General features: G+C 35.9%; 1 protein-coding gene and 1 pseudogene across 6 annotated transcripts; one reads left to right on the top strand and one right to left on the bottom strand.

Annotated features, from left to right (window-relative positions):
• The first annotated feature begins 91,123 nt into the window (after window positions 1-91,123).
• RAP1GDS1 (Rap1 GTPase-GDP dissociation stimulator 1) lies at window positions 91,124-235,507 on the top strand. 6 transcript variants are annotated; one of them, XM_045792173.2, is made up of 15 exons: window positions 91,124-91,312; window positions 119,754-119,864; window positions 148,196-148,318; window positions 154,756-154,881; window positions 182,807-182,953; window positions 196,017-196,145; window positions 210,182-210,307; window positions 217,105-217,248; window positions 217,711-217,842; window positions 219,097-219,231; window positions 219,928-220,053; window positions 221,010-221,146; window positions 226,420-226,546; window positions 230,509-230,637; window positions 234,822-235,507. In XM_045792173.2, exons 1-15 carry the CDS (start codon window positions 91,309-91,311, stop codon window positions 234,947-234,949), a joined length of 1,824 nt encoding a protein of 607 aa, XP_045648129.1. In that variant the 5' UTR covers window positions 91,124-91,308; the 3' UTR covers window positions 234,950-235,507. The 6 variants fall into 6 exon arrangements, with proteins under 6 accessions (XP_045648129.1, XP_045648132.1, XP_045648126.1 ...); XM_045792176.2 differs by having other exon boundaries at window positions 91,125-91,312; window positions 119,757-119,864; window positions 221,007-221,146; XM_045792170.2 differs by having other exon boundaries at window positions 91,125-91,312; window positions 221,007-221,146.
• LOC123788722 (small ribosomal subunit protein eS27 pseudogene) lies at window positions 198,649-198,897 on the bottom strand (annotated as a pseudogene).
• Window positions 235,508-235,827: the final 320 nt, after the last annotated feature.

Below are 235,827 nucleotides of genomic sequence, written 5' to 3'. Positions count from 1 at the left end.
CCCCAGGATTTATGTGTTATATTCATCTTATAACTGGAAGTTTGTACCTTTTGACCATCTTCATCCACTTTCCCCTCAAGGAGGATATTGGCCTATAATTTTCCTTTCTTGTGGTATCCTTGTCTGGCTTTTGTATCAAGGTTATGCTGGCCTCATAAAATAGGCTGGGAAGTGTTTCCTTCTCTTATGTTTTTTGGAAGAATTCGAGAAAGACTGTTATTAATTCTTCTTTCACTGTTTGGTAGAATTCATCAATGAAGCCATCTGGTCCTGGACTTTTCTTTTTTGGAAGGTGTTTGGTTACTGATTCAGTCGCCTACCTAGTAATTGGTCCATTCAGATTTTCTATTTCTTCATGATTCAGTCCTTGTAGGTTGCACGTTCCTGGGAATTTATCCATTCCTTCTAGGTTATCCAATTTGTTGGATAGTTTGTTCCTAGTAGTCTCATGTCCATTTCATTAAGAATTGTTTCTGGAGTTTTATCTTGTTCTTTTGTTTGAAACATATTCCTTTTTTTTTCTTCATTTTCCTTTACTCTCTGCATTGCCTTCTGTGGATTGCATAAAACAGCCACCTCTCCCAGTCTTCATGGAGTATTCTCATGTAAATGATGAACATATTTGTTCAGCTCAGCCTGAACTCTTGGTTGTCTCTCAAACTGTTGTGATTGGACAAGTCATCTTTGTTCTTATTGACTCCCAGTAGCTAAGGATGTGCCAAGTCTGTTGGTGTCCCAAAGGGGAGAATCTCAGTGAGTACCTGGACACTGGCTGTTTGGAAGCTGAACCCTCAGGCAGCATCCTTTAAAGTATCCAAATAGGCCTCTTTCTGGGAAAAACTGGGAAATGGGTATTTTTGTCTACTCTCTCTGTGCTGGGCCCTGGGAGGATAGCCAGTTAAGAACTTTTTCTTTGATTGCTACAGTCCTATGGGGACCCACTAATGTAAGTCCCACCAGCCACCAGAGCCAGGTGATCAAGGGATGTGTCCCCTGGGTGGCATCCACAAAGCCAGAGTACCACATGTGTGCACAAGCTTCTTCCAGGTAGACACCAATCACATAGAACAGGGCAGAGGGAGAATGTAGTGATAGTACCCTTAGGCCTCCCTGGTCTCAGGAGAGAATCACAGTCACCCCTAGATGTATGCTAAATTAGAAAGCTGACCCTCAGACAACAGCTCTTAAACTAAATAAAAAGGCCTCTTTCAGGAACATGGAAAGACTGGGAGATAGGGATTTCTGTCTGCTCCTCTGCACTGAACCCTAGGTGGATAGCCACAGAGAGTCCTTGAGAGGAATCCAAGAACTGTTTCTTTGTTTGCTATAGTCCTATGGGTCACATGGATACCAGCCCCGCTAGCTTTCAGAGTGGGGTATTTTGGGGGATGGTAACCCAGATGGAAGTTTTAAAAGTTGGGACACTAGATGTTGGGTCCAAACCCTTCACTCCCCAGGGAGAAGCTGGGAGTTGTGAGTTCCCTCCTGATTGTATGTAGCTATTCCAGGGGTGAGGTTAATAGCAAGAGTATGTCTCAGCCTTTCCTACCCATTTCCATTTGGGTATTTTCTTCTCCACCCAATGTGTGGGAGTCACTTAACCGATTTCTGGATTTCTTCCAGAGGGAATTGCTCTGTGTGGACCAGCAAATTCAGTGTGTCTGGAGGTGAAGTGTCACTGTCTTGGACAGGACCCTTTTGCAAATTCTATGTGCTTGTGTTACTTAGTTCTGAAATCTTGGTTGTCAACATTTGTTGTTCATATTGCATGGTCATCTGCCCACATATTTAAAACAAAACCAAAGAAAGCATTGGTCAATATCTCATCATGAGTGCCTGACTGTTCTCTAATGTTCCATGTATTTCTTTTACTTCCCCAAATAAATTGAATATTCTTAAGAAGTCTTACATCTGTGATAAGGTAATCCTAGGTTGAAAATTGACACAATGACTATTGAGAACTCTTGATTGGAGACAAGAAAAACATTCCTTCAAACCAGTAGTTTTTACGCCTATCAGACTCAACACCCTTTCTGAAGAACAAATACTTTAAAATGACCACTATCCCATCTCAAATGTAATTATTTGGTGGCATAACCAACAAACAAATAATTTTGGCCCAAAAAGGCTATATAGCATCCTCTGTATAATAAGAGAAATAAAATGAATTTTATTTAAAACAAAATTACATATGTATCATTGTTAGAAATGTATGAGCACAACTAAACAAGAAGACATATAAAGTTCTCTGTAGTCTTTATTTTAATATACAATATTTAATATGTTTAATATTTTAAAATATACAATATAATTTACTTACCATATAATTTATTTATTTAATATGGCTCTCCCTTTGAAAGTCAGCTCTATGAAGGCAAAAAAATCTGTTTTGTTCTCAATGCATAAAGTAATGGCTGACATATGGAAGGTGCACAATAAATATTTGTTGAATAAATGTGACATTTAGGAATGCTTTTGCGTACAAATAAAACAATTAATAGCATAAAGACATTTATTATTTATGTTATAGGAAAACCTGTTTAGTGTCAGAGATTCTTTGCGTTGTCATCATCAAAGTGCCAATGATATCTCCCCTTATTTTAGCACGATGATTGCTGTAGCTGCAAACATTATATCTTCATACAAAAGAATCTCAAGCAGAAGAAATTGTAACAGAAGAAAAAAAAAATCTTCATCTCCCTTGTGTCTTTTCAGGATGGTAAATCTTTCCCAAATGTCTATAGTAGACTGCTTCTGAGGTCTCATTGGCCTGAATGAGTTCGCACTGTCATTTCTACACAAATTACTGGCAAAAGGGAATTAATAACATAATAAACATATACACCAATCAAGGTTTATGTCAGGGATTGGACACAATGCTATCTAAACAAAACTGCAATTTTGTTAACAAAGCATTAGAAGACATGATGTCTCCCTACGTGATATATAGCTAAATAAATACTTTATTATAAATTTATAACAAATAATGTTAACTTTTATTATTAGAATTACCTTTCTATAATAAGCATTATAATGAAGTTATAATAAGGTTACCTTTTTTGAAATTTTAATTCCAGCATAATTAACATACAGTGTATATTAATTTCAAGTCTATAATATAGTGATTCAACAATTCTGTACATTACTCAGTGTTCATCATGGTTATTATGCCTTTAATCCCCTTGAACATTTCCATGAGTTACCAGTGGTGGTCACAAGTGCCATATTAATCTCCATCACCTATTTCACCCATTCCTCCACCCATTTCCCCTTTGGTAACTACTAGTTTGTTCTCTATATTTAAGACTTTTGTTGTCTCTTTTTTCTTCGTTCATTTGTTTTGTTTCTTAAATTCCACATGCAAGTGAAATCATATGGTATTTGTCTTTCTCTGATTGACTTACCTCACTTACCATTACACTTTCTAGGTCTATCTATGTTGTTGCAAATGTCAAGATTTCATTTTTTTATGGCTAAGTAATACTCCATTGTATATGTATACCACTTCTTTATCCATTCATATATTCATGGGCACTTGCGCTGCTTCCATATCTTGACTATTGTAAATAATGCTGCAATAAACATAGGGGTGCATATATCCCTTCAAATTATTGTTTGTAAATACCCAGTATTTAGTGATTACTATATCATATGGTAGTTCTGGTTTTAACTTTTTGAGGAAACTCCATATTGTTTTCCACAGTGGCTGCACCAGTTTACATTGCTACCAATAGTGCATGAATGTTCCTTTTTCTTCTCATCCTTACCAACACTTGCTGTTTCTTGAGTTTTTTATTTTATCCATTTTGACAGGTGTGAGGTGATATCTCATTGTGGTTTTGATTTGCATTTCCCTGATGATCAGTGATGTTGAGAATCTTTTCATGTGTCTGTTGGCTTCTTTGAGAAATGTCTGTTCAGGTCTTATGCTCATTTTTAATTGAATTATTTGGTTTTTTGGTGTCGACTTGTATAAGTTCTTTATATATTTTGGATACTAACCCCTAATCAGATATGTCATTTTCAAATATCCTCTCCCATTTAGAAGGTTGTCTTTTAGTTTTGTTGGTTGTTTCCTTTGCTATGCAGAAGTTCTTATTTTGATGTAGTCCCAATAGTTTATTTTCTTTTTGTTTCCCTTGCCTCAGGAGACATAGGTAGAAAAATGTTCTATGGCTGACATCAGAGAAATGCATCATGCTGTCTTCCAGGATTCTTAATAGTTTCAGGTCACACATGTAGGTCCCTAATCAATTTTGAGTTTATTTTAGTGTATGGTGTAAGAAAGTGGTCCAGTTTCATTCTTTTGCATATAGATGTCCAGTTTTCCCAACACAATTTTTTGAAGAGAACTCTTTCCCATTGGATATTCTTGCCTCTTTTGTCAAAGATTAATTGACCATATAATTGTGGGTTTATTCCTGGGCTTTGTATTCTGCTTCAGTGATCTATGTCTTTTTTTTTTTTTTTTTTTTGCCAGTGCCATGTTTTGACTATTACAGCTTTGTAATATAACTTGAAGTCTGAAATTGTCATACCACCAGTTTTGTTTTTCTTTTCCTTTTTCTTTTTTAGATGTGTTTATTTATTTGAGAGAAGAGAAAGAGTGGGGGGAAGGGCAGAGGGAGAGAATCTTCAAGAAGACTCCCAATGAACATGAAGCCTGACTCACAGCTTGATCTCACAACCCTGAGATCATGACCTGCGCTGAAACCAAGAGGTGGATACTTAACTGACAGAGCCAACCAGGTGCCCCTGTTTTTCTTTTTCAAGATTGCTTTGACTATTTGGGGTCTTTTGTGGTTGCATACCACATGTGGTTCCAAATCCTAAGTTTGTTTGTTCCAGCTCTGTGAAAATTGCTATTGATATTTTGATGGGGATTGCATTAAATGAATATGTTGCTTTGGATAGTATAGACATTTTAAAAATATTAGTTTTTCCAATTCATGAACATGGAATATCTTTCCATTCATTTGTGTTGCCTTTCACAGCACAATTTCTTTCATGATTTCTTTCATCAGTGTTTTATAACAGGTCTTTCACCTCTTTGGTTAAGTTTAGTCCTAGGTATGTCATTATTTTTGGTGCAGTTAAATGCAATTGTTTTCATAATTCCTCTTTTTGCAACTTTATTAGTGTAGAGAAATCCTATGGATTTCTGTATATTGATTTTGCATCCTGTGATTTTAATGAATTGACTATCAGTTCTAGTAGTTTTGGGTGGAGTTTTAAGGTTTTCTATATATTGTACCATGTCATCTGCAAATTAATAAGGTTACCTTTTAAAATTTAATATAATTGAATGGGAAAAAATGTCCAGAATGATAGTGTCTCACTTAATGTTGCATTTAGCTGAGTGTAAGAGAAACAAGATTAAAATGGATTACCAAAAAGGTTTTTTTCTTTTTTAAAGATTTGTTCATTTACTTGTTTGAGAGAGGGAATGAATGGGAGGGGCAGAGGGAAGGGGAGAGAGAATCCCAAGCAGACTCCCCAAAGCAGGGCTCAGTCTCACAACACTGAGATCATGACCTGAACCAAAACCAAGAGTTGGACGCTCAACCAACTGGTGCCACCTAGGTGCTCCAGGTTGGTTTTTTTCTTTTTCTTCTTCTTCTTACAACAAGAATTCCCCAAATAGGCAGTCTCAAAAACTGTTAAAATGTCTTCAGGATGTCATCAAGGACTGAAGCTTCATTCTTCCTGACTGCACGCAACTTTCTTTCTTTGGACCATAAAATGTTTGTTGTACTCCTAGCATGTTCACACCCCATGCAGGAAAAAGAGAGAAAAGGGGAAAAGACAGAAGATGATTACCAGGTAGTTGACCAGCTCTCAAACGGTGTTTACCAAGTGATTTCTGGTTATATCTTCTTGGCTGGAACTGGTTCACAGGTCCTGCACTCTCGGGGAAATGAGTATTTTTACTTGATCCAAAGATAAATTTGGGTCTGTTATTAAGAAATGGGGGAGAATAGATATTTTTCAGCTTACTAGTAGTGTCTTCTATTTTGGTCACAAACTATTTTAACAGTGGCTTCCTTAGAGTGGTGAAATTATGGATGAGTCCTATACCTTTTTGTATTGCCTGAATTGTTTTCAATATTTTTTTTAATTGGAAAAAAACACAACAAAACGATATTCAGTTTGAAGGGGAAAACAGAAAGTTTGAAGATTTTATTTTATAGGCTGTACCAAGATATCCCTGACATTAACATGTCTGCTTCAAATGATCATGTCAAAATAGTCTTACTTGACCTTCTCTTGGGGAGTCATGGCTTTGGAAGTTGTTCCCTGTGATCTCCTTATTTACTGCAAATAAGGTTACTTTGCATGAAAAATGAAATATTAAATTAAGTTAAAAACAAAATACTCTGGGGCGCCTGGGTGGCACAGTGATTAAGCATCTGCCTTTGGCTCAGGGCGTGATCCCGGCGTTCTGGGATCAAGCCCCACATCAGGCTCCTCCGCTATGAGCCTGCTTCTTCCTCTCCCACTCCCCCGCTTGTGTTCCCTCTCTCGCTGGCTGTCTCTATCTCTGTCAAATAAATAAATAAAATCTTTAAAAAAAAAAAAACAAAAACAAAATACTCTTACTTAATATATAACTTTGGTTATAGACTCTTTGAATCTTAGTGAACTTATCCATAAAATAAAGACATTATAGTCAACTGTCAAAGTTAATGTAAACTTAAATGAAATAATATATACAAAATATTTAGCACAGTTGTCACTAAATGATAACTTTTATTTATTAGTGCTTAGATATAGTAGATAATATAAAATAGTCCTTTTAATTAACTATACAATTTATTGATTTTACTTAGCTGTATCTTTTATATTCGCTTATTTCCACTGAGAATGTTGTAGGTAGGTAACAGGAACCATGCTAAATGTCTTATCTATATTAAGTCATTTAAACCTCAAAATTACTCATGAAGTATATAGTGTTACTATTGCATTTTACAGATGAAAAAAACTGCAGCTTAAGGAATTTAAGGAAATTGTCCAAGATTATATAGCTAGGATATGACAAAGCTTACATTTTGACACAGGCAGTTTGACCCAAAGTTTTCAGCCTTAAATAGTCTACTAAAACACAGATCTAAAATGCCTCAATTTTAAAATTATGAAAACATCATTAGCCTGGTTATAAATCAATTCATCTAAGATATTAGTCTGGTTATCTTAATTTCTGAATCTAGCAAAAAGAACCATAGGATCAGCTGAGTACATCTTTAAATAGCATTCAAAAATCACAAACTTGTCATTGTAATTTTTCCTCATGATATCACCCTGGTTGATAGTGCTACCTTGAATAATTTCTGAAAATTCTACTCAAATTCTCAGAAGACTGTTGATTCATACTTTTTATAAACATATAAAAATGCAAAATTTTCAAGTTAACTCATGTAATGATTACAACTTGTCTAGGTCAGTCTAAAGACTAAAAACGTAATGAAAAAGAATCAAACAATCTGTAACAAAAGAGCAATAAAAGTAGATATTCTTTCTCAGATATTTTACTGACATAACTAGTTGTATTAACTGCTCACATGGCTCCATTCATAATTATGAAATTAGTAAAGTGAGAAGAGAATAATGAATTTTATTTTTAAAAGTACTAAGTGAAATCATTATGTAAACAATTTATAAGTTATCTTAGCTGAATCTAAAAGGACTATATTAATCGCTTCTCAGCCTTTTGGCTAAGAACAAGTGTAAAAGGACTATATTAATTAGCAAAATACATTGGTAAAAAAAATATAGACAATATTATAGTATTATCTCTGCAGGGCTACTGCATTTACCAACACAAATAAATTAAGTTCGGTAAAAGTTAACAGATGCCTAATATCTTCCTGCTGGTTATCAGAAAAGGCGGAAGAGTATAAGAAATGATTTTTTTTAAGTGTTTTTGAGGCACAAAGGTTCACAGAGGAGGGAAGGATTATATGTAGAGGTTGGTCAGAAAAGCTGTAGATAGAATATAACAGAATTCATCTTTAAAAGATAAATAGAAAACTTTCTTGGATGATTTCCATGAAGAAAAGCATTCTAGGCAGAGGGACTAATATAAGCAAAAGCACAGAAGGTATAAAACAGTAAGGTACTTTTGAGGAATTGCATGCTTTTCAACACTCCTGAAAGTGAATTTTCAGGAAAGAAATAACATGAGATGTCAATGATAAAGCAGGTGATTAATGGAGAATCTTATCTGCCATAATTGTAGTTTGAGCTTTATCCAAATTCACTGGGGAGACATTGAAAGATTTATACAGTGAGGTAATGTGGTTATCTGACATTTTAAATCAATCACTTCCATCACTCTTGTGGAGGATTCCTATATCAAGAAATATCTCTCTTTGCTTCTAATACCACATCTTGCATTGAAACTGTGTTGATGTTAGTATAGCTATACCAGTTTTACTTTGGTTAGAGTTTGCATGGTCTAGAATTTTTAACATTTTAACTTTTCTGCATCCTTATATTTATAATGTTTCCTTTGAACATATAGATAGGAACTTTCCCCCATCTGACAATAGTCTTTATTTAGAATATTTAGGATATTAATCCATTTATAGTTAATATAATTTTACTAATAAAACTATTTGCTTTCTAGTTGTCCTATCCTTTTTTCTTTTACTCTTTTGAGTTAGTCAAATTTTCTTTTTCATTTTTGAGTTAGTCAAATTTTTACTGCTCATTCTCCTTCTCCCCACCATTAGCTTATCAGTACACAGTTTTTAACTCTCATTCTAAGAGTTACTCTAGAGCAGGGTTTGTAGAACATTTGGATTGAATAATTCTTTATGGGGTAGGTGGAATGCTGTTCTGTGTATATTATAGGATGTTTAGCAGCATGCATAACTTCTACCCACTAGATAACAAAAATACCACTGACCTCTTACAATCACGACAAGCAAAAATATTTTCTGACATTGTCAAATATCCCCTGTGGGACAAAATCTTTCCTCATGACAACCATTGCTCTAGAGCCAGGCTGTCCAATATGTTAGCTAGTAGCTACATGTGAGCATATGAAGTGTGGCTAGTCAAAATTGAGATGTGCTATAAGGGTAAAAGTACAGGATTTTAAAGACAATATGATTTTTTAAACCTTCATTAATAATTTTTATTTTGATTTATAATATCTTAGATATGTTAGGTTAGAAAATATATTATTAAATTAATTTCACATATTCCTTTTCAATTTTTAAAAATATAACTGCTAGAAATTATTACTGATGTGGTCCTCATTTATGGCTTGCATTATATTTCAGTATATTGGACAACACTACTCTGGAGATTATGGCGTACATCCTTCACTTATTAGAGTCTAGTATAAGTTAATACTTTTACAATTTACCAGACAATGCAAAGACTTTAGAACACTTTAAAAAATTTTTAGTTCCACTGTTAATATACGGTGTGATACTAGTTTCAAGTGTGCAATATAGTGATTCAACATTTCTATATATTACTCAGTGCTCATCATGATAAGTGTATTCTTAATCCCCTTCACCTATTTCACCTATCCCTCCACCAACCTCTTCTCTGGTAATCATCAGTTAGTTCTCTATAGTTAAGAGTCTGTTTTTGGGTTTGTTTCCTTTTTTTCCCCTTTGTTTGCTCTTTGTTTCTTAAATTCCTCATATGAGTGAAATAATATATTTGTCTTTCTCTGAATGGCTTATTTCACTTAGCATTATACTCTCTAGATCCATCCATGTTGTTACAAACAGTGATTTTAATCTTTTTTATGGTTGAATACTATTCCTCTCTCTGTGTGTGTGTGTGTGTGTGTGTGTGTGTGTGTGTGTACATCACATCTTCTTCATCCATTCATCTACTGATGGACACTTGGGCTTCCCCCACATCTTGGCTATTGTAAATAATGCTGCAATAAATATAGGGCTGCGTATATCTCTTTGAGTTGGTGTTTTCATATTTTGGGGGTAAATACCCAGTAATGAGATTACTGGATCATATACTAGTTCTATTTTTAATTTTTCTGTATGTAGTATCATGTCATCTGCAAATAGTGAGAGTTTTAACTTCTTCCTTACCAATTTGGATGCCTTTTATTTCTTTTTGTTGTCTGATTGCCTTGGGTAGGACAAGGACTTCCAGTACTATGCTGAATATAATTGGTGAGAGTGGACATCCTTGTCTTGTTCCTCACCTTAGAGGAAGAGCCCTCAGTTTTTCCTCATTGAGTATGCTGTTAACTGTGGGTTTTCATATAAAGGCTTTATTATGTTGAGTTATGTTCTCTCTAAACCAACTTTGTCGAGGGCTTTTAAAATGAATAGATGTTGTATTTTGTACTTTTTTGCATCTATTGAAACGATCATATGTTTTTTACCCTTTCTCTTATTGATGTGATGTATCACATTGATTAATTTGTGCATATTGAACCATCTTGCATCCCAGTAATAAATCCCACTTGATCATGGTAAATGATTTTTTTAATGTATTGTATTTAGTTTACTGGTATTTTATTGAGGATTTTTGCATCTATGTTCATTAGAGATATTTTCCTGTGGTTCTCTTTTTGGGGGGTGTCTTTATCTGTTTTTCTATTATTATTATTAAGGTAACGCTGGCCTCATAGAATGAATTTGGGAGTTTTCCTTCCTCTTCTTTTTTTGGAAAAGCTTGGGAAGAATATGTATTAACTCTTCCTTAAATGTTTGGTAGCATTTGCCTGTGAATCCATCTGGTCCCGGATTTTTGTTTGTTGGGACTTTTTTGATATCTGATTCAATTTCATTGCTGGTAATCAGTCTGTTAAAGCTTTCTAGTTCTTCCTTCCTCAGGTTTGGTTGGTTATATTTTCCTAGGAATTTAGCCATCTCTTCTAGGTTGTCCAGTTTGTTGGCATGTAATTTTTCATACTATTCTCTTACAGTCCTTTGTATTTCTGTGGTGTCAGTTGTTATTTCTCCTCTGTCATTTGTTATTTTGTTTATTTGCATTCTTTCCATCTTTTATTTTTAATGAGTCTAACCATACTCTTATTAATTTTGTTGATCTTTTCAAAAAATCAGCTCCTTTTGTCATTGATCCATTTGATTTATTAATTTTTTGTTTCTATATCATTTATTTCTGTTCTAATCTTTATTATTTCCTTCCTTCTGCTGTTTGGGGATTTTGTTTTTGGATTTTTTTTGTGTGTGTGGTTTGTGTATGTGTGTGTGTGTGTATGTGTGTGTTGTTTGTTTGTTTTGTGTTGTTTTTGTAGCTCCTTTAGGTGTAAGGTTAGGTTGTTTATTTGAGATTTTTCTTGCTTCTTGAGGTAGGCCTATATTGCTGTAATTTCCTCTTAAAACAGCTTTTGTTGTATCCCAAAGATTTTGTACTGTAGTGTTTTCATTTTTCTCCATGTAATTTTTGGTTTCTTCTTTGATTTCATGGTTGACCCATTCATTGTTTAGTAGCATGTTATTTAACCTCCATGAATTTGCGGTCTTTCCAGATTTTTTTTCTTGTGATTGATTTCTAGTTTCATAGTATTGTGGTGGAAAAAAATGCATGGTGTGATTTTCAATCTTTTTGAATTTGTCAAGACTTGTTTTATAGCCTAATATGTGATCTATTCTGGAGGATTTCCATGTGCACATGAAAAAAATGTGTATTCTGCTCTTTTATGATGGAATGCTCTGAATTTATGTGTTAGATCTTTCTGGTCTAGTGTGTCATTCAAAGTCACCCTTTCTTTTCTTTTTTTTTTTTTAAGATTTTATTTATTTATTTGACAGAGAGAGAGAGACTGAGAGAGGGAACACAAGCAGGGGGAGTGGGAGAGGGAGAAGCAGGCTTCCCACCGAGCAGGGATCCCAATGCAGAGCTTGATCCCAGGGCCCTGGGATCATGACCTGAGCCGAAGGCAGACGCTTAACGACTGAGCCACCCAGGCACCCCATGAGTCACTCTTTCTTTATTGATTTTCTGTTTGGATGATCTGTTCATCAATGTAAATGTGGTATTAAAGTCCCCTACTATGATTGTATTACTATCAATAAATTCCTTTAAGTTGTTATTAACTGTTTTATGTATTTGGGTGCTCCCATGTTGAGTGAATAAATATTTACAAGGGTTATATCTTCCTGTTGAATTGTCCCCTTTATTATTATATAGTATCCTTCTATGTTTCTTATTACAGTCTTTGTCTTAGTCTATTTTGTCCAGTATAAGTATTGCTACCCTGGCTTTCTTTTGATATCCATTTGTGTGATAAATGCTTCTCCATACCCTCACTTTCAACCTGCAGATGTCTTTAGGTCTGCAATGAGTCTCTTGTAGGAAGCATATAGATGAATATTGTTATTTGTTTGTTTGTTTTAAAGATTATTTATTTGAGAGAGAAAGAGAGAGCACGAGCAGAGGGGAGGAGCAGAGGGAGAGGGAGAAGCAGGCTCCCTGGGAAAAGCAGGCTCCCCACTGAGCAGGGAGCTTGAAACAGGACTTAATCTCAGGACCTTGAGATCGTGAACTGAGCCAAAGGCAGACGCTTAACCGACTGAGCCACCCAGGTGCCACGAGTATTGTTTTTTTTTAATCCATTCCATCACCCTGTGTCTCTTGATGGGAACGTTTAGTCCATTTATAGTCAAAGTAATTATATATATATGTATTTATTGTCATTCTGTTACTTGTTTTGTGGTTGTTTTTCCATGATTGTTTCTCTTCTTGCTCTGTTCTCTCATGGTTTGCAGCTTTCTTTAGTGATATACTTAGATTCCTTTCTCTTTGTTTTTGCATATCTATTACTAATTTTTGATTTATTGTTACCATTAAGTTTGTATATAACATCTTCTGTGTCTAGCAGTCTATATTAAATTGACAGTCACTAAAGTTTGAATCCATTCTTTACTCCCCCACATGTTTTAGGCATATGCTGTCATACTTTACATCCTTTTATTTTGTGAGTCCCTTGACTGATTTTACAGATATACTTATTTTTACTCCTTTTGTACTTTCTATTTTTCTTACTCTTACTTATGATCTTTCCTTTCCACTCATAGTTCCCTTTAACATTTCTTGTAGGGCTGGTTTCATGGTCATGAACTCCTTCAGCTTTTGTTGGTCTGGGAAACTCCTTATCTCTCTTTCTATTTTGAATGATAACCTTGCTGGATAGAGTATTCTTGGCTGCAGAATTTTTCCTTTTCAGCACATATCAGCCACTTTCTTCTGATCTGCCAAGTTTCTGCTGAAAAGTGCTAATAGCCTTATGGAATTTCCCTAGATGTAACTGTCTTCTTTTCTCTTACTGCTTTTAAAATTCTCTTTATCATTACTCTTTGCCATTTCAATTACTATGTGCCTTGCTGTGGGCCTCCTTGGTTGATTTTTGGGGGGGGAATCTCTGTACCTCTTCAATCTAGATATCTGTTTCTTTCCCCCAGATTTGGGAACTTTTCAGATATTATTTCTTCAAATACATTTTCTGCCCCCTTTTCTCTCTCTTCTTCTGGAATCCCTATAATGTGAATGTTGTTACATTTGATGGAATGACTGAGTTTCCTCAGTCTATTCTCATTTTGCACAATTTTTTTCTCTCACTGGCTCAGCTTAATTACTTTCCATTACTCTGTTCTCCAAGTCACTATTTCATTCTTCTGCTTTCTCTAGCCTACTATTTATTATATTAATTATTCTTAATTTCATTTATTTTGTTCTTCATTCTGATTTGTTCTTTTTTTATGTTTTCTATCTCTTTGTTAAAGTTTCACTGTTGTCGTGCACTGTTTTCTCAAGACCAGCAAGTGTCTTTATGATCATTAGTTTAAATTCTCTATCAGACATATTACTTATATCTGCTTCACTTAGGTCTCTTGCTGTGGTTTTGTCCTATTCTTTCATTTGGGACATATTCCTCTATCTCCTCATTTCGTCTGCCTCTCTCTATCTATTTCTATATGTTAGAGAGGTTAGCTATGTCTCCTGTTCTTAAAAATAATGGCCTCACGAAGAAAAGTTCCTGGAGTGCCCTGCAGTGCAGTGTCCCTTGTTCACCGGTATCCAGCACATCAGGAATGTCTCCCATGTATGTTGTGTGTGCTCAGCTATTGTGTTCTCACCAGTTTTCCTTCAGTCCTATTGTCCACAGAGGTGCTCTTTGCTCATTGTGGGGAGGGTTTCGTCCCTGGTTAGGGTGGGACACACAGTTTTAACAAGGTGTGCACTGGTCTATTTGTGAAATGAGACCTGCCACCACCCACTGGAACCAAAGCCCCACAAAACATGCTGGTCAGGAGATGGGAGATGCGGTGGTGGGAAGGTTTGCACCAGTCTTCTGGGGTGGGGATCCACAGTCCCCAGACTGGGGCAAATATGACTGGAAAGAGTGATTCACCAAAGCACAGGAGGATGGGGCTTGTGTAAGCAAGTTTGGCAGTGAATGTGTGCTGGTTCCCACTGGTGGCCATGTGTTTATGCTGGGGGGCAGAGAAGGGAGATGGCAACTGCCAGCTCCTTTGTTCCCGGAGAAGTCCTACTGGGAACACTGCCCTTTCTGGGATATGCTCTGAGATGTGTAAATAACTCTCTCTACCATGTGCCCTAAGAGTTTTTCAAACTGCCACATCTATAGTATAACTCTGTGGGCTTCTAAAAAATGCTTCTATCTGGGATCATTTCTTTCTGACTGAAGCACTCCTTTTTTATTATTTGAATGCACACATACTATTGATTAATTCCTTCAAATTTTTTTTCTGAAAATGTCTTTCATTTCAGGTAAAAGAATTTTTATAGATGTATACACTTATGTAATCACAACCTAGATCAAACACTCTAGAAGCATTTTCACCACTCTAGGAGGTTCCATTATGTTTCTCCTAATCAGTTTTCCCCAAAGGTAATACTATCCTGACCTTTATAACCATAAATTAGTTTTGCCTGCTTTTGGTCTTCATATAAATAAACTTATACAATATGTGCTGTTTTGTGCCTGGCTTCTGTTGCACAATATTGTGTTTCTGAGATTCATCTATTTTGATGCATGTAACAATTTTATGAATGATATGCCATTGTATGACTATACCACAGTTAATTTATCCATTATTATATTAATATAGATTTGGGTTGTTTTCAGATGATTGCGATTATGAATAAAGCTGCTGTAACCATTCATGTACATGTATTTGGTGAACATAAGTACTCACTATACTAGGAATGAAATTGCTGAGTTATATGGAAGACTGTTTCATAGATACCGCCAAACAAATTTCCAGAGTGGCTGTACCAATCAGCCCTCCCATCAGCAATTAACACTATGAGAGTTCATTTCTCCACATCTTCACTAAAACCTTGCTATAGTTCATCTTTTTATTCTTAGCCTTTCTGGGACATAACAGTCTTTGAGCTTATGGAAGTCTCATAAATATAATCTGAACATTGGCTTCCCTTTTCACCCCTTAATGGTGTCTTTTGATGAATATAAGTTTTTACTTTCAGTAAAGTCCAATTTTGTTCTCTATTATGGTTATTATGGTGGATTTTAAAAATAATTGCTTACCCCATAACCATAAAAAGTTTTTCCTTTCTTGTCATTTTTAATTTAAACTCTATTAATTAACATATAATGTATTATTTGTTTCTGAGGTAGTCAGTGATTCATCAGTCTTATATAATACCCACTGCCCTCCTTAATATCCATCACCAAGTTACCCCTTCTCCTCCAACAACCCTGTTTGTTTCCTATGATTAAGAGTCTCTTATGGTTTGTCTCCCTCTCTGATTTCATCTTATTTTATTTTTCCATCTCTTCCCCTATGATCCTTTGTGTCATTTCTTAATTTCCACATATGAGTGAGATCATATGGTAGTTGCTTTTCCCTGATTGACTTATTTCACTTAACATAATACCCTCAAGTTCCATCCACATCCTTGCAAATGGCAAGATTTCATTTTTTGATGGCAGAGTACTATTCCATTGTATATCAATACCACATCTTCTTTATCCATTCATCTGTCGGTGGACATTTGGGCTCTTTCCATAGTTTGGCTATTGTGGACATTGCTGCTATAATCATTATGGTGCAGGGTCCCCTTCAGATCACTACATTTGTATCTTTGGGGTAAATATCTAGTAGTGCAATTGCTGGGTCATAGGGGAGCTCTATTTTCAGCTTTTTGAGGAACCTCCATACTCTTTTCCAAGTGGTTGTACCAGCTTGCATTCCCACCAACAGTGTAAAAGGGTTCCCTTTCTTGCCAACACTTGTTGTTACCTGTCTTGTTAATATTTGCCATTTTAACTGGTGTAAGGTGGTATTTCATTATGGTTTTGATTTGTATTTCCCAGGTGCTGAGTGATGTTGGGCATTTTTTCATCTGTTGACCATTTGTTTGTCTTCTTTGGAGAAATGTCTGTTCATGTCTTCTGCCCATTTCTTCATTAGGTTATTGTTCTTTGGGTGTTGAGTTTGATAAGTTCTTTATAGATCTTGGATACTAGCCCTTTATCCCATAAGTCATTTTCAAATATCTTCTCCCATTCTGTCAGTTGTCTTTTGGTTTTATTGAATGTTTCCTTTGCTGTGCAAAAGATTTTAATCTAGATGAAGTCCCAATAATTCATTTTTGCTTTTGTTTCCCTTACCTTTGGAGAGATGTCTATCAAAAAGTTCCTGTAGCCAAGGTCACAGAGGTTGTTGCTTGTGTTCTCCTCTAGGATTTTGATGGGTTCTTGTCTCACATTTAGGTCTTTCATCCATTTTGAGTCTATTTTTGTGTGTGATATAAGGAGATGGTCCAGTTTCATTCTTCTGCATGTGGCTGTCCGATTTTCCCAACACCATTTGTTGAAGAGACTGTCTTTTTTCCATTAGATGTTCTTTCCTACTTTGTCAAGGATTAGTTGACCATAGAGTTGAGGGTCCATTTCTGAGTTCTCTATTCTGTTCCATTAATCCATGTGTCTGTTTTTGTGCCAGTACCATACTGTCTTGATGATTCCAGCATTGTAATAGAGCTTGAAGTCCAGAATTGTGATGTCACCAGCTTTGGTTTTCTTTTCCAACGTTCCTTTGGTTATTTGGGGTCTTTTCTTGTTCCATACAAATTTTAGGATGATTTGTCCAGCTCTGTAAAAAAAGTTGATGGTATTTTGATAAGGATTGCATTGAATGTGTAGATTGCTCTAGGTAGCATAGACATTTTAACAATATTTGTTCTTCCAATATATGAGCATGGAACGTTTTTCCATTTCCTTGTGTCTTCCTCAATTTCTTTCAAGAGCGTTCTATAGTTTTCAGAGTATAGATTCTTTGCAGCCTTAGTTAGATTTATTCCTAGGTATCTTACGGTTTTTGGCACAATTGCACATGGGATCAACTGCTTAATTATTCTTTCTTCAATCTCATTGTATATAGAAATGCAACTTATTTCCGTGCTTTGATTTTTTATCCTGCCACTTTGCTGAATTCCTGTATGAGTTCTAGCAATTTTGGGGTGGAGTCTTTTGGGTTTTCCACATAGAGTATCATGTCATCTTCAAAGAGTGAGAGTTTGACTTCTTTGCTGTTTCGGATGCCATGTATGTATGTACGTATGTCTGATTGGTGAGGGTAGGACTTCTAGTACCATGTTGAACAGCAGTGGTGATACTATACATCCCTGCTGTGTTTCTGACCTTAGGGGGAAAGCTGTCAGTTTTCCCCACTGAGAATGATATTTGCTGTGGGCTTTTCATATATGGCTTTTATGATATTGAGGTATGTTCCCTCTATCCCTACACCGTGAAGAGTTTTAATTGAGAAAGGATGCTGTACTTTGTCAAATGCTTTTTCTGCATCTGTTGAGGATCAAATGGTTCTTGTCCTTTCTTTTATTAATGTCGTGTATCACACTGATTGATTTGCAGATGTTGAACCACCCTTGCAGCACAGGAATAAATCACACTTGGTCGTGGTGAATAATTCTTTTAATGTACTGTTGGATCCTATTGGTTAGTATCTTCATGAGAATTTTTGCATCCATGTTTGTCAGGGATATTGGTCTTGTGATACTTTTGGTGGGGTCTTTGCCTGGTTTTGGGATCAAGGTAATGCTGGCCTCATAGGACAATTTTAGAAGATTTCCTTCCCTTTCTACTGAAACAGCTTCAGAAGAATAGGTATTAATTCTTCCTTAAATATTTGGTAGAATTCCCCTGGGAAGCCACCTAGCCCTGGACTCTTGTTTATTGGGCGATGTTTTTATTATTGCTTCAATTTTCTTGAGGGTTATGCGTCTGTTCAGGTTTTCTATTTCTTCCTGTTTCAGTTTTCGTGGTTTATAAATTTTCAAGAATGCATCCATTTCTTCCAGATTGCCTAATTTGTTGGCATATAGTTGATCGTAATATGTTCTTAAAATTGTTTGTATTTCTTCAGTTTTGGTTGTGATCTCTCCTCTTTCATTCATGATTTTATTTATTTGTGTCCTTTCCCTTTTCTGTTTGATAAGTCTGACCAGGGGTTTATCAATCTTACTAATTCTTTCAAAGAACCAGCTCCTGGTTTCGTTGATCTGTTCTACTGTTCTTTTGATTTCTATTTCATTGATTTCCACTCTAATCTTTATTATTTCTCTTCTTCTGCTGGGTTTAGGTTTTATTTGCTGTTCTTTCTCCAGCTCCTTTAGGTTTAAGTGTACGTTGTGTACTTGGGACCTCTCTTGTTTCTTGAGAGAGGCTTGTATTGCTATATACTTCCCTCCTAGGAACACCTTTGCTGCATCCCAAAGGTTTTGAACAGTTGTACTTTCATTTTTATTTGTTTCCATGAATTTTTAAAATTCTTCTTCAATTTCCTGGTTGACCCATTCATTCTTTAGTAAGATGCTCTTTAGCCTCCATGTATTTGAGTTCTTTTCACATTTCCTCTTGTGTTTAAGTTCTAGTTTTGAAACACTGTGGCCTGAAAATATGCAGGGAATTATCCCAATCTTTTGGTACTGGTTGAGATCTGATTTGTGACCCAGTAAGTGATCTATTCTAGAGAATGTTCCATGTGCCCTGGAGAAGAATGTGTATTCTGTTGCTTTAGGATGGAATGTTCTGAATATATCTGTAAAGTCCATCTGGTCCACTGGTTCATTCAAAGCCCTTGTTTCCTTGTTGATCTTCTGCTTAGATGATCTGTTCATTGTAGTGAGTGGGGTGTTAAAGTCCCCTGCTATTATTATATTATTATCAATTTGTTTCTTTAATTTTGTTATTGATTAGCTTATATAATTGGCTGCTCCCATTAAGGGCATAAATACTTATAATTGTTAAATCTTCTTGTTGGATAGACCCTTTAAGTGTGATATGGTGTCCTTCCTCAGCTCTTATGTCTTTGGTTTAAAATCTAATTTGTCTGATATAAGATTTGCTACCCCAGCTTTCTTTTGATGTCCATTAGAATGACTAATGGTTTTCCACCCCCTCACTTTAAATCTGGAGGTGTCTTTGGGTCTAAAATGAATGTCTTGCAGACAGTGTATCAATAGGTCTTGCTTTTTATCTAATCTTATACCCTGTATCTTTTGTTTGGGGCATTTATCCCATTTACATTCAGAGTAACTATTGAAAGATATAAATTTAGTGCCAATGTATTACCTGTAAATTCACTGTTTTTGTAGATTGTCTCTGTTCCTTTCTGGTCTATGTTACTTTGGGGCTCTCTCTTCACTTACAGGATCCCCTTTAATATATTTTGCAGGGCTGGTTTAGTGATCACAAATTCTTTTAGTTTCTGTTTTTCCTAAAAGCTTTACATCTCTCCTTCTATTTTGAATGACAGCCTTGCCGAATAAAGTATTCCTGGGTGCATATTTTTCTCATTTAGCACCCTAAATATATTGTGCCAGTCCTTTCTCGCCTTCCAGGTCTCTGCGGGTAGGTTTCCTGCCAGTCTAATGTTTCTACCCTTGTAGGTTATACCTCTTGTCCCAAGCTGCTTTCAGGATTTTTTCTTTGTCTCTGAGATTTGCAAGTTTCACTATTACATGTTGAGGTGTTAACTTATTTTTATTGATTTCGAGGGAGGTTCTCTGTGCCTCCTGGACTTGAATGCCTGTTTCCCTCCCCAGATTAGAGCAGTTCTCTGCTATAATTTGCTCCAATATACCTTCTGCCCCCTCTTTCCTCTTCTTCTGGGATCCCAATTATTCTAATATTGTTTCACTTTATGGTATCACTTATCTCCCAAATTCTCCCCTAGTGATCCAGTAGTTGTTTATCTCTTTTTCTCAGCTTTTTTATTCTCCATCATTTTGTCTTCTATATCACTAATTCTCTCTTCTGCCTCATTTATCCTAGTAGTTAGCGCCTCCATTTTTTATTGCATCTCATTAATAGCCTTTTTAATTTTGACTTGATTAGATATTAGTTCTTTTATTTCTCCAGAAAGAGATTCTTTAGTGTCTGCTATTCATTTTTCAAGCCCACCTAGTACCTTTATAATCATTAATCTGAACTCTAGTTCTGACACCTTACTTCTATCCATACTGAATAGGTCCTGGCAGTCAGTACTGCCTCTTGTTCTCTTTTCTCAAGTGAGTTTTTCAGTCTCGTCATTCTGTCCAGAGAAGAATAGGTGAATGAGATAACAAAATACTAAAATGGCAACAACGACCCCCAGAGAAATATACACTAAACAAATCAGAAGAGACTGAAACAAAAAAAAAATTAAAAGTAAAAGTAAAAGAAATAATAGAGAGAGAGAGAGAATATAATCAGACAGATGAGCAGAACAGAGCAATACACAGGATCCTGTATGTATTTTGGTCTGTTTGTTAGAAAACTAGATCCCAAAATTGTAAAGAAAGAAAAACTTATATATGTACAAGAATAAAATTAAATACAATGAAAGGATAGAATGTGACTGTAAGAATAAAATTAAAAGACAAAAAAAAAGGAATATAAACAGACAGGTGGACAGAACACAGCAATACACTATATCCTGGGTGCATTTTGGTCTGTTTATTAGAAGAAACTATATCCCAAAATTATAAAGAAAGAAAAAAATATATATACAAAAATAAAATTAAATACAATGAAAGGATAGAATATAACTATAAAAATGAAAATTAAAGAAGATTTTTTTTAAAAGAGTTGATAAAATAAGAAATTGGTTGAAAAAGGAAAGAGAAAAAATTAAAATTGAAAAACGGAAGAATCATAGGAAAAAAACATGAATTATATATGCTATATTTCCCTAGTGCTGGAGTTTTGCAGTTCTTGGTGATTGGTAAACTTGGTCTGGGCGGGATGTTCTTGATGATCTGGGGAAAGGGCCTGTTGCATTGATTCTCAAGTGTCTTTGCCCTGGGCAGAATTGCACCACCCTTGCCCAGGGACCAGGCTAAGTAATCTGCTCAGGATTGCTCTATGTGGCTTTTGCTCTACGCAGCTTTAGAAGATAAGAATGAAAATGGCAGCCTCCCAATCCTCAGATCCAGAGCTCAGTGCGCCCTCAGGAAAAATTGGTCAATCACTCCTGTCTCCCTGGCCTCCCGCTACACTCCATGCTCACACAGCCTGTGAGCAAGCATTTCTATCTCAGGCACACAACCCCACTTCAAGTCTCTAAACCCTGCAGACTCCAATGGTGTGCATCCACAACACTCCTCCCAGGGGAGGAAGGGAAGTCTGGCTTCCGTTCTGCTGCTTGCTGGGCCCTAGCTCAGAGAGCAGTCGCCCAGCTGTGTAGGGGTTCGTGGTTTATTGTAACCCCAAGCTGAGAGCCCACTCCTGGGCTCGCTGATTACAGCTGGCTTCCTCGCTCTGATGCCTGGGAGCTCTGCCGCAGTCAGGCGCCCCTGGTCTTCCAGTGACCCCGAGGATCCTGACACCACACTGTCCCAGCTAGTGTTCCACCCCCACTTAGCCACTTGAGCACCTTTTAGGCAGGGATGTTTCTCAGTAGGGCAGACTTCTAAACATTCTGATTTTGTGCTCCCCTGCTATATCACTTTCCAGTGCAGGCTTACAGAGTCTCTCTCCCTGGTTCATCTTCCTTGCAGAAAGTGGTCACTCTTCTATTTGTAGAATTGCAGCTATTCTTTTCTTAGATCTCCGGTTGAGTTTCAGGTGTTCAGAATGATTTGATAGCTATCTAGGTGAATTCCTGAGACCAAACAAAACTAAGATCTCCTACTTCTCTGCCATCTTGGACTCCTCCAAGATAGTTTCTTATTATTTAGTCTAGACGTTTTATCATTTAACTTTCACACTTAGTTCTATGATCCATCTTAAAGTATTATAACTTTTGAAGGATTTTTTTTGTAATTATAAGGCATATGCTTTCATATGATTACAGAAACTATTCTATTGTTTGTTATTTCCATCATTTCTGTTGAGAAGTCTCATTGTTACTTCTTTAAAGAGAGGGGTTTTTTTTCTTCCTGCTGCTTATAAGATATTCTCTTTGTAATCACTTTTAGCAGTTTGACTAATAATGTGCCTACGTATGGTTTTCTTTTAATCATCCTGCTTGGAGTTCATAAACTTTTCAGATTCTGTGACTTGATATATTTCATAAGTTTTAGAAAATTAGGTCATCATCTCTTCAAATATTACTTCTCTTCATCTGTCTCCTCTCCTTCCAGAGCTCAAATTACATGTACATTAGAATATGTCATCATGCCCTCAAATTCTTTATGCTCTTTTTTGCATTTTCTGTGTCTTTTTTTTCAATCAATCTGGATAATGTTTTCTAATCCTTTTCCTAGTTTATCAGTCCTTTCTTCAGTCATGTCTAATCTGCTCTTAAGCTCATTAACTTTTTGAGTTACCATAATTTTCAGTCCTATAATTTTCAAAATATTGGTCAAAATTTCTGTTGAAATTTCTTATATTTTCATCTTTTATCTTGCATATAGTGACAGTTATTTTAAATTTCAAGTGCAATAAATACAATATATGGATCTCTATGAGTTTCTTTTTTTTTATCTGTTTTTTGTTTTGTTTTGTTTTGTTTTGTTTTGTTTTGTTTTGTTTTCCCCTCTCATGTTCTCATGTTGTGGTCATGTCCTGGATTATCTATAATCTTCCATAAAATACTGGACATACTGGACATTGTGTTTGAAAATTCACAGTGATAACTTGAAGCTCTGGATGATGTTTTCTTTCTGCAGAGAAGATTTCCTTCTTTTTTTCTTTTTCTTTGTAGATAGTTAGAATAGGGATAAATCACCTGAACACACTCTGGGGCTGACTTTCAGTCTTTATGATAGCTTTATACCTTTTTATTTGTACTATTTCTAGGATGTATCTATTATGGGCCTCAACTGAAAGTCTCAAGTGTTTACCAGGTTCTCCTTCCTTTAATGGTCTCTGAACTCAAAATTTTATCTCCCAACATCATGAGACTGATGAAATCCCTGCACAGTTTATCAACCCCTCGGCCACCACTCCCGATTGGATTTCTAATCCCCTCATTCTATACCAATCACAATTAGCACATGCCTAGAGGGGATAAACAGCACAGACTGTTGGGATCATCTCAATTTATAAACCTTTTCTCCAAAATCTTGGCTCAGAGTTTCTATTTCCTAGTTGCTTCAAAACCATTTTTTAAATTTTATTGAGTTCTGTTTAAGCTGTTGTTGGCAGGAGGGTAATCTAGACAGAAGTAAAAATCCTCTAGATCTGTCTCTGTGAAGTATGTCTGTGAAGAAGAAAAAAACAGAGAAGAAAGACTAGTAGGAAGATAATAACAATCTGAAGTACTGAACTTTCTATTCGAGATAAAGACAAAGAGACAAACAAAAAGAATATTAAAACGGTTAAATTACTAGACTTTAGTGATCAGATATGTAAAAAAGATGAAGAGACAAGAAAGGAATCAAGGATGGATTAGATGGATTAGATGATGGATAGTAGTGCCACTAACTAAGCAGGCCACACAAAATAAAACTGGATTAAGGGGGTCACAATGGAAAGGGATGTGGTCAAGAGGAAGAGATAATAAATTTCTCTTTGATTATGTTTAACGTGTTTTTGGATCTATTAAACAGATCACCACTAAGCCACTGGATATGGGGAAAGAGGTTTGGGCTATTGATATAAATGTGTAAGTTATCTGAATATAAGTGGTGGTTAAAATTATGAGGTCAGATGCAATTATGCATCTATATGTTCTATATGCAGAATAAGTGAACAAGGCTTAAGACATACCCATGGAGGGGTGCTTCAGTCAGTTAGGTGTCTGCCTTTGGCTCATGTCATGAACTCAGGGTCCTGGGATCAAGCCCCATGTCAGGCTCCCTGCGCAATGGGGAATCTGCTTGTCCCTCTCCCTTTGCCCGACTGCCTCCCCCTGCTTGTGCTCACACACACCCTCTCTCTCTCGCTCAAATAAATAAATAAAATCTTTAAAAAAAAATAACCCTGGAAAACCCAGATATTTAAGATAAAGAAGGTAAATAAATAACCATTTAGAATCAGTATCAGTTAATTATGTACAAAAACAGTTCAGTCGTCCAAGCAAAGAAGCATCAATCCTTTCTTTTTTTCAATTATTCCATGAAAAATCTTATCTTCCCAATGTTATCTCCTCTATAATCTTTCCTTGTATAGTTCTAAATTAACAGGACTAGCATTTTAGGAGGTCCATAGGAAAACTGTTATCATGTATTTCCATAAAGATTTATGAGTCTGGAACAAGGTACAAACATCAGAAGGATATAAATGAAAAAAAGTAGCATGTGTAAATTCAAGCTGGAGTTGATCTGGTATTACTGATTTAGAGAATAGGCTCTGACGACCTTAGGTTGTTAAAATCTGATGGCCAAATCTGTATCTTGAGTTTTCTACTTACTAGTTGTGTGACATTGGGAAAGATGCTCAATTTCTCAAAGCCTCAGTTTTCTTACTAATAAAGTGAAAATAATAGCAGCACCTATTCCATTGGGTTGCTATGACAATGAAATGAAATAATATGTGTAAAGTGCTTATCACAGTGTCAGGTATATAATAAACTATACATGATATGAAAAGATGTATAACTTCAGACCAACTAAATTACACAGAGGTAAAATTAGTATGAATATTGAAACCATGGTTGGATTCAAGCTTAAAACACCTTTTACCCATATCTAAATGCCAGGAGAGTCTCATTGCAATATCTCTCACCCCTTTGATTACCAAAACTAATTCAACTTTGAATATTTCCTTTTTCCCTATGTCACCCCCTAAAATGAAAATAAAAATGAACTTCCCACATAGAATGACCATCTTTTTGTTGAAGTACATGAATGGCCACATTTCTTGTTTTAGCTGCCATTGAACATGTAATGGAGGTAATAGTAATATATGCCTTCCAAACTAGAGGAAAGTATTATGACTCATGTAAAAGTATACGTTATATTTATCAGGTGTTGGGCCTCAATTAATCATTCTGTCAAAAGATCTAGATATTGCTTCTATTAAAATTTCACATGACCAGAATACTTCTGTGAATCTGCGAATTAATTCTCCTAAACCAAGAACAAAATCTGTGTCTGGCCAAGATGACAGCTTCACTCTTGAAATCAACAAATTTTAATGATTGAGATGCTAAATGTTTGCTATTTATCCAAAGATAGTAAGCAAATTTATATTCAACATTAACTGAAGCATTGACTTTACATTCTTTTGCCTACAGAGGTTTTTTTTGAACTTTTTTTTTTTTTTTTTTGCCTCCAATACTGTCTCCACCTGAATGTGCTTAGTGTGCCCTAATGTATTCAGAAAACATTCTTTCTTCATGAAATCCACTTTACCTGGGTGCATGGAAGAGAAGGCACTTGTTTATACTCTTAATTTTCCGTATGTTTTACAAACTAGAAATTTTAAAAATGAAGTAACTACATTGTATTCTTAAACTCTTTCAGTTTTAAATAGCAGAAACACAATACAAATTACCTGGTACTCAAAACAGATGTGTAGGCCAAGTAACTGCAATGCAAAAGGATGGTACTGGCTTAGACACAAACAAATCAAGGGTTTCAAACTGCATCATCACAACTTTCTTCACTATCATCTTCACTGATCTCTGTGTGTCTCTTCCTCTATTTCTCTCATCTCACTGGAAAAATGCTTGTATTGATTTTCTTATTGCTGCTTTAACAAATTTCCACAACCTTAATGGCTTGAAACAACACAAATTTATTCTCTTAAAGTTCTGAAAGTCAGAAGTCCAAAATAAGTCTTGCAGGGCTAAAATCAAGGTGTGGGCAGGAATCATTCTCTCCAGAAGTTCCAGGAAAGAATCTGTTCCTTGCTGTGATGGTTAATTTTATGTGTCAACTTGTTTGGGCCACATGGTATCCAAATGTTAGGTTTAAATATTATTCTGGGTATGTCTATGAGGGTGTTCTGGCGTGAGACTAACATTTGAATCTGTAGGCTGAGTAAAGTGGATTATGGGTGGGCCTCATCCAATCCACTGAAGATCTGGATAGAACAAAAAAGGCAAAATAAGGAAGAATTTGCTCTCTCTGCTTGTCTTGGAGACGAGACATCAGTCATCTGCTTTCAGACTCAAATTCAAACTAGAACTTCACCATCTGCTCTCCTAGGTCTCTCTAGCTTGCTAATTAAAGATCTTGGGGCTTCTCAGCCTCCGTAACCACATGAGCCAATTCCTTGTAATAAATCTCTTTATACGTGTTTTCCCTCTTTCTCTGGAGAACCCATAAATGCACTTGCCTCCTCCAGCTTTTAGAAGCTGCCAACACTCATTGTTTGTGGCCACATCACTCTACTCTCTGCCTCCATGGTCATTTTGCTTTCGACTCACTCTGTTCTCCTGCCTCCCTCTTATAAGGATTCTTGTGATTACATCAGGCCCACCCAAAATGAAATATCCAAATAATCCAGGATAATCTACTCATCTCAAAATATTAACTTAATCATATCTTCAAAATCTCTTTTACTATGTAGCATATTCATAGATTCTAGAGGTTTCAATGTCAACATCTTCAGAGGGCCATTATTCAGCCAACCACAGAGGGTATCTTGTTCACCAATTCTAGCAGAAAAGTCCTAGGAAGAACTCTTATTGGCCCACCTTAGGCAACATGTCCATCCCTAAGTCAATCATCATGGCCAAAGTGATGTCAAGAATTGGTCAGCTTAATCTGCATGCCCACTCCTCCTGAAGGATTGAATGAAAATGCTGTAACGATGGTCCCATTAGGTTTATAGGAATTTGGAGAGGGATGGCTCCCCAAAAGAAGTGTTGCTATTACCAGAAAACAAGAGGAGGGTTGGTGGGTAGGCAAAAATGAGTAAACAAAACACAACTGATGTCCACTACCTATTTCATTCTTTGGTAACAACAGGAGAACTGTTCTTGTTTAAAAATTCTAGTGTGAGACAGTGTACTTGTCTATATGTTTTGGGTTTAAACAAACAAACAAAGCAGTGAATAAAGGCATGGGATTTAGTTAGACAAACCTGAATTTATAGTTTGACTCTACCCTTTCTGGCCGTATAACATTTGACATGCTATTGAAATTTCTTGATTTTCAGTCCCTCACAGGTAAAATAAAGCTACTTACGATATTGGACATGGATATCTCTCATGCTTCTAATCCACCATATTTGAAAATATGTCACGGTGGAATATTCCCAGTCTTAAGAGTCCTTCTTCCAAAAAGTAGAATGCAGAAAAATGAAACTCCCTGCCTCTCTTGCAGCTAGGCCTGGGACTGTGACAGTGGCACAGCTGCCCCAGTCAGACTCACACACACCAGAATTTGACCAGTAAGTGAGCAACAAGAAGAAGGAGTCTCCAGTCTGAATCCATTTTTGCTGCTTCTTTCTATGGCAGCAGCAACAGTGTATGCAGTTTCTCAGTGACTTGATGGTCAAGTTCCTGGCACAGAAGCAGCATGGTTGTTGCAGGAGGTGTTGGGAATTGGCAGCACCTACCCTAACACCCTGCAGAACATCAAGAAAAGCAATGGTTTCCTCTTTGGGTCAACTGTACCATATGGTTTTTGGAATCGTTTCTAGGAGTTTATGTTCAAGTCTGGTTCTCTAGACCTTCCAATGACTTTGTAAACCAACAAATATCCTTTTAATAAACACCCTCCTCTGCTTAATTAGCTAAAATGAATTAGCTTCAGTTGCTTGAAATTAAGAGTGATGACTGAAATATCTACTTCAGAGGTTGGTGTTATAATTACACAAAACGATATATTGTCACATAATGTAGCTTTCCTTAATTTGCCTGCCACTTAGGGTTATCTCTCAGATATACTATCTGCACCCAAGCTCTTGCTTCAGAGTCGGATTCTGAAGGAACCCAAGGAAGACAGACAATACCAAGAAAACAATACACATTGCCTTTGAATATTTCAGATAAAAAGAGGCGTTTGAAACTAAAATTCCAAAGTGAGTGCCTCAACCATTGTTTTCTTCAAGTCCAAGTGCTAAAATGTGGAATTTTATTTTTTAATTTTGGGATGATTCCCATGACTTTCCATGCCATTAATGTGTCTGGCATAGATTATTTTCCACAGAAATATTGGCAAAATTCCCAAAAAGGGAATAGTCTTTTTAATATATCAATGTCATCTCTGTGTTTATCTCAGAAGTAAAAGGCTTAATATGTGTTTGCACTGAAAATAGTGCTGAAATTTGAGAATGTACTTAAAAGAAGAAGGTAATATTCAGTAATATTCTACTGGTTGGAATGTATTTTACAAGAAATCTAATTACTTTTACAGGTTAGTTGAAAATCTTAGACCTAGAATATGTGAATGATTTTCATTTGAACAAATTAAGAGAATTGATTCATCTTTGTTGCAAGCGATCCAGTTACATTTAGTCAGGGAACATTCACAATCTTTGGGCTCAATGTTTCTGGAAACCTAAAAAGAAAACTAGAGCACATTTTCCCTGCAGGCTCTAACTTGAAAATTCAATTAAGATTTATTGATAAAAGACTGCACCAGCTAAAATATATTACCCTAATTTAGGAATCAATAAGCATTTCTGTGATTTTTATGCACTATAAATTATATACTTTAATTTATACCTATCTGATGTGCAAATGTGTTGGCAAATGAGATGCCTAAAGCAATGTGTGGAGATAGAATAGAATTCTGTTAATGCTGAAAAGATGTGGCATTTGTATTCTAATCATAACAGAGCTTATGTGGACTGTTTTAACAACTTGCATACTAGGCTCATTACATTTATATAGTGTCCCTTCTGTCTCTAGTCTTTTACACCTGGCTGATCCACCCACACACCATAAAGACAAACTGAAAGCACCTAAAGTTTTAGGCAATTGCCTCCACGCTTTCACATTTCTCTCTCCCAAAACGTACACCTCCTTCTGGCCTGCTTTGGCTTTTGATAGCCTGCATGTGTAACAGGGTTCCAGGTGGGGCTGAATTTAGAACATTGATTGACAAACTGGCAGCATTTCTTACTTTAGGTACCTGTAGTCAGTGCCCTTGAAGATTTCTGTTTTGCTCTTAGTTACATAAGATGGTCAGCACCTATTCTCTTGGGGGGCAAGTCTCATAACCTCATGTTTTTCCTCAAGACTTCTTGGTATACAGAGCTTGCTTTTAGTGTAAGCTATAGGGAAATTTGCATACTAATGAAGAAGCCATTCGGGGAAAAAAATGAATCAAGATCTGAACAACTTCCTTTTTGGGGTTTAACATTGTTAGAAATTTTCTGACAGATTGAGGTGGTTCAGTCCAAGATTTTTCATTGGAAAATAGCACCAAAGACTTTGACATAGAACTCTCCCTCTGTGATTTGTGCTTATGATCCAGCCAACTCAAGACCTAGATATCTAAAATAAGCACATATGGGATGCATGAAAACATCCTAGTAGCTTCTAGTAATTAGTCTAGCATTTGTTCCCAGTTTCGGGGATCAATGGCTGAATGGGTGCAAGTATAAATTCAAAAATTAACTAGGCTATAACTGTACAAGACCAAGAGAGCTGGCTAAGGAAGGGTATCATTGTAGCAGTAGACAGGTGTTCCTGAGAGGGTGCAGAACAAGTGCTCAGTAGAGATAACCAAATACAAAAGCAAAACACCTCTGTTGTTAAAGGACATGATAGACTTTTTGGTTCTCTCTTCTCACTTCTTTCTCAAAGCTGAACTGACCATTGCGGATGGTTTATTGTGGGAAGACCACAAGGAGGCAGACATTGGTGTTTCTGCAAATATGAGAATGAGATATGTCAATCTGATAAATTTAGTTTTGGTTTCCAGCTTTATTTACTTTTAGAGTTTTGAAGTTTCCCTCTATTTCTGTGTGTTTGGGTATAAGCTACAAATATTGTGAAACTTAGATCACAGTTCTATTTCTTCTATGGGAGCATAATAACTAAGCAAGAAAACATAGTTGATAAATATACTTTTTAAATATCAATGTGACTTAAAATGTCAAGAAAACTTTTTAAAAAACAAGAAAACAATATATAGACTTATAATAGCCTGTTCTACAAATCTCAAAGTGTTTAAGTGAGCTTAAGTGTTTAAGTGTTTAAGGGAGCTGAGAAAGATGCTGAGATACAGGACTGATTGAATAATAAGAGAAGGCCATTTTGTTTTAGAATGGATTAAGTGGCAAAGAGGAGACTAGACGAAAACAAGAGCAAATATAGCCAAGAAACTGAAGTTGTTTGTCTTAACTCTGTACTTTTAAAACCAATTCACACTTCCATTCCTTATATACCTAGCACCCAATAAACAAACTTTGAATAAAAATATGTTAGAAAACAAAATGAAAGAAATAAAATCAGATTTTAAAAATAAAATACTTGGTAATAAGCTTAAACAGAAAAATATAAGATCTACTTGGGAAAAAATTGGGGAAATAGACTTACACTTTTATAGAAAGACTCAATAATATAAATATGAAAATTCTTCCAACGTTTACTGGGTTAAATCAATGTCATCCCAAACAAAATTCCGAAAACGTTTCTTTTTCCTTTTTGGACTTGCAAAAATAATACCATAGTTCACCTGTAAAAATAAATGTATGCGTGTAGAGCCAGAATATTCCTGAAAAAGGAGATTAATATGAAGGAAATATACCTATCAGATGTCAATATATGTAAATCTTCAATATTAAAGAATGTTATGACTAGCCAAAGAACAGACAAATCTGTGAAACAAGAGAGAATTCAGAAGTAAACCCCCAAATATATAGGAATTTACTGCATAATAAATATATCTTTTTAAATCACTGAGGGAGAAATGGATTATTCAATAAATGATGTTGGAACAACTGGGCTAGCAATTTAATAAAGATCTCACAACAAATTCCAGGTATATAAATATTTAATTGTGAAAATGAAAACATAGAAAAACTAAAAGAAAAGAGACTTTTTTTTTTTTTTACAATCTTAGAGTAGGAGACTTTTTATAGGAAGATTGAAAAGCCAGACATCATTAAGAAATAGATTCACACATATGACTAAACAAAAACTAAGAGCTCCTGCAAGACAAAAATAAATACTACAAATAAAGATAAAACATGAGCAACCAACTGGAGAAAAAACTATTTGCAACAAATGACAATAAAGTTGTAACTTCTTTAACATACAAGTAACAGTTGCTGATCGATAAGAAAAAAGCAACCAATAGACAAAAAACTGACATAGGATATAGACTTGCAAATAAATTTAAAATATTTTCTTTAACAAATAAATGATGCAGGCACAAAACAAAGTCTCCTTCATAAGTCTTAATTCTGGTAGGCAGGGCTAACAATCAAACGGTAAACCTTTGTGTAGCCATACTAGTTGCTATTATGACTTTTGCCCAATCTGATTGGTCAGTGCCTATACCCTTTCCAGTTGTTAAATATTTTAAATATCATCCCTGCTAGTAGAGGATTAACAGACAATAAACCAACATACCAGAGTTTCTTAACCTCTGCACTATTGATATTTTGAACCAAAGTGTTCTTTATGTTGGGGGTCATTCTGTACATTGTAGGATGGTTTAACATCTCTGGCCTCTACCTGCCAGATGCCAGTAGTAGCAGCTCCTCCTCCTCGGGCCAATCAAAACTGTTTCTAGACCTTATCAAATGCCCCTCCCCCTGTTGACAGCCACTAATACGTATAATATGCCACACAGAGTGTTATAAAATGTTATAAAGGAAAATAAAGATGGGTGGGCAGAGACAGAATGGAGGGAGGCATGTGCTGCTTTCAGTACGGTGGAAAAGCAAACACTGAAGAGATGACATTTGAGCAGCAAGTGAAAGTGAGTGAGCCATCCTGCTAGAGAGGAGAGAGAATTCCAAACGGGGAACAGCAAGAGCAAAAACTCTGAAACAGGGGCAGCATGTCGGGCATGGGTGAGGAATAGTGAGAGAGCCGTCGTAGTTGGAGCAGAGTGAGAGAGAGAGAGAGGGATTGATAGATGAGGTCGGAGAGGAAGTCAAGAGCCAGACCTTTTAGGGTAGTGCAGAGCCTGGAAACAGCTTCAAATTTTACTTTGGATGAAATAGAAAACCACAGGAGAGTTTTGAGAGAAGACTGATATGATCTATCTTACGTTAACAGAAAAAAAAAGGAGCAAAAATAGCTAAGAATCTTATGAAAAAATAATCAACTTCAGTTGTAATTAATTCAAAGGACTTTAAAAAATTAATGTACCATTTTTTTTCACCTAGGATATTAGCTAAGATTAAAAAGTTGAAACATCCAGTGATGCTGAATCTTTACGGAAATAGGCAAAGTCCTCTGCTTTTAATAAATGTAAACTGGTACAACTTCTTTGGAGGACAATTTGTCAATACCTATTAAATTTAAAAATTGATGCAGTAACTGCATTTAAAAGGAACTTAACATATAGATGTACTTCGCAAGTGTGCAAAAACATAAACTTATTTCGTGCAGCATTGTCTGAAATACTAAGAATTCAGCATTTTGCTCAGTGTTCACTAACATTGGGCTGGTTATATAAATTACAGCAAATCCATATAATAGAAGCTATGCAGCAATCAAAAAGTTTAAGGTAAATCTATACAGGCTGATATGGAAAGATCTTCAAAATATATTGTTAGTTAAAAAAATAAAGCTAAATACAAAAGCAGCTTAGAGTATAATTCCATTGTTATTTAAAAGAATTAAAAAGGCATATGTGTTTTGCTTTAGGGATGTTCATTTTCTTTATATCTGGTTCCAATTAACTGATTTGTTCCCTATACTTTTCATTAAACATAATACAACATGATCACTAATGAATGAATGGTTCCTTTTGCTTGTATGCTTGATTTTTAGAACTTTGTTTATTTTGTAGATTTATATTGGGGGACTCTGCTTTTTTAAGATATTACATTCCTTACTTTTATATTTTAATATAATTTCACAATAAACATAATAATACTTCTAAAAGTAGAAATCTGATGAACTAGTATATGGATAGAAAATATTTTTGGAGAGATATATAGGGAAGTGTTAAGAATATTATCTCTGGAGAGTAGAACCAAAAGTGGGTGGAGTAGGAAATTTTATATTTCATTTTATACCTCCAAGCACACATTTAAGTTTTTATCATGTTCATATTTTCTGTAATATCAATAATAATTTAAATTTAAGCAAAAGAATAACATCTTCTAGAATACTGGTGCCATTCCATGAGCAGTCTCTATACCAGTGCCTTTGAACTCCTGTCTTCTGGGCCTGTCTCCCATTCCTGGTCTAGAATCACCTCTCGGATATAATAACAAATTTGGTTTTCCTGGTTTTTATGCTCAATTCTTTGCCTCCATTTGCATTTGGTCTGGCTTCCATTCCTCCTAGCACTCCACCTCATGTGATTTAACCTGTGATCCATCTGCTTGCTTATCTGGCACCAACTGGTCTTCCATGAAAGTGGGTCAGACCAAAGTTTCATAAACTTCCAAGTCCAAGCAATGTTATCACTTAGGAAAAGAGATTGCAAAAAAATAGTGATACTTAATAGAAATGGACTTCATTAAGATGCTTAATAACTATATTGTACCCAAGGTAAAGATAAAAATTGGTTGTTGTTTTCATGCTTTTATTATAAAATCATAGGTTATAATGAATTTCATATGGTTTACGGCTATGTGAGGAGATGCATACCTTGCTCAGATATATTCACACCGTACACAAACAGACCCATTACAAAATAGTAGAGGAAATTGGGTAATTGTTTTCTTACTGGCCTTCAAGGGGCCCGTTTTTAGTGCCACACACACCAGAGAATATATAGGAATATTGTTTCAGATTCCATTGGGGCCATCTGCAGTTCGCAAGGGAGAATTTCATATCTGTCTGTTACCCACCCTCCCTCCATGGCTGGTTTCCTCTCACCATTCTTAAACAGCACTTTCTGACCATTACTCCCACCTCTTGTATGTAGGTTGAGTTCTTTTCATCTCTGCTACTATGACAGGTTACCCTGATTTGTTAACATGTAGCCAATAATCAATGATGGCATTCTTGACATTTTCACAAGGAATAAAACAATGTCCATAGGTGTACATGTCAATTTTTTGATGTCCAAACCTGTTTCGCATTTTTTCTAACCTTTATTTTTTTACCTTGTATCTAACATCTATTTCTGAGCAGAGTTTTCTAGATAAAAACTTCCTGGTTTGTTGACATCTTCTGGCTAAATAACTGTCAGATTCCCATTTGGCCTTTATACTTTCTTCAGCTCCAAGTGGATAAACACTAAAGGGGGAAAAAACGCAGATATTAAGAGCCAGTGTAAATAGCATATGCTTCTTCTTCTTCTCTGCCAATGCCAGTAGTGGTATTGCAGTCCTGATTAATAAATGTGGCTTACTGAAGCCAAAAACAGTTATTATTTTTCCAGTAATTATATTAAGACAGTATTAAAATGATTATTCAGGTACCCTACTCTTTAAGGACAGCTAAGATTCTTTAAAACTGTCTGAAAAGCTAATTTGATGAAATCCTATTTGCTATTTTAATTACAGTATGGGGATATTACCATGGAAAATAAATCTCCAACTGCCTGAGTGAAAAGCTTTCGGGAAAGAAAGATTGCTGTGGTGATCATCATTGTGGTTTGCTGGCCACTGTCAGGTCATAGCACTCCGGATTATCACTGCACCAAGCGATCAGCTCTTTTTGCCGACAGGTTTTGGACATCTGGACAGATCTAAGCAGTGCCTGCCCTCCTTCGTGATCTACGCTTTCATTATTTCCTTCCATTACAGAACTTTAGGAATTTCTATTTTGCCAGAGTATGTCCACATTCTACATAAAATTCTCCCATCTCCTGTGCTTTTAAAATGTGCTTATGGACCTACACAGATGGGTAATTAACACATGGTATATTCCTTGGGAAAATTTTTGAACTTCAAATAATGTATTAGTTCCCTATTTTATCAATTTTGTATGTTTGAAGTTTTACATATTGAATAATGAGTGATATCTGCTATGAATAATATTTCATATATAGTAAACCTCACTACTAATGTAGAAAGTATGAGATATAATCAACAGAACTTTATATTCAATCAGCCTCAAAAGGACTGCTACTGCTCTTTGTGTGAATATCTATTTTACCTGAGATGTAAAAGGAAAAAACTGAAATTTTACCTGCCATCATAATAATTATCGGGAACCATAATAATGTTGTATAAGTCTTTCAAAAATAGGATTAGATGAGAAATTAAAATGTTTTTAATGTTTTAAAAATAGGTTCTAAAATTTAAGATACATGCATTTGCAATATGGATGGAAGGTTTCTTGAAATCTAATTTTAATTACCTACTTTGTAACCTGTATATTTTGTGATCATATATAATAACTGATGGTGACTAATAAACAGGTAACTCATCAATTTTTACTTATTTAATAGTTATACTGTATTATCAGCTCTGACAAAGAATAATTACTTACAATTATTATATTACATTTAATTTTTTTTCTTTTTAAGTACCTTTATAAAACAGGGTCTCTAAAGCTCAAAATAAAAGCAAAAACATAATTTTGACCCAGATCTTTTTCCGCTATATACCTCGTGTCTATTCTCCTTCTAGAACTTCCTTTGAAGTGGTGACAGGCCAAAATACGGAAGAGGGAACCAATAAAGAGAAATCAAAATTTCACTGCAGCTATTAAATCCTATCATAAAGTCAGTTCACCAACTTGAAAAGAAGAGAGATAGGAAGTAGTGAGAAAAGAGATCTGATAAAATAAGTAAACAGAGGTTTGAATGAAAGGCTGGGAAACTTGGGTTTCATTCCACAAGTAAAAGGAAGTCTGAAATTTCCTGATCAGGGTATTGACATAATAAAAATTATCTTTGCAAAACCTTAATCTGCAACAAATTAACAGGAGTCAAAAGAGATGGGGAAAGCATGATATAGGAATCTGTTCTAGTCAGAGGTCCTGACCACCTGGAGTAAAGTAGTTCTTCTCCAGAGGCAGAGAGTATTTAAGAAATATTGTGAAGAAGAAACAGGTAGAACTTTGGGACTAATTGGTATAGGGAACAAATGAGAGGGAAAGATAAAAGCGACTCTCAGGCTTATTAATACAGTAAAGTTAAATAATTTTTATGTAAGGACATCTGAAGGAAGTCATAGCCACTTACAGGATACTAGTTATAATTTTAAAATCCAGTGACGGGGGTGCCCTGCAGGCTCAGTCGGGCATGCAAGTCTTGATCTCAGGATTGTGAGTTTGAGCCCCATGTTGGGTATAAATATTACTTAAAAATAAAATCTTTAGGTACCTAGAGTTAAGATGGCGGAGGAGTAGGGGACCCCTTTTTCAGCCGGTCCCCTGAGTCGAGCTGGATAGGTACCAGACCAGCCTAAATAACCACGGAATCAGCCTGAGACACAGGATGATGCATCTGGATCTCTACAAATGAACATCTCCAGCGCTGAGTATTGAGGTACGAAGAGGGGAGCTGTAAACCGTGCACAGATATCGGAAGATAAACGGAAGGGGGAGGGAGCCGCCGCGTTTGGGCTCCGGGAAGCGGCAGCCACCTGCACGGGGGAGCGGGCGGACACACAGAGGGCACCCGCGAGAGAGCGGACTGAGACCGGTGAGCCGTGAACGCGCGCCACCAGGCATCTCCCGGAACACCGGAATCCCGGTGTGCTCACGGGATCCAGACTGAGACCGGGAGCTCACGGAGCGCGCGCGGGGCGGCTGGCGGCTGGCGGGCCACCTGCACGGGGGAGCGGGCGGACTCGCGGTCGGCACCCGCGAAACAGCAGACTGAGACCCTGAACCGGGTGCGCGCGCCACCAGGCTTCTCACGGAACTCCGGAATCGAGGTGTGCTCACCGGGCATAGACTGAGACCGGGAGACCCGGGAGCGCGCGGGGCGGCCGGTGGCTGGCGGCATTAGAAACACAAAGGACAGAGACGCGCGGTCTGGTGGCTGGTGGCATTAGAAACACAAAGGACAGAGACGCGCAGGCCCTGGAAGTGAGGGCAGGGACGCCGAGTTGGTGCGCACATCCCGGGACGCTGCAGGGTTGAGCAGCACCAACAGTAATAAAGTGGACAGAACATCAGTGGAGAATGGGCTGCAATCCCTCTGTTCTGCGACAATGCAGCCTCTGCTGCTCTGACCCTCAGAAGAGGCATAGCCGGCCGCCAGGGAAAGCCGCCAGAGAACAAAAGCCTGGAAATACCGGCTCAGAGAGTGCCCATCCCCATCCTCCCTCGCAGGGGACACGGAGACTCTAACCAAACAGGGTTGCCTGAGTATCGGCGCGGCAGGCCCCTCCCCCAGAACACAGAAGGCAGGCTGAAAAATCAAGAAGCCCACAACCCGGGTGCCTGGGTGGCACAGTCATTGAGCGCCTGTCTCCGGCTTAGGGCGTGATCCCAGTGTTCCGGAAAGGAGTCCCTCATCGGGCTCCTCCGCTGGGAGCCTGCTTCTTCCTCTCCCACTCCCCTGCTTCTGTTCCGTTCTTGCTGACTGTCTGTCTCCCTCTCTCAGATAAGTAAATAAATAACATCTTTAAAGAAGAAGCCCACATCTCTAAGATCCCTATAAAACAAGGGGCACGGCCTGGGTCCCAGTCAATAATTTTGGGCTCTGGACAACCCCGCAACCTCCCCTCATTAGAATGACAAGAAGGAGAAGCCCCCCCCAGCAAAGAAAAGACAGTGAGTCAGTGGCCTCTGCCACAGAAGTAACGGATATGGATGTAACCAAATTATCAGAAATGGAATTCAGAGTAACAATGGTCAAGATAATGAGTAGACTTGAAAAAAGTATTCAGGAAAATGTTACTGAGAGTATAGAATCCCTAAGGGCGGAAATGAGAGCGAATTTGACAGAAATTAAAAATTCTATGAGCCAAATGCAGGCAAAAATAGAGGCTCTGACAGCCAGGGTCACCGAAGCAGAGGAAAGGGTTAGTGAATTGGAGGATGGGTTAATAGAGGAAAAAATAAAAATAGAAGATGGTCTTAAAAAAATCCACGCCCATGAATGTTGGCTACGGGAGATTACTGACTCAACGAAACGATCCAATGTTAGAATCATCGGCATCCCCGAGGGGGTGGAGAAAAACAGAGGTCTAGAAGAGATATTTGAACAAATTGTAGCTGAAAACTTCCCTAATCTAGCAAGGGAAACAAAAATTCGTGTCCAAGAGGCAGAGAGGACCCCTCCCAAGCTCAACCATGACAGACCTACACCACGTCACGTCATAGTGCATTTCGCAAATATGAGATCCAAGGATACAGTATTGAAAGCGGCCAGAGCAAAGAAATATCTCACGTACCAAGTCAAAGGCATCAGAATTACGTCAGACCTGTCTACACAGACCTGGAATGAGAGAAAGGGTTGGGGGAGCATTTTTAAAGCTCTTTCAGAGAAAAACATGCAGCCAAGGATCCTTTATCCAGCAAGGCTGTCATTCAGAATTGATGGAGAAATAAAGACATTTCAGAATTGACAGTCACTAGCCAATTTCGTAACCACGAAACCAGCCCTACAGGAGGTATTACGGGGGGTTCTATAAAAGTAAAAAGGCCCCAAGAGTGATACAAAACAGAAAGTCACAGCCAATACAAACACAGACTTTACTGACAACATGGCAGAATTAAAAGCATATCTCTCAGTACTCAGCCTGAACATTAATGGTTTAAATTCTTGCTTTAAACGCCACAGGGTTGCAGATTGGATAAAAAGAAATGACCCATCCATTTGCTGTCTACAAGAGACTCATTTCGAACCCAAAGATACATTCAGACTGAGAGTAAGGGGATGGAGTACCATCTTTCACGCAAATGGACCTCAAAAGAAAGATGGGGTAGCAATTCTCATATCAGATAAACTGGATTTTAAACTACAGACTATAGTTAGAGATGCAGAAGGGCACTATATTATTCTTAAAGGAAGTATTCAACAAGTGGATATGACAATTATAAATATATATGCCCCCAACAGGGGAGCAGCAAGATACACAAGCCAACTCTTAACCAGAATAAAGAGACATATAGATAAAAATACATTAATAGTAGGGGACCTCAACACTCCACTCTCAGAAATAGACAGAACACCCTGGCAAAAACTAAGCAAAGAATCAAAGGCTTTGAATGCCATACTCGACGAGTTGGACCTCATAGATATATATAGAACACTACACCCCAGAACCAAAGAATACTCATTCTATTCTAATGCCCATGGAACATTTTCAAGAATAGACCATGTTCTGGGACACAAAACAGGTCTCAGCCGATACCAAAAGATTGAAATTATCCCCTGCATATTCTCAGACCACAACGCTCTGAAATTGGAACTCAACCACAAGGAAAAATTTGGAAGAAACTCAAACACTTGGAGACTAAGAACCATCCTGCTCAGGAATGACTCGATAAACCAGGAAATCAAAAATCAAATTAAACAATTTATGGAGACCAATGAGAATGAAAATACAACAGTCCAAAACCTATGGGATACTGCAAAGGCAGTCCTAAGGGGGAAATACATAGCCATCCAAGCCTCACTCAAAAGAATAGAAAAATCTAAAATGCAGTTTTTATATTCTCACCTCAAGAAGCTGGAACAGCAACAGAGGGACAGGCCTAATCCACGCACAAGGAAGCAGCTGACCAAAATTAGAGCTGAAATCAATCAAGCAGAAACCAGAAGTACAGTAGAGCAGATCAACAGGACTAGAAGCTGGTTCTTGGAGAGAATCAATAAAATTGACAGACCACTGGCAGGACTTATCCAAAAGAAAAGAGAAAGGACCCAGATTATTAAAATTATGAATGAAAAAGGAGAGGTCACGACGAACACCATTGAAATTGGAAGGATTATTAGAAATTTTTATCAACAGCTATATGCCAATAAACTAAGCAATCTGGAAGAGATGGAATCCTTCCTGGAAACCTATAAACTACCAAGATTGAAACAGGAAGAAATTGATTTCTTAAACAGGCCAATTAATTATGAAGAAATTGAGTCAGTGATACACAACCTTCCAAATAACAAAACTCCAGGCCCGGACGGTTTTCCTGGGGAATTCTACCAAACATTCAAAGAAGAAATAATACCTATTCTCCTAAAGCTATTTCAAAAAATAGAAACAGAAGGAAAGCTACGAAACTCATTCTATGAGGCCAATATTACCTTGATCCCCAAACCAGGCAAAGACCCCCTCAAAAAGGAGAATTACAGACCAATTTCCCTAATGAATATGGACGCCAAAATCCTCAACAAGATACTTGCTAATAGAATCCAACAGTTCATTAAAAGGATTATCCACCACGATCAAGTGGGATTCATACCTGGGATGCAAGCGTGGTTCAATATTTGCAAATCAATCAGCGTGATACATCATATCAACAAGAAAAGACTCAAGAACCATATGATCCTCTCAATCGATGCCGAAAAAGCATTTGACAAAATACAGCATCCTTTCCTGATTAAAACCCTTCAGAGTGTAGGAATAGAAGGTACATTTCTCAATCTCATAAAAGCCATCTATGAAAAGCCTACTGCAAATATTATTCTTAATGGGGAAAAGCTGGAAGCCTTTCCCTTAAGATCAGGAACACGACAAGGATGCCCACTCTGGCCACTATTATTCAACATAGTACTAGAAGTCCTTGCAACAGCAATCAGACAACAAAAAGGGATCAAAGGTATTCAAATCAGCAAAGAAGAAGTCAAAATGTCTCTCTTCGCAGACGACATGATACTCTATATGGAAAACCCAAAAGAAGCCACTCCCAAACTATTAGAAGTTATAGAGCAATTCAGTAACGTGGTGGGATACAAAATCAATGCTCAGAAATCAGTTGCATTTCTGTACACGAATAACGAGAACGAAGAAAGAGAAATTAGGGAATCCATCCCATTTACAATAGCACCAAAAACCATACGTTACCTTGGAATTAACTTAACCAGAGACGTAAAGGACCTTTATTCTAGAAACTATAAATCACTCTTAAAAGACATTGAGGAAGACATAAAAAGATGGAAAGATATTCCATGCTCATGGATCGGAAGAATTAACATAGTTAAAATGTCCATGCTACCCAGAGCAATCTACACTTTCAATGCTATCCCGATCAAAATACCGAGAACGTTTTTCAAAGAACTGGAACAAATAGTCCTTAAATTTGTATGGAACCAGAAAAGACCCCGAATCTCCAAGGAACTGTTGAAAAGGAAAAACAAAGCTGGGGGCATCACAATGCCGGATTTCGAGCTGTACTACAAAGCTGTGATCACAAAGACAGCATGGTACTGGCACAAAAACAGACCCATAGACCAATGGAACAGAATAGAGAGCCCAGAAATGGACCCTCAGCTCTTTGGGCAACTAATATTTGATAAAGCAGGAAAAAACATCCGGTGGGAAAAAGACAGTCTCTTCAATAAATGGTGCTGGGAAAATTGGACAGCTACATGCAAAAGAATGAAACTTGACCACTATCTCACACCATACACAAAAATAAACTCCAAATGGATGAAAGACCTCGATGTGAGACAGGAATCCATCAAAATTCTAGAGGAGAACATAGGCAGCAACCTCTACGACATCGGCCAAAGCAACCTTTTTCATGACACATCCCCAAAGGCAAGAGAAACAAAAGATAAAATGAATTTATGGGACTTCATCAAGATTAAAAGTTTCTGCACAGCCAAGGAAGCAGTCAGAAAAACTAAGAGGCAGCCCACGGAATGGGAGAAGATATTTGCAAATGACACTACAGATAAAGGACTGGTATCCAAGATCTACAAAGAACTTCTCAAACTCAATACACGAGAAACAAATAAACAAATCAAAAAATGGGCAGAAGATATGAACAGACACTTTTCCAATGAAGACATACAAATGGCTAACAGACACATGAAAAAATGTTCAAAATCATTAGCCATCAAGGAAATTCAAATCAAAACCACACTGAGATACCACCTTACGCCAGTTAGAATGGCAAAAATAGACAAGGCAAGAAACAACAATTGTTGGAGAGGATGTGGAGAAAGGATCCCTCCTACATTGTTGGTGGGAATGCAAGTTGGTACAGCCACTCTGGAAAACAGTGTGGAGGTCCCTTAAAAAGTTAAAAATTGAGCTACCCTATGATCCAGCCATTGCACTACTGGGTGTTTACCCCAAAGATACAGACGTAGTGAAGAGAAGGGCCATATGCACCCCAATGTTCATAGCAGCAATGTCCACAATAGCTAAATCGTGGAAGGAGCCGAGATGCCCTGCAACAGATGACTGGATTAAGAAGTTGTGGTCCATATATACAATGGAATATTACTCAGCAATCAGAAAGAACGAGTTCTCAACATTTGCTACAACATGGACGGCACTGGAGGAGATAATGCTAAGTCAAGCAGAGAAAGACAACTATCATATGATTTCTCTCATCTATGGAACATAAGAACTAGAATGATCAGTAGGGGAAGAAAGGGATAAAGAAAGGGGGGGTAATCAGAAGGGGGAATGAAACATGAGAGACTACGGACTATGAGAAACAAACTGAGGGCTACAGAGGGGATGGGGGTGGGGGAATGGGATAGACCGGTGATGGGTAGTAAGGAGGGCACATATTGCATGGTGCACTGGGTGTTACACACAACTAATGAATCATCGAGCCTTACATCGAAAACCGGGGATGTACTGTATGGTGACTAACATAATATAATAAAAAATCATTATTAAAAAATAAAAATAAAATAAAATAAAATAAAATCTTTAAAATAAATAAATAGATAGCTAAATAAATCCAATGGCAGAGAGAAGCATAATAATAAGCAAGTGACATTAACTCACATAATATTTTTAGATGAAATTGTATTTTATGAATCACAATAGCCATATGTGTGTTCACACTGTTCACCGTTGGATTCTTCTGCACACTGCTATTGAGATGAATGCTTCCCTGGGGGTGAGGGGGTTATGCCGTGCACAAGCTACCCTACCAGAGGCTGTGACTATAGCATCTACAATCTTTGGAAGCAGTTGGGCAAAACTTGAGGAAACCTATTTATTCAGTTCTCAAATACTATCTGGTTCAGAATGGCTTCAGGGATGCTTTGCAAGAGCTCCTTAATCCCCACAGCAACAGTCATCCATAGACTGGCTACCAAGTGGATGAAGAGCAGCAGGAGGATTGCATTGTTGCCAATAGTGATGGGAAAGTTCACAGAAGGAAGGACTCTTCTCCCCACCAAGTCCCCACTGCTCCTGCTTTCTTAGATAATGTGCGGACTAAGAATGATCTACTACACGATATTACTTTTCTAGGGCTGCTGTAAAAAAAAAAAAAAATCACCACAAACCTGCTGGCTTAAAACAACAGAATTTTTTTTTCTTTCACTATTTTGGAGGTCAGAAGACTGAAATCAAGGCTCCTGGGAAGAATCCTTGCTTTCATGTCCCATTTTCTGGTGACCCGTGGCAAACCTTGCTGTTCCTCGGCTGTAGTCCTTCTTCATTCCAATCTCTGCTTATGTCTTCACATGGCCTTTTCCATGCATCTGTGTGTCTTCACCTCTTCTTGGAAGGACACACCTGTCATTGGATTTAGGGTCTACTCTACTTCAATATGGCCTGATCTCAAGAGCCTTAACTAATTACACCTGCAAAGACCCTATTTCTGAGTAAGGTTACATCTGAGGTTCTGGATGGACATGAATTTTGGGGAAACACTGTTTAACCCACTACAGAGACCTAGGTAAAAACCTAAACATGTCCCAGGCATGTTCTCACATCTCTTAAAGAAAATGTTGCATTTTTACAGTTGCTGAATTATGCAAAGGCAAAAAAGCAATCCGTTCTGATTCTAAAGATCAAATAAGAAAAGAAATAACCACAAGACTACATTGGCACTGGGTTAAAGCAAAAATGTTTTGATTGAACACAACAACACAGGGCATTAAGGAAAAGGCACCATTTGCTAAGTCAAGCAGAGAAAGACAACTATCATATGATTTCTCTCATCTATGGAACATAAGAACTAGGAAGATTGGTAGGGGAAGAAAGGGATAAAGAAGGGGGTAATCAGAAGGGGGAATGAAGCATGAGAGACTATGGACTCTGAGAAACAAACTGATGGCTTCAGAGGGGAGGGGGGTGGGGGAATGGGATAGACTGGTGATGGGTAGTAAGGAGGGCACGTATTGCATGGGGCACTGGGCGTTATACGCAACTAATGAATCATCGAACTTTACATCAGAAACCAGGGATGTACTGTATGGTAACTAATATAATATAATAAAAAAAGATAAAAAAAAAAAAAAAGGAAAAGGCACCATTCCCAAGCTCCAGCTTGAGAACACAGCCTTCCCTTGAGTGCTGACTTTTAAACGCATTCCTTTCCCTACTTGTGACAGACACATTCTGCTTTTATTCACTATGAAAGAAGGAAATGAATGAAAGAAGATAGGACATAATTCCACAGGCTTCTTATCTGACTTGCTTTTCCTGTAACAAAAACCTTTTATTTTGTGAACTGATGTTTAAATTGTACAATTAGTTGCTATCTTGATCTTTCTTCCTCTAGTTCAGTATATTCTTCCATTGAAGCCCAATTGGCATACTTTATTTCTTCTAAAACCTTCTCATTATTTATTAATGTAGAATAGAATATGTGGAATTTTTTAAAATATCAGTTTGCAATTCTTTTTGAAGTTTGTATAAAATTGTGTGTTTTTAAAAATTCATCATGGTTTTTTTTCTGAACATGAATTCTTTATCATTTGCATAAAAAATAGGAAAGAGGTAATGTGAGAAAGGATATTAGATTTATAAAACTATCTTCTTTCTTACTCATTGTTGCTTTCACATTCTTACATAGCAAATTAAAGGAAGAATTACATCCTTGTAGGAATTCAGTAAACTTTTCCTATGTAAGACTAAATTTGTCCTCCTGTCTGAATTAAGTAAGAACAGAAGAATTATGTTTAGTCAGAATTATAGGGGCTGATGCTAAAAAGATGAGTAAAACCGTGCTCCTGCTATTGAAGTGCTAAACAAACTAGTGGTAAAGAAATAATTATAATGTGATTCATGCTACAGTGGTGATATTTACATATGGCTATGACATTATAGGAGCTAAGTCGGTCAGAAAAGGCTTCCCTAGGAGATGGCATTTGAGTTACATCTGGAAGGATAAGAAAGATTTTGCCAGGCAGAGAATAAGTTGGAGAAGGATGCACTAGGCAAAATAAACGGCTATGCCAATTCGTGGATTGTATTGTGTTCAGAAAATGTTAAGACAATTATTGTGTCTAAAGAATAGGGTTTGTGCAACAGATGGAACATAGCAGGAAACAAGGATAAGATGATAAAGCAGACTGAGATCAGGTTATGATGTGCTTTGTCCATGTAGTAGAGATAATATTTTACAAATACCAAATAAATGCATTTTAATGTCTCCATTAAAGCATGTTCCTCTGCATGCTTGCACTTCCAAAGTCAAGCCTTGAGGCTTATCATACCACAGTATGGGAGATACCATAAAATAAAAGTGGACTTTGATTAGGTTTAAGCCTCAAAGCAGACTTTTTTGACTTCTTTAGGAAGGTAGTAATTGAAAAAGTCAGGTTTTAGAGAAAAAGAACTTACTAAATTCCTTGATCTCTCTCCCTAATATTTCAAACACAAGCCTATACAGTTTGTGTCAGGGAAAGGCAATCCAGACAGGAAGGTTAAGGGGGAAGAGTCTGTCCCTTTCAGTCTTGTGCATTATACAGAAAGACAAGACAGGAAGAGTGAAATGAGCAGCGTATTTCCTCTCTCCTCCCAGTTCTTGCTTTGAGACAGCAGAGGGATTACAGGTGGAGGGTGGAGCATGAGAAGGAAACTCATTTAGAAACGCTGAAACAGAAATTATAAAGACCAAAGGCATTGGATCTAGGGACTCGCTCCTTACTAGCAGTGCTGGGGCGGCCACAAGCCTAGACGAACCCCACCCTTCACTCAATGCAATGTCCAACATGGCACAGGAACCATGCTGTGGAGGTGGGGATAGATGATGGCCACATAACTAACCTGAGGTGTATTTTCTGGCTGCTCATGGCTTATGCATGTTCTACAGCAACCTCAAAAGTTCCTGAATGCTTTTAAGAGGGAACCTGAAAGTGCCGAGAGGGCCAGTAAACCGGCATAGCCTGGGACAACAGAAATGACACTCTGTGAGAGAACTTAAAGGCCCAGAGCAAATGACCAGGCTTCAGTAACAGGTGCCATCCCATCCTCCCACAAGTTGCACCTCAATGCTCACCAGTCCAAAGAGAATACTCATCAGCCTTTTCACTGTAGAGGTTAGCCATCAGCAAAGAGCACTATGAATGAGGAGGACAGTGGCAGAAGATGAAGTCAGAGAGGGAGGCAAAGGGAGAAGATACAGAACCTTGCAGGCCATGGTACAGAGTTTGGATTTTATTCTGATTATAATGGGGAATCATTGAAGGGTTGCATGAAGGGGAGTAACATGATCTGATTTACCTATTAGAAAGATCATTCTGGGTGCTGTATGAAGGGTGGACTCTAAGGGACAAAAGTGAAAACAGGGAGGCTGGTCAGGAAACAATTTCAGTATTTCAAGGAAGAGATGACAAAAAGCTTGGTTATAATTGCAGAGATAGTAAACATTGTTGGATTTGGCATATATTTTGGAAGTAGAGCCAATAAATCTTGGTGATGAATCAGACTAGGGTGTGAGGCAAAGAGAGGAATGGAGGCTATTGGTTTGACCAATTGGGTGGGGTACAGTGGCCATTACTGACATGGGAAGATTTGGTGGAGATGAATGAATTTGGAGAAAGGTGGAATCAAGAGTCTTCTCTTGGCAATGTTAAATTTGAGATCCCAGGTAGACATCCAAGTGGAGATATGAGGTTGGGAGATGGATATACATCTGAACTTTCAGAGCAGGACAATATAGAGTTGGAAATGAGAGGTCAGTCTACAGATTATCCGTAGCATATAGATAGTATTAAAAGCCAATGGACAGGATGAGGTCATCTAGAAAGGGAGCAAGGAATTCCTCTCACCACTACAAGGTCTTGTGAGCTGCACCATCATTTTCTTCCCAGCCCAGATCCTCTCAGAGAGTAATGGTGGAGGGAGAAGAAATCTGAGAGACTAAGCGTCCTATAAAACACTATACATTTTATCCAAAGGGATGTTTAAAATTATTTTGCTGGATTACATTTACAGGTTTAGATTAAAATTTAGATTTTCTTTTATCTACTACACAGTAAGTGAAGGCTTATCAGGTCAGCCCTAAAGGAAATAGAAATTCCATTTTCTTTGATCGCCTGAGCATAGTTTAAATAAATTTGAGATCTTGCTTCACATATGACCTTAAATCAAATAATTCTTACTATAAACAAATATTTGTTCCTGTTCCTCTCCTGAATGAAACTCATGGATAATAAAATTGACCTATACATGGTTCCAAAAAAAATCAATATAATATTTTAATATCATATATAAGAGAAAGAAAAGGAAAGGAATTTAGAATAAAATAATATGTATTTCAGTATGTCAATGCTCAGACACAACTACGCTAGAAAACATGAAGCAGTCAGATGCTTGCATCTATCTATAGACTCACCATAAATGTGACAGCCAGAAATGTGGATGTGTTTTTGGCAACTCAAATACCCAAACAGCATCCGCCATCAATAACACGAGTCTCCAAAATGACAAACAACTTTTGTAATGTTCTGAACAAAACTAAGTACATACTTCCCTTGACTTACACAATACGTTGATTCTTATAAAACTGCTTAGATGCTTAAACAGGCTTTCCACTTACGTGAATTTCTCTGGAGACATTTAAATTTGTGCAAGATATGAAATAATTTTTCATTAAGCAAGACTGTCCATGCATTGTAGGACTTTAGCTTCCCTGGCCCCTGCCCAATAAAGGTCAATAGTATTCCCAAATCATGTGACGATCAAAAATGCACCCACGAATTTACAAATATTTTTAGGGAGTACTATCACCCCCATTGTGGACCTCTCTTTTAGTGACATAAGGTTATTTTTTAGTTAATAGAGAGCCAATGAAAAATTATAAGCATAAAGGTATTGACGCACCAGTGTTTTGGAAGATATCACCAATGGCATTGTATATATTGAAATGAGTGGAAATCAGTGACTTAGAGGTCCATTAAGTGGCCATTGCAATATTTCAGATACTAGATAATAAAAGCCTAGATGGATCATGGCATTATGAAGGGAGGAGAATCAGAATCTAGACACAATGTAAACAATATGAAAAAATTTGAAGGTCATTTATACATAGATTGGGGAAGAGAGAGGAATATGGATGGCTCTAAGCTTTCTAATTTGGGAGAAGTGATAATGTCATTCACTGTATTAATGAATATAAGAAGAGCAGATTTGAAGGACAAGGGGGTAGAAGACAAGTTATATTCCATCTCATGAAAAAGACTTGAAGAAGCTGCAGGGCAGTGTTCCTTCTATCCATTTTACTACCATTTTTTCCAAACCAATGTATTAACTATCAACTATTTGTCTGTCACTGGTTTGTAGCAGTGAGACAATCATACTCTCTGCCCTCAAGGAACTTACCACCTAATGAGAGGGAAAGACATTTCAACCAATGATTATACGCATATTTTGTCTAATTATAATTGTAGTTAGTACAGTTGTGATAAATGCAATAAAGACTTTGGCATCCAACGAAAAGTTGACCTAATTAGTCTGGACAGTAAGGAGATGGCTCCTGCCTGAGAGGCTGCAGGAATTTTATGCCCACCAGTTTCTCAGCCATACTTCTCTACATTGTTCTGCATTGCTAGGATATAACACTGGTTGAGAATCATTAAGATGACCTATTGTTCAATTCCCCGGGCCATTGTCTTTTTGTGGTCTCTGAGACGGGCCTGCAACCCTATTATCTATCATGGCTTTCAAGTGAGAACAGGGCTATTACATCTTTCACTGATACAAAGTGAACTCATTGAAAAAGATAATTCATTTTTCCCTATCCAGACTTTTTCTTACCAAATGCTTCTAACTCTTGGTGTAGTTGTGACAGCAACTGACCTTTTTGAAGTGTCATATACATCCATGGAGCTGGACCCTCATACCTGTGACACTATGCCAGGGAATTATCAGGTAAATCAGGAGATGTCTACCTGCATCTCCACGTCACTTCTCCCACTCTCTCCATAAAACTCCACCTCCACTTTCCTGATTCATATGGGCGGCCTACAAGAAAGCTGGTTCTTTCAAAAATTGTCTCGGACCAACAGTCTTTAGGAGACTAGTAAGGAAAAAGCCAATCTAACAAAAATGCAAAGCAGTTTCAGTAAAATCAGCAGGTCCTCAGCCAGATTTCTTGTGTCTGTGGCAGCCCATGGGAATGGTAAAATTACCTGACACTCCCCATGCCCTAAAGGAGATTTGGTCCCAAGGGAATCCCTCCTCCCCACCACCTTGTGAAGAAAAACTGGTGCAGCACTTTCTCAAGTGAGAGAAAGTTTTAGTTATTATCAGAATAAAAGGGTGAGGTGTTACATAAAGTAGACTTTGGTGAGTTATAAGACTACAGATGAAGTAAGTTACTTATCCTTACAATCCGACCAACTGACATTTAAACATTTGTGTTCAAATCACTCAATATTGAACTGGCCAGAGGAACTGTGAAAGATTTTCCATTTTGTAGTTTTCACTGCAATGCTGTTTAAAATATAATTTTAATAAATAAGTCACTACTACTATGTAACTCACATTTTGAAAAAAACACTATTTGTGTGAACTTCTGAATTTTGCCTCTAGACCTAAACCATAGTTAATACGTACACACACACAACTTTTTTTAACAGAACAAATCCAAAATATAAGCCAGGCGACAGTGGAAATAAAAATTTTAACATCTATCTGTATTTTTTAAATATCTCAGATCTAAAAGATCGTGAATTCATAAAGCCCTGACCATCCTCCAAACACATGTTAGATCCACTGAGAAAACCTAGGTGATTAGAAAGTTTATAGAATCTTGGAGGAGGGAGTTAAGATGGCGGAGGAGTAGGGGACCCCTTTTTCAGCCGGTCCCCTGAGTCGAGCTGGATAGGTACCAGACCAGCCTAAATAACCACGGAATCAGCCTGAGACGCAGGATGATGCATCTGGATCTCTACAAATGAACATCTCCAGCGCTGAGTATTGAGGTACTAAGAGGGGAGCTGTAAACCGTGCACGGATATCGGAAGATAAACGGAAGGGGGAGGGAGCCGCCGCGTTTGGGCGCCGGGAAGCGGCAGCCACCTGCACGGGGGAGCGGGGGACACACAGAGGGCACCCGCGAGAGAGCGGACTGAGACCGGTGAGCCGTGAACGCGCGCCACCAGGCATCTCCCGGAACACCGGAATCCCGGTGTGCTCACGGGATCCAGACTGAGACCGGGAACTCCCGGAGCGCGCGCGGGGCGGCTGGCGGCTGGCGGGCCACCTGCACGGGGGAGCGGGCGGACTCGCGGTCGGCACCCGCGAAACAGCAGACTGAGACCCTGAACCGGGTGCGCGCGACACCAGGCTTCTCACGAAACTCCGGAATCGAGGTGTGCTCACCGGGCATAGACTGAGACCGGGAGACCCGGGAGCGCGCGGGGCGGCCGGTGGCTAGCGGCATTAGAAACACAAAGGACAGAGACGCGCGGGCTGGTGGCTGGCGGCATTAGAAACACAAAGGACAGAGACGCGCGGGCCCGTGGCTGGCGGCATTAGAAACACAAAGGACAGAGACTGGGCGGCCGGTGGCTGGCGGCATTAGAAACACAAAGGACAGAGACGCGCCGGCCCTGGAAGTGAGGGCAGGGTCCCCGAGTTGGTGCGCACATCCCGGGACGCCGCAGGGTTGAGCAGCACCAACAGTAACAGAGTTAAAGTGGCCGGAACATCAGTGGAGAATGGGCCGCAATCCCTCTGTTCTGCGACAATGCAGCCTCTGCTGCTCTGACCCTCAGAAGAGGCATAGCCGGCCGCCAGGGAAAGCCGCCAGAGAACAAAAGCCTGGAAATACCGGCTCAGAGAGTGCCCATCCCCATCCTCCCTCGCAGGGGACACAGAGACTCTAACCAAACAGGGCTGCCTGAGTATCGGCGCGGCAGGCCCCTCCCCCAGAACACAGAAGGCAGGCTGAAAAATCAAGAAGCCCACAACCCGAGGCGCCTGGGTGGCGCCGTCATTGAGCGCCTGTCTTCGGCTTAGGGCGTGATCCCGGCGTTCCGGAAAGGAGTCCCTCATCGGGCTCCTCCGCTGGGAGCCTGCTTCTTCCTCTCTCACTCCCCTGCTTCTGTTTCGTTCTTGCTGACTGTCTGTCTCCCTCTCTCAGATAAGTAAATAAATAAAATCTTTAAAGAAGAAGCCCACATCTCTAAGATCCCTATAAAACAAGAGGCACGGCCTGGGACCCAGTCAATAATTTTGGGCTCTGGAAACCCCGCAACCTCTCTTCATCAGAATGACAAGAAGGAGAAGCCCCCCCCAGCAAAGAAAAGACAGTGAGTCAGTGGCCTCTGCCACAGAAGTAACGGATATGGATGTAACCAAATTATCAGAAATGGAATTCAGAGTAACAATGGTCAAGATAATGAGTAGACTTGAAAAAAGTATTCAGGAAAATATTACTGAGAATATACAATCCCTAAGGGCGGAAATGAGAGCGAATTTGACAGAAATTAAAAATTCTATGAGCCAAATGCAGGCAAAACTAGAGGCTCTGACGGCCAGGGTCACGGAAGCGGAGGAAAGGGTTAGTGAATTGGAGGATGGGTTAATAGAGGAAAAAATAAAATTAGAAGATGGTCTTAAAAAAATCCACGCCCACGAATGTTGGCTACGGGAGATTACTGACTCAACGAAACGATCCAATGTTAGAATCATCGGCATCCCCGAGGGGGTGGAGAAAAACAGAGGTCTAGAAGAGATATTTGAACAAATTATAGCTGAAAACTTCCCTAATCTAGCAAGGGAAACAAAAATTCGTGTCCAAGAGGCAGAGAGGACCCCTCCCAAGCTCAACCATGACAGACCTACACCACGTCACGTCATAGTGCAATTCGCAAATATGAGATCCAAAGAAACAGTATTGAAAGCGGCCAGGGCAAAGAAACTTCTCACGTACCAAGGCAAAGGCATCAGAATTACATCAGACCTGTCTACACAGACCTGGAATGAGAGAAAGGGTTGGGGGAGCATTTTTAAAGCTCTTTCAGAGAAAAACATGCAGCCAAGGATCCTTTATCCAGCAAGGCTGTCATTCAGAATTGATGGAGAAATAAAGACATTTCAGAATCGACAGTCACTAGCCAATTTCGTAACCACGAAACCAGCCCTACAGGAGGTATTACGGGGGGTTCTATAAAAGTAAAAAGGCCCCAAGAGTGATACAAAACAGAAAGTCACAGCCAATACAAACAAAGACTTTACTGACAACATGGCAGAATTAAAAGCATATCTCTCAGTACTCAGCCTGAACATTAATGGTTTGAATTCTGGTTTCAAACGCCACAGGGTTGCAGATTGGATAAAAAGAAATGACCCATCCATTTGCTGTCTTCAAGAGACTCATTTCGAACCCAAAGATGCATTCAGACTGAGAGTAAGGGGATGGAGTACCATCTTTCACGCAAATGGACCTCAAAAGAAAGCTGGGGTAGCAATTCTCATATCAGATAAATTGGATTTTAAACTACAGACTATAGTTAGAGATGCAGAAGGGCACTATATTATTCTTAAAGGAAGTATTCAACAAGTGGATATGACAATTATAAATATATATGCCCCCAACAGGGGAGCAGCAAGATACACAAGCCAACTCTTAACCAGAATAAAGAGACATATAGATAAAAATACATTAATAGTAGGGGACCTCAACACTCCACTCTCAGAAATAGACAGAACACCCTGGCAAAAACTAAGCAAAGAATCAAAGGCTTTGAATGCCACACTCGACGAGTTGGACCTCTTAGATATATATAGAACACTACACCCCAGAACCAAAGAATACTCATTCTATTCTAATGCCCATGGAACATTTTCAAGAATAGACCATGTTCTGGGACACAAAACAGGTCTCAGCCGATACCAAAAGATTGAAATTATCCCCTGCATATTCTCAGACCACAACGCTCTGAAATTGGAACTCAACCACAAGGAAAAATTTGGAAGAAACTCAAACACTTGGAGACTAAGAACCATCCTGCTCAGGAATGACTCGATAAACCAGGAAATCAAAAATCAAATTAAACAATTTATGGAGACCAATGAGAATGAAAATACAACAGTCCAAAACCTATGGGATACTGCAAAGGCAGTCCTAAGGGGGAAATACATAGCCATCCAAGCCTCACTCAAAAGAATAGAAAAATCTAAAATGCAGTTTTTATATTCTCACCTCAAGAAGCTGGAACAGCAACAGAGGGACAGGCCTAATCCACGCACAAGGAAGCAGTTGACCAAAATTAGAGCTGAAATCAATCAAGCAGAAACCAGAAGTACAGTAGAGCAGATCAACAGGACTAGAAGCTGGTTCTTGGAGAGAATCAATAAAATTGACAGACCACTGGCAAGACTTATCCAAAAGAAAAGAGAAAGGACCCAGATTATTAAAATTATGAATGAAAAAGGAGAGGTCACGACGAACACCACTGAAATTGGAAGGATTATTAGAAATTTTTATCAACAGCTATATGCCAATAAACTAAGCAATCTGGAAGAGATGGAATCCTTCCTGGAAACCTATAAACTACCAAGATTGAAAAAGGAAGAAATTGATTTCTTAAACAGGCCAATTAATTATGAAGAAATTGAGTCAGTGATAAACAACCTTCCAAATAACAAAACTCCAGGCCCGGATGGTTTTCCTGGGGAATTCTACCAAACATTCAAAGAGGAAATAATACCTATTCTCCTAAAGCTATTTCAAAAAATAGAAACAGAAGGAAAGCTACCAAACTCATTCTATGAGGCCAATATTACCTTGATCCCCAAACCAGGCAAAGACCCCCTCAAAAAGGAGAATTACAGACCGATTTCCCTAATGAATATGGACGCCAAAATCCTCAACAAGATACTTGCTAATAGAATCCAACAGTTCATTAAAAGGATTATCCACCACGATCAAGTGGGATTCATACCTGGGATGCAAGCGTGGTTCAATATTCGCAAATCAATCAGCGTGATACATCATATCAACAAGAAAAGACTCAAGAACCATATGATCCTCTCAATTGATGCCGAAAAAGCATTTGACAAAATACAGCATCCTTTCCTGATTAAAACCCTTCAGAGTGTAGGAATAGAAGGTACATTTCTCAATCTCATAAAAGCCATCTATGAAAAGCCTACTGCAAATATTATTCTCAATGGGGAAAAGCTGGAAGCCTTTCCCTTAAGATCAGGAACACGACAAGGATGCCCACTCTCGCCACTATTATTCAACATAGTACTAGAAGTCCTTGCAACAGCAATCAGACAACAAAAAGGGATCAAAGGTATTCAAATCGGCAAAGAAGAAGTCAAAATGTCTCTCTTCGCAGACGACATGATACTCTATATGGAAAACCCAAAAGAAGCCACTCCCAAACTATTAGAAGTTATAGAGCAATTCAGTAACGTGGCGGGATACAAAATCAATGCTCAGAAATCAGTTGCATTTCTGTACACGAATAACGAGAACGAAGAAAGAGAAATCAGGGAATCCATCCCATTTACAATAGCACCAAAAACCATACGTTACCTTGGAATTAACTTAACCAGAGACGTAAAGGACCTTTATTCTAGAAACTATAAATCACTCTTAAAAGACATTGAGGAAGACATAAAAAGATGGAAAGATATTCCATGCTCATGGATCGGAAGAATTAACATAGTTAAAATGTCCATGCTACCCAGAGCAATCTACACTTTCAATGCTATCCCGATCAAAATACCGAGAACGTTTTTCAAAGAACTGGAACAAATAGTCCTTAAATTTGTATGGAACCAGAAAAGACCCCGAATCTCCAAGGAACTGTTGAAAAGGAAAAACAAAGCTGGGGGTATCACAATGCCGGACTTCGAGCTGTACTACAAAGCTGTGATCACAAAGACAGCATGGTACTGGCACAAAAACAGACACATAGACCAATGGAACAGAATAGAGAGCCCAGAAATGGACCCTCAGCTCTTTGGGCAACTAATATTTGATAAAGCAGGAAAAAACATCTGGTGGGAAAAAGACAGTCTCTTCAATAAATGGTGCTGGGAAAATTGGACAGCTACATGCAAAAGAATGAAACTTGACCACTATCTCACACCATACACAAAAATAAACTCCAAATGGATGAAAGACCTCGATGTGAGACAGGAATCCATCAAAATTCTAGAGGAGAACATAGGCAGCAACCTCTACGACATCAGCCAAAGCAACCTTTTTCATGACACATCCCCAAAGGCAAGAGAAACAAAAGATAAAATGAATTTATGGGACTTCATCAAGATTAAAAGTTTCTGCACATCCAAGGAAACAGTCAGAAAAACTAAGAGGCAGCCCACGGAATGGGAGAATATATTTGCAAATGACACTACAGATAAAGGACTGGTATCCAAGATCTACAAAGAACTTCTCAAACTCAATACACGAGAAACAAATAAACAAATCAAAAAATGGGCAGAAGATATGAACAGACACTTTTCCAATGAAGACATACAAATGGCTAACAGACACATGAAAAAATGTTCAAAATCATTAGCCATCAAGGAAATTCAAATCAAAACCACACTGAGATACCACCTTACGCCAGTTAGAATGGCAAAAATAGACAAGGCAAGAAACAACAATTGTTGGAGAGGATGTGGAGAAAGGGGATCCCTCCTACATTGTTGGTGGGAATGCAAGTTGGTACAGCCACTCTGGAAAACCGTGTGGAGGTCCCTTAAAAAGTTAAAAATTGAGCTACCCTATGATCCAGCCATTGCGCTACTGGGTGTTTACCCCAAAGATACAGACGTAGTGAAGAGAAGGGCCATATGCACCCCAATGTTCATAGCAGCAATGTCCACAATAGCTAAATCGTGGAAGGAGCCGAGATGCCCTGCAACAGATGACTGGATTAAGAAGTTGTGGTCCATATATACAATGGAATATTACTCAGCAATCAGAAAGAATGAGTTCTCAACATTTGCTACAACATGGACGGCACTGGAGGAGATAATGCTTAGTGAAATAAGTCAAGCAGAGAAAGACAACTATCATATGATTTCTCTCATCTATGGAACATAAGAACTAGAATGATCAGTAGGGGAAGAAAGGGATAAAGGAAGGGGGGGTAATCAGAAGGGGGAATGAAACATGAAAGACTATGGACTATGAGAAACAAACTGAGGGCTACAGAGGGGAGGGGGGTGGGGGAATGGGATAGACCGGTGATGGGTAGTAAGGAGGGCACATATTGCATGGTGCACTGGGTGTTATACACAACTAATGAATCATCGAGCCTTACATCGAAAACCGGGGATGTACTGTATGGTGACTAACATAATATAATAAAAAATCATTATTAATTAAAAAAAAAAAAAAAAAAAAAGTTTATAGAATCTTAATTAATTAAATAGAGGTGTTTCCAAAGACAAAGAGGACAGTTTTGCATCTGTAATATGCTATTTTACTATCATCCTTGACAATTTGAAGTCTTTAGACACAGACATCTATTTGTAAAGCAGACAGGATCTATGCAACATCTACAGAAGAGTAATTCATTTGTGCTTATATCTAATTAGAAATTTGTGAAAAATTTGTGTACTAAAATACTTCAACTATTTTCAAGAAATATAACATAGTGTATATGTGATTACATAGAGAAGCACAAATCCCTATTTTTCTAATTACAGTTTCAATGAAGATAGAATCAGTTGCATTTCTGATATGACAGGTGTGCCTTTAAAAAATACATTATTTCTCTCTCAGTTACTAAAAATGATGACTGTGGAAAATATTGAACTACCTTGATAATTGGGGTCAGAAAAGAGATGATGATAAATAGATTCAAATCCTAGGGCATATATTCAAACTAAGTATGTATAAATAATGAGGTCTCACTTAGCTATAATCTCTTTGGGAGCCTCTTTTCAAATTCAGATGTGAGAACTGGGAAACACAGGCTGATGCAATATTCTGAAAAATCCTCCTGGGAAAAAAACATCTACAAAACAAGCATATCAAATGAATTGTGTTCAAGAATTTAAACCAAAATGTTAATGCTAAAAGAGCAATACAGGATCATGAAAGTAAAATCATCTTGCATTATCATTTTAGATCAGTCTCTCTGTTTTGGAACTGCAGTAATTACCTTCAAGAATATATCCCTTACATGAAACCTGAAAGCTATAATTATTTTGTCTATCTTGGCTTAAAAAAAAAAAAGACATTACTTTTATAATAGCATTTGACTTGGTAAAAGTAATACAACTATAAACTCCCCCTCACCCCAAAAGCATGGAATTATTTAAATAGCTCCCACTCTGGCCACACAAACTAGATAAAATTAAGACAAGTTTGATGTTACTAATAAATCCCATAGGATTTGAGAATATTTTTATGACTATGAATATGAAAGTTCCCATGGAAACTTCCTCATTTTGCCACTGCATAAAAAACAAAGCAAATTGCAAATAAGGTAGAGAGAACTTAATTAAAAAACATTTTACCAAATTTTAATTATTGAATATCTACCAAACCATTGTGGTAATATTCTCAGTAACTAGCTAACATGGGGAAAAAAACCTTAATTTTTAATTTTAAGTAGTATTCTAAAAGTACAAAAAATCCTCACTGTAATCTTGGTTTACAGTTTAAAATGTTAATATATGATAATGAGGCTACCTTCTGAATTACTAGTGGAAAGTAATCACTGGGATATTTGTTTTTATATTTTAATGTACCCAATGGGGAAAAAAATAGTTCTGTAAGTTTGGCAAGATAGAAAAACTTCTGATCATTTTTGTAGTTAAGCTTCTTATGCATTATTCAGTACATACATACTATCGTTTTGCACTGATACAAATAGCAATCTCACAGAGCACTTACAAAATTTAGAATCCTTGATAGAACAGGAAGGACTCTTACAAGTTACCTAGTATAAAACCTACATTAAAAATTTGTTTCTGGAGGCGCCTAGTTGGCTCAGTCGGAGAAGCATCGGCCTCCCACTCAGGTCATCATCCCAGGGTCCTGGGCTCAAGCCCTGTGTATAAGGCTTCCTGCTCAGCAGGGAGTCTGCTTTTCTTTCTCTCTCTCTCTCCCCCCCACCCTACCCCACCGCTCATTCTCTCTCTCTCTCTCTCATAAATAAATAAAATCTTTTAAAAAATTTGCTTCTGAATATAAAATAAAACATATTCAAAGTGTAAGAAAAAATTATATGTTTGGTATCTATCCATTCATATTTCCTTCAATTTTTCTATGTGTTTGCCCACTTTTATTTTTCTCTTGGGTCGGTTGCCCTTATCTCATTGATTTAAGGGCTCTTTTTATATTAGAGACTGACCCATTGTTTAGCACATGTGCCACAAAATTTTTTCTAGTTACTGTCTACTACTGTTTACTGTTTTTAAAATAATTTTTCCAAATACATGCTTATACAGTAACTTTAGATTTGTTCATTTAGTGACTTCTAATTTTCATGATATTCCTTAAAATGTCCACCTCAGTGACTCATGTTTTCTTCTTATATACTTATGATTTTGTTTAATAAAACTTAAGCCTTTGATTTAGCTGTTTTAAGAATAAAGTGAATAGCCCTATTTCTGACTTTCCAAGAAGCACACTTATTTCAATATCATCTACAATTCATTTTTCCCTCTGACTTGAAGTGATAATACCTTCTGTGGTCGGCAGAATAATGACTCCCCAAGGATGTCCGCATCTAATCCCCGGAACCTGTGAATAAATTCGGTTTCATGGCAAAGAGGGATTAAGGTTGCAGGTGGAATAAGGTTGCTCATCAGATGAACTTGTTATGTAGAGATTATCCTGCATTATGTAGGTGGACCCAATGTAATCATGAGGGTACTTATGAGCAGAAGAGGGAGAGTCAGAGAGAGATTTGAAGATATTATGTTGGGGGTTTTGAAGATGGAGAAAGGGATCACAAATAATGCAGGCGGCGTCTAGACAATGGAAAAGACAAGGAAGTGTCCTCCAGAGCCTCCAAAAGGAATGCAGTCATGCTAACACCTTGATTTTAGCCCAGTGAGACCCATTTTGGACTTAGACCTCCAGAACTGTAAGATAATAAATTTGTGTTGTTTTAAGCCAGTATGTTTGTCGTAATTTGTTACAGCATAATAAAAAACTAATATGTCATATTTTACTAGCAAGGAAATAGAGAATTAAAGTGACATTAATTTTCTAATTAATGGCACACTTTGGTTAATAGAAAGGGCTCCTTATTTTTAGGCCCTCAAGCTAAACTTCTTATATTTACAAATAATAAAAAGAATTAAAACCCAGGCAAAAACTAGAACTTAAAAATACAGCACAAATAATTGAAAGGTTTATAAATAAAATGAATAAAAATAGGAGGTAACTACTATGCAGTCCAACAGTACTAGGGAGACTTATGGCAGATTACCCTAAGGATGGACAATCAATTCTTTTAACTTTAGAGTATAATTTTTTATGGATGTATGTGACATTTTAGAATTTCTAGAGCCACACAAATGAATGGGCATGATAATGATGCCATAAAATAAAACTTTTACTTATGAGAAACGAGGAAACTTATGAGAAAATTATGCAATGTTATCTTTCTACTCAATGTATGATTTCCTTTCCACATACAGGTTGAACAGACCTCTCATATCAGTGAAAAGTGTCATGTAGGCAGAGAGAATCTGTGTTTTCTTGTCATGCATTTTTCTGGTGTAGAGCAAGCATGAAGTACTAGGCTTTAAAAGAGCGTTTTGTAAATTTTGAGAGATTTACAGACAAGATGACACTGTAAGTTTAGGCTTTTATGTACCCATATAGCACCAAAAATGAATCAATAATACATAAAAACATTAAGAGAGAAAACCAAAAAGACGTAATCAAACTCAAACATGAGATAAGTCTCCATGGATGAGAAACAGAAGAGAAATGCCAGAAGTTCTGCTAGACTCTAAACCCAAAAGTAAGCATTGGTGGTTAGGAGTTTGTTTCTAAAGGGTAACAAGGACCAAAAAAAAATGCCATGCAAGATGGAGAACCGAAACCACATCCACTGATCAAACCAGGGCTTGGAGTGGAACTCACCTCCTAAAAGGAAATGAAAAAACACTGTTGTATCTGCTGCTTTTGTCATAGGATATGTGGAGCTTCAGGCCTAAGCAGAGACAATAGGCACAGCTCCTTGACTGTGAAGAAAAGCAAGCCATTAGGTGATTGATGAATAGATCTGCAGTATTGCCAAATCAACACATACTAAGGACTCCAAACTCTATTATGAAAACGTTTTTGGCCTAGGGATCTAGGCAGAGGCAACCACACAACCACCAGACAAGCAGGGGTGAACACAGAAGTAGAGAGAGCAAGAGAGAAATGCAAAGTAAAATTTCAAAATACATATATTTGTGTGCGTGTGTGTATGTGTATCTAAGAACAACAGCAATAAAACTAACAAACAGGAATCCATCTCAGATGAAATTAATTTTAGAGAAGAGTCTAACAAAGATACTTAAATAAATGTTTAGCATGTTCATTGAATATAAATGAAGACATAGTTTTCTTTAAAAAAAAGAAATTTGAACAAAAGAAGACAAAAATTTAAAAAAAAAACAGATAAATATGAGAATCATAGAACCTGCAGAAATTAAAAATGAAGTTATTGGGATTTTTAAAACTCAATAAATGGAATAAAACTCAAGATAGGATATAATGGATACAAAAAAGAGAATTAGCAAACTTAAAGATAATATTGAGAAATACACCCAAAAAAGTAGAATTAGAAACAAAGAGATTTATTTAAAAAGAAGATAAATAGAGGAGTTAAGAGTTGATATTTATCTAAAAAGAGAGAGCAGGTAAGAGACTGAGACGTGTTACTAAGTGTCTTATAAGTGTTCTAACAGAAGATAATGGAGGGAATGGTAGAGAAACAATTCTTGAAAAAATACCTCAGAATTTCCAAACTCAAGACAGTCATAAGTCTTCAGATCAAGAACACTCTAAAAACCATGTAAAAAATGAAACTAAATTCCTACCCAGGTGTATCCTAATGAATATATAGAACATTAAGAGTAAAGATTGAATGTATGAGCTACATCTACACACTACTAGAATGGCTAAAGGACAAAGAACAGCTAGAACTCGCCTACATTGTTGGTAAGAATGTAAAATTGGAAAACCACCTTCAAAAATATCTTTGCTATTTCTTACAAAATAAAACAAACACTTCTATATGAACCAGAAATCCCATTCCTAAATATTGACCTAAGAGAAATAAAAGCATATGTCTACACAAATTTCTGTAGGAGAATGTTTACAGAAGATCTATTTATAGTAGCCCCCAAACTGGAAACAACTAGAAAGTCATCAACTGATGGATGGTGAGTGGATAAACAAATTGTGGAACGTCCATACAGTGGAATGCAACTTAGCAGTAAAAAACCGCAAAGTACAATACATACAACAACATGAATAAATCTCCAAAGCATTGTACTAACATAGAAATCAAACATAAAATCCATATCATCCCATTTATGTAGCATTCTGGAAAAGGCAAATCCATAGATAGTAATGAGGTCACCGTCAGAAACTGGAGATAGGGAGGGGTTGAATAACAAGGGGCATGAAAGAATTTGGGGGTTGATGGCAATATTCTATTGCCATCTACAGTGAATTTCACTGTGTGTAAAATACACCTCAATAAACCTGAATTTTTAAAAAAGAATAAAGAAAAAAATATTAAAAGCTACCAGAAAGAGAAAAGGAACCCATTTTAACCCACAGCAGGCCTCTCAAGAAATAAAAGGCAACCGAAGGCAATAAAGTAATAGCTTTAAAGCACTGACGGAAAAAAATTACAAACCTGTATTTTATATCCAGTCAAACTACCATGCAAGAATGAGGCAAAATTACATTTTCAGATATACAAAGGCTAAGAGAGATTACTACTTATGGATTCTCACTGAAAGAACTAATAAAAAATGTCTTTCAGCAGGACCTAAGAGAAAACCAGCAGGGATGCATGAGATTTTTTTTAATGGTGTATTAAAAATTAATGAAAATAAATTTAATCAGTACTGAGCTTAAGAAAATTCACTACTTTTATATTTTTAAAAAATCAAGCAATTGTAAGACTGAAGAGGATAATAATGGATAATTGAAACATGCTAAGATCATTTTTATGTATGGAGAAGAATGGAGACACCAAATAACATAAAATCTGTAAAAAAAATCTGTAGTTAAATATTATACAGAAAAACTAAGGATTATAACTAAAAGACAAAACATATAATCAGCAATAAATGACTCAGCAGATGAAAAGTGGAGAGTAGAAAACTTTCGGATCAAGAGACACCAGAAAGAAAAAAAAAGAGAGAAGCCAGGAAAAAAAAATTGTTTTAAACAATCCCAAAAAGGAATGGTAGTCATAAAATATAAAGTAAGTTAGTAAATGTAGGGGCAGATTTCAATTATTAATAATTGAAATTATTAGTTTGGACAAAACAACAAAAGTCTGCTCTCTGCCGCTAACAATCCATTAAAATTAACGACCACACACAACAGCTTAAAAAACATGTAAAAAATAAAATCTATCTTATGCAAATACTAGCCAAAGAAAGTTATTTTAGCAATATAATATTTGAAAAAATCAAATTAAAAAAGAACAATTCTAGGAAATAAGACAAACCACAGATTGGGAGTAAATAAATAAATAAATAAAATCTCAAATAAATAAATAAAATCTTTAAAAACAAAACAAAACAAAGAACTCTTAAAACTCAACAATAAGAAAACATGCGCAAAAGACTTGAACAGACATCTTACCGAAGAAGACATACAGATCACAAATGTGCATATAAAAAGATGCACCATATCATATGCTATTAAGGAATTGCAAATTAAAACAATAATGAGATACTATTACACACCTATTAGAATGGCCAAAATCTAAAACGGTGACAACACCAAATGTTGGAGGGGATGTGAAGCAACCGGAGCTTTCATACATTGCTGGTGGGAATGCAAAATGATACAGCTCTTTGGAAGACTTTGGAAGTTTGGCAACTTCTTACAAAGCTATACATATTCTTAATGACCCAGCCATTGTGCTTTTTGGTTTCTACCCAAAGAAGTTAAAAACAATGACCACACAAAAATCTACACACAGTGTTTATAAAGCTTTATTTATAATTGCCAAACTTTGGAAGCAACAAAGATGGTCTTCAGTAGGTGAACAGATAAATTGTGGGACATCCAGACAATGGCTTATTATTCAGCACTAAAAAGAAATGATCTAGTTATGAAAAAACATGGAGGAATCTTAAATGCATCTTCCTAAGTGAAAGAAAACAATCTGATAAGGTTACATACTGTATGATTACAATTATATGACTTTCTCAAAAAGGCAAAAATATGGAGACAAAAAAACATCCGTGAGCACTCGAAGTCAGAGGAGGCAGAGGTGAATAAGCAGAGCACAGAGAATTTTTAGGGTAATGAAAATACTCTGATTTAAAATGATGAATATGTGTCCATTATACATTATATATTATATATTTGTCCAAACCCACAGAATTTACACCAAGAGTGAAACTTAAGTTAAACTGATGGACTTTGGGTGATTTTGATGTGACACAAAGTTCATCTTTGGCAAAAAATGTATCATTTTGGTGAGTGATTTGATAATGGGGGGGTTATGTATGCGAAAGGGAAAAGAATATGAGAAATCTCTGAACCTTCCTCTCAATTTTGTTATAAACCTGAAACGTCTCTAAAAAAATTAAATCTTGGGGCACATGGGTGGCTCCGTCAGATAAGCGTCTGCCTTGGGCTCGGGTCATGATCCCAGGGTCCTGGGATGGAGCCCCACGTTGGGCTCCCTGCTCAGTGGGGAGTCTGCTTCTTCCTCTGCCTGCCGCTGCACCTGCTTGTGCTCGTGCTCTCTCTCTCTCTAATGAATAAATAAATAAAATTTTAAAATAAATAAATAAAATAAAATAATTAAGTCTTAGGGGGAAAAAAGATGCAATATCTGGGCAGTGGTGTCTTTACAGGACTAGCTTGGCTTTAGACTTCCAACTTAGTTCCTATTTGTGTAGATTCGAAGACTGATTCACCTTTCTTTCCAGAGATTCTGAGAAATATCCAATATTCTTTACTATAGTCCTTTTCTTCTGATGCCTAGCAGAACCGGTTCTATTGCTTACAACTGAAAACCTCAATGGATACAGCTCTGAGGTCCAATCCACCTGGAACATAAAGGAAGAGTTCATCATATTAACTCTGTTGAGAAACAAAGACTGTGCCCCGGGCACAGTGGGCATCGTGGCATAGGTGGGAGTTTGGAGAACCTAAGAGTATGCCCGCTTCCGCTAAAACTCTACTGAAACTGCTCTCCGGGGTCAGCTATGATTTTCTGACTGCTAAACCCAATGGAACCTCTTCTCAAGTTTGATCTTTCTGCTGTATTTGACACTGTGACTACTCCCTCCTCGGGTTCTTATCTCTCGACAGAGTATTTTAAGGGCAGAGATGGAGCAGGATGATCTCTGTATTCCTAGCACATTGCATTTTGCTTGACACATGGCACTCAATGAGATTTCAGCATATTGTATTTTTAACTACAACTAAAGGAGAGAGCCTAATCGAATAAAGCACACAGGAAATTTTAGTTGAATAATGAAAAAATAACAGTACTTCATTTTGAGTGTTCCTGAGCCCATTGTAATTATAGTGATTAATAATGGCATATAAGCAAATTGTAAAGTAATGCAAACATATCCATGGGATTGGTCTATTTGTTAACATACGTTGATTTATCAATTAGAGAGTAAAAAGAAAATGAAGGAGCTACAAAACTGCATGAAGTTGTCAAGATCCCAAGGAACATCAAAAGGTCAGTGGATATTCAGTTAATCGTATAGATCTTTACCTCAACAAAACCCAGAGTACCTTGCTGGTTTAATAGTCCCATCTCAGGGGCGCCTGGGTGGCTCAGTCGTTAAGCGTCTGCCTTCGGCTCAGGGTGTGATCCCAGAGTCCTGGGATCGAGCCCCACATCAGGCTCCTCTGCTGGGAGCCTGCTTCTTCCTCTCCCATTCCCCCTGCTTGTGTTCCCTCTCTCGCTGGCTGTCTCTCTCTCTGTCAAATAAATAAGTAAAATCTTAAAAAACAAACAAACAAACAAATACCATCTCATTTTTTGGATCTTCAAAGATCACAGACTGATGACCACATCTAGATCAAAACCTGAAGATGAAAGTGATTTTTACCTATACAAAAGCAGACCAGCTTGGAGATTTACAGTTAAATAATATTTATACCAAGATCAAATTTGCCTCAACCTACCAGATATCAATCTCATGGACATTGATTGACTAGGAATAAGAGTCAGAAAACTTTAGCCTGTGGACCAAATCTAGCCTCTCATCTGTTTTTGTAAATAAAATTTTATTGGAACACAACTGTGCCCTTTTTAAAATATATTGTCTATGGCTGCTTTTGCTCTGTAATAGCAAAGTTGAGTAGTTAGGTGGAGATAATGTGGCCCACACAGAGCCTAAATTTTTACTATCTGGATCCTTACTGATAGTAAATATTTTGCTGACCCGTGATCAAGAATATATGGAGAAAGCAGAGAGGTCTAATTTCGATTTCTGGACTTGTACAAACGGCCTTGAAAGTGGAGATTCCTTCTATCCTACTGTCAGAACTAAAGTTTCCCCCTCGCTCCCTCCCCTCCCCATCCACCCTTTTCTTATAGTTAGGGCTTACAAACGGGAACAGTTAGTCCTAATTAAAATTTGTGATTAAAAACCTACAGTATATCAGAATTCCATGTCCACTTGTCAACTCACCTAATTCTTTTTCCTAGGTTCTCACATTGTTCTCACTTGTAAAGAAATAATGGTCTTTTTATCGATAATCCTTCTTCTGACAACTCTTGGTCAATCTATTTCTCTGCTCTTATTTCTGCAAAATTTTATTTTTTAAAGATTTTATTTATTTATTATTTGAGAGAGCGAGAGAGCGTGATAACTAGGAAGAACACTCAAGTACCAGTGTGAATGGAGTCAGGGGGAGGGGCAGAGGGAGGGGGAGAAGCAGGCTCCATACAAAGCAGGGAGCCTGATGCAGGGATCCATCTCAGGACCCTGAGATCATGACCGGAGCCAGAAGGCAGACACTTAACCAACTGAGCCACCCAGGCGTCCCCTTTTGCACAAATATCTTAAATAAAATACTTGCTTATGTACATTTCTTAGCATCATTTTCTTCCAGCTTCACACTTGGTTCGTGCGTCATTTATCTGCCTCCATAACTTTCATCATCATTCTGTACAGCTAGTTCCCTCTCGCTTTGACCTTTCCTTTAAACCTCACACCTGCATTTCCAAATGTGTATCTTCATGCGGGCATGTTGCTTTCCTACTCACACTTGTCTGGTTTGACATCTAAATCATTATCTCTACCCACAAAAACAAATCATAAAATACACACAAAAATAGAGCAGCTATTCATTGTTTACTTTCCCTAACCTGGTTAAATGCTCTCCTACTGGTTGCCAAAGCTAGAAACAAGGGAACCCTCTCAGCCATCTACATCTAACCAAACTTAAAATTCTGAAGATTCTTGAATTTAAAATGTATTTAGAAATTTTCTCCTTCATATCGTTTTTATTACTTGATTTTATATTCTTGTCATTGAATAACTTTAAAATAGTTGCAGCGTGTGTTCCTGTTTTCAGTTGACTATTCCTCTAACTGATCGCTCATATTGTTTCCAGACTTACCGTAGTATGGATCTGATCATGAAACATCTCTGTTCAAAAACCTTCAAGATTCCCCATTAGCCCAAAAGCCAAAGCTTTGGAGTGTCAGTCAAGGCTGACCACGCCTGAGCTGCCTTCTCAGATTTATTCCCACCTAAACCCCATCATAAAACTCAAATCTAATAACATTGGGTTATTTTCTCTTTTCCAAATGTGGTGTAAGAGTTGAGCCATTCTTCCCACCCACGCTCCTTCGAAGACTCTTCTAAGCACTTGAGAAAAAAAAATAGGTGGTCATAGTGTGGCTAACAATTCCATTTTGGTTTGCTACGAACCCTGTGCAAGCTGGCTGAAGAAGAGGGAAGGGTAAAAAGAGGATTGAGGAGATTCTGAAGAAAGAATAAGGCAATTATAAGAAAGAGGAACTTTGCAGAAAGAGCAGGGTTTTAAGTTGTTTTGCTGTATGACTCCTTCCGTTTTCTCATTAAATCTCGAGGAAGTCTATTTTTCTAAGCAATCCTCTACAGTTGGGTTTATTTAAGGGCTAAAACTGAGTGGCCTGGCCTGAAGGAATACATGAGGTGAGTCCAAACTGGCCTTGAATTCTGTCCAACTGTGCATGTGTTTGCTGCCATCTTTATTTTGTAAATTTTCTTGAAGGCATGAATCACATTTTATAGTAACCGATCTCTGTTTATGTGTTTGATTTGAATTCTAGACGTCTCTAACCTGTATTTTTCCTTTGATTTCTATTTTAATACTGTTTCTGTATTCTCTTCTCCTAATCCCATGTAGTATAATCAGATGGACAAATGAATTGACCCCTTTCCACAGTTTTATCTCCTATATTTTGGTATCCCCTGCTTTTCAAAAGTTTGTGTTACTCAACTTGGGTTTTATGAAAGACCTACAATAGTACCTGTTTTCTTTAACCAAAAGAAATAGGAAGAGGATTTTAGCTTTTACCAAAAAAAGGTGAAAGTGATAATAGCGTTCAGCATTTGTTTGCAGGGGGACTTTACCGAGGCAGCAGCCCTCCAGCAGCGCCACCAAGCTTTTCCCCCGGGAACTACACTCACCGTCTCAGCATCAAGAGGCCATAGTTTTGCACTGTGCGTGTGTCTGTGCTTTATCTCAATTCATTTTGTGCATCTGTTAGCAGGATATGTCCTAAGGTATGAAAAAAGCCTAAGAGAGATTATTTTGGCGGGTCTGGAAATGCTCAAAAATTTTTACATCAAAATGGTAATTGCTTCTTCACATTACACCATCTCCGCTCCCAAAAGATTTCATAGAAATGCTCTACTTTCTAATAGTGGGAGGGAAGGACCGTAAAGCTATCACTGTCACCAGCATAGCACATGCTCAGAAGAGCTCCTTAAGGTTATTTATTCATTCCTTGCATCAGAAATCGGAAGCTGTTAAAATTCTTTAGCAAACAGCTGTTCCATTAGACTTCTTTCCCACTACCAAACAACTGTTGTTGGATATGACCCCTTTCCATCAAATAGCATTAGATATGAGACCCTTTTAATGAGACTTATGTTATTCTATCTTTAAAGCTCTCTTTTCCAGTGCACTAAATTAGAGCATGCAATTGGTATTTAAACGAAAATCATGCCAGACACCATTTTAACAGTGCTAATTAACAAAATCCTTGTTCTCATTGTTGCTGCATTCTTGTACAGGAAGAAAACAAACAAATAAATAAAACAAGATGATATCAGACAACAATAAGGCTATGGAGAAAAAACAGTGATGTGATAGAATGACTGATTACTTCAAATTTGTTTGTTTGAGGACTTTAGAGAAGTGAGGCAACCGAGTTACTCTAAGAAATCTGAGCTGTGACCTTAATGACAAAAGAAAGCCGCTATGGAAATATCTGAGGAAAGAGTATTCCTGACTGAAGGAATAGATAGTTCAGTGGCTCTGAGCAGGAATGAACCTGGCATGTTCAGGAAACAAAGGATGGAGAGTTCAAAATAGTGACAAAGATGCACGCATGGGATAGACCACATGAGCCCTTGCAAGCCAGGGTAATGGATCTCCTTCTAAGTGAGACAGGAGGTTTTGAAAGGTTTTAAGCAAGGGAGTGATGGATCTATTTACATTTTATAATGATGACTCTAGCTGCTGTGCAGAGATTAGATTGTAAGGGGGCAAGAGGAAAAGTAGGAGGCTCATAAAGAAGTCTGGGCGTGAGAAGATGGTGGCTTGGACCAGGCTGGTGGAACACAGACAGAAGTGGACAGATGTGAAATGTGTTTTGAAAGAAGGAAGAATCAGATGGATTGGGTCTGGGGCTAGAGGAGGAACAGAGAGAGAAAAGAAAGAATCAGCCAAAGCTTCCATGTTTGTGGTTTAAACAAAATGAGATTGGTAGGGTCTCTCTCTTGCTCTGCACTCTCCCCCTCTCTCAAATAAGTAAATAAAATCTTTTTAAAAATGAGATGGTAAATATTTTAAAAAGAGAAGACTGGGGATGGAAGGACAACCAAACTTTCTTTTTTGGCCATATCAAATTTGAAATGCTTATAAGACGTGCAAGAGGAAATACCGTTGTAGGTAGCTAGATACACAAATCTGGAACTCAGCGTCAAGATCGGAGATGACTTACAGACCTGGGACTAAATGTAGACATTCAGGGAGTGCGTGTAGAGGAGAGAAGGGAAGTGAAGGAGATGTTTAGAGGATATCTCCACTGATATTTAGGGGAGAGCAGAGAAGGGCTCTGTTGTGAGGCCAAGCAGAGCATGAGCTCTTCTTTCTTTCTGAACTCCAGATTCCTACATCCAATGCCTATTTTATAATCATCCCCAAACAACCAACAAGATATCCTTTTCCTCTGTTACTACTTGAAGAAATTCTAGGATTTTTCTGTGAGCCACTGGTCCAATATGCTTGTTTGTCCTAAGAAGACAAATGTTTCCAATGGCTTCCATCTTTCGTCTGATTCTTTTCCTGCTGCAAATCATGCCCCATTCCTTGACTTTAGCATCTGGACGTTCGTGCTTTCCCCTGATGGCATAAGTCCTATTGTGCTTTTTGTTTCAGGGGGAATTTTGTGTTTGGTGTTTAACCATTTCATACCTCATCTTAGTAACTGAAGAGCTTCTTAAGAGAAGTACTTGAGATAGAAAATCTGGCCAATGAGCTTAATCTTCACCACCAACTGTAAGTGTAATCTTCGGTAAATCCCTAAAACTAATTTACCTCACTTCTAAACTATATGCTAAAAGTTATTGAAAAATTATTAAGCGTATATAATTTGTACCTGAAGACTAGGCGTTAGATCAGATCTCTTTGTCATTTAGAGGTCTCGTCAAATACTAACAGTTTTTATTCTCTATGATTTGGTGGTTAAGAATTTTGTATGAGACTGTTGCTGGGAATGCAAGATGGTACAGCCACTCTGGAAAGTATGGGGGTTCCTCAAAAAGTTGAAAATAGAGCTACCCTATAACCCAACAACTGCACTACTAGAGATTTACCCCATAATACAAATGTGGTGATCCAAAAGGGTATCTGCACCCCAATGTTTATAGCAGCAGTGTCGACAAGAGCCAAACTGGAAAGAGCCCAGATGTCTTTCAACAGATGAATGGATAAAGATGTGGTATATATATATATATATATATATATATATATATATATATATATATATATATATATATATTATAATACTACTTAGGCATCACAAAATAAAATAAAATCTTGCCATTTGCAATAATATGGATGCAACTACAGGTTATTATGACAAGCAAAATAAGTCAATCAGAGAAAGACAACTATCACATGATCTCACTTTCATGTGGAATTTAAGAAACAAAACAGAGGATCATAAGGGAAGAGAGGAAAAAATAAAACAAGAAGAAATCAGAGAGGGAGACAAACCATAAGAGACTCTTAATCATAGGAAACAAACTGGGGGTTGCTGGAGGGGAAGGAGTTGGGGGATGGGATTACTGGCTGATGGACATTAAGGATGGCACGTGATGTAATGAGCACTGGGTATTATATAAGACTGATGAATCACTGACCTCTACCTCTGAAACTAGTAATACATTATATGTTAATAAATGGAATTTAAATTTTTTAAAATGAAAAGAAATAAAACTAGAAAAGAATTATGTGTGAGGAAAATAAACTAGCAATACCAATCTCTTCATCCTCTCTCTTACTCTAATTCTCATCTTCCAATGTGAAATTCATTGTTACAACCATTGTCTACATATAGTTGGTGCTTACGAATTGTATTGCAGTGAGACTTTTTGGCACGAAGACTCTACATTACCAAGTGTTGCCAGAAGGAGCAGTAACCCCAGTCAGTTCTACTGTTTTACTTAGGACCATATTGCTAGAACCAAGCACCCATCCTCTTCATCTTACCCAAAGGACATGGTTTCCAAAGTGGGGTGTGCAAAAAAACCATGGGGAGCAAGAATAAAAAGTAAACTTGGCACATATCTATTTTGTGTCTAAAAAATATAAAGGTATTTATACTTTTAGCATTAGCCCTGACTGACACTACTGACCTCAGTGTTCCACAAGTCACACGCTAGCGTGTACAGTAGGCCCAGCAGGGGTTGTCATGGAGGTGCTCAGAATTTGATTGTTTTTCTATGTGTTATACTGTACCAGGATTTATGCACTACACAGAATGTTGTCGGTATGGTTCATTTTTATAAGATTAGATCTTTAAAATAATAATGGAGGTTTTGCATACTTTGTCTAAGACAAGGTCTGACCATGAAAATCTTTTTACCACACCCGGTAGCCAGTTCAATGGTTATCTCTTAGAAAGCCTTGTCCAGCTAAAAGCTGAGGAACACTTATCTTTAAAAAAACTTGACAAGTGTGCCCAATTTGCTGACCTTTTCTATGAATACAAGTGACTGTCGGGTATTTTTGAAAACAAAATAATACTCTTAATCAGTTTCTTCAAGGTAAAGGTGACATATTCAATAATGAAGGAGAAAGTAACTGCTGCTCAAAAGACATTTGTACTACAGAGAGAGCATTTTGAAAATAGTAACTTGGAAATGGTCCATTGTTATGTAATTTTGTTGCTGAAAACATTTAAATGTAAAAATTTTTTTATTTTAATGTTTTTTTTATTATATTATGTTAGTCACCATACAGTACATCCCTGGTTTCTGATGTAAAGTTCGATGCTTCATTAGTTGGATATAACACCCAGTGCACCATGCTATACGTGCCCTCCTTACTACCCATCACCAGTCTATCCCATTCCCCCACCCCCACCCCTCTGAAGCCCTCAGTTTGTTTCTCAAAGTCCATAGTCTCTCATGCTTCATTCCCCCTTCTGATTACCCCCCCTTTCTTTATCCCTTTCTTCCCCTACCAATCTTCCTAGTTCTTATGTTCCATAGATGAGAGAAATCATATGATAATTGTCTTTCTCTGCTTGACTTATTTCACTTAGCATTATCTCCTCCAGTGCCGTCCATGTTGCAGCAAATGTTGAGAACTCGTTCTTTCTGATTGCTGAGTAATATTCCATTGTATATATGGACCACAACTTCTTAATCCAGTCATCTGTTGAAGGGCATCTCGGTTCCTTCCACGATTTAGCTATTGTGGACAATGCTGCTATGAACATTGGGGTGCATATGGCCCTTCTCTTCACTACGTCTGTATCTTTGGGGTAAATACCCAGGAGCGCAATGGCTGGATCACAGGGTAGCTCAATTTTTAACTTTTTAAGGGACCTCCACACTGTTTTCCAGAGTGGCTGTACCAACTTGCATTCCCACCAACAATGTAGGAGGGATCCCCTTTCTCCACATCCTCTCCAGCAATTGTTGTTTCTTGCCTTGTCAATTTTTGCCATTCTAACTGGCGTAAGGTGGTATCTCAGTGTGGTTTTGATTTGAATTTCCCTGATGGCTAATGATTTTGAACATTTTTTCATGTGTCTGTTAGCCATTTGTATGTCATCATTGGAAAAGTGTCTGTTCATATCTTCTGTCCATTTTATGATTTATTTATTTGTTTCTTGCGTATTGAGTTTGAGAAGTTCTTTGTAGATCTTGGATACCAGTCTTTTATCTATAGCATCATTTGCAAATATATTCTCCCATTCCGTGGGCTGCCTCTTAGTTTTTTTTGACTGTTTCCTTGGCTGTGCAGAAGCTTTTTATCTTGATGAAGTCCCACAAGTTCATTTTATCCTTTGCTTCTCTTGCCTTTGGAGATGTGTCATGAAAAAGGTTGCTTTGGCCAATGTCGTAGAGGTTGCTGCCTATGTTCTCCTCTAGGATTATGATGGATTCCTGTCTCACATTGAGGTCCTTCATCCATTTGGAGTTTATCTTTGTATATGGTGTGAGAGAGTGGTCAAGTTTCATTCTTTTGCATGTAGCTGTCCAGTTTTCCCAGCACCATTTATTGAAGAGACTGTCTTTTTTTCACCAGATGTTTTCTCCTGCTTTATCAAAGATTAGTTGCCCAAAGAGCCGAGGGTCCATTTCTGGGTTCTCTATTCTGTTCCATTGGTTTATGTGTCTGTTTTTGTGCCAGTACCATGCTGTCTTTGTGATCACAGCTTTGTAGTACAGCTCGAAATCCGGCATTGTGATGCCCCCGGCTTTGTTTTTCATTTTCAACAGTTTCTTGGTGATTCGGGGCCTTTTCTGGTTCCATACAAATTTAAGGACTATTTGTTCCAGTTCTTTGAAAAATGTCCTCGGTATTTTGATTGGGATAGCATTGAAAGTGTAGATTGCTCTGGGTAGCATGGACATTTTAACTATGTTAATTCTTCCAATCCATGAGCATGGAATATTTTTCCATCTTTTTGTGTCTTCCTCAGTGTCTTTCAAGAGTGATTTATAGTTTCTAGAATATAGGTCCTTTACGTCTCTGTTAATTTAATTCCAAGGTACCGTATGGTTTTTGGTGCTATTGTAAATGGGATGGATTCCCTAATTTCTCTTTCTTCAGTCTCATTATTCGTGCATAGAAATGTAACTGATTTCTGAGCATTGATTTTGTATCCCGCCACATTACTGAATTGCTCTATAACTTCTAATAGTTTGAGAGTGGATTCTTTTGGGTTTTCCATATAGAGTATCATGTCATCTGCAAAGAGAGACATTTTGACTTCTTCTTTGCCAATTTGGTTACTTTTTATCCCTTTTTGTTGTCTGATTGCTGTTGCAAGGACTTCTAGTACTATGTTGAATAATAGTGGTGAGAGTGGGCATCCTTGTCGTGTTCCTGATCTTAAGGGAAAGGCTTCCAGCTTTTCCCCATTGAGAATGATATTTGCTGTAGGCTTTTCATAGATGGTTTTTATGAGATTGAGGAATGTACCCTCTATCCCTACACTCTGAAGGGTTTTAATCAGGAAAGGATGCTGTACTTTGTCAAATGCTTTTTCTGCATCAGTTGAGAGGATTATATGATTTTTGAATTTTTCTTTCTGGATAAAATCTAAGACACTGATAGATTTGTGAATGTTGAACCACCCTTGCATGCCAGGGATGAATCCCACTTGGTCATGATGGATGATCCTTTTAATGTACCGTTGGATTCTATTAGCCAGGATCTTGTTGAGGATTTTGGCGTCCATACTCATTAGGGAAATCGGTCTGTAATTCTCTTGTTTGATGGGTTTGCCTGGTTTGGGGATCAAGGTAATATTGGCCTCATAGAATGAGTTTGGTAGCTTTCCTTCTGTTTCTATTTTTTGAACCAGCTTCTGGAGAATAGGTATTATTTCTTCTTTGAATGTTTGGTAGAATTCCCCAGGAAAACCATCCGGACCTGGAGTTTTGTGTTTTGGAAGGTTGTTTATCATTGACTCATTCTCTTCATAATTAATTGGCCTGTTTAAAAAATCAATTTCTTCCTGTTTCAGTCTTGGTAGTTTATAGGTTTCCAGGAAGGCCTCCAACTCTTCCAGATTGCTTAATTTATTGGCATAAAGCTGTTGATAAAAGTTTCTAATAATCCTTCCAATTTCATTGGTGTTGGTTGTGACCTCTCCTTTTTCATTCACAATTTTATTAATTTGGGTCCTTTCTCTATTCTTTTGGATAAGTCTTGCCAGTGGTCTGTCAATTTTATTAATTCTCTCAAAGAACCAGCTTCTAGTTCTGTTGATCTGCTCTACTGTACTCCTGGTTTCTAATTCATTGATTTCTGCTCTAATCTTGGTCAACTGCTTCCTCGTGCATGGATTAGGCTTGTCCCTCTGTTGCTGTTCCAGCTTCTTGAGGTGAGAATATAAAAACTGCATTTTAGATTTTTCTATTCTTTTGAGTGAGGCTTGGATGGCTATGTATTTCCCCTTAGGAGTGCCTTTGCAGTATCCCATAGATTTTGGACCATTGTGTTTTCATTCTCGTTGGTCTCCATAAATTGTTTAAATTGATTTTGATTTCCTGGTTTATCAAATCATTCCTGAGCAGGATGGTTCTTAGTCTCCAAGTGTTTGAGTTTCTTCCAAATTTTTCCTTGCAGTTGAGTTCCAATTTCAAAGCGTTGTGGTCTGAGAATAGGCAGGGAATAATTTCAGTCTTTTGGTATCAGTTGAGACCTGTTTTGTGACCCAGAACATGGTCTATTCTTGGGAATGTTCCATGGGCATTAGAATAGAATGAGTATTCTTTGGTTCTGGGGTGTAGTGTTCTATATATATATCTATGAGGTCCAACTCGTCGACTATGGCATTCAAAGCCCTTGTTTCTTTGTCGATTTTCTGCATGGGTGCTTTGTCTATTTCTGATAGTGGAGTGTTGAGGTCCCCTACTATTAATGTATTTTTATCTATATGTCTCTTTATTCTGGTTAAGAGTTGGTTTGTGTATCTCGCTGCTCCCCTGTTGGGGGCATATATATTTATAATTGTCATAGCCACTTGTTGGATACATCCTTTAAGAATAATATAGTGCCCTTCTGTGTCTCTAACTATAGTCTTTAGTTTAAAATCCAATCTGTCTGATATGAGAATTGCTACCCCAGCTTTCTTTTGAGGTCCATTGGTGTGAAAGATGGTACTCCATCCCTTTACTTTCAGTCTGAATGTATCTTTAGGTGCAAAATGAGTCTCTTGTAGACAGCAAATGGATGGGTCATGTCTTTTTATCCAACCTGCAACCCTGTGGCACTTTATGGGAGCATTTAGGCCATTTACATTGAGACTGATAATTGAGAGATATGATTTTAATGATGCCATGTTGCCAGTAAAGTCTTTGTTTCTATAGATTGTGACTTTCTGTTCTGTATCACTCTTGGGGCCTTTTTAGTTTTATAGAACCCCCCTTAATATCTCCTGTAGGGCTGGTTTCATGGTTACAAAATTGGTCAATGACTGGCGATTCTGGAAGGTCTTTATTTCTCCATCAATTCTGAATGACAGCCTTGCTGGATAAAGGATCCTTGGCTGCATGTTTTTCTCTGAAAGACCTTTTAAAATGCCCCCCCCCCCAACCCTTTCTCTCATTCCAGGTCTGTGTAGACAGGTCTGATGTAATTCTGATACCTTTGCCTTGGTACCTGAGATATTTCTTTGCCCTGGCCGCTTTCAATACTGTATCCTTGGATCTAATATTTGCGAACTGCACTATGACGTGACGTGGCGTAGGTGTGTCATGGTTGAGCTTGGGAGGAGTCCTCTCTGCCTCTTGGGCACGAATATTTGTTTCCCTTGCTAGATTAGGGAAGTTTTCAGCTACAATTTGTTCAAATATCTCTTCTAGACCTCTGTTTTTCTCCAACCCCTCGGGGATGCGGATGATTCTGACATTGGAACGTTTCATTGAGTCAGTAATCTCCCGTAACCTACATTCTTGAGCGTGGATTTTTTTGAGTCCAGATTCTATTTTAGCTTTCTCTTCTACTAACCCATCCTCCAATTTGCTGATACGTTCTTCTGCCTCATTCACCCTGGCCGTCAGAGCCTCTACTTTTGCCTGCATTTGGCTCATAGAATTTTTAATTTCTGCCAGATTCGCTCTCATTTCCGCCCTTAGAGATTCTATATTCTCATTAACATTTTCGTTAATACTTTTTTCAAGTCTACACATCATCTTGACCATTGTTACTCTGAATTCCATTTCTGATAATTTGGTTATATCCATATACATTAGTTCTATGGCAGACACCACAGACTCATTGTCTTTTCTTTGCTGGGGGTGATTTCTCCTTCTCGTCATTCTGATGAGGAGAGGTTGCGGGGCTGTCCAGAGCCCAAATTATTGACTGGGACCCAGGCCGTGCGCCCTTGTTTTATAGGGATCTTAGGGATGTGGGCTTCTTGAATTTTCAGCCTGCCTTCTGTGGGAGGGGCCTGCCGCGCCGATACCCAGGCAACCCTGTTTGGGTAGAGTCTCCGTGTCCCCTGCAAGGGGGGGATGGGGATGGGCACACTGTGAGCTGGTATTTCCAGGCTTTTGTTCTCTGGTGGCTTTCCCTGGCAGTTTGCTGTGCCTCTTCTGAGAGTCAGAGCAGCAGTGGCTGAATCTCAGCCTTTGTCTCAGAACAGAGGGATCGCGGACCGTTCTCCACTGATGTTCTGGCCACTTTAACTCTGTTTCTGTTGGTGCTGCTCAACCCTGCAGCATCCCGGGATGTGCGCCCCACACCCAGCGTCCCAGCCCTCACTTCCAGGGCCGGCGTGTCTCTGTCCTTTGTGTTTCTAACACCGCCAGCTGCCAGCCGCCCCCGCGCGCTCCGGAGGTCCCGGTCTCAGTCTGGTTCCAGTGAGCACACCGGAGCTCTGAGCTCTGTTTCAATCTGTAGGCGTGCTTTCCCTGGCTCACAGTCTCAGTCTTCTCTCTCTCGGGTGCCGGTCCACGAGTCCACCCGCTCCCCCGTGCAGGTGGCTACCGCTTCCCAGCGCCCGAACGCGGCGGCTCCTTCCCCCTTCCGTTTATCTTCCGATATCTGTGCGTGGTTTCATGGCTTCCCGCTTCATACCTTAATACTCAGCACTGGAGATATTCATTTGTAGAGATCCAGATGTATCTTCCTGTGTCTCAGGCTGATTCCGTGGATGTTCAGGATGGTCTGGTACCTATCCAACTCGACTCAGGGGACCGGCTGAAAAAGGGGTCCCCTACTCCTCTGCCATCTTAACTCCCTCCCCAGCAAGCCCCCGATTCTTGATTTTGGCTGTGGTCATGATCTCAGGGTCCTGGGATGGAACCCTGTGTCAGGCTCCATGCTCAGTGCAGAGTCTGCTTGTCGTCTCTCTCCCCCTCTGCTCCTCTTCCCTCTAAATGTAAAATTTTTAATATCTGCACACTTAAGAACATGGAAATAGAGTTTTTAAAATGGCTTTTAAAAATTTTCCAAGTGAGTAGCTTCGATGGGTTTTGTACCCATTTCTTTTTTTTTTTTTTTAAGATTTTATTTATTTATTTGATAGAGAGAGAGACAGCCAGCAAGAGAGGGAACACAAACAGGGGGAGTGGGAGAGGAAGAAGCAGGCTCCTGGTGGAGGAGCCTGAAGTGGCGCTCGATCCCAAGACCCCAGGATCACGCCCTGAGCCGAAGGCAGACGCATAATGACTGAGCCACCCAGGCGCCCCTGAACCCATTTCTTAAAAATAGAAAAACGCGATAAGTTCTGATTTGTTTCCAAGAACAACTGACTGATAACTGGGGATGATACATGTTTGCTAGCTGAATTTCAATGAAACCCTTTGCATAATTGGGGATGGGATTGAAAAATAAGTATCATGATTTAGCAAACACAACTAATGGTGCACTTCTTCCATCTGGCTGTACTTATTTTTGTGAGATAGCTCCTTCAGCTAAAATAGCCATTAAAACCAGCACGGAATAAACTGAACTTAGAACCAGACCTCTGAGCCACTATATCACGAGGTATTAAACCAAGATTTTTAAAATTGACAATGCATTGTCAACCAAATTTCTCTCACCAGAAAGGGCAAAGAGGTTGTTGGGTTCTGGTTGATAAACAGAATGAAATAGTATGAAAACTATTATTTATTATTAAATAATTAAATAATAATATAACTATTATTATTTAGTTAATCTTTTATCTCATCATTCTTAATTTCTATTTTGTTTGTTCTATAAAGTACATATTATTGTAAACCATTATTAATACATATAATTAATAATTATGTGATTATAATGTATGAGGAATGTTTAACATTTTTTAGTCAGGAGTGAAAAATCGAAAAGAAATCTGGAGATCACTGTTTTAGTAGAACCAATCCCATGATGCCTCAGATTCCTATTTACTTCATTCATCTTTGGAAGTACAAGTGTCTTTATCATCCATTACAACCCGCTCTTCCATTCCCATACTGCTTTGCAGTCTTCTAATCTGACTGAACCCCAGTAGCACCTCGGTCTTTCCACTTGGCCCTTTAAAAAGCCTGGGTCTGGGTCAACAAACATCTTATGGTAGCTAATCTCCATGAATGGCTCCCAATGGATCACATCTTCTGCCATTGTCAATATTGTGAGTTTCCTCCCTGAAATCTGGACTGGCCCCATGACTCACTTTAATCAGTAGAATATAGCAGAAATGATGCTATGCCAGTTCTGGGTCTAAGCCTCAAGAAGTTCTGGCAGTTTCCATGTTTGTGCTTTTGAGAGCTCTGAGCTGCCATGTTAGAAGTCCAGCACTACTGGGAAGTTCATGTGGAGAGACCCTGAGACTACAGAGAAGTGGGGGAACCTAGCTGTCCCTAGCTTTTCAGTCACCACCAGTAAGGCACCAAATATGTGAATGAAGCAACTTGGATTTTCCAGCCAAATCAAATCCCTGGTGACTTCAACCCCATCTGACATCATAAGAATTGGAAGAATCACCCAGCTGGGCCCAGGCAACCTATAGTATCTCAAGAGATAATAAAATTATTACTGTAAGCCACTGAGTTGTGGCATGGTTTATCAAGAAGCATTGATAACAAAATCTCCTGTTACATTCTTAATCTTCTAGAAAATTTCCCTTCAGTCTTTTGACTGACAACTGACTTTCCAGTTGAGGACATTTTACCCTAGAGCCCTCTCAAGTGACATCTGCTTTTCCCCTCACACCCCACCTATGACAGGGCCAATAAACTGAGTAGGTATTCTCCTTGCTCCCCACTGTCCTCCTGCAGAGACCTCTGCTCTCTTGAAGCTTATGCCATCTGGCTATATTCCTCCTAAATCATGCTGCTGCCATCTGCTGATCTCTTGGCCATTCCTTTTACTCAAAGATAAGCTAGCCCCTGGCTCATACTCCATTCCTCCTTTTGTCATTGTGTTCTGTAATTTCAACATCCATGTGAATGACTCAGCCTATAACCTTCCTCTCAGTTCCTTGACTTCTTAAGTGTTCCTCTCCTCCTCTCCAGCCACCTGCTCCCATGGTCATACCCTAGAACTTATAAACTGGACTGCCTGTGAAATATAAATTTCAAATATCTCATCCTTTTACCTCACATGTGCTATTAACTGCACAGAAACAGTTCTTTGGCCACATCAGAATCTCCAATAAACAATGAAATGTTGAAGGAAATAACATAATCAGATTAACATATTTTTTCATTGATAATTACAAACCTCATATGGATATTCAACACTGCCCACAATACTACTTAATTTCTGCTTTAGGTTTGCATTCATAATTTTGAACACAACTCCTTTATGCTGTGTCTTCTCTCCTCAAATCTATCTCCCCTGCCCCTCCCCAAGCCCTCCATTAATGTTGTCCCCTCATGCTTCATAAATAAAATAGAAGTTATTCGATGGAGACTCCCTGTCTTCTCGACATCAAACCTACCAACCCCCATGAATCTGTATCTTCACTTCTGTTACAGAGATTGACTTCAGGTAACTGTCTTTCAGGCCCATCAGCTCACTGAGAGCTCCCGGTCCCATTCCCTCCTGCCTTTCCAAAGGTTTTGCACCTCTAACTATTCTGCCTACATTGCATCACTGAGAGAGCATCCACTTTAGTGTAAAAACAAAATATATTTTTAAATCCCATATCCCCCTTATTATGCCATTTCTCTGCTCATCTCCGCAGAACTTCTTTTAAAAATGCACACAAGCAATCACCTACTGGCCCTTCTTCAAACTCTCAATCTGGCTTCACTTCCCAGTATTCACAAAAATTATTCTTACGGAATCACCCACAGTCTTCTCATTGCCAAATTCAGTGAATATGATTCTCTTGCCTTCTTATTTCTCTCTCAGTTTTCCCCATTTGAATACAAGGCATCACCATCAATTCAGTCACTTAAACCAAAAAGTTCAGCCGTAATTAGCCTTAATTATTTACACTTAATTCTTCCCTGACTCTCTCGCCTGAATTCAAGTCATCAACAGGTCCAGGCTTTCTACCTCTACACCTGTAATTCTTTTACTTTTCTCCTTCCTCACTACAACCAGCCTGGAGCAAGCCACATCATCTCTCACAGATCTCTCACCATCAGCTCTTCATTTTTCACAGCAGCCAAGATGATCTTTCCAAATTGTAAATTGTCCTTAAAATGAAATATAAACTCTGTATCATGACCTATGAGACCCATCTAATGGGATTATAAGGGTGATATTTATCCTTCCCCTCCACTCTGCACAATCCATAGAAAGGAGAGAACCTTCTCTCTGAAGGAAGAAAATTATGGAAATATTCCTGTTCTTTCTCAGCAACTCCCCCCTCCACTCTCATCCTTAGTAAGCCTTCCTTCCCCTGAGAGATAGAGGGAATTATCTCACTCTCACTGAGAATGCGTGGCCACAGATTTCTAGGGTTCTTTCCTTCAGAGGTCTTTATTTATTGGCACCTATTTAAACCCCAAATTCTGCATTATTTGGCTTTTCACTACCTCTGTAACTTCATTTTTTGCCACTCGGTCCCACTTACTATGCTTCACTTATTTGGGTCTTTTTTCACTTCCCAACACACAGCCACAATTTTCCTCCTCGGGATCTTTGCACTTGGAGCAACCCCTGCCTGAAAAGTTTCCTACTCTGGTTTTTTGCATGATCTGCTTCTAATCTTCAGGTCGCAGATTAATTGTTTTGTTCTGAGAGTGGCCTTCCCACACAATGTTACATAGTTACTTCCTCACTGTCATTTTAGTCTGTTACAGCTCCTTATCCCCTTCCCTCACAGTACTTATCACATGTTTATGTTTTATTTAGTTGGTTGTTTGTCCTCCTTACTCAAATGTGCTCAGTGAGGAAACAAGTCTTCATTGTTTTGGGTTATTTATTTATTTGAGAGAGCGCGCCAGACAGAGCATGAGCAGGGGGGAGCGGCAGGCAGAGGGAGAAACAGGTTCTGCACTGAGCAAGGAGCCCAATGGGGGACACATCCCAGGACCCTAGGATCATGACCTGAGCCCAAGGCAGACGCTTAACCGACTGAGCCACCCAGGAGCCCCACAAGTCTTCATTGTTAACTGCTATATCCCCTAGTCTTAGCTTTCAGTAGGCTAGTAATAAGTATTTGTTGAATAAACGAATGACTACATGAAAATAGCAACTTAGAATTAATATCTGGCTTGCTGATCTGATAATTACAAAGTGTTAATTCCAGTAGATTTGAATGTGAATTTTTCATATTCCTATAATTATTTTATTCCCAGAAAACTGGGAATTGGTTTGTTTACCATAAAAATCGGATTTCGAAGGAGCAAATGCCTTAGAGAGATGATTATGTCAAGAACACAGGAGTCAATCGATGATGTTTATTGAGAACTTATACATATTGAAGTATCACTAGGTTCTAGGAAGGAAAAAAAACATTAAAAAGTGGATCTGATTAGTGGATTGGGAAAGACAAAAGTCCATGAAATTATTAAAGCATACACACATAATTAAAAGTCAGAAAAGTCAGTTTTCCAGCATTAGAGAACTAGTTAATAAATTATTAAGTACATTGACATATACATATCACATACGTATCATCTATACATATAGGTTTTGCTAATTTTCATACACTGAAATAACAAAGCAAGTTTAATATTAACTACTGAGGTAAGTAGAATAATGCCCCCCACCCCCGAGATGTCTGTATCTAAGTCCCCAGAACCTGTGAATATGTTATGGTACATGGGAAAAGGGACTTTGCAGGTGTGCTTAAATTAAAGATCATGAGATGGGAAGATTATCCTGGATTATCCTAGTGGGCCCAAGATACTCATGAGGGTCCTTACAAGGGTAAGAGAGAGGCAGGAGAGTAGGAGAAGATGTGATTGCTGGCTGGAAGGAGCTCACAAGCCAAGCAATGTGGGCAGCCTCTAGAAGCTGGAAAAGGCAAGGAAAGAGATCCTCCTCTAGAGCCCCCAGAAAGGAAGGCAGCCCTGGCGACACCTTGATTTTAGCCCAGTGAGCTCTGTTTTGGACTTCTGACCTCAAGAACTATAACGTAATAAATCTGTGTTGTTTGAAGTCAATAATTTTGTGGCAATTTTTTACAGCAGCAATAGGAAACAAATACAAGTACATTCCGCAAACTTTATTCAGTCTTTAATAGTTCAGAATCTTGCAGCCCCTCAGGATCATAGTTATAAGAATCAATTATTAGTGAACTGTAGGTAAATAGAAATGCTGGTTAATGAAGCTTTTCTACTCTAAAGTCTGAATGAGCCACTTTTTATTATAGAAGCTTTAAAACACTAAGAATTACTTAATCGGGGTTGGGGTGAGATTAAATTGGGATATTTCTCCTTAAGGAAGTCTTTAGGTGAATTTTAAAGTGGATAAAAGAGGACCCCTGAAAAGGAAATGATGGAGACTATGAGAGGATCTGGGAAAATCCTGAGAGTAGAGAAAATGGGCAATCACTGGTGATTTGAGCTACACATGAGTATATGACAGAAGAAGGATAATCTAATCAAAACTCCTCTTTTTGAATTACTTTCTTTTTATTTAAAAGGCTACTCTCAAAATGTTTACATATGTTTCACAAGAGGAAAGTATGATTATAAGCCTTTGGCATAGATTACTTCAGATTAGCTTCAGTTAACTCTGAAAAGAAAATTATTCCTAGATAAAAACTAAACCAGACAGGTAATTTTGCCAGTGTAGAGAAGTAGGTAAGATAAAATATAGGGGTTTCTTTCTTATTCAGTGTCATAGTGGAGGTGAGATCAGGGATTAGGAAACAGGTTGAGATGAACTGCCCCAAAAGACAAAATTAACTAGCAGAGACAGAGCTTGTTAGAGGTAGAATGGGACTCAACATTCTTGTATCTTGAGCTCTTTCCCTCTGTGGCATTGTACTCAACCATCAGTTCTCTTGGTGTTCTGAAGCCACCCATTTGTTTTACTTTGGCACAACTTTCTCATTATTGTGAAATGTGGAACATACAATGCGGTGAGGAGACAGGGTAAGGAGCCTGTAAAATGATGAGACCTCATCCTTCTCTAAGCTGAAATCTTGTTAATGAACTCTTTACAGACTGACTTAAATTCAAAGTTTAGAGGAAGGAAAGGAAGCAAAATTTACCCATACTTATTCAATAGTCTAAAAACAGAGAATTATAATAAATCCTTACATATTATGATTTCGAATCCTAGATGCATAGCAAGCTTCTAACCCCCCTTTAAATAGAATGGCAAAGCCAATTGAAATTAAAATAGGCTAAACATCATTTCAAGAATAACTGAGCCTATATCCTAATCAAAAGTAACTGTGTTAAATATTCACAAATAAAATTTTATAGTAATGCAGAGATTCTGTCTTTTATATTTGTAAATTTTAGAGATGCAGGAACAAAAAATACTTTAAAGACAATGAAGTAAAAGACAATCTTCAAATAAAGATATTTTTCAACATACTATTATTTTTTAATTTGATGAAGTCACACAAAGTATAAGGTAATTTCCCTCAACACATTTATGTACATATTATTGCAGTGAGGATTAGAATCAGAGAGGTTTAGATTTTACTTCTGCTTTCTTTATTTACTAGTTAAGCTCCTAAGTTAAATTATTTAACCTTTCTGCACGTTTCATTATCTGTAGAGCTGAGATAATAATACCTCACTCAGAGTGCTGTTATATCATTTAAAATAAGCAACTACACAATACCTAATTGGTCACCAAGCCAATAGCACTTCCTTAGTATTTCTCAAGACTGTCCATTACTGGGGCCCCTGGGTGGCTCAGTCGGTTAAGCATCTGCCTTCGGCTCAGGCCATGATCCCAGGGTCCTGGGATTGAGCCCTGCATTGGGCTCTCTGCTCAGCGGGGAGCCTGCTTCTCCCCCTCCCTTTGTGTGCCACTCTGCCTGATCCCTCTCTTTCAAATAAATAAATAAAATCTTTAAAAAAAAAAAAAAGACTGTCCATTACTCTATCCCCACTGCTTCTGTTTTAGTTCAGCTCATACCTAGAATATTACAACAGTTTCCCAGCCTCCAGTCTCAACCTCATTCTTAGCCACTTTCCACTTTGCAACTATTAAAATATAAATTTAACTATGATATTTTCAAACTTTAAACTTTCAAATCCTTCAATAACTCCCTGCTGCCCTCAGGATAACATCCAATACCTCATCTCAGCCATCAGAGCCCTACAAGATTTGATCCCTCTTGTCTACTTTTGTTCCATGATCTTTTCCCTTTCCCCAAATCTGTCCATACCTCACCCTAGCCATTAATAGCTTGCAGATTCCTCAAAGGTTCCAACTCTCGTTTCCAGGCCCCTGCAATATAAAACCTTCTGTTTGGTTGATTTCTACTCATCTTTCAGGTCTCTGCTGAGATGACATCTTTCCAGGAGCTGTCCATGATAGGGTTAAACATCCTACTTATATTCTTCCACACTACCCATCTTGGTAGTTATAGCACTGTATTTTAAGTATCTACTTGTCTGTTTCTGTACTCTCTCATGGCCCAAACTGTGTCTTATTCACACTTGTGTACCTAATTCCTAGGTAGCGTGGCACATGCTGTCAACAAATATTGCTTTCTTTAACCTATTACTTCTTTTCCTGTCCTTATACCATTCTCATCGTATTATTCCATTTCTCAGAAACCTTCAATGACTTCCTACTTCTTACCTTATCAAGTTTAAATTCCTTTGCTTGGCTTTTTTAACCCCTCATGATCTGTTCCTCATATTAAATTTCTAATCCTATTTCTAACTATGCCCCAATATGTATCCTTTTTTATGGTCTTACAAATATGACATATCTATGCCTTAGCTCATGCTGTTTCTCTCTCTTGGAATAGATGCCTTTCTTCCAACATCTCTCCACAAAAATTCTATCCATCCATATCCTCTCCTTATGAAGACATCTTTGACTCATTTTTTTTTTTTATATATATATGTCAGCACGCACAGACTTAGGAGATTTTCTAACAGGAAGAGATTTTAAAAATGGACTGGTCTCTATTTTTGTTTCACATGATATGTACCTATAGTTATCTCTTATAGCACTTAGCATAGTGCTTAGCTCAGAACGAATGATCTTGCAATGCTTTGTCCCATCTAAAAAATGTATACAATCTAGGGCTATAGTTGTTTGCAATATGTAGATATTAGTGAGTTTGAGGTGACAGACTATGAAAAAGAAAATTTTAGTTTAATAGTAGTTAGAAAATGGTTAACATATTAAGTAAATAAAAGATATGTGGGGGACAGGTAGGGTTACAATGGGCCAGGATTAAGACATTTCTGTTGTTCAAACCTAGACTAGCCTAAGCTCACAGAGGTATTTTGAAAATGAAGAGTTTAGGTAGAAGACTGTTCACTGCCCGCTCATTTTTTATCACTGCAAAGTTCAGTTAACTACTCTAGTGAGATTCCCTTAAATGATATTCAGAATGTCGTGGTAAAGAAGAGGCAATCAGTTCCCTATTATTCTTTTAAAGAACATTCTCTCTCTTTTCTTTCAACTTCCTCTTGCTCTGCCTCTCCCAGTACAGTTCCTTTAAAGAATTTAAATCATTTTTTAACCTCTTTAAGGTTATGTGCATCAATGAGGTAAGTTATGTTATAAACCTTGGCAAAATGTAGAGATTGTGAGCCTTTCTAATAAACATTTTCTTTGATCTCTCTCCCCCATGCTCAACAGCTATCTGCCTAATCGTAAACCAATTTTCAAAAATAACTTGATATACAAATACATTTGTGATACTTAATATATTTTTTAGATAAAATTTGAAAACCTCTGCATCATGCCAGAATGTCCTCCTTTATTTTGCAGCAGGCCTAATGTAATCCTGACTATTGCCTAACCCGGATCATGGACACTAATAGATTTATTTCTGGAAAACTCTGACATCCAGAGAATATTTTCTAGCTATTTATGTAATCAGTGATTAGAGGTACCTTCAAAGCAATTTTTCTAATATGTAAGCTTTTTGAGGGCAGGGGCCATAGTTTATTTTTATCACTAGTGCTTATTATGGTAGGCACTCAATCAATCTCTATTGACTGAGTGAATAATTAGTACAAAGACCAGTCTCCACCCAGCAGAAGACTCATAATTTAAGATAGAAATGACACAGATAGCAGCTGTCATCATCATCATCATTAAAAATATTTATTGAATAACTAATTTTACTTGATAAGGCACTAGAGTTTATAAAAAGAATATTAACATCATTCTTTCTCCCTTTCAGGATAAAAACTCTGAAAGAATGAAAAGACTTTCATTCATACAACAAATTTTTATTGAGCACTTGCTACATACTAGCATTGTACCAGCACTGGGTATACAATGGAAAATAATGCAGACAAAAATCCCTGCCTTTGGGAGCTTAAATTTAAACGGAGGTGAATATCAATAAGCAAAATATCTATTATTTTAGTGATAAGTGCTAAGGAAAAAATTAGTATGGAATTCAGGATATGAAGTGGGAGTGTTGAAGTTTTAGATAAAATGGCTAGTGAAGTCCTCATGCAGGTAACTTTTGAATAAAAAGATGAAGGAAGAAAGTAAAAATACGACACAAGGTGATATTTCTTTTCTTTTTTTTTAAAGATTTTATTTATCTATTTGACAGAGACACAGAGAGAGAGAGGGAACACAGCAGGGGAGTGGGAAAGGAAGAAGCAGGCTCCCAGCGGAGGAGCGGGATGTGGGACTAGATCCCAGAATGCGGGGATCATGCCCTGAGCCAAAGGCAGACACTTAACAACTGCACTACCCAGGCGCCCCACAAGATGATATTTCTAAAACAGGGGAGGAAAGGTGAGGTGAGGAGTACTAGCGTTAACGGTGAAAGGGTAGATGTTACACTGGCCCACTTCCACATGTAGCATTGAGTATTGGGTCTCACTACCATCCTATACCAGTGCTTTGGGACTCATTGTATGCAGTATGCCTAGACAGCCCTGTGGTTTTAATTGGTAGGAGTGCTGAAGGAATTGTTTGTAGATTGAAGCAGAACCAAAAAAGCACTTAAACTAGTGTCACGTGGGAGGTCACAAAGCGCTACTTTGTGCATGCAAACGAAAGATAGAAGATGTTCTTAGGAATTATTGTAATATATAATTAGAAAAGAAAATAGCAGGCAGAATGAAGCAAGTGAATTTAAGAATCTGGAAGAGATTAATGAATGTTAAGTAAAGAGAAAGACAAAAAGGGGAGCAGCAATACAAAGGCCCAATGGTGATCTGGAAAGGTCCAAAACCAATGCAGAACAAGGTAGGGGTGTGTGTGTGTATGTGGTGTAACTTGCATTGGTGTGTTATGGATTGGATCGTTTCCCCTGCAAATTCATATGTTTAAAACCTAACACCCAGTATTCAGAATTTAACCTTATTTGGAAATAGGGTCATTGTGTATATAATTAAATATCAGGTCATACTAGAATTGTTGGGCGCCTAATCTATTGACTGGCATCCTTATAAAAAAGAACACCACATTTGAACAGACATGCCATGTGAAGATTGTGGAGTTATGCCACCACAAGCCAACAACCTATCCGAAGGTAGGAGAGGACTGGAATAGAGATCCTTCCTTAGTGCCTTCAGAGGGAACATGGCCCTGACAACACTTTAATTTCAGACTTCCGGCCCCTGGAATTGTGAGACAATCAATTTCTATTGTTCTAAGCCACACAATTTGTGATACTTAGTTACAGCAGCCCTAGGAAACTCATTTAGCACGTAAGATTATTTTAAGGTAAACACCAAAATCATCCTTGTATCACAGAAAGGGAAAGAGTGCATAAGAGTGATGTGCCTGATTGTCTTAGGGATCAGAAAGGCCTAATAGCTTGGACATCTGTAAATTGCCTTTTCGTGTTTTACCAAACCTCTCTTTTCAATGGTCGTGTTTCATTTTTGTTTTTAGAAAACTCACAAACTGCTCTGCTTAACGAATTTCAAGGCACTTCTGACCTGTGTGCTTGTAGTATCATACAAACGGTAACTGATCTGACCCTAAGAGGGCGTCACGGCTTACGGGAGGGAAAGCACCTTTTCTCAACATTGAATTTAAAGAGTTAAAAGTTGAAAGGGAAAAGCAATCTTGATTCAGCTATGCAACCTCTCTCTTCCACAGGTTGTACTGCTGACTGCGGCCCTCTCCCCTGCAGGAGTGCGGTCGTTGCTGTCTAGGGAGGGTGACCCGACTCCTCACAACTAGGAGGGGTCAGGACGATACAGGGTGAGAAGGAAAGGAAGGTTTCCTTCAGCCTCCCCCCGCAGGGCAGAGGGAAAACCAGCCGCCGCCTGGCGCGCATGCTCAGTCGGGAGGGCGCCGTCCACAGAGCGCGCCCCGGCTCAGGTTTTCCCCGCAGCTGGTGAGGTGCCGGGAACCGGCCGCGGCCAGGCGGAGCGAGGAAACTCTGGCCGGCTGGCTGGGCGGGGCCGCCGCTCACTCAGCCCGACTTTCATTTTCCTGCCTCGGTAACCTTGTTCGCGCCACCGTCAAAGGGAGCAGGGCGGAGCTGTGCACAGCCCGGTAGGGTGGAGCCCGAGGGCACCCTAGTAAACGGTTTTTCAGGCGTCTCCGGGGAACGGAGGGCCGCGCCTGTGTAGGAAGAGCACGCTCCCTGAGAAAATCCTGGGGCGGTCCCTCTTCTCGACTGCCCAGACCTCTGTTTTTAAACTAGGCACATCCAAGACAGCCACTATTGCTCCCGCTAAAATTAAGAGCCCTCCCAGCGACCTCCTTCCTGCTCTGTGCCCAGCGGGCCCACAGGCTGCTTTGAAAACGGGCGTCCTCAGGTATCTTATCTACCAGAGGCGCCGGCTGCATCGCCTATACGTCCATTCCACCTTCGTTTCACGATGTCCGCTCTGCTTCCCCACCACCTTCCCCGGTCTGAGGCGACCCAGCGTGTCCTCCGGGAAATTCCCGCCTGTGCAGCCGGGTTGTCCCGTAATGAACACCGGCCCGTGTTCCGGGTGTGGATTGGCGGGGTCGGAGAGCAAGCCGGGGCAAGCCAGACGGTAGGAGTCGGGACTCAGTACCCCCGCGCTCTGCCTTCTCCAGGCCCACCCACCGCACCTCAGGCGGTAGCCATCAAGCGGCTCCGCGGCGGCTGCAGCTGGTCCGCAAACACGCCCACCCGCACGCTCAGATTCACTTGCCTCGGGAGGTGGGGCGGGGGGAAGGGGTGGTGGCACTGAGCATGCTCCATGGAGAGGGCGGGGCCCTCCCGGGCCACGAGTCGGGGCAGGCGCTCCTCAGGCCGGCTCGGCGTCTCCGCCGCCCGCCCGCTCGGAGCCGCGCCCGCCGCAGGCTGCGCCCGCCCCGCCCCGCCCCGCCCCGCCCCGCCCCCCGCCGCTCGTCCCCGCCGCGGCCGCGCCGCCTGCAGCAGCAGCAGCAGCCGCAGCTGCTCCTCCCCGGCGGCCGCCCCCCGCGGGTCCCTCCCTGGCTGCGGGAGAGACAGAGGTAGAGGGAGGACACAGCGCCGCGCGGCCCGCACCGGAGACCTTCGCTTCGCCCTGTTGGCTCCTCACCCTTTGGGAGAAACATGGGTAAGTCATCCTTCCTCCCCCGTCATCGCCTGACATTTTTCTCTTTCTCGGCGTGTTGCAGGGTGGGAAGCATTTCTCGCGCAAAGTTGCCGGATTTCTCAAATCCACGGGTGTAATACAGTGGCTCTTCCTCCGGGGAGAGTCGGCGCACGCGGAACGCACGCCGGTCCCCGGGCTGGGAGGGTCCCGAGCGCGGGGTGGGGTCGGGCCGCGGGGCCAGACCGCCGCCCGTCTCTCGGGCACCTCGCTGCCGCGCCTCCCCTCCTCCATTCTTCCTGCCCGAGCCGGTGCCCGGGCACCGCGGTGCCTGCCTCGCGGGCTAGCATCCTCTGCCCCATCGGGGTTTCTCCGGAGGCCACCCGCTTCCTTTCTCCGGCGTCTGCTGGTGTGGAGGCTCGGTCGGACCGCGAGAGAGACCACTTCGTGTAACTTCCCTGTCAGGGCGACCTTTCCCCATCTTGGGGACTGTTCATCCCGAGGCGGGGAAGTGCGAGCAAGTAGTTTGTCAGGGCGATTGTACAACCTGCATGGAAATTATTTTTGATGGGGGAGAACGGACAGCCTCATAGGTTGAAAGGATGACTTGTCAGAGGCCACGAGGAACGTGAGGAAGGATGGATAGAACCGCTAGCTGTTGAATTAGTGTTGGGTGACTACAATGTGCAATATTCCTGTGCTCAGCCCATATTTTTGGTTCCTTCTCCTGTCTACTGTACGAGGAAACGCACCATGTAACATGTTACCGAACTTACATGTAGTTATTCTTTCCCAGCTTCCGCTGCCTAAATCTACATAATCTGATTTTAGTTCCTTTGTATGTATGGTTAATCTCAAGAGATTGTTTTGGGTTAGATATTTAAAAGCAAATATATTTTCTAAAACTACATATGATTTATCTTAAAAAATTTTCATAACATATTGCTTTAATGTTAAGTTCAGTAATTACAAAAACGTCTGATGAGTTCTGTAATTAAAAGACGAATTTTTTTTAAATAGTTGCAATTTGGAATACCGTACTTCTACATGTTCGTAGTTTGCTTCCACTCCTATCATGATTTCCTCTTTTTAAAATTTGCTACTTTGGCATCTGTCAACTCGGACTTTTCCCACCCCTTGCGTGCAAGTTATTTTAAGCCTACAATGAATGTGGTTCTTTCATCTGTCAATACAGTACTCAACACGTCTAGAGTTCAGTCATGGCAACTCCGAATCTTCAAGGAAGTATCTAAATCTAGAAATGGTGTCGGTGGAGTTTACTGGAAAACAGATGCTCCAAGCTCTGTTTCAGACCTTTGGCCATATATTGGGAAGAGGCTAGTGTTGCAGGAGGAGGTGGTATGAATGAAAAATGAATCTATGGCCCTGAATTTTATTTTCAGTTCAGTTTTTTTTTTCCCTTTTAATGCACTGTTGGTATGCTGAACAAATTTATGTAAAATTGGGTGACACATATGTACCTAGCTTTTCTCTAGGAGTAGAATTTTAAATAAATGTTAATACAGATTATTGGACATGTGGATTTTCCTTGAACATACAAAAATTTTCTGCTTAATTATAGGCCACAATTTTGGCCTGTAAAATACATTTACCCATGTTTCAAGGTGATCTAAAAAATCCATTTAAATAAAATTTTAACTTACATGTTGAGTCAGAATCTTTTCAGTAGAAAAAAATTCTGTTGCAATACTTATGATTAAAAATACTTAAAACAAATAAAATTATTTATTTAAAAATAATTGGTTTTCAAAATCTTGAATATTATTGCTTGATTTCAAAGAATGATCAGATAGAAACCCATCTCTCATTTGAAGCTTCTTGTATACTCTGATTAAACCAGTCTCTCCTCATAGCACTCTGTACCTTGTTGGAGGCTTTTAGCACTTACATAATCTGTCTTATAATGGAGTTGTTTGTGTGTGTGTGTTGTGCATTTAGTCATGAGTTCCAGAAGATGTAAATTATGTCTTATTAATTTTTGTGTACCCCACAGTGCTTTTCACAGAGTAGATATTCAGTAAATCTTTGGTAAATTCACTGTTGAACTTAAAGCCTATCTATTATTTTCAATTTATGAACTCGAAAGTATGGGTTCTGAACATTCAGGTTGGTAGATATTATGGAGGTTTGGAGGAATTGGGAACAGAGAGGTATAATTATGCTATGAGTATTCTTCTTGCTAAAAAAAAAAAAAAAAAAAAAGAAAGTTGGGTTGTCTCAGTGGTATGGGTTTTGGGATAGCCTCCTGGCAAATCATTTTCTTTTGCACTGCTGTCTTCCATGGTAAGGTGGTTTAGTGTGTGATCAGTAAGTACATGCAATAACGTAAAATTGAAAACTTGTAAAGCAGTTTCATATTCTGAGCCAAGGAAGTTATAACAATTGATACATACATAAGGGGTACCCTGATTGATGGTAGGAAAAAATCACTTTTTAAAGTCTTTCCAAGAAATAAGGTGGTTTGAAAAAAATATTCTCATGGCAGTGATTTTTCTCTGTAAGAAAGTGAAGGAAACTTCCTGTATAGTCTTATGGGCCATGGCTATAATATATATCTTATTATAAATTCAGTATATACTTAATATTTATTAAATATCAACCATGTGCAATGTATTATGGGAGGACCGAGATGAATAAGACATTCATACTTCAAGTCGCATATAACCTTCATAGGAATGATACAATACATACATAGATAGCTATAATAGAAATAAAGTGTAAGTGATATAAAAGACCTTTACATGTATTATAGATTCAGGGCACGGACAGAAGGTTTTAGAAAAATGATGTTATTTGAACCAAAGGTTGGTTGAGCTTCTGAGAGGTAGAAATGAATGGAGACTGTTAATCAGGATGGCGGTTGACAGGAGAGAAATGACACAAATGAAGATATAGAGATAGGGAACAATCAAGGAGTTTCAGGATAATTAAAGAGCCATGTTTGGCTGGAGCAAATGGTAAGGTAAGAGTGAGTGACAGAGAGGAAAAACTATTTATAGGTAAAGACCAGATAATGGAGGACCTTGAATGCCAAGTTGAAGTTTTCAGACTTTGACTTCTCTATTGAGGGACAATGAAACATTTTTATGTAGTTAAGTGATGGATTACATCTGTGGTTTTGAAAAATTAATCTGTTAATTGAGTGAAGGATGGGTTAGATGAGAAAATAGAGAAGTTTGGATGAAAATGTTTACTGACCTGAACTAGGCTGTGGCAATGGGAATAGAATGTTGCAAATAAAGAACAGGATTTACTTGCCAACTAGTTGAATATAGAATCGAGAAAGGAGACATATAGTATCACCTGGGCAATAAAGAGAATGCAGAACTATTAATATATATTTAATCCATTGCAAGAGGAAACATGAATAGTCAATTTCGGACCTGATGAGTTGGACTGTTTAGTTTGTCATTTAGATTCTGTGCTCTTTGTTGATAGGGACTCTCACTAGGTTTTGAATACATTTTTAACAGTGTCTGGCACATAGTAGCCATGCAGTAAACATTTGTTGACTGAAACTAGGTAAAAAATATTTAACAGTTATTTTAACTTTTAAGAGAGGATTTGAACTAAAGATCTGGAAGTTATCCATAAATATCCTGATACGATATTTCAAGTTAGGTAGGAAGTTAAGAGGCAACAGAGAAAATTTGTCCAAGGTTAAGAATCTTGAGGAATGATCCATTGCTAGGGAAGAAGAGTAGAATGATTTGACACTGAAAGAGAAGTAGGTAGGAGTGAAAGACTAGGATTGGCATGTGGCTAGTTTCATTAAAGACTGAATGGTCAATAATGTCCATTGCTTTAGAACAGACTGGTAAGGACTGAGAAAAGGATCCACGTTGATGTGGTTTGATTAGGATATTACCCAGGATATTTTCTAAAAAGCAGCTTTAAAAGGTAGAGTAAATATGGAGGTCAATTGTAGAGGCTAACCGAGTAATGAGTAAGTGGAACTAAGAATTCACTATGTATTCATGCTATATCCCTTGACCTGTTTAAAGATCTGTAAGCATAGGTTTCTTTAAACATTTTTAAAACGTTGCACTTTACATATAATGATACATGCTATTTTCTTGCCTGACAATAATTTGTTATCTCACCATAGTGCTTCATATTTCTTTGACATACCATTTTTTATGCCATTATGTCTTAGTACAGAATACTTTTTATATTTGCAGTATTTGTCATACAGAGTGAGCTTAGAAATGTTTTTGTAATTTTACATGGCATTTTACATAAAATATACTCTTTACTGATGAATGGTTTTATCACTTTTTATTTCCTATTAGTCTTTGTGAATTTGGGATTTCTCCAGTTATATTTATGCCTCTTATTATACCCTTAATTCCTGGAGTTTTGTTTTTCTCTGTAAATATATATTAGCTTATAGAGAAATCTTTTTTTTTTCCCCTCTTGTATTTTTAAGTCCAGGAATGGTTTCACAGATAAATGTAAAAAATAGTACTTTTACTTGTTTTTTTGTGAATTAGAGTGATAGAATTTTTTTTGTAAAGTTGTAATCAGTAAAATTTATTATTTTAAAAGAGCATAGATGACAGATTGACTAGTTCAACAGTTTTTCTTATGTTGGCATTCTATCAACATACATTAGATATAGGTCCCATATACCTATTTTTTTTTTTCATATGGGAAAAGGGTTAAATTCACTATCTTTGGTAGAGTCATTCTGAAGTCTCTAGTACTACTGTATGGAAAGTTATAATAACGTTAATTAATTTTGAGAACTATAGAGTTTTAACTTTCACAGTGGAATGTTGGAGCTTCTTGGTGCCTTTGGGGAAAATAGTGTGGTTTCCCTCTTGAGATTCCAGGTCACCTGAATTTGAACTTGGCATTTCTGACATTATTGGTGGCACCAGCAGTGGCCATAAGAATTACCTAAATTTTTAATACTCAAACATCAGGAGGAGTGGAGAGGGATCCACTCCTTTGAGAACTTTGTGTTAATTTTAGATAATCAGATGTTCAGATAATTTATACTTTCCTAGACATTTAACTTGGCAAATAGTTCTTTCTTGTGGTGAGAAGAGCAATAATAAATGAAGATATCAGTAGGTTATGAAGCCTATTTTGGTTATAAAATTCTATGATTCCTTGGAACTGAGCTTTGAAGTATACTCAGTATCATTGTCTTAAATATGCTATAATCATCCTTATATAATTCATTTTTCTTTAGTGTTCAAAGGGTAATGTCTACTTGAGGCATGTCAGGGTTTGAACAACCAGTTAGCTTTGTCTAACTAGGTGGCCCAAAATACCATTATTCATACTGGCTAAGGTATGAATGCTGAATTCAAATTGCAGAGTAATGTCATTCTGTCAGTGTGTCTATTTATAAAACTTTTGTTGCTAAAACCATTCTAGGAGTTAAAAGTGAGACTTAGGATAGTGAAAAATGGAAGTGGTTAAATTGAGCTGCAGCTTACAAACTCCAAAGTACAAACTTCTAACTTTTTGTACACAAAATGAAATTTTTCCATGTGAGCTCTGTATCTGTCCTCTGCTCTAAAGGCTGTTTTTGCTTTATTTTGTCCATATTTATAACTACTATCTATATGCTATTAGTCTCTACATATGTATGTATATATATTATTAAATATATATGCTTACATATACTATAGGCATACATACATGTAAGCATATATATTTAATAGTATAGGTTATTACATATGTTATATATAATATGTGGGCACTATGTATAATGTATGGGCTATATGTAGGCACTATATATTATACATGTATAGGCTATAATATATGTAGGCACATATATGTATGGGCTATCTTTTTATCTAGGAGATTATTAAATATTTCTACATGCATAGTTAATACAAGTTCATTCAGTTCAAAACCAAATTCATTGTGCAGTTTTTAATAATGATTAACTAGAGGGGTGATGGTTAATGTTTAACCAAAAGCCCTTCTCTCAGAAAGCCCTGATCTGTGGTGGTTGTTGATACCTGTGAATGCATAGTTGGGAAGAGACAAGCTGCAGCACACCATTATATAGTAGATCCACCATATAAATATAATAACCTTATGAGCACAGATAATAGTAAAATGTAGTAAAATAATTAAGTAGTAATGAGTTTTGAATATTAATACCTTTGTTGTAACATAACTTATTTAGGTTTATAAAATTTAACTTTTAGTAATGGCTGTTTTAATAATTGCCTCATAAAATTCCTAAAAATTTAATGATCATGTCTCAGGGGCTGGTACAAGGGAGTTTTACTATACCAATGAATTAATAATTACCATTTATTATCATTTAATAAGAATTATTGATATCAATTATGTTAAGCTTTACATTTTTTCATATTTTTAAAATTTAATTTTAATCTTTTCAACAATTCTATGAAATAGGTGACACTGTCCCCATTTTACTGATTCAAAGAATTAAATAATTTATCCAGGGGGAGAGAACTAAGTCTCTAAAGTCCTGTTTTAGAGCAGTGAGTCTCAAACTCTAGCTTGCTTAAGAATCAAGGATCATTTCTTAAAAAAAAAAACAATTACTAGGCCCACCCTCAGAAATTTTGATTCTGTAGGTGTTGGGTGGGCTGAGAATTTGCATGGTCAAGACACTGACAGATGATGTTGCCCTTTCAATAGCATCGCCATAGAGCCTAGGTATGCAGACTTTTTACGTAAAGGGCCAGATGGTAAGTATTTTAGGCTTTGCAGGCCAAGAGGCAAAATCAAAGATATTACATAGATAAAAGAGAAATACATGATGAGAGAAAACAAATATCCACAAATATTTTGCTGACCATATTCAAAATACAACACTAAGTGAACATAAGTTATTGTAATACAGATCTACTAATGAAAATATTATAATTCTGTTTTTCAGATAGCATTTCACTTAATTGGAATTCAGTTACCCTATCATCAGAATTGATCCGGATGTTAATTTGTTAATGCAGATCTATAATGTGATTTAATGGATTTTGTCTTTGCACCATGTTTTCACACAGATAGATACTGCCAAATACTGTCAGTCATTAGCATATGATTTTGTTAATGAGCATATTCATTTCTATGGGAGGAATTTATAGAATTCTTTTAGATTCTTCTTCTCTTGATATTTGCTATTTAGCATGCCCCACTACAGTGCAGATTAACCACTTCCAACAGAAAGGTAGAAGCTTCTTAGTTGCTTAGTTAAGTGGATTTTGATGTATAGAAGTTTCTTTTGCATTTGAAATGAGGTCTGAAAAACACTGCTGTAACGGTAGCTTGGGCTTGCGAAATATATGTTACAAATTTGTATATGCATGGGGATCTTATTTTAACATATGACCGCACAAGAAGTATATATAACAGATTGATGGTTACTTGTGTTTCCAGCAGTCTTTTCAGAATGACTTAAGGTAGTTTAAGTTTCTCATATAAGCACTATTTCGCCTTGATCTTCAGGTCAAATTTTAGGAAACATCAAATCTGCAGCAAATCTAATTTCCAGAGGCATTCATTGTTTATTGTTTGATAATTGTGGTTAAAGGCATTTCTTTTTTTTTTTTCCTCCTAGAAATTCCATCTAACCTTTGAACTAAAAAATCACAATAAAACTCTACCATTGATTGCTAAGCCATTAAACTGTTGTGTGATGAGGCAAGTCAGGGTATTTGGCTTCTACTTATCAAAGTACACAGAACTGATGATGCTTACTTCTGTGAGGGTGAAATTGATACTACTGGTTCAATAATACATGGTAGTTTAAAATATTTTCTTCATAAAATGGCTGCTGATGAATAATTTAATGAAGAACCATAGGCTTTAAATACCTTATATTTCACAGACTTTGTAAGTTTGTTCAGCTAAGCCTTTTTCTATTCGTCACATTTTTATCACTATCAGTTGTAACACATCTTAGCAGATTCCACTTCAGGTTGTACTGAATTAATTTATGTTCTCAACTTTAAAAAAATCTTGCCTATTACTGCTCTGTGAGACTCTTTGTTGAGGCTAATTCTTCAGTAGTTTCATGCTTGGCATCAGTGTTCCAAAAACAACATTAAGTAGTAGCACTAATGTCTGTCAACTCATCAAAAACCAAGGAAAATCTTTCAAAATCATGTGCCTTGGTTTTTAGTTGAATATTGATATTGCTCCCAGTGTCCTTAACTCTTCAAGTAGCTATCATCATAGAAAGGCTATTCTTTTTTTTTTTTAATTTTTTAAATTTTTAAAAAGATTTTTATTTATTTATTCGACAGAGATAGAGACAGCCAGCAAGAGAGGGAACACAGGCAGGGGGAGTGGGAGAGGAAGAAGCAGGCTCATAGCGGAGGAGCCTGATGTGGGGCTCGATCCCATAACGCAGGGATCACGCCCTGAGCCAAAGGCAGACGCTTAACCGCTGTGCCACCCAAGCGCCCCTAGAAAGGCTATTCTTAAACAGTTGTCACCCCCCTCCCCACCCCCGAAATATTTCTCTGGTTGTTGTAGTCAAAACACAGTTCAGCTCACCATGAGTAAACAGCTTTCTTTGCTTGGTTAATAAGTGAGCCACTCAGAAACTTACTTTGTAGCTGCATTTTCGTTTTTTATTTTTGTAAAGAAATTCGGCTGTGATGAACTACTGTGTTTTATATTTTCTAATTTATCTGACAATTACTTTCCTAAGAATTGTGAATATGATGAATGCTTAGTCTGGTAATATAGGTGTAGTATTTTTCTAGCATAGCTATAGTGTCATTGCATGATACATTGGTTTGCTATCTAATTCAATAACAAAATAATCCACACAGCACTTAAAATGCCTTAAAAGCATACATATGAAGTGTATGTTTCCTGTTTTGACTTAATGATCAAAATTAAGTGTTGTGATATGACAATACACTTGGCATTCGAAACAATGCGCAGCCATAACTTGTGTCACTGTAATTTGTAGTACATCAAACAGCAGTGTAAACTCGTGAAAGTGCTACAGTGGTTTCTATCCACCTACTCAACTCTGCCATCATAACATGAACGCAGCTATAAACACTAAAAGGAGTGAGTTGTGTTCTAGTAAAACTTTGTTTATGGACACTAAAGTTTGAATTTCATATAATTTGCACTTCAAGAAATACATTTCTCTTTTGATTTTATTCAACCATTTACAAATGTAAAACTGTTTTACCCTTACTGCTTATTTCTGCTACAGAGTAATGCTATACTACCTCACCTTTACCCAATACTTTTAAAGCCTGTGAATTCCCTAGCTTGGTGAATAGTATCACCACCCATCCAGTCAATCATTCCTGAAATCTAGTCCTTCTATTTCTAATATCCATTGGGTTCCGTAAATTCTAACAAGTCTACCTCTTCTCTTCTTTCTACTGTAAACATGCCAGTTCCGGGTTTTATCACCCCTTCTTGAGACCATTTCATTCTTCTGTAACAGATGTTCTTTCCACCAGCGTTTCCCCTCTTAACCAGTTTTTACATGCTGCTAGAGTACTCTGTTTAAAAGGTGAATTTGATTATATCGCTTCTTAATTTTTTTTTAATAGCTTCGTAACACGTATAGCAGAGTGCCCAAACTCAAATGAAGAAACTGTTTGATTAAGGAGAGTTAAATGGCAATCTTTTGACACAGGTGCATGCCCCCCCCCCCATATTACATCGAAAAGAATATTTTTTTATTTCCGTAAAGATGTATGCTTTCTCTCATTTTTTTTTTGAAAATTGTCTTTCATTTTCTCACTTTTGGTAAAAGACAAAAGTGAGTAAAGTATTTCTCTACCATAATAAGAACAGCAATGAAAGCATGGGGAATGGCAACTAACACTGGGTCTCAGTGTGGAGATACAACAGGAAATGGTGGGACTATGGCAAACTAGAAGGTATGTGCCTAACCTAAAACGGAGTTCCTTACTCAAATGTAACCATTTTTGCCATGTAGGAATGTGGACCCAGGGAAGCCGGATTTTGGGACTTTTAAAAGAAACCAGAAGTTAGATTTTTATATAGATACGGTTGGTCCTTGAACAACATGAAAGTTAGTGGCATGTACCTCCCACAGAATAAAAAATCCACGTAATGTTTGATTCTCCCAAAAGCTTAACTACTAATAACCTGTTGACTGGAAGCCTTACTGAGAACAATTAACACATATTTTGTATGTATTATATACTCTATTCTTATAAGATAAGCCAGAGAAAATAAAATGTTACTAAGAGAAGCATAAGGAAGAGAAAATGTATTTACAGTGCTGTACTGTATTTACTGAAAAAAATCCGTAAGTGGACCTGTGTGGTTCAAATCTGTGTTGTTCAAAGGTTAACTGGACTTAAGATTATTTATGGTTTTTGTAATTGTAAGATCCAGGGCCTCAAACAATGATATCATGGGTCTGTCGTTTTCTGTCCAGGGTACAGAACACTGGTCAGAACCTCAGGTCAGTGAGGTTAAGAGACATGCCCAAGTTCACACATTGAGTTAGGGGTTGTGTCAGATCTAGAATCTTGATTTCCTAATTTTTTTTTTTTAAAGATTTTATTTATTTAGTTGACAGAGATAGAGACAGCCAGCAAGAGAGGGAACACAAGCAGGGGGTGTGGGAGAGGAAGAAGCAGGCTCATAGCGGAGGAGCCTGATGTGGGGCTCAATCCCACAACGCCAGGATCACACCCTGAGCCGAAGGCAGACGCTTAACGACTGAGCCACCCAGGCGCCCCTTGATTTCCTAATCTTATACTAGTATTCTTTTCATTATACTAGGCCAGCCCCAATTTGTTAATGAAAAAAAAAAGTGCATCTACACTTGCCCACAAATACACATACCTACACACACACACACACACGAACAAACATCAAGGATTCACTCAAGTAAATAAGTTAATGGAAAACTCTTCCTTTTCTAACATTTCTGCTACTAGAGTCTAGGCTCTCATCTCCTCATTCCTGTACTGCTGAGACCATTTCTTGGTTGGCCTCCCTAGACTCTTTGCTCTTCAGTTTTTTCTACATGCTACAACCAGATTAATCTTTTTAAAAAGATAGTGTACCAATTATGTCATTCTCCTCAATAATTTAATACTGCTTCAACTGCCTATCATATTGAGTCTAAACTCTGCTTAGCTTTCAAAATCCATAGAAATCTGCTACCTTTCCTGTATTTCTTACTCTCTGAAATACATCTTCCTTTGATCATCACTGACCCTGAAATATTCTTCATTAGTGACACCAGTCAGTATACCTCTGTTCATGTTAGTCCTTCTTCTAGAATAACTTCTTTTTCCTTCTCTTCTTATTCATTCTCCATAATCTAGCTCATGAAGACTGCTTCTAACCTCTCCTACCAATCTCTCATTTCTCTGGACACCTTTCACTTCTTGGACTCCTGTAACACATTCAGTAATATAATTTTAGTCACTCAGTGTTGATATTTCTTGTTGGCGTTCAGTAATACTTGTTTGTTCATGTCAAACAGACTTAGGTCAATCTTATTTAACAGCATTATCCTATAGTGATTATAGGCATGTTTATAGTAGGGCTTGCAAACCAGCAGTCAGTGGGCCAAATATACTTTGCCAGATAGATTTTGTTAGGGAAGTTTTAGAAATTGAAATTAGTTGTCAACATTTAAATATCAGGAAATTTCTGATAGAAATCTGTTTGTGAAGTTTTCTTGAAAAATTAAAAATTTATGATCCCTGAGGCTGCATTCCTATTGGTGACAGTTAATGATATTTGTTCTTAGGCAGGGTATGAGGTCGCCAGTACCATACTTCTTCCTATTATCATAAATGCTACGAACTTCACTCAGTCCTCTATCTGGCTCTTGAAGGTATTTGTTTATCTGTTTATTTTTATTTTCTACTTTAGGTTTTTTTTATTTGACTATAATTGACACACGATGTTACATTAGCTTTAGGTGTACAACATAGTGATTCAGTTTCTCTATATGTTATGCTGTGCTCATCACAAGTGTAGCTACCATCTGTCACCATACAAAGCTGTTTACAATATCATTGTCTATATTCTATTCTGTGCTTTTTATTCCCATTATTTATTCATCCTGTAACCAGAAGCCTGCATCTCCCACTTCCCTTTACCCATTTTTCCCATACCCCTTTCATCTGGCAACTATCATTTTGTTTTCTGTATTAATAGGTCTGAGTCTGCTTTTTGTTTATTTATCTGTTTTTTTTTTTTTTTAGATTACACATATGAGTGAAATCATACTGTATTTGTCTTTCTCAGTCTGATTTAATTCACTTAGCATAATACCCTCTAGGTCCATCCATGTGGTCGCAAATGGCAAGACCTCTTTTTTTATGGCTGCATAATACTCGTGTGTGTGTGTGTGTGTGTGTACACACACCCCATCTTCCTTATCCATTCATCTATCCATGGACACTTAGGTTGCTTCCATATCTTGACTATTGTAAATACTGCAGTAAACATAGGGGTGTGCATATCTTTTCAAAATAATATTTTTGTGTTCATTTGGTAAATACCTAGCTGTGGAATTACTGGATTTTATGGTATTTCTATTTTTAATTTTTTGAGGAAACTCCTTACTGTTTCCTATAGTGGCTGTCCCAACTTATATTCCCACCAATATTGCACAAAGGTTCCTTTTTCTCCCTATCCTCGTCAACACTAGTTATTTCTTGTGATTTTTTATTTTAGCCATTCTGACAGATATAAGGTGATATTTCACTGTGGTTTTGATATGCATTTCCCTAATGGTTAGTGATGTTGAGCATCTTTTCACGTGTCTGTTGGCCATCTGTATGTCTTTGGAGAAATGTGTGTTTGTGTCTTCTGCCCAGTTTTTAATAAGATTATTTGTTGTTTTTTTTTTTGGTGTTGAGTGTGTAAGTTCTTTATATATTTTGAATATTAAGCCCTTATCATATATATCATTTACAGGTATCTTCTACCATTCAGTAGGCTGTCTTTTTGTTTTGTCGATTGTTTCCTTCACTGTGTAAAAGCTTTTTATTTCGGTGTAGTCCCAATAGCTTATTTTTGCTTTTGTTGCCCTTGGCTTAGGTGACATATCTAGAAAAATGTCGCTGTGGTCAATATCAGAGATATTATTCCTCACGCTCTTCTAGAGCTTTCATGGTTTCAGGTCTCATATTTAGGTCTTTAATCAGTTTTGAGTTTATTTGGGGGTATGTTGTTAGAAAGGTGCTCTAGTTTCATTCCTTTGCATGTAGCTGTCCAGTTTTCCCAGCACTATTTATTGAAAAGACTGTTTTTTCCTTATTGTATGTTCTTTCCTCTTTCGTCATAGAATGACTATATAATATATAACAATATATAACATATAATATTAACTGATCATATTGTGGGTTTATTTCTGGGCTTTCTATTCTTTTCCATTGATCTGTTTTTATGCCAGTACCATACTGTTTTGGTTGGTGCAGCTTTGTAGTGTATCTTGAAATCTGAAATTATGATAACCGCCAGCTTTGTTCTTTCTCAAGATTACTTTGGCTGTTCAGTCTTTTGTTCCATACTAATTTTAGGATTATTTGCTCTAGTTCTCTAAAAAATGCTGTTGATATTTTGATAGGGATTGCATTGAATCTGTAGATTGTTTTGGGTAGTATGGATATTTTAACAATATTAATTCTTCCAATCTATGAGCATGGGTAATCTTTCTATTTGTTTGTATCATCTTCAGTTTCTTCTGTCAGTGCTTTATAATCTTCAGGGTACAGATCTTTCACTTCCTTGGTTAAGTTTATTCCTAAGTATTTTGTTGTTCTTGGTGCAATTGTAAATGGAATTGTTTTCTTAATTTCTGCAACTTCCTTACCTAGTGTATAGAAATGCTACCAGTTTCCGGGTATTAATTTTGTGTTTTGTAACTTATTCGTTTATTACTTCTATTACTTTTTTCATTTATTATTATTACTGAATTTATTACTTCTGTTTATTCATTCTATTATTCATTTTAAAATTTCATTTATTCATTTATTCTTCTATTCATTTATTACTTTTATTATTTTTTTGTGTCTTTAGGTTTTTTATGTATAATATGTCATCTGTGAATACTGACAATTTAATTTCTCCCTTACCAAAATGGATGCTGTTTCTTTTTTTCTTTGTCTGGTTGTTGTGGCTAGGACCTCCAGTACTATGTTGAATAAACGTGGCAAGTATGTATTGATCCTTGTCTCGTTCCTAACTTCAGAGGTAAAGCTCTCAATTTTTCACCATTGGATATAATTTTAACTGTAGGTTTTCATATATGGCCTTTTTTTTTTTTTTAAAGTAGGTGGAGCCCAGTGCAGGGCTTGAACTCAAACTGTGAGATCAAGACCTGAGCTGAGATCGAGTTGGACACTCAACCAACTGAGCCACCGAGGCGCCCCCTATATGGGCATGTTACGTTAAATAATGCAAGCATTGTGTTCTCTCTAACCCCACTTTGTTGAGAGTTTTTATCATGAATGGATGTTGAATTTTGCCAAATGCTTTTTCTGCATCTATTGAGCTGATCATATGATTTTTATCCTTTGTTAATGTGGCATATGGCTCTTACAGATATTTGAATTTGCAATCTCTGATATTTCTGTTAACTCTTTAGTAATTCAGAAGCTATAATTTTATTCAAAATTATGGTAAAATGGAATTTACATTACTTTTTGAAAGTTAATACATTTTTTAAAAATTAATTACTGCAAAAATTAAGTCATGTAAGTAGTCAAGAGCAAAGCTGACTATCTGTGATATATATATTCTCATCAATCAGAATTAAACCAAATCTGTAATTGACCAGAATGATGTAAGAAATCAAAGAGATAGAGAATATAATCTGTCCTCTTTCATAAATTAATTCTGTAGTATAGCCTTTGCAAGTTACTTAAGCTCTTTAAATCCCCATTTCATCTGTATTTTTTTTTTTTAAAGATTTTATTTATTTATTTGACAGAGAGACAGCCAGTGAGAGAGGGAACACAAGCAGGGGGAGTGGGAGAGGGAGAAGCTGGCTCCCAGCGGAGGAGCCTGACGTGGGGCTTGATCCCAGAACACCGGGGTCACGCCTTGAGCCGAAGGCAGACGCCTAACGACTGTACCACCCAGGCGCCCCCCATTTCATCTGTATTCTTAAAATACTATCATTATTATTGAAAAAGAACCAAATAATAGATTTCAAATAAAAATGGATGGGGGCAAAGAGCCAATTTCATAGAGAACTAATACAAATTGTAATATGGAAACCTTCACAGTTACTTAATAAAGACTGACCAGCTCCCAAACCCAGATACCGTATTCCCCCCCCCTTTTTTGGGGGGGGGGGGTGATGCCGCCTTTCTAGGGAAAATGATGGTATGGCATTTTTAAAGAGTCATCAAAGTGCAGTAGGGATGGTAGATTGTTTCTAGAAAACATTATTTGCTTATATATATTAGAAAGCATTTTCTAACATACAAGGATTATATAAAGTTATTTAAAACAATTATATAAAATAAATTACATACAATTCTATAATTTTAAAGTATTTAAAACAAGTTTAATTTTAAATTCTGTGAAAAAGAATTACATAAAATTATATAAAATAATTTCAAATAACTAATAAGTTCTCCTAAATTGTGGGTAGGAGGTTTGTTTTTATAGTCAGAAAAACAACAGCCAGGAATCATTGAACTTTAACAAAAAAATGCTTTCAAAACTGTGAGCTCACACACCATCTAAGATTGTTTTTAACAAGAAATTTGTCAAAAAATGGAAATTATTTCCTTTAGTTCTTATGAAAAATTCTCCATTTTGAAGATTCCTCAAGTAACTCCATTGTAAAAGATGATACTGATCGTTATAAAGAAACAAAACACATTGAAATATTTGTTTTACAGAAATATAAATGTTACTTTATCTTTTAAATTATATAATATAGTTGGCTTCAAAAACCTATTACAATAAAGATAGGAATTTTATATGAGCTCATTAACTTAATTTCCTTTTAGTTACAAGGATGCATTTTTGGGAAGTGGTGTGAAGCTCCAAGAAAGAATAACTGTCCACTGTGTCACATTTTTGGTTTTTATATGGTTTGTAGAAAACATCAGTCAGATCAGAAACATAGGACTATCATATTACGCATTACAGAAAGTGACAATGCAAGCGGTGACAATTTCTGTTTTTGAAAAGCTAAACTTCTAACTGGAAGATAATAACATAAAAGAAATGACTAATAGAAACAGATGAGGGTATAATTTGGATTCTGGAAAGAGAAAACAGAGCCCTAAGAATTTAAATAAGAGAAAACATCTATTTACCGTGTCAGCACCTAGTATGTAACTTCTCAGGAATACACAAGTGCTCATTACTTAAAATGATGTAGAAAATTTTTCTTAGAATTTATTTATCTATTTAAACATTTAATGAAAGTTAGATTATGTAGCCATTGTTGGTACTACCCTTGAGATACGATGACAGAGGCTACCCTGTTACATTTCATTGTGATTTCTGTCTCTTCCCATCCCTACCCTTCCCTTCCCTTTTCTTTTATTTCTTTTGCTGCACACATTCACATACATAGACAGTTGTTAGCTAGTACAACTATCTAATATAGTTGGGTTATGAATCCATTCTTGAAGGGTTTATATCTCTATAAAGCAAGATGTAGGTAGTCCTTGCTTTGCACAGCTCTGATTTTCATGAAATCTGCATGAATTTCATTTAACATGGTACTGTGTGGACTGCCTGTTCAGTGGCAAGAACCTAGACGTTGAAGACACACGCGTCTGGATTTATCCCACCTTTGGCACTTACCTTTCTGGGCAAGTTATTCAGCTTTCAAAATCAACTTTCTCATCCACTAAGATATGGATAATAATAATAACACCTATTTCATAAGGTAGTTGTAAATATTAATAAAATAATAACCATATAAATTTTAATTTCTGTTTCCAAAGCTGAACATACAGTCATTTTTGAGGAAACTGTATCTTGTGTTCAGAGGTAAAACTGTTCAAAGGGTCTAGTGCTGTTGGTTGTATTATTTTAACCAAATCAGTTTAGTGAATATTAAGTTATTATAGCAGATTATTTTTTCCAAAGATGGCCACAATACCTCTTGCCCCCCACATATTCTTCTAGAACTTGCCATTCCCCATTGAGAGTTGGGGAGTTTTCTTACTGTTGAATACGAGCACACTTGTGACTCACTTGTAACCAATAGAATGCACCAGAAGTGCTGTGTCATTTCCTAGGTTTGGTAGTAAAACACAGTGTTGCTTCCACCTTGTTTATGGGAATACTGGCCTGCTTGGAGCCTTGCAAAGTCTGACCCTGTAGCTGCCATTCTGTGAAGAAGCCAGGCCATGTGGAGGGGCCTAAGGTCTCAGGTGTCAGGTTGGCATTCATAACCTTCAGGTCTTTTCAGGCCAATCACCAGAACCATCAGATGATTCAGGTGATGCCAGCCCCTGCTATGTAGTCACTCTTGGAGATACACCCCTATCCTTTGAGACTTTACATTGAGGCCTCAGACCTTGTGGAACAGAGACAAACCATCCTCAGTGTTCCCTTTGTGAATTCCTAGTTCATAGAATTTGTGATAAAATGGCTTTTGCTTTATGTCATTAAGTTTGAGGTGGTTCGTTATGTAACCGTAATAATTGGAACAGTTACAAAACCTGAAAGATGCATTGTTTCGGTAAGAAACAGATTGCTATTAAAACTCATCAAAGTGGGAACTACCTAATGAATAAATGTTTACTGAGTTTTTCTTTTTCATTTCAATGAAAGATAGCTTAACAGAGAATTTTGTCTAGTAAATAGCATTTCCCTGTGGTTTATTTGTTTTTTACTTGACATTAATTCCCTTAAAGAAATATTTGCCTCCAGAAAAGAAATATGCATGTTTAAACAGTTCAGACGGTTTCGCTATTGCTTTATGGTAAATTTTACCTGTTTGGCTAATAAAAAATGTCAGTCAGTACTCTTAATAAGGGTAGTTACCACTAAAATCTCTGTTTTTTTTTTCAAAACATAATAGCCTAATAAAACCTGATAGGAAAAAGGAATATATTCGTCTCTCCAAATTAAAGTGTAGTTGTTATCTTTGATATTAATTTTAACGTTAATTTTATAATAAGAACCTTATATTAGTATTTTTGGCAAAATTAGTTTGAATCTGTATCTTTCACTTTTTGAGAGACAGTGGGTTTCTAAGTTTGTTACCACTGAATAAAATAATACTTTGTTGTATATTTACCAAGGGATTTCAATTATAGGGTCATTGTTACAATTTTCTAAAATAATAATATAATTTCAGTAATAACAATACTTTTTATTAAGATCATTACCATGGAAAAGGTAATCAGTATTGTAGAATATATGGATTGATTATGTTTTAAAGTTTGTGTGTGTGTTTGTAGATGCAAAAAACTGTGCATATATATATGTGCATATATATATATATATACACACACACAGTGCTTCTAGAAGAATACACAAGGAAATGTTAACATTGATTTCTTCTGGGAGTGAACTGGGACATATGAAGATAATTCCCATAAAAATAAAATTAAAACTAAAAAAAATGTTTTCTATACTGTGAAAACTGTGTAGTATTCATGTCTATATCATTAGCACTTAGTACAGTGTTTCGTGCGTGGTAGGCATATAGTTCATATTGTTGAACAAATAGAAGCTTGAGGTTATCTCCTTAATGTATTATTCACCTGATCCATAGCATTCATGATCTGACAGATTATGATACTTTTCACTGAAAGAGATAATATTCTTAGTCTTCTCTCACATAATTTATCATTTTTCTAAAAAGTCCATTTATATATCTGTATCAGTCTAGGTCCAATCAGAAGACAAACCACATAATGTTAAATTTATAAGTATATATAGATACTCTGACAGGAAACACGAGGTATATAGATCATACAACACAGCTTATTATTCATAGAGCATTTTATTTATTATTATTATTATTTTTAGAGAGAGTGTGCGAGAAGGGGGCAGTGCAGAGGGAGAGGGAGAGACAGAATCTTGAGCAGACTCCCTGCCCAGCGTGGAGCCCAACTCAGGGCTCGATTTTATAACCCTGAGATCAGGACCTGAGCCAAAATCAAGAGTAGGGCACTTAACCGACTGAGCCACCCAGGTGCCTCTCATACAGCATTTTAGTACTGATTACCTGGCACATGTAGCAGGTTTGCACCACAGGAGAAGAACCCCAAAATTATGACACTGAGAACTTCTGTAGGGTTGCTGGCACATCTTTCATCCAAAATAGACACACACACACACAAACCCTATCTTTACTCTGGCATTAAATCATTCCTGGGGAAAGGGAGAAGTATCTCTAGGGTTATTACCCTAAATATAAACTAAAAGCAAATCTTTGGAAAGAAGAGGGGAATTTTTTATGATCCTAGAATGTCTCCAGGAAGGGAGACTTATCTTTATTATAGCTTATCAATTTCCCTTGCTCAGAAGGCCCTAATAGTGCAGGAATGTCAAGAAATCCAAAGAGAATGATCTTCCATTAAGCAGTAATTTAAACAGGAGACATTTAATATAGAAATTATTAAGCAATTGTAGGAAAGTAACTTTAAAGGTAGATAGCAAATCTGAAGGGTAATCTTGGGCTATGGGAGTGAATCCAAGGAAGGACAAACTTCCTTAGAAGGTGAGTTCTCATTAAGATGTAGTTAAGTTCACTGGGTTGCCCAGGCCAGAGCTGGTCCACAGTCACCAGACCTGCAGAAACAACTCTCTGGAGAGCAAGCAAACTGAGGTTGCAGAGTGGGCCTGCAGACAGTTGGGCATGCAGAAGTTGGGGCACCACTGCAGAAACTGAGCTAGAGAGGCCCCTTTCTATGGGAACCCAACACACTTCTTTGTATAATTTGAGCCAGTGGCTCTGAGCATCCAGCCCCACAGGGTGTCCAGCGTGTACACTTCCAGGGCTGAAGAAGCAGTGCAGGAAGCAGTGACCTGGGCTTTGATGCAGATTTGATTGACTGAGGCTCTTGTACGTAGTCCTGCTGCCTGAGTTGAGAGCTGGAGAAAATGGTATGGTGGAAAGAAACTATGACTTGCAGACGGGTGGCACTGAGAAAATTATGAAACCTCCCTCTTCAATGCTATCAATTGTCCTCTGTAGACAAATCTTATATCATGCCATCTGGCAAAGGAAAAATATTTAAAGGACCCAGATTCATTTTTATAGATCGGGCAGTAAGGGTGAATTTTGAGCTAAGAGACCAGTTGATAGCTGACTTAATGTCTCCATTCTCTTGCTTTAATTTTGTTTCTTTCAAATTTTTGGTCCAGCAAAGCTTTAAGTAAGGGTATGGTCGTACTTTCTGTTTAATTCTTATTTAAATTCTCTTTTTTATCCTGACTTTGAATTTTCTTCTTGCTTTCTGTAGCAATATCCTGGGAAAATATTTATATTGTGAGTTCATAAATAATAGTTCAAACAGTATAATTTTTTTAGATTTTTAATATATACTTATGTTAAACTCACCTGTCACATTTATTACTTGTGTAGATACCATTTTTTCCTGTTTGGCATTTTATTATCCAGAAAAATTGACATTGCCTAAAAATTTATAAATTTCAATGTACATTATCTCTTTCTTGTTATTTATTAGGTTACTCAGTGGAACTATTTGCTTTGCATCAATCTTAATGAAATACTTCTTTATATATCTACAGCTAAAGAAAGTTCCTTTTATGCAGGTCTTTTATGTCAGTCTTTAATCTAGTTCTCTGTTCTTACAAAGCATTGTGAAACAGGGACTTTACTTCTTTCTCCATCTTTATGTTTGATTAGTCACAGCTTTAAGTATGTTCTGGTGAAGAATCTTGCTCAGGACTGCTTGTAAGTCTAAATAACACTTAGACTTTATCCTAAACACTTCTTTTTATCTGTCTTATATAGCCTTTAAACATTCCCATACATTTAGCAGAATTTCATCTTATTCGATTTATATTATCTGCTCTTTGTCTGGTCTTCTTTCCCTGTTAGGCATATCCTAGAGTCTAGGGCAGAGCTTGGAGGCATGATATCTTTTACTCTCGAACGTGAGTGCCAGGAGCCAAAGCATTGTAGGCAGACACTTAGGTATTATCCTGGAGAATTAGAAAGTCACAGCTAAAATAGTTAAATCCAAGATTAGTGTACTAATCTAAGGAATCAAATGGAGTATGAGAGCCCAGAGATAAATGGGGACTGAGAAACTAGGGAATACAAGATAATGAACTGATAAAATATTGTTCTGTAAGAATCCTGGTGATGGAATATTGATACTGTAAGAACTCAGGTTGGTTTGCAGGCACATGCTAGGTTATAAGAAGCTGGAGCAGAGCGAGTACATTTCAAGTGGTTATTTTTATGTTTAAAGAGTTTCTCTTCTGTTATGGACTCAATTAGCTTACTGTACAGAAGTGAAGTTTGCAAGTATATAGTTCCACTTTCCAGCATCTTCTGGTGTATAGAGATCTTTCCAACAGTTCTTTTTTTTTTTTTTTTTTTTTTTTTTAAGAGAGAGTGGGTACATGTGCTTGAGCTGAGGTGGGGGCCACAGAGGGAGAGAGAGAATCTTAAGCAGGCTCCACACCCAGCATAGAGCCTGATTCAGGGCTGATCCCACAACCCTGAGATCATGACCTGGGCCAAAATTAAGGAACGGCTGCTTAACTGACTGAGCCACCCAGGCGTCTCTCCAACAGTTCTTCACACAGAAGCTGTTTGTAATGACAGATTGTACATTTTCACCAACATCATTGTGGTATAATTCTTGGGGTTTTTAAAAATTCTTTGACGAATGCCATCAAGCTTTGTTGATGTAGCTACATTGTTTTCTAAGTTGGATTATCATATTTTGGGCATTGACCACTATTTGGTATAATATTTTAAATCTGTCTAGTAGGGGATTATTGAAAAGAAATCACCCTCATTTTCTTCTTGGTCATTTCTGGGACAAAGAATTAAGCCTGCATTTCAGTATAAATCACCATCTAATAAAAAAAAGCCAATGTATTATCTTATTAGCAATTATATCATGTTATATGCTAAAGCTATATTTGATAGCTATAAAACAGTAAAATAATTTTTGAACTCTAAGTGAAAAGGTTTTGGGCATTGTGTGAAATAAAATTTTACAAACTATATTTTGCTTTTATTCGTGATGGTTAATATAGTAGTGAAGATCATCTGTCTGATTCTTGACCCTCTAATCAAATGTGACAAGTTAGACTACAGAGTTTCTGGTTCAAACTAAAATAGACTTTAATACCATTTAAGAATGAATGAATGGTGACTGCTCATAAAGTTTTTTTGTTTTTTTTTTTAAAGATTTTATTTATTTATTTGACAGAGATGGAGACAGCCAGCGAGAGAGGGAACACAGGCAGGGGGAGTGGGAGAGGAAGAAGCAGGCTCCCAGCGGAGGAGCCTGATGTGGGGCTCGATCCCAGAACGCCGGGATCACGCCCTGAGCCGAAGGCAGACGCTTAACGACTGAGCCACCCAGGCGCCCCTGCTCGTAAAGTTTTTATCTGATTTCTGAAATAATTGAATGAGAAAAAAAACTTATAGTGAAATGTCATTGTTTTTAGTATAACCCATCTTAAAGATTAATGTGGCAATTTGTACCCTAATTTACAGTAAAAGATATAAGTAACTCAGAAAGTCAGGTAGATTTTCAGGATTTGGTAAGTTTCCACTATTGAGGGCAGTGTGAGTTTCTTAGAAGTTCCTATTCTACAAGAATTTCTCATCTAACAGTAGAAATAAGCTAAAAGAGTTTTATTTATATTATTTTTTATTTTTTTTAAAGATTTTATTTATTTATTTGACAGAGAGAGAGACAGCCAGCGAGAGAGAGAACACAGGCAGGGGGAGTGGGAGAGGAAGAAGCAGGCTCCCAGCGGATCATGCCCTGAGCCGAAGGCAGACCCTTAAGGACTGAGCCATCCAGGCGCCCCAAGCTAAAAGAGTTTTATGAACCCAGGACTATAAAACTAGCAAAATGAAAAATACAGAAAAGATAAAACCGAGGTCACACTAACATTGAAGGAGTAGAGAGAGAAGACGACAACCAAGAACAAATGTTCAGACACTGGTGTTTTGAAGTCAGTAGAAAGTGTACCAAAAAAGAAAAAAGAGTCTATTGCTGCAAAGATATTGAATAAGAGGATTGAGAAAAATCCACTGGATTTTTCAAGATATCATTTAAGACCTTTGCCAGAGTAATTTTGATAGACTTTAAGAAGACTTGGTTAGGTTGTGGTTTTAGGAGCGATGAAGTGGTTAGAAGTAGGAGATGCATAATTAATGACAAAGTCAACTTTGCTTAACTCTTTAAAAATGTTACATTTTCTTTCACAAGACAAGCTAGACCATCTGCTGTCATTTAGGAAAGAAATTATTCTTTAAAGAAAAAAAATTATTTTGGTTATTAATACTTCTTAGTAGTAGAACCACCTGTGAAAATTATCATTCTTGACTTACTGCTCCCCCGCCACCAGACAGAGCTGAGAAATTTTCCATTAGAACAATTTCAGTGTCTTAATGGTAAGAATTCACTGCTGAGATGTACTGTCATGGTTTGAGGGAGTCCCGAAATAATACCCTCTGTTCCTTACCCAAGTTCAGAATCACTGGAGACCTAAGCAAATGAGTTCTCTGAAGAATTCAAAATAACTGCCTTAAAATTGGTGAAGGACAGGGCTTACTTGTATAGTCACAAAGGGACTGCTAATAGTTTAAGGCTGAATTAGATATATTTGCTAATCTTGTCACTGATGTAGCTGGACAGCCAAAGGTATGGAAGAACAAGGAGTTCTTACCCTTCTAAAAGATCAGGAACCCAGAAGGGACTGAGTTATGTATAGCCGGTTCTTCTTTCTCAACTTATTAGTCAGATACATTACTCCTTTCCTAGAGAGAAAATGGAGGTGGTGGTGGGCAGTTGCCAACGGAGGAGGCAGAAGTCCAGAAGTGTCACTATAGTAGAAATTTCTCCATTAGGAAAGGAAGCTTGAGGCCAGTGGGAAAGCTGTTCTCACCCCATTTTATTCTCCAATATGCTCTTTTAAAATTGAGGTATAATTCACATAAGCTAAAATGCACAGATTTTAAATGGTCAGTTTGATGAACTTTGGAAAATGTATTATATATTCATGTAATCAGTATTCTAATCAACATATGAAACAGTCTAACACTTTATTTTATAAACTGATTAACATTTCTCTCAGTACTAACCAGTTCATTCATTTAAAATGCTTAAAATCATAATAAATTTGTAGTAATTCTGTTTGACAGCTTTGGTTGTCTCTGAATGAAAAATTTAATGAACTTCCCTAAGAAGATCTCACATCATTAATAGGCATGTAATTATTTCCATGGAGAGACTAAATGCTTTTTTACTGATAAGAAATCTTTCAAAAGTGGGATGATCTATGTAATTTTTAGTTATATATTTTATATTACTAAATACTTAAATTGTCTTCATTGACTTCTTCGTATCTTAAAATGTAAGACACTATATTTATACTTTAAATTATATGGAGTACATAGTAGGTGCTGAACAGGTCACATTTACCTTCCCTTTGTTATGGGCACACTTTGGCTCTTAAGTGTGTGATACAAAGGATGGTAACTAGACAGGTTTGTGCAAAGAAGGAACTCATTCCTTTGTTCACGCAGTTAATTTAACAAATATTTACTGGGCACAGTGCAATGACTATAATTAACAAGATGCCCCATAAAATATAGTGGGGGAGCATATATTAACAATTAAACAAAAAATATAATTAAAAATTGTGAATAGTGCTGTGAAGGATGGATGCAGTGATAGAAAATGCTCCTGGGGGGTTAAGGAAGAGGAGACTTAGATGAAATGTTCAAGGATGGTCTCCGGGCTGGTAGCATCCAGACTCAATCAGAAGAGGGTGTCAGGTAAGGAGCTTTGGGGATGGGAGGAAGGGAAGGAAGGAATTTAAAAAGACCCAGATGCCAATATAGGTAGAACTAAATGAGTCTTAACTGCTTTTTTATTACTTGTTGACTGATAGCTTTAATGGATTGCTGTAATTTGACTAACGTAAGTCTTATTTTTTTCCTCAGTGTTGGGATAATTACATTCACTACTTTTAATAATATGAACTTAGATATTATACATTATTCATACTTTATTTCAGGAAAATCAACTTAATATGCACTTAATAAGTTTGAACAAGAATATCTGAGATACCTGAGATGCCCTACAACTTCTTTTTAGCTTACAGAAGAAATACATACAAATATACTTTTTCTTTAGAATAAAAATCAGTTTCTCAAAACTGTTTAGTCCCTCTTAAGCAAGTAAATATTAAACTTGGATGTGAATAGATAACCTGGGATTTTTAACGAAGTATAGGGTTAGGTTTACTAGATTAGTCAGGTTGTGCTAGGTGTCCCTAGAGCATGTTAGTATTATTTAATGTAAAATTTTAAGTCTACTTTTTCCTGTGTTGGATGGAAAGTAATTATCTCTCATTTTATAATAGGGGATTTCATCATATTTTTAGAATTGTCATGACCTCGCAATGTACAGAAATCTATTGAAATGTATACCTTACTTTGAAATAAGAAAATGCCTGAAATTCTAATACTGCAGCAGCAATGCTAGAGGTCCTTGGTATCCCATTGGGGTGTCTGTGAGGTCAGTACTATTTGCATAATACTATCAGGACATTATTTGTCTTTTTTACTCTATTGACATTTGCCCCAACAATGGTACAAAAGCAATTATGGGTAAAAAAAACAAGGGTGCTTTAAGTATGTGTGAATCAGAGCAGTAGTAGTACTAAATTGTACTAGTAGTATTCTTTTTTTTTTTTTTTTTTTAAAGATTTTATTTATTTATGTGAGAGAGAGACAGCCAGCGAGAGAGGGAACACAGCAGGGGAGAGGGAGAGGAAGAAGCAGGCTCCCAGCCGAGGAGCCCGATGTGGGACTCGATCCCACAACGCCAGGATCACGCCCTGAGCCGAAGGCAGACGCTTAAGGACTGCGCTACCCAGGCGCCCCTGTACTAGTAGTATTCTTAACCGTAACGTACTTGAAGTAGAAAAAAATACCAGTTTCATTTAGAATGCCTATGATGAAGCAGAAAAAAAATATTAAAAAAAAATCTCGGGACACCTGGGTGGCTCAGTTGGTTAAGCATCTGTCTTTGGCTCAGGTCCTGATCCCTGGGTCCTGGGATCAAGCCCCACGGCAGGCTCCTTGCTCAGCAGGGAGCCTGCTCCTCCCTCTCTGCCTCTGGCTCCTTCTGCTTGTGCTCTCTCTCTCTTGCTCTCTTTGACAAATAAATAAATTTAAATAACCTTTTTAAAAAAATCTCAGTATCTGTGCACACATTTTAAAAATATGCTTTTTAAGGAAATGGGAGGCACACAGAAAACACTTTCATTGCATTGCAAAGTCTGATGCCTGTTTTGAAGAGGAGCACTTGTGCAGTTGTTTATGAGCTGACCAAGGAACTTTTTTTTTTTTTCATGGAAAAGCATTTTTTATTTGAAAGAATTGACAAACTGTTTTATTTGTATTTGGCAGATATTTTCTCACAAATGAATTAGGTTGATTTATCATTTAAGGAAAACAACTGATAGTATTTGTTGCTGGTAATAAAATTGAAGTTTGTAAGAGAAAATTAGAATTTTGAGAAACTTGTATGCCTTCGGCTTGATATTTCCCCAATACTTACAAAGAGTCTTTTAATAATATTAGTGACGATACTGACGAATGTTATATTTTGAAATAGTACAATGAAATATGTCAGTATTGAAAGATATGCATAACTCCATGACCTAATTTTTTTTTTTTTTTTTTTTTTTTTTTAAGATTTTATTTATTTATTCGACAGAGAGAGACAGCCAGCGAGAGAGGGAACACAAGCAGGGGGAGTGGGAGAGGAAGAAGCAGGCTCACAGCAGAGGAGCCTGATGCGGGGCTCGATCCCGGAACGCCGGGATCACGCCCTGAGCCGAAGGCAGACACTTAACCGCTGTGCCACCCAGGCGCCCCTTTGACCTAATTTTTTTAATGACCAGTGCATTGTTGATAAATATCTTGCATGCATGAACGATTCAAAGTGTAAGAGATCAATGGATATGAATGTGAGAGTTGGAAGGATTTATTAATATTATTTCAGATTTCTTATGGCAACCAACCTTTAAAAAACTACCACTTGTCAAGTTTTGGTATGGTGTCAAAGAATATCCACAATTAATAGCCTATGAAAAGGCTGTTAAAATGCTCTCCTGTTTTTCAACTATGTGTGTAAGTCTGAATTTTCTTCATCTACTTAACCCAAACAACAAATTATAGAAGATTGAGTAGAGAAGCAAGTATGAAAATCCAGTTATTTTCTATTAAGGCAGACATTATGGAGACTTGTAAAAATGTAGAACAATACTATTTTTAATGAGTTTTTTGTTTTTGAAATTTTTTTTTTAAAGATTTTTTTTATTTTTATTTATTCGACAGAGATAGAGGCAGCCAGCGAGAGAGGGAACACAAGCAGGGTGAGTGGGAGAGGAAGAAGCAGGCTCATAGCGGAGGAGCCTGATGTGGGGCTCGATCCCACAACGCCGGGATCACGCCCTGAGCCGAAGGCAGACGCTTAACCGCTGTGCCACCCAGGCGCCCCTGAAATATATTTTTATTAAAATATTACTGTTAAATAATTTTATAACGTAGGGTTAAATGAATTACTAAAATGAATCTTAAAAAGTCTCAGTTTTAATTTTTTGTATTTAAATGTCAATAGAAATAATTGATGTAAATAAAAGTCCTGTGGGCATCTGAATTTTTAATAATGTAAAGAAATTTTGACAATCTATGGAATAGGGCAGTCCACATATAATTGTAATTTAGGATGAGAGCATGGCTTTATAATCTAAAATGTACATGTTTTGGCTTCTAGCACTATTTTGATTTCAGGTGTTTTTCAAATGGCTGTGTTAAAGTAGGTTTTATAGTCATCAGCTTTGTATTATTTTAACTCCTATTATTTTGAAACTTTTCTAAACCTTCATTTTCATTTTATGTCTTTAAAATACAGCAAAGGAAGCCAAAAATGAAACAAAATATTATTTGCAAAGCAATGTAATTTTAGGGGGACATTTAGGTTTTTTTCAATGAATCATGGCTGGTTTCCTGAACAAGCTAAATATGGTGTAAGAATCCTGAAATGATGTTCTGTGACAATCTGTATTATTCCTGAATATTCCTGGTATCTCATGTATACAGAATGAATATTTACTATCTGAGTTAAATAGATACATTTTATTTTAAAAATTTGTAATGGTACAGTCCATTACCATTTTGTAATGTATGTGGAAGTTAATTCACAATAATGAGAGCCCTTTGCCTGTTAGTGGTAACTGTCATGAAACATGATCATATGTTAGTGAGAGTTCTGATTTCTCTTTTTTCTATAAGCAGATAATCTCAGTGATACCTTGAAGAAGTTGAAGATAACAGCTGTTGACAGAACTGAGGATAGTTTAGAAGGATGCTTGGATTGTCTGCTTCAAGCCCTGGCTCAAAATAGTAAGTTTCATTGGATTTGAAATGCCAAACAAAAAAATTATATCAGCAGTCATTCAGAAATTGGTATGTAGTTTAGCACATAACTTGCATTCACATAACTTGAATTCTTTTGAATCCTATCCCAGAATACTGAGGTTGTTTTACATGCTTTACCCTCCCACCCCACCTCCCCACCCCCAAGGTACTGAAAGCCAAGTTGACAGGCAGAAGAAAGGAGGAATTGATTGGCGGTGATGACATTAATACCAGAGAGAGGCCATTATTTCATTCCTAACAGATAAGCACCATAGTTGTTTTCCTTCTTAACACCTACATTTGTTCTTTGAAAAGGACTGCATGTGTATATGTGGGGAGACTAGGGAGGAGAAACAGAGGGGAGCTTAAAACACCTAACATTTTTTTCTGAGATCTTGTGGTCACCTTTTTAATAATTTTACATTAATGTTTATGAAAAATAAATAAAATAATGCTTATGCTTAGATTTAATTGGAAAGAGCCATAAGCAGTCATTCAGAAATCCCTTAAAACTGAGGTAAGACTTAATCTTTGATGCTGTGGTAAATAAGACTAGTGATGAAAATTATACAACTCTTCATTGGCTAACACAATGTATTGTTGCATTTGATCCATCATATTTCCATTTGTTAATTTTTGTATTATCACAGAGAATAGACAGGTAAAAAATGATTTTTATCTGTTCCCTTAGTTCTGCTTTGTTGTGCTATGGTTTGTGCTATACTTGTTTTTAATTATACCATTATCTTATTCTGGGATTAATTATGTAGCTAACAAAGAATTTAGGAGAAAGTATATGTTGTTAGAGTTTTACTTTCAAGCACTCAGATGTGTGTGTTCTTTTTCATTTTATTTTTCATTTCTTAGTGAAATGTGCTTAGAAAATCTAAAATAATTGAATGTGGTACCTTCATCAAAAAGCACTTTTTTAAAACTAGCTTGGAAAATTCTTTTTCAGTAATTCTCTTTGCTTTTGAGATTGTTAACTCTGTCAAGCTATTCAGTCTTACAGATGACAGAGAAGGGGTTTGAAACAAGGAGTTCAGTAACAGCATCTGAATAAGGCTCACCATGGTAAAGAGAAAGAACAGAAAAGGGGAGTATCTAAGGGTGTGCTGTCCATTATAGTAGATATATGTGGCTATTAAATTTAATAATTTAATTTAAGTTCTTTAGTCTTACTTTTCAATAGCCATAGTTGGCTAGTAACTACCTTATTGGGGATCACAGACGTTAAGCCATTTCCATGATCACAGAAAGTTCTTTTGTATAGCATGGGTCTAGAAGACTAGAAAGAACCGTGTGATGACCTGAGTTTTACATGCCTGTATAGGCAGATTTACATAATCATGTAATTAGTCTAAATTGAATAATGTAGTAATTGAATAATTTAGTAAATTGAATATCCCAAATTCATTTTTTTGGTAGAGTTGTTTTAGTATACTCTTGGTTGTAATGGCCTGGTTTTTTTCTCTTTGATAGTAAAAAGAATTTTCTACATGGACCATTTGTTCAGAAACTGTAAGATATGGAGGGAGTGTTCTTGGTTATATGTAGAGGGTAGCTCAGCCCTCTCTTGGAAAGACTGATAGAGAAGTAAAGTTGAAGAAGAGAAATGAAAAAAGGAAGCCAAAATTTATAACTTTTTAAAGAATAGATTTAAGAAGTAGTGAGAAGTATATAATTGTTGGATTACATCTCAGATCCATTGCAGATTTACTCATTGAACCTATTTATGGAAAATAGCCTCGAATTGTGTATTCTAAAGTGTTAAGGCCAAATAGCCACAAGGTGTCAATAAAAACAACAAACTCTACCAATTTAACTATTGATTCCCCAAGAAGGGAGCAAAAGGAATATGTCTTTTTAAGAATCTGGAACAAAATTCATGTGTCCTCATATCTAAGACTATTAACACAAAAGAATTTGAAGAGGGAGTTCATGCAGATGTTCAGTGTTTAATTTAAGAATAATTATCTGTCATTGTTGAGTACTTATTATGTACTCAACACTGGACTTGGGACTATATCTGTTATCTAATTTAAACTTTCCTTTATTCACATGAAGAGGTATTATCATCACCATGTAAAGGAAAAGGAAACAGACACTCTAAGGTTATTTGCCTTGCTCTGGCAGAGTCTAGAGTTTGGATCTGAACTCTTAGTCTACAAAATAAAAAATTACATTCTGAGGAAAGTGTGGCTCTTTGCTAAGTTTATAGGATGTGAAAGTGTTTCTAAAAGATAGGTTTTAATATTGTGTCTTAAATTTTTGCTTTTTCTTTAAAATAGTTTCAAATTATATTATTAAATATGAGAATGATATATAGACCTTTTTCTTGAATTACAGACTTATTTTATAGATATTTTATTGATACTTTTTAAAAAAAAATTAGCACGTGGCTTTTAAACAAGGAAAAGTAAAAAAAAAAATGCTGGTAAGATGTTTATTTTCTACAGTTGTTCTTCCTTGAAATGATTGATCCATTGCTACTTTTACCCTCCCAAGGTAAAATTATAAAACATTTAACTTAAGTGAATCTGTACTGGCTTTTTTGCAGAGACCTTCTAGTGTCATAATTCTTCCTTAGTGTCAGGTGTTTTAGCTAAAAATATCACTGCTTATACCAGAATCGCACCTAATCAAGAAACAATGAGTTCTCCATTCTGTAAAAGTATAAGATGGTAATGTGTGTAATAGAAATCTAAACTTAAAATTTTATTTTACAATCTGCTAACCTGTCACTGGAAAGGACAAATTTGAAAGGAAAGAAATTATGCTTTTTAAAATTTTTACACTGTGGAAATTTAGTATATTTGAATTGCACATCAAAGATTATCATAATCTGAAATTGATGTATGACTTCAGAGTGGTTTTCTTAAATTTTTGGGGGGTAACATTAAATATAGTTTATTTTTTTTATTTTTATTTTTTTCTAAAGATTTTATTTATTTATTTGACAGAGATAGAGACAGCCAGCGAGAGAGGGAACACAAGCAGGGGAAGTGGGAGAGGAAGAAGCAGGCTTACAGTGGAGGAGCCTGATGTGGGGCTCGATCCCATAACGCTGGGATCACGCCCTGAGCCGAAGGCAGACGCTTAACGACTACGCCACCCAGGCGCCCCTAAATGTAGTTTATATGTCAGAATCTTAAGAGACAAGTGGTAGACAATTTTAATACTAGGTTTTATGGAAAACATTTTGCTTAAGCATTTTGTGTAAATCTCTGGTCTGAATAATAGAAGTGTTCATTCATTCATTGATCTAAATACTTTAGATCTCAGTTCTAAAATGTTTTTAGTAAGTATTTGAAAGCTACCCCCTAAGAAATCAGATTCTGTAGAATAGAAGATTCTCTGTAAATGCTTATTGTAATATGGTTACTCTAGTTCATGCTTATTTGAAAACTTAAAACATTAGGCGATAGTTTTATCCCTAAACATTAGGACAGGAATTGTCATTAGAGAATATGACATCTAAATCCCCTTGTAAGGCAAACTACTAGCATAAATCAAAGGCCCAAAGACAAGAAAAATTAACAGTCCATTCATAATAAAAAGTTCTGTTCCATTATAAGAGCATGGGGACCATGTTCTGTTGTTGAGGGAACCACAAAACAATGCCAGCATGATCACCAACACAGCTTTAAATTCTTGTCCTAAAGGATTAGGCCGTTTTCCTCTGTCTGATTGCCTCATGTACCTTTGTGCTTTAATTTTGTGTAATTAACAGCTTAATGACAATTCCTATTTCATACAAGAGTCACAGAATTGTTTATTTTCTGTAGAACAACCCAGTTTACTTTAAAGAAAAAAGTATTTAGTATCTAGTCCACATTCCTAACCTAATATCATACTCATCCACTTGTTGAATTCTTATTTCTTAGCCTTTGTTCTTTTTTTATTCGTTATATTGATTTTTGGCTCCCTTCTGAAGTTATAATCCTAAGCATACTGGATTATGTATATAAACCGCTAATGTAGATTACTCTGAATCTTCTTTAACAGAACTTGCTGTTGTCCTTTGCTTTTAGTCTGTTTTATGCCTTCAGTATTTCTGAATTGACTTTTGGATACCCAAATTATTTCTTAAGTAAGGGACTTTGAAACTTGGTATCAACTGTTTTCAACAGCCCTGTTAAATCTGAAATCACTGGACATGAAAGGTTACTGCTGTTTTAGTAGAAACAAAAAATTATTTTACTTCTTTCATAGTAATATCTTGATTTTACTTTTTACCGTGAGTTATCAAATGCACAAAAGAAGTGATATATTTCTTTTGCAAGTTGAATTCATTATGTTTTCACCTCCTTTATGTATTTTTGTATCATGTGACTCTTCTAGTTACTGTGTCCATTGTCCATGAGAGCTTATTAGTGGTGCTAATCCTAAATTATCAAAAGTTCAGTTTTTACTGAGTACAGATAGCATTTGTAGAATAGAGGAGACTAAAATAGAGAAAATGGTCAACTAAAAAGCCATTGACAATTTTTGATGAATTGAGAATCCTGGATTGCCATTGAAAAATGGCAGCTACCTGAATCTCAGTTTTTCCACACATTCTCTAAAAACTTACACAGATCATCAAAGAGCTAAAGTAAAGCCAATTAATATAACCTGTGTTTAAGCATAACTAGAAGACAGACTAAGACCTTCAAATTATTAGTGAGAGAAATAAATATCAAAATCTAGCCTACTTAGCCTCAGAACCCATGATAGAGTTCATTGAGACTGCAGAAACTACATGGAAAAGATGAGAGGAAAATTGGCTGAACCAGGAGCCCAAGGATACATAGTTAAAATTGCCTTTAGGAAGAAAAAGTCCTAGCCTGGAAAATACTAAGATATGGTCTTAGATTCCATTAGAGTATTTGCTATTGAGAAATCAAAAGGAAGAGACTTAAAAGTACCCAGGACCCTAGGCAATACATCAGATGTGTACCACTTTGGGGGATGATCTTGTGTTGCCTTTCAGACTTGGTGGTGAAGGGAAAGAAGATAGCAAGATAGGGAAATTAAGTGTTCTGGAGAAATAAGAAAACCATAAAATTAGAGGACACACTAATAACCCCTTTTGGTTTAAGTTCAGAAGAGGGAGCTTTTGAACTAGAAATCTAGATATTTATCCCAAATCTTTACCCTTATTGCATAAATTTTTATTGCTCATGAAGGAAGATTAAAAACTATACACTGAATAGAAAATTATGAATGATAAACATACAAATTGCTACAATGAATAAAGCAAAAAATAAGAACCAACATATTAGCTATTAAAAGTTTTCTTCCTAAACCAACAATAAAGCAGTTATCAGTAACAGAACACCATGACCTATCTTAAATATCTTTAAGCCTTTGCATATATGAAAAGAAAAAAATCCTCAAGTAAGAGTTTCAGATACTGGAAACAGAAGTGCGTAAGTACCAGGGTGATGCGAAAGAAGAGTTGACTAGAAGAAATTGAAGAAAAAGAATCATTTTAGAAATTAAAAAACTAGATTACAAGGTAACAGGAAAGAATAGAGGTGACTGAAAATTTATCATGGAGCATTGAGGAAAACAGGCAAAATAATGAAGACAAAACAAAGGATCAGAGAGAAAATGATTGATGTATAAGGCAGATAGATCCAGTATACACACAATTGGAGCCCTAAAGGAGAAAAACAAAACAATGAAACAGCTAATATTTAAAACTAAGACCAAGAAAAGAAAGACCAGTATCTACATGATAAGAAAGAGGCAGCCATGTACTTACAGAAATTGACCTGTAATGGGCAACTCAGAGACTTAAGTCTAATAAAACTTTTACTTATGCATTTATTTGTGTCTAAATGAAAAACAAAAGAACAACTTTTTCTTTCACAAATAAATTCATCACTTGGTGACAATTTTAAAAAAAGTAAAAATAAGTACAAAGGAAATATCCTTAGGGCCGCAATTCAAAAAAGATCTAAGTTATTTAAAAAGGAGAGAAAACCAGACTGACATCAGACTTCTCAACAGCAATATTCAAAGCAATTCAATAATGGAACAATATTTTTAAAAAATTCAAGAAATATGAATTTTATGTTGAGCCAACCTGCTCAGTATCAAGGTTATAAAAAAACCACTGTTAAACATGGAAAAACCCAGGGAACACTATACTCATTAGTCTTCCACGAGAATCTTCTAAACTCATGCTGTCCAGTATTCACTACCTGACATGGCTATTGAACATTTGAAATGAGGCTAGTGTGAATTTAGGCACATTGTAGGTATCAGGGACTTAGTACCAAAACAATACATAAACTGTCTCCTTAACAGTTTTAAAAATATTGATTACGTATTGAATCTCATTTTTAAAATTTTATAAGATATTTCCAAATACTTGATTTCAATTGCAGCTTTACAGGCCATTGTTTCTTGAATTGTGGGTGGTGGCTGATTGAAGTAGGTTTAAGAGTTGGTCCACTATGATATGATGGAAAATGCATGTCATCAATAAAATCCAATTAGGTTATTCAGCATAGGAAAGGACATTTAAAAGAAGACATTTAAAATAGTGAACTTAAGTTCGTTGTTCAAGGGGTTAGAGTCTAAGGAAGAGAAAGCATATAGGTCCCAAGATATGTTCTCTGCATTTAGTCAAAAGCAGAAAGGGACAGTGTATATCCGAATGTATTGGTATCCAGGAGTTTGTAGAAAGGGATCATGGAAAGGCTTGAATCTGATTGGAAGAATGAGAAAGACCATCTTGAAATCTGTCACAGGCATGAGATTAGTAACAGAAGCAAGATATAACTGTGATACTGGTTGCAGTTTGCCCTCTGATGTGCTTTTATGCTATAGTTCGTAAGGAGCGAAAAAGCTTTTGTTGTGTGCAGTCTCCAGGAGATAAGCTTCCATTGGTATTTGTACTTTGTGATTACAACATTGGCAGAGGATCTGGTTTTCTAACATTAGCTATAAATGTTACCATTTTGCTTCTTAAGTTTGCTAAATTTGAAGAACTTCTCATGTTCCTAAGAGGAGTAAAATATGTAAGAGAAATGTGATTTGAAATGATGCTATATGCCAAATATATACTTAAGAAGATCTGTCCTCAATATTTATAGTACCAGTGCTGACTTACTATCACTAAGAACTACACTTTTAAGTTATTATTGAGAGAAGTGATGGGATTTGTGCTGCTATGTTTTCTTGACATTCTTTTTCAGCAGGATAGTGGTGTATGCAACTCTGCCTGGACAGCTAGCTGTGGATTTTCTGTGGCCATATACTTGATTGACGTAACGGGCTTCTGGCTTCTCTTTTTTTTTAAGTTTCTGTTTAAATTCCAGTTAGTTAACATACAGTGTAATGTTAGTTTCAGGTGTACAATAGAGTGATTCCGCACTTCCACACATCACGGGGTGCTCATCACAAGTGCCCTCCTTAATCCCATCACCTATGTAACACATCCTTCCCCACACCTCCCCTCTGGTAACATCAGTTTGTTCTCTATAGTTGAGAGTCTGTTTCTTGGTCCCCCCCCCTTTTTTTCCCCTTTGCTCATTTGTTTTGTGTAACTGGCTTCTTTAATCAATTAAGCACTATCCCAATGTGTTGAATGTGTTAAAGGATATGTGACTTATAAATTGGACTTTTGATTGATACAGTGAATTAGAAATGAATTAATAATACTAGTATCTGATTAAGAATTTTATATTCTCAACAGAAAGATATAGTTTTATATTCAAAGGAAAATAGCTTATAATAATAGATTAATTAATCTGTATTCAGTGCCTTCACTGTGATTATAAATGTTTGAACCTGATATTAAAGGTATGGTCAGTATCATAGTCTTTTTTTACCTCTGTAGAACTTGGTAGCCCATGATGGTTATGTTTCTTCTGGAAAGCTTCCTTACCTGGTTTAAATGCTTTCATTTTTATCTCTTGTAATTCAGATTTCTGGAGTACCCATTTGGCATTGTAAAACAAAGATTAAAGTTTCACCAATATGTGGACACTGAAATCTATAAATGAGACATTTTGTGAAATAATAAAAATTTAATGAATCATCATTTTTCCTAATGGAAGCTTCTTTATAAAAAATACATATTCTTATTATAATTACTTGATTTACTTATGTTTAATAATTTATTTTGATATGTGGTGTAAGGTGAGTGTCTTATTTTTTTCTAAACAATTTTCTCAACACCATGTATTGTTTAATCTCCCTATTGGTTGATGATGCTCTTTTTATCATATAATAACTGCTTAATTTAATGTAATTGGGCCAGCTTTGGCATTTGATTCTGTTCCATTAATCTGTTTGTCTATTGTGTTCTAACCATGCTATTTTAATTATATTAGCTTTATGCAGGAAATTTCTCTTTATAAATCTGTCAAAAAGTTTTATTTTCATGGGCTTAATATATCACAGAAATTGTGGAAATGGATTGTCACATTCCTGAAAATTCCTTTGGGAATTGAGATAAGCTATAAATTAATTTGGAAAGAATTGAAAACTCAGTATTTTGTCAGCCAAAGAACACAGATTATATCTTATTTTAGTCTTTTTGTGTCTCGGTGAGATGTAGTTTGGTTCATGTTTCCCATACATATCTCATTTTAAGTATTCCTACGTATTTTACATTTTTTGTTTGTTGCAAATGGAGTTTTTCCCATTATAACTTCTAGAGATCAGCTTGAAATCTGTGTTGATTTTTATATTTTTATTTGTATTCAGCTACCTTCTGAATCCACTTAGTAGTTAAAATAAAACTTTTAACTAGTTCTTTTGGGTTTTGCAATCAGAACATCTGGGAAGTGACATTTTTGCTTCCTCTTTCCCTTGTAATTATAGCTGACTTACTGTGTTGGCTTGAATTTCCAGCAAAATAGTAAATAGCAATGATGTGAAAGATATCTTACTTTAATTTCTGCTATTAATGGCAGTCCCTCTAATGCTTCATCATTCAGTATAACACCTCTTGATTTAATGCGAAAAGTTTTTTTCATATTAAGAAAATAGTCTTAATTCAAGCATGATTTTTTTAAAAATCAAGAGTGGTTACCTTTAAAGCATAAACCTTTAGTCTAATCAATTAATATTAAAGATAATATCTGTTACGTTTAATATTATAAAGTTTATAATAAAATTATTTGTTGGGAGCATTATTACTAGAGGAAGTTTTTCTTAAGAATGGGAAGTGCAACATAGTTTTATAATCTCAGAATTAAGACCATTTGGTAAACTAGTGAGGTTCAGTATAATTTGTATTTTCCTTTGTATATTCAGGAACAAATACTTACCTAATAAGAATTAGTACCTAAAGAATAATTAAAATTAACAATATGAATTATATATTGTAGAATATGTGATTATTAAATGGTCTGATTAACATTATAGGAAATTTCTCAATTTAGTACTGCCTAGCCCCCCAAGTTTTCAAAACTACAGACAGTAAAGCATTACTTTTTTAAGGGGTGTCTACAATTTTTTTATTAAGTTTTTAAATTTTAATTCCACCGTAGTTAATATACAGTATTATATTAGTTTTGGGTGTACAATATTGCAATTCAAAAATTCTGCACATTACTCAGTACTCATCATGATAAGTGTGCTCTTTAATCCCCATCACCCTATTTCACCGACCTTCCCTTCGGTAACCGTCAGTTCTCTGTAGTTAAGACTCGGTTTCTGTTTCTCTCTCTCTCTCTTATTCTTTGCTCATTTGTTTTGTTTCTTAAATTCCACATACAAGTGAAATCATATGATATTTGTCTTTCTTTGACTTATTTCACTTTAGCATTATGCACTGGCTCCATCCATGTTGTTGCAAATGGCAAGATTTCATTCCTTTTTATGGAGGAATAATATTCCATAGTGTGTGTGTGTGTACCACATCTTCTTTATCCATTCATCTTTTGATGGACATTTGGGCTACTTCCATAATTTGGCTATTGTAAAGGGGTGCATGTATCCCTTTGAATTAGTGTTTTTGTATTTTGGGGGTAACTACCCAGTAGTGCAATTATTTGATTCTAGACTAGTTCTGTTTTTAACTTTTTGAGGAACCTCCATATTGTTTTCCACAGTGGCTGCACCAGTTTGCATTCCCACCAACAGTGCATGAAGATTTCTTTTTCTCCACATCCTTGCCAACACATTGTTTCCGGAGTTTTTAATTTTAGCCATTTTGACATGTGTGAGGTGATACCTCATTATATATATAATATACCTATTTTGATTTGCATTTCCCTGATAGTGAATGATGTTGTGCATCCTTTCATGTGTCTGTTGGCCATCTGTATGTCTTCTTTGAAGAAATTTCTGTTCATGTATTCTGTCCATTTTTTAATTGAATTATTTGGGGGTTTTTTTGTTTTTTGGGGAGTTTTAGTGTTGAGTTGCCTAAGTTCTTGATATATTTTGGCTACTTACCCTTTATCAGATATGTCATTTGCAAATATCTTCTCCCATTCATTAGGTTGTCTCTTAGTTTTGTTGGTTGTTTCCTTTGCTGTGCAGAAGTTCTTATTTTGATGTAGTACCAATAGTTTATTTTTGCTTTTGTTTCCTTTGCCTCAGGAGACATTTTGTAGAAAAATGTTATATGGTCAATGTCAGAGAAATGCATAATGCTGTATTCTAGGGTTCTTATGGTTTCAGGTCACACATTTAGGTCTTTAATCAATTTTGAGTTTATTTTTCGGTATGGTGTAAGAAAGTGGTCCAGTTTCATTCTTTTCAATGTAGATATCCAGCTTGCCCGACACCATTTGTTGAAGATATGTCTCTTTCCCATTGGATATTCTTGCATCTTTTGTCAAAGATTAATTGACCACATAATTGTGGGTTTATTACTGGACTCTGTATTCTGTTCCATTGATCTTTGTGTCTTTTTTTTTCCCCCACCAGTACCATAATGTTTTGATTACTGCAGCTTTATAATATAACTTGAAGTCTGGAATTGTCATACTTCCACTTTTGTTTTTCTTTATCAAGATTGCTTTGGCTGTTCGAAGTCTTTTGTGGTTCCATACAAATTTAAAGATTGTTTATTCCAGTTCTGTGAAAAATACTTTTGGTATTTTGATAGGGATTACATTAAATCTGTAGATTGCTTTGGGTAGTATAGACATTTTAACAATGTTAGTTTTTCCAGTCCATGAGCATAGGATGTTTTTCCATTACTTTGCATTGTCTAGAATTTCTTTCATCTATGTTTTCTAGTTTTCAGAGTGTAAGTCTTTCATCTCTTTAGTTAAGTTTATTCCTAGATATTTTACTGCTTTGGGTGTAATTGTAAATGTGATTATTTTCTTAATTTTACTTTCTTCTGCTTCATTTTTAGTGTAGAGGAATGTAACAGTTTTTTGTACATTGATTCTGTATCCTAAAACTTTACTGAATTTGTTTATTAGTTCTAGTAGTTTTTTGGTGGAGTTTCAGTTAATCTGCAAATAGTGTAAGTTTTACTTCTTCCTTACCAATTTGGATGCTTTTTATTTCTTTATGTTGTCTGTTTGCCGTGGCTAGGACTTCCAATATTATGTTGAATAGAAGTAGTGAGAGTGGACATTCTTATCTTGTTCCTGATCTTAGGGGAAAAGCTCTCTGTTTTTCCACGTTGAGTATGATGTTAGCTGTGAGTTTTTCCTATATGGCCTTTATTATGTTGAGGTATGTTCCTCTAGACCTACCCAGTTGAGTGTTTTTATCCTGAATGGATATTGTACTTTTTCAGTGCTTTTTTCTGTATCTATTGAAGTGATGGTTTTTATTCTTTCTCTTATTGGTGTCTCAGGTAAAGCATTACTTTTAGTACAAGAAAACTGGTTATAATTGCAAGGTTATATCATATCAGCCTTTGAATTATATCCATAGCTATAAATTTAGGTATTCATTTTTGTTTATGTTTAGATTACTCAACCCTGAAAGCGTGAACTTTATTACTTATGATTTTTCTTACTTTAATGTACTTTTACATGAATTCTTCTTAGTGAGTTTTTAATGGTATGTGAAATTTGGTATTTTAATTTAATATGAAATAATGAAATAGGCATGTAAGTTCTTTTATAAATTACAAAAATGTTTTAAATACTTGGCCTTAAAGATTGTTTCTGAAAGTTTCTAACATTTGACCTTAGGAGAAGAAAGAAACACCAGCCAGAAAAGTAGGCAATTGAAGAAAATTCTTCTTTTTGAAGTTTGATTTTATATAAATCTTACTTCACATAAAACTATAGTTTATCCATTATTTTAAAACTGGAAGAGATATCACACCATGGGAATATGTTTTATACCAAGTTAATAAATAAAAGCAAAGTTATTTCATTTTTCATTGTGACTCATTTATTATTTACTGCAGTTTTCATTTTTTGAGTTACGAATGTATGTGAATATTAATGACCAACTGCAAAATTGTTAAATTGCAAAAATAGTGATTACATTAAAGACAAAATAGAGAGTAAAAGATTAACTCTTTGCTTGAAGTAATCAAGGGAAGAATAGCCAGGAAATGGAAAAGATCCCAGATTAAGAAATCCTTTTTAGAAACACATTAAAAAAGAGTGATTCTAGTTGAAGAAATGCATGGTAAGTCAGTAATGTATCTTCTTATCTGAATAAAAGATACTACATTATTTTCTGTTTGCTGTACAACTAGATCTTGATGAGGGCCAAAAGTATTATATGCCATATTTTTAACTGTATGTGGTTTATGGTCATTTTACTCTCTTACAACAAATCACTAACAACTAAGGAAATATGAATATTTTATGTTTTTAGTAAGGAGAGTTTAGGTATAATTTTCTAGTGTAATAGTCGTATAATGGGCTATATAATACAGCAAATCTTTATTCTCTAAGTTTTTTAATAGAAGCTAATAGTATTCAGAGCCTTCTGTTGACAGATACATTCACTTGGAAATTTGGGCTGTTTTACTATCGCTTAAAAAACAAACAACGCATTGTATAACTCTTTGAGATTTATGAAAGCTTAGGTAGAACAAACATTTTTTTTTTCTCTGTAGTTATATAGGGCTGTTGGGGCAGTAGTAGAGAATACTGTGTGACAGTCATGATCCTACACATCGGTGATTCACGTCTTAAGTAAAAGAAGAAGTCCATGTATTGAATGTAGGTGGACCCATTAGAATATTTGTAGAGTATTCGAATATAAAATTCATACTGCCATGATATATCATACTACTTTGGTTAAACATTATTAGTTTAAAGTTAGATTTGGAACATTTTGTACAGTCATGTCATACTTCGACTGCACTCATTTTCAGGTCTCATTCATACATATAGTCAACACTTTTAATTATTATGTTGCAAACATTGTGGTATCTCCTAATAATGGCAGAAATTTAGTCCCTGCCCTCAGAATCTCATTATTTTGTGATAGAGACCGATAAGTAAATGTAAAATTACAGTTTTTCGTAAGTGCTGTAATAGAGGTATGTTCAGTGTCTGGGGGAGTACATCTATTCAGTGACCTTAAAAAAAGTAAAGATAGCTATGTCAGATCAAAAGGGAATAATCATAAAATGAACTAAAGGCAATATTATATGATAATTCAACTTTTAAAAAATATCAGTTCTTCAATTGTTAATTGAATTGGTTTTTGTTTATTTTGTATAAAATAACTACTAGAAGTTATTTTATATGAAACAGAATGAACTCATTTATGCTTTGTTGTGCTGTGAATGTCTCTAATAGTATGCATGCTGATACTTTTGGTTCATTAACCATGCTTTTTCTTTCTTTCTTTTTAAAACTTGATTTACTACCTGATTAAAGCATGGGATTTTAACAGTATACATAAACTTTTTACATAGAAAACTTTACATAGCATTTCATATTATATGATTCTGCTAGTTCTTTAAAAAAATGTATGCATCCATTGGGCAAGGAATACTTTTCATTAAATTATCAATATTAAATGCACTTAATCATCATGTAGATTAAACAAATGTAGCTAACTTTCAGACATTTTAAGTAGGTAAAACATACACTTTGCACATAAAGAAATATTTGGTGGAAATATGCAGATAAAATGTTTAAAAAATTTGAATACTGAAAAAAACTACACCTATGATGAGTGTCTTTTTTTGAGAACAAGGATTTCCAGATACATTCATTCTTTTAAATATTTAGCTTTGGTTTCTTTGTTTCTCAAACTACAAAGCTGCTGATAGCGAAACTCCAGGATTTCACATGAGTTCAGGCTATGTCTACCTTAACACAAATGTTAAAACATACACTATTAAGATCCCAGCTTCTGTGTCAACCAGTTCTAGACTGGGCTATCCATAAAGTAGCTATTGACCCCATGTGACTTTTGAGTACTTGAAAGGGGACTAGTTGAAATTGAGATGATTTATAACCTCAGAGACAGTCCTTTAAAAAAAAGTAAAATGACTCAATTTTTGTATTGATTACATATTGAAATGATAATATTTTATATAAATAAAATGCTTGTTAAGCTTAATTTCGTTTGTTTCTTTTTACCTTTTTTAACGTGGCTGCTAGAAAATTTTTAATTATTTATGTGGCTCACATTTTATTTCCATTGGACATTACTGTTTTATACCGATGTTTCTCAAACTGTAGGTACATAAAAATTATTTGGAAGGATTGTTAGAACACAAGTACTTGGGTTCTATCCTCAGAGATTCTGATTCAGTAGTTTTGTGTGGGGCTCAAAAATTTGCATTTTTAATAAGCTCCCAGTGGATGCCGATGTGCTAATCTATGGATCACATTTTAAGTAACAAGGTTCTAATGTGGACAGTTATCTTTTCAGTGGGGTTGAAATGATGTCTAGGATGAATCAAAGGCCATATCAGTGTTCACCCAATCTGTTACTTGGTATAGTCTATAAATAAGATACTGTCATACCGTGTAGAGAAACTTAAAATTATGAATTTTGTGCTAGACCTTTGAAGAAAAATTTGTGGAATTTTGTCAAAGACTAACTTTTTAAAAATGAGTGTATTTGTTATCGTATAAATAGGAAAATAAAGAGAAAATTAAAAGCAACTGTTTGTCAAATAGGAAAGTAAGATTCAGTCTATCATTTCTAAGACCACAGAATTTACTTACACATCTAAAGAAAGGAGAGGAGGAAATTTAGTAAAAAAACAACAATAACATATAGTTGTAAAGGTATAAAGCTGTGACACAGAGAGACCTTTTATCTGACACAAAGAGCTTTTATCTAAAGTATTTGCTTTCTTCTTGGATATTTTTCCTCATTTCTGTATTTTTTTTATTTTTATTTTTTATTTTAGGGAGAGCAGAAGTGGGAGGGGCAGGGAGAAGGAGAGAGAATCCATGCTAAGCATGGAGCCCTATGTGGGGCTCGACCTCACAACCTGAAGATCACAACCTGAGTGGAGACCAATAGTGAGATGCTCAAACTACTGTACCACCCAGGCACCCCTCATTTCTGTATTCTTAAAAACAGTTAAACAGGGGATGATGAAAGATAAGGTAGAGAGAAGTCAGAGGAGGGGGACAATAGTGGAGGATGGAAGAGAATAGTAAATAATAATAAAAAGCAATGAGGACATAGAAGATTGTATTTAAGGTTGGGAACAATTCCTTAGTGTCTTCTATGATACTTGCAGACTTGTTGGGCTAACTGTTTTCAGGGCCAAGGAAGGATTTATTCATGGTTTTACCTTAGCAAATAGCAATAGCTGGTTTTACCTTAGCATATAGTTACTCAGGCTTAATGAAGAGCCCCAGTCTTTTAAAGAAAATCTGTTTTTTCTTTTCCTTTCTTTTTCTTTTTCTTTTTCTTTTTCTTTTTCTTTTTCTTTTCATTTTCTTTCCCTTCCTTCCTTCCTTCCTTCCTTCCTTCCTTCCTTCCTGATAGCCCTAAGACTAGAAAATACTTTTTAATACTGATCCTTAATCTTTATCCTTGCCATTGCCACTCATTGGTCCTATTTCTAGCTCCTGGATAAACAAACAGTATGTTTCCTCTCTAACAGATCTTCTGTATTTGGGGATAATTGTCATATTTCTTATTTCCTCAGTTGGCCCTTGTATGATGCCAAAGAGACAGTAGTATGTTGATAAAAAGTAGTAGAGCAAAGGTTGAGAATATTTTTTCCTACTATCTGTATGGTGTGTGTGTGTTCTTATTTGGAAGTACTTGTTTAAGAGGATAAGATGATCGTCTTTTCTAGGGGCAGAGGTATATTAGGGTTCTCAAGAGAAATAGAACCAATAGGATGTATGTGTGAGTGTGTATGCCTATACATATATGTGTGTGTGTGTGTGTGCAGGGATGAGCGATACTTATTTTAAGGAATTGGCTCACTTGATTATGGGGCCCGGCAGATCTAAAATCTGCAGGGTGGGCTGGAAGGATGGCAACCCAGAGAAGAGCTGATATTGCTGTTCAAATCTGAAGGTGGTCTGTTGGCAAAATTTCCTCTTGCTGGGGTCGGGGACGTGTGTGGTGGGGGGATGGGGAGAAAGGGTTAAGGAGGTTAGTCTTGTTTTATTCAGGCCTTCATCTGTTTAGATAACCTCTAGCCACATGATAGAGGGCAATTTGCTTTATTCACACTCTATGCGTTTAAATGTTAATCTCATCCAAAAACATCCTCACAGAAACATTCAGAATAATGTTTGAACAAATACCTGGGCACCATGGCCCAGCCAAGTTGACACATAAAAGTAACCATCACAAGTGGAATATATATTCTAAAGTATCAAAATGGATTGTGTGGCAATAATATTATGTTTTTGGGATAACTACTAGTGAGGAATGATGCCATTAGTATTAGAACTTTCCACACAAGAATCTATAATTGATTTTACTGAGCTTTTCCATGACCTATTTTTTAATATTCATTGGGATAAATCCCAAAATGAAGCTCGAGGCAGAGTAATGTTTTTTTTTTTTTTTAAAGACATAGATTCAAAGTCTAGGTTTTAGCACACAGTGTTCTGTGAGGTGAGTTCATTTTAGATGCATGTAATTTTCTCTTCCCATAGTTAAGTATTACACATCTTTTCTATTCATTGTACTAAAGAAGCAAACAGAATGTTTTCATTTGGCTCATAATAACTTAGTTATGGATTGATCATCTTTTCTTTCTGATGTGTGCATGTGGGAAGGATAATATAAAGGCCAGGTAATTTTCTGCAATGCTTTCTGAAGGTTTAAAGAACATTTTTGCATACGTTTGCTTTTGAAAACATGTAACCTAAGGCCCGATTAGCTTAATGCAAAGTGAAAACTTCAAGTCTCTGCATGAGCTAGTGATAGGTAATTCTACAAGAAAACTTCCATTCTTGGTGTGAGAATTCCTAAAATATAAGGCAGTCTCCTTATAAACTCAGTCCTCTTTTCTGTTAAAAGTAATTGCAACTGCTACAACATCAATAAATTTAACCTGGTGCTCCACCTTTACTATTCTTTTTTTTTTTTTAAGATTTTTTAATTTATTTATTTGACAGAGATAGCCAGCGAGAGAGGGAACACAAGCAGGGGAGTGGGAGAGGAAGAAGCAGGCTCCCAGCGGAGGAGCCCGATGTGGAACTCGATCCCGGAACGCCGGGATCACGCCCTGAGCCAAAGGCAGACGCTTAACGACTGCGCTACCCAGGCGTCCCTCCATCTTTAGTATTCTATAACGGTTGTTTATATATCGCTCTGAACTTAGCATATATTGTTTATCCCTTTTTCATTTGTATTCAGCTACAGACTCTTTAAGGGCAGGGCAGTTCTTCAACTAGCATTAATTGGGTACCACCATACATTAGTTGGTACTTTGCCCTGGAGAGTAGATAGATAAGTAGTGGATACATTTTAATACAGTATAATACATTATGTAATAGAGCTGATTCCTAAGTACTGGGGAAACAGAGAGCTAGAGTCAAGTCCTATTGTAAGAGTCTTTCAAAGTGTCACATAGGGACTGACATTTCATCTGGAACTTAATGGATAAATGAGTGTTTTATGGGTGTATACTTCTTGTTCTACTTGCCTCCTCTTCAGACCTTGAATAATACCAACCATCTACCTATTCCACTTCCCAATTCTGGTAGCCTTCCACTGTTGGCAAAAAAATATCACCCAGTGTTATGGATTGTTGTTATTACAACTTAGGGTCTCTAGCCTTAGCTGGTAATACTTTTACATATTCCTCTTTTGTAGAATATATTTTTCTCCTTCTCTGCTTAGAATATGCTTGATTGCCCTTCAAAACTTGGCTCACATGTTACCTTCTTATTGAAAAATTCTATGATCTTTACAGAGCTGTGATTGCTTCTCACTATATAGATTGTACATAACCTCATTGTGGTATCAGTCACATTGAATTGTGGTAATTTATTAACCTCTCTCTTTCTAGACAGCTTTCTGAGAATGTGATTTGTATCCTATTTATCTTTTATTCCCAACATAATAAAGACTCAGTAAGAATAAATTTTTTGGAATGATCTCATCTATTCCCAAGTCTTCAACTACCAAAAAGGTGCTAAGAACTTGGGAAACAGTTACAACATTGTGTGCGAGTATTGGGGGAGAGGTGTGAATTTGACAAGCAGAATCATCATGCTGGATTTTGAAAATACTGTGCACTTACCCAGGTAATATGAGGGCCTAAGGTTTAGGAGAAGAACATCCCAAGCAAAAGAAACACTGTACATAAAATCACAGTGGTAGGAGGAAATGTATAGTTCAATTAGAAACTGAAATGTTTGGTATGGCCAGCAAAAAAAAGGGTACGTTCAGGGAAGGGGCAAGAGATGATAAATGGAAAAGGGAGTAAGGGTTCAACTTATGAAAGGAATTTTATGCCATGTGTTTTTGTCTGCTTAGGCTGCTATAACAAAATACCCCAGACCGGATGGCATTTCTCATAGTTCTGCAGGTTGGAAAGTCCAAGTCAAGGCATTGGCAGATTCAGTGTCTGGTGAGACCTGCTTCCTGATTCATAGACAGCTGTCTTTTTGCTGGAACCTCACATGGTAGAAAAAGCCAGGCATCTTTCTGGAGTCTCTTTTGTAAGGGCACAAATCTTATTTGTGGGAACCAGCCCCCTATGACCTAATCTTGTCCCAAAGGCCCCACCTCCTAACAGCATCACACTGGGGTTAGGTTTCAGAATACGAATGGCAGGGTGGGGAGAGGGGCACAAACATTCCATCTGTAGTACCATGCTAGGGAAACTAGCAAAAGCAAATAAAAATCAGATTTGTGTTTTGAAAAAATCATTGTGGTAGCAGACTAAAAGAGGAGTTGGGGGATAGCCAAGAAGAAAGAGGAGGAGGACGACAGTTTTTCTCAGAAACCAGGAGTTAAGGATAGGTAATGTCATAGAGAAGTTTCAGTGTGAAGGAATGAAATACTTGCACTCTGAATTGTCAGGAAAGGTTATCTGTTGACCATGATGGAGAATATGAGAATATGGCAAATATAGAGAAGAGTAAATGTATGAATTACTGGCTTAGGAAATGTGAAAGGGAAATGACTAGAGATAAATAAAAGGACTACTGAGCAATGTTGAAGGTCCAATTAAGATTGTAAAATGTGAATTTGTGGAGCTAGCTCTATCATATTTAATAACATTTTAAAATTGAAGAGCAGGAAGAATATATGACTGGGTTCATCTAGTGTCAGGGATTGAATGACAAGGTGAAATAGATAAGGTTTTAGGAAACTGAGGTAATACTAGAATTGCTGAAATCATTGATCATTGTATTCAGAGTAGGTAAAATCAGTCATGGAAAGGGCTGATAGGTTGGGAAAAGAAGGAGGAGTTGAATGAATACGTACTAATAAGGAAATAAAATACATGATAAAATAGAAGAATGTGATCAGAAAGTGATTTCCAGATTTAAACTTTCAACTGTGTAGCAGCTCTACGTGATGAAGGGGCTGGTGCCCTGCATTTTATGTGTGGTGGACTGTTAAAGAGCAGTGGAGAATTAGGCCATTTATTGAAGTCAGGGAATGTGAGGCCAAGTTATTAGCCACTTTATGTAGATTCACAGTTATTCAGAACAATGGCAGGAATTGGAGGGAAGAGAGAATTCAAGAATAAAATCCAGTGTTCTTGAAGATTGGAATACTAGTGATGAGAAAAGTGTCACCGGATGGTAGAAGTTGAAAAGATAGAAATTGTTTTTGAGTGAAGCCAGAGGACAAATGGTTTGGAAAAGATATTTTTGAGCTAAGAAAATACCAGCTCAAGCTCCAAGCCCTGAGTCTTGGAGTAGAAGGGGAGGAAAAGAGAGTTGAGGAGTTGTGCTTAAGAGCACTTCAAGGGAAGTCTCCGGAGAAGGATTCCAGCGACAGTGAAGGTAGGGAGGTAGGGTTCTAGGAGGGTCTGGTGTTTGTATACAATAGTTAGGGGATCCAAAGGGCACAGTAAAGAAGGGTCCAGATGAGGTCTGAAGAAGTTTTGGGATGGGAAAGTTTTTTAACTGACCATCTCACAATTATTCTTTTCCCAGTTACCTTGTTCTGTATCACTTGGGAAATTGTCATCCATTTTTCTAATTTTATGATCTTTTTTCAAACTCTCTGCTTAGCAGAGTGAATTCTTCTTTGACTAATATTTCCCCTTTTTTTCTCCTGGATTAGGCACTATTAAAAGACCTCCATCCTATTTTTTTCTCTTACCACTTAGGTAGGACCACCCTGTGGTGCCCTGCTTTCTCTCTTAGGACATTTTGCCTTGACCTTTACCCCTGTTGGTTTGTAGAATTTTTATAATTTGATATTTGTCTTTAGTACTATGGAGACCTAAGCACTTACCTCAGTGGCATGATATCTGGTAAATCTAGGACCAACTGGAAAAACTTTCAGCACTCATTTTAGGGTGCTACATATTACCATTCCCTACAGTCTGCAAAGAGCATTTTTAGTTTTTAGAGCACAAACACCCTTTTCTCCCTCCTTTTCTCATTACACAGAGCTCCTCCTTGAGAGAAGCCATGAAATTTGAGAGAGCTGACCCTCATCTCTACACCCAAGATTATGGCGTCTATTCACTGAAATTGCTTCAGGCCTAAACTGATCAATACATGGCATGGCATCCATCTGGCCAAATAATTAAGTCAGATTGGTTCAGTTCATGTGGGCCTTGGTACTTTTGGTCTTTATTTTGAGATGGGGAGAGAAGAGACTTCTGTGTTGCTGTCCTGTAAAACATGGAACTGGTACAACCATTTTTCCTGCATGATACAAGCTTATCTGATAATGTTAACACACAGAAAGAATTGAGGAGAGCTCAGAGTAATGGAGCAGGAGCAGGAAACCATTCATGAAGCTCACTGTACTTTCGGATTTTACAATTAGCGAATTGTAAGCTAGTACATTCATCTATTGGAATATAATATTGGAGTATACAGTAGTTTCTGTTACTTGTAGTATGTCTTCATATATACAGGTTTAAAATAGATTTTCTGTTTATAAAATAATTCCAGCATATGGTATAGAACTTAAAAATACAGAAAACAGGGACGCCTGGGTAGCTCAGGATTCCTACTGAATCCTACAGATGTTAAATCTCTTTAGCTTTCTTTATGTTTTCACCTAAGGTATTTGACAGTAGGGTGGAGATGGGTCTTGCACTGAAAATATTCCTTCAGTGTGCTTTATATAACCTCATTGTCTTAATTTGTAGTGAAGAAATCCACATTTACTGGACGCCTGGGTGGCTCAATTGGTTAAGCATCTGCCTCCGGCTCAGGTCATGATTCCAGGGTCCTGGGATCGAGTCCTGCATTGGGCTTCTTGCTCATCAGGGAATCTGCTTCTCCCTCTGCCTGCTGCTCCCCCTGTTTGTGCTCTCTCTCTTTCTTTCTGACGAGTAAATAAAGTCTTTAAAAAAAAAATCCACATTTACTATAGGGGCCATATTTTCAGTACTTTCGACTTTTAAGTGAATATTCTGGTTATATACTCAGCTTTTACTACAGTCACTAAAATACTTCCTCCTGGTGTTTACTTTCTCAGTAAATATCTTTATTTTTTAACCACAGAACTCTTAATTTTTTAGCAACTATTTTATGACCTAGTTAGTTGTAATTTTAAAGAAGGTAGTCAAACTAGTAGATCTCCCTGCTTATTCTTGCAGTGATTTCCAAACACATAACTTCTCCCACTCCACAGCTTTCATTATCCCTGGAATTGAAATGACTGCAAGACTATCAAAATCATTTATTGTAATTTTATAAAATGACTGTCACAACTTACTCTTTTAGTAAGACTTGTTTCTGATAGTGAGTCATTGTGTAAATGGGTCTTTGTTCTGCCCTCTTTCTTTTCATGACTGCATACATTTTCTTTCCTGCATCTCATGTTCCTTTTCTTTGCTTAAAATCCTTACTGGAGGAAAAAGGTTCTTACCAGTGAAAGAAATACCATTTTATTTATTTTCTATTCCCTACTTCATATACTTCCATTTGTCAGGCCCTTACTTTAATCTTATACTTAGCATATTCTTCTTACACATTTTAAATCTATTTTAAACCTGCTTCACTTTCTCTATACTTAGTTCCTTTTCTTTCCTTCAGTCACTGCTTCAATTTATGTATCTCAAAATACTACACATTCCCTTATCACTCAGTTGTATTACTTCAGTTCTTACTCTTGCAAAATATCTCAAATAAAAATATTTCTTGCAAAATATCTCAAATAAAAATATTTCTCGCAAAATACCATGGTGAATCTAGTCACGGTATTGTCATCACCACGTATCTTTAAATAAGTTGTGGTAGAAAGAGCACTAGACTGTAGGAACCAGAAAAACTGGATTCTTTTTCCTTTTCCAATATAATCTTGTTGTGCGGCTTTATTTGTAATGTGAAGAAAACATGACCTATAATGCTGTTTCACATGACTTTTTAAAAATGATGAGCTTAAATAAATAAATAAAATGATGAGATTATATGTTTGAAATTGCTTTGAAATTTTAAAAAGTGCTCTCAATATAAATTTAAGGTGGTTATGTTGGTCAGATATCATTAGGAGGATTGAATGGCTTTTAATCAGCTATCTTTAAGTGAGGACAGAGACTCTGAGCAGGAATTACCTAAAGTGAGGGGTGGTGGCATTTCAGAGAGGACACGTGCAGTAGGGAGGTATAAGATAAGATTGATTTGTATTATTACAAGTAATTTAGTGTGGCTAGAGTAGAGGATGTCAGTGGGGGAGCATCAGGAGACAGGTTGGGAAATATGGCAGATGTGCTTGACTTTCATTAAATGTTATAGTGGATCATTTAAAGATTTAAGTAGAGGAGTGACATGAAGTTTACATTTTCAGAGGTTTATTTTGTTATCATTGTAGATGACAGATGGGGGATGGGAGTGGAGTTAGGGAGAGTCTTGAGGAGGCTACTGGATTTAATAAAGGTCAGAACTGAGAACTTTAACATGGTTATAGAAAGGATAGATACAAAAGATGCTAGTGAGATGGAATCTATAGAAGCTGCACTCTGATTAAATGTGGGTGGTAGAAAGGCATTTACTAAAGGCAAGTTTATAATCATTCTAGGGCTTCTGGCTTCGACGGATTCCCTGCCATTCAATAGATAGAGACTAGAATGAATTTGAGGGGAAAAGGGTAAATTTGATTTTGGGAATATTAAATTTGAGATATTTATGGCATATCCAAGTATAAATTCTTTGTTTCCAGTTGGATAAAAGAAGAGAGGATTTGGGACTTGGGTGTACTATGCCCACATTTGATGAAATGATGCCCTGCATTTGGGTTAGATCTCTTAGGCACATGGTCAGGTCTTTTGTTACACCCTATTATAAAAATCCACCCCTTGAGAAGTAATACATAGTTCCCTAGGGAACAAGACACATGGCCCTTTGAGCCATGAGTCATATTCCTGGTCCTTGCAGTCAATCCAAAATCTGAGTCTTTCCCTCATAGTCTGTCATAAGGATCCCTTGGACATGTAATATAAAGACACCAGTTCTTTATTGTTTCTATAACTCTAAGTGAAACTGCAAATACTTTTTATTACTCTAAAACAATACTATCAATCTAATCTAAATACATTTTTAATCTAATAGAGTTATAGTAATAGTCATTTTTGTTTTTCTAACTTGGAGTTTGCTATAAAATGGTTATCAGATGTTTTCCATTAATTTATTCTCAAGTAGCCTATCTGCTGTCATAATAATAACATAAATTCAGCTTATCTTAGTAGCATACCTGAAAACCTCCTTTTGGTGTTTAACTGTAAAACCAGTTATTTTAATGTATTTACTTAGCAGCTTTGTTGTGAACTTTAGCCTTTCTAGAAGGACTTATGGGTTCCTTCTCATTCCACTTACTCTCTTCCACTGGGTTATTTATTGGCCTTGAGAAGTTCTGAGTAGTGCTTTAACTTCTCCTAGATGGCATTGTATGGCATCGGCATTATATGGCATCTTGTTTTACTCTTCTTTCAAGTTTCTCTGACCTGATTGCCCACGTTTCTTGTTCTTTCTTTCAGTGGCAGTTTCATAACTAAGTTGCCACCTTGCCATCAGGAAGTGAGGTGGAATGTGGACATAGGACTGCAGAGACACAATGAGTGCTTGCAAAACTGCAAGGCCACTGTGATGGATATGACTCCTGTAGTCGTGCCCACAATATTATTGTAGAATAGCGATTGTCCTTCATATGTGGGTCCTTCAAAATTCAAGGACTGCCAGCTGCCTATTATTTGTAGGCATACTCAAACATTTTTATGACTGCACCTAAATGTGAAGGGGAAGAAAAGATACTGAATTGATTCCTACAAACATTTAAAAGGAGTGTAGTTAAAATGTCAATAGTAGTCTGGCTAAAGATAATGAAAAGTCTGCCTTTTTTTTTTTTAAAGACTCCTGATCACAGTGCATGATTTCTTTACAAGCAGTCAATCATTTAGATTGCAAATGCTAACCACTGACTACTTCTTAATGTTCTTTTAAAATTATTTCAAGAGTGCTCACAGATATCTGAGAACATCTTTTAGTTCACAGATAGATATACCTTTTGAGATGCAGTAGAATGCCAGTGCAGAAAGTATATATGAAATGAGACTGCAACTTTGTAATTATTTATTGTACAGTGGCATTTTAGTGATAAGCTGTTTTTGGTTATGTTTTTATGCCAAAGGAAAGAAGATAATTCCCGGCTGTTTAATTTTATTTGCAACTTACATAGAAATCCATGTGCTGGCAGGTTAATAGAATTCCTGTTAGATTTTTCTAAATTGTATATCAGATACATGTAAAAAAACAGATTATGATTTTCCCTTTTATTTCTCTAATAATAGGATTAAAAAAATACTGTTCCTAAATCTTCATTTTAGCACAGCTATTTTTCCCAATTCCTTGGATTATAACCTGTGGCAAGTTTCATCAGAATGTAAGGGGTTGGTATTGTTTGTTTTCTTTTTCCCCCCTTACCCCTGGTAGTTCAGCTCTGATGTTAAGTCATTCTTTCAGTTATGGTTAAAATGAGACATGCATGGGTGATTTGCACTTAACTGCTCGCCTCCACACACACAAATGCCTCAGCTTCACATCTAATCATGATTCATGCCTTACGCCAGACTCTTGCTGTCATCCCAGCATCAGCAGATGGTGGGACAAGACCCCTGGGGCAGTCTGCCCCAGCATTCTGGGGTTATACATCTTCTGGTAGCAATGGTCAGAAAAGGAAGAATTTTAACATGGCAAATTGAGTTCAGTTCTTTTTGGCTTCTTGGAGGAAAAAAATCAATTAATGGAAATTTAGTGTCTGATTTTCAGATGGTACCTTAAAAACTTATTTTTTAGTCCAAGAAACAAAAGTAAAATGTCACATTATATTTTATAAATATGCTTGCTGACAGCGTCTGTGTTTAAGTCCCATCATGGGTAGTTTCTGTTTGTAATAATCTGAATTATGAGAAACATAGTAGGAAACTGCCCATAGGAGGACAGGTTTTCTATATTCATGCTTAACTAAGCTTTCTGTTCTTAAAAAAAAAAAAAAATACTGGTGGATGCCAGGTAAACCACATGTCATTTTGTTAGTGATAGAATCTGAAGTTGCTGTTTATGCTCTGTGATTAGTATGATTGGTGACTTTAGACAAGTTTACTTCATCTTTCTGGGCTCTTTCTTCACTTAATAAATAAGTGAAGAATATCCTTCAAAATATCTTTTTTATTTTACTACATAAATATAAGAAACTAAAATAGTATTTGCTATATGAAAATGTACCAGGCTTATGGTAGCAACAGGAAATGCATGGATGGAGTTTCAACATCGGATAATCTTGGTTACTCAAGCTATAGTACTCATGTCTTAGGTGAGCACACACACACATTTAATGAGTTGCAAATAACTTTTTTTAAAGTAATAAATCCACATAAGTATAATTTTCCATATAATTTTCTATTTCTTCAGCCATTTCACAGTTCTAGCTTCTTTTGATGAAGTTAAGGTTCTTTAGCTCAGAATCCTGCATAGTCAAGGGGTGCACAGAACAGTGTTTTTAACTTTTTTGACCAGAACCTATAATTAGAAATGCATTTTACATGGAGTAGTACATGTGCATACACATAGTTCAAACCAAAATTGCACTGTTTTACCGTACTATGGCAGAATATTTTTCTATCCTTTTGTTGTTGTTGCAGATGTTAATTCTGTTTCTCTTTTTAAGAAATTGCTGGTTCTTGTTCACAAAGCCAGAGTTCCTAATGGATTGGGATCCATAATTTGAAAAGTACTGTACTAAAGAATCAGCACTTACTACAAAGAAATACATTCTTGGGGCACCTGGGTGGCACAGCGGTTAAGCGTCTGCCTTCGGCTCAGGGCGTGATCCCGGCGTTCCGGGATCGAGCCCCACATCAGGCTCCTCCGCTATGAGCCTGCTTCTTCCTCTCCCACTCCCCCTGCTTGTGTTCTCTCTCTCGCTGGCTGTCTCTGTCTCTGTCAAATAAATAAATAAAATCTTTAAAAAAAAAAAAAAGAAATACATTCTTTTTGGGGGGTAGTCTCTCAAATTATTAAAAATTATTTTCCTATTCTGTGTTGATCACATCAGCTGCCATTTACTTAACAAGTGGTCTTTAGAGTTCCCTCTTATTTGTATGTACATCCAAAGGCTGTAAAGGATATAGAGGACTGAATTTAAATTGAATGTTTTTGATGTAGCATTCCATGATTCATTGTTTGCATATAAAACCCAGTGCTCCACTACATCGAAAGCTAATGATGTACTGGTGACTAACATATAATAAAAAATAATAATAAAAAAAAATTAAAAAATAAATTGGATGTTTTAATGAGCTCTATAAATCTGTCTTTAAACACATGCCATTCCTCTTCATTGTTTAGAATCAAATAGTAATTTTAAGTTCTATGTCTTTGAGTTTTTTTTACTTCCATCATCATTCCAGTGTTCTTACTGTCTTTAATTGGTCATGCTTTCAATAACAGGTACATGAATGACTTGGTTTCACAGAATTGGTATTTTAACAAAGAAGAGAGAAAGAAGTAGGGGACTCTTACATTTCTGTATCAACAAATAGAATTCTGAATACCGTGGCCTTGTTGCCGCTTACTATTTCTCTTCTCCATTAGTAGTCATTTGAATGAGTTATATGAAAAACATAGTAGTTTTCAAAAGAGAGAGCACAGAGGGGGTTTGAATGAGTTATATGAAAAACATAGTAGTCATTGGAAATATAGTCTCTTTGTATGATTCCATATAAAATGACATAAAGTGAATTTTTTCCTTATTTAATTGTCATTAAAAATTGCTTTAGTACTGTAGGAAACCATAGAAATTATATATATAATGATATGTCATTAAAAATTCAGAAGGGGGGGCGCCTGGGTGGCTCAGTAAGTTAGGCTTCTGCCTGCGGCTCCGGTCATGATCTAGGGGTCCTGGGATCGAGCCCCACATCAAGCTCTCTGCTCGGTGGGGAGTCTGCTTCTCAGTCCCCCTCTGTGCTCTCTCTCTCTCAAATAAATAAAATCCTTTTAAAAAAAAAGAAGAAAAAAAAATTCAGAAGGGAAGTAGATAAAAAGCATTCCTAGTCTGAACAGACCAGGTTGGAACTAACATTGAAAAGTAAATATGGTGTGCAAATGGCATATTCAGAAAAGATTCCTTTATAATCTGACTTTAGATAGACAAAACATTGTATCATAAAGTGTTTTGTGCAAATGAAAACTCAAGATAAAAGCAGCTTGTTGAATGTATATTGAACTAATTTCTGTTATGAATGGTGCAAATTCTTGAAGACTTTATTGTAGATAAAGTTGTCAGTATTAGTGTTGAAGGTTTTCATTTAAGTTCTTTGTATGTATCTCTTTCAGATATGGAAACGAGTGAAAAAATCCAAGGAAGTGGAATACTTCAGCTGTTTGCAAGTCTGTTGATTCCACAGTCTTCCTGCACAGCCAAAGTAGCTAACATCATAGCAGAAGTAGCCAAAAATGGTGAGGTTTTCCTCAAGAACTTTTCTGCTGGGAACATCTTCAGTTTTACACCTCACTTGTCAGTATGTTTTATTAATTTATGTTTTAATTTTGTAGATTAGACATTGTCCATTTCTTTCTGTTTTTCTTTTCTTTGCCTTTTTTCCCATATAATTGTTGCAAATGACTATAATAATAGTCATTCTATTCATACATTTCCATTCCTTCAGAGTAGAGTTAAAGGAAAATAGTGCTAGGTCCTGCTACACCTGTGTCATGTATGACTTTGGTAATAGGATTCTTGAGCTTGCCACTGAGTCATTCATCTTCATTGTCATAGGAGAGCTCACCTTTCTCAGTGTATATGTTGGTTTGTAATATACCCAGATAAACTTCCCCTTTTTTTTCATTGGGTGGGGGTCTGACTTCAGCAGTGCAGCTGGAATAGATGTTTTGTTTTCTGCGCTCACCTACATGGGACACATTTATTTTTTAAGTCTCCATGTAAGAATACTATGGAAAAACAAAATGACAGCAAAACTTAGATTATATAAATAGCTAATCCATCCTTTTAGAGATGGTTTCTATCCAGTGAGAGATTCTTTGGAAGAACTGTATTTTAGCAGAAATATTTGCACATGATTTTAATTCAGTCTGGAGAAAAACACTGACTTCTTAAAGCAGTTTTTAAGCATAAGGGAAGGCCATACTTAATGTAATATCTTTAGTGTGCCTCGATTTTCGAAGTTTGATATTAGTTTTAGGTCTTTTATTTTAGCAATTTGCATATATTATACTTTAAAGAGAAGAAATTTAAAAAATTCTGGCTTCATTTGTGTAATCAGTATGGCAGGTGGCCTTGTAAAGTACCAGTATGTGTTGTTTTTGGCCCAGTAAAACAACTTGTTCGTGTGTGTTACCAAAAAAAATTGCAATGAAATTTTTTCATTTGCTTAGAGATTCTCAAAATGTCTTTCAAATTCCAATGAGGTTCTGTATTGGTAAATCATTTTTTGGTTGTTAAATGAAAACTGGCCACCTATTGTTTGTATGTCTTGTGTAAGCTACTGTAATTATGTAATCATTACGCTGTGCTTTGGATTCAAGCTGGTCATAACTGTTCAGATTCCTAGTGGTATGGGAGTATTTAATGTGCTTCAAGCAAATTTGAACTGCTCTGAGTAGACAGTGATTACCTTGGGATAACCAAGAACTGAAGCAGATCTAGTTTGAGAATGGAACCCCTCTAGACGGTGTTTGTTGCTAGACCAACCACTACCTGAATCTTCTTAGATGCAATACAGCTTGATTTTCAAGATCAGGTGGTTCATTTTTAACTTCATGGGAATTACAGTATAGATTTCCAGAAATCATTTTTTTTTCTTAAAACCTCTTCTCTTAAGAATGAGTCTATGTACTAACTATAACATAGATTCAGAAATTTCAGATAGTAAATTTCTGTGAAGTGAATTGCCATTCCTCTATGGTCTTACTTAATAATATCAGTCCTTATAATACTTTGTCACAGTTTCGTGATAATTCTCCTGCTATAGATTGCTGCTACTAATACTCTAATAGATGACAGCTACATTCTAAAGACATAGTAGAATTTTTAGAATTGATCCTTCTAATCAGGGGCTTGTTAAGGGCATATCATTAACCTCTACTGATTAAAATAAATGGAATACACTTAAATACTTATTTCTTGCTTAGTCACCACATTGTTTTTGTAAGTGATTGCCTGAGAAAGTGAATTAGAATCTTCTTTTAAAAACAAATAATATCTTCAGAAATACAGCACGACCCAACAGAGTACATTGATTGGGCTTGTCTTTCTTCTTGTTAGGAGCTTGACAATGAGAAAAAGATTGTATGAACCAGAATTAAAAAGAGATTGGAAGTTGATTTGTTTGTCGTCACTCTGCTGTGCATTTTATGTAACTACAAAGGAGAAATATTAGCATATACTTCTTAGATTCAGATTAATCTTAAAATGTAATTACGTTTACACTTACACATACAGAAAACCCTCTAAAAACTAACATATCTGACTGTGTACTAATGCTCAAAATCCAGAGGATTAGCAAGAAGTTTCATGGGCAAGTTTAATGTAGGAGCATAGCTATGAGCATAAATTATAGTAAAAGGTTACGATACCTTTAAATAAAGTAATCCCCTGTATAATATACTTAAGACTGATATGAGACAAAGGAAAAATAAGCAAGATAGGAAGTATCTATGAATAGTTCCTCCTTTTCAGAATTATACTCTCAAGGTATAATCATAATAATAATTCCTAAAACTAGGTGCTGCTATTAATATGCCTACATTGTGCCAGGTGTTATGTACATTATTTCAAATTCTTATGATTATTTTATGCACATGAGAAAACAGGGCATATCTTGCCTATCTTTACATAGCTAGTAGGTGGTAAAGCTGGGATTCAAACACTTATGTGATAATAGTTGGAATTTATGCTTCACCTTGTCTTTTCTCCTTTACTTCTCTTCAGTAAATGAGATTTTATGATCAAAGTGAAAAGTGTACTAAGAGTCTGAATGCAGGGATAGCAGCATATGACCTGAAAGATTAGGCTGAAGTAACTGAAGTTAAAATGTATGAAAAGCAAACAAAAGGGTGAACTATGTTGTATCTCTTCCTCCAGTCCTCCAAAACACTAGTTGCCTGCCTTGGACCCATCAGCATCAGAATCACTAGGAACTGATTAGGATACAAATTCTTGGATCCTCCCATTTAGACCTACTGAATCAGGAACTCTAGGACTGGGGCTGCCGTCTGTTTTAACAAATCTTCCAGGTGATTCTCATGCCTATAAAGCTTGAGAACCAAATCGCAGTCTAAAGTAATACAGAATCAGTAATTTGGGTCAACGTTATGTTTTTTTCCCCCTACCTGTGCTTTATAGATTGTAAAAGTGTTTATCAAACTTTTCTCCTTGAATGCTCTGAACAAGAGTTTAAATGTACACCCAGGGTGTACTAGAGAAACCACCACTAGAAACATGGAAGTCTCCAGTTTTGTCTTGTAAATTTATTTGTTTTAATTTTGCCCTCTAATCTATAACAAGTATATGTTTATTTTAGTATTAAATATGTGTGTGCTCTAGAAAAGTTGTTAAATAAAATTGATACCCGTGCCCCCAACCAAAAAGTACACCAGGTTGTCAGGTAGCTTTAAGTATACCTTGATATTGCAGTGTTGGAAGCTTAACCTCAGTCATTTTGTAAGAATTACAGTTACCAGTATTATCTTTTTTTTTTTAACAAAAGGCAATACAAAGTATAATTGAAAAATGTCAATTCAGCAACCTACATATGAAAGTCCCCGGTTCTTATGTATTCATGCCTCATAGTTGTCTTTGTTCTTCTAAAGAAAAACATAAAAAGATAAGAGTTAGTAATTATAGGGAAGTTATGAGAGAAAATTCAAACTCTGAATACACATTACTATTTAGTCTAACACTAAGGTAGACTCTAACACTCAATGTTTTTATTTGGCTTATAGAGTTAAAAAAGTTTTAATAAAATAGATTTGGTTCCTTCAAGCAGCTGAAAATGGGGAAAGTATGTATATGTAAGGCCTTTACTATTTGAGAGTAGATATGTAAAAAGTGGATTTTATGAAAAGAAACTTTATTTTATGATTTTCATCACAGTATTGTACTTTCTGATGATGGTGAATGAAAATGTAATTCAAGTAGGTTTGGGAAAGTAAAAGCAAAAAAGAAATACTGGATTCAGAAAGAAATAGAAATACTCTGTCAAGCATTTATTTAGTGTTTCACTACAATCAAAGGAAAAAATACTCCGCAGTAGAAATCAACTTTATGTTAATAAATTTGGGTTGATATTTGAGATAGAGCAATGCCTATTCCTTAAACCTCTATATTGAATTTTTATATCGAAATCCACACATTATGCAAGAAAACAAAATTAATTTTATCTTGTATAGACACACGTAGAAGCATAGAAATACTTAGTGGTTTCTGCCTTCTATTGCATAATGGCTTCCACTGACTGTGGTTTTTTTCACTCATTGTCATTCTGTAGGTATTTTAGTTTCAGCCTTCCCCTAACAGCCCTTTCCTCACTCCCCAGGAACTTTTTGGTTCTCTGGAGTTCAAGTTACCAAGAGAGGATCTGATTTTTTTTTAGTTCATTGCTATTGTCCTGTTTAGCAGATTTTTTGAACTAGAACATCTGATAGGTTATTGGCCAGCCTGTATATAGTCTGGACTCGAGTCAGAGTCTAACCAGCTATGATCAGGTAACAGCCTCATGTAGTACGAACTAGGAATGTGTGTAGTGGGAATCCCTTTGAACAAGGATGACTGTCACAGCCATTCATTCTGTAGCCTTTATAATATTATATATATTATATATACAAATAAATAATATATAATATAATATCTTAAACATATTCCTTATAAGTTCCTGGTAATTTTCCTGTAATTATTTGTTCTCTATCATTTCAAGAATAACTGGAGCTATTGATTGTACCATCAGAATTTTGAAAGATATGTTGGTATCCTATAGACCATTAGAGCAAAGAAAAATAGTAACTCATCACCTGAAGAATAGCAACAACAGACCAAACAAGCAAAACAATAAAATATAACAACAGGTTCCATTTATGAAATAAGAGTGCAAATCAGACTATTCCTAAATTTCTTATTTTAGTAGTCATTTCATTGTTGGAAACTAGGCATAGGGGAAGGTAGAAAAGATAATGAATATCTATCTTTAAAATGATTAATTTTGGGGGCGCCTGGGTGGCACAGCGGTTAAGCGTCTGCCTTCGGCTCAGGGCGTGATCCCGGCGATCGGGGATCGAGCCCCACATCAGGCTCTTCCGCTATGAGCCTGCTTCTTCCTCTCCCACTCCCCCTGCTTGTGTTCCCTCTCTCGCTGGCTGTCTCTATCTCTGTTGAATAAATAAATAAATAAAATCTTTAAAAAAAAAAAAAATAAAATAAAATGATTAATTTTGAGTTGGTGACATATTTTAAGATTTGAAATATATAAAGATCCTAAAGCAACCGTTAACTTAAGAGATAGACAAGTAGAGTGATGTGTCATCCCCTATAGAAGATGGTCATTGAATTCTTGAAAGTATATATAGCATAACTCTTTTTCCCAATGGGGAGTTTAAAAAAAAAAGAAAAGAAAAATATCAACAGTAGACTTAACGATTAGCTTTAGAAGTAAGAAGTACTTCTTAAATCTTAGAAGTTTAAATTACAGAGAGTTTTCAATAATACAGTGGTAAGTAAATAAGAGATGTAAAAGGAATGCAATCCTTTGTTTAGGCAGAGAGGAATACATCTGTGACTCATAGCTATGTCATGGGGAACAGAAGTTGTTTCAGAGGTAACAGCTCACATAACAGCCCTATATGATGTGCTCTAGGAATTTGAAAATGAAGAGAAAGCGAGGGAAGATTTCTTATGATGATGGTACTTGTGGAACAAACTAAGAAGTGGACCCCCTTGAAAGTAATAGCGAAAAGACAGTGGTTTTTTTTATTTAGTTGGATGAGTTATAGATTGAGGAATTGGGTCTGTGTTGACCTAAGTTCCTTGACTAGTATATCCTTATAGTAAGTCATGATGTCCAAAATGATGGTTCTAACATTGATTATTTGGAGAACTTTCATTAATTGGATATCATTATCATCCTTCAGTTTTGTGGTAGTCCATCATGAGACACTATAAAGTTTATGTCTAATCATCATGACAATGATGGTATCATTGGGAGACAATAAATTTTGAGAATGATTTACTATAGAACTAATGAAAAATGAGTTGAAAGTCTGGAAAGACTTAACATTTGGTACTTGAGACCTATGGATGTGTGGGTATAACAGCAGATGTGAGTGATCCATAAAAATAAAGATTAGGAATTAAGGAATAGATGATTCTACAAGATCTTCCAATTGAAAAGGGCCTGTTATTTGTAATGATACGCTTGAACCTTTTAAAAAAATATTTTGTCTTTTTAGAGAACATATAATGAAAAAAATAAGAGAGAAGATGTGAAAATTTTCACAATTTGATGGCTTAGCTTATAATTGTAGTACTTTAATTACCAGGCTCATGGAAAGAACATTGCCAGTGTTTCCATCATCATATATTGCTTCCCAAGCACATTCATTATTATAAGAAGGTAGTGATCAATTAGGTATAATGAAAGTTAATTAAAAATATTTTTGGTTTAGGACAGAGACTGTCAACAAAGAAAAATATGACCCCACTCATTTTGTGTACTTACTTCACTAAGTATTTAGTAGAGTTATAATGGTACTTTTGAACAGAATATACTCTTCAAATGGTAAGCCGTCTTGAACATTTTAATAGTAGGTAGGTATTTTATTAAAGGACATGATTATGTAATTTGCTAATTTTTAGACTTTTAATTACATATGTCTCTTATTTTCAGAATTTATGCGTATTCCATGTGTGGATGCCGGATTGATTTCACCATTGGTGCAGCTGCTAAATAGCAAAGACCAGGAAGTGCTCCTTCAAACGGGCAGGGCTCTAGGAAACATATGTTACGATAGCCGTAAGTGTTGAAATATCAATGATACACTTAAAAACTTTTTTTAAAGAATTACAGTTTTGAGACTAATTTCACTTTTAGTGTTAGCACTGTCTTTTTTAGTTTAAGACACTAACGTGGGCCATTATGACTTAGCTCTGCTTACTTAGCAGAACCAGTGGAAATTTGGTCCATAGCATTTTTAACTAAGAAGTTAAGGAAATAAATTCTTTTCCTCTGCTATCACAAATAATACTTTTGGAGGAAAGTAAGTCAATTTCTGAGAAATTGGGGCTTTTAGTTTTAGAAAAAATAAGTATTATCTTTTCAGTGATTTTATCAAAGTTCTGTCTCTGAATGAGAATGCTTATGAACAGTTTTTTAAAGTATCTAAGTCTGTCCAAATAAATTTTTAATTACTTGCAATTCAATAAATCCATTCATAAAAACCATCATCTTCTCAAAAGCTAGATTGGCCTACTGCATTTGCATTGACTCCATTCCTATTTGTCATAATGTCACACTGTCATCCTCACCACTTTCTATAATACACTGCTCTGCCAGGTAGAGAGAAAGCAAGAACTTGGGTATGGGTATATTACAAAAATTTTACATTTTCTACTTCTCCTTTCCACATTTATGTAAACAAAATACAAAAAAATCTCGAGTATATTCAGTTTGATTAGCCTTATCCTGGATTTTCCTTAGATTTATATTTTCTGAGCCAAAAACACATATTTTAACATTTACCTTTAAAGTTTCCTAGGAATTTAGTTCTATTTATATAACTAGGATAACTTTTACTGTTTATTTTCCCCATTGATTTCATGCACAAAAGACATAGCCCTTTTTTAATAGGCAGTGCTTCAGAAAGTGATTTGTGCATGTAAGCCAGATAGAAAATAAGGTCATGAACATACCTATTTATGATAAAAGCAAGAAGTAGAAAAAAAGACTGAAACTACAACTTTTGTGTTATAATTTGTAGCATTAATGGTAAGGCTAGCCTCATTTATTCTCCTTTCCTTACTTTTTCTGGAACATTATATATTTTATCTGAGAATGTGCATGTCTTAATATGAATTTTAGCTTATAGCTTCTAGTCCCCAATACTGATTATAAATTTATCTACTGTCCTTCATTCCTGTGCCTTTTATCCTAGGATATTAACTTTATTTATAAAATTCTGATACTTTATGTTTATAACTTTGCATTTTTATATTTAGGATTTTTTTTACACATCATAGCTTATTAGAATATTAGCTTTCAAGAGTGAACCATTTAAGATATAATTTATGTGATTGATTTTAATAATATATACGAAAAAAGCCACTACAGAGTCATAGTCAAAGATGGATGGCATGCATTTGGAGAGCATTGAGCATTACTATATTATTCTTATCCTTCTGTGTACATTACTAGAATTTAAGTCTACCATAAGTATTCTTTAGTCCTTGTTCTGTTCAGCTATCCTTCAGTTATGCATTGTTTAATCATAGGAAATAATGTTTTGAGTACTTTTGTCCTGGACTTTCCCTTAGTTTTGGCATAATAGAAGAAACACTCATAGTGATCTCTTGTCTCATATTGCTGCTATTTTTATGGGCACAGAGTAATTTTCTTCCCTGTGTACTCTAAAGAACCTTGAAGTTAGGGTAATAAATGTGCAGTTAATAAGATTATCATTTTGATGAAACTGAAGTCCATCATTATAGTGTTTATCATATCTATTTGCTCTATTCTTATGAAGTATACAGTATAAAGTCTGTAAATGTGCTTTAGGTTATGAAGTTAAATTTTTTGTTTCATTTATTTATAAATATTTATAACCATTTTCACTTAATTCAATGTAAATTACAGTTAAGTGGGAAATTAAGCATAGCAAATACAGGCTATTTTTTATATTTGTAAACCTTGTTTAAGGAAAATAAAGTTAGTAGTCTTAAGAATGAATGAGTATAAGGAGGGATTTATTACTGTAAATCATATGCAAAAATGTGTCCGTTGTGCCATGCTGCCTTGTGCGTAGAATTTCCGTAAGCCTGTATGCTTTCTTATCCTTTCATTTGAAATTAAATCTCTGTGAACTTCTCAGTGTTTTTTTTCAGAATAATTGTAGGAAAAGTACAGCACTTTTATTTGAACTATAAGAATGATATTTTATATCTGTAAATAATGATGCTGTGTGGTTGATTTGTGAATTTACTTGAAATGCATTTTCATTACCTGACAATTGGGAGTTTGAAAGAAGCCAAAAATTAGATTTCTCTTTTTAAAAAGTGTATTGAATAGCTTTTATTTTAATTAATTAACCTTCTTCTCTCTCAAGAATGTAATGCTTCATTCTTAAAAGGAAGATTGAAAATTACACATGACAGCTTTATAAATATAAGGAATCTTTTTGTTATAAGTAACATATGTTTTAAAATTCACATTGGTGTTTTACCAAACTTTCCTGTCAGACTAATTAGTTTACTTACATTTTATAAATTTACTCCAAATGGATAATTTTCAATGTGGATTTATTCAGAATGATACTAGGCTTACAATAGATAGGAAAGCCAATGTATGCAAAAAGCACCAGAAAGCACTCACTGTTAGACATAAAAATTTGAGAAATATGTGTATATTTTATGGATTTGTATTTTAACCCTTAAAAAGTAAAGCAGTTGCTAGCATATTTCAGTTAATGCAGTTTATTTGAGAGGAGGAGAGCTCCAGCTGTAAAAGAAATTACACTTGCCATAAAATCCATGGAAATCTTTTGAAAAAAGTAGGTCAGATTTCAGTTTTACCGGCTTTGACAGTACCCATTTTAGGAACTCTTCCACATGGAAGGAAGCTCTTACATAACGTCAGGTAGCAGACTGATACAACTGCTAAATGGGATGGAGTGAGGCTTTGTTGCTGATGAACTTTTTGAATCCCAGTCTCTCTCTCTTGCATTTGGAGATGAAAGAATCTCTGGGTAAGAACATTTTTCATTTAAAATGCCTGGTCTTTTTTCTTTTCTTCCAAAGACCCACCAGTGGTACTTACTTCAGTTACGGATTTCTCTTTCGAAGTATCCAAACAGACTTCTGATATAGGCAACATTTTATTTTATTTTATTTTATTTTATTTTATTTTATTTTATTTTATTTTATTTTATTTTATTTTATTTTATTTTATTTTATTTTATTTTATTTTTAATGTTTTTTTATTATGTTAGTCACCATACAGTACATCCCTGGTTTCTGATGTAAAGTTCGATGCTTCATTAGTTGCGTATAACACCCAGTGCACCATGCATTACGTGCCCTCCTTACTACCCATCACCAGTCTATCCCATTCCCCCACCCCTCTCCCCTCTGAAGCCCTCAGTTTGTTTCTCAGACTCCGTAGTCTCTCATGCTTCATTCCCCCTTCTGATTACCCCCCCTTTCTTCATCCCTTTCTTCCCCTACCAATCTTCCTAGTTCTTATGTTCCATAGATGAGAGAAATCATATGATAATTGTCTTTCTCTGCTTGACTTACTTCACTTAGCATTATCTCCTCCAGTGCCGTCCATGTTGCAGCAAATGTTGAGAACTCGTTCTTTCTGATAGCTGAGTAATATTCCATTGTATATATGGACACAACTTCTTAATCCAGTCATCTGTTGAAGGGCATCTCGGTTCCTTCCACGATTTAGCTATTGTGGACAATGCTGCTATGAACATTGGGGTGCATGTGGCCCTTCTCTTCACTACGTCTGTATCTTTGGGGTAAATACCCAGTAGTGCAATGGCTGGGTCATAGGGTAGCTCAATTTTTAACTTTTTAAGGGACCTCCACACTGTTTTCCAGAGTGGCTGTACCAACTTGCATTCCCACCAACAATGTAGGAAAGATCCCCTTTCTCCACATATTCTCCAACAATTGTTGTTTCCTGCCTTGTCAATTTTTGCCATTCTAACTGGCGTAAGGTGGTATCTCAGTGTGGTTTTGATTTGAATTTCCCTGATGGCTAATGATTTTGAACATTTTTTCATGTGTCTGTTAGCCATTTGTATGTCATCATTGGAAAAGTGTCTGTTCATATCTTCTGCCCATTTTATGATTTGTTTATTTGTTTCTCGCGTATTGAGTTTGAGAAGTTCTTTGTAGATCTTGGATACCAGGCTTTTATCTGTAGCATCATTTGCAGATATATTCTCCCATTCCGTGGGCTGCCTCTTAGTTTTTTTTTGACTGTTTCCTTGGCTGTGCAGAAGCTTTTTATCTTGATGAAGTCCCATAAATTCATTTTATCTTTTGTTTCTCTTGCCCTTGGAGATGTGTCATGAAAAAGGTTGCTTTTGTCGTAGAGGTTGCTGCTTATGTTCTCCTCTAGGATTTTGATGGATTCCTGTCTCACATCGAGGTCTTTCATCCATTTGGAGTTTATCTTTGTGTATGGTGTGAGAGAGTGGTCAAGTTTCATTCTTTTGCATGTAGCTGTCCAGTTTTCCCAGCACCATTTATTGAAGAGACTGTCTTTTTTCCACCGGATGTTTTCTCCTGCTTTATCAAAGATTAGTTGCCCAAAGAGCCGAGAGTCCATTTCTGGGTTCTCTATTCTGTTCCATTGGTTTATGTGTCTGTTTTTGTGCCAGTTCCATGCTGTCTTTGTGATCACAGCTTTGTAGTACAGCTCGAAGTCTGGCATTGTGATGCCCCCAGCTTTGTTTTTCCTTTTCAACAGTTCCTTGGCGATTCAGGGCCTTTTCTGGTTCCATTGATATAGGCAGCATTTTAAAATAGCTCTTTTGCCTTGAACTTTGTCAAGTAACCCTTTTTATAAGAAGCTTGACATCCTTTAAATCAAAGATCAGAGAAAAATTGTATTTCAATTTAGAAGGAATCAGCAAAGCTGTGATGGGATACATTGGGGAATGTAATTTTAAATAAAGAGAAGTACTATTAAATTTCAGATTGCATACCTTCAGCCTGTTTCATTATAGATTTCTCTCAAAGGTGATATTAAAAAGAATGAGTTCTTTTTTTCTCCTTATCTGGCCATCTCTGTAGTATTCCCTTCTTTCCGTGATTAGTTTTGTTTTTATAGCCATGCACATTTGAAATTGCTGATGTAGTAGATGATCTTATGGTATTGAGGAGCTTCATGTTAAATTTCCATGCTGTGTTGATAATTTGTAAGGATAAATTGGAGACTGAGTTTTCTCTCTTTGCACGTGTTGCTGCTTGAGGTCAGGAAATAATTGATATTAGATATACTTGTTCAAAGTTATATAGTAGGGGCTAGAAGAAAATGATTAGACAAAATTAAGTATTTGTGCCTTTTTATATACCAGAAAAAGGTTAAATACAATTCAAATTAATACATATTAAAATTAAATACGCTTGTTTACAAAAATAAAATTAATGCTTATTATATAATTAGTACTATATTGGAAAGGTACACACTTAGGGAGCTTATATAATATGCCATCTTACATGATATAAAGAAAATTGGATTCATTCTCACTGATGAATAAATAATATTCAGAACGAGGTGATAATAGGGCTTGCCAAAGCCAGTATTTATGAAGTGAAATAAATATTGTTTATTTCATTGACTTCAAGTGTAATTGGAAAGGATACCAAATATAAGCATGGATCTGTGTATATTGGTGATTATAACTATGCTACACTATTTTTATGTAAAAAATAAAAAATTCATTGTTCTGGTTGCAAATGCTAAAATATACTTAGCAATAATTCTATAATATTTTGTAATGTAAGTTGATTACATAAGTGTGTATTAATGTAATGCAGACATGCTTTGAAATTGCCTAAGTAAGCAAAGTGTATTTGCAGCAGTTATATTTAACAGGGAACTATTTATGTCTGGCATTTAAGATAAATGTTTATTTCAATGGTATAAATTAAGTTAAGTAATTATGTTATTAAAGGGTTTTACTGATCTATTTACCCCATTTCTTTTCAATATTCAGTTTTAGAGTAAAATAGAATTATCAGTCAGTAAGTATAAAAATCAGATTCTTCAACTTTCAGCAGTTAATCTGTTGTGTATGTATGGGTGTATTAAAGTATATCATGTATATAAGAATAAAAAACTATATGCAACTGCTATTTTTAGAGACAGTAATTATGGCTACTATCACATGAAAATACTTTATTATAAAGATATCCTAGGAATGCCTGGGTGGCTTAGTTGGTTAAGCGTCTGCCTTGGGCTCAGGTATGATCCCAGGGTTCTGGGTCAAGTCCCACATAGGGCTTCTTGCCCAGCAGGGAGTCTGCTTTTCCCTCTACCTGTCGCTCCCCCTGCTTGTGCGTGTGCTCCCGTGCTCTCTCTCTCTCTGACATATAAAATCTTTTTTTTTTTTAAAGATTTTATTTATTTATTTGACAGAGATAGAGACGGCCAAGGAGAGAGGGAACACAAGCAGGGGGAGTGGGAGAGGAAGAAGCAGGCTCATAGCGGAGGAGCCTGATGTGGGGCTCGATCCCACAACGCCGGGATCACGCCCTGAGCCGAAGACAGATGCTTAACTGCTGTGCCACCCAGGCGCCCCTCTGACAAATAAAATCTTTAAAAAACAGATATCCTGAGTATATAGTTAGAAGTAGATATTGTTTTGTAACACTCTTATAAGCTCTAAAAAAAATTTCATGCTGTTAAAGACCTCTCTGATTTGCACAATGGAACACAACCTGTTGACAATTAAAGTACACACTAAGTATGTGGTTTTTGGTCAGAATAAAAAAATGATGATAAGAGTAGTAATTGGGAACATATATAGAAAGTAAGCAAATAGTGCATTGCTTATAAAAAATATAGTTTATTTTAAAATTAATGTAATTATAAATAAATGAGATTTTACTATGCCCCCCATGGAAGGCAAATACTGCAGATTGATGGGATTTCCAGTTCTATCATTCACTAAGTTGTCATTTAATTTTTCTGAATTTTAATTTCCTCATTGGTAAAGTGACTTGTATGGATTAAATCAGGTTTATTTATAGATGTATAATATAAATTATGAACTGGTCTCCAAAGGAAATATGTAGCATTTATATATGATTGTTTGTCTTCGTTTGGGCTGCTATAACAAAATACCGTACACTGGGTGGCTTAAACAACCAACGTTTGTTTCTCAGAGCTCTGGAAGCTGAGAAATCCAACCAAGATCAAGGTGCCAGTAGATTTAGTATCTGGTGAGGACACTCTTCCTGGTTTGCCCATAGCTTTCTTCTCATTGTATCCTCACATGGCAGAGAGAGGAAGCAAGCTCTTCTGTCTCTTACAAAGGCACAGATCCCATTATGAGGGTTGTACCTCTATGACCTAATTACTTCCTACTACCATCACATCAGGGGTTAGGATATTAACATATGAGTTTTGGAGGGTCACAGACTCTCAGTCCATACGTTATTGTTTCTAAAAGTGTGCTGTGACATAGTGTAATATGTACATATATACAAGGTGTTTAAAATAAAGATATAAAGGCCAGAAGCCTTATAAAGACAGGCAAAGATAAATCTAAGAATCAAGGATAATATATTTACTATAATGAGCACTAATTTAATTTGAGTTTCTTGGCAGCCAGGGTGAAAAAAAATAACTTGTTATGCTAAGTAATTTTTATTTTATGCTAAGGTGAAATAGTCTAGTTCTTCAATGAAACAAAAACTGTTGAGACAAATACTAAAAGAGATTTATCATCAGGATATCATTAGTTCCCTAGATGATTGTGTACACATCCCTGTTACAATATGCAAAGGATATTGGCTGGCATTAGAGGCAGTATCTTCAACAGAATCCAAGAAATAATGCTGAGTACTTTGTTTTAATTGAGCAATATAGCCCAAATGTGCTGTTTTTTAGTAAACTTCAAGCATACAACTTAAAAATTTGAAAAAGTTTTGACCTGAATATTTATTTTCTAATTTATTTTAAACCAAAATACAGTTCTACTTTGTATTCATTGTATCTGCTCCATTTCTGTGTTGTGTATAATAATGTATCCAAGTTCTATTTTCTCAGATAAAAAATAATGCTTATCTTTTATTTCTAACCCTGTTATCAATTAGGTAAAAATCTGATTTGCATGAAAGTGAATATTTTAAAATACCACATATTGATGATGTTTACATGAGTCCATACATGTGATAAAATTGCTTGGGACCGTACATGCCCATACACGTACACAAATGCAGATGAAAACTGATGAAATCTGAACAAGATCTGTGGGTTGTATCATTGTCAGTTTCCTGGTTGGGATATTGTATTAGAGTTGTGTAAATGTGACCATTAGAGTGAGCTGGATGGAGGGTACATGGGACGTTTACGTAGTACTTTCGTTGCAATTTCCTTGAGCCTCTAATTTTCATTTCAAAATTAAAAGTTTAGAAAACTCCGCTTATCCAGGGGCCATATGTGCCCTCTCTTCTATGGGAAATGACCTTGCTTCTTTCAACCCTACTTGAGAGGTGGGGGGAATATATATATCACATATATATAAATGCACACTTATGTACATAAACACACATAAAATTTTTAAGTATGACCTATAGCAATAATTTTTTTTAACTGGATTTATGCAATTAAAATGGGGGATACAATTTCCTCTGATTTTTTTTTCTCCCTTCAGATTTGACTTTCAGGAAAAAAATTGACAGTCCCAAAATAAGATTTATTAGGGAGAGGGAATTTATACTCTCAGGACTTTGATCAGAACAGGTAATGTGCAAGTAATAACTTTACTAGCTTCCACCTTCTATGCAACCTATAATGATAGGTTAGACGTTAGCATTCCTAGTCTAATGAGAATTTCTATGTTGGTCCACAAGCCTCCACTTCAGGTGAGATTTCTGATAAGTCAGTATCATCATTTAAGTAGTTTATAATTTACCCTTGTTCTAGACAACTAATGCAGATAATGGGGGGGATGCTTTTGCTGATAATCACTTTTGTTTAATTGTCCAAGTGTGTCTCTGATATTTAAAGAAGTTGTAGTGTATCAAGGTAATGAAGCATGTATATCAGTGTTAAAAAACAAGGCACTATTTAACAAATGCTGTAAAAGATTATATAATATAGGTCTAAAAGGGAGCTCATTTGTGTTTGAGCTCTTCCAGTGGTATCCATGAAGAAGAAAGCATTTAATCTGCATAGGATTTGGATCTGTGGAGAGAGGGAAAGGATTTTTCAGGAGCACAGAAAAGCATTTTAAAAGGTAGATAACATAATGGAGAGATGTGTCTGGAGCCCAGATTTGGGAAGGGCTTATATTACGGGGAGCCACTGAAGGTATTTCAGCAAAAGAATGAAATGCTCAAATTGATACCATAGACAAAGTTAATTTGAAAGAGGTGTACATTATAAGATAGGTAGTCATTCTTAACAGAAATATGCATCTGAAACACTTAGGGAACTTTTTCAAAATACATTTTCTTAGCCATATGCTAGAACCAGTAAATCAACATCTGAGGCTAGAATCCAACCTATCATATATATATTATGCAAAAGCTCCCTAAATTATTCTGATGCACATTCTTACTTAAAAAACTTTGGGCAGTGGACTAGATGAAGAATAGCCAGTGAGAAGTCTGTTTTTTCTTTTTAAGCCTGAGGAACAAATGAAAGAAAGAACAGGAAGGAAGAGGGTATGTATGGAACCCAAGAAGATATCAGATAAGAAGAAGGAAGGAGTCTGTGAGTCCAGAATTTGAATCAGGATAACACCAACAATAGAAATAGTGAGATCCCATCTAGGTGGATGTGTTTGGAGGTGTGTTGAACTTGAAGTGGTTTTGTCACATTCAGGTGACAGAGCTTTGGGATTCATGCACTTACGAGTGATCATTGACCCATGAGAATAGAAGAAACATTTAAAGGAAAACAACCACATTTAGGGTGTAGACGAAATGAAGGAGCTTGTGAAGACGCACTGAAAAATTAGAAGAAAAGATGTTTCTTGTCATGGATTCCAAAGAGTTAGGTGGTAAACAGTGTCAAGTACTGCCAAGAAAAAAAATACTGAATTTTGATGATTGGATAAAGAGACATCTATTCATGTTTTAAAAAACATCTTTGAGTCTTGTGGAGAGAGAAGTCAGATTTCGAGGGCTATGGTAAGGAATGAGGAAATGAAGGGAAAGTGTTAACTTTCTAGAAGTTTAATGAGAAAAGAAGAGACAAGTAGTTTGAGGGAAGGGCAGTACTGTGAGAGTGATGTAGAGTAGTGGAGACAGGAGCATTATTTGTTAGGCTAGGACCCTAGACAAGGACAGAGTAAATTTCTTAGAGGGAATAATTGATAGAGAAAGATCATAGATGAAAAAAGAAATGAAATCATGAACCCAAGTAAATGGGGTTGGTATTAGAACAGAAAAGGACATTTCTGCCTTAAAGAAGACTGTCAAAACATAGGTGGAGGTATAAAAAAAGAAATGTTAAGATAGTAAAGAGGACAATCAGAAGAGTGTTTGCTAGCATGGCCTCCCATCTTCCCAATAAGGTAGAAGCCAAACCTATCTGTTAATAAAAGTCAGTGGCAAGGTAATAGGAAACTAGTGTGTGGGGAAGTTCAGAATTGGGGCTTTGGGGCATGTTATCAATAATCATGAAGATAGAATTGTTTAAATAACCAAATGGTAGTGGAGGTTTACTGCGGTTAGAGATCTTGATTTCTGCATCTGTTTGTTAATGTGTGTTGTTCACTTAAGATGTATGTAGGCTAAGTAGTTATTTTATACCTTGATGTGTGGACAGGAAAGAACAACCAAAAATAACTTGGAATTGGTATTCCAGCTTTGTAGAAGCATATACTTTGAATCAGAGTGGGAAGGGAAGTGAGGCAGAGAAGAGGCCATTATAGTAGGCCAGATGCGATGTAGTAAATACTGGAGCAGAGAGAATGAAATTAAAATATGAAGTAAGATTAGATTGTTTATTATCAATTTGTTTGGTTCTAGCAAAGTAGTGCACTAGGTTTAAGAAATGGTTACTTAAGTAACCCTTCAGCTAGCTTACACTTTGAGGAATTACGATCTTTCCATTTTTATACTTGATTGTCAAATTCAAATCCCTCTTGTTTATTAAAATGGTATTTAAAAATCTAAGATGCTATAAATTTTTACCTTAATAAAAATTGTAGGGCAGAGAACACAGTGGATAGCTGCTCTTTTTCCAGTATTTCATTAGTTTCCAACTCCTACGTTATAAAAATGTGACTGTCTTTTTAAAAAGAGATGGAATAATCGTTTTCAAGTAGTTGTTACTAGTTTTATAGATACAAAGGTGGAGACAGCATGTGAGGAAGTGTTGCACATGGCAAAAATATTACATGATTTTTCTTGAGTTCAGTAAGAAGTCATATGGTTCCCAAATTAATTTTTTTTTTTTTGTCCCTTGAATACCAGGTTCCCTCCTAGTCTCCGAGTCAAAGCCTGAATGGCCTTTGGAATTTTCCTTTCCTGAATAACAAGTCTTAGATAGGGAGGGGAAAGTCTAATTTATAAAGTTCTTCAAAAATAAGATTTTTGGGTTTTTTTGCTTAAATCTTTTCCTCCCTTAACTTTTACTACCCTAATTTCACCTGTTAAGATGAAGTTAAATTTTAGCTACATTAAACATAAAATTTTCAGTCTGCTATAGAAGGTCTTCTTAACTGTGGTCTGTTTTAATTTTTCTATTTTTCTTCTTTGTAACTGAGCTGAAGTACTGAGAACTTTCTCTGTTTTTAATCAGTTGTCCCTGCTACATGTTGTGGATATTTCCCTTGGCTGTGAGGGAATATAAAAGATAAATACTATTTGAAGGTGAATAATTCACAGTCTTCTTGCTGGGTGGAATAAATGTTTGTACCTTTTGAGAAACTGTGCTGTTATCAGTTCAAGTTAAATTTTAAATCGTAACTATAAATACATATGTGCACACATACACATACATTTCCATAATCTAGCATAATTACTTTTAAGTATGAAATAGTTTGATACAAAAGCCTTTTTTATATGTAAAATAATTGGAATAAAATTTAATTTTGATCTTGAGCAGTTTGGTCTTATAAAGTGGAACAATAAGTTGTTTACATTGTAACCTGAAGGCTGTTCAGAAGTCATATTATAGAAGTAATAGAGTTTGATAAATTATTTTATTATTTGCTTATAATCTACAGATACGCAGTCTTTTGCTAGTAAAAATAATATAGAAATATAAAAATAAAGGGAGTAATTTCAGCAATTTCTTGAGCAAATGTATGGTGATGTATGGATGCTCTATTATATAAAGGCCTTTTGAAAAAAGAATTATCAAGCAGTTTTGACTAATTTGAGAAATCTTTTGAGCTGTAGAAATTAATACGAGTACCATCAGGCACACCAAAGCTGTGTCCATCAAATACCATGCTGTGACCTAATTTTAAACTGCATCTGTGGAACTAGTGCTTTCCTCCTGATCCTGCATTAAACTTGTAAATATATAAATATATTTGAAATTTTCCTGCGTTTTTAAAGACAAAAGTTTTAAACCTTGAATATAATACTATGCCACAAAATTGCAAGCTTTATGCTTCTTTTTTGATGTATGAGTGTTTAACGGTCATGGTGTTTGTTTCTTCATGACTCATTTTTGTAATTTCACTGATGTAATATTTATAGCTTTTACTTTTATATCTAATCTTTCATGCATTTTACCTACACCTGGTTTATTTATAAGTTGCTTTTTAAATTTCAGAAAAGATATTGATGGGTTCACATTTTTCATTTGAACGTTTAAAACATATTTGAATAAACTAACAAAGATATGACCTGTTGAACCATCCTTTTAATCAGCCTTCTATATGACATAGGAAAAAATTTATCTCTATTAAGCGATATTAGAATTAGAAACATGCCTTTATGTCATTGGAGATATTTATTTTTGTTCCTGCCTGTACAAAGTCTCAGTACCTACACCATGGGTCATAAGATTTCAGTGTTTTTATTAACAGTAGTGATGATGAGTAAATCTCTGGAAATTCTCAGTCTTTGTCTTTGTATTTTTTCATGTATATATATATGCACCAGGTACTTTAAACAACAACTATTGATTGAGCCCAATATTCAGGACACTGTGCCAGTGATGGGAATTATAGGAGAAAATAAGAGCAAGAAGTCCCTATCCCTGTGGGGTTTGCACAGGAGGAAATAAATAATAAGTAAATACCAGAAAAAGAAGATATTTATAGATTGTGGTCATTGATATCAAGGGAATAAATAACACAATGTAATGGAGAGTATCAGAAGGTGAAGAAAGTTGTCTGAGTATTCTGCAAAAACGTGGAAGAAATAAGCAAGACCTAGGTCAAAGAGAACTTCGTGGGTCATTCTAAAGTAATAGGAATTTACAAAAGGGGATCTGATTCAGATTTTAAAAACATCACTCTTGGAGCTGCATGGAAGTGGGTTGAGAAGCATAGAAGTTGGGAATTTAGATGGAAGCATGGAGACCCAATTACAAGACTTCTGTAGTAGTCCAGGCAAGAGATAGTAGTGACTTGGATTAGGGTTATGGTAGTGAAGATGAAGGAGGGCTGCAGAATTCAAGAAGTATTTACAGTGGTGGATGGATCAAGAATGAGAGTAAGAGAAATCAAGAGTAGTTTCTAGATTTGGGGCATGAGTAGCTGGACAGAGGTTACGGCAGTTTACTGATATAGGAAAGAACAGAGATTTTTTTGTTATGTTTTTCTGACTTTTGTTGTTATTGCTGCCTGTTTTACTTTCCTGGGGGCAGGAGTAAGTCTGAGTTCTTTAAATAGAGATACGCAAGAGGAAATGACAGGTGGGCGATTTCTAGATCTTTATAGTTGTATGCATTTGGGGGATAAACACCCAAAAAGTTTAAATAATTTCTTGCGTTTAGCAAAATGTTCAGATTATACTTGGGTAGGTGGTATAAATTCAAGGAACCATGAAAAATTAGAAAGCTTAGGGAATAAAGACACCTGGAATTCATAATTTTTTAAATAGAAGAGACTTTTAGAATTGGTCTTCTAATCCACCCCTTCCAAATTTTACAGATAAGGAAATTGAGGTCTGAGAATTCAAGTGACTTTTCAGGATAGTGCTGAACTAAAATCCATGTTTGTGTAAGTACTATATTTGAGGAAGTTATCACTTTCATAAATACATATTTCATTAAATACATTTATGCTTCAATATTACTGTTTCAGCTCTTAGAACTGCAGATTTAGGAATATGTTCTGAAAATTTTGTGAAAAGGTAATCCTAAACCAACATTTTGTTTAATCTGTTATAAATCACAAAAATAAACTGACTAATTGAAAGAAGATGGAGCAGAACCAAATGATGAAGGAAGAGCTCTTTAGTTTTTCCAAATTTGAAAACATATAAAAAGCATTATGTGTGCATAAACATCCTTTATTATCATACTTGGTCCTTTATTTTTGTCCTTTTCTATAAATGTAGAGGAGTCTGAAATACTGACTACCCTGTTTATTCACTGAGAAATAAAGGACCTTGTGATTTGATCAGGATTCTTAGCAAAACTAAGGAAAGCCAGATAACAATCTGAGAGTTTTATTCTCAATAAACCAGTTAGACAAACATAGGTATACCCTTCAAGTTTTCAGATAAATATCTATTGTGCTGTACTATTTCTTTTGTATACAAGGTATATAGAAGATAAAAATTAAAATTATACTGTCTTCAATGTCTTGAATAAATTCTTCCATTCCTGGGATGAAGAATGATAGAAAGGAATTTATACACATCTTACAGATATTTTTAACAAATATTTTAAATCGTTTTGTCCAGTTTTTACTGATTGATACACCCTTTTAAATTTGTCTAATTTCTTGGCATTTTAAAGTGATCTTTTCCATTTAGTAGCTCACTAGCATAAAATTTTTTTCTGATACTGTGCTTTAAATGAAATAAATTGAGGTTTTAAGCAGCAAAACCTTAGTAATGTGTCAAATAAGCAGCAAAAAAAAGTTCCTCAGTGACCTGGAAAACCTCCTTAAAATAAGCAGTGATAAGAAGATGAAAGAACAGAAACAGGTTCTTTCAGTTGGACAGCTTGTCATTTGAGTGAATACCAGGTGATGGTTGTTTTTTCTCTTTGTTCCACATAATATAGTATAGGTCAGTTAATAAGTATTTAATAAATGCCATTTGTATCACCTAACCTTTATTAGATCAGATCAGTATTATATAGTGCTTTATAATAGAGACAAGAAAGAAATGGAGACATGCCAAGTCATTTTTTCCAGATTGGTATATACAGCAGGAAGCCATAACTAAATGAAAATCATAGGCCATTTTTTAAAAATTAATTTGATGTTAAAATTGATTGACTGACAACCAAGCCTCCAGGTGAAAATATTTAATGACTTCTGAGAGTGGGAGCAATGCTATCATTCTTACATGAAGATCTGATTGTATTTTTCCTCTTCAGATTTCTGAATTGTTATGGCATAATTTCTATCATTTCTAGAGTTTTTTCTTATCAACTCTTACTTCTTTTAACCCTGATTTCTTTTCTCATTTTGTGATATGGATGATTATTTATTGTAAAATTAATTAGAAAACTTATACATTAAAAGCACTTTTGTAGAATGGGGCTGATGCTTCTCTGTAGTCGGCCAAATTGATTTTGGAAAAGGAGAAGCCCTATGCTTACCTAGTTCTGAAGCAGCTAAGGTTTCACTTCAATTTGATGAGCACTTAAAGTGTCTCTTATATGCTCAAGAACACTTAATTGTCTTTTCTTTTAAGATTTTCAGTTTTTACAGTATTTGAAAGTTTCTTAAATAAAACTTTTCAGTGGCACATCACATTCTTCTTTTAAATAATAGTGTTCAATAGTGATACATTCATAAACAAATACCTACCATATGATTTGTTATTCCATTCCTAGGTATTTACCCAAGTATTTGTATGTCAGCATTCAGTACAGCTGTATTCACAGTAACCTCAAACTAGAAACAACCCAGATGTCTATCAGTATAGGTAAATGGAATAAAAAAATAGTGATGTATCCATACAGTGGAATACTCTTTAGCAGTTAAGAGTAAACCACTTACATACCTGACCCTGGATAAATCTCCAAATCATTAGGCAGAGCTAAAAGTGTTAGACATACTGCATTAATCTATATATATAATACACGTATTTTTACCTAATGTAATATATATAATACACACACACACACACACAATGCAAAATAATCTATAGTAACAGAAAACATTGGTTGTCTGGGGTCAGAGGTGGAGGGAGAGATGGCTTGCAAAGAGACTTGAGGAATCTTTTGATTATGATGAAATATTTGATATATTGACTGTATTGGTGGTTTCTAGGGTATAGAGAACTGTCAAAACTCATCAGTTATACATTTTAAATCTGTGTAGTTTCTTTTATATAAATTTTCCTCAATAGAGTTAATAAGGAAGGCAATCAGAATCTAAACACAAAAGTACACTTTTTTTTTTCATTTTATACACGTAATAGATATCTTGAAAGACATTCTGAAAAATATGACCATGGACCTTTTTCTAACCCTTCCATGTAAAACTGATTTCTTTATTTGTACTTCCATTATACTCCAAAAACTTAATTGTGTTTACTGCTTAAGTATTTTCCTTCATACTTTTTTCTCTGTAACTATGAATTAGTTATTTTTGTATTCCCAAAACCTAGCTCAAGTTTATGAAGACTCATAGGTACTCCTCAAAAAGTTTGATAAGGACAGGAGAATTAATGCTAATTTGGTCACAGGTTTTGAAATACCTCAAAAATGATTATGTAATATATGTCATTAGTATTTTAAGAACTGTTACTCCTATTAAATAAGAGTTAGCTTAGATTACAGGTAAGCAGGAGAAAGCACTTCAGTTTTACTGTATAAATCTCATTATGAAGTCATAATTTAAAGTTGACTGTACTTATGTTTATCGTGGACATGAATGTTTAATTTCTGGAATGTGCTAATCTCTAGCTCAGTTTTTATTTTGTAAATATTGAAGGTCTGTTTAGGATTATTGTATGTTCTTAACATTGTATAATGTCCTGCTTTATCCCTGGTTATACTGCTTGTTCTGTGTCTACTATGTCTGACCACATTGACTCAAATTTCCTTTGATTAGTGTTTGCATAATACATCTTATACCATTCCTTCATTTTTAATCTGAGTGCACTTATATTCAAAGTGGATTATTTGTAGATAGCATAGTTGGGTCTTGGTTTTTTATCCAATCTGACTATCTCTACCTTTAGTGGAATATGTAGACCATACGTATTTAATTTGTGTGGTATTTGTATTTTGTATGGTTGGCTTGGCTTGAAATCTTACTAGTTGTTTTCTCATTTTTTGAACTCTTCTTTATTCCTTTTCCCATCTTTTTCTGATTTCTTTTGGAAAAATTGGGTAATCTTTATTTTCCCCATGTATTCCCATTATTGGCTTATTAGCTGTACCTCTTTTTAATTTTTTAGTGTTTGCCCTGTGGTTTGCAGTATACATCTTTACCTTATCACAGTTTACCTTCAAATATTATAGCACATCACATATAGTTTAATAACCCTACAACTGTATACTAAGTTCTTCCATCTCATACCTTGTGCTATCATTATCACACATTTTGTTTTTACAGAGGTTAGAAACCCCACAATATATTGTTCTTTTTACTTTAGACAGTTAATTATCGGTAAATACAGGAGGAAAACTTTTTAATATTTACTTTCATTTTCATCACTTTCAGTGTTCTTCATTTCTTTGAGTAGATACAAATTTTTGTTTAGTATTGTACACCTTTTGCCTGAAAAATTTCTGTGAACATTTTTTTGCATAACAGATTTGCTGTCAGTGAATTCTTTCAGCTTCTATTTGTTTGAAAAATTCTTTACTTTACCCTAACTATTGAAAGATATTTTCACTGGATAAAAAATTCTGGGTTGATGGTTTTTAAAAAAAAAAACAAAACAACAACAAAAAAAACATTTTAAAGCACCGTATTAGTATTTTATAGATATCATTCCATTGTCTCCTAGTCTGAATAGTTTAGATGTCTACTGTTTTTCTTATTTTTGCTAGTCTAAAAATAATTTTTGTCTACCCTCCTCCTCTGGCTGCCTTCAGGAGATTCTCTTTTTCTTTGCTTTTTCAGCAACTTGGCTATTTGGTGTGTATTTTTATTGTTTGCTTCGTTTGGGCTTCCTTAAGCCTCATAGATTTGTGGCAGGATGTCTTTCATTGTTTTAGAAATTTCTTAGTCTCCTTAAATATTTCTCCTACCCTGTTTTCTATCTCTTCTGGGATTCCAGTTATACTTACATTAGATTGCTTGCTATTTTCTGCCAGTTCTTAGGTGCTCTGGGTTTTCCCTTCACTCGTTTTGTTTCCTTGTGTTTCATTTTTATAATTTCTCTTGATCTACAGTTACTGAGTCTTTCTTTGGTTTTATTGAGTCTACTGTTCAGCCTCTTGAAATAATTCTTCTTTAATATTGTGTTTTTCATTTGTAGCATCTCCATTTAATGCTAAAGTTCCATTTCTCAGCAAAATTCCAAATTTGTTCATGAATATTATTTACCTTTTCCATTAGATCCTTTAATAAATTAATCATAGTTATTTTAAAGTCCTATCTGATATTTCTAACACGTAGGTCACCTGTGAGTCTCATTATGCTGATTGGTTTATCTTTTGATAGTAGGTTATTTTTTTCCTCTCTTTTTTAATATATCTCTTAATTTTTTATTGAGTGCTGGACATTGTGTATAGAAAAACAGTGGAGACTGAAATTAACAGTATTTAATCCCCAGGAATAAGCACACTTCCTTTTATTTCAGGCAGTTAGTATAGAGTGGAAGTCCCGCCAATCTAGTTAGAAGTTGAGCTGGGTTCACACTTTGCTGTTATTAACTGTACTTCAGTGCAGTAGCATTCAAACTCTCTTAGTAATGGGCTCCTCTTACCTTGTGCTTAAAGTAGGGGTGCTCAGTTTTCTTGCTTTCTCTTCAGCCTTTAGCCATCCATGCATGCCTAAAGGTGGTATGCATATACCATGTGTGGTATGCACATACCATAAAGGGATTCCCTCATATTCCTAGTCCTCTTCCCACAGTAGACTGTGGTTCACAAGCACTGTACAGAGCCTCCATCTCTGTTAGTCCACAGAGTAAAAACCCATTCTAAACATTCTGATGCTAAGTGGAAAAAAAATTCAAAGACAGTAGATTAAGTAATGAGGAAATAACTAATCTTCCTTTCATAGTTTGCACATGTATACTGATTATTAATTAATTAAAATCCTGTATTATGCTTGGAATATATTCTTGTTAGTGATCTGAAAACCATAATTTCTGTGAGATATATAACATCTGAATATTATAGTAAAGGCTTACTTAAATGTCAAATACTTTTTTTTTTGTATAAAGCTTGAATATTCCAGTTGTTTATATGGAAAAGTGTATTAATTTCCTAGGAATGCTATAATAAAATACCACAAACTGGATGGCTTAAAACAACAGAAATTTATTGTATTAAATCAGGGTGTCAGCTGGGCTCTGCTCCCTCTGAAATCTGTATGCAGAGGCCTTTTTTGCCTTTCCTAGCTTCTGGTGTCCTCAGGAGTTTCTTGGCTTGTGGCAGTAAACTCCGTTCTCTTCTTCTGTCTTTACATGCTGCCTTCTCCCTGTGTGTTTTTATATTTTCACATAGCATTCTCCTCTCTGCATCTCTTTCCTCTTAAAGGGATACTAGCCATATTGCATTAAGGACCTGCCCTCCTCTAGCATGACCTCATCTTATCTACTCACATCTGCAGTGACCCTGTTTCCAAATAAGGTCACATTCTGAGGTCCTGGGGGTTAGGACTTGAACATATATTTTGGAGGAACACAATATAACCCATAATAAGCAGGAATAATGTCTGTGTCTCAAAAGCATATTCCTCAATCAGTAATGTTATCTCAAACAGGTAAAGATATTAAACTACTGAATTTGAAGGGCAAGCTAAGAATACACTTATAAGTAAATCTTTGTGTCATGAATTCATTTTAACTTTCTAGGAAGAATTTTGATATTTGATTTCCTTTTCAATTCAGGTAAATTTGGAGAAAAAAAGCGACTAACCTTTTAAAAATCGCATTTAATGAAAATATTTATAAACTGTTCCATTTTCTGCTTATTTGGAGCATTGTTTACATAGAGTTCTGGTAAAATTAGGCAGTTCAATCATTTCCTTAGCTCAGTAATGGGATAGTTTGGGGATTTTCAGTAATATTATTCATTTAGCTTTCTAAGACATCTGAATTTCATAACACATGTGGCTGGCATTCACTGAGAACTAATGGGCTCTTTGAAATTTAAAATCTAGTCTCTAGTTATAGTTTGGTATTGACTAAAAAGACTCAGTAGTACTTGAATCCCTACACTTAAGAGTCCAATTTATGTTGCCCATTGTTTTGAAATCCTTGTTCAGAATGTATTTACTTGTGTTGAGATACTATCAAAATAAAACAGTTGTTCTTAGAGTTTAAAAGGTGGCATAACAGTAGATTCTGAAGAAAAGCAATGCGAAACTTCATTAAAATAAATTTTATCGTGGCACCTTTATAATGCTATTGCTTTTTACAAACTAACAGTAGTAAGGACTTAAGTTATAATTGTTTTGACTTTAAGCATCTACTCTGAATCGCCTTTGTGTTTAGTAAGAAAAGCACTTCAAAAATTATTTCTAAACAGTATAATTTTTCAGAACTCAGCAGGCAAAAAGCCAGGTCTCAGCTTTCCAGCCAAGCTTGTAAAAAGAATGTTTGATTTATTTACCATAAGTCTTTATAGTTTCTAGTAATAGTTACTTGGGGAAAATAAAACTAAGTGCCTGAATTATAATGATTAACGACTGGAAATTAAGATAGCAAGATTTGAGGGTTTTTTAAACACATTTAAAAAACAAAACCAAGCATAGCATACACTAGTACTTCCTGTGTGCACAACACGGAGTAGAAGTAGAAGTTGAAATAGAAATGACTAAGAGAGTGTCAGAGCTAAAGAGAAGCTCAGCAGTTTCCTTTCCTGCTTCCCCCTTTTCCAGAGCAGGAAACACGTAAACAGAGGTTAAGACGCTTCCTTATGGTCAAAATTAACAAAACTTAAAACCTGGAAACCTTATTATAGTTACTTTATAAGTCATTACTTCAGCGATGTTACAGTTTTCCTAATATTAAAAACTTCTACCTTACCTTATTGAAATTCTTAAGTTAATATTTTAAATTTTAGGTAACAAATTCAGATTCCCACTCTCAACAACCAGGACTAGTCCTAGGATTTCATTATTAAATGTTCTTTTCATTCAGCTCCTCGGAGACCTTAGTTTATGACATGTCCACAGCTTTCTTTACTTGAAAAGTTTTACCTTATATTGAAAATAAATCTCGTTTTCTTTTTTTTTCTTTTTTAAGATTTTATTTATTTATTTGACAGAGATAGAGACAGCCAGCGAGAGAGGGAACACAAGCAGGGGGAGTGGGAGAGGAAGAAGCAGGCTCCCAGTGGAGGAGCCTGATGTGGGGCTCGATCCCAGAACGCCGGGATCATGCCCTGAGCCGAAGGCAGACGCTTAACTGCTGTGCCACCCAGGCTCCCCTGTTTTCTTTTCTTTACCCTTACTTAGCTATAACTGAACTTAAATTACAACAGGGGATACTAAAAGTGTTTGGAAAAGGATGCATATGCTTCAGCATCGAACAGTGGAGAGGAGGGTGAAAAAGTGAGGAAGAGTGTTTGCCGTCTTGTGTTCTCTCTGTGGAGCAGGAAGTATGGTTTGTGTTAAGAATGCAGACGTTGAGAAAGGGAGGAGCTTCAGAAAGTTCTGACTGGTTGTGGGTCCCTGTGGGTGATGTGACAGGGACGTGTGAAAAGATACTGCAGCACAGTTTAAGACTTTGTCCATGCTTCTGAGGGTTATAATTTTCAAAGTTTAAGAAAAGATTGTGTAATTTGTTCATTCTTTGAAGTGTTTCTAAATATCGTTATTAAAAGAACATTCTCTAGGAGTTTTATAAATATTGCACTCTCAAAATGGATCTCATTGACTGGATTAGTGACTATGAGTTTTGATATGGCTGTACAACTTGCGTTATTGTACTGTGCCTCTTTAAGCTTTTAACCAATTTTATGTGAAATAGATTTTATCTGTCAACCGCTGTCTGTTTAATGTGCATTTTGGACAGCTGTTGTAGTGTATAGATGAGTCTCAATGTTTGTTAAGTTCATGGATACTCTAAAAAGATTTTCTGGGGGAAAGATACCAGAGAACTTTTTTGAAGTGAATCTCCAAAACTAGATTCTTAATCAATACTGGACAGTGCTGTTGTCGTAATGAAATGAAGGGCAAAAGTATTTCATTATATCTTTTTTGTGTGTTTAATGAGGGAATGTCGAATTAAAATTCAGATTTCCCAAGTTTTAGTTCAGAATGCTGATATTTAATCATCATGATCTCTTTAAGCAAAGTCAGAGTTGCAAAAAGGGAAAAAAGAAATAAGGTTTATAATTTATCTTCTTAATTCACTTATAGTATTATCTCTAAACTACATTTACAATTTAAGTCATTTGTATTTATCTTCTCCATGCCTTAGCTTTCATTTTTGCCATCAGTAACCTTAAAAAGCCTTTATAGCTTTATGCTCTGTTCCACCTTAGATTATACCAAACACTCTAGCACTTACTGTAGTGTTGTGTGCAGCCTATGATGAGCCAGCATCGCTAATTAGCACTTGCAGATCGTATGTATAGGATGCTTTTATAGAAAACAGAGAGGGAGATGGTCACAAACCCATGACCCTTCCGAATGTTGAAGGTGAACTCTTTTTATTTGCTACGATTTCTTTGAAAACATAAAAGCTAATTTATTTAACAGTGTCTCCAAACATACATACTTTTCTCATGTTTCTCAGTAGTAATGTGTAACAAAATTTAGATGAGAGCTTATTAGTATGACCAGCTCCTACTGTTTATTTCTCTCATATCATTTTCTCAGGCATGCATCATAGTCATAACCACAGTAACCATTCGTGATGTCACAAGGGATTATTACTTTTGCTAGGAAGTAAGTTTGAGCAGATGGATGCATAAGGAACCAAGATCCTGTTGTTATACAAATAATTACAAGGTGGGAGGAAACTAATATCCATTATGTATGTAGGCATAATTTTTTAAATAGATTTTTAAATTTGTATTTCATACTGAGAATTTCTGAGAAGAAATATATGAAAAAGGTGATGTTTAAATCACAAAAGTTGAAGCAGCATGAAAATCATAGACTTTTAAATTGTAAAAAATTAATTTTAGATAAAATTTGCTGTTGCAGATTATAGACTTCTTTTACATCCAGCACCATGCTGCCTCCTCAGGTTTTCTCCTTAGTGTTTCCAAAGATTTGAGCTTCTGTCTTCTCTTTTGGAAATCTGGTGGTGATAGAAATGATAAAAAACAGTGTATTTGCTTATGTTATTATAAGGCTTTTCTATAAAGCATGAAAGTTCTAGAATTGTACCTAGTCATATTACATAGGCTTGATAGGCACTTTCTACTAGCTACTTAGCTATCTTTCCAGTTTTTCTTTCAAATTCTAACATCTACGTATCTCTGCATTTATCTGTTTCTTTCCTTTTCTTCTTGAACTGTTGTGGGTTGGGTTTTTTTTTTTTTCATGTACATGTTGTATACACTGGATATCAAAATAATTGCCTTATTTAATGTACAGAGAAGTGGACTGTCAGCAAAGACCTTCTTTTGTATATTCTGGAATAGATTCAGACTTAGTTGCCAGATTGCCTAAACCTTAAAAGTCAAATAATACCCAGGTAGTAGTGGAGGGGTGAAGCAGTGAACTCACATGCTGCTGAAGGGAGTGTACACTGGCTTTGGCAACCTGTTTGTCATTATGGAGAAAGTGGTATGCAAATTGAGTGTACCATCTATGTATTGTAAAGAACAGCCCAAACCTAGGAACAACCCAAGTAACACTCATCAAAGAATAGGCAAATAATTGAGATGTGTTCATACAATGAATATTATACAACAGGAAGCATGTAACAGAATGAATTTCACAAACATAATGTTGAGTATAAGAAGGTAGGTACAAGGGGCGCCTGGGTGGCTCAGTCGTTAAGCATCTGCCTTCGGCTCAGGGCGTGATCCCGGACTTCTGGGATCGAGCCCCACATCAGGCTCCTCCACTGAGAGCCTGCTTCTTCCTCTCCCACTCCCCCTGCTTGTGTTCCCTCTCTCGCTGGCTGTCTCTCTCTGTCAAATAAATAAATAAAATTAAAAAAAAAAAAGAAAAAGAAGGTAGGCACAAAAGAATAAATACAGTATGATTCCATTCAAATAAAGTTCAAAAAACAAGCAAAGCTAAACTGTTCCGTAACCATATTGTGGTGGTTAAAAACAAAAGCAAGTAAATGATTTTCATTCTCAGTCTCTGTTTCTTTCTGACACACACACACATTCACTCACTCACTCACTCACTCACTCACATTCATCCTCTAGGTGAATGATAATTTACCAAAATCTAAGCAAAGGCCCCATTTATTCAGTAAATACTGAGTGTCTACTATGTACTGGGCATTTGTTGCCCAGAACAGAGAGAGAGCCTAGTTGGGGAAACATTCAAGTAAATCTGAAATTAGAATATACTGTAACATGTTACAGTGATTGTATTCAGTGGTTATTTTAGGTTCTTTCCTCAGCCTTATTATATAACTTGGACCTGATAATGGAATATCAACTTGGTAACTTTTTTTGGTAACATTTTTTTCTCGTTTGTGAGACATAATGACCATGACATACAAGTTTGATTGCTTCCTGCTTTTGGCTGCTGAAGAGTAATGGAAGTGCAGGATCTCTTTAGATCTGTAACTCTGCTCTTACCTACTGTGAAGAAATATCATACTTGTGCTGGAAACTTCCTTCATATGACAAGTCATCACTAAGAAATGTAGCAGGGCCTAAAGAGTTGGTGAGCTGTACTTTCACCAGTGTTTGGATACCTCATAATTATGGCAAATTAAGATATAAATTATAGTGACAGTGCAGGATGCTTCACAAGTTAGGAGTTATTTATTATGAGAAGAGTTAAAAGCCTGTATTTCATAGATATGAAAGTTTAGGATAAGGGACCTTTTGTAAATTATTTTTAAGTGAACAGTAATAATACTCAATATTGTAACATAAAACTATAGAGCTACCTTTATTGTGGGAGAACAATTTATAGGGACTTGTGCAATGACAGATCTAATATGTATTGTAAATGATTCATTAGATACCCTTAAAGACCTACTCTTTCACTGGTTTTGGTAGAGTAATAGAATACAGCTTTGTCATTTATTCCTTTGCATCCTCCAATTCTTTAAAATATGTTAATAAAATTATCTTTTAACCTTACTTCCCTGGATGACTTGTCAAAAAAGAAGGGGGTGGCGGGGAGGAAGGAAGGAGCTGTATAAACATTCCTGTAGTGGTGGTGAATACTTTTTTACCTTAGATAACTATCATATGTGCTTTGTTTTTCTTCTCAGATTTGGTATAATGTAATTCTAATACAGAGATTGAGTTTATGTTCTGTAACCAACTGCTGATAATACATGAGTGAAGAGCTATGTTGTAAATAACCCGAACAGGGCAGGGAGGGAGGAAGGGAACTGAAGAAGGAAGAAAAGGAAAAGAAGAAAAACACTGTGACTCAAACATAAATAGGTGGTTTGCCTTCTAATTGTAGTTATGTTCTTATTTATTGCATTATTAAATTTGATGAACAGATTTGTTGAATAAATTTGTATTAAAATTTATTACATAATTGAATAGTTAACTGTTTTTTTTTTTCTTTTAAGATTTCATTCATTTATTAGAAAGAGAGACAACGAGAGCATGAGTTGGGGAAGGGCAGAGGGAGAAGCAGGCTCCCCTCTGAGCAGGGACCCCCCCCCCCATGTGGGGACTCAATCCCAGGACCCCGAGATCATGACCTGAGTCGAAGGCAGAGGTTTGACTGAGCCACCCAGGCGCCCCAGATAGTTAACTGTTGATAGGAAGTCAGCTTAGCTTTTAAAATTTACTGCAAATAGGCTCCACAAAGTTTCTATGTCTTAGTTTCCTAGAACATGAATTTAAGGCTTAGTTTAGCAATTCTCTAAGATTTCTAAGTCCTAAGCCTCTGTGATTTATATTTTGAAAGCCCATATTTGATCAACAATTTGAATCAAAGATATTTAATCTTTGCATTTTAGGGATGGCGTATCCTATATATTTTTATTATTGAAGGTCTGAACATTTAGATTTGTAATCGTAATGTTCACTTTCTCTGACATCATCCCCATACAAATTGCCCAACAATTGAGATAATTTACATTTATGTTATTGTACAGTAAAACCTTGGATGTTAGATTTCTAAATGAGGTATGACCAGTGTTCTTGGCTAGCTTATCTGACTAGTTACCCTGACAATTAGGATTTTTCTGTGATCTTATTAGCTGATGAGCATAGGTTCCTGTTCTGCAACTATGTAACAATACAATAAAGCTAGTGGACAAAAATATGTTATTTCATTTTAGTATGGATTTCCTGAAAAATTTTCAGTTATCAAGCAAGTATTTATGAGGCCCTGCTATATAAGGGGTGTGGGTGTGTGTGTGTGTGTACACCATAAGAACGAATATATATTGTTTCATTGTCTAATATGATTTCAGCAACAATTATAAAGATATGACCCTAGTTTCAGTTTTCTTATTAGAAAAATGAAAATCTTTCATTTATTAACTTAATAGCTATAATGCCCTTGTGAGCCATTTCTTTTACTGACCCTTTATACTATGCTTCTGTAGCTGCCCAGTCTAGTATGGTGGCCATTAGCCAGATTTGGCTATTAAACAATTGTGAAATGTGGCTAGTCTGAATTAACATGTGACCGTAAGTGTAAAGTTCACTCAGATTTCAAAGATTTATCACAAAAAAGACAGTTTAAAATATTTCATTAATAATTTGTATGTTGATTGCATGTTGGGATGGTGTTTTATTGGATTTAATAAAATAGGTTATTAAAATTAATTTTTTACCTGGTAATTTTTTTCATGTGACGACTAGTAAATTTAAATCACATATATGGCTCATACTTATGGCTCTCATATTTCTTTTATATGAGGAAAGTCAGGTTTAAAAAGACAGATACTTTCTTTTCATCTCTTTCCATTCCTACATTCAGGGGTTGGAAAGTATTCTAAAGCTCTTTATATATTCCGACAGTTAAATGATATCTGTTCTATGTAATATAGATATATACATAACAGAAGATATGTCTGACCATCATTTTGACCACTAGTTGTAATGTTGAAGTACATTGGTGTGTTCTAGAATAGAGGGAATAAGGAAAAATGAAACACAAAATAGCAAGAATTGAGAAGAGGAACATGCTTATGGACTATAGACATGCCATTAAAAGGATCCTTACTGTGATCTAGAATTATTATGTGAGTTGGATGGTTTTCTTTGATAATAGCTAACTTTGAAAAACACTGATAGATATGTTTAGTGGTTTCCAAGTTGAGAAAAAAAGGTTCTATAAAATATTAGTTCCTGGTTTTTTCTTTTACACAGAATTGTCATTTGTGAAAGAGGAGGTGAAAATTTTCACATGTGATAGTCATACATTCCTAGAACACAGAGTTCTTTAAGCTCCTGCCAATGAGAATAATCTTTTTTCTCTGAAAAAGTGATTGTCTCTTTTCCCCATCCCACCCCCATTTCCATGTTTACTTGTTTTGGTTTTCCAAAAAGACATATTTAATGCCCTGCCTAGGTTTATTTTCTACTTACTCACTATATAAGGAATAACATTGTTATGTTTTATATTTGAAATTGTAAGGTACATTTCTTTTTTCTTTTATGTTTAATTTAACTCTTTGTTTTACAGATGAGGGCAGAAGTGCAGTTGACCAAGCAGGTGGTGCACAGATTGTAATTGACCATTTAAGGTCACTGTGCAGTATAACAGACCCCGCCAATGAGAAGCTCTTGACTGTCTTTTGTGGCATGCTGATGAACTATAGCAATGAGAATGGTAAACAAAATTGAAAACTTGCTTTATCTCTGGGGGAAAATAAAAAATCATCATTACTATAGTACATAACAAAAATATTTAGAAAAATTATGAGCAAAGAATTCATAAGTGGCATAAAATTAATAAATAGCCAACATTAAATCACAGTGTTCCAAAAATACAGAATGTTCTAATTTATTAAATGGGACAAGTTTTTGAAGGGTTACCCATGTTAATTAATACAAAAAACAAAAACAACATAATGGTATGCTTTAATATTTCTCACTATGCACATGAAAATAAACAGTGTTAAAATAGCTTCCTGTTTATTACTTTATATTAATGCCAGGAGTAGCTTTAAACACAAACACTATATTAGTAAAATTATTTTATCTAGACACTAGATTTATTTGTCAGAATAGAAAAAATCTTTTAATAAAACCTGGCCTTAGACAAATAAAGTTCAGAGTAATTGCATTTTCTCATTTTAGAAATTTAATAAATACCTGTCAATAGAAGTTTCTTTTCTCTGTAAAACATTCTTAGAACCTAGCAACAAATGACATGTCAAAATTTTCAGATAATCTATATGGTTAATTAAATGAATGTAAAAATGGTGATATGAAAGCTTCACTATATTTTTAAATGTCACAAAAAAATGTATCATCTTATAGGAGTTATGGCATGGATCAAACACTCAAAAATTCTAATAGGTTTCTAGACTGTAACACACATAAGGTCTTTTTGTGGTTTGTTTTGTAATGGCATCTTAAGCTGTAGTCTTTGGCAAAGACATATTTTAGTTGCATATTGAACATGTAATAAATTATTTACTTTCATGTGTCCTAGAAACACATGGACCTTTAGGCATATTTTTCATTTTTCACTTTTGGTAGTCATGAGTCCAAAGAAATATTCTCCATAATTAAAAAGAAAAAAGATAAACATTGATGATAAATGGCTACTGACATTTGGCCAGTGACAACCACAAACGGTGGGGACTGTAGCCCTTGTCCCATTGAACAGGGAGAGCCACTACTCTCCTCTAGTCTATAGTTTCTATATGGCAATTTGGTCAAATACTGCCACATCTTTTCATTGGAAGATGGGGGGAAGCTGCAGATCTAGCTTTTCATGTGACATCTGTTTTTTAAATGTTGGATTACGTGTGCGTTTTTAGCACTGTACAAGCTCAGGTCCCATCCTATACAGAGGATACCAGTTTTAACCTCTGAATTAAAATTTCCAATAATATTAATAAATAGTTTTTATTTGTCAAATGGCTAGCCCATTAAACTCAAGCTAGTAACAAATGGTAGTCTTTATCGGGTCAACTACCACTATTTTTTTCCCCTGTGGTGAAATCATTTTTGAAGAGAAAATGAACAGGAGAAACAGACATGAGAGAGTCTGGGTAATCCACAAAATTAATAGCTAGTTCCTAAATAATTGAAACTAGACCATAATGCACACATATCTGAATTGCATTAGGAAATCATTGGCCAGTTGTTCATGTTGCTTTAGTTTCATTTGGGACATCTTGGACACCTATCTTCATTGGGTGTTCATCTTGGACACCTGAGAAAATGGGACAAGATGCTAAGTGGGAGAATGGTTTAGACAGATAAATGAAAGAAACTAGCCATGAAGTTATTAGAGCAGCTTTGGATATAAAAGAATTAGTCCTGTTATGGATTTAAACTCATTGTCATTTGGAAACCGCTGTTCAAAGATCTGTACAAAAGCATATCAAATGGCCAAATGGTCTTTAAAAATATCACTAATTCTAATCCAAAGGAGACTGCAGTTTCCTTTGAGTCCCTATGGTAGGATATCACAATGTGTAGACGTGTGTATTGAGAAGGAAATGATTAACCACATGCAGAGTCCACAGTTGAAATGCATAATATATTTGTTTTGTTTAAGGGTAGGCTTTTTTCCTGGTGTGCAAGTATTCCCAAAAAGTAACTTAGATACTTCAAAAACCTTGATTAACTTTTCTCAGAACATTATTGGAGCAGAAGTGTTTTTGTTCCATTATCCTAAAACTGGTATTGGAATGAAGCTTTCATTGGATAAAATAGAAGTAAAGTTACCTTTAGTATTTTAAACAAAGAGGTGCCAAACATGTAACTATCTTCTTTCTTCTCCTTGCGTTTACATTTGTCTGTCATGGGGATCATAGTTTGTGAAGTGATTCTTTTTCTCCATAATACTCTCTAACTTAAATTACATTCTTTTTCATTTTGCATAATTATTGCATCTTTGTTGTTCTGTTGATTACTTACTCTATTTTTTAAAACGTGTGTTTAAAGACTTGCCTACTTAAATATTAGGTCTTTTTGGCTAACTTAAGAACATTTGATATTGACCATGTACCCCTAGATGAGTCACTGTGAAAAAAAATAGAGCTTTTTGAAATTCAGGAGGCAGTTTTTATTAGCACTGGAAAATGAAGTTCCTTTTTATGTGTATTTACTATTGAATTTCAGTACATAAGGCTCTGCTAGTAACTGAGTAGAATAATTGAGTGATAAATTGTTACTCTACCAGAAAAAGTAACTGTATCCTTAGCCCTAGTAACTTAAGCCTTATTCATAGGGAGTTATTACTTCAGCTTCACAGATATATATTTTTTTACTACAAAGGTAAGAGTGCTGAAAATGGTCACAAATATCCACCAACATAGTTTCTTTGGTGGTAATATTTTCAAATTGTATATTAGTCCTAAAAGTAAATTGACACCAGACTGAGACTTAAGATATCTTGATTCCTATCCATCTGGTTGGTGGACAACTGTGAGCATATCCAATTGTTAAATCCATTAAGTAGGGAATAAAAAAAAAATTCCTAACCACATGCAAGACAGATACATTGCGAAAATACATGTGTCATAAAGGTATTTTTGTACCCTTTGATAAAGTTATATAAAACTCAACGTTCATGAGTTTTAAAATTTTGAACCAGCTCAGGACTGTACACTTTTAAGCTATGAGGTGGATATATCCTTTTGTTCCCCCATTTGTGAAGCAATTAAAATTTTTTATACCCAAACTGGTAAGTGTGGAATATCTGAATAGAGAAATTTATAATTGCTTAGCCAGAAAAGTTGTATCCATAATATCATATAAATAAAATCATGTTTAAATAGAATAAGACAAAACTTTTTTTTTTTTTTCAGTAAAAATCATTTAAAGTTTATCCTTTTGGGGGAAATCATACCTATTTTTCGCATGGCAGAAAAGCACTCTTCAATTCTGTGGCTCTCCCAAGTAGTCTGAGTGTTTGACAGTTGTGGTTAGAGCAAAGCGTGTTGACAATTTGATATTCAGTTTGAGGAAATATGCTGAACTTCCTGTATTTTCTTCATCTGTTTATTAACTTACCCTAAAAACAAGAAACTCAGACCTATTATTATAGATATTTTTATCTCATTAGTTTCTTGGGTATCTTTTCTAGCTTTGGTTACCCAATGCCAAAACATTGCAGTGAAGACTAAAAATTCTGTTCAGATCTATTTTCAAATATAACACCATTTTAGCCTGTAGTAGAAGTCTGGCAAATATTTATTGACTTCTGGATATTTAGTATTGTCTAAAATTTTTTTATTAACAAAATTAATGCTTGGAAGAAAAATGGGTTTTTGGAATGTATTTTCTTTATTAATTTAGAAGCATTATAAACTCTTGCCAACTATATTACTTGATAGTTCCTGAATATTCATGTTCATTGTAGTAGCAGAAAGTGGCATTGGAAACATCCTGATGATGGTGCCAAAAATTTACCATAGGTGATCCACAAACTTAAAAAATCTGCACACTTATACTTGAAAGTTGACTGCAGTTTGAATGGAAACAAACGAGTAATCAAAAGCAGACCACCAGAGTTATTTAACACCTTGTTCAGGGATCTCCTAATAGTCACCATTTTTATTACCTTACATGTAATATGTAATAACCATGATGACCATGATTAATCAGTAAATATCTTTTGGAAAACTTTATAATTGAGAATTTAATTTTTTTCTTAATATACCTATGCTAGAAATATAAAATACAGGGAAAAGTCTAATTCTTAAGAAAATTATTGATGGTAAGCACTAAAGCAAGGACTAAAGTTACTTGTTTTACATAGGCTGTGCCATAAGAGAGAAAAGTAGAAGAAATAAACATGCCATCAAGAAAGGAAAAATCTGTTTCCTTCTAAAATGATTAACATAATATACACAGTTTATGACTGGCTTTTTCATGTAAGCTATATTATATATGTGAAATATGTAAATATGTGATACCAATTTGAGGAATATGATGTATATTGGATATATAGGATCAGTTTGAGGATATATGTGTGTGTATATCATATACATGTGATCTATATTTAATTGTATATATATGATTTTTCAAATAGCTGATTTTTCTCCAATATCTTAATAGCTCCCTATTATTGAAGATTAATTTTTTTTGTGGCTCCTAAAATCTCTCTGGGATACTCTTGTAATAATTCTCACATTTATTTTCTGTATAGACTTATGATAACTGAGCTATGGTTGAAGGGAGGCCATCAGTGTGGTTTAGGAAATGCAGTTCAAATGCATGGGTATGTTACTGGAGCATAACAATTTAAGTATTCAGCCCAGTACATAAATTCAGTTGTTTAAAATAGGCCTGTAAAGTATTTTCTCTTTAACTTAAAGATCACTTAATGTGTAATTAATTTTAGCTGCTACCTTCATTTCAACCAATAGCAACAATTTCACAATTTTAATCATACTATTCATTTTCCTACTGACCTCAGTCTAATAACGTGGCTTATTTTTTCTTCATATTTAAAATGAGAAGAGTAGGGGCGCCTGGGTAGCACAGTCGTTAGGCGTCTGCCTTCGGCTCAGGGCGTGATCCCGGCGTTTCAGGATCGAGTCCCACATCGCGCTTCTCCACTGGGAGCCTGCTTCTTCCTCTCCCACTCCCCTGCTTGTGTTCCCTCTCTCGCTGGCTGTCTCTCTGTCACATAAATAAATAAAATCTTAAAAAAAAAAAAAAAGATTGAAAATGAGAAGAGTAGAAGTTAATAAGGAATAATCCTCATTAAAAACTAAAAAGCACTTTGGCTTGAGCTACTTGTTTATTTTTATGCTTTGGTATTACTTTATTGCAGTTAAGAAAGAATACTTCCTAGATATTAGATGTTTAGGAAATGATTCGCTTTGCATAAGTGAGGAACTGTTTCCACAGTTAATTTACTGTGGGTACAAGCTAATTAATAATTACATATAATTCCTAAATACTAAAAACTTTTTGCCTAACTTTAAGGTAAAAAAAATCAAAATGTAAAATTTTGTCTTTGTAATATATTGTCTTTTTCCCCATAATTATGTTAATTTTCCAATATACCATTTCAGTGTATTTTTCCTTCATTTTTTTTTCCCTTTCCATAAAGGCCTGGGAGATGTGCTCTTAAGTTTGCATCTTTTGAAGCCCAGTTTGTCAAATAAAAATACTCTAGTGTGTTAGAAGACTTTTATTGTGCAGCTGAGAAATTTTTAGGACTTAAGAAAATATATTGTGTAATTCTTTATTTACTGTTTTCTCTTTGTAAAAAATTTCTGAATTTTTACTGTTTGTCTCACAGAGCATTCAGATTTACTCAGGTTGCACTCAAGAAGTTCTGCTACAAATGTCATTTTAAACAAATTGTTTTACTGAACGACAGAACAGTTAGTTGTTCTTGTGCCGCCTGCAATTCGGTCTATTAAATTTGACCTATTAGACTAGCTTAGCTTTTCATCATAATCCTTCTAAAAAATTACTATAATCATGCTGCTATTTAGTGGATAAGCTAAGAACTTGGTTTTTAGAAGTACAAAATGCACATTTTGTTTAATTCCACATGGCCAAATAGTGGCATTAATATTTAGCTTTGACCATTATAGAATGAACTTCTGAATGTAAGAATCTGAAATTTTATCACAAAAAAATGAAATGATTGTTATAGTTTTTTCAGTAATGATTTAAAGTTTGGCATTATATTATAGAAATAATACTTAGCATTTTCAGCTTCCTAGATTTTCTTATAATGGTGTGTATAGTCTTGTGATACGAAATAGATACCAAATTTTAACTGAAGGCAGTAGAGAAACAAAATATGTTGGGGGTTCCTCATTCCCTAACATGCTTTTCTTTATTTCCTTCATGTCTAGATTGAAGATAATTAATCATAGATGTTATTGACTATTATTTTCAATATTTTCTTCATAGTAAACATTTGAGGTGGCAGGGTTGGCTTTCTGATTTGAATTCACCATCACAAGCTATAAAAAATTCCCAATTTTGACTTCTTTTTGAAAGATTCATGGCCTGACTGAAATTAAGTAACTAAAAATTAAAAACAGCTCCTAACATTTATTTTATGTTGTAAATTCTAAAGAGGATAGGTAATCTGATCTCTATTATTCTGCCTTGATTTAATTTTTACATTTGTATAGTTTGTTCACCATCATTAGTTATTGCCACATTTTAAATATTGCAGTATAAATATACATTTACATTGCAGCTGACAGAATTTCAGCATATGAAGCACATAGGGAGATTTTCTCTATACATGGAATCCTTACCTATATTTAAAAATGAGTATTTAGATAGTAACAGTAAAACTGAAAGACTAGGCCTTGTTTTTATTATTGATGTTACTGCACCAGTTGAAACATGATGGTATCAAGCACATGATTATTGACCATGTACAGGTTTGTAGGTGCCAGAAATAACATTGAAGTAAGTATTCAGATGTTTGGCCTTCTAAGAGCTAAGGCCAAAGCCAGAGATGAATAATGGATTTTGGCCACATATCAGTCTACTGATACAGTGGACCACTTGAAATAGTCATTCAGAGAGAAACTCAAGGCAGAGAAGTATCATATGTAAAATCACTTATATAAAAATTAGTAATCCTGTTTTCTAACTACAAGTAAAATCCAGTTAAGACCAAACTACCTATATTTTGTTAAATTGAAAATTTTTAAGTAAATACTGTTTGAAAAATGGGGACTGGCCGGAAATCAGAAATCTTGGTTATGTAGATGTATGTTATTAACATAGTTTGTGTGTTGCAAAGAATGTCTGTGTAAATTTTAAAGTGTAACAACTTAATAGTAATATTCCAGGGTAACTAGTAATACTAGGTTTTTTTTTTTTTTAAGCCAATAAATCCTTCTGTAAAACAAAGAATTTGTATGTTTTTAAACATATATATTTGTAAGGTATACATGTTGTGATGTAAATTAACCTGGCATTGATCTTAATTTGCTATACAAAAATGTAGACTTAACTTTATACCTCTGTGGGTATGGCCTTTCTTTCAGCAATGCCATTTGGGAACAGAGGATATATTTCTCCTACTAAGAGCTGCTTAAGCAACAGCTGGCAGTTGTCCTCTTAAAACAAAACAAACAAAAAAGTTTTAACCTTTAAAAGACCAGTTTCTTTCTGAGATGAAAGCATAGAGTTTCCTTTAATCAGAGTAGACCTATCTGTAGAAATTTCCTTTGTAGCAGTATTCATTACAAGAGTTGATCTGTAGTAGTAATTTAACCTGAAGTGAGCCGAGAGGGAAGAATTATCTACTAGATTAAGACATAATCACTCTAGGTGTTGTTGGATTGAGAACACTATGTGGGTAGGTCTCTTAAGAATAATAAAACATTTTTCCTTTCTCGTGATTTTGCTTTGGGGTTTTTGTTTTTGCTGTTGTTTTACATTATACTCATAATTTTATCATTATCTCTAAAACTTTTATAAAAGGGAGATTTTGCTCTTGTAGAGACTCTTATTTGCAGAATCTTTTAGAAAAAAAGTTTGAATTCTCTTGTTTTTTATTTAACTGTTAGAAAACAAGAATTGTGTAAATGTATTGTTTTAAACCTCCAGTATTCTCAGTGCTAATGAATCTTGATTCTCTTTTTCTTTTTTTCATTGAAATTACCATTTGTCATTGAAATGTATAACCTGGGGCTTAAATTACAGAGATAATCTGGGTGTAGAACACGAAATGCATGTTTTGTTTAAAGAGGGCTTTTAAAATAATTGATTTGAAGTTAATTTTAAACACATGTAAATATTTTTACTTTTCTATGCTCAATACTAGATTTCGAGTAAAAGTTCTCCACTTCCCTGACCAATCAACAAATAGATACAAAGTAATAAGTAATTGAAAACTGTGTCCCTGCACATGTGCATGTATAAAGTTTTTAACTATGTATCATCCTCTTGGTAGCTGTAAAATCAGTTCACTTTTCACTAATTCACTACAACCTGTTTAAACTTAACATTTCTATTCACTGTTTTACATCATTTTTGATTTTTGTATCCTTTTTTGGAAGTATATAGATATGCCATTAGTCAGGGGCAACTTTCTTCAGTCTTTATTATGCCCAAATGGTTTTTATCTAATTTGTAGTATAATTCATCAAGATTTATATTTGCTTGTGTTTATTGCTTCAATTGTATATAATTTACTTGATTGTAGATGGTTTTTTATGCAAGCCTGTAAATAGGAATATTGTACTCCTTATACTATGAATAGTATACATACTATATATACGTACTAATGTAGAGACTATGTTTTTTGAATTGTGTATATCTTATTTTGACACAGTTTCATCATTAAGTCCTATTTACTGATAAGCTTAATCTTATAAGATTGTCTATAAGGGCCTTTTCTTATGAATAAGGTAAACATGTGTTGCAGTCTTCTTAAGAAACTTATTCTTTAATTGATCAACATGACTTCATTTGAGTTACTGGGATTCTTTTCTGGACCTATAATCTATCTATACCAATGTTTTAAACATTAAACTTAAAACTCAGGGGGAAAAAGGTTCTTCAACTTAAGATCTTCTCTCCAGATCTCCATTCTTTGGAGTTTCCATGAGTGTGACCTGAAGAACTTGGAACCATTGAAATTCAAATGTAGGTAGGTAAGTGTTCACACCAGCGCATGCGTTGATTGCCTTATATCTCTTTGTATATGCATCTGTATTGCACCCCCTCAGTGCCTTTCTTCCTCTTCCTCCCATAGATCATGTAGGGCCTGTGTCATCTTGATATTTTGTAATTCTGTATTTTGGTCAGTATTTGTCTGTGATGTGTGTCAGGAGCAATCTTTAAAAGTCTTCAGACATTTATGACATTGTGCTGTCTAAAGACTGTCTTTCACACATAAGTGTTTGCTATGTACGAGCCTGGGTTGCATTTTGTGAATTGTGTTTGTTGAGCTCTGATAAACATTCCCCTGGAGTTGCTGGTGTTCATTGAAGGTTGCAAAAATTCTCAGTCCTGCACTGTTTTACGTTTTCAGTTCTAGAAAATGTGAACTAATTCTGGTTCTAAGAATATCTTCCAGTTTTTGATTTAAAAGTCATACTCCTGATACCATTCATAATAACATGAGTGTCACCTGCCATCCTTTGAAATCCATTCACAAGCTTTCTTTGGGCAATAAGAAAAAGTGATTAAACTTAGTCATTTGCTTCCAGCAATAAGAATTAATACCAGTTTATTCCACACAAACAGGACACCTACTTAACCCCACCCCTCCAAAAAAGACTATTGATAACATACTAAGTTGTAACTGAGATAAGCAAACAGACCCAACCATGGAATATTCTCCGAGGCTTAATTAGAGTTTCTACTCAAATAAGCAAAATAAGATGTTCAGGTGCTTAATGTAAATTTTGCTCAAAATATCCAAACCAAAATCTAGGATTCCTACCATGCTTTTAATTTTTATTTCTTTTCCTGTCTCATCTCATCTGCCAAGCACATCATTGAATTTCAGAATCTCTATTCCATGTTTTGTTTTGTTTTCCATCTCCTATAAAAGTTAGGTAATCCTTTGGCAGTGGTTCTTAAACTTTTGGTCTCAGGACTCTTTTAGACACTTAAAAATTGCTGAAGACCCTATAGAATTTTTGTTTATAAATATGGGCTGTATCTATCAATATTTACCATATTAGAAATTAAAATGGAGACAATTCAAAAATTACTTAATTTTGTATTGAAAAATAACTCACATTATCACGTATTTTTATGAAAAATAACATTTCAAAATTAAAAATATTGCTGGGGTGCCTAACTGGCTCAGTCTATAGAACATGTGACTCCTGATCTCAGGGTCGTGAGTTCAAGCCCCATGTTGGGTGTGAAGCCTACTTAAAAAAAAAAAAAAAAAATTGCTGAGAAGAATAGCATTTATTTTACTGTGAATGTGTGCTGGGGAAGAGTTATGATGACCACCAACAGAATTTGGTGCCACAAACTGGGTTCATGATAAAGCCCCAGCGGTTTTACCCACCGTTTCTGCACCATTGTGTAAATATCAGTACCGTGAAAAAGGCATATAAAATCTTGGTATTTTTATGAAAGTAGTTTTGATTTTGTGATCCTCTGAAAGGGTTTTGGGGACCCCATTTTGAGAACCATGTTCTAGGATGCCTGCTTATCTTGAAATGAAAGTTTGTATTAGTCTGTTTGAGTAAAGTTCTTTTCTTCATCTGGGCCTTCATTATTCAAGGAGAATGACTTGCCTGCAATTGGTATGAACAGACTTTAGAGTTATTTGAGTGTAATTTTTGTTTTAGTTAGCCTCATAGAAGTGGGTATAAAAGAAAGCACCCAAGTGATCAAAAATGAGTATGTCCACTGGATGACCATATAATTTTTCTCTTTACTTGTGTGTGGTATGTGTGTTGTATGTGAGTATACAATTAATTTGGCTCCTGGGTAGCTTTAAAACACATTTTCCCGAAGCAAAGTGATTTTCATGAATTAGGGTGATTCACACCAAATGCCATTGGGCTCTACTTCTTTTTCTCCTGATCTACCACAATTTCAAAAATTACTGCTTCAATTTGTATGCCAAAGATTTTATGAAACTATGCAACATTTCGTATTTTTTTGTCCCTCATTTCTCTGGAACCAAAATTCAAAATACCTTAAAAGCAGTGCAAGAAAGTGGTAGAGATGCCAAGTTAGGAGAATATGAAGAACCTCACCTTCTAAGTGACGTTCTCCTGTTGAGTTATCTCCTTCATAACATTTGTTATTTCTCTGATGTCCCTGGACTGTTGGATTTTTATAGTTTGTACCAACAGTACTGAGGGGGTGTGTGATGCTTACATATATGCAGACATATAGTGGAGTTTGACTCACACTCAATGCATGCGCTAGTGCTCACGCTTACATACCTGGAACTTAATGATTCAGCAGCTCTGCAGTATTTGAAGAGGTAGTCAAAATGAGTAAATAAATAAACGAAAGTTAAAAATACCGCTAAAGAACAAAGATCTGCAAAGGTAATCCAATAATAAGGAACTTCACTGGTAAGTAATCAAAATAATTTTTGACTTGGAAAGCGTATTGGTGCATGATCGTTACAAATACTATAACCATAATACAGGTATTCTGCCAACATAACACATAACACTATACCTTTTAACATAAGTAATTTGCTTATAAGATAATACAGATACTGTGAATCATTCATCAATTGCTGAATTGTAAGGAAAAAATAATATTTAACATTAAAGGCATAAGAACAAATCATTTAGTTGAGCATATTCTTTTATTTCTGTCTCTTTAGAACAAATTTCATAATTCCATTGCAAAATCTGAAATTGTTTTAGACTATTTGAACCCTAAATGTAAACTTCCCTTTTTCCCAGGCCTGTTTTCTTGTTTTGGTAATAGGCCCCCCACAGTTGAGTCAGACAGTATGTATAATTACCCACTCAATCAGTTTTCAGGATGATAAGCCTCTGTTGGCTATCCCTTCATACTTTACTCTGAAAGCAGGAAAAATTACAGAGACCGCCAGGCATATAATCAACTGGAATGTGAGGCAGCTCAACCCGCCTGCTTGTCCTTATCTGATAATCACCCAACCAGCTTCTTATCTATTGGTTAAGAACTAGAAAGAGCGATGAAGAGATTCGTAGGCAAACTATCAAGGGATGCATGCTCTAAGGAAAATGTGTTTGTAATAAACGGATTTTTATCTTTAGATTCCCAGTAGGTAACCTAAAAAGAATTTGGAGAAAATTATTAGCTTGAAAATGGCATATAATTTTTAAAAGAAACAATTTTGAAAGCATTCCTGTATCTTTGGATGAAACAGTTATTAATAGTAATAGTGTTTTGCATAGGCATGTGTGTGTTTATATCTTTCTTAGCTTATTGTGAGAGGCAATACTTTTGATTTTCATTTCGTTTATTTACCTTCAGCTTTGCTACAGGTGTTCTGTCTTAATTTGTTCATGAAGAGCCATTGTGGAAATCCAAGGCCTGTTAAATACTTTAAAACTCATTAGTTTCTTAGAAAATGAAGGCAAGCAATGATGACAAAGCATATTGATCTCATTCTCTTTACCTCTCAAGCCAAATTTTCCTTTCTTTACTAAGATGCTTGTCTCTATTACTAAAACTTTGAAAAGAAAAATATTTAAATAACACATTTTTTCCTTGTAAAAACTACTTTCTTTCCTAGCAGTCATCGAAGAACATTCTGCTGCAAATAATCAAAATGATTTTTGTGTATTATATACATTTCCCACTCTTTATTATGAAGCAGCTGTTTTTAAGGGATTCTAAGGTTCTGTCTTCTCTTGGTCTTTATTAAATTTGTTTTTCAATGCTTTTCATATACTCTGCTTTCCTATAATACAAATATTACTTTGTCTAACCTTTTCACATAATGACCAGCGGTAATGTTTAATTATTTATACATTTTTAAAGCCTACTCTACAAAGGTATAAGACCCTGTTTAAAAAAAAAGGCAAAACAAAACTAATGTTTTGGCATATTATTTGAGTTCTTCTCATTTCTAAATTTCTTTTAATCATTGAAAAGAGTCAAAACTCAACTCTTGTGAACTAATGATTTAAGGTTTTTCAGACAATTGTATGGATAGACTTAATCTTATTTTACTGTAATTGAAATAGTATTGAGTTTGCAGTAGGGAGAATAAGAGGTGCTTTCTTCTTACTAATGTCCATTTGATACATAAACACTTTCACTTGTTTGTTTGTTTTTTACAGATTCCCTGCAAGCTCAGCTTATCAATATGGGTGTTATACCTACCTTAGTGAAATTATTGGGCATCCATTGCCAAAATGCAGCTCTTACAGAAATGTGTCTTGTTGCATTTGGCAACTTAGCAGAACTTGGTAAGTCCTAGTCATGAACCACAAATGTAAATAACTTGTTAATGTACTTACAATAAATTTTCCTTTAGATGTTAACAAACTGGAGATCCGTGTAGATTATATTATTTTTTGAAGAATTGTAGATCTTCCTTCAATGTTTAAAAAAAAAAGTAGGTCCCATTATAGCTTATGATTGTATTGTTTATAATTGGAGCTCCTTTGCTTCCCTCATTGTTTTATTTATTGAGGTTTAAAGTTTTCACTTGAATATTATTTAATAGAGTTGAATATTTAAAATGATCTCCACTTGACTTTAGTATTCTTACATGAGAGATGGTCTTGAAATCAAGTATTGCATTTCCAGAACAAAAATAAAGGATTGTTATTACATTCTATATTAATTGTTTATCAGGTAAAAAGGAACCTAACAGACTGAGGTTTTTCCCCCTCTTTTTAGAAAATCCCTTAAAATGATAGAGGACTTTTCCCTAATAATATATTTGTAACAGCATTAAGAAAAATTACAAGAAATCTTGAAAATCAGAAGGCAAACAGAAGCAGAGCAATACTGGAAGCACAGCCCAGTCATAACAGAGAAGAGGACTGATGACTCCACAACCCCTCTTTTCTCTGTTTTATTCTTCTCTATCATTAATAGTACTCTCTTCTTTCTGACCTTCCTCCTGTGATTCTTAATATAAAATTACGACTCCTGGTCTGACTCTACCCCACAATCATATTCATAACAAATTTTATATTATGGGGACAGTGAAACCAAATGATGTCTTGTCATAACTAGATATAATAGCTAAAACAAACAAATTAATCCCTTTTATAAATAAGTAAACAGAAGCACCAGGACTGTAACCTTGGATCTTCTGAGAGCTCTCTTACATACTACACGTTAAAATCTTGATCTCCGTAGTTTCTTTAGCTTAGACTTTAAGTGCTTCATATTTAAAGGAATGGAGATTATCAGAGCTAATTTTGTAAAAAAACAAAACAAAAAAAAAACCTAATTTTTAAATCTCTCTTTTTTTTTAAAGAACATGAGCTAATTTTTAAATCTTTTTTTTTTTTTTTTAAAGAACAGCAACATGTTTAGATTGAATTTCTTTTCATGAGACGCGAACTTTGGTTTTATTTTGTTTTGTTTTATTTTTAGTATAGTTGATGCACAATGTTAAAAGTCATTCTTATTGAGTGGGTCATCTCCTGGTATTTATGAATGTCCTTGTCTTCTATCCTCTTCTGCTTTTCTTTTTTTTCATACTGTTGTTTTTATTTCCATCATTCACGTAAGACCAAAAATGAAAGAATATTCATTCATTGTTTTACAAGATACTGTTTTCCATTATTAAAATGGATTGTAGGAATTTGTGTTTGGTATACTTTGTAGAAATAAAACAGAAATCATGCTATAATCCCTGATAATGTCCTAATCTTGGTAACAGAAACATAAACACCATTTAATATGAATTGCTTATGTTAAGGCATCAGAATTTCTTTGGGAGAGTGCATTGACCACCTCAATTCAGCCTCCTCTCCCTAGTCTGTATTAAAAGCTGGATATACACCCATTAGGTCCGATTTCATAGTCTATTTCCAGCTGTTACTACCTTTACCCCAATTGGAGGCTGAAAGGATAAAAGAAATATTCCTTTATGTACTAAGACTTCTAGAGTTTGTATCTTGAGTCTGTTATGTCCATGTAACAGCTATGTTACACATCAACACCGAAATTGAACATGTACGGCCCAGAATACTTTTCCTCGTTCCGGTGTATGTTTTATTGCAATAAGTTAAAAAGTATACACAAGGCATTACTATTATTTGACATGGGTAAATATCAAGTTCCCATCACATTTATATTACACACTTCTGAATATGGCGTATCACTGTATGCTAGAGTTACTTTTAGTCAAATTTATTAATAAAAATGTTAAACAGAAATTTTTGTGGTTTTGCTCACAAAAGATATATTTGATAAAGACAAAATATAAAATAATTTAAGTGCAGTCTATTACAGAATTGGGGGCAAAAAGGAAAATGCAGCTCTGCCTTTTTGTTCTCTTTGAGTCGTAGTTTATAGGACTTCCTTTTTATTTGGCTCCAAAATCTTTTATAAAGAAAATTTTCTGCTTAAAATATTAGGATTTGGGGGGTAGAGATGTTAGAATAAAACTTGTACTTAGTTTCACTTCTTTCTGGAAACTAAAACTACAGTAAAGGGATACTTTTTTAAAGGCTTAAATCCACAAGGAAAGGGGAAAAGAAAAAAGGGAGAGGAGATGACACAATATTTTATGACCTGGGAAGAAAGACGAGCAATAACTAATGTAGCAAAACTTTGATATATAAATCCTGGGTTAGAAAGCCAAGAACTAACCAGTTTGCTCTTTGGAATCTTCAAAAGGATCAGAATTTGGTGGTATTAAAATCTCATTCCTTTCCATACTTTTATTTTATTTTATCCAAAATGTGTTTATTGAGATAGTTTCCCACTCATCTGATTCAGGGTGTTTTAGTGTTGCCTCCATCTGCAGGAGCATCGTTCTGTAAGCCTTGCTTTTCCTCCTGTAGGCTGACAGAGGACAGTGGAGCAGCCAACACACAAAACTACCCTTTGTGCATGGCTAAAGACTCGTGATGTTGTAGCATCCTGGGCACTTCACATCCATGAAATAGGAACTGAGGCTCCCCACCAGGCACTTCTTATGCTTCCCCTTCTCCCCTTTCTGGGCAGGTGGAAGAGGTCCTTCGTAAGGGGCATGTTCTTGTAGGGAAGTCATTACTGCCAGAAAGCCCCTTTCCGCACTACCCCTTCCCATGTAAACAAAAGACTGTATTTATTCTCTAGAAAGGCTAAAAATAGAAAATTTGTAATCTGGGGACATCAAACTAACTTGAAGTAACAGGTACCAGAGTACCATTCCAAAAATGGTTTAAGTGAAAATAGATACACTGATGCTAAGAACCCCAATGTTATTATCCCATCTGACTGCTCTTACGGATAATCTTGTAGTTAACAAGATCGCTCAAACTCATAGCTCCGAATCAGTTTTTAAATCCCAATTTTTTTCATTTTATTTATTTTTTATCATGATTGAGTATACTCTTTAATCCTCCTCCCCTATTTCCCCCATCCCCCAGCCCACCTCCCCTCTAGTAACCTTCAGCTTGTTCTCTAGTTAAGAATCTGTTTCTTGGTTTGTCCCTTTTTTTGTTTTATTCCTTTGCTTGTTTGTTTTGTTTCTTAAATTCCACATATGAGTGAGAGCATGTTGTATTTGTCTTTCTCTGACTTCTCTTAGCATAACACTGTCTAGTTCCATCCATGTCATTGCAAATGGCAAGATTTCATTCTGTTCTATGGCTGAATAATAATCCATTATAAATATGTACCACTTCTTTATCCATGCATCTATTGATGGACACATGGGCAGCTTCCATAGTTTGGCTATTGTAAATAAGGTTGCAGTGTATCCTTTTGAATTACTGTTTTTGTATTTTGGGGTTAAATACCCAGTAGTGTGATTCCTGGATTGTAGGGTAGTTCTGTGTTTAATTTTTTTAGGAAACTCCGTCCTGTTTTTCATAATGGCTGCACAAATTTGCATTCCCACGAATAATGCAAGAGCGTTCCCCTTTCTCTGTGTCCTCACCTACACTTGTTTCTTGTGTTTTCCATTTTAGCCTTTCTGATAGGTGTGGGGCAGTATCTTATTGTAGTTTTGATTTGCATTTCTCTGATGATGAGTGAAATTGAGCATCTTACCATGTTGTCTACTTTTTTGGAGAAATACGTGTTTGTGTCTTCTGCCAATTTTTAATTGGATTATTTGTTTTTTGGGTATTAAGTTGTATCAGTTATTTATATATTTTGGATACTAACCCTTTATTGGACATGTCATTTGCAGATATCTTCTTCCGTTTAGTAGGTGGCCTTCTAGTTTTGTTGATTGTTTCCTTTGCTGTGCAGAAGTTTTTTATTTTGATGTAGTCCCAATAGTTTACTTTTGGTTTTATTTCCCTTGCCCAGGAGACATTATCTAGTAAAATGTTGCTACGGCCAATGTCAGAGAGATTACTACCTGTGCTCTTTTCTAGGATTTTTGTGGTTTCAGTCTCACATTTAGGTCTTTCATCCATTTTGTGTTTATTTTTGTGTATGGTGAAAAACAGTGCATGTAGCTGTCCAGTTTTCCCAACATCATTTATTGAAGGAACTGTCTTTTTCCTATTAGATACTCTTTCCTCCTTTGTCGAAGATGAATTGACCATATAATCATGGGTTTACTTCTGGGTTTTCTGTTCTATTCCATTGATCTACTTGTCTATTTTTATGCTAGTACCATACTGTTTTAAATACTATTGCTTTGCAATATAACTTGAAGTCAGAGATTTTGATACCTCCAGTTTTGTTTTTATTTTTCAAGATTGCTTTGGGTATTCAGGGTCTTTCATGGTTCCATACAAATTTAAAGATTGTTTGTTCTAGTTCCATGAAAAATACTTTTGGTGTTTTGATAGGGATTGCGTTAAACCTGTAGGTTGCTTTGAATAGTATAGACATTTTAACGCTATTTGTTTTTCTAATCCATGAACATGGAATGTTTTTCCATTTCTTCGAATTGTCTGGAATTTCTTTCATCAGTGTTCTATAGTTTTCAGAATACAGGTCCTTCACTTAGTTAAGTTTGTTAGATATCCTATTTTTTTCAATGCCACTGTAAATGGGATTATTTTCTTCATTTCATTTTCTCCTGCTTCATTATTAGTGTATAGTAATACAACAGATTTCTGTACATTGATTTTGTGTCCTGCTACTTTACTGAAATCGTTTATCCTCTGATAGTTTTTTGGTGGTGTCTTTGGGGTTTTCTATGTATAGTATTACATCACCTGCAAATACTGAGAGTTTTACTTCTTCCTTACCAATTTGGATGCCTTTATCTCTTTATGTTGTCTAATTGCTGTGGCTAGGACTTCCAGTACTATGTTGAATAGAAGTCTTGAGAGTGGTATCCTTGACTTGTTCCTGACCTTAGGGGAAAAGCTTTCAGTTTTGCACCACTGAGTATGATGTTGGCTGTGGGTGTTTCATATAAGGCCTTCATTATATTGAGATGTGTTCCTTCTAGAACTACTTTGTTGAGCGTTTTTGTAATGAATGGATGTCTTTCTTTGTCAAATGCTTTTTCTGCTTCTATTAAAATGATCATGTGGCTTTTATCCTTTCTTTTATTAATGCGATGTATCACATTGATTGTTTTGCAAATATTGAACCACACTTGCATCCCAGGAATAACCCACTTGCTTGTGGTGTTTGATTTTTTTAATGTATTGTTGGATTCAGTTTGTTAGTATTTTGTGTTGAGAATTTTTGCATCTATATTCATGAGAGATATTTACCTGTAGTTCTCTTTCCTAGTAGTGTCTTTATCTAGTTTTGGTATCAGGTTGATACTGGCCTCCTAAAATGAATTTGGAAGATTTCCTTACTCTTGTATTTGTTGGAATAGTTTGAGAAGAGTGGGTATTAACTCTTCTTTAAATGTTTGGTAGAAATTACCTGTGAAACGTCTGGTCCTGCACTTTTGTTTGTTGGGAGTTTTTCAGTTACTTGATTTAATTTCATTGCCGGTAATTGGTCTGTCCAGATTTTCTATTTCTTCCTCCTTAGTTTTGGTAGGTTACATATTTCTAGGAATTTATCCATTGCTCGTAAGTTGTCCAAGTAATTGGTATTTGGGTGGCCCTCTTTTTTTTTTTTTTTTTTTTTTTTTAATGAGTCTTCCTAGAGGTTTATCAGTTTGGTTGATCTTTTCAGAGAACCACCTCCTGGTTTCATCAATCAGCTCTATGATTTTTTGGTTTCTGTATCATTTATTTCTGATCTTGTCTTTATTATTTCTGCTCTTGTCTTTATTATTTCCTTCCTTTTGTTGAGTTTGGCTTTCATTTGTTCTTTTTCTAGCTCCTTTAGGTGTAAGGTTAGGTTGTTTATTTGAGATTTGTTTTGCTTCTTGAGGTAGTACTGCTATAAACTTCTTAGAACCACTTCTGCTGCATCCCAATGATTTTGGACCATTGTGTTTTCATTTTCTTTTTTTCATGTAATTTTTAATTTCTTCTTTGATTTTTGGCCGGCCCATTCATTTATTTGGTAGCATGTTATTTAACCTCCATGTATTTGTGCTCTTTCCAGATTTCTTCTTGTGATTGAATTCTAATTTCATGGGATTGTGGTCAGAAAAGATGCATGGTGGGGCATCTAGGTGGCTCAGTCAGTTAAGCTTCTACCTTTAGCTCAGGTCATGATCTCAGGGTCCTGGGATTGAGCTCCATGTTGGGCTCCCTACTCAGCAGGGTGTCTGCTGCTCCCTCTCCCTCTTCCCCTCCCCCTGCTCGTGCTCACTCTCTCTTTCTCTCTCAAATAAATAAATAAGATCTTTAAGAGAGAGATGATGATGATATGACTTTGATTTTTTTTTTTAACTAAGACTTGTTTTGTGGCCTAATATGTGATCTCTTCTGAAAGTGTTCTGTGTGCACTTGAATGTATATTCTGCTGTTTTAGGATGGAATGTTCTGAATTTGTCTATTAAATCCAGTGTGTTATTCAAAGCCATAATTTCCTTGTTGATTTTCTGTTTGGATGATCTGTCCATTGATGTAAGTGGGGTATTAAAGTCCCTTGCTATTATTGTATTACTATTGATTTGTTATGAACTTTTTTATGTATTTGGGTACTTCTATGTTGGGTGCATAAATATTTATAGTTATTATATCCTCTTGTTGGATTGTCCCCTTTATTACTATGTAGTATCTTTCTTTGTCCCTTGTTAACAGTCTTTGTTTTAAAGTCTCTTTTGTCCAATATAAGTATTGCTATTCCAGCTTTCTTTTGGCATCCATTGCCTGATAAATGTTTCTCCATCCCTTTACTTTCAATCTGCAGGTGTATTTTGGTCTGAAATGAGTCTCTTGTAAGCAGCATATAGATGGGTCTTGTTTTTTTATCCACTGCTTCACCCTATGAAAACCACTTCTTCAGCCTATGTCTTTTCATTGGAGCCTTAAGCCCTTTGCATTCAAAATAATTATGACAGATATGTATTTACTGCCATTTTGTTACTTGTTTTGTGGTTGTTTCTGTAGATTCTCTCTTTCTTCTCTTCTTCTCTTTCATAGTTTGGTGGCTTTTTTAAGTGCTCTATTCGGATTCCTTTGTTTTTATTTTTTGCATGTCTATTACTGGTTTTTGATTTGTGGTTACCATCAGGTTTGTATATAACGTCTTCTGTGTATAGCAGTCTATAATAAGTTGATGGTTACTTAAGTTTGAGTCCATTCTTTACTTTTCTTCCGCCCATAATTTTAGTATATGGTATCATACTTTACATCTTTTTATTTTATAAATCCCTTGACTGATTTTTACAGAAATACTTACTTTTATTGCTTTTGTGCTTTTTACTTTTCTTACTCTCACTTGCGGTCTTTCCTTTTTCATCCAAAGAGTCTCCCTTAATATTGCTTGTAAGGTTGGTTTGGTGGTCATGAACTCTTCGAGAGACTTTTTATCTCTCTTTCTATTCTGAATGATACCCTTGTTATAGTATTCTTGGCTGCAGATTTTTCCTTACAGCACTTTGAATGTATCATGCCACTCTCCTCTGGCCTGCAAAGTTTCTGCTGAAAAATCCACTGATAGCCTTATGGGGTTTCCCTTGTATGTAACTGTCTTTTTTCTTGCTGCTTTAAAATTTTTTTTCTCTATCACTACCTTTTGCCTTTTTTATTATTATGTGTCTTGGTGTGGACATCCTTAGGTTGAATTTTTGGGGGGAATGTCTGTGCCTCCTTGATCTGGATATCTATTTCCTTCCCCAAATCAGGGAAGTTTTCAGCTATTATTTCTTCAGATTAATTTTCTGCCCTCTTATCTCTCTCTTGTTTTTCTGAGTTCCCTATAATGTAGATGTTGTTATGCTTGATGGAATCACTGAGTTCCCTAAGACTATTCTCAATTTGCATAATTTTCTTTCCTTTGTTCGGCTCAGTTACTGTCCATTACTGTCTTCCAGGCCATTAATTTATTTCTCTGCTTCATCTAACCTGATATTTGTTCCATCAAGTGTATTTTTAATTTCATTTATTGTGTCCTTGATCTCTGATTGGTTCTTTTTCATCTCTGTGTTAAGGGTCTCACTGATGTCCTCCACTCTTTTCTCTAGTCCAGTGAGTATCTTTATGATCATTACTTTAAATTCTCTACCAGGCAGAGTACTTATATCTGTTTTGCTTTGGTCTCTTGCTGTGGTTTGATTGTGTTCTTTTTTGGGAGTTGTTTCTCTGTCTCATTTTGTCTGACTTTCTGTGTCTGTTTCTGTGTGTTAAGAAAGTTAGCTACTTCTCTTGCTCTTAACAGTAGTAGTCTTATGAAGAAGAGGTCCTGTAGTGCCCTGCAATGCAGTGTCCCCTGTTCCCCAGGGCCTGGCACTTCAGGGACCATCTCCCTATGTGTGTTGCATGTGCTGTGCTGTTGAGTCTTGACCTCTTTTTCCTTCAGTGTAATTGTCTGCAGAGGCTCTTGGTCCACTGTATGCAGCAAGGTGTGTGGTGGTCTGCTTGCAAAACTAGACCTGCCCCTGCCAGGACCAAGGTGTCACTAAATGGGCAAGTCAGGAGATATGGTATTGACAAGGTTTGCACTGGTCTTCTGGGGAGGAGGGTGGGGGGCACAGCACTGGGTCTGAGGTGAGCATGACTGGGAAAGGTAGATCTGCCAAAGTGTGGGGAGTGAGGGGTGCTTAATGCAACCAAGTTAGGTAAGGAGTGTGGATACCAGGCTGGTTCCACAGGTGGCCATTCTTTATGCTGTCAGGGGAGGAGGGAAATGCCATCTGCCAGCTCCTTTGTTCCTGGAGGGATCTCTCCATGATCCTTGTCTCACCTAACTGTGCTCTGAGATGAGCAAATTATTCCCCCTCCTGTCTGCTCCCTAGCATTTTTCAAACTGTTGGTTTTATGCTGTATCTGCATGGTCTGTTTGTCGTTCTATCTCTTTAAGGGCAGGAACTCCACTTCCTCATGCCTTCTGGGCTCTTCGAGAGCTGAGTCCCTAATTTTAAAATTCCAGGCTGTAAGTCCCAGTGGTTTTAAGAACTTACAAAATTTGGCCCCTCTCACTATCAGAGGTAAATATTACAGAGATTCTTCCTCCATTTATGGGCTCCTTGTGTGAAAGTCTATTTTCTGCCCTTCTCTACACCATTGGCTCCCTCCTTACCACGGACAGCCAAAGTTTGTTTCGCTTCCAGACCACCTTCTTACCTTCTTTGATGTGACCTCTTCCCTGCCTATAGTTGTAGAGTTTGTTCTGCCAGTCTTCAGGTCATTTCCTGGGTTATTTATGCTGATATGGGTATTATCTGGTTGTATCCATTAGACAGGGCAAGGTTAGGCCTTCTTACTCTACCATCTTCCCCACCAATTTAAATCCCAATTTTTAATCAATATATAGACAATTAGAGAGGTAAGGATAGCTCCTAACATGAAAGGTAATGAAATAAATAGAAAAAACAATTTGGAGGAAATAAAAACGATGCAGGGTGAGGGAAAAAGGGCAAATATACTCAGGTAAATGAGAAAAAAATACTGTGAGTGTGAAACTGTAACAGGATGCTATTTTTAAAGAAACGAACAGAACAAAAAATCTTAAACATTAAAAGCACAATAGCTAAAATGAAAGTTGTTTGGAGAAATAGTTGCAGAAGTAAAGCAAAAAACAAGAGGATAGAAAATACAGGAGAAAATACAGATAGGGAATTAAGCCAAAAGTTTCAGGAATAGATAAACAGGAGACCATTGCTAAATAACTTAAGTATCACAGAACTAAAATACATAATTTTCCATGATTGGAAGGGTCTGTCAGATGCCTAGCCCAGTGGATGAAAATAGACTCAGATCATGGCACATCTGTTTGAAATTTTAAAATGGGACAAAGAACATCTTACAAACTTAGAGGACAGAAAGTTGCACACAAAAGACTGTGAATCTGTAAACATTAGATGTCTCAAAACACTGGCAGCCAGAAGAAAATAAAATGCTGCCTTCAAAAATTGGAGGGAAAATTATTTCCAATATAGAATTCTATACCCAATCAAACTGCCAAACAAGTGTGAAGGTATAATAAAGACATTATCAAACATGAACATCTCAGAAAATTAATATCCTACATAGTTTTCCTCTGGAAGCCACTGGAAGATGTGTTCCACCAAAGCAAGGGATTTAAAGTAAGAAAGAAGACTACATAGGAATCAGGAGACAAGAGATCCAACAGGAGAAGAAGAATTCCTAGTAGGATGGTGACATGAGAGCCCCAAATGGCCTGTTTTCAAAGAGCAACTAGTCCAGATTGGAACAAGTCAGAGGCTGCTAGAGTGGGGGTTGGGGTAATTCTTGGAGGAGATGAAATTGATTGATTACCTAAAGTGAGCTTCATAAGAGAAGATCAGACAGCTGATCAACAGTTTGGAGCTGAATTAATGATAAGTACATGGAAAACTAAGCAAATGAAAAAAAAATCCCAGAGGAACAAAAAATAATTCTAGGGAAGATGAAATACTATATTATTAAAACACTAATTACTGATATAACCAAAATTACAGTATAATTAATATTGAGAAGATGAAGGGTATGGTGGGGGGGGGACAAAATCGCTAAGGCCTAATTGTTTATAATGGAAAGTCAATCAAAAATATTTAAACCAAAAAATCAAAAAGTGCCAATACAAATATGTTATTTAAAAATATGGAGGTAAATACCAATGACTTAGCTAAGAGAACTTTATGTGCTTGGCTTCTGAGAAGGAAAAATGGGAGGAGGAGACTGGATTTTTCTGGTAACATAAGTATTAGAACTAAGTATCTCTTTAAGCTCATGTATAATTTTGATAAAAATAACTTCAGGGGTGCCTGAGCGTTTCAGTTGGTTGAGTGTTTGCCTTCAACTCGGGTCATGATCCCAGTAGTCCCAGGATCAAGACCTGCATCAGGCTCCCTGCTTGGCAGGGAGTCTCCTTCTCCCTCTGACCCTCCCCCCTCTTATGTTTTTTCTCTCTCAGTCTGTATCACTAAAATAAATAAAATCTTAAAAAAAAAAACACTTTACAAAATGAGGGTTCTTGCTAAGGGTGTGTTAAGCATCCATGACATTTGATTCAAATATAATGTCCAAATCATACTTTAATCCTGCCTTTTCTCTGTATCCACCTTCAGGATAAATACAGATCTTGTTCTTTATTTTTTTTTTTTTTAAGATTTTATTTATTTTATTCGACAGAGATAGAGACAGCCAGCGAGAGAGGGAACACAAGCAGGGGGAGTGGGAGAGGAAGAAGCAGGCTCATAGAGGAGGAGCCTGATGTGGGGCTCGATCCCATAACGCCGGGATCACGCCCTGAGCCGAAGGCAGACGCTTAACCGCTGTGCCACCCAGGCGCCCCTCTTGTTCTTTAATATGTATATTAATCATAGTGCATTGTTTCCTTGTGGTGGCAAATGGCCTGAATAACTCAGCAGGAGTGATTTGGTTTTACTTTTTTAATAAGTGTTCGAAGGAGTAGAATATGGATTGGAAAAAAGAACACTAATACTATTATTTTTAAAAAGAATGGGAGCACATACATAAATGTTGATGTCTGTCTACTTCACCTGTGATTTTATGTTCCTGAAATTCTTCCCATTTGAAGAACTGTCTGAAGCAAAGGAGCAGTCAGCAATGCTCAGGACTTTAATCATCCCTATTTATATCAAACTCATTTTATATGGTAAGGTGTGCTGACATTTGTAGAATATGATCTCTGAGGGTTTAGGTAGCTTATTGGAAAAGACACTCCATTCCTACTACTTTTTTATGGCACGAAGGAATCAAAGTTTTGAGGTAGGTTTTCATCATTTTGGCATAGATCTGATGCAGGCACCAAAAGCAGTGTAATAAGAAATGAATCAAAACCATGAAGCCGTGTTAAGATTTGTGTTTCTCCTTTCTCTTTTAGTTGAATTTGCAGTATTTTTTATTTGATACCAGCAGAGGTTTACTTGAAACTGGAGAGCAGAACCTACCACTTGTATTTATTTAATTTTTCATTCAGTCACACAGTCATTCAGTCAAGCATTATTTTGAACACCTACTATGTACTGGGCACTCTACTATACATGGTGTTTGTGGTAGTTAATACACACTGCCCTTGCCCTCAAGGAGCTATGGCCTTGTGGGTGAGATGGAAAAATTTTAAACAAATTTACAAACAGTCATATATATTATGATAATTGTTAGTATGAGAAAGTAATGGAATGAGGTGAGGGACTAATTTAAATTAGAGGCATAAACTCTAGATGGGATAAAGCATTTTCAGACAGTCAAGATTTAAAAATATTTACCTCTTATATGTAGTAGTATAGAAAGTGTATTTGGAAGCTGCTGGAGGATGCTTACAACAAGTGAAAGCAAAAGGATGTAGATAATAGAGTATCTAATACTGGAAAGAAAAGAACGTCTCAAGATATTGATTGAAAGAAATTCTAGGATGTCAGCTGTGCCCCCAAAACAGATGAAAATTCTGGATAAATTATTAGGACATCTGAGGCAGCAAAAGAAATTAAGAAGATACCTGAGAGAAATGGAATGGATTCCAGTTGTATTTGGGAGGCAAATTGGTAGAGTTTGGTAATTCACTGGAGGTAAAGTTGAATGAGAACAAGTGAGCAATGACTGCTAGGTTTCTGCCTACGTAGATGGATAGATGGACTGTTCATTTACCAAGTAAAGGAAGTAAAGGAAGTCTGGAAGAAAAACATTTCAGGTAATACCAGAAGTCCTAATTTTAGACATTGAGTCTGGATACTAGAGGGGGATAATTTATTCAAATGGAGATGTCAGGTGGCAGTTAAGTAAGAGCTTGAAGTACAGAAGAGGGCTAGAGATAAGATTGTATAAGTATCAACATACAGGTGCTGTTTTGTTGCTATGGAAGAGAATTAGATTGTCTGGGATGAGAGTAAGGACCAAAAAGATAAGAAAGAAAATGATCAAGTCCCAAGGAACTGGAATTTATAGAGGTCTGGTAGAAGGGGAGGAGCAGGTGTGCCAAAATTAGTTTGAAACGGGTTTAAAAGCGAATGTGAGTTGAGAAAGTAGAGACAGTGTATGTAGATGGTGCTATCAAGAAACTTGTTTGTGAAAATGAACAGAGATTGGATGGTAGTTGAAGAAAAGTAGTTGTTTTATTTTTATTTTTTTTAAAGATTATTTGAGCACACATCTGTGAGTGGGGGGAGGGGCAGAAGGAGAGAATCTTCATAGACTCCCTGCTGAGCATGGATCCCATTGAGGGGCTCAATCCCATGACCCATGAGATCATGACCTGAGCCCAAACCAAGAGTTGGAGGCTCAACCAACTGAGCCACCCAGGTGCCCCGAGAAATTTTTTAATATTGCTTTTTTGTGTGAGAAATATTAGAGCATATTTAAATGCTGATGATGGGCCTCTACAGCGAGGAGAGATTGGAAATGCTGAAGAGGCAGGAGGGAATGATACCCCACGTACATGTGAAAAATTGACCTTTAATAGCAGGCATGTCAGGACCAGTGCAAGAGCATACCATTTTAATGATCTAAATGTAATGATGATAAGTCATCTTTACTTCAGCCATGTAAAATGTAGTCTGTATGAGCAGTTTTTCTTCTTTGACTAACAGCCTTGAAATTATGAATTTATAACTTAGTAATTTAATTGTTGCTATGGTTACCTATACGTTATGCTAGTGAACATTTTTTATAGTGTTGAATAAAACTGGGTTGGAACGTTTTCTTTAAAGCCGTTTTTCCCTTTCAGCAGCATTTAAAGTGTATCTTATAGTTCCTGTACTTGAAAAGTATTTGTGTTTATCAGTAATTGTACAAAATGAGCATGTATTGCAAGTAATAGAATACAATTTCTGCATTTAATTTTGCGTGTTTACTCTAAGGTTACCTCTCCTGTTTTGCAGAGTCGAGTAAAGAACAGTTTGCCAGTACAAACATTGCTGAAGAGCTGGTAAAACTCTTCAAGAAACAAATAGAACATGATAAAAGGGAAATGATTTTTGAAGTTCTTGCTCCATTGGCAGAAAATGGTGAGAAAATAAATGCATCTCTTGATTTTTTTGTGATGTATGCTTTTTCCAGTTTTCCTAATATTACTTAATTGCCAGCTATTTAACTCAAAAGCCTTCTTTGCTTTATTAATGATGTGATGTTCTATTTTGGGTATCTGTAACTTCAGCTATATTATCTACTCTGTAACTATATCTACATTTGCCAGAGCTACTTTCCAAGTTCCTTTGATTTTAAAGTCTTGGCAAACACATAGTTCTGTAGCTTACACATTTTTATACCCATCTGGAAAAAGCACCTGAGAGGCTGAACTTCACTTATGAAGCCTTGCAGGGCAAAGGGACAGTGTGAACACTGGTAAACTATTCCCATCTTTGGTAAAAAAAAAAAAAAAAAATCTAAAGGGATATACCATAGGAATAAGAGTGAACCAGAGTAAACAAACCATCCCATATAAATAATTTTTCAAATACAGTGTCTAGCACAGAATCAGTAAGGACCAGATACATGAGACAAGACATTGTAAGCAAGAACCAGCACAAAGATCAGTCAACAACAGCAAATCTCCAGATACTGGAATTATTAGACATTGACTCAATATAGGTATGCTTATTATATTCAGAGAGTTAAAGGGAAGCTTGAAAAATTTAGAAGGAAACTAGAAACTATAAAAAGTGACATAGCAGATTTGGAAAAGAAACAATTGGAAATTCCTGAATTGAAAAAAATACAACCCAAAAGAAGAACCTAATGGATGGATTTAGATTAAATACAGTTATCTTAGAGAACCAGTGAACTGGAAGATAGATTGGAAGAAAATCCAGAATGAAGTATAAAGAGAGAAAAAAATAATATACATAAAAAGAGAAGTACAGAGGGCACAGTGAGAAGCTCTCACATACAGTTTTTGGAGTTCCAAAAAGTGGTGGGGGAAGCAGAGTCAATATTTTTTTAAATTTTGACAGAGAATTTTCCAGAAATTATTAATGGAAGATAACAAATATTCCAAAACCCAAATGAGTCTCAGACCTGATAAAAAGAAATCTACATCTAGATACATTATCTTGAAACTACAGGAAACTAATGACAAAAATCTTAAAAACAGCCAGGAAAAAAATAGATTTCATCTTAAAAAGGGTGACAGTTTGGCTGATTGCTTATCTTCCAGAACAACAATGAAATCCACATGACAATGAAACATCTTCTACGTGCTGGAAAAAAAAATGCCAACCTAGAATTCTGAACCCCGTGAAAACATCCTTCAAAACTAAAGGCAAGGGCGCCTGGGTGGCTCAGTCAGTTAAGCGTGTGCCTTCAGCTCAGGTCATGAGCAGGGGAGCCTGCTTCTCCCTCTCCCTCTGCCTGCTGCCCCCCACCCCACTTGTGTTCTCTCTCTTTCTCTGTCAAATAAATAAAATCTTAAAAAAAAAAAACAAAAACTAAAGGCAAAATAAAGATATTTTCAGAGTAAAAACTGAGAAAGTTCACCACCAACTTTTAAGGTGATTACTAAAATAATTTTTAAAAACAGTATGTAACTGCCAAACTAGTGGAAGGATTTTTTTCTCTAAGTATGCCTTCAAAATAACAGAAGAGAGGAGAGAAAAAGGAACATGAAATAGGGGGTACTAATAGGGCATACAAAATACACTAGATTTAAGACACAGTATTTCAGTAATTTTATTAAATACACTTGACCTAAGTCCTTTAATTAAGGGACCAATTGTCAACTGAATTTTTAAAAATCGACTATACTTTTTAAAACAAACAAAACTTGTTAAATATAGGGAGATTTAAAAGGTTGAGAATAAAAGGATTTAAAAAAATAATCACTCAGGGGAGCCTGGTTGGCTCAGTCATTTGAACATCTGGCTCTTGATTTTGGGTCAGGTCATGATCTCGGGTTCTGGGATGAGCCCCGCATCAGGTTCCATGCTCAGTGAGGAGTCCGCTTCTCTCCCTCTGCTCTCCTTTCCTCCCTCCTCTCCCCGATCCTGCTTACATACGCACGCACTCTCTAAAATAAATAAATCTTTATAAATAATCATTCAAACTTAAAAAAGGCTGAGATAGTTATATTTAATATCAGATCAAATAGAATTTAAGATTAAAAGACTCAATACAGATAAGGTGATGAAAGGTCTGATTCATCTGGGAGCTATAAGTATACATTACCCCAAAACACATGAAGCAGAAATACTCAGAATTATGGAGAGAAATAGGCAAATCCATAAATATCATGGGAGCTTTTAATACCTCTTTCAGTAGTTGATACAAGGAGATAAAAAAAAAAACCAAGGTTATAGAAAAGATTAACATGATTAAGAAAATTGATTTAATGGACATATTTTAGAATACTGCACCCAGCTGCGGGGCCCTTTCTTTTCAAGTACACATGAAATATATAAAACATGTATAGTCATGGAAAAGTTTTACATCGACATGGGTGGAACTAGAGGGTATTATGCTGAACAAAATAAGTCAGTCAGAGAAAGATAATTATCATATGGTTTCACTCATATGTGGAATTTAAGAAACCAAACATAGGAGAAGGGAAGGAGAAATAAAATAAGACAAAATCAGAGATGGAGACAAAGCATATGAGACTCTTAACATAGGAAACGGAGGGTTGCAGGAGGAGAGGAGGGTGAGGGGATGGGGTAACTGGGTGATGGGCATTAAGGAGGGCACGTGATGTGATGAGCACTGGGTGTTATATGCAACTGATGAATTATTGAACTCTACCTCTGAAACTAATGATACTCTATATGTTAACTAATTGAATTTTAAAAAGTTAACAAAAAAAGAAAAAGTTTTAACAAATTTCAAAGGATTGTAACCTTATGGAGTATGTGCTCTGACTTAAGTGAATTGTCTAATTAAAAAAAAGATAACTAAGAAATCCCTAGTTTTAATATCTAATATTTAATATCTAAATGTTTGTAAATATTTAGTATTTAGAAATGTTAAATATCTAAATACTTAATATCTAAATATAACTTTAGACAGTAAAAAATACACTTCCAGTACCTCAGAGGTCAAAGAAGAATCATGATGGAAATTAGAAAATTTTCTTCTTTTAAGATTTTATTTATTTGAGAGAGCACATGCAAAAGTGGAGGGAGGGAGAGGGAGAGAATCTCAAACAGGCTCTGCGGTGAGCACAGAGCCTTCTCGGGGCTTGATCTCACAACCCAAAGATCATGACCTGCGCTGAAACCAAGAGTCTCGTGCTCAACCAACTAAGCCACCAAGGTGCCCTGGAAATTAGAAAATTTTCTAATAATGAAAACAATACTGTATCATAAATCTTACATGATATAGGTAAAGCCATACTTAAAGGCAAGGAAATCTAAAGAGCTGAGATTAATAAAATAGAAAATACATAATGCAATGTAAGCATATAATCACCAAAGTCCAAAAGACTAAATAAAACTGGTAAATCACTAATAAGATTAATCAAGAAAAAAACCTTTATTCTGATAAAACTATAATTAAAAACAGTGTGGTATTGGTACAAGGATGGATGAGAAGACCAGTAGAACAGGATACCTGCAAACCAATGGATGCATTAATAGGTGTTTACTTTATTAGGAGAAAAAAACAAGTTGTTACTGCAAAACAGCGTGGAAAGAACAGTCTTCAATAAACAGTGCTGGGAATATGGGAAAAAATACAAGTGAAGACATATATACGCCTCTGCTTCGTACTGTATAAAAGAAGTTTAGATAGATAACCTAAATGGGAAAGTAAAAACCAGAAAGCGTACCTTAAAAATATAAGATAGGAGAATATCGTCGGGGCCTTGGAGTTATAGAGAGTTTTCTTAGGTCACAAAAATCTCTGACCATAAAGGAAAAGATTGATAAATTTGGCTAAAACTTCCTATGAAAATGAAAGAAAGACACCAAAAAACACCATTGAGAGTGAAAAGCAAGACAGTGTGTGAGAGAAGATACTTACAATCAACAGAATGTGTACAATTTATAAAAACTCCCACAAATCATTAAGAAAAATGTAGAAAGCCCAGTGGGAAAATGCATAAAAGATTTAAATAGGCACTTGACAAAAAAAAAAAAAATCCAAATGGCTAATAAACACGTGAAAATACGCTTAATTCATTAATAATTAAGATGCAAAATAAAACACTATATACCCACCGGAAAGTCTATAATACCAAATGTTGATGAGGGTGTGGAGCAGTGGAAACTCATTAAGTTGCTGGTGGGTGTGTAGATTGGTGCAATTTGGAAAATAGGTTCAAGATTGTATTCTGTATGATCCACCAATTTTCCTCTTAGAATATACCCAGAAGCATGTACATGTGCACCAGGAGCAATTACAGAAATGTTCTTAGCTTTATCTATAATAAATGAAAAATTAGAAACAACTCCTATCCATTAACAGAATAAATGGTATATACTCTTAAAATGGAAAAAATTATACTTGTGAAAAGGAATGAAGACAACTCTAACAGCGTAGATAAATCTTACAAATATTGATAGAAAAAAGGCCAACAGTAAAAATATGTATTGTAAGATTCCATTTATTTAAAAATTCCAAAAAAGGTAAAATTAAACTGTAGTTTTCAGGAATGCTTATTTATTTGGTAAAACCATAAGGAAGAGTATGAACGTGAGTACCATAAAAATCAGGGTAGTGATTTGAGAGGAATGGAGGGAGGAATATGTGATAGGAAAAGGGAATGCACAGAGGGCTCCCTGGGATGCTGGCAATGAATTTCTTGATCTAGGTGGAAGTTACATGGTTATTTGCTTCATAGTAATTGATTAAGCTAATACATATATTATGCACTTTTCTGCATTTGTGGCATTTTTTTCACCATTTACAAAAGATTTTAAAATATATATATGTACATAAATGTATAGGTATGTATTTATATGTAATACATATGTATGTATACTTACCTGTATAAGCAAATGGTGGTTGTAACAATAGATGTCCTTGAGCAGAACTGTGTCGATAAATGTGTGCTGGGCTGTCTGCTTTGGCAGACTGCCTTGCTGACCCTCCTTCATAAGGCTACTTAAAGCCTCCCACATATATATGTGATTACAGTCGGACTGTGAGAGGAGAGATCTGTAAATTTTAATCTTGACACATTTTAAATTTTCTCAATGCTTTAGAACTTATTCTTTGGGCAGAAAATTTGGTGGTTTGGCCAAGCGAAATTTTTATTGTGACCTTCAGTCAGTTTTATACCAGAGAATTACCTGTAACCTTTCTTGGAATATGTGTTTTTCTTATATCTGTTTTCTCCTTTACCACCTTCACTTCTGTTTATAATTGTGCAGTGCATTGAATGATACCTTTGAAAACTTATTTCTGTACTATCTTTAGTGTTCATCCTTGGTTTTCCTTGTATGCAAAGGAGACATTAAAATTGGGATTTGTATAATTCAAGGCTTTTAGGAATTTTAAGGCTTTTTCTCATGGCTTTCAGTTCTAGTCACCACACATTTCTAGCCCTAGCATTCTGTAACCAAGGAAACGCCCTACTTTCAGCATGGCACAGTGCAAGTGTACCTTTTAAAAAAATATTCCAGGTTGAGTGTTCTGTGTATTCTGAGATAATATTCTGAGGTAATACTCTAAAGAATATCAGTGGTCCTGGTGTTGGAGGGGGGGACCTAAATTTTTATATCTTAAGATTGCCTAGAAGAAATGTCAAGTATAAAAAAAGGTCTTTTGTTTTTCCTAAATAACCTAAAGCTGCCATTGCTGTAGATGTATACATATAGAGCTTAGGGAAACCAATGACTAAAATAAAATCCAACTAAAAAATAAGATTTAAATTTAATAATTTCTGTATAGCAAATGTTTCAAAGATCAGTTGATCTGCTTTTATCTTAAGTGCTATAAAATAGACCCAAAGCGCTTAGGTAGACAAGTTCAGGTTAAAATACAAAGATGAAAGAGGTATAGTATCTGCTGTAATGGGGGAGACAGATATGGATATGAATATAAAATCTGCAGTGAAATAAATTCTATAATAAATATTTAAGTTATTAAGGATTACAAACAAATGATTTGATAAGAGTAGAGCTTGCTCTGAAGAGAATTTTTAACAATATAATTGGATGTAAATTTTGTTAAAATACCCCCACATTGCTGGTTATCCATCAGAAAGCTCAAAAGTTATTTTTTTCTTTCAACTTTTAGTATGGAAAATTTAAAACCTATGCAAGATGTAGAGGGACTATAGTATAATGAACCACTGTGTATCCATCATCCAGGAAAACTTCAAATTAATGAAAACCTGAAGCCCTTTTAAAAAACATGAGTTTTAAAGTTCAGAAGGTTGTAGATTTTTTAACTGCCTCTGAAAAAAACACATCTGTACAAATATGAATCCAAATATGCTTAAGGTATAGTTTGAAATTTACTAATAGCGCTCTACTTTTCAATAACTTTCTATTCAAACACCATTAGTGGATATATTTTAACTCTATATAACAGGCATATGTGTTTTATTTTAAAAGGTGTGGGTGTTTATAGTATTTTAAACATGAGCATGATATCTAAAATAACAGTGGAGTGCTATTACTTTCCTTCAAAATTGAGAATCAATTTGTTTAGGTGCTGCCAGACATTGTAAAGAGTGACCTAATTTCAAGTAAAAAAATGAAATAAAAGTATATAAGCTGCACTGTCAGTTCGTTTTGAAACTCAAATCTTTGAAGGTGTATTATCTAAATCATGCATTTTCTTTATTATAATTTTTCATAAAGGATTGCTTATAACAGAACTTTTATTTCATCTCAAGTTTTGGTTATTTTGCTCACATATCCTTTAGATGCTATTAAGCTACAGCTGGTTGAAGCAGGCCTGGTAGAATGTCTACTAGAGATCGTTCAGCAGAAAGTGGATAGTGACAAAGAGGATGATATTGCTGAACTCAAAACTGCTTCAGATCTAATGGTTTTACTACTTCTTGGAGGTGAGTTATAATTTAAGTCAATCGAAGAACATGATTGTCAGATTTTAAAAAATATATTGTCTCTTTTGTGAGCACTATATATATTAGGCATTTTCTCACTTTCCTGCCTCATTTAATCCAGTTGATGTGATGATTTTGAAACCTTAAATCCGTCGTGGAGTGAACTAGAGATAATGAACCTGGAAAAGAGGAGTCTTCATTATCTTCCAATATTTGAAGAGTTGTCGTAGGACAGCCGTGGCACCAAAAGACTGAAAGCTAGAGTGTTGTTTGAGACTTAGACTAGAAAAATCCTAAACTCTTTTTCCAGTCTACTAAAAGCTTATTATAAAAAGAGTCATTGCTTTTCCTTCTGTGAATTATCGTTTGTGAAGTCTGTAGTTATCCAGTTGGATATTCACGTGGGAATATGGATTTGTTACTCTTAATTCTTATCCTCTTATCTGTTTCATTTACCTCCAGATGAATCCATGCAGAAATTATTTGAAGGAGGAAAAGGTAATGTGTTTCAAAGGGTGCTGTCCTGGATTCCATCAAATAACCACCAGCTGCAGCTTGCTGGGGCATTGGCAATTGCAAATTTTGCCAGGAACGGTAAGGATGTTATCTCATCCTCTTTAAATCGGATGTTCTCTTTTTTTTTTTATTTTTACTTTGCCATTACATGTAGTAAAACTGGAACAGTTCAGAAGTATATGTAGTGTACCGCTACCTTAATTTTTTTAGACACATGAAATACTTAGCGATTTTTTTTCTTTTTTTCTTTTTCTTTTCTTTTTTTTTTTTTTAATGTAAGCTCTACTTCCCAGCATGGAGCTTGAACTCCCTACCCTGAGACCAAGATTCTCATGCTCTACTAACTGAACCAGCCAGGCCCCTCTGCTCAGTGATTTTTCTAGCAAATTACATATTTTGTGCAATTTAACTAAGTTCTGGTAAAGATAATGAACAGTGATCATGTTAGAGTATTCTGCACTTTATAGATCAATAAATTTGAGTCCCATTCTAATATGTATCTTATCTGGAAGGATATGCTCTCTTGCCTGGTGATTTTTGTTTAATAATCTGAGTATTCTTTGTAGGGTTATTGTGCCTTAATTTATACTTTTATGCCTATAAAACTTAAGTGTGAGTAATCCTCTGGTTTAGGATAGAATATTTGGTTTAATAACATTTCCAAGGCACCAGACCTTCATGTTCATTTCTGAAGTCTGGAACTCCCGCTATTCAGTCTAGAAACTCATTCTTATACTGTGACTAGGAAATATGGGTTATTTTTTGGTTTTCGTTTGGTGTTATTCCCCTGTGAGCTGTGTAACTGTATAATGGATGTTTTATTACATTTTTATTCCCTTATTTTTGAGGATGATCATTCACTCCTTAATGATGTAATTAAGAATAGTAAAATATTGGTAACTATTGAAGCTAAATAGTGGAATAGTGGTTCATTATAATATTCTCTCTGCTTTATAAATGTTTCAAAAATTCTGATATTGAAAAACAATTTAAACATCAACCATGACAGCACTCTATATTTTGTTGTCACTGTAACATTGGCCGAACTCAGGCATAATTCACTATAGGTGAAAAGTGTTCGTAGACATTTTAACCATACGATTTCTACTTACTCATCTTCTAATATATTATTAGGCTGTATGCTAGAGATTTTTCTTGTCGTGACTTCTATAGAAAGAAATCTATAAATCTGATGGGAGAAAGAGTTGGAATTCATTTTATTTTCTTGTAGCTCCATTTTCTCTAATGTAGATAATGGATAGGCATCACTATTATAAAATATTTATAGATATTTGTAAAGAAGAAAGAAAAAAATGCTTTTGTTTCATTCAGATGGAAACTGTATCCACATGGTAGATAATGGAATTGTAGAAAAACTTATGGATTTACTGGACAGACATGTAGAAGATGGAAATGTAACTGTACAGCATGCAGCATTAAGTGCCCTCAGAAATCTGGCCATTCCAGGTAGGACTTAAGAATCGCAGGCAACTCTGTAAGAAATAAGATCTGTTGTTTGGGAGGTATTTATTTTACGTGATTTGTGGACCTATCCTGACCTGTCTATAAGCAGACATAATTCTTAAAAATAGCCTTAACGTGTCTTTGGATTAAAGGCGTCCTGAGCCATGAAATCACATTATCATGGGAAATAACACAGGAGATAGTTAAAGCTATTATTCTGCTTTCTAAAAATAAATTTCTGATTAGGTGAAATAGTATAACTGTATGAAGATACACTATAAGAAATCAATTTGGTTCATATAATAGATTAATAGTTTATTAATATTGTCTAGAACATCTATATTAACACAGTTGGGTCAAGGACAGAGGTAAAAAGAAACATTTACTAAAGTTGAGGAATTATGCTGTTTTGTAAATAAGACAACAACAACGTCAGATTTCCTTTACAGGTTGTTTAAGTATTTTGAGGGTAGGTTTAAAAAGCCAGTATATATGATTTTGTATGTTATGCTCCTATAGATGAACAGGATAATTATGCCCCACCCCCAGTCCTATTAAAATAAAGTAAGATTGTTTTTAAATAGAAAAATAAAACATGGGATCTTAAAAATAGTAAGACAGTAAATATGTATTGAATTGAATGGCTACCATCAAGAATGCTAGCACCATTTTAACCATGGTCTCTCTCTCTCTCTCTAGTTGTAAATAAAGCAAAGATGTTATCAGCTGGAGTCACAGAGGCAGTTTTGAAATTCCTTAAGTCTGAAATGCCTCCGGTTCAATTCAAACTTCTGGGAACATTAAGAATGTTAATAGATGCACAAGGTAAAAGAAATGTTTTCGCAAGGTACATTTTTGGTATGATAGTGTGCCTTAGTTGAAAAGGACTTGTTTTTAGCTTTCAGAATTATGTAATCGTAAAGATAAATGGCAAATAAAAAGCAAAGAGAGATTGGTTTTAGAGCTCCATTCATGAATTTCCATGCTTGTTTTAATTAACTTTAAATGGAAATTATATTGCATCTCTATTGGACATATAATCCTGGTTTTATATTGATTTATTAGCAGTTCTGAAGGGTTTTATGTTTTAGCATTTTATACACATTTTTTTTAAAAAGATTTTATTTATTTGACAGAGGGTGAGAGAGCACAAGCAGGGGGAGCAGCAGAGGGAGAGGAAAAAGCAGGCTCCCCACTGAGCAGGGAGCTCGGTGCAGGGCTTGATCCCAGGACCCTGGGATCATGACCTGAGCTGAAGGCAGACACTTAACCAGCTGAGCCACCCAGGCACCCGGTTTCATACCCATTTTTACCTTGTCTTGGAAATCGTGTTTCAGTACACTGACAGTCAAAATTTTTAAAAATTTATTTTGCAGAGAGATCATTTTTCTGTTTACAGAAAAAATGAAAACTACTCCTTGGAATGAATTGTGTTTATTTACTTATTTCTACATTCTAAACCTTTCTCTGTATTGATTTCTCAGAGTCCTTCTAATACCCTTTGTTACAGTTTGCCACAGTACTAACAGACTACCAGGTTGAGCCATAGAGTATAACATTGTTTTGTATGAAAGTCCACAATGTTGTAGAAAAAGCTAAAATAGTCCATCAGATATGGAGTATTTGCAGTTCTTGCTTAATAAAACCATTGTGTTATGTCATATATATATGTAAATATATATATAAAATTTTTTTTCACACTCCTACATCTTTACCAGTTTTTCAGTTGGTTGCCTATCAGTGATTGTTTCCTTTGTGGTTTGACTTCTTTCCTATAGCAGAAGCTGCTGAACAACTGGGAAAGAATGTTAAATTAGTGGAGCGTTTGGTAGAATGGTGTGAAGCCAAAGATCACGCTGGTGTGATGGGGGAGTCCAACAGACTGCTGTCTGCCCTTATACGACACAGTAAATCAAAAGTAAGTTCCAGAAAAAAACGTTCACTAAAAAACATACAAGTGGTCTTTTGGAAACTCCATATCATAGATCCTATATCATAAGCTTGCATTTTACATATTTATATATAAATACATTACAGATAGACCTCAGAGATGTCATAGTTTCTGTTCCAGACCACTGTGATAAAGCAAAAATTGCAAAAAAAAGTGAGTCAAATGAATTTTTTGGTTTCCTAATGCATATAAAAGTTGTATTTACACTATACTGTAGTCTGTTAAGTGTGCAATAGCATTATGTTTAATTTGTATATTTAATTAAAAAATACTTTATTGCTAAAAAATGCTAACCATTTTCAGTGAGCTTTCAGTGAGTCATCATCATTGATTGCAGATCACCGTAACAAATATAATAATGGAAAAGTTTGAAATTTTGTGAGAATTACCAAAATGTGTTGCAGACATGAAGTGAGCAAATGCTGTTGGGAAAATGGCGCTGACAGACTTACTTGACACAGGGTTGCACAAACCCTCAATTTGTAAAAAAACGCAGTATCTGCGAAACACGGTAAAGTGAAGCACAATAAAATGAGGGATGCCTGTGATCCACAATGCTGAAAAAGTAATTGAAGATTGAGCTTTTGTATTTCTGTTCCATGATAGTTAAGAGTAAGGCTTTGAAATTAAACAGGTGAGTTCAGATTTTATCTCCACTATTTACTTGGTCATCAGGTCTTTCACATCTCAGTATCTGGTATATTAAACCTGGGATATTACCTACCTGAAAGTGTTGTGAGAATGATTCAGTGAGATCACATAGTAAGCACTCAGTAAGATGCTGGTGTTACTATTTTTACCGCTGCCCTCAGTGTCCGACATCTTCTGTAGACCAGGCACTGACCAAGCTAGCTAGTGCTAGTAAGAAATTAAATGATATCAAGATAGTGTGTGATGCTCTAAAAACTCACAAAGTCGGATGGAATCCATTCTCAGAGCAGTGTCCAGCCTCGTGTGTGTCTGACATGTGGCTGCTGACCTCCGTTTGATGAGTGAGTGAATACATGAATGAGCAAGTGAACTATTTTAAAGATCACAGTGGTGGGAATCCAGGACAGCGGGTTAGCAGCTGATTTAGTATCTGTATTATGTACCTTTTATTTTTATATAACCTGTTTTCTAAAGTGAGCCTTTTGGCCATTTCACTTATGTCCATGGGAAAATGCATCACCACTTTTTTTTTTTTTTTTTTTTAAGATTTTATTTATTTATGTGATAGAGAGACAGCCAGCGAGAGAGGGAACACAGCAGGGGAGTGGGAGAGGAAGAAGCAGGCTCCCAGTGGAGGAGCCCAATGTGGAACTCGATCCCGGAACGCTGGGATCACGCCCTGAGCCAAAGGCAGATGCTTAACGACTGCGCTACCCAGGCGCCCTATGCATCACCACTTCTTAACCAAATCTGGGAGCCAAAGCTGTTCAGTTCCTATATTAAATTGAGATTTGAGGGTTTTGAGGCTTTTCTGTTAATATTTATCACAGATTTCCTTGTCCCTCATCTAAACCCCCCACTCCCCCCACCAAAAAAAAAAAAAAAGCTTTCAGGTACCCATTAAGCATCCATCATCATGTAGGTGTTTTGAAAAGATAAGGGAAACAGGGCATTCCACCTTTCTAGGGGTGTGTGTATGTGTAACAAAAAGCATGAATGATAATTGTAACTTCATGGTCACGTTATAACTATGTTTACAGTTCAGTACTGTAGGGTGGGGGGTTTTTTTGTTTTGTTTTGTTTTTGCATATCTTCCCTACAATTAAGTGTATACTGCTGCTAAGCAGCAATAGGAACCTTGATTTGCATACTTTAATGATCAGAACGTAAGGTGTGTTCCTTGTGTGAGCTCCAGATTAGAACTCTTAAATTATTTTTAAATTTCACATTGAAGTGGAATCCGTGATATCTTTTGAGAATCGAAGCATTTCTCAGAATATGTTCCATTGAATAATAACCCTAAAAAATACTCCACAAAGAGAAAAGGTTGTATGATCAGATTAGTTAGGGAAGTAGTTCATTCCCTTTCCTTCCCTTGGAATTCACAGCACACATTAGTACTACTCTAAAAAAATTTCCTTAACTCTCTTTAACCTACTGATTCCCAAACCATCGGACAGTGGGTTTTTGCAGGTTGCATGTATTAAATATGTTCCACTGGACATACTTCAGAAAATGCTGCTCTGGAATAAGCTTTTAAACACTAGGTACAAGTTAGTCACATTCCTGCAGGTCCTTAACCAACTGTTGTGAATTACAGTTCTCTCCCTGTGTTATTTTTAAACTTTGAAGATCCTACTCCTTTTAAAGAAGTCACCCTGGATTCTGTCTCAGAATCCAACCCTCTGGAAGCTTGCACTGACTCACGGGGTTTCACACTCGCTTAGTCATCTCAGCCATATACGGTGTATTCCTGCGCTTATGCCAAGAGGTAAATTCACATCTTCCCTCGAAAGAGTGCCCGAGGCTAGGACACTTGAGCAACTAGCTGACCCTTCTGATTGTAGATATCAGAAACAGAAAAATATGGTTTGCTTCTACACCAGGACTATAAAAATTCACTCCTGTCAAAGGCGTTCTTCTTTATCCTTTAAGAGTAAAACATTCAATTATCAAGCTAAAAACTCAAATTTATTTAGTTATCATACGTCTAACATTTAATTCCTATACTGAGAAGTAGTCTTTGATGATACAAAGTTGAAAAAGAAAATTTTTGTTAGGTGATTCAGTGGCTATGTTACAAATTAATTATCTTAAATTTAATCCTATTTCAGAACATTACATTGAAATCAGTATTATACAGTTTTCAACAAAGTTTGGATCATCCCAACTAACGGCAAATTGACCATAAAAGTTAAATATGTGAGGCTAACATAGGTAATTTGCCTTGGTTGTATATATACCAAAATTTAGCTATCCATAAGGAAACTCCTGAAGAAATAGGATTGCAAAATAATACATCATTTACTTTGTAAAGCATTATGAAATATATCCAAAATTTTTGGAGGTTTTGCAGGTACACCAAGGGTTTGGAAGGATTACCCAGAAAAACGTCTTCCTGTGTATTTTTACAGTTTAGTAAGTGAAATGGTTTCAGAGAAGTTAAACTCCGGATTAATTTTAGATGTGTATTGGTTACAATTATTTGTAATTCTCCAAATGAACCTTGGTCTGTGGAGTGGTACTAATATCCTTTTTTTTTTAATACCTTGAAGTTTAAAATACAACTTTAAAATGCATTCATAGAGCCTCTGCAGAGCACACTGTGACTAGCTGTGATGGCCCTATGATGAATTGAGCACATATACTTGTGCGTAGACCACAAATGGTTAGGAACAAGGAACTGATAGTCAATCTGCCTGGATGTGAATCTTGGCTTTTTACCACTTAATCACTGACTTTGGATAGATTTCATAACTTAATCTGAGCTTTAGTTTCTTCATATATTAACTAGAGATAATACCTAGTTAATGAGATTTTCTGTGAGGATAAGAATATGCTAATACCTATAAACTACCCAGTATAATGTCCAGCGTGTAGTTGTTGCTCCATAGAGGGTAGATGGAGGGGCTCCTGAGTGGCTCAGTCAGTTAAGTGTCTGGCTCTTGATTTTGGCTCGGGCCATGATCTCAGGGTTGTGAGATCAAGGCCCATGTCGGTCTCTGAGATTCTCTCTCTCTCCCTCGCTCAAATAAACATAAAATAAAATAAACATAAAATAAGTGAGATGGTAAAGGAGGTATGCTTGAACTTATAGGGAGCTACTCGCTTCTGATACACAGCTTCCTCCTTCATTCATTACCTGCCCCTCCTTCTAGAGTGGACTCTCCAGGTGAATCACAAAATAAAGGATGAAATGATAGTCCAAGAACCTTCATTAGGTGACTGCATATGTATCTATGAACCTCTTGTGGTCTTCTTTACTCTAAGCTCCTTTGTGATTTTTATAAAATTCTTCACTAATTTTAAGTTTCAGATAAAGTGCCCACCAAGTAAGCAGTATATTGGGAGGCTTTCTTTTTGTTAGAAAAGGCTTTAAAAGACAGTTTCTCACTTACTAAAAGAGGTTAATGGGAAAAGGCTTGTTAAATGCTAGAATACAGCCACCATAAAAACTCAGCACTAGGACTCCATCAATTTAGAATGTTTGATCTCTAAATGCATTTGGGCTCAAAGCAAAGATACTATCTATAAATAGTTTTCTTAAGCATTTATATAAGGTAGAAGCATAGAGGAAACCCTTTTTCAAATATTTTAGCAAATTAATTTGAAAAATATTTCTAATTACAGTTAGTTTTATACTGTCGAAGCTCATGCAGACAGGCTACTTAACATCCAGCACTTAAATTACTGAAAGTAGTGAGAACAAAGAAAATTACTTTAAAAAATTCTGTAATTGAGACTTTCCACCAAATCATATTTAATCCAAGAGTTTTTAGGAAACGAAACTGAGATAACAAAAATGAACACTAGAAATAAATGTGACCATTTTAAAAAATCTAACTTTTGCCTTCTATTCTTATATGTGCTTTTCATGTAATAACTTTGTTAAGTATCAAAAAACCTATGATAGCACATTATCCCAGCATTATAGATAGTCACTGAGATGCAGAGAGGCGCTATAATTTGCTTAGTCAATGTTGGCACTGGGTTTTTTTCAATTTGGAGCCCATTGTCTCCTCTGCCATTGAAGAGGACAGAGCTGTAGGTCCCATGAGAAATGAGAGGGACACTTTTAAGTTCTGCTCAAGTCCCTTGACGTGTAATCCAGTTTTGCCAGATCTGACAAAGGGGTAAAAGCTTGAAAGAAAGAAAAGAAAGGAAGAAAAACAAAAAAACTTTACCTCAGTCATCTGGAGAACAACTACCTGGTGCTATAATAATAATTTGAAAAGAAGAACTTTTTGTTGTTATTCCAAATCTTTTTTTGATCCTGTGGTAAGTCAACATTTAGGGCAGTCACACTTTTATTTTTTTGACTGGTTGCTTCTGGGACTCTCTATTCCTTGCCATGAACTGCAATGGTCTTTTTCACTTAGGTAATTTAAGTTGTCATCTTTTGATGAATTTATTTAAAGCCAAAAGCTTTTTCCTTTTCTTTCGTAAAGAAAAAAATTATGGTTAAATGTAATGATTCATACAGGACACTGTCAGAAAATCACTCAATTTAAAAATGAATTGACTGACTATAATGCAGTTTCTTTGTATTTAAAACTAAAGTTTATAACTGTGATATTTATTTATTACAGGATGTAATTAAAACCATTGTACAGAGTGGTGGCATCAAGCATCTAGTTACCATGGCAACTAGTGAACATGTAATAATGCAGAATGAAGCCCTTGTTGCTTTGGCACTAATAGCAGCTTTAGAGTTGGGTAAGTACCCCAGTGTCAAACTTATTTTCTCCTATTTTTATCTTGGATGAAATGAAGCACATATTGGAATAGAAGTCGACAAAGCCTTGACTAGAAGGATTTTGCCAGCATGTGTCTGCACCTATAGTAAGTATATAGGAAATCACATTCTATAGATTGCCACCTCAGCTTTTGCCCTCGGTAACATTTTTAGGTCAGTGCTTGACTCTTTTTAGAGTTCGAGTCTTAAATGTTATTTCAAGTTATAGGCAGTTGGTAAACACAGAGAATATTTTGAGCAGGCTTCACAGAGAAATGAAACTATGTTTAGAATACAATAGCAAGTTTAGAGTCTGCTACCCTTCTAGTGACCCAGACCTTCTCTTCCATCTCTACTACTGAATCTCTTGCTTATCCCCTCCTATCACCATGGCTTCTATTGCTCTATAGTATTGCCCTCAATCTAAATTCTCACCTTCTGTGTCATTCTTCTGTGTGTTTTACATTCAAAATTCCCCAAAAGCAGAGTTTAATAATTCAGTTGGTGTCTTTCTAGCATATAGCATCCCTGTTGGTCAGAATTGTTCTTGAGAAGCTAGTTCATAGGCATCTAGCTTATGGATAGTAACCTTTGTCCCTGGAACCAATCTCTGATATAGTCAGCTGGGGACAGTCAGTCACAGAGCCTATGGTTAAGGCCTGAGACTGCTTTATGCAAAGGAGGACTATAGACTTAGGTTTGTCCTGTCCAGTTCAAAGTCGTTTAGGTAAACACTGTTAACTGATCACGTCTTAATTCCCACTGATTTAGATCCATAATTCTCACACAGCAGCAACTGGACCCACCAACCCCTATCCCAAGGGAGAAGCCAAAAGATAAATATGGTATATCATTCTCTAGTGTCACATTTACTTAGATTTTAGGTATGAAAGATTCAAATTTTTGTTGTCTTAAAGGGTTTTGAATTTTAGGGGCACCTGGGTGGCACAACGGTTAAGCGTCTGCCTTTGGCTCAGGGCGTGATCCTGGCGTTCTGGGATCGAGCCCCACATCAGGCTCCTCTGCTGTGAGCCTGCTTCTTCCTCTCCCACTCCCCCTGCTTGTGTTCCCTCTCTCGCTGGCTGTCTCTATTTCTGTCGAATAAATAAATAAAATCTTTAAAAAAATAAATAAATAAATAAAGGGTTTTGAATTTTAAAACAGTTTTTAAAAAATCATAGGTATAAGTAGGATATAAAATTTTTTTGAATTTTAAAGATAAAAGGCTTCAAGAAAATGTATGCTTATTCTCAGTGACTTTGGCCTATAGTTACAAATGCTTTGGAGGTCAGTTCAGGTCCCAGATTAGCCATGACTTCACACATGGTTTGAGTAGAGTCAGCCTAGAAGTCCAGCCATTGTGGGGGGTCAGAAGGGGGGACCTATGATAAAGGGGTGGGAGTCGGTGAGGACATTGAATACCAAACTGGGTTCATGGCCTGATTTTAAGTGGCTTAAAGTGATGAAGCAGTTTCAGAATATGCTTGATGACCCAGCCTGGGGTGAATCTGGTTTTGTGCCAATATCTTCCAAACAAGCTATAATTTCATCAGCTTCCTGGTAGTTAAACGTTTGCCTAAATCTGGTCACTTTACCATATAACTATATAAAATGTGATACATACATACATTTTTTTAAATTGTTACCAGGTGTTTCCTAGGCTCCTTGGGCTTAAGATATAAAAATAAGCCCACACTATCTTTTTAATACATAACACACTTTGAAAACCATATTTTTCCAGTCTTGTTTTCTTTTTTCTTTTTTTTTTTTTTTAAAGATTTTATTTATTTATTTGACACAGAGAGAGACAGCCAGCGAGAGAGGGAACACAAGCAGGGAGAGTGGGAGAGGAAGAAGCAGGCTCCTAGCAGAGGAGCCTGATGTGAGACTCGATCCCAGAATGCTGGGATCACGCCCTGAGCCGAAGGCAGACGCTTAACGACTGCGCCACCCAGGCGCCCCAACCAGTCTTGTTTTCTTATATAGACTATTTGATATTATTAAAGGAATTATAAATTTTTTGTATGATAATAGTATTAAAACACCATTTTTAAAGAGTCTTTTTTTTTTTTTAGATAATTGTATATTCACATGCAGTTATAAAAAATAATAGAGATCCCTTGTATACTTTACCCAGTTTCTCCCAGTGGTAACATTTTCAAAACTATAAATAATATTTCATCTATTGATACAACTTACCAGTCTTATTCAGATTTCCCTAGTTTCACTTGTTCTCATTTGTGTGTATGTTAAGTTCTATATAGTTTCAGGACGTGTAGGTTTGTGTATCGACCACCACAGTCAAGATACTGAATAGTTTAACACCACAGGGATCCCTCCATCTATAACCACACTAGTCATCTACCTCCTCCTCCCACCCCTTATCTTGTTCCTCATCCCTGGAAACCACTAATCTGCCCTTCATTTCTAAAATGTTATATATATGGAATCATATAGTATGTGGTCTTTTGGGATTGGCTTCCTTAATTCAACATAATTTCCTAAAGAGTCATTCGATTTGTTTTGCATATCAATTTTTTTTTTTTTATTGCTGAATAGTGTTCCATGGTTTATACATACCACAGTTTGTTTGACCATTCCTGTCAAAAAACATCTGGGCTGATTCCACTTTGGGGCTTTTAAAAATAAATAAATGCTATAAATATTCATGCGTAGGTTTTTATGTGAGCATAAATTTTCATTTCTTTGGATAAATGCCTAGGAGTGCAGTTGCTGGGTTGTATGGTAACTATATGTTTAATTTTGTAAAGAAACTATCAAACTGTTTTCCAGAATGGCTATACCATTTTACATTCTCACCAAAGATTTGGTATTGTCACTTTTATTTTAGCCACTCTGATAGCTGTGTAGAGATATCTCATTATGTTTTTTCCGTTTTTCTAATGGTAAGCATATGAAAAGATGTTCATCATTATTTACCATCTGTATATATTCTTTGGTGAAATACCTATGGATAATTTTTGCTCATTTTCTATTTTTTTTAACTATTGAGTTGAAAATTCTTTATTATTCTAGAAGTTTTATAGTTTTACATTTTACACTTAAGTTTGTAATCCACTTTGAATTAAGATCTGTATAAAGTGTGTGGTTTAGGTCAACTTTTTTTTTTTTTTTTTTTTTGGCCTGTGGAGGTCTAATTGCCAGTACTGTTTGTCGAAGAGGCTATCTTTCCTCCACTAAATTGATTTTGTACCTTTGTGAAAAATCGTTTGAACATATATGTGTGGGTCTGTTTCTGGGGTTCTCTGTTCAGTTCTCTGTCTACCAGTACCACACTCTTGATAACTGTGTTATACAGTGAGCCTTAACATCGGGTAGAAGAATTCCTCCCACTTTCTTTCTTTCTTATCAAGATTATTTACCTGTTCTAGGGCCTGTGGCTTTCCATATAAATTTTAGTATAAACTTACAGATTTTCTGCAGAAAATCCTCTGGGATTTCAATAGGAACTGCCTTAAGAGTCTTCATCTCTTAAAGATACATATTGTAAATACATATGGAAGAAACTATGTCATCTTTAGGATTTGCTCAAAAATAATTTGGGATGGGTAAGAGTAGGTGAATGAAACTAGAGATAGGTGAAACAAGATTGGCCATAATTTTTTAAGATAATAGTAAATAGTGTATCATTATATAATCTTTTCTCCTTTTGTATATGTTTCACCTTTTCCATAATAAAGATTTTTTTAACTGCCTCATAATAAAAGGAATGTTTTTTAAGCTTAAACTACAGTATCTGCTGAAATTTAACTCTACTTTAACAAGGTCTGAATTTAATATTCTATTTCTAGGTCATTGTTATTTATCAATCCCTTTTGGAGGGTTTTATATGGTCAGTTTCTAGAAAAGGAATCAGTGTTTAGCCACATTGCACCAGGCTTATAAACAGTGGACATAACTGATACTTTGTTTCATATTCTAGGCACTGCCGAGAAAGACCTGGAAAGTGCTAAACTTGTACAGATTTTACACAGACTGCTAGCAGATGAAAGAAGTGCTCCTGAAATCAAATATAATTCCATGGTCCTGATTTGTGCTCTCATGGGATCTGGTAAGCATTTCTTCTAAAATTTGAGGTCTATCAATATATGGTTGACATTAAATATAGAATAGTAGTAAATGGTGGCTTTGGGTTTTAAAAGCATTAGAATTAGATTATGGAGGATATAGGATTACTTTTACTTGAAAATATTCCCAAAAGATTCTCACTATGATAATAAAAGTATCAGGGGGCACCTGGGAGGGCTCAGTCAGTTGAGTGTCCGACTCTTGATTTCAGCTCAGGTCATGATCTTCAGGTCATGAGATCGAGCCCTGCATCAGGCTCCATGCTTAGCGGAGAGTCTGCTTGAGATTCTCTCTCTCTTTCTAAAATAAAACTAAAAAAATCTTAAAAAGAATATCATATAGCAAATAGGTAAAAAACAATGTTAAAAAATTAATAACTAAGTTTCATCAACTCTAAAATATTTCCTATAAAGAATAATTTCTGAATTTGTGTATCATGATATTAGCTAAGGAATTTGTTCAAGAAATCACTGGCATATTTCGGTATATGTTCCATGGATACTGAAAAGAATGTGTATTCTATTGTTATTGAGTGAAGTGTTCTTGAAATGTCACTCAGATCCTTTTGGTTGTTGGTAGTGGAATTGAGTTTGCTATATTCTTAGCAAATAGAATATATTGATATTCTAATTGTTTTGTCAGTTGTTGAGAAGGGTATTGAAGTCTCCAACAATAATGGTGGATTTGTCCGTTTCTCCTTTTAGTTCTGTAAGTTTTTGCTTCACATATTTTGCAGCTCTTTTGGTAGATATATACAGCTTTTGGATTGCTATTGTCTTCCTGGTGGATTGACTTTTCTATCATTATGTTCCTCTCTGTTCTGGTAACTTTTTTTCCTCTGAAATCTTTATCTGATATTAATATAGCTGCTTCTACTTTCTTTTGAATAGCATTCTTGGGATCTTTTCCCACCCTTTTAGTCTCAATCTGCTTTATCATTATACTTGATGTGTAGATAGCACCTTGTTATGTCATGTGCTTTAATCCACTCTGTCAGTCTCTTAATTGGTGTATTTAGACCATTTACATTTAATGTAATGACTGATTTTATGGCTTAAGTCTGCAGGTTTTTTTATTTTCTGTTTTTCGTTCCTGACTTATTTTTTTTGAGCATTTATTCCCATTACCCTCCCTCATTTATAATGTCCTCAGATATTTTCTCTATATACATTTAGAACCATATTAGACATCTACAATTTTTGTTTTCAGCCATCTAACATAATTCAGAAAACTCAAAAGAAGGAAAGTCTGTTGTATTTATCTACAACTTTGCTATATGTAGTGTTCTTCCTTCCTGATGTTCCAAGATTCCTTTTTTTAAACATTCCCTTTCTATTTAGAGAACTTACTTTAGCCACTCTTTTGGGTTGGGTCTGCTAGTGACAAATTGTTTTCTGTTATTTTAGAATATCTTGGCTTCCCCTTCATTTGTGAAAAATGTTTTCTCTGGGTATACAATTCTGGGTTGACAGTACTTTTTCTTTCAGCACTTGAAAAATGTGCCATTTTCTTCTGGCCTCCATGGTTTCTTAAGAGAAATCCACAATCTTCCAATTCTTTTTTTTCCCCTCTTGGTGTCATTTCAAGATTTTTTGGGTCTTTAATTTTTAAGCTTGACTGTGTCATGGCATGGATTTCTTTGGGTTTATCCTGTTTCAAGTTTGCTCACCTTCTTGAGTAGGTGGGCTTATGTCTTCTGCTAAATTTGGAAAGTTTTTTTTAACCATATTTCTTCATGTACTTTTTCAGTCCCACCCCGTTTCTCCTCCTTTCAGGTCTCTAATGGCACAGATGTGAGCTCTTTAGTTATATCCCTCAGGCTCCTGAGGTTTTGTTCATTTTTTCCCAGGTTATCTCCTCTCTTGTTCAAATCGGGTAATTTCTATTGTTCTGTCTTAAAGTTCATTGATTTCTTCTGTCCCCTCCATTCTGCTGTTGAGCCTATCCACTGACTATAGTTTTGAGTTCTAAAATTCCCATTTGCTGCTTCTTTATGTCTTCTGTTTCCTGGCTGAGACTGTTATTGAGGCATTTTTTAATGTAAAATATACATAAAATTTACCATTATAACCATTTTTAAATGTACAGTTCAGTGGCAGAGTAGTACATTCACACTGCAGTACAACCATCACCCTATTTCCCCCTCAAACTGAAACTCAGTACTCTTTAAAAAAATAACTCCCCAATCACCCATCCCCCCATCTTTTGGCAACCATCATTCTATCTTCTGTCTCTATGAATTTGACTACTCTAGGTACCTCATATAAGTGGAATCATATAATATTCTTTTTTGTGTGGCTTATTTCACTTACCATAAGGTCTCCAGGGCTCACCCATATAGTAGCCTGTGTCAGAATTTCATTCCTTCTTAAGGCTGAATAATGCCCCACTGTATGTATATTATCACATTTTGTTTATCCATTCATCCATCAATGGATATTTGGCTTATTTTCACCTTTGGATTATTGTAAATAAATAATGCCACTATGAAAATAACGGGTACACAAGTATTTTTTTTAGTTCCTGCTTTTAGTCATTTTGGGTATATACACAGAAGTGGAATTGCTGGATCATACAGTAATGGCTACGTTTAATTTTTTGAGGAATCACCATTCTGTTTTCCATACAGTACACCATATTACATTCCTACCAGCAATATACATGGGTTCCAATTTCTCTACATCCTAACATTTGTTATTTTTTTTCCTATAATAGCCATCCTAATGGGTATAAAGTGGTATCTTACTATGCTTTTGATTTGCATTTCCGTAATGATTAGTGATGTAGGGGATCTTTTCATGTGTTCATTGCCCATTTGTATATCTCCTTTGGGGAATGTCTATTCAAGTCCTTTGCCCATTTTTTAATCAGGTTATTTTGTTGTTGAGTTGAAAGTGTTCCTTATATTTTGGGGATATTAATCCCTTATTGGATATATGATTTATATATATTTTCTCCTATTCTGTGGGTTGCCTTTTCAATCTATTGATAGTAACCTTTGGTATATAGAAGTTTCTAATTTTGATGAAGTCCCATGTATCTGTTTTTCCTTTTGTTATCTGTGTTTTTGATGCATATCCAAGATATAAGTCTAAATCCAATGTCATTAAGTTTTTCCTTTATATTTTAAGATTCTTATAGTTTTAGCTCTTTAATTTTTATACATAAGGGCTTATGGCTCTCCAGTTTTACCAACACCATTTGTTGAAAAAACTGTTCTTCCCTTTTTGAATGGTCTTGACATCTTTGTCAAAAATATTTTGACTGTATATATGAGGGTTTATTTCTGGGCTGTTTTATTCTGTTGATCTATAGATCTGTCTTTATTTCAGCTACACATTGTTTTGATTATTATAGTTTTAGAGTAGGTTTTGAAATTAGAAAGTGTGAGACCAACTTTGTTGTCTTTTGAGGTTTTGACTGTTCAGAGTCTTTTGAGATTCCATCTGAATTTTAGGATGCCTTTTTCTGTTTCTACTAAAAACATTTCTACTTTTAGACCTCACAGTCTTATTAAAGTAAATATATCAATTTGAGGAATGTTGATTGCATTAAACTTATTAGATATCAGTCTTCTCATATAGCAGTCTCCAAGTCTTAAGAGGCTTGTATTTTCCTGTAATTGAGGTTGAAGAGAGCAAGCAAGCCAGAAAGAGGAAGATCGGATACCTAAAAGTGAAGCCTATTGTCACAGAAATTTGTTGAAGGGATATGAAGTATAACCTTTTTCATTTGCCACAGAATTAATTTGAAACAGATCTAAGATTTTTTTGTAAGTTATCGAACTTCATATTTGAACTGATGATAGGGTCAAGGGGTATATAACTGAAACTTGAGATCATATAATGAGCTGTGTTTCATTATAACTCCTTAAACTTAGATTGTAGAAATTGACATTTATCTATATATAAATATGACAAAGTTCCTCTGATTTATTATAACACATCTCTAACAAAAACCTTTCTAGGCTACTGCTGTGTCCAACACTTGTCTTTAAAAGTGTCCTAGCATTTCTAGGCTGCTACGGTTTTTCCAGAATTGTTCCTAGTTTTGAAACTTTGGATCATCCAAATAAACATTTTGGGTATATGTACTGGATAGATTGTATATAAAGATTAGAACATTTTAACAGAAGCATATCTGTTATCTTGTTTTTTTGTCTTCCAGAATCTCTACACAAGGAAGTACAGGATTTGGCCTTTTTAGATGTTGTATCCAAACTTCGCAGTCATGAAAACAAAAGTGTTGCCCAACAGGCCTCTCTCACAGAGCAGAGACTTACTGTGGACAGCTGAGAACAGCCCCTCCCTGATACATGGCATTATCCCACCGCTGATTTCCCCTTTGTCCTCCATCCAGCTGCCTCTTCTGCTTCATTTTCTTCCATATCACTTGTGCATGCGTGTAATGTTCCAGTACCAATTGAAGAACTGCTGTAGGTACCTGCCCAATAAGACTTATAAACCCATAGTTAGTGTGAACATAAATTTGTCAAAAAGAAGTCTCCCCCCATAACTGTTCTCTTGTATTCCTGTTGCTTGAGCTACATTAAGTAGAATGTGCATGTTGTAGTCCTATGATGATGTAAACTTGGTACTACATAATGACTTGCTCCTCACACTTGGTAAACTACATAATAATGTACTGGTAAATTAGAAACAAACAAGAATGCAGCAGGATCTGTCTAGCTTATTAAGGATGGAACTGAATAGTAAAAAAATAGCTCCATTTTTTTGGTGCTTGGGAAGCACAGTGACCAAAAAACTGTATGGCTGCTCATTCATTAGTCTTACCTACTAATGTCAAACCCATGGTACCTAGAGTGAAATAAAATCCAATGCTCTCACTCTTTACCCTATGGTTTCTCCTTCTTCCTAAGTAGACTCCTGAAACTGCCACAGACTTGGCAAGATTTCCCTGAGGTTTTTTAATTTCATATTTAATTGGCTGTCATCATTGAAGCTTAACATTGAAATCATTAGTGTTTTTCAGCATGAAACTAAGGGGTTGAAGAATGTGTGTTACACTAAGTAACATCTTTTTGGGGTTTTTTTTGGCCTGTATTTTAGAATCTATGTACATTTTGACATCAGCATTGTCCAGCACTTGTCTTTAAAAAAGTTCACTTGGCATTTGTTTTCAACTGAGGAAATTGAGTATAGCTCATTGAAGG

This window comes from Ursus americanus, chromosome 8, assembly GCF_024610735.1.
Source record: "Ursus americanus isolate L20-20 chromosome 8, mUrsAme1.1.p, whole genome shotgun sequence".
In the NCBI taxonomy this organism is placed as follows: Eukaryota; Metazoa; Chordata; class Mammalia; order Carnivora; family Ursidae; genus Ursus; species Ursus americanus.
Note: the sequence above shows the minus strand (reverse complement) of the source record. Positions and strands in the feature narration are given on the sequence as shown.

Coding starts and splice junctions, on each gene's coding strand:
- RAP1GDS1 (XM_045792170.2), top strand. Junction 148,319..154,755: donor AGCAGAAGTAGCCAAAAATG/GTGAGGTTTTCC, acceptor TCTTATTTTCAG/AATTTATGCGTATTCCATGT. Junction 219,232..219,927: donor CAGAAATCTGGCCATTCCAG/GTAGGACTTAAG, acceptor CTCTCTCTCTAG/TTGTAAATAAAGCAAAGATG.